The 267,671-nt window shown below is 44.7% G+C and overlaps 8 protein-coding genes across 20 annotated transcripts in view; 2 read left to right on the top strand and 6 right to left on the bottom strand.

Moving 5' to 3' along the window:
- Positions 1-846: 846 nt before the first annotated feature.
- pptc7a (protein phosphatase targeting COQ7 a) lies at positions 847-20,681 on the bottom strand. Its single transcript, XM_061261300.1, has 6 exons — positions 20,102-20,681; positions 10,597-10,776; positions 7,739-7,937; positions 5,150-5,273; positions 4,822-4,951; positions 847-4,431 (listed from the first exon to the last, which is right to left on the bottom strand). Exons 1-6 carry the CDS (start codon positions 20,301-20,303, stop codon positions 4,373-4,375), a joined length of 894 nt encoding a protein of 297 aa, XP_061117284.1. The 5' UTR covers positions 20,304-20,681; the 3' UTR covers positions 847-4,372.
- Positions 20,682-22,006: 1,325 nt separating this feature from the next.
- LOC133141321 (voltage-gated hydrogen channel 1-like) lies at positions 22,007-27,899 on the bottom strand. Its single transcript, XM_061261841.1, has 6 exons — positions 27,758-27,899; positions 25,738-25,921; positions 25,338-25,442; positions 24,265-24,496; positions 23,637-23,749; positions 22,007-22,616 (listed from the first exon to the last, which is right to left on the bottom strand). The coding sequence occupies exons 2-6, from the start codon at positions 25,855-25,857 to the stop codon at positions 22,560-22,562; spliced, it is 627 nt and encodes a 208-aa protein (XP_061117825.1). The 5' UTR covers positions 25,858-25,921; positions 27,758-27,899; the 3' UTR covers positions 22,007-22,559.
- A 2,591-nt stretch (positions 27,900-30,490) lies between these two features.
- Positions 30,491-33,729, bottom strand: LOC133140041 (voltage-gated hydrogen channel 1-like). Its single transcript, XM_061259565.1, has 5 exons — positions 33,547-33,729; positions 32,041-32,145; positions 31,650-31,881; positions 31,248-31,360; positions 30,491-30,547 (listed from the first exon to the last, which is right to left on the bottom strand). Exons 1-5 carry the CDS (start codon positions 33,727-33,729, stop codon positions 30,491-30,493), a joined length of 690 nt encoding a protein of 229 aa, XP_061115549.1.
- Positions 33,730-37,844: 4,115 nt separating this feature from the next.
- Positions 37,845-48,324, bottom strand: LOC133140441 (serine/threonine-protein phosphatase PP1-gamma catalytic subunit A-like). Its single transcript, XM_061260413.1, has 7 exons — positions 48,051-48,324; positions 42,075-42,206; positions 41,184-41,414; positions 40,659-40,763; positions 39,717-39,940; positions 39,151-39,285; positions 37,845-39,055 (listed from the first exon to the last, which is right to left on the bottom strand). The coding sequence occupies exons 1-7, from the start codon at positions 48,103-48,105 to the stop codon at positions 38,966-38,968; spliced, it is 972 nt and encodes a 323-aa protein (XP_061116397.1). The 5' UTR covers positions 48,106-48,324; the 3' UTR covers positions 37,845-38,965.
- A 9,817-nt stretch (positions 48,325-58,141) lies between these two features.
- myl2b (myosin, light chain 2b, regulatory, cardiac, slow) lies at positions 58,142-64,125 on the bottom strand. 3 transcript variants are annotated; one of them, XM_061260035.1, is made up of 7 exons: positions 64,095-64,125; positions 61,848-61,937; positions 61,175-61,250; positions 60,940-61,044; positions 60,324-60,402; positions 58,587-58,635; positions 58,142-58,303 (listed from the first exon to the last, which is right to left on the bottom strand). In XM_061260035.1, the coding sequence occupies exons 1-7, from the start codon at positions 64,095-64,097 to the stop codon at positions 58,199-58,201; spliced, it is 507 nt and encodes a 168-aa protein (XP_061116019.1). In that variant the 5' UTR covers positions 64,098-64,125; the 3' UTR covers positions 58,142-58,198. The 3 variants fall into 3 exon arrangements, with proteins under 3 accessions (XP_061116019.1, XP_061116020.1, XP_061116021.1); XM_061260036.1 differs by lacking the exon at positions 64,095-64,125 and having other exon boundaries at positions 61,175-61,346; positions 61,806-61,898; XM_061260037.1 differs by lacking the exons at positions 61,175-61,250; positions 64,095-64,125 and having other exon boundaries at positions 60,940-61,052; positions 61,822-61,898.
- A 9,361-nt stretch (positions 64,126-73,486) lies between these two features.
- cux2b (cut-like homeobox 2b) lies at positions 73,487-201,896 on the top strand. Its single transcript, XM_061261701.1, has 22 exons — positions 73,487-73,549; positions 137,541-137,651; positions 139,565-139,612; positions 168,835-168,913; positions 180,487-180,627; positions 180,828-180,963; positions 181,392-181,468; positions 181,557-181,623; positions 184,405-184,453; positions 185,477-185,578; positions 185,724-185,912; positions 186,324-186,382; positions 186,864-186,912; positions 188,582-188,681; positions 188,786-189,430; positions 189,790-189,891; positions 191,216-192,078; positions 192,842-193,007; positions 193,974-194,273; positions 195,244-195,432; positions 195,688-195,964; positions 196,438-201,896. Exons 1-22 carry the CDS (start codon positions 73,487-73,489, stop codon positions 197,279-197,281), a joined length of 4,656 nt encoding a protein of 1,551 aa, XP_061117685.1. The 3' UTR covers positions 197,282-201,896.
- A 4,173-nt stretch (positions 201,897-206,069) lies between these two features.
- Positions 206,070-234,875, top strand: mtmr3 (myotubularin related protein 3). 7 transcript variants are annotated; one of them, XM_061259558.1, is made up of 22 exons: positions 206,070-206,256; positions 210,695-210,768; positions 211,035-211,108; positions 212,419-212,508; positions 212,693-212,809; positions 215,173-215,193; positions 216,204-216,286; positions 216,727-216,893; positions 217,064-217,160; positions 217,438-217,551; positions 217,973-218,175; positions 219,291-219,422; positions 219,542-219,653; positions 221,999-222,194; positions 222,471-222,656; positions 222,906-223,076; positions 224,272-224,417; positions 225,240-226,575; positions 227,113-227,223; positions 227,482-227,570; positions 229,227-229,253; positions 231,340-234,875. In XM_061259558.1, exons 3-22 carry the CDS (start codon positions 211,106-211,108, stop codon positions 231,509-231,511), a joined length of 3,573 nt encoding a protein of 1,190 aa, XP_061115542.1. In that variant the 5' UTR covers positions 206,070-206,256; positions 210,695-210,768; positions 211,035-211,105; the 3' UTR covers positions 231,512-234,875. The 7 variants fall into 7 exon arrangements, with proteins under 7 accessions (XP_061115542.1, XP_061115541.1, XP_061115543.1 ...); XM_061259557.1 differs by having other exon boundaries at positions 212,404-212,508; XM_061259559.1 differs by lacking the exon at positions 215,173-215,193 and having other exon boundaries at positions 212,404-212,508.
- Positions 234,876-236,129: 1,254 nt separating this feature from the next.
- Positions 236,130-267,671, bottom strand: part of LOC133140625 (citron rho-interacting kinase) — a 74,133-nt gene continuing 42,591 nt past the window's right edge. The window contains exons 23-48 of one of the 5 annotated variants that reach the window (XM_061260686.1): positions 266,960-267,157; positions 265,398-265,451; positions 261,091-261,390; positions 259,515-259,708; positions 258,853-258,988; positions 258,535-258,639; positions 257,785-257,925; positions 254,993-255,100; positions 254,231-254,411; positions 253,339-253,506; positions 250,006-250,143; positions 248,945-249,125; positions 247,946-248,034; positions 247,156-247,260; positions 246,702-246,871; positions 243,440-243,520; positions 243,074-243,209; positions 242,540-242,679; positions 242,328-242,420; positions 240,717-240,825; positions 240,501-240,629; positions 240,205-240,285; positions 239,614-239,692; positions 238,801-238,974; positions 237,738-238,032; positions 236,130-237,314 (exon numbers count right to left, since the gene is read on the bottom strand). In XM_061260686.1, the coding sequence (XP_061116670.1) occupies positions 237,291-237,314; positions 237,738-238,032; positions 238,801-238,974; positions 239,614-239,692; positions 240,205-240,285; positions 240,501-240,629; positions 240,717-240,825; positions 242,328-242,420; positions 242,540-242,679; positions 243,074-243,209; positions 243,440-243,520; positions 246,702-246,871; positions 247,156-247,260; positions 247,946-248,034; positions 248,945-249,125; positions 250,006-250,143; positions 253,339-253,506; positions 254,231-254,411; positions 254,993-255,100; positions 257,785-257,925; positions 258,535-258,639; positions 258,853-258,988; positions 259,515-259,708; positions 261,091-261,390; positions 265,398-265,451; positions 266,960-267,157 (3,609 nt within the window). In that variant the 3' untranslated portion in view covers positions 236,130-237,290. The remainder of the gene's footprint in view (positions 237,315-237,737; positions 238,033-238,800; positions 238,975-239,613; positions 239,693-240,204; positions 240,286-240,500; positions 240,630-240,716; positions 240,826-242,327; positions 242,421-242,539; positions 242,680-243,073; positions 243,210-243,439; positions 243,521-246,701; positions 246,872-247,155; positions 247,261-247,945; positions 248,035-248,944; positions 249,126-250,005; positions 250,144-253,338; positions 253,507-254,230; positions 254,412-254,992; positions 255,101-257,784; positions 257,926-258,534; positions 258,640-258,852; positions 258,989-259,514; positions 259,709-261,090; positions 261,391-265,397; positions 265,452-266,959; positions 267,158-267,671) is intronic. The other 4 variants (XM_061260687.1, XM_061260688.1, XM_061260689.1 and 1 more) reach the window with 4 other exon arrangements.

Raw genomic sequence — 267,671 nt, 5'->3', positions numbered from 1 at the left:
GTGCTGATATCGGTTGGCACTTGTGGTGAGGCTGCAGAGCATGAGAACAGTGGGATCAATGACCACAAAATGAAACAGTGCAGAGTACTTGAATACAGTATGGAATGTACAACTAAACATTCAAGATTCCCAGGGCAGGCATTAGTGGTAGTGGGGGAGAGAGATAGTATAGTACGCAGTGTTCTGCATAGCTAGGAAGGGAACGCCTTGACTTCAACTCAGTTGACCTGGTATCAGAGAAATTTTCAGTCAGACAAAAAAAATGTTCATCTGAACGCAGGTAACACATTCTTTTCTCAAGGCATTCACATTCAAACTGAAAACACAGTTCAGCTGAATGGCAAGAGGATATTTGCTCCACATGAGCCAATGAAATTGATAACTCTTCATTCTCAATGTACCACCATGCCTGTAAAGGGATATGAAGCCTAATTACTTGAATAGAACTCCCAAGGAGGATGATATAGAGCATTAGATGTTTAGTTGCATGTTGTTTGAGTTGGGCTGTATGTTCAAACTGTGGATAGCTAGTATATTCTTGAGCCAGAGGCACTTCAGCTAAATCACTTCAGTAAATCTGGCTGTATTACTGTATGTAGATACTTGTTAAAAACAAGTATTGTAAGCAATGTGACCTACAGACAAGGACATTTGCTAAGTAAATAACCTGCAAAAACCTGGAGGTAAAAAGTTGGCACATCAGCATATTAGTCAATTGCAGCGGGGTGCAAAATTTTGGCACCCCTGGTTTAAATGTCTTACAATTAATAATTTGCACGTGGACATTACATTACATATTTTAGAGCTTGACGTTTTGAAAGTATTAAAATGCAAGAAGCCAGACAGTTTTGTATAAATACTATAGTCTTTATTTAAATATTTTACAGCTTTGAAAACATATTTACAGAATCCATACCTGCATCATTGTACTGAACACACACAAAAATATGTGCAGCTTTCAGACTAACAAACATCGCCTATTTCAACAAGTGTAAGAAAGCATGTCTAACAGAAAGCGTGCTGACAAACTGAGCAGCAGGACAGTTTTGGGAAACAGGATAAGCTGGCTCTGTCACAAGGCCGCACAGGGGGTGGAATGGGTTTCTGGGTTAAGGCGGATATGGCCATGTTGAGCTCACTGGTCCTTCAGTCAGGTCCAGCGCTTCAGTACTTAGCATTATCTTAGACTGAACAACATGACCCAATACTCACTACTAACAAGCACGAGTGGGCTCTTAGTTTCACTGCAAAATTGTCCTTTTACAATTAGCAGTCCTGTAACATTCAGTGTGCCTGCCACAATTTGACCTTCTCAAACCTGAGACCAAGTTTATGTTCATAGCTGGACAGGAAGGCAGTCTGCCTTTAGGAACACTGAATCAACAGCTTGTAGCATACAGGGATTGAACGTACTCAAGAGTCGTAACCTAAAACCAAAGACCAGCGTCATCAAAACCTTCCCCATGTCATGTCACACAAAGTAGAACTGAAAACCACTTGGAAATTTCCTGCAGGTCACTCAACAGCGAGTGCCACAGATGAGTGTAAGGCTAACTATTTGATGACTTGGTGGTGGGGTTTCTGAGGAGGAATGGCCCTTTTTCTGAGTGCAGAAGAAGCGAGTGCTGCTGGCTTGGTTAACTGCGGAGCAGGTAGTGGGAGGGAAAGGAGGGAACACCCTGGTCATGCTTGGTTATGGCTTGCCTTACCTACTTTGGTTTAACCTAGGACCCACAAAGCTACCACTAGACTCCCATTGGCTCTCATACAGAGACAAACCAGGGCACTGGAGCTCCAGTACAGCATAGAAATTAAATGCATGACCAGCCAGTGGCCTGGGGCACTTAATGCAGTAATGCCGTCAGTGCATATAGTTACATTAAAGGTTTTTTCTTTTTTTGCCATTTTAAAAATCTTACTAACCAGATGTCCTAAATGTGAGAAAATGCGCATTAACACAGGTGATGCATTTTGTCATGTATTGTCATAGTATTGCTTTATCATTTAAAAACAAAAAATATACAAATCAGGAAGCATGTCTTTGGTGCACCTGCTACAACACACAAGGGAGTGGATAAGCCAGGGCAGAGGTGTAAAATGTGTTTGACACTGCATGCCTGCAGCTCAATATATCTGACCTACACCTCTGTGTACACAGCTGACAGTGAAATCTTGCGTAACCGCATGCCATACATATTCTGTTTTTCATGGTAAAAGGTAAATAGTTTGCTGAAGCTTGTCTCATAAAAGGATGTTATGATCCAAGTCTCCCTCTGTTCAGGCAAAGCTGACATTTATAGTGTCAAGACTGCATGGCTTTTGAAAGTGAGAGTCATGGTGCCATACGCCTGAAGATTTCAGTGGAGTCCACGCCCCTCTGATTTTACAGCAGCCTTTTGCAGGTATGCGGGCGATGAGCTGGGCAGCACAATGACAAGATAATCACACCAAAGCCTTTATAGGAACCGTCAATTAAAACTAAATTCTTGATTTCAGAAATTAAACCACAGATCACATTAAAATAAAAAAAATTATAACTTGAATAATGCCTGGTGCAATCCAAATGAGCATTATAAATAACACAGACTGACATGTACACAGTACATGTAGAAACTTAATTTGTTCTAATTAGAAAATAGAAGCTGCACAATAAAGTTATGCAAATACACAGTACAAATCTACAGGAGGGGAAAAGTCCTGATGTCTGCCATGAGAGACTGAAATCCTAAAATGTTAGACAACATTTCACTGAAATACTAACCTGACTTAATTAATTAGAGGCCTATGTGTTTTAAAAGATGGCTTCAGGAGTTTTCTAAACAGGGACAGAGTGTACAATAAAGTGAGGCTGGGATGAGTCGAGCAATGACACAAAATCCCACTTTCCAGCCTCAGCACCCCACCAAAAAAAAGTTTTATAAAAATAAACCTTTATTATTTATATCTGACCTGTCATATCTGTAAGTATTCACAGATACTAGAATTCTTCTTGTGCGTTAATGGTATACTCTCTTCAAGGTTATAAAGAACGTAAACCCTCTGTGCAGTACAGAGCCCATGCACACACACATAAGCAGGACACACAGCTCTCGCCCTGGGGGCCGGGGGACCTCTGACCTGAGGCGTCGTAGCACTGCTTGTTCAAACAGGAGGGGGTGCATGTGCAAGTGAGTTTAAGGGCTTCTGTCACAATCCGTCATCCTGCGAATCTTACATTTAGCGAACACTCCCCTTCCTCATCAAGCAGTACAAAAAGGGTTGCTTGGTTGATCAGTCGATCAGCTTAAGGAATCAGTCACTTCATAAATCCTATTACACAAACATGACTATTAAAAAAGCCGCAACATACACAGACACACATTTACCAAAGACCAAATTCAAGAAATGCGCTCATACATACAGAACACTTCTTACATCTGCCTCCCCAGTCGAGGCAGTGGCAGTCATCGATTCCCAATCCTACCTTTACTTGCACAACTATTGCCATTAAATATTTAATCTTAATTTAATTACACTTAAAGTGACCTCGTCTTGCGGTGGCTTTTTCCTCACACCCTCTCCCTTAATACCAATGTTTTTTCCCACACCCTTTGACAGCTGCTTGTCCCAAACTGGCTCTGACCACCCACTGAGGCCCATTTAGAAGCCACTCAGATTTCTGTTCCCAAAACACGGTTCACACCTTGAAGGACGTTTTAGCACAGATGCTTAAACTGAGACGAGTCTCAGATTTGACACTTTTTCCTTCCTGTGTTGACTGGTACTATCCCCATTTATACTGTCTCCAGCCCTCGAGCACCCTCCCCACCCAGCCACAAATAAGCCCTTGTCATGTCGGACAACTTTTATAAGAAGGGAAAATAACTTCATTTCTTTAAGTTATTACTATTAGTCCCCAACAGAAAATGACTGGCACAGGGGTCTGATTTGTCTCTCCTGCCTCCATGTGTAAAGCTGTCAAAAGAAAGACACTACAACAGCACTGTGCCAAGCTCAACTTGTGCCGACACAGGCACATTGATGCGAGGTTATCAAATGTGCCATGTTGACTTCCCCCCCTTCAGTTTTAAACATACTGGGGAAAAACCTGCCCAGCATTGCAGTGTTTTGGCGGGCCTGTAGGCCGATCACACAGGACAGCAGCTGGAGCCCGAATGGTGGGGGTGGGGGGAGGTGCAAACGCAGGTGGGGCTGGAGGCCGAGTGGAATGACGGGACAGGAGGGGAAAGGGGTGCAGAGAGACATGGAAGTGGGGTCGGGGCTTAGCTGCAAAAGGAGTAAAGTCCCCAATCCTGCCAGCAGGAAACAAACAGTACAATTGACCACAGGAGGAAGACCGAAGTAGGAACTCTCTCCGTCCCTCCCGCAGACGCTAGTCTGTATACTCTGCCACAATTGACAGAAGAACTGTGATGTCATCCGGCTTTCCCCCTGTGAAACACAAAGGAGGCCGTGTCAGGGAACAGAAAGGACTTAGACACTTAAGAGATTCTCTACATTCATGCCATTTGTTGCATTCAGTCAGCGAGCGGTTTGAAAGCAAAACAATGTGGTCACAGGAGCGAATCGGGCCTATTGCCTTACGTCCATCTGATATAATCACAGCCAAATATTTTTTTTACCCCAAAAAATGTTTGCCGTTTCCCCCTCCCCCTCATTTCAGAACTTGCTTCCCACAAAGTTCTTAACCGCCTTGAGTAGTTCCCTGGCAACGGAAAACTTGCAGAAAGAAAAGGCTCGTAAATTAACTGCTCCATAAAATATGTGAGGAAGGGGATGTCTTCCTCCAGTTTTAACAAGGTGACCAAAACACAACCTTACCTCTTACATTCAGTCCATTGTCACAAGCAAACTGTGCAAAAGGCGACATGTAGTTGGGATCGTAAGCCAGGACGTGGGCCTGCTCCGCGATGCTTCTGGCTGTTTGCTGTATACTTTCATAGTTGGTGTTCTAAAAATAGCGTTACGGCATGAGTTTAGAATAGATGACTCTAGAGGGAGGAAGTCTTAACAAGAGCTGTAAATGCTATTCTGACATTTATTGAAATAAGAGAAACCAAACAAAGACACTAAAAAACTAGCTAAAATGGTATATTCAATGTGTTCAGTAGTCAGTAGACGAGGCTACCGGAGTAAAAGAAAGCGATACCTTGAGTTTTTTTAGTTCTTGTAGGATCATGTAGTCGGGCATGTTATCGAAGAGGCCATCCGTCGCAGTCAAGATGATATCTCCCAGCTGGACATCAAAAGAGGAGCTGTCTGCAGCCTCAGGACTGCAGGGGGTAGAGAACCACGCAGGGTTAGTGTAGGGGGCAGGGCCAGTTTCCCATGAAGAGTGATCAAATCTTTGATGAAGTGTTCAACTGTGAACATATTTCTACAGGCAAATGCTTTTAAAACAAGCAAAATAATATCACATTCCTACGCATAAGGACTGAAGAGATTTTAGGATTTAGAGTTATTTTACATCGACTGTCGCTGGTAATGACTTTTCCACACAGCGTGCAATTCGCCGCTGTCCTTGTCATTCCACAGATTGCGTTGCTGGTGTAGAGCTGCTGAGACTTCCTGAATCACTCCCTTCACTGCACTGTGCAAGGCATTCATTATGTCCCTGCAACTCACCTACACAGGTTGGGGCCTGATTAACCTCATACCCCAGTCTGCCTGCCCCCCTCCCCCCCATCTCCCTCCCAGGACCCCCCCATGGAAAATCGGTTCCAAGCTGCCACGCCTCCCAAATGCGCTCAAAGTCGGTCTCCAAGCTCGGTCTCCAAGCTAAATAATGTGGCTTGGACAGAATTAATGGCCAATGCTTCACTCAGGGGATAATTACCATTATCCCCAACCTGAGATCAGTTACAGAATTGGACTGCCCTACAAACAGTTTGTATACAGAGTGCGCCACTGAGATCACAAATGCAGAGTCACTCCTGAAATGCAATTGACAGACAAGAGATTTAAATCATTAGTGCGGTCACTACCCTACAAATCACACACACAAAAACCAGCGCACCACCTCTACTGCCAATAATGCAAGTGCCAGTGGTGCAACAGTGATAAATACACACTGAACAGAAGCCAGGCCTGTTGCCACGGTGATTAAAATAAATCATAAAGAAGCCCGGTGCAAGGCACGGTCAGTATGAGGTCAGATGGACAGGGCATGGAAATGTACACTTTGTCCACGGCTTGGGTTCCTGGCTTGTGCCAGTGTGCCAGTGACTGAACTGATATAGATCAGCACTGAAAGTGTCAGGTTCAGTTCTTGGAGGAGCACTGCATCGCTGTACCGATCCTGGCTGTAATGTAGCACCTTGCTACGTTCGCCTTTCATTTAAAACGCACATAATTTCAGCTTCATAGAGAGAAAGGCCCTTAAAGGTTAATGTATCTGGATAATAACGGGAAGGATTAGTGCCTGGCATACAGCGCTGAGATGAAATGAGCCCAATGGAGCATGTGGCTGCCTTGCTCAGCAGTCTGGTCTCCTCTAGATAAGGGGTTTAAAGGAGTTGTTGCGTGACTCTTGTAAGCAATTAAATAGATTATATTGTCTGACATCTGTCAAAACAGAGATCCACCCTCCTACAGCCAAACTGGGGTCACCATAAAAACTAGGTGACAATCAGGCCCCTGCCAAAAAAACCCCGTGTCAGACACAATGCCTTTGATTCTGCCTTCAAACGGACAGAGCAACATGCGCACATTCACCACACAACACACATGCACAAACACACAAAGACAAGAACCTGGGTATGAATGGGTAACACATTCCTGCACCAGACTTTGATCACTAGACTGTAAAACCCTAGCTTGTATACTCGGGCGAAAGTGTAAAATGCAATTTGTTGTGCTCAAATGAAAAGGCACAGGAGAGAGCTGGAAATTAAGCCTCCCATTAACCTCACAAAATCGGGGGCAAAGGAGAAAAAAGAAAGAAACTGGGCGACTGGACGGGTTATTTTAAGGAAATCCCGGCCCAGTGCCGTGTGATTACAGCTCTGACGGGCTGTGAAGATGGCAGTGATCCAGCACGCCCCTCCTGGAAGGAGCAGCCGCCCCACTGCTGGCACAGGCAGAAACGCCAGGCGGCCTCACATGGCCCTGGAACAGAGCCCTGACACCGCAGCAGCCCGCGCTCCAGATCACACTGGACAGGCTTTGTGGCGGTGAGGGTTAGAGGGACAGGAGGAAAGGGGGGCTTGGGAACAGAGAAGGTGGGGCAGCTTAATTGGGGACACAGTCCATTCTATTTACTTGGTGCCCATGAGAAACTGGCGATCTGACTAACTTGGCATGACATGGAAAGAATAGCCGCAAATCCTCCTGACCCTCTGTATTCCTGCAGTGAAATCTCAGGACATAGACTGAAATGCCTTTATTATGAAGTGCAATTATTCCTGATAACTTTTTCCAAGTAAAATCGGCTCCGCAAGTGTCATGTACTGAACAAGTGGCATGCTGTGAAGCTACCACTAACCCTTTAAGGTGTACAGTGTTCGAAACTGGACATTCTAACGCGGTTCTAACAATCTCTACTGGTAATTGAAAGCAATGGAATTCTGGAACACAGGAAGACTTAATTTTAAACCTACTCTTTAAAATGAAAGGAAATCTCCAGCACAGGTTTGGGGAGTGGGGTTGGTGTGGTGAAGACGACACTGGGCAGGAGAGGGAGTGAGATGGCACGGCCAGTCAGAGGGAGTGAGACGGCACGTCCAGGGAGATGACTGACCTGTCACTGAGGACCGCGCCCTCGGCCTCGGGAGGGGCAATGGACAGCTGGAAAGGCGTGTTGAAGTAGTGCTGCTGCTCATCTGACCGGTGCACCACCTCTCCACCCCGCACCAGCAGGAAACCCGAGTCACCCAGGTTGGCCGTGTGTAGCCGGTGGCTTTGCCTATCCAGGACCACGATGCACGCCGTGCTGCTGCCTGCAGGAGAGAGGATGGTGTGCATCAGTGAATCACAGAACCAATGGCCATTTAATATACCAAGCCAGTTACCCAGCCTCACCCCTACATGAAAATATCCTGAAGATCATTTTGCATTTGTACAGTTCAGTGTAAGGACAGCCCAACCGTCTCCCATGCAAGAGGGATACCTCATCTTAACCCCTTGTGGTTAAGGTACATGACTGGGACCCGCAAGGTCAGTAATTCGATCCCTGGTGTAGTCACAATAAGATCCGCACAGCTGTTGGGCTGTTGAGCAAGGCCCTTTGCCTCACATTACTCCAGGGGAGGATTGTCTCCTGCTTAGTCCAGTCAACTGTAAGTCACCTTGGATAAAAGCATCAGCTAAATAACTAATGTAATATAATTATAATGGTGACAGATTTACTTTTAAAAACAAGCTTTAAACCTGAACAATAACAATCAACATGTACAACGCTTAAATTGGCCAATGGCCAAAACACTCTACCAAGGGAAGCCCTTGTTCTCTAGAACAGTTTGAGCTGTACAGGCACAGAGGAACACAGCCTTCTGGGAGGACAGTTTGGAAGTCCCTGCGCTTGTCTGTCCCGCACATTGACCCCTTTATTTTGGTCTGGGGAACAGATGCACAAAGCAGCCTGCCATGTGCTGATGAAACCACAGGGGCATGGTGCCAGGCCCAGCCCCCAAGCTGCAGGTACTATGTCACTACTGTCTGTGACGTTGGAAAAGAAAGTCTCTGGACTTTCAAAACTCCGAGCTAAGCAGAAGTGTCTCTACAACAACTAAACATTTAAAAAAAAAACCTTCTAAAGGGGTCGATGCATCTGTCGTGAACCAAGACCAACACCTCGTCAAAAGGGAAGCTGCAAGTTTGTGATGAGGCTATGCATAGATTTTTCTATTTTTTTAAATTCACCCAGGGGTTCTTTTATCAGTGGTGAAACAGTCCAGGTAGGAGGGCCAGCAGGTAAATCTGCTGTTAAACTAATTCTTCCCAGCATCCACAAGCTGAACTTGCACAGCCCTGCACACAGCAAAAAAAAAATATATATATATATTATCGATCCAGCATCTCCGTGGAGACTGCTCACTTTGCACTATCGGGTTCCGCAGAACTGGAGATAGCAGGCACAGGTTATATTAATGCCCGTACAACTCAGACATGACAGATCTAGGGGGTAACCTAGGTTCCACACGAATGAGTCACACTGTCGAGGTGATGCTGAAGGACGAGACAAAACAAAAACATTTGATTTAGGGACCCAAACAGAGTGCAGTGGGGTTTTTTTTGGTTTGACTGCCATCAGTTCATATTTTGCATCAGATATGGACTGAAGAAAAGCATCCCGACAAAAAGGCCTCCAGGAACAGGACCACACCCAGCTGCTGGTGACTCATCGCTGAACAATCACGCTCGCTGCCTCCTTCTACATCTCTGTATGGTAGTATTACTACGGGGCTCTCATGTCATTGGCTTTGAACAAGCATTCTTAAAGCCCAGCCCACAAACTCTTAACTACCTTCAATGGTACTGGTTGTCTGTCAGCCATGTTTATGGAAAAAGCTGAGGAACTTTCTTAAAAGGGGGTGGGAGGCATGGGAGTATGTTGTTTACCGGGTTTGGAATGAGCCTTTGTGTAGATGTTTCTTTGTAAATACATAGTTTTTTTTCCCTTTTTAACACAGCGCACATGTTTCTGCATGCTACTTCTTTCCAGTGAGCGGCTGTGATTAATTTAGGCGAGGCTGGAGCGTGCAGTTTGCTGGCAGACTCATGACACAGCCTCACTGTGACTCATGCTGCAGATCTCTAGTCTGCCCATGGCGCTGGCGCAGTTTGCCTCCCGGCAGTCAGAAAGCCCTCCTCACTGACAGCCGGGGGTCAGGGTCCAGGGTCCAGGGTCCAGGGCATACCAAAAACATACTGACGTCATATGCCCCTTCATGTTCCACAAACAACTCCTCCTACGTCATGTTCAAGATCGCACTTGGCTGCACTTGTTAGGCAAAGATAAATTAAATCTTTGGACGTCCTAAGGACCAGCTTCTCCTCTAATCAATTCAGAGATAATTTGGCTGGTCTGTTATTACCTGGAAAAACTCATCACATCTCTCTGGATATTCTAATTGGCTGCAAGCAGCTTAAAAAAAACACGCACTGGAGTAGCACACATTCTTATAACAGTTTCAAAAGCATGTGCTGAGGAGGGCTGCAGTTTCGGCAACAGTGTGTGCACCATGTCACAGAGAAAGACATGCTTCAACATAGGAGCAACAGTGTGTGCACCATGTCACAGAGAAAGACATGCTTCAACATAGGAGCAACAGTGTGTGCACCATGTCACAGAGAAAGACATGCTTCGTCATAGGAGCAACAGTGTGTGCACCATGTCACAGAGAAAGACATGCTTCATCATAGGAGCAACAGTGTGTGCATCATGACACAGAGAAAGACATGCTTCATCATAGGAGAAACAGTGTGTGCACCATGTCACAGAGAAAGACATGCTTCGTCATAGGAGCAACAGTGTGTGCACCATGTCACAGAGAAAGACATGCTTCATCATAGGAGCAACAGTGTGTGCACCATGTCACAGAGAAAGACATGCTTCGTCATAGGCCGTTAAAGCCCAGCAGGGCACCGCGCACTCACCCAGCAGGGGGACTTTGTTCTGGAGGAGCTCATAGTAGCTGGTGGTGAGGATGCCCACGGGATTGCTGGGCATGAAGCGGCCCTCCTTCACCAGCCGCTCACATGTCCTCATTAACGTGCCGGAGAACTGGGAGGGGTCCACGCCGTAATCTCTCCATCCCCCCACGCCGTCTGCCACACCTGAAAAACAGGAAAACACAGATAAATGCAAAGGTATGAGGTCCCTCTGTCCAAACAACCAGAGGCAACGGTTACAACAAAAGCGGAATGTTGTACCTGCCAGTTGCAGGCAAGCCATTCAAAAAGATTTGCTTGCATGTTACAGGTCTATAGCTGACTATGTTACAGAACTATGACAGCAAGCCCAGTTCTGGAAGGCCACAGTACAGCAACCTCACTGCCCTTAGGGCAGGAAGAGAATAGACGGATTTGCGGATTCAGAATCTATAAATATCCTGAAGAAAAGAATGCCTGCATACCTTTATTAGCCTAGCACTTGCTTTAAATTAATACACCGGTCTGTAACTTAATCACTTGTGTCAGAGCACAATTAGGGCTCTTTACTCTATAAAACTCAACAGGACTGAAAGTTGTGCACAGGGAAATACTAGAATGCAAGGGACCAGCTGACACACAGGCCAGGTTGCTTACTTGAGCCTTTAACATATTAGTTTAGACTTCAGTTTTGGTGATGCATTCCAACGGTCTCCTGACATATTCCACCATATAGGACTCATCATCATCAAGGAGCCATTCTCACAAACTGTCCTGCCAGTGGAAGATGCCACAGCCCACAACAGCTACAGAAGGGGAGAATGGCTTGGCCCAACAGCGAGTGAGAGTTAATGGGGGCCAGGCAGTCGTATGCATTAATCACACGCATACATTCCCTCACATCGGGGGAGTCGCACTCCACAAAGAAGAGATAAGGGCAACAACATTTCAGTTGTCCTGTTGACCAGACATACCTTCACTGAGTGATAAAAAAAGAGGCAGACAAAAACAAACCTCAACTGTGATCAGATATCTGCTCAGTTGTACAGAATTGTCTGCTACCACCAACACAAACAGGAAACCAGAGGACTGGAAAAGTGTAGTAGGCGGGGCCAGAAACGCCCCAGTGCACACCCTTCAATGACAGAAGCGTCTGCTTGCACTAGCCTAGCTCCCAAAGCTACAGCTAAATTACTATCAGCATGAAGACAGTCACAAGGCAACAATCAAAATGGCAATGCACACACTCCTCATTCAAAATAATTTTAAATGAGCGCAAGCAAGTAACAAAAAGTATTCCGGTACATGTCAGCTCATATAAACCTAGGTTTACTATAAAAGGCATGCATGGTTTGGCGCTTATAACTACAGTAACAGCTTTCCAACAACAAGGTTTGTGGCTCTCTTCAGCAAGTCACCACCAGGGCAGCCACAATGGGACAGATGGAAGCAGTGGGGCCATCCAGGCTCTCATGTCACACACCATTGGGGATCCAGTAAGCCCTACCCCTCCCCCCACACACCAGCTGTGCTGGGGTGTGACAGGTGTGAGGAGTCATGCTCTGTGAGCGCTGTGCCCTGATCTGGGGTCAGCTGTGCACTGGGCTTGTATATTGTCTCAGCTGCAGCACGAAGACTGCCTGTGCAGCAGTAGGAAAGGCGCACAGTCCTGCTGTTAAGGGGGAGGAGGCACTCGGGTGGCATCCCCAGCCGAGGGCCCAGGCTCTGCATAGGGATGCATCCCGTGCTCTTGAATCCAACGCCAGACAGTGCTGGTGCCGCCTGCCAGGGCCCCGCGTGGGGGTGACGTACGTCTGCCGTTTAGCAGGACAGGGTTTCAGTCGGCAGGATATTCCCCAGCTCCCTGCATCGCACAGACCAGCTCAGCTCAACTCGTGCTTAAGTTGGCTGTACAGTGCTCTTAAGGGATAAATGCATCTATGCCTTACATTAAAACATGGTGCTGTAGTTTGTCTCATTACACTGCTGCCTCAAAAGCTTGCTCCCAACTTGAAAATGCATAATTCCTTATGCTTCCAGGTTCAAATCCTGTTCAGTCAGTCCATAACTCTGAGGTTTGTACTATATACACAACATAGCGTGTCAAATTCTAAATCCAGTAACTCAACCTAGAAGTAGGCAGGGAGAAGTGCTCCTATCAGTGTAGCCCCTGCTTCTTCTAATGCTTTCAATGCTAGGTCTGCAAGATGGCACTTTAAATGATTTATCAGCATTACCACAAACAGGAAAGGGTACTTTTGTAATCACATTTTTGAAACCTTTTACAACACACTGGACAGCCCTGAAGCAGAAGTGCATTTCTGATCAAGAGCAAAAGCTTTCTGGTTCTTATTGTCACAGACTGGGCTCACAGATTTGTGATCTTTGCAAAGTCCCAGGCAACTCTGCGGCAAACATGCAAAATTCCACTCCAATCATCCTTGACCAATTCCAGCAAGTCACTCAGTGATGCGTCAGAGAACATTACTAATTTTGTGCACAGCAGGGTCTCGCCTGGAAGGACAGTTGCTATCACTAAGTAGGTCATTGTTGGGAACCATCTAGGCTGCTGTGACCATTGACTGGCTCTTATCCAGGTTCAGTGGAGTGAAAGCAGCAGGGTGAGACAACTGTAGGAGAGGTACCAATGCCCCAGGTAACTTCCAGCAAATGGTCAGTAGTTTATACTCAAACCCATCATGCAGTGCACTCTCTAACCTATCGGACAGTGTCAGCCCTAAAAATGGAGAACTTTCTTCAATCATCGTGAATGGAACCACATTTCTATGCATTCCACCAGAAACCCGAGTGTGACATCAAGTTAGTGATCGAATCCTGTAACCCCGGAAACACACAACAGTCCATAAGATACATACATATACACGCAGTGAGCCCCAGAATTATTGGCACCCTCGATAAAAATGAAACAAAGAAAAGAAAGAAAAAGCTGTATTTAACAAAACAGAAAATCTATACATTATGTTTAAACATATACAAAGACTATATTGTATGCTTTTATTAATTATGCTGGGATTGCCTGCAAGACACTCGACTCCACTCGTGCTCCCTTTTCACAGAACAGCCCTGGTTGGCATTTATATAGCGCCTTTATCCAAAGCGCTGTACAATTGATGCTTCTCATTCACCCATTCATACACACACTCACACACTGACGGCGATTGGCTGCCATGCTAGGCGCCGACCAGCTCGTCAGGAGCATTTGGGGGTTAGGTGTCTTGCTCAGGGACACTTCGACAAATGTCGAATATAATGATCGAACCGGCAACCCACCGACTGCCAGACGACTGCTCTTACTGCCTGAGCCATGTCGCCCCATATGATATGACATGACATTTTCCTGGAAAGGCTTTGCTCACAAGAAACTCCTCGTGTGACCATACAAGGAGAGTCCTCCCAGCCAATGAGCGGCTCACCAAACCTGTCCCCCCATCCACAGTGTGCGGGGTGCCCCACTCGGACCAAAGCCACGGCAGACTCATTTCTGAGCATCCAGTCCTTGGAAGTGAACCAATAAGCAGGTGCTGGTGATTGCATACCCTTTCCCCCACCTTTTTTTAATGAGTAATGTAACCGGCCAAGACTTTCGTTTCCACCTTAAACACTTCATAACCCTGCAGGTCGCATCCACCCATAAGGAGTTAAACACTTCATAACCCTGCATGACTTATGGTATTGTTTTTAGTGATGCCTTTTTCGCTTTCATTTGTGTCCCTTACATTCCTTCAACACTCTACTGCCCTGAGGAGGAGAGGAAGGGACAGACACAGAAAGTGCAGTGTAGCAATGCCACTTCAATAAACAGAACATTCCATCGATTCTGTGCTCTAAGTTTCTTTTCTTGCTCAAACACTGCAGGTTGACAGTGCGTAAGGATTCAATCAATGGCTGTCAATACAGTCACAGACTGAAGACACTTTCCACACAATGGAAAATGTGATTCCCTGAAAAGAATGCAATGGACACCGAGACGCCCCGACCTAGAGTGTTAGTATGAATGACACAAGAGGATGAAGTCTCCTGCACTTGTTCACTTGGCTTGTGTAACCCAGACCAAAATACAGCATAAAGTAGGACAAGACAGGAATTAGTCTACAATCTCCTTGTGAGCAGTTATCCCATCACAGTTTGACCGGACTGGGAAAGCACTTATTCCCTGACCTGTGACATTTAATTTTCAATAACATTAGGGACTTCTAACATACAAGACAATATCTCACTAACCTAACTGACTTACAGCGACAGAAGCCGTTCATGCCTTACAGTCGTCAGTATTCAGCATGCGTCCAGCACAACTCTGAGATTTCCAATATCACAGGAATTACGGCCAAGGTCCTTGATCCCCGCCATGACCAGACAACCCAGCAACAATGGCTGCTGCCTTCCTAATCAAGCAAAATGGGTACATTTAAACATGTATGCATAAAATGCATGAATCCTGCCAATTACCACGTATAGGTTGGCAATACCAGTCACAGAAGCACTCAAAGCACCATCAGGCTTAACAGAAAGAGGCATGAGTGGGCTTCTTGGGTGGTGTGTGTAGAGCATCTAGCAAAGGGGAATGCTTTCTCAAACATTGCTATGCTACATGTAAGAAATGGTCTATGCATCCAGTTCATCTTGGTCCCCCTATTTCAATTAGCACCGTCTACAGTCTGCATTGGTGCACATCCATTTAAGGATACACAGGGTACATTACATTACATTACATTATTGGCATTTGGCAGACGCTCTTATCCAGAGCGACGTACAACAAAGTGCATACCCATAACCAGGGATAAGTTCGCTGAAAGACCCTAGAGGTAAGTACAATTTCAACTGCTACCTGTACAACAAAGATAAGGACAAGGGCCATTTTTTTTTTTTTTTTTTTTTTTTCTTTTTTTTTTTTTTTGAACAAACAAACAAACAGAGCAAAAGTCACCAAAGTTAACTATCCAAACACTGCTTACCTAGCCAACTAAAATACTGATACACAAGTCACAGAGACAACAATTAAGGTTCACAGGGAGGTAGGGAGGGATGGGGAGAGGTGCTGTTTGAAGAGGTGTGTCTTCAGCTTGCGCTTGAAGGTGGGGAGGGATTCTATAGTTCTGACCTCAACGGGGAGTTCGTTCCACCACCGTGGAGCCAGAACAGACAGTAGTCGTGAGCGTGAGGTGGAGGTTCTGAGAGGGGGAGGTGCCAAGCGGCCTGTGGAGGCTGAACGAAGAGGTCTGGCAGGGGTGTAGGGTCTGATGATTTTTTGCAGATAAGCTGGGGAAGACCCTTTAACTGCTTGGAAGGCTAGCACCAATGTTTTGAATTTGATGCGAGCCATGACAGGCAGCCAGTGGAGGGAAGTAAGCAGGGGGGTGACGTGTGAGTATTTGGGAAGGTTGAAGACCAGACGAGCTGCTGCATTCTGGATGAGTTGGAGGGGTCTGATGGCAGACGCTGGGAGGCCAGCCAAGAGGGAATTGCAGTAGTCCAGGCGGGACAGAACCATCGCTTGGACCAGGAGCTGGGTCGAGTAGGGGGTGAGAAAGGGGCGGATTCTCCGTATGTTGTATAGGAAGAACCTGCAAGACCGGGTCACCGCCGCAATGTTCTCGGAAAGGGACAGTCTGCTGTCCATCACCACGCCGAGGTTCCTTGCACTGGGTGACGGCGTGAGTGTGGTATCCCCGAGGGAAATGGAGAGATCCAGATGGGGAGAGGTATTAGCAGGGATGAATATCATTTCAGTTTTACCTGGGTTGAGCTTTAGATGGTGGTTGTCCATCCAGCTCTGGATGTCCCTCAGGCAAGCAGAGATACGGGCTGAAACCTGCGTATCAGACGGCGGGAACGAGACGAAGAGTTGGGTATCGTCCGCATAGCAGTGGTAGGATAGCCCATGTGCAGTGATCACAGGGCCAAGGGAGCGAGTGTAGAGAGAAAAAAGAAGCGGGCCAAGGACTGAGCCCTGGGGAACTCCTGTGGCGAGGGGCCGAGGTGTCGATACCGAACCAGCCCAGGCAACCTGGAAGGAGCGACCAGAGAGGTAGGACTCAATCCAGTCCAGGGCTGTGCCACAGATGCCCGTTGCTGACAGGGCAGACAGGAGGATGGAGTGATCCACAGTGTCGAAGGCAGCAGAGAGATCTAGAAGAATGAGGACAGAGGAGAGGGAGGCTGCTCGTGCGGCATGAAGTGACTCACTGACGGAGAGGAGCGCAGTCTCTGTCGAGTGGCCCGATCTGAAGCCAGACTGATGGGGGTCTAGCAGGTTGTTGTTAGAAAAGAAGGAAGAAAGTTGAGTAGAAGCGGCTCGTTCTATAGTTTTAGAAAGGAAAGGAAGAAGAGATACCGGGCGGTAGTTCTGGATGATGGAGGGATCCAGGGTAGGCTTTTTTAGCAGCGGAGTGATGTGGGCCCTCTTGGAGGATGCCGGAAAACAGCCGGAAGACAGGGAGGAGTTGACAAGGGAGGTGACAAATGGGAGAATGTCAGGTGTGATAGTTTGGAGAAGAGAAGAGGGGATAGGGTCAAGGGCACAGGTTGTAGGGCGGTGGGAGAGCAGGAGTTGAGAAACATCAGAGTCTGTAAGGGGGGAGAAAGTGGAAAAGGAAGGGATGGGCCTAGAGGGGGGGAAGGGCACAGTGAGGGGGGCGGCGGTTGTAAAGGGTAAATTCCTGCATTTATATAGCGCCTTTATCCAAAGCGCTGTACGATTGATGAGTCTCATTCACACACACCAACAGCGATTAGCTGCCATGCAAGGCACCAACCAGCTCGTCAAAAGCAATTGGAGGTTAGGTGTCTAGCTCAGGGAAACTTTGACAGGGCGGGATCGAACAGGCAAACCTCTGACTGCCAGCCGACTGCTCTTACCTTCTGAGCCCATGTCACGGCCCCATTGGGAAAGGGAGAGGGAAAGGCTATATGCTAGCAGCCAGTGTTGCATTTTCATATATTCTAATTCGACTTTTGTTGGTTGCACGTAACATCTTCATACCCATACCACATCTCCAGTGCATGACATATTTGTTAGATATGTCCTCATAATATTTACTGTTCCCTAAATCCCAGTTTCTCTCTGCTAAATAAACACAAAAAAAAAGAAATCTGTTTCTTTTTTATTTATTTTATTTATTACATTTTGGTGAAGATTTGCAGCTTTAATGTTCTTTGCTTCAGTAGGCTGGATGGCAGTGTGGTATAATGGTTTGGCTTCTTTCTCAGTGTTTGCAGCTTTGATTCCCAGGTGGGGCACTTCTGCAGAGCACTTGAGTATGGTACATAACCTGAAGCACTGCAGTAAATAGTCAGCCACATAAATGAATAGTACATAAAGGAATGCAACTGCATGAGTCACTCTGAATAAGCACATCTAAATCCATACAATGACATGCATTTATTAACCTTTATTTATACAGGGTAAGTTGACCAAGTATGCATGCTCTTTTGCAGCAACGCCCTGGCAATGTCGCCTCCAATTAGCCTAACATGCATGTCTTTGTACTGTGGGAGGAAACCGGAGTCCCCGGAGGAAACCCACACAGACACAAGGAGAACATGCAAAGTCCACACAGAGAGGTTCAGGCCGGGATTTGAACCCAGGACCTTCTTCCTGGGAGGCGACAGTGCTAGCTCAAGATCCACACATACACACATACACACACTACGGCATTCGAAATCGATGTGATCCACAACATAGGCTGTGTTTATGCTGTAATAAGTTTTGTAAAACCCCTCAAGCTGAGCTCTAGATTACAATAAGGGTACATAGTATAAGAATACCCTCTTGTGTCTGTAAGCTGTGATGAGTTTAAATAATCACTGGCAAAAACAGAGATCATTCACAGAGTGAGGGTTTCCATCCTCTTCGCTTTTCACACAACTAGTTAATGCCCTTGCCAAGAGCCTGCCACTAAGCTTTAACCAAAGGTAGCAGGCCTACACTGTAGACTTGGAGAAATACCACAAATACTGTGAATATTAATTAATTAATTGTGTAATGGATATTTGACACTGTATGGATGCAAGGTGTAGAAAAAAAAAAAACCGAACAAAATCCTTACTGGACAACGTATTTTAGGTTGTATAATTTAACTATGTATATTATGAACAATACATTTACGGTTGTTACTATACTTATATTACAGAAATTAGGTCCATAAGGTGACAAGTTGCCATTTACGGGTTTACCTTACACCAGACATATCATATCATATGTGTAGGGGGTTGGGAGTCTGACTCACCCATAGGAACTCACACTACTACAAGTCGTTGGAAAACCTACCATTGTTCGAACAATTTTCCTAGGTCAAATGCATTTCAGGCTGCCTTTTAGAACGCGCGTAAATATTTTGCAGACGTTGCTACAGGTAACTAACGTGCACGATTATAAATGGCTAGTAACTGCATTATCCAATGGGGTATTTTAGCAAGTCATTTAAGGACAACGTATTCTCCCGTAGGAAACGTTAGCTCCGTTTTGGAGAAACGTGATAGGTTTTTGTCAATATGGCTGCCCCCATGCGTGACCACTCTGACCTTAAACACGAACCGGTTTCCCTGTACAGCAACGCTCATCGCAGTCATTTGTAATGTGGGATCACATATGAAAACAAAAACGTCCCTGAGAACAGAACAATAACCAACACCCCAAATTACCTTCATGCACAATACCTGCCTGAATCACAACTGCACATAAAGCTAAGCGGGATAGTTAAGCAATAGCTAGCCATAGTTATCATATCTGGAAACGAAAACATACATAAACATTGCTAGATGGTATTCAGTTAAAATACGAATCTTTCATATTTCAGCAGTGTATGGCGTTACATTGCTAGCTAGCTAGTCAGATAGTTTAGCTTCGCGTGGTGTCAATTTCACCCTTTGTTCCCCCCCCCCCCAACAATGGGTACTCCAATGTTTTCGCTCCCGCATGCGTTTCTCTAAATACTAACTTGGATGCGGTTACTCTTGGTATAATGTCATTGGAAGTCAAGGGTCAATGTCAACCAATTATTAGAGTTTGCCATTTGCTTTATTAATGTTGCTTTATTAATGCAACCTTAGACGCCTGGAAAAATGCCTTGCCGTGTAGCGAGCATATTGTTGAACTGAACGTTAAACGCTTTATTTTAAAGGCGGATGAACGAGGTGGTGAATGAAGGCAGAGGCCAATTTATGAAAAAAAGATTGCTAGATGATAGTAGGTAAGTTGACGTTACCAACCGGATGTATGGGGTCTTGCCTAGGTAGCTAATTGTAATGTAACCTTAGCAGGCTAACAATTGCAATACAGTTGGTTTGCGGGGACATATGAAACGGGGAGCTAGCTAACATTGCATGGCTAGGCTACAACACAGTGTAGCTAGGTTATGAGCTGGAAATGCTGATTAGTTATGGTAGCAACAGTCGTTATTAGAGTATTTGTCTCCAAGTAAAACTTGCCTAACGTCGACTAACTAGCCAGGTCACACATGCAAATTGAACAGAAGTTGCACTTAGCACTTACCCAAAACATCGGCGGATCTATGTCGAGCTATGAAGCAGGCGTCATCACCATAACACATCCCTTTCTTCAAAATCCCCTTGCGAAAATCTTTTCCGAATCCACAGCTAGCTGTCACCAGGCTGTAATCCCGGCTATCTGTTTGGGAAAGTCCGCCGAGGACAGCCCTGGCAACCAGTCTGCCATAAGAAAGTACGGAGAACATCCCCTAAAAACAAGCACCCACCGAGCTCGCCTGCCTACCCTCGCCTTGCTAGCTCCACGCTCCCACGTCGTGTTTCGATCACGATTACCCTCAAGCGAATACCAACATTCGACTACCTAAGCCACAAAGAAAATGGAAAAACGCCACGCCAGTTACGTCCAAAAGGGGCTCGCCAATAGTCAGCTACGTTTTCACAAGTCTTTGATGCATCAGATACAGACAACGCTTAAGTTTTGGCGAATTTAATATGAGGGGTTCTTCCAACGTGCTCCATTGACTCTGCCATCTTTCCCCGATTCTCACAGGATTATACTAACACCCGGGTCCGGCGACGGAGCTGTGGAGAGTGCTAGCTAGTAGCTTACTAGCGGACTTCGAGTCTTGTGACTCCTGCCTGGCTTGACGTCACTTATCATTACGCAATAGGTATTTCCTTAAAAGGCCATCAATCGTGGCTTTACTTCCAGTGATGCTAGTTTTTTTTTTTGCCATTTTATTCGTACAGTGTATATGACTGCAACCCATCTCCGCGCTTACGAAGGTTTCCGAATGTACCTGTGCTTCCCATTGTAGTGGCCAATATTTATTGGACTACACGGTATCGTTGTAGCTGATAATGCTATGACTCACGTGGACTTGTTTACCCCGCAGGCGTGCATCCTATGATTCAGCGTTGAACTGGCTTTAAATCTTTAATAAACAGTAAATATTACACAGAAAATACATACATAAACACAGCTATGTCTGCAAAAGCTTCGTCTGCAAATTCACTGTAAGGTACGAGACGACTCCGTAACTGGAAAATATGCTTTATGTCGTGTTTCTTTTTACTTCGCATGCAGCGCGCACTCGCCAATAAATGGTTCAGATTTATCACATGGCAGGTTGAGACCAATCAGAGTATGGTGCGCATTATGAGTGTGAATTTTAACAACGTGCTTCGTAAAGGGACAGCGTCACCGTCAGAGATCTTGAACCATTGAATACAATACACATTGCTACTCGATAATATAAATTAATAGTATTGTCTAATGGCTACTCTATTGATTCTGAAATTCAATCAGAGAGATGTATTATATAGGCAGGCTTGGCTTCTTCTAAAAAAGTGTTGGACTGAAAATAATCTGCGAAAAATCTAATGATAATACATTATAGCCTGCTGCAATCATATTCACTATATTTACAGTTTCATGATAATTATGAAGAAAGTCTATGTATGCTTAAGTACAACACATGGACTGAGATTATGTTAATTTAATGGTCATGGTAGCTTGCATGGTGTCACTTGACAATTTTGATGTCTTATTGTCATGATCCTCCTTACCCTTATTTCTAGTTCATTACTAATATTTTTTTAAACAACTATGAGGGCATTGCATACACACTTAATTTGTAGAACATAGTGTGTGTTTCGAACAGATTCCAAAACAGCAGGTTTTTCTTTATGCAGGAGGTGTTGCTTTTAAATATTCTTTAAATATTCACTAATATTTAGTGTCTTGAGCATATGCATCATTCTGCAAGTGCTAAAGGGTTCAAACTAAAGGTTAAAAACATAGGTGTGTTTTATTTCTGTGTTTAGAGAGAATACATCAGCAATAACTTGTCATGGAAATATTGTTGTTTTTGGGCTCCCCCTTGTGTCTGGATAATTAACTACACAATATATTTTATTGAAACGTTACCATCAAGTACTACTTCAGCATGATTTTAAGTTTCTTACACTGCAATCTATTAACACTACAGTATGGCTATTTTCAGTTCATGAATTGAACTTCATTCATATCCAGACTATTCCATCAAAAAGGAATTGACACTAACCCAGTTTCAGGTGCATTCCATGGCTGCAATGGCCTCTGTCAGTTCAGGGTTATGCCTGCATTCTCAGGTGTTCATGCAACCAGCTGCCTCTTCTCATTTGGCTAACCACTAGCTGAACTGTGCTGATCTTGGCATAGCTAGTGCATGGCATTATTTGGTTATGGCACTGAAACAAGAACCCCAGTTGGAAGCACAAGATGGGAGCCCTATTAATTTGACTGTGTAAATATTGAATAATATAATGTTGAAACTATTTTTGTTTTGTGTCTTTACTCCTTGAAATCATTTATTATACAAGACAATTGATGTTGGAGAACAAGATTATTGATAATAATTATGGTAATAAAGAATATGTTTTATGTTGTAATATAATGGTGTAGAGGCAGAGATGGTGAGATGATGATGAAAATCCTCCATTAGCCTATCTCACGATAATCAGAAGTTGATGTCATGCTGTTGTAAAAGGGTTTGCAGTCTGATGTTTTCTTGTTCCTAGGAGAGAGGAGAAATTGGACCAATTTAAAGGGATTTACTGATGCTGATGTCCTAAGAAGGTTCATTCTTTGTCAGTATCCCACACTCCACCTCTGCATATTAAGGAAGGAGTGAACACCCTTTACACTCACACACGTAAATCAGTGCTTATACATGGCAGTGGGAAGTGACTTACTAATACAGGAAGCAGAGAACTTTCATTATATATAATTCATAATTATATTCTGTATCACTCTTTGTTGTGTCTTTGGAAATGTTAATTATACATGTAAAAAAAATGTTAGAAATGTAAAACTTGAATTAAAAAGAATATGCAGTTAGTTATAAACAAATTAAATTATTGTAGTTTTTTTTTTGTTGCTATAATCAGCTCAATATGAAGTGCAAAAAGATTATGCTAATACATTATACATAATTAAGAAAGCCAGTTGCAGTGATGATGATATTCAATCTTCAAGATTCAAGGCCATTTACATTGTAAAACAAAGTTACATGGCTTGCTGCTGGTGCATACACATAAAAAAACAACATTTCAGTTAATGTAGTAAAATGCAGACGTCATTCATTCATTCATTATCCTAACCCGCTTATCCTGAACAGGGTCGCAGGGGGGCTGGAGCCTATCCCAGCATACATTGGGCAAAATGCAGGAATACACCCTGGACAGGTCGCCAGTCAATCACAGGGCACACGCACCATTCACTCACACACTCATACCTATGGGCAATTTAGACTCTCCAATCAGCCTAACTTGCATGTCTTTGGACTGTGGGAGGAAACCGGAGTACCCAGAGGAAACCCACACAGACACGGGGAGAACATGTAAGCTCCACACAGAGAGGCCCCGGCCGACAGGGATTCGAACCCAGGACCTCCTTGCTGTGAGGCGGCAGTGCTACCCACTGCACCATCCGTGCTGCCCGTAGCCACAGACTTTCACATTATTATTAAAATTGTGTTGGGATTGCCTTAGGAAAATGTAATCAGTCATATTCTTTGACATCTCAATGGACTCACTATTCTTGAGCAATGTTCTTCCTGCTCATTGATCTGAATGACAAGGCGTTTGTTAGCTTCCTTCAGCTTCCGGATTTTACGGTCAGCACGGTTCTGCACTGAAACCAGTAACCCTGAAGGAACAGACACAACAGTTCTGTACACTGCACAGCATAGGAATTTGGCAGTAACAGTGAGGTAGTCTTCAACAGACAGCATTTAGAATATAGCATAATGAGTCACAAAATGATTAATTATTTGGTCACGTTATAATAATTCAGGAGCCAATTCCAGATAGGGATTTCTTTCAAACACCACCATTTTGCCCTATTGCAGTAATGGGGACATTATGTTGCAAGAAATATCACTTCTGACATAAAACTGAGAGAAGGGAGGTTCCTGGTATTCTAGAAAAAATTCCAGCCTGGTTCTCTTTCCTTTCCCTCTCTACCTCAGCTGAAGTGTGGTGGACATTATGACAAAAACAGCTTCTCTGAATCACTCAGGTTAAGGTGAGTTTTCGCCTTTGCTGTAAGGTACTTGGTGATCACAAAATGAAAGTACTATAAAATATGTGTCCTGTTTTTATACCGTGTGTTGGACTATATGGCCTCTGAGGGAAAGGAGAATGCAGGGCAGAGAACCTCACCGTTGATGATCCTGGTCACCCTCCACAGCCTCAGTAGAATGAGGAGGCCCGTTGCATTGAAGGCATGTTCATTTGAGGCGTACACAATGTCCAGCACAAAGGACAGAATGACCACCACCCCGTCAAGCACTTCCAATTTGCGCTTGAAAAACTCTAGCTGGTAGGCAAAGATTTTGGCTGCCAGTTCCACAATGAAGAAGGTCAGCACAGCCAGGCTCAGGTAGTGGAACACCTGGAGAATTCACGGGTAAAACAGATTAGTGACACAACATCAGGCAAGAAACAAGCTTGATTGTTTACCAATAAGTAGGGTGCATATTGTCACACTTTTCACTTTTCCTAACATTTCTTTGGTGCAATATATCACAGTGGAATAAATGTAATACCAAATGAAAGAATTAAGTCTCAGGCACATATTTTGTTACATATAGTTAAAATAGTGTGCAGAAATTTGGGCACCCCTGGACAAAAAGCCTTTTACAATCTAAGTGAACACAAGCGAACCTGACCTCTAAATGGTACAACGTTAAACATAACACATTTCTTCAAATTTTAATGCAAGATTATTTTTTATTTACATTATTTACAGTTTAAAATTTATTTAAAAAAAAAGTCAGATTCACCGTTCCGGCACACATAAATTGCCTGGCCTTGGGTAAAAGCATCAATTTGATCGTCAGACTCAGATAAAAGCCTGTCTTGTGTAGTCAAGGCTAGATCTGCTGCTATAACCTATGTGTGCATATAATCAATTTACAATAACATTAGTACTATTATTGGAAACATCGCTGTCAATTAAACACCATATCACAATATCACAACTTGCCTCAAACTGACATGTGTCCCAGTTATGGCTATATCAGCAGTCAGCTTAAGATAGGATGCACCTCAGAACATGAAGTCACACAAAATAGGTATTAAAATTTTGGGGTAGTGACTGGAATGAACAGTGTGAACAGTGTTACCCAAATGCAATTTACCCCACGATCCCCTATGTTTCAGTTGTATTTTTCACTAAACACACTTGAGCTCTTGGGCTGCCTGCTGTATTTTGATGTAGGCTGTAAGCTCACCTGTGGGGCAATATGCCCTTCATCTGATTTTATGATTTTCAGGTCCATGAGCAGCTCAAACAGGACAAACAGAATATCAAGAATCACCAGGCATACCACAAAGATCTGTCAAAAGATGGACACATCTACACTGAGATGGGGCAACAATACCATTTAAGTCAGGCACATCTACACTAGAATGGCCATAGGTCCTTCATCACCAACCTATAATGTGGCATTGTTTAAAGAACAAACTGATGTTATGGTACAATATTATGAACACTACTAATACTTATAGTACTAATAAAGTATTAGGCCACTGAATCATTAGATTCATTTGTTCTCATGAGCAATGGCACTTTAAAATATGCTTCTTTCTGATCACTTCCCTGCTCCCACCAGGTTTGTGTAGTTGCGTTACCTGGAACTTGGAATGGCTGAACAGTCTGCGTAAGGAGTCCCGGAGACTGGAGGGCTCCTTGTGCTGAGGTATTGACAGCACTACTGTGCCCTCACTGGGCTCAGGCTTTTCCTCAGCCATGAAGAATGGGATGCAAATTAGATGTCAGCTCTCATTTCTGTTTCATTTCAACCTCTTGGCTTTGCTGCAGAAAAGAATGTACCATTTTCTGTCAATGACTTGAAGGGAACTAGACTTATTATATGACCTACACATTAACCATAACACCTTGATTTAATAAACCCATAATAAAATTATGAAATGTACAAAAATAATTTAATTTCAGGTATTTCCGATGAAGGACTATATCAGCCCTACTGATCTTCAGAGGTTATGACACACCAGCCAGCTGGGCCATGTCTAATGTCCCAGGACATTCAGTCTTTTAGGCTGCATTCATACACGGCCTGACAGAGTTGTACGAGGTATAAAAATTCATTTAGATGTTCACTAACAAAAAAAGTACAATCTCTGTTTTAGGCTACTTCATAGATAGCAATATTATGATTGTTCCCCTTTTATGTGCTCTGTCACTCCTGTCAGTCTCATTCTAGGCAATGTCTGAGACAGAGCTCAACACAAAGCTCTGTGGTACCGTGCTAATATTGACCCAAGCTGTCAGTATGGTACTCATTGTTAGAACTACAAAGCCAATATTAATACATTTTGTATTCAATTCAATTCAATTCAATTCAATTTCATTTGTATAGCGCTTTTCATAGATGACTTTTCAGTTCGCTGGAAGTGAAGAATAAATGCAGTAGTTAAACACCATAGATCTACATTCTGTAGTTGCTTTGGCTATGCGCATTTTAAGCAGTAGATATGAATGGTAAGGAAATTGCCCCACCTGCCATATCTTGCCATTTTTGATAAGATTATCCAAAGCAAGGCAAACAGTAACCTACATTCCCTGCTTACAATGGTCTTTCTTTTTTAACTGTTATGTAGTGTGATTAAAAACCTGTATTCACCACTTATTACTTGAGCTTTCAGTTGCTTTTGAGTTACTTTGGAGGTAAAAATAAAAAAATGTGTGCAGCAATCATTTTAACTGTTGCTGCTTAATGTGTAATTCCAATATAAGATTACTGGGTGATTACCTGGGCTAATACATGGCACTGTCACAAAATGTTTTGGATGACCTCTTCAACTGAGGTCATCCAATCTGTCAAGATATTTGAATGTTATTTTAACTAAGCTTATATTAAGCATACATATTTGAACTGTCAAGGTGAGGACAACTTGTCAAATTTCATTGTCAAAATGAAAAAAGGTCACCTTATATATCTTACAGAACTGTGTTCACTAAATATGTGAAATTCAGTGAGCAACAACAGCAGCATATTAACAGCAGCATATTAACAATATTTTCATAGAAGATGAAAGCCTCTGAGGAATCATGCAACATAGTTAACATAGTATTTGCAAAGAAGTATAGTTGAGGCAGGCTGCCACTAATAATCGGCTGATACTGCTGATAGTTTCAAAATAATAAAAAAGGAAAAAGGCCCTGTGCAAAAGTTTGGGAACAAAACTTGGCTCTAGGTGGATATTGACTCCAAGCACAATGACGCCAAGCACACCTCACAATCAACACAAAAATGGCTAAAGACTAAAACTCTATTAAAAACCTGTGGTCTGACCTGAAGAGGGCAATCCGTATGTGCAAACCTAATGATATCACAGATCTTGAAAGGTTCTGCATGGAGGAATGGCTCAAGATCTCTCCAGATGTGTTCTATAGTCTTATCAAAGATCAAAGTTGTAGGAAAATATTCAGTGCTGTTATCCTTGCCAGGGGAGGCTACACCAAGTTCTAATCACTGGAGTGCCAGTAATTGTAAAAACATATTTTTTAGGAGAATTAATTATTTGAAAATCTTTCTGCTGAAAGCAGTCAAGCAGGTGAAGCTCAATAATAAGAGTAGAAGAGCACACTATGAAAGATTTAAATCCTAATGACCGCACTCTTACTTACTGACAGAAGATGAGTCTGTGAGCTTGTGGGCCTCAAGGAACAAGGTATAGAGCCAGGTATAGATTTGTATAGTTTTTCTGTAGCTTTGGAAAGGGCTCGTCTAAAAACCTGTCGTTATTTACTATGGCCTGTCAACCAGGGAGGGTGCTTTCCCTTCAGCTAACGGTGGTGTATGCAGTGGCATATAATATCCTGCCTGATGCCTGAGGCCTGGGTAGAGCTGTGTGAAGCTAGTTCTGACTGGTTTACCCACTTTTTGATGCCCTTCTCTTACAATGACAAAACAAGAGGCCATTTGCCTCTTTCACGCACAAAGTTCTAACAAAGGAAGTGTGCCTTCTTCAGTAATGTCCAACAAGTCATAAGGAGGCACAGGTTTCTTCCATACAGATGGACAAGACAGGTGTGACTACACTTGAAGCCCAGTTTCCACCTTTGAGGCTGTGGCTTTGCCTGGCGAGCTCCCTCCTTGCACTAACAATGCTGCTGCTGATGAGCTGTACCCCAACACTGCCAATGGGACATGTCTTTTCTCCACTGGGGAGCTGTGGCCTTTCCCTTGGCAGGCAGGTCAGGGAGCCGAGCAGACATCTTGACATACCAAAGAAAAGCTGTCCTGATCAGGGGTCCCAGTGTGAAGAGTCTGCCTAGGGAAGTTTGGCTTCAGTTTCTATATTGTAAAAACTGGCTCATGAGTTATGAAAATTGTTACAAATGAACATACAGTACATCTGTCAGAACTGAAAATGCAACTGCTACTCTGAGATACTGCACATTCACCCAAACACATTTGTAAGAGGGAATCTGTCTTTAATTCAATAATTTTATTAGAGATTGATCAGATTTCTTTAAACATATTACACTGATATGATAAAGTAAAAAATGTGGCAACACACCCCTGTTACTCTTACTGGTATTTGCACACACTATATATCCTGTACTAGGCTGCTTGAACATCATTGATGGATACATAATGAAATGTTATTTTTACATTTATCTTTAGAAACATAGCTACTTACAGTATATATGACGTGACATCTGCTCACGTGAAAACTGACATACAAAAAAAAAAATGGAATTTATGAATGAATTGGAATATTGCCGATTTAAGGCTTGTGAAAGAAAACTTCATTTATTTACCCAACCCCCATCAACAAGTCAAACGCATTCAATAATTTCACATGCTACTATTGAAAAGCAGGCTTGATCCTTATTTATAAGCATACTGAATAATGATAAAATATTTCGAGAATGTATTTCGATGCTCACCGATCTAAAATTTGGTCACGTCACTGAAAATGCCCTCTATTGTCTTCCTCAGAAATATTCACTCAGATGAGAGATTCCTTGTTACTCCTCCAAAAGAAGTCCTCTTTTTAGACGTAGGTATCGCAAAATAAATGTTTTTGTTGTAAGACGTCAACCATATTGGCATAAAATCTCAATTACTTTTGTGCATATTGAAAATGCTACAGCTTTGTTAAGCAGGCGAAAAAACGCTGTGCTGTCTTTTGCTAACACATTATACACCATTAGAAACAGAATGACATTCGCAAAAAATTCTATAACTTTAAACTTTCTATAACATTCTAGTAGTCGGTCCTTGATGAACTGAATTTTCTTACACACGGATGGGGTTAACGCATATACTTTCCAACTACGTTACAAATACAGGTCAGAGATGGTTGTACTTGGGCTCATCGTGTTCGAGAGAGCCTATATAAGAAGTAGATAATAGCATTTCTATATAGGAGTACTTAAGTAGAAGTATACAACGGCAAAACGGGCAACAATTATAATTATAATTTTAAGTGAACAATGGACATTCTATCAGTCAGTACATATATATTATGAGAAACTATAATGCATTTGGCCCGCTGGACACTTGCGGAAATGATACTGACATTACCTTATTTCTTGTAGTAGGCCTATGTGGATTTCCAAAATGCAGAAAAGGTGAGGTCCCCCCAAACTTTACCACACACATGTTAGAAAACTGTTGTTGCTAAAGCAATGGCATCTTAAAATAGGTTCTACAGATAGAACCGTGACTTTTAACGCTTTCAAACTGTTACCATAGTGATTGAAAATTGCACCCTGAGAAAAAAATGAGTGAATGCAAAAAAACCCTCACCGGCCGAGGCGAGACTTAAGGGGTTAAAATAGCGCTTTTCTTCACATCAGTGATGCTTCACATTCATACCCAAACTCGTGTTGTATCGGAAGAGGCATAAACAGTTGAACTGTATGTTTACATACAAAAATGACCTTAGTTACTATAATAGTAATCTATGAAGAATCTGACTATTCTGAAATGGTTCCCATTGTTTTATGCTGTGTTAGATCAGTGATGTGCATGGAGTGCATGTTCATTACATACCCCAAGAGGGTAATCTCGGTTTGACATGCAGAAATGTCTAATCCCTGAGATTATACTTTTTAAAAGGACACGGATTGTTCAATTATAATTATTTAAGTCAAAAACAGTACATTCAGAAATTAGTTCAACCAATGACTTCTATTTCACATGATTTTTTTTGGCTCATAGGCAGGCTTAATATAGGTTATATAAGAGCAGAAACAAACCAGCTGTACATTATTTATTGTATGTTAAATTACTTTTGGAAAGCAGGATTGTTGATTGGTATGGTAGTAAAGAATATGTTTTAAATTGTAATATAGTGGTGCAGAGGCAGAGATGGTGAGATGATGATGACAATCCTCTCACGATAATCAGAAGTCGATGTCATGCTGTTGTAAAAGGGTTTGCAGTCTGATGTTTTCTTGTTCCTAGGAGAGAGGAGAAATTGGACCAATTTAAAGGGATTTACTGATGCTGATGTCCTAAGAAGGTTCATTCTTTGTCAGTATCCCACACTCCACCTCTGCAGATTAAGGAAGGAGTGAACACCCTTTACACTCACACATGTAAATCAGTGCTTATACATGGCAGCGGGAAGTGACTTACTAATACAGGAAGCAGAGAACTTAGTTCATAATTATACTTTGTTTCATTTGCACAATTAACATAAATTACATTTACTAAATGAATGATTCTGTATTTATGAACTATGAAATAGTTTTAGTTAGAAATACTGGTTTTACTTCAAAAACTTCAGTTAAAAACAAAATAATGTATTGTAATGCAACCTTAAACCAAAAGAAATTTTGAAAGAACATCATCATTACTACAATTGGCAAGTTTGTTCCTTGTCATACAAACAGATTCAAGACCATCATTTTAAAGCAAAATTAACTGGCTTGCTAGTTGCTAGTCTCAGTTAATGTTGCAAAATGCAATCAAATAAGGCGTATTTAGGGTGTATTTTGCCTTGCTTGAGAAAATGTAATGTTATTCTTTGATATCCCTTAACCCTGCATTGCTCCAGGGGAGGATTGTCTCCTGCTTAGTCTAATCAACTGTACGTCGCTCTGGATAAGAGCGTCTGCCAAATGCCGATAATGTAATGTGATATCTCCAGGGACTCACTATTCTAGAGTGATGTTCTTCCTGCTCATTGATCTGAATGATGAGGCGTTTGTTAGTCTCCTTCAGCTTCTGGATTTTATGGTCAGCATGATTCTTCACTGAAACAAGTAACCCTAAAAAATAGACAGTCCAGTATACTGCACAGCATGGCAATTATAAGTAACAGAGTTACAAGAGTCATATTTAGAATGTGGCAGGGAGTCCTGTATGGGATCACAGAATTATTCACAATTTAGTCAAGTTATAATAGTATAATAATAGTAATAATGGTATAATAGTAAATTGCAGATATGTCATGAGTATTCTATGGTACAAGAAAGGTCCTTTGACATTAAGCTGAGAGAAAGGAGTTTCCCAGTATGAGGTTCACAGCAGGGCAGTGAACCTCAGGCCTGGCCTTACCGTTGATGATCCTGGCCACCCTCCACAGCCTCAGTAGGATGAGGAGACCCACCGCATCGAAGGCATCTTCATGGGAGATGTACACAATGTCCAGCACAAAGGACAGAATGACCACTACGCCATCAAGCACTTCAAATTTGTGTCTGAAAAACTCTTGCTGGTAGGCAAAGACTTTGGCTGCTAGTTCCACAATGAAGAAGGTCAGCAGAGACAGGCTCAGGTAGTGGAACACCTGGAGAATTCACGGGTAAGACAGATTAGTGACACAACTTCAAGTGAGAAACAACTTTCATCATTTAGAAAATATATTTTTTCCTTTTGCAATTTTCACTTTAAACACACTGCAACTCATGGGCTATCTGTTGTTTTCTGATATTGGTTTTAAACTCACCTGCGGGGCAATATGCCCTTCATCTGATTTGATGATTGACAGGTCCATGAGCAACTCACACAGGACAAACAGAACATCCAGAATCACCAGGCATACCACAAAGATCTGTCAAAGAGAGGCACATCTACACCAGGATGTCTACACTGTGATGGCCATAGGCCTTCATATGCAGAGACAACTGTTAATATACAGTGCAGTCCCATATACTACCTTATTCATGGATAAATCAGAAGTTTGGTCCAGGAAGAAGTACCTGTAATGTGGTATTGCTTAACGAACAAACAAATGTTATTGTACAATATTGTACAATATTCCAACAATGTATTAGGCTATTGAACCATTACATTCATTTGTTCTGTTGAGCAATGGCACTTTAAAACATAACGAAGAACAGGCCATTCAGCCCAGCAGTGCTCATTTGCCTACCACTAAACGGTACCCAATGCTTAGTTTACCTAAAAGCTAGATGGTATCTAGCACTGTCTCAAACCTGGTCTTGAAAACCTCCAGCGTTTCTGCCTGCACTACATGTCCTGGCAAACCATTCCACACCCTAATGTCTGTGCTGAATTTATTATTTTCCAATTTCAATTTATGCCCCTTTGTCCTGCTAATCAAACTGGACATGAAGAATCTCCTGTAGTTCACTTTGCTCATTTCTTTAATGAATTTTAGAGCCTCAATCAAATATCCCCTAAAACCCCTCTTTATGAGTTTGAAGAGATTACGCATCTTCAGTCTTTCCTCATAACTTTTATACCAGGAAGCAATCTGGTTGCTCTTCTTTGAACCTTTTCCAGCACCTCTATTACTTTCTTGTAGTATGGTCCCCAGAACTGCACTCAATATTCTTTTTTAATGTGTTTTTATTCCAAAGCTGAATACAAGGACATAACGTAATATAAGCATACATTTCCCCCCTTTTCTGCCCACCCAATCCCCCAACCCCCACTCACCCACCCCACACACACCCACCCCACACACACACAGCTCATAGGTACCATAAGACAAGGAGACAAGGATGGGGCACACAATATTCTAAGTGTGGTCTGAGAAAGGTATTGTATAAGGCAAGTATAACTTCCTTAGATTTATATTCAATACCTTGACTATGTATCCCAGCGTCATGTTACCTTTCTTTACTGCTACAGCACATTGACCAGAACCTGAACCTGAAAACTATTACACCCAAGTATTTTTCAACTTGAGCACATTCCAATTTTCAACCACCCATAAAGTAATTATGTTTTTATTTCCCACATGGAGAACTTTACATTTTGTAATATTGAATTTAATTTGCCAGTTTACCCGCCCACTTCTGGATTCTGTATAAATATTCTTGGAGTACAGTAGTACAGTTTTGTATCATCTGTTAATTTAACTAATGTATATTCAATGTCCATGTCAAGGTCATTTATATAAATGAGGAAGAGCAATGATCAGAGCACAAATCCTTCGTTGTGATCACATCTTCCCCCTGCAACAAGGTTTGTGTAGTTACGTTACCTGGAACTTGCCATGGCTGAACCATCGGCGCAAAGAGTCCTGGAAATGATGGCGCTCCTTATGCTGTGGTGCCGACACCACTAAGGTGTCCTCATTGGGCTCAGGCTGTTCCTCATCTGGCCACTGAGTGGTGCTGTGTTGCTCATCCCCTACTGCAGTGAAGTGCTTCAGGTATTGAGACATGGTGGCTGCCCAAGAGCTGTTAAATCACTGCTCCAGCTCTCTGTGTGGGGAAAAAAAACATTGCTTTGGGCTAGGACTCGCAATACAAACAGCCAGGCAGAGGTCAGTTAATGATTACATATCCATCAAGCCTTCTGAGGCATGAAGAAGAAATTAAATGTCAGGTGTAATGTTAGTTTCATTTCCACCTGTTAGCTTTGCTGTGAAAAGGAACTTACCATTTTCTGTTGACTTGTGACTTGAATATAGCAACTGACTTTTTTTGCTGGACTACACATTGCATTATATTTCTTGTTTTTCAAATTGAGAAACCTCTTACTTTATTATGAAATGTCAAAAAATAATTTAAAGTATTAATTGCATGAAGGACTGTATCAACCATACTGATCTTCAGAGGTTATGACATGCCAGCAGCTCAGCCACATCTAAAGTCCCAAGCCATTCAATCCATCAGATTGCAGACATGCATACACAACTCTAGATGAAAAGAAAAATGACTTACAGAACTGTTCACACGTTATGTTAAATCCAGAGTAAACACCAAGATTAACCTTTGAGTTGTAAAAGGCTTATGAAGATATATTTCAATTTCCACTAACAAAAATGTGTCTGTTTTAGGCTACTTTGTAGACGGCAATTATATGATTGTTCCCACTTTACGTGCTCTGCCACTCCTGTCATTCTTGCCAATGTCAAGCAGTTACTTGAGGCAACACAAAGCTCTGTGGTACTGTGCCAATATTGACCCAAACTACCAGTATGGAACTAATTTATCAGAACTGCACAACATGAATACACAACACTTTATATTTTCAGTTTGGTGGAAGCAAAGGGTAAAAGCAGAAGTTAAACACTGAGTATCTGCATTCTGCCGTTGCCATTGTATTGTGTATTTTAACCAGTAGATATGTGCAGTAAGAAAATTGTCCTGCCTGTAATATTTTGCCATTATGAGATTATCCAAAGCAAGGCAAAAAATCTTTCCACTTGAAGTGCTATTTAGTGTGATTAAAAACTGGTTTACTGCAAATGCATTCACCATTTAATACTTGGGCTGAGCATATGGTTAGCTAGTTATGGAGTAAGCTAGTTACAGTGAGCTCCAAAATCATTGGCATCCTTAATAAAATGGAGAAAAAAGGCTAATTATAATAAACAACATGGATAATGATTTAGATTTTGTGTTCAAACGTATGGAAAAACAAGATACATTTATTCTCATGTTTCATTTTTGTAATCTAATTTTTTTGATTACAAAAATCAAAAATCAAATTTTTTTCTGAAAAGTTATTGCCAACCCTATCAATTATTTTAAATAAAGTCAAACAAAGTGAAATTACCAATACAATTTTATTTCATTTAGTTAATCTCAGTCTAGAGGAATATTGTAGGATTCCATCAATTCCTGTTCCAGTAGAATATAAAAATGAGGTTACAAACATGCAAAATCCCTTTGTCCACTATCAGCATGGGAAAAGTGAAAGAACTGTCAATTCAGAAGACACATGTGGTAGCTGACCAAATCAGGTTATGGGAACAAAAAAGTACATAAACAGCCAGCACTGTAAGGGCAATAATAAAAAGGCATAAAAACATATGGAATGATTGCAAACTTGCCAGGAACAGTACACAAGTGCATATTATCCACACGGACGATGAGGAAGCTGGTGAAGGAGGCCATAAGTAACCCAAGGATCACAGATTAAGAATAGCAGAGATTGGTTATGTCTTGGGGTCACCAAGTATAAAATAAAAAACATAAAATGGCACCTCCATACTAGGAAACTCTTTCGAAGGGTGGCCCGAAGACAGCCCTTACAGAGCACAATAAAATAAAATAAAAAAATAAAAAACAAGCATCTTGAGTTTGCCAAACCTCATTGGAATTGACTGGAAGACAAAATAATGGAAACTGAAATAAAGTCATCATAATCAATATTTTGTCGCAAATCCTTTGCAATCAATGACTGCCTGAAGTCTACAACCGATAGACATTACTGTTCTGGATCTGTTGAACAGGATTTTTCTTCACCATGCGAATGATTCTTCTGTCATCTACTGGTCTTCAATAGTCTACCAGGTCATTTACCATTGCTGAGCCCAACAGATTTTGACACACTATGTCTTATTTATTCAGAATTTCCAGCCTAACGATGGCGTGCTTTACTGGCATTGACGTATCTTTGACGCTCATGTTGTGAGAAAAATGCAGATGGCACTCCTAGAATCAACTCGATACCTTTTTCTAGCGCTCTCATGCATAAACTAACAATGAACCTTCACACACCTGTCGACGAAACGGCCAACTGGCAGCCAATTGTCCAACTACTTCCCCAAAAATCGTTGGGACTATGTAAAAAAAGGCTACTGACACTGCTCAGCCAATATGGATGTAAAAACTCTCAAATTAAAGTTAAAGGTCTGCTCTTTAACTTCATACGTACCTTTACGTATTTCAAATTCAATGTACTGGACTACAGAGCCAAATCAACAAAAATGTCTGGCTGAAATGTAAATTGTTACTGCTTACTGTAACAGTGTAATTCCAATATAAGATACTTGGTCAGACTCTGCTTGGATGTCTGACATTCAAGTTTATTTTGGTAAGCCTATTATTTGGCTATTGTTTCTGACAGTTCTTTTCTTATTTCTCAGCCTCATAATATCATTGGCACAAATTTCTCTATCTAAAAAGGGAAAACAGACATCCTTATCAGCGCCCTCTGAAGATGAATCATTTCGCCTGGTATGGTGCCCTGTGTGAATAGTCTGCCTATAGGAAAGTTTGGCCAGGCACCCTGACAAATTTTGGATATCACTTGAAGTGGGAATCTATTTCTAGCTCAATTCTTCGGTGGAAATTGATTGGATTGTATTAATTTAACTTGGCTTTATGACATGAAAAATATGACTGAATGCAAAAGGCGACAACTAAACCCTGTTATTTACGCACTATCTCCTGTACTAGGCTGCTTGAACATAATTCATGGACTCCCAATTAAACATTTGTTACATGAAACTGAGCCTAAAAGGAAATCGCCATACAAAAACTGAATTTATGTTAGAATCGGAAATATCAATTATGAAATTACAAAAGGAAACAGCTATTAGGGTACAGTACACATAGGCTGTTGCACCTTAACCAACAATCGATGTGAAATAATGCCTCATATTTAAGAGGTTTAGCCCAATTACAAACATCAAAAATTAAAATATAATGCAACTTACCATAAAATCTGTATTGTATATGGAAGCACTTACTCTGTTGGTAGAAACAATTTTACCATAAACAAATCGAGACAAAACACAATGTAAAGAGCTTAGACTATAGTATTTGTTTTCTCGGTTGTTGAGAAGAGCAGATAATATGAAAGTGGTGGCGGTAATATTAAGATTTTGAGAATTTACACACACCGGTAACCTTAACGTGTGGGAACTCGTGTTTTCCTGCAGTTTATATGCTTGGATTAATACGCGTCAGACGAACAGCTATATTTAGCAGGTAATGTTTACAGTACTTACGGAGAGTAGCTAATCATATACCCCCCCCCACCCCATCACAGGTTCTGTGTTTATTGAAAGAAAGCTACTTAATTAAAAACGTAAAACCCAAATTACAATGTCTGTCATTCCATAAATTGGGCAAAACAGGAATACCATATATCGTTCACGTTGGTGATGCTTTGACATTGATACCAAGCCTCCATCGCACAGATAAAGGCCAAACGTGAGTTTATGCAATAAAATGTGTTAATATAAAAATACTATCTACATAATATTTACTATAAATTACGTTAAATTTACAATAACATTGGCCTACTCTGCTAGTATACAAAGTCGCGTGGGTGGTCGAGTGAACGTATATGTAACCCATTCTCATTCTTAACAGCAGATGGCGATCTTGATGCAGAACAGTGTAGTGTTCATTTCATACAGGTCGTATACATATACAGAAATTACTAGTCTCTTTGATTACGCTTCTCAAAAGGACACTTAACCTTTTTAATTGTTAAAGTCAGAGTACAACTGGGAAAATACCGTTTAGTAAATTACTTTTAGATCACATGCTATAGGCTAATAGGCAGGCTTATATACAAGAGGTGAAAAAATAGATGTCATTTTTTAAAAATTTATTGTCCCAAAAAAAACAAATGCGAGAACCTGCGTTGTCCTCAATTTTAAGCAAATATACAAACGTGTGGGAGATATACAAGAAATATTGCCAATAGTGATAACAGGAGATGACTGTGAAATGACACCCCAGTTCAATATTCAGTTACAAATGACATATCTGAAGAGAAACAACAGTTACATCAGCTGTAAAGACAGATAATAGGCATGCCTTGAAAGGAAAGTGGGACCTTGAGTCTTGCACTATAGAAAATTTGCAAATAAAAAAAAGTAAAAAACAATCAACCAAGTTTCTATTTTTCCACAAGCCTTGATAATAATAAATGCATGTTAAACAGCTCAGGAAAAAGTACTGAACGATAGATATTCCGGTGATGGTACGTCAAACCACTTCGAGGAAATATGAGTTTATATTTCTCTCAAATACCATAATTGTGTTGAATTTAACACTAGAAAATCAGTTTAAATATTGCCTTAAATTACACTAGGAACTCATTTTAGAAAGAGAAAGTCTGGTGATAATGGCTTTATTTGTTCGAAGAATGTAGTACATGAAGTATTTAAAATTCATTGATGTTTGAATAAATGGGATTTATATAAACACATGGAAAGAAGAAACCCAATTGTCTCATTTAAAATCAGTGTGAAAACATTTCCATTTCAAACACAAGGGCATGACTAATTTCACAGTGGTCTGAAGAACTCTTAACAGCTTCCACTGCTTGACATTGAGAGTGCGAACAGGTGTTTAGGGGTGATATTTTGAGACCATTCTTGGTTCCAAACCGAAGGCATACACCATAAAAAACTGGACAATGTTCTTCCAGTGTGCTCTACAATGTGGCAAAAAGAGTGGCTGCACTCAAGTGCATATACCTGAAGTTCTTACGGTGGAAACCGCCATTTAGTCAAGCAGCAAGGAACCCAAAAAAAAGAAAAAGAAAAAAAGCTTTGCTTTGCTTTCATCATCTTGGTTAACGGTCATCTCAGTTCTTGCTGCAAGAAAGGTATCTGACAGTTCACTGAATATGTGTGACCACTAAACCACAAACAAATCATTCCAAGGAAATAAACAAATATTGTGTGCTCTGCTCCACACAAGCTCTTATTTCTTGGCTTTATTTGTAACCATGATCCGAGGGGGTGTCATCGCCCGGCTAGCGTTTGCCTTCTTCTTCTCCGCAGGTTTTAGAATCTATGCAGAAGAAAACATACATGCACACAAATATTACTCCAACTTCACGTGTGATCTTTTGAACGAATCATGAAAGGTGAACCACGGTTAAGCACCTGAAAAGAGCACATGAGGGTTTCATCCACACTCATCATGGCACCCGCGTTGTCAAACTCCCCACAGTAGTTTGGAGCGGAGAATAAGGTCACAAGCTGCCTCTTAGCAAAGAACTCATAGCCATCTTCCACAACCTGAAGGGAAAAAGCACAGAGTATCACTGTACTCCAGTTGTGAGGATGGAAACAAACTGCAGACAGCCCATTCATTACACGGCTTAGCTCACACTCCATCCTGCATTTTTTGGCTACGAGAGGGGCCGCTATCTTTAGACAGCACTAACTTCACCCTCTAAGGACAAAACTACAGTGACCTGCCTTTACACTGGGTTGGTTTTATGCACTCAGGTGGTATTAATCAGACTTTTTGTTTCGTACATACCGTTCTGAAAATGCTAAACTCAACTAAAAACACTGAAGCTCTCTGTAGGGGTTTTTTTTTTTTTTTAAACTGTTAAAGGATGTACAGACATTTGGGGAACCCACTGGATTGAGGATCTGGGAGGCTGCTTCCAGCTGAGTGAGTGATATCGATATCTGCACTCTGCAGAAGCGGAAGCCCCTACCTGATGGGCTCGACATATCAAATCCAGGTCGTGTTTGTGCAGGAACTTGGCCACAACTTCGGCCCCGAAAGTGAAAGAGACACCCCGGTCGTTCTCGCCCCAGCCCAACACGTCCTTGTCAGGATCAGACCACAGGAGGTCACACAGCAAGCCCTGGTCTGGCACATCGGTGGGCCGCATGACCCGGCGGATCTGCTCCATGGACTGGAGGTCTGGAGAGAGGCCTGGAGGAATACAGGGGTTTAGCGCAAAGGGGACATTTAGACATTTTAAGAAAAGAGGCAATAGTTTTTGATAAGTATTCAAGGGTACATGGCAGAGATGACCAAATGAGAATTTGGCAAGATGCATTACCTGTGTAACCTGAAAAGGCTGTACTTTTTCAGCATCTGCACAACCTATCTCTATGGCCAACTTATCCTCGGGAACGGCCAAGAAATGTCAACAAAAAAAGAAAAAAAGGCATGCAAGCTACCTCATTACCAACTTTTTCCCTGTCTACAGGAACCATGAAACTTGAGACAAAAAAGTTTGGTCCCAAGTCATGATATTTTTATATATGATAAAGCGCTTGTACAGTATTTCCTATTGACAAGATGATATACCTCAACTGACAATTTTGGTTTTGAAGATATACTGAACTCAACAATTTTTTTAGTAAGCAGAACTTTTTTTTTTTTCTGAAATAATATGGCCAATCAACACATCAATATCATATCCAAAACCAAGCCATTGGTGACATTTCCTGATATAAAATAAAATGAGGGCCTATATGAGGGGTTATCTACATATTACATGAACCTGTTTAATCTGTAACTGATGAGTGAAAAAATGTCAAAATCACCTCATAGTTCAGAGAGTTAAGCTACATTTGCAGCTTCCCTGAATGAGACAGTTACACTGAGATATTGAGCACTACTGTACCCACGCAGAAGGCCCTACCTCCGTGGCAACAGAAGATTTTCTCATCCACAATGGCAGCAATGGGTAGACAGTTAAAGCAGTCCGTGAACGTCTTCCACAGCTTAATGTTATACCGCCTTTTACCTGGAAAACATGTGGATACACCAGTCAATCAATCAAACTTGATAATCAAGTTTCTTGGATGTTGACTTCAACTTGAAGTCATCATGTAATACTCATGTAAAAGATTATAAGGAAATATGACAAAAACATTTTTTTTTAGCTCAATCACACAGGCCTCCAACATGCTACGTTACATTACATTACATTAATGGCATTTGGCAGACTCTCTTATCCAGTGCGACGTACAGTTGATTAGACTAAGCAGGAGACAATCTGCCCTGGAGCAATACACGGTTAAGGGTGGATCTTATTGTGGCTACACCGGGGATCGAACCCGCCAACCTTGCGGGTTCCAGTCATGTACATTAACCACTACGCTACAGGCCACAACTGCAAATATGCTGTGCTACAATGCTCGCTGAGAGTTGGAGGGGCACTCACATTCATCATAGAAGCCGTATATTCTGTTGATGGAGGCACACTCATGATTCCCCCTCAGAAGGAAGAAGTTTTCAGGGTACTTGACTTTGTAGGCCAGCAGCAGGCAGATAGTCTCCAGAGACTGCTTCCCTCTATCCACATAGTCCCCCAGAAACAGGTAGTTGCTCTCCGGTGGGTACCCTCCATACTCAAACAGTCTCAGGAGGTCGTAGTACTGGCCGTGGATGTCACCTGTATAAGAGTTCATATTTAACATTTCAGTTCTCCCCCCAGTTTCTCCCAGTCAGCCTGTCTTCTCACTGTAACACCAATAGGGAGAGGATACCAGATTAAGGGGCTCATTAGCAGGAACAATCCCATGGCAACCTCCAACTGTCATTAATATCCTCTTTACACAAAGGTATTGGTATCCTGACTCAGGCGATACTATGGCCAATTACGTGAAGGGCAAAGCCACAGTCAGCACTGGCATGGACTGGATTTGACACCAGACCATGGCATCCATCCACACGCTAGAATAGGATGAGCCAACTGGCAACTCAAGCCCACAGTATTTAAAACCAGAGCTTCAATGTGCACCCTTTGACAAAATCATCAGTTTCCATAATTACAAAAGAAATAAACAAAACAGGAGGAACAAACAGGACAGACTTGAATAACAAGCCCAAAAATGTGGCTTTAGTTTCAAGGTTATCTTTATCTTGAGGAACAAACACAAGAGGATTTGGCTTTGGGCTAGCATTTCAGAGGGCAGCAGCTGTTGTGTTGTAACTGTACACTCAATGCCCAACAGTTGCTTGACCTGATCCAAGATTCAAGGTTTTCTGAAGCCTGGGTACAGTACTGTCTGCCGTGCTTGCTTCACGCTGAAATAACGTGGCGTTTGCCCACCACAGATCTTGAGGGGGGCCTCCAGCTCCAGCAGGATGGGCTGGCTGAGGAAGATCTCTCGGGACTTCAGGCAGAGGCCTTTAATCTCGCTCTCCAGGAGCTGGACATTCTTCCCAGGCTTGGACCCCCGCACTGAAAAGCACAACCAGAAAGATGGTTAGACATGCTATCTTTATAAACAACTTTCTGATTTGTTTGCACTTCTCTCCATATGACACAGTGTGTCAAAGCAGTATGAGATTCCCAGAAGCCCCGGTCAGCCATCACCTTCAACTTGCCTCCCCCACCAAACTCCTGGCAAGGTGACATAACTGGCAACCGGGTTGGCACAGGGTAAATTAGTGAAGCTCAGCTTGACTTCCACGGTGACGGGTGAGTGAAGTGTGAGTGAAAAATCACCAGAGCAGTTATGCACTCGTATAGTACAAAATATAATAATTACAGATAACACACCACTCTCCCATCTCTAGACTCCAGGGGAGTGAAATCACCAACGACAGAGCACAGGGCACAGGGCACAGGGCACAGGGCACAACTGAACCTGCGCTATGCACACTCTCTCTACAGACACACCCACATGTTAATACTGAAACTTACAACAGATCCATTACATTACATTATTGGCATTTGGCAGACGCTCTTATCCAGAGCGACGTACAACAAAGTGCATACCCATAAGCAGGGCTAAGTGCGCTGAGACCCTAGAGGGAAGTACAATTTCAATTGCTACCCGTACAACAAAGATAAGGACCAGGGCCTATTTGTTTTTTATTTATTTTTTTGAAACAACAAATAAACAAACAACAAAGCAAAAGTGACCAAACTTAACTATCCAAATACTACTTACCTAGCCATCTAAAAATACCGAAACACTACGTAAATCACAAAGACAACAATTAAAGATCACAGGGAGGTAGGGAGGGATGGGGAGAGGTGCTGCTTGAAGAGGTGCGTCTTCAGTTTGCGCTTGATCCAGAGCTCATACCACACTGAAAAAGTAAGTTAATAATTTGCAGTTTTGCATTATTCCCTATTAATAGGTGACCTACTTCCGGAATTATAACTCAAACTAGTAAATGAAGGCTTCAGAACGTAGTGCCAATTGTTGACGGATGAGGAATAAGAGAAGTGATGTCAGAGGTGTGACACCGAATGTATGTACAGATGCTACCTAACAGAGGCCACCATATTAGTTGCTTATTAGTTGTTTTAAGCTCATCACTTAGCCTTATGCACAAGCACAGCACAGACATATCAGTCTCAAAGTTAAGGCAAAGGTGAAATTGTATTGGGACATTAAAATTAAAATTCCGCTAACTAAAACTATAGACCGCCTTCTCATTACACAGGAGACTAGATCAGATTTCCTCTTTCATCTTACCAAGCAAAGCAGAGGACACAGCCTTGACAGGCACCATTTTGGCACAGCTCAGTTCAACCACCAGCATGCACGTCTTGCTCAGCTGAACCTTCCTCCTTCCACAGTCCCATTTAAAAGGTTAATTGTATTGCCTGAGCCTGGATAGGTCATGAGGTCGATGGCAGGACATACTTTTAATCTGAAATAACCACCATTTTTAAATCTTATCACAACTGCATTAATGCAGAATATTGCAAGCTTAATGTTAGCTTGGTTATCAATCAAAATGCACAGTGGTTTTAGTACGGAGCCATTGTACACAAACTCACAAGTAATGCTCTCCAGATGTATGCTCTCTGTTTAATTAGACGTAAGAATGTTAAAGTATTATATTATACAAATCATTTCCAATATTCATCTATTTCTTCCATGAAAAGAGAAACATTATTTAGTTTACATTTGAGCTGTAATGTAAAACAGGCTTATGAACATTAGCCAGTATGGCCAGCTAAAATATTGGCGGGAGAATTGGTCCCAGAATATTGTGCACCCCTAGTATACTGTATCCGTTTATAAAGTTATATTTATAAATATTCTCCCTTAATTTCACCCACAAATTTGGCTAAAATATCTGGCTTCAACAGGAACACTGGCATGCTACTCCAGTAACAGCAAAGTAATATGCAAGTGACATGACATGTTAAGTAATTTCCTGTGTTGAGAATGACAGCGTGTTGCACAAGACGAATTGTGGGGTGATTCAACTGCTGGGATTGTTTTGAGCATGGAATTCCAAAGCACACCTTTCAGAAGTATTTAACTAGTGCCTCAGGCACCTGCCAGTAGCCTACATTCTGTGTCTCTAAAGAGCCATTAATAAGTAATCAACAAAGTATTCTATCAGTCATGTTTCCACTTGAACTTGAATGGACCACTTCCTGCTGTTAAGTTAATGTAGGGGCATCAACCTCATAGTTTGGTCACATGCATGTGAGGACCATACGGGGGAGATGTTTTTCATTTCTTCTCCATTAGGCCTTCTGACAGTTTTCAGCTCATCTGCTATGTGGTGTTCACAGTATAACCTGGCCAAAAATGATGTTCCCATGAACATATTTCATCAATCCAGCCTGACCAAAGAAAACCAAGCCTCAAACTAGGGAGGTGGGCTTGAAGAATTTAGAAAAGTGCCAGTTTAAAAAAAGAACCTAAACAAACAGAAACCCAGATATAGTGTTTCTTTAAAATTAAATCATTAAACTAAATGAAAATGTAATGTCTGAAATGCCTGGGAGAAAAATAAAATATTTTCACGCAACCACAGCAGAAACTGTCTGCCACTTCAAAAACGTCCAAAAAGAACCTAAACAAACAGAAACCCAGATATAGCCTTTCTTTAAAATTAAATCATTAAACTAAATTAAAATGTAATGCCTGGGAGAAAAATAAAATATTTTCACACAACCCCAGCAAAAATTGTCTGCCACTTCAAAAACGTCCACCGAGTTCTTCTCAAAACAATACGCACAAGTAGCTTGTGCGGAAAGCCAAAGATCAGGTTGAGGAGTGTGAATAGCACTGTGGCGGAGGCTGCCAAGAGACACCTGGCTTGCCTGTTTTTGCACACCGTATCAATAGGACTCTTGCCAATTTCCTATGGGACCAAGATAGAAAGCAGAGACTGCACCCTTAGAATACATAAATAAATAATAAGGTTATGGTTAAAATTAAGCATCTCTAACTGCATAACCTGTAAGGGGCCATTTTAAGCAGGCCATGGTTACATAACCGACTGTACTGGGACCACTTGGAAATGTGTGCTGTACAGAAGATAAGAGATTATAACCCGTATGCCCTCCAGCGATAACACTGCAAGCACAATAAAATGTTACCCAGTCAAAGAATGTATTTATTTAATTACAGCTGATCAATAAAATGTACAAAGGCCCTTGTACACCATGTACAAACACAGTTGAACAGAAAGTCCCTCATTCCAGTTTATGACGTATTAAACAGCACTTCAACATCACACAAATAATTTATTGAAATATTTTGATATTTTTCCAAATAGAATATAGTATGTACATTATTCATGTAAAAGCAATATATTAATTTAACAGAAGATTCAACACAGATTCAACACATTTGGCTACCTGTTACAGCACAGAGTAAGCACCTCCTCTACCACACTTTCTGAATATTTACAGTCTGTGTAGTGACTAACTGGCCATGTACCTTGATTCGTGCTATACCAAGTAAAAGACAAGGAATTTAAAAACCTCCATGGAGTTGTTTCACTTGATCACATTTTTGCAGTGTTACTTCAATCCAGCATTCCTCCCTATAAAAAACAGCTTCCAAATCAAGATGCCAAGTCGGCAAAAATCTGTCCCATGGATTTTACTTTGCCACAATAAAAAATGCTAATGTAACTGTATGCAATATGAACATAAATACAACAGGAGATCTGCTGTATGATAAAATAAAAAAATTAAAATGCCTTTAAAAGCTTCAAGCCGTTTTTTTTTTTTTTTTTTTTTTTTTATATCAAGCTAGACTTACCACAATTAAGACTTGGAATTGGTAGAGTTAAACACATAGATTTATGATTCATATTTTCATAACAAAGCCATAATAACTTATTAGTATATAATGGCTTGATTAATATTTAACAACCAGACATTCCAAAGTGTAAGCATAAAATAATTCTCAGATATGCCCTTCCCAAGAATGGGTGCGCCTGAACTCTTACAGCAACATACAGCACAGCAGATTGGTGTGGTTTTGCATACATTTGGGTTTTATTAAGCTTTCCTGCCTTAAAATGACTTGATAATTATGAAAGAACTGCACCTCCACCCCACTATGGAACATTTCCCTGAATCAGCCGACAAGGGAAATGTGTCATACTCACAACGACAGTCTGCATAATCGCTAACACCTAAAGGTTGTAACTTCTTTATCAGCTCTGGTGTTCAATCAGATCATGTTCTCATAACAAGTTTGGCAACTGGACCATTAGTTTTCCACTTAGTTACCCAATAGCCACTTAGAAAAGAAAAAACTGTCTAAAGCAGATGAGCAGGACTGACACTAATGTGACAATTCCACACAGAAAACCCTGAGCACATGATGGAAAATGGGAAAGTGAAACACTGGCAGCATGTACACAAATACAGTTGTAATTGGAACTGGTACAATAAGGTCTTCAGTACACAGTGACTATTTTTTTACATTTGCATAGTAAGAGGAACCTGAATATCTTGGTAAAACATATCCGTAACTAGAAATACCATTGACTCTATACTGTCACCTGCCAACCACAATCTAGCTACTGCGAATCTACCTAATTACCTCACCAATGTGACGTTTGTTTAGACTGAGGACCCACAAACAATGCTAGCATACTAAGTAAATATAGCAAGCGAATGAACTAAAACGCAGGGACATGTCCTAAACTAATAACATTAGCTAGCAAAAAAATTCGTTTGCAAAAGAATAAATAAAAAAAACACCAACAAACGAACTGCAGGCGGCAACAAGTATACCACAAGCATTCTTATTCATAGCCATAAGCCCCAAGCCCCATACCTTGTCAGGACCTATGGTCAGAATACCACCTAGCAATTTCGCCAACGTTGTAGCTACATCTTATATCGTAGCATTTTCTTATTTCTTTGCTAGTAATAGTCTGTTGCAATCGGTTACACAACTGATCTAGCTATAGAAATTGGGTTGTTACCCGGTTGAGGATTTAACCGTGGAACACTGCATTTACATGTAACTAACGATACTGTAAAGTTCCGATCAAGCCAGCATCCAGCTGGCATACTGACGATAATTTCCAGCGACATTATTACACTGAGCGCACACTACTGGCCACAGCGCATACTATTGTAAATTAAATAGCAAATTAGACGGATAAACGCTACCCCCGAAGGAATAGCAAAACCCAACTAGGTAATTAGCTAGCTAGCACTAGTAACGTTGGTTAAATCCAGTGCGTCAAGCATAGGCTACGTAAATCATAATTAAATTAATGTTGGAGCTCGCCATCGTCGAGCTTTTATTACTGCACCTACCTAGCTAACTAAGCTAGCTAGCCTAGCTAACTAACATTTGATACGAAATTGAATGCGTAGCCGTTAACTTATACGTTGTACATCCATCGCAAGATAATATTATAAACGTAACTTGGTCACTTCAATGAACGTTAGCCATTAATATAAATATAGCTAGCTAGATTCATTACGTTAATATCAGGGCATTAAGCTAGTTATCCATCAGCAAGCTAGCTATCCTCCATTTTGAATACGTTAGCTAAGTTAGTCTAGCTAATGTTTACTCGGCAGGGCTGGCTGCTGACCGGCGCCGGTCGGCACAGCCTTGGCAGAAATTAGCTAGCTAGATCGCCATGTCGAAGAGTTTACTAGCTGGCGTTACTGGGGCACATAACCAACATTAGCTGGGTCAAAGCTAAGGTTAGCTAATTAGCTACATTAAATAAACAAGACCACAAAAGTAGTTATACAGTTGGCTAGCAAACATGAGACAGCCTATTTAATGTTTGGCAACATTTTCGAATAGCTAGCGAGTATCGTTAGCTAGCGTCTTACCTTCCAGAAGGCGCTGAATGATACTGTCTATGTTCAACTTGTCGATTTCGGCCATCGCTTGGTAATGAAAAATAAACACCGTTACGTATATGACTAGTTTGCTATTTTGCGTTCTACGTTTTCTAAAATCCTTTGCGCTTCTTCACTCAACAAAGGAACACAGACTCGATTTATGGGACACGGGACACTGCCCCTCCCTTCACTCCAATGTCTAGCTATCTATGCTACCCGCTTCCTCTAGCGAGTTGGCGTAGTATTACTTAGCTGGCTCAAGTCTACGATCTGCACGTTTTATCGGGCGAATGCAATGTAGACGACTGAGTAGCTCAGATAACTACATCGATCCTCTAGATCAGGGGTGTCAAACTCAAATACACAGTGGGCCAAAATAAAAAACTGGGACTAAGTCGCGGGCCAGACTCCAGATATACAGTATAATAACCTTTTTCATATGGAAACTTAAGTTTTGCTTAAATATTGAATCCGGAACAAGCAAACTTAATATTATAAACACGATAAATCAAATTTCAAATAAAAGATATATCCGTGGCATTCGTTTCTTATTCTTATTTAAATATATAAAATAAAAAATTATTTATTTCAAGTTCGCTTTCAATGGAAAACTTTTTTCACAGGCCAACAACCAAACTAAAATAATAATTTCCTTCAATGAAAATACAACCATTCAACTATTAACAGTCGATGCCTAGGAGTAACAAGAAAAAAATGCATAAAGAAAATATTAATTAAATCTCAGTTAACTACACTGATTTACTCTGATGCACATTGGTCCAAGCCAGATACCTGGCATCTCTTCTTAGATGCCAATTCATCAATGTTTGGGGTCAGGCTCTGAGCTGAGGAAATCCTCAGGATTGAGTGAAGGTGTTCATCAGTGAGGCGACTCCTGTGTGATGTTTTGTTCATGTTCATCAGAGAGAACAGTTGTTCACATAGATACAATGGGGGAAATAAGTATTGAACACATCAACATTTTGTCCAGTAAATGTATTTCCAATGAGGCCATTCAAGTGAAATTTGCACCAGACTTTGGTATTAACTCAAGAAATCCAGACAAAATCTAAACATTAAAGTCCATATGTAAATAAAGTTATGTGTAATAAAGTGGAATGACATAGGAACAGGAAAAAACGGAATGCAATAAAATCTTTTCCCTTTTCCATCAGCTGTTCGTGTAGATTGGTGGAAAGCTCACAGTCACAATCAAATGGTTGGCATTTATATAGCACCTTTATCCAAAGCACTGTACCATTGATGCTTCTCATTCACCCATTCATACACACACTCATACACCAACAGCAATTGACTGCCATGCAAGGCACTGACCAGCTCATCAGGAGCATTTAGGGGTTAGGTGTCGTGCTCAGGGACACTTTGACACAGCCCGGGCGGGGGATTGAACCAGCAACCCTCCGACTGCCAGACAACTGCTCTTACTGCCTGAGCCATGTCGCCCCTATCAGCCATGGTGTTTCTGCTTAGGCTCACATTTAAAAATGGGCACACAACATCGCAAATGTTCTTACTAATCTACTAACTTTAGATCAGGATTGGGTAATACTAACATTCTAACCATGTGTTCATGTTACCTTACGTTTCTTGTGCATATCATTTACTAATTTACTAACGCTAGGGCAGGATAGATTTATTACTAACGATTACTAATTACCTTGTTAACTTGTCAATCCTCCACACCTGATTTCCATTCTCATGCTGCTCTCTATCTAATTGTCTGCACCTGTTTACACCTGCATATAAAGCTCAGTTCCATGTCATGTCTTTGCAAAATTGTTGCCTCCTGTTCGTCAGTGCATTGCTTTAGTGGTTTTGTCAAGCCATTGTCTACCCGTTACGATCCAAGCCTGTTTATTGACCAAAGATTATTGACTTCTGTTTTGTTGACCATTGCCTGCCTGCACCACGACTTTGCCTGCTGTCTTTGTGCTTTTGCCCCGCGGAGCAGACTTCGGTCTTGACTCTTGCACCGTCATCAACCCTGAGCCTGCCTACCGTCCGCCTGTACTTCTGCCCCGCTGACAGCTTTCCTGGCTACCGGACTTTTTGCATGGTGTACCGATTACAAGACTGCCTTCTCCCTCGGTACTGTACTTTGGTTTTTGGCTGGATTTTACGTGTATGAACATTGCTTGTTTTTTGACTACGCTCACCGGACATTCCGTGAATAAAGCCATGGCGGGACTTGATTACACCCCTGTAATGCATTTTGGGTCCAACCCCCCACGCACCCGTCTCAATCCCAAAAGTATTGGAACAGGTCAATTCCTTTGTTTTTGCTATGCACTGAAGACCGTTGAGTTTGAAGTCAAAATATGTACATGAGATGACACATCCAAATTTCAGCTTTTATTTCCTGGTATTTTTATCTACAGTTGTTAAACAACTTAGAACATATCACCTTTTGTATCAGACCAAAAGTCCTTTGTTTAAGAAACCAAGTACTATTCAAGTATTTATTTCATGTAGATGACAATAAGTAAACAGATAACAATATATTGCGAAAACAAAAATAATTTAACTTTTGGAGAAAAAGTAAATATCTAGTGTGGCCACCCTTTGCTTTCACATTCTTTTATTTCTTCACTCGTTAAACCATTCCATATGGTTTGAAGTTCATTCCAAAGAGATTCTTTCGATGTTACAACAGATTTATTTATCTTGGTATCCGGCAAATCCCAGATTTGCTCAATCGGATTAAGGTCCTGAGCGGGCCAAGTCATAATTTTTATGTCACCAGATGAAGTGACCAACCGGCATCATGTAAGTCTATAATGCGGCTACGAACAATCTGAGAGAGCTCCTTCCGTCGTGCCGTCGTGTTTAACACTTTGATGCTGCTCAAAGTTCGTGTTACCTTAAATACTGGAACAACTGACCATCAAAAGTAATTTTGCAGAATAATGTTGCTTCAAGCCAGTTCAAACAAATTGTTTAGCATCAACAATCATGGAATGAGCCTTCAAACATGCATTCATGCTATGCAAAAGTTTAAAAAAAGAAAAAATATGTTTTTAGTGTTTCTGTTTATTAGCCATACTTAGACAAACGCGGTGGTGTATAATCATCACTGCACACTACTGTATATCAATACAAATCTATGTATATTGCATATATTACAGTCAATGTCATCAGGTAAAAATAGGCTAAGCTATTTTTCATTGATGTTACGTCAAGGGACATATAGACATATAGACATCACTGGCGGCATAAAATGAACATCGCGTTCGGTTTAACCCCCCTTAGGTGTCTCTGCACATTTAACTGGTTAGCAATCCCAGCAACCTAGCATGCTATATCAAAACTGCAATGTTTTATAGTCACTAAAACTGTCATTTATTGGAGACAAAGAGATTGTAATTCTGCATATTTAAGATTAAATATGTATCTCAAGCTCAAATGCAACCACATGGAAAGTCTGTTACATGGCCCCGCTTTCCCTTGCTTCTTCTACTTCCTCTCCTTTGAGTTTTTCAGCGGTTGGAAAACCAAGAGTAGTGCATTGCCGCCACCTACTGAATGTATTACATTATGTATCTTCTTAGTTCATTTCTTTAAAAAAAAATCTTTCTCTATTTCCCTGGCTTCTGAGTGCCCATAAACCCTTTCTCCAATATTCCCTGAATCTCATCCCCCTTCACATCAGACATATAGGCTACCCAAAATTGATCTGGCTGTGTCCACCACCATCCTGATCCTGATTTTAAACTTACTAGCACAGTTCATAACAATCGCAATAACGCTAAGACCTTCTTCTATCTGCATTTTTCTGTTATATCCCCTTGTCGTCTTTCCCCTGTCACAACTCTATCCTGTTATTTCTTCACAATTCCTCTTTCTGCCCTCACTCTCTTCGGTGCCTCCACATATGGCATCTTGCTCTGTGCTTTTGTCCTTTATGCCTTGCTGTCCATCTTTCTGCTCTTTAACCCCACTCCTTCCCTGTCTGTATTAACCCTGTTTTAACCCCTCTCCTTGCCTGTCTGTATTAACCCTGTTTTAACCCCTCTCCTTCCCTGTCTGTATTAACCCTGTTTTAACCCCTCTCCTTCCCTGTCTGTATTAACCCTGTTTTAACCCCTCTCCTTCCCTGTGTGTCTTAACCTTTTTTTACCCTTTTGTTGTGGGAGCAACACCTTCAGTCTTCGGTGAATGACATGCCCCAGTGGAGTCTGCAACCCTCAGCAGCAGCAGAAGATCGCCATATTGTAGGACAGCCTAGCACACACCTTTAATGCCTTGTATATATTGATTTTTTTTCATGAATATTTTATTCATAAAAAATAAAATCAGTAGACCTGCAATTAAAATGAAAGTTCTGACTGGGTGGATAACCCCACTTCAGTGCTACAGCCAAAAAACCAAAAGTTTTTTTATTTTTTATTATTGAGAGTTCTCACTCATTAATCCTTATTTAAAATGTGATATTGATCCTCTGGTGTTAGCATGGTGTGATATGTTTGGAAATATGTACTGTTAACACTAGAAGAAGCCTTACGTTTTCATGGTGGGCAAGTTAGCCTGGAATGTGGCTGCTAGCCCATTGACTTCACCTGTGCCTGGATATCCATGACAGAAAGAGAAGGGCTCCAAAATGTTAAACTTTTGTCATTCCAGTGGTCGTGCACTCATTCTTTGTCATGTACTGTGCCATGATGAGGTCATGTGGGTCTGCTGTTATTAGGGGCATTGTAATTTAAGATGGCTAGGCATGGTTTCTTATTAAGAGTCCTTCATTGGTGGCTCCTCTAGAACTATGAGAGCAGACTGTCTACACGTGTAGTGTAAGGTAGCCTTATTGAAACTCCTGCTTTATGACCACTGGCTGTGGTGACCTTGCCATGGCTCAGCTCCTCAGGCCCCAAGCTCAGGCCCCATGATACTGACCGTGGTACCATATGATGTCTGAGATAATCAGCCAGCCAACTTCTTCTCTGCTGTAAGTTTGGTGCTTAGAAAAGGTAACTGGTAGTAGGATGGATGTAAACAGTTGCAGAATACAGTGAGTATTGACTTGTGTTATGCACCCTTTGATATAATATTTATCTCTCTGCTGCTAAATGTGTCTGTGTGTGTGTGTGCTGGCTATGCAAAGTCAAATTACACAATCTCTTTGTAGCAAATAACTGCCATAGGAGGACCACAGATCCAGGCTGAATTCAACTGAGAAGAAGCAGCACCACCTTGTGGTAATGTATGCATCGCCCATCCACTCATCTGCACATTCTTTTTTTCTTTCTTTAATATGTGACATTTGGTCTGAACAACAGCTGAACCTCTTGAACATGTCTGCATTCTGAATTCAGTTCCTGCCCCACGATTGACAAATTCAATATTTGCATTAACAAGCAAGTGTACTTGTTGACCTAATAAATTGCTCCTTAAGTATATATGTGACCTCAAGTCTCAAGTCCTAAAGTGTGATTCTTGGGTTCTTTATGGCCTTCCTCGCCATCTTTGTCACCATCTATGCACTTGTGTCCTCTTCCTGGGAACTTCGCAACCATTCCATATGTTTTATTTTTTTATTATAGCCCTTAGTACCACAGTGCTATGTAGTATGTTTAGCTGTTTATGTTTTTTTGTAGTGATTACCAGGCTTTCATGGTCACTTGATCTGTCTCTTCTGAATTCACAGTTCTTTGGCTTTTCCCATGCTGGTGGATGATAAAGGGATTTAACATGCTTGTTTTTCTACTCTAGTGAAAAAGTGATGGAATGACACAATATAATTCCTTTAGATTAACTAAATTAAGTACAATTATATTTCCAATTTCACTTTGTTTGATTATATACAATAATTGTTAGGGGTACCAAAATTATTGGTTTTCTGAATAAATTTGATTACTTGATAAAAAAACATTGAACATGAGAGTAATTATTTAAATAAAAGTCCCATATGTTTGGACATAACATGCACCTACAGTAATGGAGACAGGTTAAGTAAAATCATGCACATTAAAAATCCAAGACAAGTGTCATTTCAATTCCGGGGGTTAGAAATGGAGGGCGGCACGGATGGTGCAGTGGGTAGCACTGCCGCCTCACAGCAAGGAGGTCCTGGGTTCGAATCCCCGTCGGCCGGGGCCTCTCTGTGTGGAGTTTGCATGTTCTCCCCGTGTCTGCGTGGGTTTCCTCCGGGTACTCCGGTTTCCTCCCACAGTCCAAAGACATGCAGGTTAGGCTGATTGGAGAGTCTAAATTGCCCGTAGGTATGAGTGTGTGAGTGTGTGAGTGAATGGAGTGTGTGCCCTGCGATGGACTGGCGACCTGTCCAGGGTGTATTCCTGCCTTTCGCCCAATGTATGCTGGGATAGGCTCCAGCCCCCCTGTGACCCTGTTCAGGATAAGCAGGTTCGGATGATGGATGGGTTAGAAATGGCATATTGTGACAAAGATGGCTAATTTGTTGGATTGAAATAGTCATGAACTATTATAAATAATGAACAGACAGTTTCATGACAGTTTCACACAAATCTCCTTCCAGAGCCCTTAATATACCTCACAAATTGGAATGTAATGTTGTCCATAATTGTGAGTGGTAACCAATGCTGTGTTTTATTGACTGGCTAAATCATGAAGCCTTTTTTAGATATTTCATGCCATTGTTTTGGACGAAATACTACTTTATAGATGGGAACACCATGTAGTGTAGGTTAACACATCTGTTGTTCCTGCTCTTCTAGAGGAGTTGAAGGCCATCCTTTGCCCTAAGAATTTTAATATGATGTACATATAATAGAGCCACAAATTTAATCCTTTTCTCTATGGAGGTTTCTTATATGGTTTTGGGAGTTCCAACTGGTGATTTCATCTGTTATCAAGGATGTGCAGAAATGTACATACCTGGCATTAGCACAATTTCAACAGGAATTGAAGGGATGAAGTGTCAAGTAATGAAAAACAACACAGTGGTAGTTTATTCAGGGATGAAACCCTACCCCCTTCCCATTGAAGATTACTTACTAAGTTTTAACATGTGTCAAGGTCTTACCAAAGGAATGAGCAGTGGAATGGCCATTGGCACCATACTGCACATGGAACAATGGGGTATTAGATATTATATTTCATGTACATCATCTGGGGAGGGGTTTGGGGTAAAAATAGCCCATGGATACTTTCTTACTTTTTCTGCCTCATGCTTTCATAAGACTGGACCACTCTTAGGCAATAACTACAGTCAGCTCCAGAATTATTGGGATAAATATGCACAATAAATACTGTAAAAAGTAATACGGCTGTTTGCATAAACTTTATTTTCCAACATTTGTAAAGTAGTGTGCTTTATTAATAATTCAATAGAATCAACCAATGTCTTACACTTTTCAAATAAAAAATGTATTTTCCCAAAAAACAGGTTTCACAATAATTGGCTCCCCTGGTTTAGTACTTTGTGTTACCCCCCTTGGCAAAGATAACAGTCATAAGAGTATTTTCCCTATACTTTGTGATAAATTTAGAGAACACATTTAGAGGTATTTTCCAAATCCATTTAATCACGCAGATCTCTTCAAGATCATTGAAATCCTTGGGTTTGAGTTTATGGACTGCTCTCTTCTTCTCATCTGACCATAGCACTTCCAGTCATATTTCCAATTTCTACATTGCCAGTTGCTGGATTTCCCAATAGGTCTCTTTCTGTCTTTTACAACCTCATCTGATGAGGTATTTACTGTATGTTCATCATGAATGTTGTGAGCTAAAAACTAGATTTAATTTTTTAAGGTTTTCATATTTTTGCCATAGTTTTACAATTTTATTTCATATCATACTGATTGAATGCTACCAGTTGCCAGTTATCCATCTAATATGCAGCGGCACTAAATTGCTTATGATTATTTATCTTTTAATCTGTTGAACACTTTATCAAATTTGCCTGTGTGAAATAAGACCTTGACCTTCTCTCAGATACCTGGCAAGCAAGCCATATGTAATAAGACCACAACTATCCAGAGAGATATTTCTGTGATTTCCAGTTAGAGTCTGTGTTGTTGTTAGGAAATCCAACATTCTAAATCTATAGTGGGCAAAACTGAGGTCGATATGCTTTTGCTGTTGACCTGGAACTGGGTGTCTGGACCAGGACACATTGATCCAGACTCTTTGCCTCATGAGAATGGTCCTAATGGCTCAAGCAATGCCACAGTGCAGGTGCCCTGTGACCTTGGTCTTTCATCAGGAGGGAGGGGGGTTTTGGTACCCCTGCCCCACACTTGTCCACCTCATCATTCAGCAGGAGCAGAAGAATAGTGGCACGCTATTGAGAGAATTGCAAGCACTACCCTCCCACGTAGACGTAAGCTCAGGAGGTAAGAGTGGTCGACCGGCAGTCGGAGGGTTGCCAGTTCGATCCCCTGCCCTGGGTGTGTTGAAGTTTCCCTAAGCAAGACACCTAACCCACAACTGCTGATTGGTACCTTGCATAGAAGCATATCGTCGTTGGTGTGTGTGTATGGGTGAATGAAAGGCATCAATTGTAAAGAGCTTTGGATAAAAGCACTATATTCAGTCCATTACTATTTTTTGCCACACACACATGCAATAAGTATTCCATTAGGTATGGTGCAATTTTAAAATAGCCTTTGTTGTGGGCCATGGAAACTACTGCTTTCTTGTCTCCGCAGATTCAGATTTTTACATTGCATTTGTGTACTGGTAAAAACATCACTGGAGATCAGTTTATGTTTGGAAAATTAATCCTCAAAAAACTGATGCTGTCCAAAATGCTTAATATCCACTACCTTCTGGTGATTAAAAATCCAACAGATCAGTTTTTAATTATGTGCAGAAGAGCATTATTGTTTTTTGCTCAGCAGATGGTTGCCTCCAATACAGTGCAATGATAAGAGAGTCACCCATACCTGCAAGTGATAACCTTCAAGAGTCCTGGCACCCTCCCTACTGAGAATTAATTTTTAGTATTAATCTGTGAAGTAATAGAAATAAATAAATAAGAAATACAAGAATTTAATAAATAATATTTTGTATTCATACCTGATACAAAAGCTGTGATTGAAAGCTTGGCAGAGTAGCACAGTGCATAAAATTGCTGGTGCATAAAGATGCATTTAACCAATTAAATCATTTTGAAAAATTAACGTTCTGAAGCCTCTTTCTTCCCCCATAAAATTACAAAGAGAATTTCTGAATTTAAATGATTCCTTTTCAGTTAAATTCTGTTAAAATCTGAAAAATACACAATAATTTTGATTCACAAGAGCATAAACCAGCCATGTTTATGTGCTACTTATGTTCATGAAGGAAGGCTGAATTTCATTTACATGGTACCATTTGCATTGGGAATCATATTAAACTATGAAATTAGAATTTTAAAAATATCTGACTGACACCATGCTGCAGTATCACACACAGGGGTTCTTGTCAGTGTGAAGTCAAACAACAGCCAAAACTCAAACTAGCAAATGTATGCACGATGGCTCCCAATCGCTGTTCCCAAGCAACATGGCCTCCTGTCCCAAGCAGTTACAGATTACAATTACAACAGTCATGTATGATGTGGTTGATTTTACAATCTGTGGTCCCTGAGAATCGCAGGCCCACAGGCTGAAAATGTTTGGGAACCACTGCTCTCGCACACAAACCTCTCCCTCTTCTGATATGTTGTGTGGTAGATATGGAGGGTGAGTATTATGTGGGAAAGACCAGAGGAACAAGATTTATTCTGCAAGAGTAGAAGATTTATTGATTTGTTGATTTATCGTTATGAAATATACCTATGTCTTTAACTCCCAGATGTGAATAAAGCATTCCATAACAAACACAACATGAAACACTTAAATTAAACAACAGATTGTTTTGAAACACAGACATCTCTTCTGAAGGAACCAGGCTTAGAGAGGTTGAAGTTGGGTTGAAGTCTGTACAAAAAGGAGGTACTTATTTGAGGAGAGGTCATGCAATTTGCTGTCAATGACTCAATGAGGTGAACCAATGACAGTTTTCTGTAATTGGACCTTGTTAGTCAGTGATTGGCAGCTCATGGTGGTTCCACCCATAACACAACTACTCTCTTCTGTCACTGGGGGAGAGCAAAATGGGAAAGGGCTGAGATAAGAGGGCTACAGCACAGATACAAACAGGAAGCCAAAACTTTACTCCTGGTCCTTCTCTTCCCCGTGTGTAATGATGTAGACCAGGTTCTTGTAGTCGAGGTTACCAGCCACATCTGGAGGGAACGCTGTAAACATCTGCTCCATCTGATAAAATTGTTTGAATGGAAGTCAGGCAAGTCTGTACTCTACCCCACACACATCAAGCAATGCTATGCATGACATATTGTGAGAACACCCAAAACAAGATCTCTTTTGTTTTCAAATGCATGCAGATTCAGCTGACCCTTTATAGAATTTTTAGCTAAAAATCCCAGCTGTGGGATTGATCTGATTTTGAGGCTGAAAGTATTCAGATCATTTTGTTTCATCATTCTGTGCTGGTACAATTTCAACACATTGTGTGTAGGCTGAATGTGTTTCAACTCACCTCTTCTGTGGAGAACCTGTCTGCTTGGGTCGTCAGCATCTCGGTAACACTGCAATGAGAGGGTTGCTTACAGCAATTCATTTAATGGAAATTACATTTGTTCACTTTCAGTCTGAAAGAAATGTTCATTCTGTACACTTCCTATTTGAGGAAGGAAAAGCTATCACCATTGTCACCAAAATATCCACTGACCCACTAATCCATACTTCTGGCTATCCAGGTAATCCCAGACAGCCTCAATCAACTTTTTATCAGAAAAGTGACTTAATATGCTTACTTAATATGTTACTTCATTTAACAAAATGCAAACATTCATTATCCTAACCCACTTATCCTGAACAGGGTCGCAGGGGGCTGGAGCCTATCCCAGCATATATTGGGCAAAAGGCAGGAATACACCCTGAACAGGTCGCCAGTCCATTGCAGGGCACGCACACCATTCACTCACACACTCATACCCACAGGCAATTTAGACTCTCCAATCAGCCTAACCTGCATGTCTTTGGACTGTGGGAGGAAACCGGAGTACCCAGAGGAAACATGCAAACTCCACACACAGGCCCTGGCTGAGGCCCTGCCCTGGCCGAGGGGATTCGAACCCAGGACCTCCTTGCTGTGAGGCGGCAGTGCTACCCACTGCACCATCCGTGCCACCTCAAAATGCTGTAGCCTATCCACTTAGAGTTATGATGCATTGTGTGTTCAGAGATGCTCTTCTGCATACCACTGTCGTAATATGTGGTTATTTGCTTTACTGTCACCTTCCTGTCAGCTCCAGACCATTCTCCTCTGACGTCTCTCATCAACAATGTGTTCTGCCTGCAGAACTGCTGCTCACTGGATGTTTTTGGTTTTTTGCACCATTCTCTGCAAACTCTAGAGACTGCATGAAAATCCTAAGTTTTTAAGATACTCAATCCACCCTGTCTGGACCACCAATCATTCCACAGTCAAGCCACTTAGATCACATTTTATCCCAATTCTGACATTTGGTCTGAACAACAGCTGAACCTCTTGACAACATCTGCACGCTTTTATGCATTTAGTAGCTGTCACATGATTGGCTGATTAAATATTTGCATTAACTGGTATACAGATCAACCTAATGAGTGTAGAGCATCCACAGTTCTGGCAGGGCATGAGAGTCAAGCCGTTCTGGCTGAATCAGCTGACTAGTGATGTTCACCCCTCACAGTCCATTCACATATCAGGGCGGTCTATTTAAATGCCCTCCCCTTACTCATTGGCACTTCCTCCTGCATGCAAGCTGCTGCCTGCTGTCGGTCAAAGCCTTCCTTCTGTGCTTATGCTCGCTGAAGACTGCTTGTCTAAAAGCTCTCCAACACCGCAGCTCCTCCCTTACATTTGTTAATTTATGGGCTGCACGATGGGACAGTGTATAGCACTGCTGCCTCACAGCAAGAAGGTCCTGGGTTTGAATCCAACCAGAGCCTTTCTGTGCGGAGTTTGCATGTTCTCCCCATGTCTGTGTGGGTCTATGACCAAATTTATATTAAACAGATCTAGAGTGCCTAAGACTTTTCACAGCACTGTATAAATGAAACACAAATGCAAAACTCAGTTGAAGCTCACGGTTCATTTATATACAGCAGGAATGAGCAAATTACTTTCTTGAACTCTAAACTCTCTTTACACTTTCTGTCTAAGGAAGGGATGTTCACTGTCCACTTCCTGTATGGGGAAAGGTGGTGGGAGGAGTGTGAAGTGGGCACTCACTAGTCTTTCTTCAGGATCCCTTTGCCCTCGGGGTCAAAGACTTTAAAAGCATTGAGGATAGTCTCCTCTGGGTCGGCACCTACAGAGAGAGACATCGACGGCATTTAATGAAATCAAGCTTGCATGGCATACATAGGCATTTTCTTAATGTATGTAGTATCTAGAAGAACAGAAATGCCAAGCTTCTCTTCCACTGGAGGGAGTAGGATAAAACTGTAGTGTAGCAGTGAAATAATGTGTATCAGCTCCTTAGCCATTGCAAGTAAGATGGACATTTCTGGAAACCTTCCTTCAAAATATTCACCTCAATGTTTCACTGATGAATGGGCCAGATTTTCTCTGTTTGTATTGATTCACCTGCTTGAGTGTATCGAAGATAGTCATGTAATTCATTCCACTGAAGAAACCTGCTTAGAAATGAATGACCTTGCTCCTCCAATACAACCTGAGCACAAAATGCCTCAATACCCATAATGAGTGCAGAATAATGTAGACTTTTTTGTTGTTCTACGTGATACATTTGTATACTTATCTATAACATCCTGAGAGCCACTTTCTTCAATTTAACCAATGTAACCACTGTGTCCTAAAGCCCCACACTGTTCCATTGGCCCACCTTTTAGCTTTTCACCAAACATGGTCAAAAAGACAGTGAAGTTGATTGGTCCAGGGGCCTCCTTCAACATCTCATCAAGCTCCTCTTGTTTGACATTCAGACGACCTGCAGTGCACACAAGCAGAACATGGAACCAAAAGTCAAGCTGAGGTTGTGGGATGTTCATGATGATGAGTACCATGGGACGCTATTCGTGTCCCCTACTCTTGCAGACATCTGTGTGCAGTGGACTCACCGAGCGCTGCAAAGGTGTCTCTCAGGTCATTCTTGTCAATGAAGCCGTCTCTGTTTTGATCCATGATTGTGAAAGCCTGCCAGTGGGAAAGAGAGGGGCTGTTAATGGCCGAGCGATGGGAATTAGTCCCTGGGAATGTCAGTGGCATTCTCACCCAGGCAGTAAATCGCAGCTGCCCTGTGCACAGGTGTGGCTGTCATTAAGAATAAGGCAGCAATGGATCCAGGGAGAGCTCAATCATGGTTATTCCACTTTTTTATTCTTCGATATTCTCAGGAGCGCCGCCAATGAAAAACACGTTTGTCCCCTTACATTTTCCACTTGAGTTTCTGAGAGGTGCTGCACAGCCTGGCCTGTCCCCGCCTCGTCCTCACAGGTCTAACCGTGGCTGACAGAGGCTGCATTATTCAGGGCAGTGCTGTTCACCACCACACAGGGGGATGTTCCCAAGTCAAATCTGGTATGTGCACAGCAATATTGCTGAACAAGGAACGCATCTCAGAAATCCTAAAGATTCTGGGTATTGCAGTTATTTTGGAAAGTATAGTATGATTTGGATTGAGTATGTGTTGAATTCAGGAGATTGCATTTCATGTAAGTTAAATTCAGACAGACCCTTGCTTTAATGGACAGTTGTTTTGTACAGAGGGCTTACAGGCAGACTGACACTGACCTCTTTAAACTCCTGGATTTGGGCTTGCTCAAACATGGAGAAGACGTTGGAGTTGGCTCCCTCTGATCTTTTCTTTGCCTTTTTGGGTGCCTGTGTGAGAAAACAGACTGCCTGGTCATCACATGGTATCCTCCCAGTCCAGCAACTCTATACACCCACCCCAGAATCAGATGAGTCCTAGTCTGAACAGCCCTGCTGAAGTTTTCACTTTGCTGAAAGGTGGTGATTGCAGCTGTAATCTACCTTGTCTGGCACCACCAGACAAGCACCTGTAATTTTCCTAGTTTTTCTCCTTAGTTTACTCCTCATGAAGATCAGAATACCTTCCTGTCTTTAACTCAAATTTAGTGTGCAAAGAAGATATGTAAGTATTATATTTTTATGCATTGCTAATCCTCTGCTCAACACTTTTAAGTGCTGAGAGTTTGATTAACCATGGTCAAAGCCCTCCTGGCACTTCTTCGCTGCATGACACATTAGCACCACCTTTCTCTCATGAGGGTTTTTCATCTTGAGATAGCTCTGGTACCATACGACAACTGCTATCCTAGCAGTCACAACAAACCACAGTGTCCAGATGACGATGTTGTGCTGATTCCAGGGCATGCCACTAGCCACACAAAAGGCTTTTTCCACACCAGTAAATGAAGCTGTCATATTTTTGTGAGCACAGTTATTCACTCACTGTGATGCTTCCCAACATAAAAAGATAAAAGAGCTAACTATTTAATGTGGGAATAATGCATTGAGATTAATGCTTGGTTGTCACTGTGTTTGAGATGCAATGCTATAATTAGCCTGAAGATGCCAAAGCACTCGTTTGTGCACTGTGCTCTCGGAGGCTCTTCGTCAGATAGAGGGGATTACGTGTCCAGGCTGGGCGGTGACAAGCGGCTCCACGCTCTAACATATTCAAGTGGAAATCTAGCGAAGGCAGGGGATTAAGCCAAGCTATTTACGCTGCAGACGGAGGGCAAGGCGAGAAAACATCATCCAGTGACATCACATTCCGCAGAAGCGCCCGGCTCCAGACAGCTGCGTTCTCGCGCTCACTGTGGATTAGCTCACAGCAGTTGTGCGTTAAGAATAAAGGTCATTGTGCTGCATGACATTTTTCCCCAGATCTGATTGTGGAGTGGGATTGCCCACTGTAAGCCCCTTTTTATTATTAGAAGGGGGTGAATGTACTAGCTGTACTCATGCTAGCTGTACGCATCCATGCCTGTTTTGGTTCATTAGGCAGATTTATCTGTTTTCACATCTCTGCTGACTCACACCCACAATCAGATATCCACACCGTGACACCCCACAGTTCTAATGGAGAGAATTCAATATGTGTTTCTGATTCACGCTCCGCTCTCTTCCCATCTACAGTACTCAACATCAAATTTCTATACTACACACAGGTGCAGAAAGTGTCTAAGAATGTGCAAATGCTTGTCACTGAGGCGGTACCCTATAGGTACATAAAATCTTACCCCTAACCAGCAATATATAAGTAATTTCTACCATTTTTGATTGGAAAACAAACGAATTTGTACCCAAGAGGACATTATTGTACTTTCAGGATACATTTAGGAAATTTGATCCTTGATGAACAAATATGTACTTCCACTGTCACTTTATTCTACAGTGGCTGCTGAAAATCCTCACACCCCCCCATCCCTACCCCAGGTTTTGATGAAACCATTTTCAGGTATCACATCAAAAAAAAGCCACAGAACATCTCTGTTCTATCTCACCATTCACATTATCTCTTTCCTGCCTACAAACAATGGCTCTCCCTTTGTCAAAGCTAATACTAGCTGTATTCATGCCAGATGAGTCCTAATACCATTAGCACAATGAGAAATAATGGATGCTGTAAGTCAGACAACACATAACATTTTGCTACAAAATACTGCTCTGAAACATCAGTTTCAAATCAGGCAGCTATTGGCTATTGAAAATAGAAGAGGCATTGATTCCCATCCTCAAAATCCTGATCCAACAAAGAGCAGTCTCCACAGCACCCCCTTCTCCTGAGGCTCCCCCACAACGCCCAAGAGCAGTCTCCACAGCACCCCCTTCTCCTGAGGCTCCCCCACAGCGCCCACCCCAACCCTCACATTCCCCCAGCCTCCAGCGTCTCGTTCCCCTAGATGCATCGTCTGACCCCCAGGGTCATAGCACCACAGCTGGGCCTCCTTATGCTCTGCTGGGTGTAGGCACAGTGCTGGGCTTGGAGCAGTGAACGAGGACACTCACCATGGCTGATGCTGGAGGTGTGCAGGACAAAAAAAAGGGATTCTCGATGTTGGGCAATGGGGGCATCCAGGGTATATTATATGTGCCCCCCCCTCCCACTCCCATTGTGTGCTTCCCTCCCTGGGGCCAGGTTATATAAATAAACCAGGCCTTCTATAGGCAGTGAGGCAGGTAGGGCCCCCATCTTGTCCTGCCCCTTTGGTCCGCTGTCAACGCTCCAGAATAACAGTGGTTTAGAATAACACGAGTAGCATGGTGACACATTGCAGGGGCTGAGGGCCAGAGGAGCCATACACTTTGTTGTTTCCCCAGAAATCTGGCTTTGTCTTCAGTCCCTCCCACTTGGGAATGCTGGAAGTTCTGATTGACAGCATCACTTGCTGGTTCCTCCAAATGTACTCCCCTACCCCTCATCCAGCCCCACTGAGGCAACAATGGATGGGAGTCCTTTTAGGGTATCACAATGGACCAACTGGGGTTACATGAGACAAAGGCTGTTGCGTATGATAGAGTCCATCTCTTTAAGGCATCACTGACAGCTGCTAGCTGTTCATCAGAAATTATCAGTCATTTTCCTAGCAGTCATTATTTAACATTCAGTGACTTAAAACTATCTGAAGCTCTAAATGTTTTCAACATTAATTAATATAATTAATTTATCAACAAAGTTAGTGTAGGTTCGAACTCTGGCCTCCAGGGCCAGATGAACTCATGAATTTACCTTTAGCGGTTAGGCTGCCACTCGGGCAGATTGCAATGCTACACTACTTCCTGCCTTCCACAGAGCATGCTTGTGTGCTACTCTGACACCAATGGTACAGCAGGAATCTGGCATGGCTCAATCTCAGGTCTCCTGGGGCAGAGGCGGCTGCACTAACCACTGCATTAAAGATGAACTCACCATTAGGCAGCCTCAGGAGTGTATCGCTACATTTTTTACGCTAAAGGAACATTACTGTATTTTTGATTATAGTAAAGAATGATTACTGCAATATTTCATCAGCCTTAAAAAAGTCACACAAACATATTGTAAATGTACAGCAACATGTATACAGCACCAACAAAAAATACTGTTCCTAATACAGAGATATTGCTTTCAAAACTAGTAAAATTCCTAACAATGTGGACACACTGTCCAGATAGATCTATAAATGCTTTTTATGTCCAACTAAGCTGTCATATTATAGAATTTTCTCAGAAAATAAACCCCCAATCATAAAACTAACCCTCCACCCACTGAGCATGTCCTTAGCTAGATACAGCTGCAATGCCCACACAGCCGCAGTGCTCAGGCTATGGGCATTACCCAGGGTAAATGCTGACCAGGTGCTCTGCTCATTCATTCATCTTTGCACCATGTGTATTGTATGTATCGGGTATGTATTGTACACAACAAATGTACCTGACCACCCAGGTGATTTAAATGTCAAGTGACCAGAAGTATGACTTTACATAGAATCTGAGAGTTTGTTAGCTTTATGTATAATGTTTAAAACGACTGGTGAAATGGACAATGATACCAAGAAAAAGATACAAAACCCATTCAAAGATTAATATGATCTATTACCGATGTGGATGTGTTGTCTCCTACTTTTTATTAAACAGCAATAGTACCCTTGGCAGCCTGTGTTGCTTTGTGTCCTTTTTTCATTATCCTATCTCTTCTTAATACTCTAAATTTGAATGTGAAAAGAGCATCACTTGGCATTGCTAGTCAGGCATCCACCAGCCCTCTTACAATTTTTATCCTAAGAACCAATATGTCTGCTGGTATAGGATCATAGGCCCTTATTATAAGTGAAATGTTATACAATTCTACTGTGTGGTAGTTGCTAAAAGCCACTTCTCACCGGTGGAAAAAAGCCTCCTTCTATGCCCAAAGTCACAGACTTGAGTTTCATCCATTATGCCATTAATTAGGTTGGCAGTACATTAATAATGGCATGTAAGCTATTTTAAGATAGACGTGACTTGCATTGCTTATGTCTTTATGCATTACCTATTTGAGGAGCTGTATATTTACTCAAATTAAATGGCTACCCTTCTGTGTCACCTCCTGGGTTCCTGCTTGTAATTCATTATGCTTGTAAATCATTACGTGTTTGAGCTCTTGAAGATGCCAAGGTGAAGTTTTATAAGAAGCATACATCTAAATGTTTTGAGGGTCTTGGGTATATAGTGCTAATTCAGCACTCTATACCAACCCATTAGGCCCTGAGATAAGACATCAGTCACCAGTGAAGTGTATCTTGCTCGTTCTTTGGAATCCAACTGTGAAAAGCACACACCTGGCTGGCCTGTCAACATAAAAACGAGTCCCAAATGTGCAGGAAGGAGTGCAGTAAATACCCCAAATGGCTGAATATGCACATCCAGAATCATTGAGACCGCAATCTGGCTACAGATTTATAGACATTTAATTAAATGAGAATATGGTCAACAGCATTTCATTTTGTAATCAAGCAACTCAAGCAACTCAAGCAACTCAAGTTACTCTTAAAAAGTTAATATCTCAACTCCAAGTGATGACAAGTGCATACAGCCACAGACTGTGGTGAGGAGTGAGCCCCTTCTTCTCCTGGACCGAAGAGTGACCTTCATTTCCCCTCTACAGTATCATCTGTCTTGCTACTTTGGGTTATTCTGAGTTTCAGACCAAAATGCCAGCTGTTGTTTTGCATGCGTTTGTGTGTGTGTGATAAAGGCATTGTCAGAGCAGTGGGGGAGAAAGCGAGAGGAGGTGATTCACATGGCTATATATACACACGTACTGTACACGCTTAAACGAAGAGCCCTCAGCTGCAGCTCCTCAGACTACTCTATTCACTGTAATTTATGTCACTTCAGCTGTTAAAATGAACTTTAAAAATACAACACAATCACAGGCAACAAATAAATGGCTATAAATAAGAAAAATCACACCAAACGACCTTGTAAGATTAGATTCTTTTTATTATTATTTATATACATAGTTTTTCCTTGTTGCCCCATGTTGGCTGGATTGTACTTTTAAAAAGTGCACTTTGTTTGCAAACAAAATTAAGCCTGGGTGTGAGTGGAGCATTTGAGGACATCAGTGACAGCTCTCCACAAATCAGGTACTGGATAGTGAAGTCCTCAGAGGAGATGCTTGGACAGTGATTGGACAGTGGATACAGATGTCGCTGGTAACACTGCTGCAGGGGGAGTCGAGCCTCTCCTTCCCCTCGTCTTTCTCTCCCTGTTTCCCTCTTTCTTCATCTCTTCTTCACATCTTATTACCTATAATCAGATTCTGATGGGTCGATGCTGCACTGGCATGACAGACAACAGACATATTTGAACAAATATATGTTAAAAAGAGTAGAAAAGGCAACTGCCAATTCTGAAAGATGAATAAAAAACAACAAACCAACCCTCCACTGGCTATACTCCTACCCCATAACTTGCAATGGAAAGAAAAAAAAAGTGTTGACCTCAATTTCAATCAATCAATTACAAATCAGTTTTATATAATTTTTCTGTGACATGTACTGTCATGCTTGCAGATCTGCGGATGATGCGGTTTTTAATTAATTCCATGAACAAAAAACACAAAATAGCTCTTAAGGTGGTGCTCATGAATCTTACGGTAAAGCAGCAATATGAGGCTGTGCCTTAGGGAATGACCTGCAGGGCTGCAGCAGCAGTGACTAACAGCTGCTCTCAGGCCCGAGAAGGACCTGCAGCCTGCGAGATCTGCGGGCTGTACCAATTTATCTCCTTAATGGCCACTGGGTGGAGCTCAAAATGCACATTTAATATGTCAAGCTTATTGGATTTCAGTTCTCGGAGAACTAGTCAATACCCCAGAATCCAGCAGGGAAACAATCATTTCAAAATATTCCAGGAAGGAGGCATCGGGTCATGATTCCCAAGCATTAGGAGCCCGAGAGTGAAGTGGAATGCGGTTTAAGACTGTGAATCAATGCAGGCACAGCAGCAGGAAAAGGCTGAAGCCATTAATGCAGAAAATTTCCCAAATTAATTTTCTTTTGTGCAACTGTTACATGATATGCTCCATGAACATTTTCATGGCTGGTTTCAAATTGTGTTTCTGAAAGATATCTTGTTCCAACCTGATGTTTTAAAAAGTTCATTAAATCAGGAAGTCTGCGACATGCTTATTTTTCTCACATACAAACAAATACAAATGCAAAACACCAATAATTCTGATTTTGTGCATTTTGAAACAAAACATACACACAACATACACATTGTATATTGAGATTGGAAATGATGATTTGTAAGCTTTCAACAAATGTTAATTACATATTGAAATGATGCTGTTACCCTCATGGAGCAAGGCTGTACACAACAACAACAACAACAAGATGACCTAAGCCCGCAGGATCACACCTGGATGGGTTGTATGTTGTGCTTGCACTGAGTCATTTTCTCAAATTCATTTTCACAGTGCTTTTACACAATGGCAAATGCTGCTTCTGCACCTTTTAATAAGCAGAGCCGTTGAAGGCTGCTGTTTTTTATATGCAGACAAAAGGATTTTGAGATATGCAGCTGTGCCCAATTATCACGTCACACATATGTGACAGCAGCACAAGGCCCTGCCCCCACACATACTCAAAAACTATCACAGATGAACTCCTATAGGAATTGCATTTGGGCCTTTTCCGTTCTGTAAACAGTTCTCTAAATGTGCACCACGTCTGCTACAACAGCAGAAGACCATGCCAGGTTATACTTCTGTCAGCCAAGAACAGAAAGATGAGACTGCAGTAGACACAGCCTCACCAAAACTGGACAGTTGAAGACTGGAAAAACGTAGCCTGGTCTGATGAATCTGAGGCATACAGAGGGTAGGGTCAGAAGTTGGCACCAACAGCATGAACCCAACCTGACTTGTGTCCAGGCTGGTGGCGGTGGTGTAATGGTGTGGGGAATGTTTTCTTGGCACACGTTGGGCCTGTTAATACCAATCAATAATTTGCCACAGCCTATTTGAATTTAGTTGCTGACCATGCCCATCCCTTCATGGCCACAATGTAACCATCTTCCAATGGCTACTTCCAGAATAATAATGCGTCATGCCATAAAGCAAAAGTCGTCTCAAACTGGTTTCATGAACATGACAATGAGTTAATTGTTCTTCAGTGGCCTTCCCAGTCACCAGATCTGAATCCAGTAGAACACCTTTGGGATGTGGTAGAATGGGAGATTTGCAGCAAGAATGTGCAGCTGACAAATCTACAGAAATTGTGTGATGTAATCGTGTCACTATAGAACAGAATCTCAAAGGAATGTTTTCAACATCTTGTGGAATCCATGCCAGGGAGAAAGCGAGGCCCCACCCAGCTTTAGCATATGTTCCTAATAAAGTGCTCAGTGGGTGTAAGTGAATAACAGTAAATGTAAGGAATGGACTAAATCACAGCAAGCCTTGTGGTTATCGTAATATATACACACACCTGGGGTGGTCCTGCAGCACGGAACTGAAAACCCCAGAAGAGATTTGATATCTGTCAAATCAAAACTACATTAAATGCAATCTCCCCTTCTGTTAGCAACAACCTGACCTCATGCTGTATACATTATCACTGTTGCACTTCTGACTCCAGCATAATGACCTGGAACGAGACGCTCAGGTCACTCCCAGTGCCAATGACCTCAATTTCACATTTCTCAGTGTGGACATTTTAGCTTAGCAGCAGGCACACAACACTGCAAACAACACCATTGCTGTATTAACAGCCATAGGCACAATATAAGTACACACACACACAGACACACACAGTAGTTTCAGCCTATGACTTGGAGGGATGAAGGCAGTTCTTGCATAGACATTGAATAATGAATAAAGTACTGCTTCACTGTAAATGTGTATATTGAAACAGCACTATCAACATAAAACTATGTCTGATTTCAAATTCCCAATGAATCATCGGCAAATAAGAAATGTCATTACACTTATATAACTCCCACATTTTATTCTCTCCCCTAAGCAACAAATAAAAAGTAATAAAACTGAAACTTTTAATAACCACCTTTTATATCCCCCTCGGGTGTTTCTGCATATCAAGAAAATATCAATAATTTTGCCTAAAGATTGCTTTGATTTAAGCTTTAACGTGTGTTTTCCTGCAAGAAGAGAAATGGTTTGTCTGTTGTTGTTATTATACTGTATATTATATTCTTCAGTGGTGTCTTGCCAGTTGTTGATATTACATCTCTGAAAGCTAATTTATTGAAAAAAACTGTTGAAACCCCAGTCTCTGTAATATTCATCATTGACTCCCCAGTCTCTGTAATATTCATCATTGACCGTGCCGTGAAAAAGTATTTGTCCCCTATCCTTCCTGATTTCCTCTATTGTTGCATATCTGGCACACTGAATTGTTTCAGATTTTTAGACAAAATGTAATATTAGACAAAGTGAACCTGAGTAAACATATAATGCCTTTTAAAAGTATTCAGTTTATTAAATGAAAAAGCTAAACACCCATATTAGGTATGTACAAAGGTAATTACCCCTAACTTGTTGCACCACCTTTTGCAACAATAACTGCAACCAAATTATTCCTAGAATTTGATATCAGTCTTTTATATTGCTGTGACTGAGTTTTAGCCCACTCTTCTTTGCAGAACTGCTTTAATTCCGTTAAATTGGTAGGTTTTCCAGGATTAACTGCTCATCTCAGGTACTGACACAGCATCTCCATTGGGTTCAAGTCAGGAATTTGACTGGGCCACTCTTTTGGACCATTCTTGCTGCTTAGCCCAATTATGCTTCAACTTCATCTTGCTCATTCTACTTAATAACTTTCATGTATAGATCAGAATTCATGCTTCCTTCAAAAATTGCAAGTCGACCAGTCATTTTGCTACTCTCCCATAAATTCCATTTTTGCCCAGCCTTCTTCTTATTGTAGAGTCATGAACTCTGACCTTCGCTGATGCCAGAGAGTCCTGCAGTTATTTGGATGTTCTTCTTTGGTGACTTCCTAGATTAATTGTTGCAGCGCCCTTGGATACATTTTTGCATGTTGGTCACTCCTGGGAAGATTCACCACTGCTCCAAATCCATTTGGATAAAATGACTCTCACTGTAGTTCAGTACAGTCCCAGAGCCTTTGTCAAGGGTTTGGAACTGATATACTGATATATTTCAACAATCTAATTATCAATTAAATTCGGTTAATTGGTTGATTGAGTAATTAAGGGGACAATAGATTTTTCAGAAGTGTGTCTGATTAATTGATTTCATTAAAAAATGAAATAATATAAAAAATGTGTTTTGTCTTTACTCATGTTCGCGTTGTCAAATCTTAAATAAAAAAAAAAAAGATCTGAAACCATTCAGTATGACAAATATGCAATAATAGAGGAAATCAGGAAGGAGGGAAATATTTTTTCATGCACTGTATAATGCACATGAATACAGAAGGAATAGCTCATAATTAAGACACATATATCTATGAAAAACTGCCCTGCAAAATAGTTTACAATGATACATACATTCGAAAGTACAATTCAATTATTTCAAATGCTTAAGGGCAGAGTTAAGTGGTGTCTGAGAAGGTTAGGAAAGGAAAGAGTTATAGAACGCGGGATTGGCTAGAAGTTTGGGCAGGTTAGGTGAGGCAGAACTTAATTAGAATGTTCTTTCGCTGAGAAGCCTTCAAGTATCTGACACTGACACATTAATTAACGATTAGAATTAAAATTCAATTCCAATTGCCTTTAATTTCCTGTACAGTGAGATTATTCACTATTGCTTGCTGTAATAAATTAAAAGGGCACAAGGTGGCGCAAAATACTTGGAAGAATTGTACAGCACTTCAAGCGATTTTGTTTCACGATCTCAAAGAAAGGGTGAATGTTCTCTATTGAATACAATTAATTGAAAATTGGGGTGATACGTGACAAAATTAAAAGCGCGCGTTTGTTGCAGTAAAACAAAGTAAATTGCAGCATTGACACGAAGAGAAAGGGAAAGGGTTCTAGTAGGGGAGAACGAGATGGGATTGACAGGGTCCATGTGGAACCACAGGAAGGGGAAATACATTAATTATGCAATAAACCAGAATGTCTATGATGGGCTCATAATGTCCCAATCATATAAATGTTCAGGCTCTACCTACTATTGGAAAAGGAACATTTACCCGAGTACCATTCTGTAGTGTTTTTCCATGTGCGTAATGTTTAGGTACAGTTCCATTAAAAATAGTTTACTTAGTTGACATTATTTTCATGTATGCGCAATGTGCTGACAGTGTGTCCAAGGAACGTGTGTGGGAGTAGGTTATAAGATGAAGAACCAGTAACAAACGATTGGAAGATAAGCAAAATGAACTCGTTTGGTCCAGACCTCATCTTCTTAATTGTGAGAACAACTTCATGCAAGCTAAAATATTTGCTTATAAAGCTGCTGTTGTTGTTATTGGTACACCATTGTCGGGTGTACACATATTATTGTTTTACAAATATATGATTACTAGCAGCAGGTTTTATTTAGTTAACTGATTTATTTAGTTAATATTTTTACATTATTTTGGTTTATGACTGGGGGTAACCTAGAGTAAATTGTAGACGTGAACTTCTGCACCTGTTTATGGTTCGGACAAGTTTCAATTCTGTAATGGCGAATTCAGTTGAAGCGGGCAGAATTGCAAGATGTTTTCAGGCATGGCTCTAAAAACAAACCAAGGTAAACCTACAGACTCACTCCGTCTTCAGAATGTTTACAAATTAATATATGCACAGACGCTTCTTCCAAAAAAATGACACTTAGATGATGACAACAACCACACAACCCAGGTAGGCTGGGCATATGTTGTCATGCAAACGTACATTGTTGTGAATATTCCACTGCTTGTAGCCCACTTCAGTGTTACATTGTTAACATGCAGGGTAAATTGGCTATCAAATAATGTTATGTACAGGTATCTACCCGCGTCTGTAGATTTTTACTGGTAGCCTATCCATTCGAAATTTCACAGTCTCTAATATGTACGTATAGTCTATATAGGCCTATATATACGTATAATTCACAAATCTTTGTTATATTGTTTATTGTTCTCCCTTTCTCATTTCCAGACGGTATTGATCATCACGTTACGTCAGTATTGATAACTTTACCAAACCAAAATCAAGTGCAATTGCACAGTGCATAAATCCTCAGGACTGCACAAATGCAGAGATAATCTTGTACTTCTTTTAAAATACACAACCCTCCGCCGGGAAAGACTGCTATTTTCCCAACGCCTCTTCGTCTAGTTTTGTGGACTTTCTTGTTTTGATAAGCTTTTCTTTTGTGTGGAGCAAGTGATCGCCAACGCTGTTTAACGAGGGGAATCCAGCCCATATATTTAGTGTAGCCGGTGCGAAAAAAATTCTCTTCAATATCCCCCAAGATGGCCGCCGATGTGGGATCGATGTTTCAATATTGGAAGAAATTTGATCTACGGCGGCTTCAGGTTAGTGCTATCTTTTACCTTTCAGGAGAATATGAAAATTTAGAAGATGCTCCACCGAAAAACGAAACGAAATGTGCTTTTGGAGAGTTTTGGGGAATAAAATCAGCCGTGTAGCATTGATAGATATTAGAAATTGATCCTCTTCTGCCTTTGTTCAGTTCAATCATTGATCAGCGGTGGAGCGACCATAGAGCAGCACTGGCTCTCTATGCTCCGCGTTCACTGCTGGGATCAGCGCGGTGATTTGTTTATTTTAATACAATTTGCGGGTCATCTTTTCGCTGCCGATTAGTGGTTTGCAAGAGAATTGAAACTTTTAATGCTTTCCCGAATCTTGCTCGGTGGACTTTACTTTTTCCTCAAGCTAAAATATTTTGAAACGATAATTGTGCGTGACTATTTACATTCGAATCTGCGCTGCGATGTTTTTTCTTCATTTATTTGTTCGGTATTCAGTAACCAAATATATTATTATAATCATTATTGCTAATGACTTTGTATTTGATTCAGATTAATTCTGGAGTTATGGAAAGTTTTTGTGCGATATATTTTTGTTTGTTGTTGTTTGTTGCAAAGCCTTACAGTAGGCTACTTGTGTTAAGCTGAATGTAAGCAAATCAACGAGGTGTTTATCATCAGTATATATTTAATAATGCGAGGCAATCATCAGGGCAGTGCCAAATGTGACCTTTTGAGTTACGTTTTAAAAATGAAACTATGTTTCTCCGTGATATTTAAATTCAGTTTAAAATTAAACAATTATTATTTGTCTATACATAGAAAATCGGTCTTGCCAGCCAGCTATGCTGTAGCCTAATATGTGTCTTCAAATTTACGTCTGCATTTGGCTTCATGCTCATAAAAAGTTTGACATCAGTTGGTGATATTGCATTGATTTTGTACAAGTTGTTAATAAGCTTTACGGGAAGCCTAATTGGCGTGCTTAAAAGTAAATGATATTTATTTACTTGTTTGGCTGCATGAAGTTTTAGGTTTTCAACGGAATGTGCATACACACTACGCTTATTCAAACGAAACCGTTATGAAATCAGTTTCGTGTGTTTACAAAAAACTGAAACGTAAGTAAGTGTACTTCATTATCACCAGACAATAAAATTATATATTTGGCAATCGTTTTATTGCACCTTGCGAAACGCAATCGTTTTTGTCTTCTCACTTCCCCTTTCTCTCTCTCTAGCCGCATTACGAGCGGTATTCAGGCAAGGACTGTGTAATTGTATTCCCTGCTAATGTTTGTAAATCAGACTCGGGTAGCGCAAGGGCACAGTCTCTGCTGTATGATTGATGTTCTGTAACATGAGGAATGACAAGAGCATGGCAAGCCAGGTCCCGCGGAGAAGCCAGGCGAGGGGGAATCAGATCTGTTCTAGGCTGCCTTGTGTGGCCCGTTTGTTATTCAAGCCTCCAAACAGGGTGCTTCTCATGCAGTCAGAGGAATTCATCGTGTGTGTCGAGCCATTGTTGCGTGGAACAGCGTCGCGCTTCTTTCACATTCAGCCGGACTGCGAATTCCAAAAGACTGCACGCGGCTGTGCTACTAGCGCGGATATTATATGAAGTGGACGATTCTCGAGACGCCGAAATACTTATTTGATTTTAAAAAATGAATTATGGATACAGTCTTATAAGGGTATAAGGGTATAAAATGGTAAACTCGGAATAAGAACATTGAACAAAACCAGATTTGACAAGTGTTAGCAACGTTATGCTTTGGAAAGGTTTTGCGCAAACATTTTATTTATTGTCATGAAAAGTAGTCTTTTTTGCCAGTATTTCAATACACAGTATAGAAATGTCAGTGCGACGTTGTCTGCCGGAAAATTTGACTAGTAACCTACTGTACAATGTAACGGTTAAAACGATGCATATCAAATACTGCGGCTCTGAGATTTCTCAATCACACCTGTTCACATATGAACAGAAATTACATTAGTAGCTAGCATGGTAGGGAGTGTGATTTGGGTGGTCTGCGGACATAGTCCACAAGGGTTAAAAAGATAAACCGGTCAACCTATTTCCGGCCAAAATTAAGGGGTGCCATTATGTTCTTTCTGTGCTCCAGTTATCTTGTGTCATTGATCTCAACTTCTACTCAGAGAACCCCTAGATGCCAGTGTGCAGGTTGCGTAATAGGCTCGTGACAGTTTTGTTCAGTGAAAAGTGGAAGCTACAAATTTAGGTTGTTGTTTTTAAGGATATATTTTGAATGAAGACCGGAGGCTGCACCAGCGAATACAGAAACGTTTCATTTTAATATTTAAGTTTGCTTGGACATGGTAATTATAGTTGACATCGGTTAAAAAGCTGTGCGGTTATACTGCCACTTTTCTGTCATTCCATATCTTGACAAACCAGGGCAACCAGGGCATTTCACGAGCAATTTTTACGCGAGATACAAATTATTAGCATGAAACTACATTTGTGTAATAATAATATACACCGCTATCTATGTAGCTCAGGTAGTGACTGGTCCCTGTAGCTAGTAACATGGTCTAATATTAGAGCTTAGACAACATTCAAAACAACGTGCAGTTTTAGGCTCTAACAACAAGTAGGCTACATCTGGGAAAATGAATAAGCAATCGCTAGTAGACTGGGGTGTGGACACTAAATCAATTTAGATCGAATTTTTCTGGCCATGTACGTTTAAATGGATTAATATTCTCAGATAAGATGTGTAGATTTAAGGATATAGATCCTAATTCCAAATGAACAAATCATAGCCTTCATGACATTTGATTTCACATAATGCTAAAAACTAAATATTGTCATGAAACTGCTTGTGGCTACAAAAATCGTCTTAGCTGGCTAGCAAATATTTGTTTCTTTATTTAGCCTAACAAAAAAATGGGAAAAGCAAAGATATGTCATTAATTGTTGTGATTTCCTGTAAAATGGCCTTGACAAATCCACTTCAAAACATGCTCATACTGTACAGTCAGATAGCTAGCTGGTTAGTTTGATGATGGGGTATTCTGTCATTTTGAGATATGAACTATAATGTTTACATTCATATTCATTCATTGAAAGTAGTCAATAGTGTTTTACTCCCTCATAGTACAACAACAATATGGTTGGAAAGAGTCCATGTTAATAAAGTAATTGAAAGGATCACTCTTACATGGAAATTTCCAGAAGGGGTTTTATTGGTGTTTCAGGAGTGTTTTAAGAGTGGAAGTGACAAGAACAGTGCTAATAACAATAGAATAAATATATTCATGCAAAAAAAAAATTTGTTTTCTGTGCTGTAAAGAAATGCATACACTCTGAACATACTGAACAATCCAAATTTAGCAATATACTTTATATGCTTTATACTGTAGCTGTTCTATGTATCCATGTATGACTGTGCCATAGCATATACATGCCTTGTCCTTAATTTTTAAGAATTCAATTGTAATTTAGAAGGTAAAGGTGGATTGAATGTGGACCTTGCCATGTGCATAGTATTATAACATTAAACACGTGTGTGTATATACACACACACATGTTTAATGTTATAATTTATTATTGTACATTTTTTAAAAAGAATATACATCAAAGCCAAAATTAGCAAAATACAGGAGTCAAAGTTTTAGGTAGAACTATCACCTTCAAACTAAATACTTTTCTGAATGGGTAGCATTCTATGAACGACATTCAAAATAATCAGTAACACTTTGTATGATGGGCCTTGTATGAAAACTCTGTTTGTGTATAAGCACTACATAAGCATTCATGAAGTCTATGCTAACTGACATGTCTGTCATAAAGTATGCTACTGTATATCACTGTCCATGGGAAACAGGACTCTTCTATAAGACACCAAATGAAAGTGTCCTGATGACATCAGGACATGCCTCTGATTTGTATTTATTTATATTTAATAGTACTAATACTGTTACAGTAGGAAGTGTAACCAAGTGATATCCTTCAGTATTGAAGTTGCTACCAAGATTTACCAAACTGAGTTAATGTTAGAACGATAGGAACGGGAAGAGGGACAAACAGGAAAATCGGTCCTGCTCTGGAACTTGAATAACAGGTAAAAACTCAATTTTTTCCTTTTATTTGCCATGCATGTCGGATTGCATTGTATTGAGTCAAGACGAGAGGAGCGCTATAAATCCACTTTAAATAACACTATAAACGCCCCACTTGCTCTTTGATTCTGTTGCCGACAGCTGCCCCTTCCCGTTCTTCTCCATGCCAACAAAAATCGTACTTTAAGCTTCATCAGTGGCAGCCGAGATCTGGCCCTGGCTTCCTGTACCATTATGCCGAGTTGCAGTACGCAAACTCTAAATGCCACGCACTTAATAATTACGGGATGCCTAACTATGTAGTTTGGAAGTCCTTGCATTTCACTTGTCAAGTTAATAAAAAGGAAACATTATTCTTCAAGAATGCTGAGCGCTTGCACACTGACGAAAGGCACAGCAGTCAAGGATTTTGTGGAAAACTTGAACCAGTAGTGAAATGGCTAGGCTTAAATGTTTTATGCGCAGTCTGTGCTGCTCAACAGCCACCTGATTTACAAGGGATACAAATTTAGGGGGACAAAGCAGATAGTAGTAAAGTTGAATTTTTTCTGCTTTTTAAATAGGAAGCAAGGGTATGGCCTAATTTAGTTAGCAGTTGCCATGATCGTTTTTATTTTAAGGGATAACTTTGAATCCACACATTTCTATTTGTGTTGGATTGTAACTTAAGAATGGTCATATTGATATTGTATTTAATTGGGCCAGTCCCTGGGTGAATTTAGCAATGTATCTTTTCATTTTCATGAAACGTGGTTGAACTGGGCTGTAACATTGAGATATGTGCTATATGCTTTCTGCCAGTTACATGCAGCTTTGGGAACAAATACTGGAGCTGATCAAAAGTAAATCCATGTATCAAATTCTAACAATGAATATATGAATATGAAATAAATAATTTTACAGATAGATTGACACCAGCCGTTGTCGAAGTAAAATTTCATAGGTTTTGGAAGGTCAACTCTCAATTCATCTTTCCTTTTTTTTCCACTTCTTTTCTGGGTATTGAGGATGAGTGCCAGGATGCTTGAGCATCATCCTTTGTGAGTCTCATTCCGGCTTGTTATGTTAAAAGAGAAGTCAAACTGAATGACGAACACTAAGCTTAACATGAGTGGGATGTGTTTTTAGATGTAAGCGATGCATGGATCAAGGCTTCTCCTGTTGAAGAGGCACTTTGGGGTTTAGATTTCTATTATTTTTTTCCATTGATTTAAAGTGTCAGTGACAAGTACTCTGCATGAAACAACCAGGCGAATAGTTGTGACACATCATTGTGTGTATGATTTAATTTTTTAAATAATTATTTGTATGACAGAATGAATGGAGAAAAACTACTGTGTTGATAAAGGAACTGGATATAAATATAGTGAATGTGTTTTTATTAACTCTTTGGCTGCATATTTTTGTTAACACATGAATATAGCTGTAAATTAAAACCTAGATTGAATGATAATCATTTATTCAATGGTGAACTTGACTTGGAAGGACCATGCTTGTGTGCTTGTGTCTAACCAAACATTTTTGTTTGGGTTCACATTTCGAGGAGACCTACTTATTGAATCCACATGATATTCAAAAATGTAATTGGACAGTTTTAAGCACAAAATGACCTCATAAGTGCTTGTCAAGTTAGTTATTTAATTTTGAAGATTTGCTGTGGTTTTGTGGTGCTGGTGATTTGCTGTTAATAAATAGACATGCAGACTACAGCGCAAAAGTTAGGTTAATTTACATTGTACTAGATTATCATTTATTTTAGTTTTTGTTGATTATTGTTATAAATACGGCTAATAACAAATGATGATGTTTATAAAAACAGAAGAAATCCTGGTTGCCCACAAATAAGAAACCCAGCGGTTTTGAATTGGGTTAGGAGTTGGATGAGAATGTTCCATTGTGAGGTACAGGTGAAGAGCTAGAGAAAGATGGACAATGGTATGGTACGTTGTGATTACGTGTGGCACATTGTTCAGGTCCACCAGGTCGCTGTCCTAAGACAGAACATCATCCCACCTACTGGCTCCTGATCTTGTGATCTGTACACATTTGGGAGTCTGGTTGTGTTGTTGTTGTTGTTGTTGTTGTTGTTGTTGGATCGTGGCCAGCCTAGATCCATCACAACTCAATGGGGTGGAATCTGTAGGTGTGTCTGTGTTTTTCTTGCAGATCTGTTACAGAAAAGCTTTTGATGCTGTTGTCAAGTTTTATTTTTATTTTGTGATTTGTTGGGGTGTCTGTGTGCCTGTGTGTCTTTTTAGAAATTCATTGAATCCACCCCCCCCCCCCCCCCCCACCCCCCAAACCCCAGGCTATAGCTTCAGGAGTTTTATTTTTTGTCATGGTTTGTTTTCCCTTTTTACTTTGGGGTTTTCCATCAGTAAGTATGATCTGTAGAATTCACTGTTTGCACTTGTACTTGAATTATCAGCTCATTTCTGTTTCACTGAATGCTTTGAATAACGTAATTTCAATAGGTGAAAATCAATTAAGGGAAAACTTAAAATTATTAACAAACAATCAATTTTTCTGGGAAAACACAGCAGCATTAGCGTCAGATCAGGGGTATGTTGTAATTTCAAAATTCCCATTATGTCCGTTACCTAACAGCAGTGATACTCTGTTGCCAGTATGTACCGTCAAGTGTTTTTGTCTCCTATGATATTCCATTATTTTCCAGCCTCTAACTGACAATATGTTAAACAATGCAGACCTAGTATTTCTTAGATTTGAACATTCATAATTTTCTTTATTTAGGTAATTCCCAGGGAAGGTGTTTTTATTTTGCACTGGATATTTGGCCAACCAGATAAAGGTGTAAAATGCGTTGGGAACAAAGTGAGGGAGGTGAGGTCCTGTGACCTTGCTTCCTCTGTCCGTTAGTCACGTGCTCTTTGCCGGGGTAATCATTCACACCAGCCAGATGGTGTTTCTGTTGGCGCCTGTGGAAAGGACAGGTCAGGAGTATCCAGCCAGGCGCTGCTGGTCCTGTGCAGATTATTCAGCCAATGGGGGAACTCACCCACAAAATCGTTCAGCCAATCGGGGGGAGGGGGGCTGCTCTGTGCCAGTTAAACGACAGGTGAGGACAAGCCATCAGAGGGCCCCCGCTGCCCTGTCTGTGTCTGAAAATATGCAACTTTGTCATTTTCACACTCCATCCAAGGATTGAAGATCCACATAGCAGTGAGCAGTGTGCATATATCATAGTGTGCCTCAAGATAAGATATGGTCATTTTTTAATCATTATCCACTTTCATTGCTGGGGACTGTGGGATGACTCTTAAAACACTGGTTCCAGATTAGTGACACACTCCTTGGTCTGCTATTGGATCCAGACTGTGCAAGTTCTGACTCTGACATCAGCCCTGCAGGGAGATGTGTGATTGGCCATAATGGCACCCAGCTCATCTTGCTAGAGTGTCCTCTGGTCAATTCATTATTTTCAAAAACTTCTCACCGTGCTGGCAGATAAGCAACAGGACACTTGTCGGTGTTCTCACCTGACACAAGCCCCATGTGTCACATGCCTAAAACTGCGCCCCGGAATCATCTGGCCTCAGGGGAATGAGCTGAAGCCCGAACGATACACTTCGGCTCACTGGGTAAATGCGGTAGCAAATGGGTAAGCAAATTTAAAATGAGGTATTCTTCCTCGCAGTGATGTAATGTTATCTCACGTCTTAAGTAGAAGCCTGGGAGCAGGCTGGGGATGGAAAGGGGGAGAAAGATGGGTTGGTGGGTGGGGAGGGTGGGAGTTAGATGTGTGTTTAATGGAGGTGAGCCCTGCAGTGAGATTTGAGGCCTGTTGTGAGTGCTTCCGGATGCGCGGCTCCCTTTGTCAGGGCTGCTGCAGCGGGAGCGGGGCTGTTACCCTGCCAGCCGCGCGGTTTCTCCCTCGCTCTCTCTCCGAGGCGGAGCGGTTTCTATCCCAACCGCAGGACCCCTGATTTGTGCCCTGGCTCGTGCAGATCTGGGCCCTCACGTGTCGGCTCTAATCCGAATTACGAAACGGCTGGGCGGGCGGCGAACGGGCGGCGAGCCTGACCGCCGCAGCGTGTGCTGTTTCAGCCCCCCGTGTTTCAGCCCGCCGTGTTTCAGCCCCCCGTGTTTCAGCCCCCCGTGTTTCAGCCCCCCGTGTTTCAGCCCCCCGTGTTTCAGCCCCCCGTGTTTCAGCCCCCCGTGTTTCAGCCCGCCGCGGAGACCGGGACGCGCTCCTCCCGCCCCCAGCTCAAGCCCTGCCATGTCAAATTGGCTGTGAAACTGGGTCCCCGTGTTGTTTGTGCCCTTTCATTCACTCAGGGCAGAATGTACACAAAGGCTCCTATGGTATCACGTGATGCCATAACCCCGGCTCTAATGATTGCTGTTGTGATAATGATTTCTACTGAGGTGTGGGGAAAGAGACCAAATGCCGAAAAATATAGGGGTGCTCTCTGGAGAGATTTGGGGGGGGGGGGGGGTCTTCCCTTTTGTACCAAAGCAGCTTTCAATAAGAATTCCCCCCGAACGACTGTAAAGGGAACTTGGTGTATTCTGGAAGCAGCCGTGGTTACCGTCAACAACAGACAGCAGGGGCAGCCCTGGGAGAGATGCAAACAGATGCAACCGAGCCATGGGACGTTCGTGTGGGACTCGCATGTACACATGCATAAACGCACATGTGCACACAGGCTCCCACACATCAACACTCTTACTCTCAGTCTCCCTCAGACACAGACAGAAAACGCACGCACATACCCACACACTTGCTTGAAACAAAGAGCCATGATCGTAATCTGAAATGGCTCTTGCAGTGGAAAGTGGGCAGGATGTGGTGAGGGGGTCCCGGGGGTGGTGGCTGGCACGGTGTGCGTGTTGCTGAAAACATCCCAGCATGCCACCTGTGCAGTGCCCTGGTGTCTTGTTCCGTCCTCATGGTGATTAACGGCACCTGCCGGGGACCTTCCGAGCTGCCACATCCAGGCCCCAGTTGCGGAGGCAGTGCTCCTGAATTCAGCCACGCCCTACCCAGCACTACCCCGCCTCTCCTGTCAACCTTTGTGCCCCTGGGTGTTGGAACCTGCTTCCTGTGAAATGAGGAAATTTACTACATTTTACTTGTTTTAAAAAATGTGGCTGCTGTATTTGGAATTGGCAAATTACTGGCCTGTCTCATCGCTGCAACTTCCTCTGTAAATTCCAGGAACCCATAGACCGTCGTGGGGATCATCGGGAAATGGTGCAGGCCGCCTTCGCTGCTTATCACTCTGCGGTCAACCATATGAGGCGTGCAGTCAGTGCGCTACAGGTCTGCAATATGGCAGCTGCCTAGCACTGTAGCGACTGCAGCAGGCCGGCTGTAGGTGCCCAACTGACATTGTTATGCGATGAGGCAGGCGATACCCTTCCAATGGAGCCCGGGCCAATGTTTTGCCGAGTGTTCTGCTCAGTATTCCCACATCTTTTGAAGCCCGCTCATTTAATCGAGAGCCCATACAGAGAGCCAGGGACCGGCTCCAAGCCTCCGCGCGGCTCTCCGCGCTGCTCTCCGCGTGGCCTCTCCCGGCTCTCAGCGCGGCTCGCGCTGGTGCACGTGTTTTTCACAAGCAGCGAGGAGTGAGTCTGAGCCGCATGGCCCCCGGTCTCAGTTAATTTCATGCCTTGCAAAGTAACCATTATTAATAATAACTATTAATTCTCAGCGGTTTTGAGCAAATATTGGGGGAAAAGAAAGGTTTGTAAAATATTGTGTTCCGTCATGGTATCACAATAATTCTTCCATCCCGGACTGTGAGCTCCCTGTGCAATGCGTTCCCCTGTAGCTACAACAAAGAGAGGAAGAAGAGAGAGGGCTTTTATAGGCTGGGTAAATTGAGTTGTGAGCTCCAGGAGTTGTATCCATAGCGCCTGAATGCAGGCAGCATTTTGAGGGAACAGAATCTGACTTCAGCATTAAGCTGTTGAACCTCGCTGTTTAGCATTAGCGGTAGACTTCAAAGTAGCAGTTGCTGTGGTTGGCACGGAATGATAAGTGGGTTTCCTGCTGTAATGGCGACTGCTCATTGAGGGAGAGTAGGCTTGTCATAGATGTTGACTTAATGACTTTGACCTTCCTTTGGGCTGAATTTCATACCTGTGCAGTCCTCTCGCCTCATTTACAGCCTGCTGTTATCACCATAAGCCATTGCTGTTTTTAAGGTGGGTAAAGATGTATTCGACTGCAGCTGGAGCTATGAACTCTTGGACTTCTATTAAACAAAAACATACCTTTGTATTTATTGTGCCTTTGAATCTATATATTTATATGAAAACATGTATATTAGAAATGACTGATATTTAAAATTAATGACGTGACTAATAAGTTCATGTTATCTACAATGGCCCAGTGATGTTGCAGTGTTAATTTTTTTATGCATAAGGTGTTTGCTTGTATTCACTGCAACGTCTTCTAAGGGTGTGGCACCGGCTCTTTTGATATCGCGTTGACCTGGTTACGCACGTATAAGTGCCAATGCAAGCCTGTCACCTTCCCCTGCCCAGTGCATCTTAAGATGTGTGTGTTTCTGTGCATGTGTGCGCATGCGCGCATGCGTGTGTGTGTGCGCATGTGCTGGCCTGCCTGCTTTTACGTTTTGGCCTTCATAATGTTTCCCAGAAGCCTGTAACGGGAGCCTGTGAGCATCGATCCCTTCCCTGAGCTTGATAATGCGTCATGGTGAAAGCCCCGCCATTTTCATATTAATTTGTTTTGTCTGAAGCTCCTGGGCTGAGGCCTATCGCTCGGAAGAAGTAAATAACCGGCTTTAACAAAACTTCAGGGAGGCATTAGTCCGAGGGAGGAGGGCTCGGCATTGGCAGGCTCTAGTCTCCTACCCATAAAGCAGACAGGAAGCTGTGTGGAAGGACTAATGGCTCATGGGTGAGGGTATAGAGCTGTGTCTTCTCTCCCTGCTGACAGCCAGCCCCCTGCCCACCCTGTTCATATTGAGCTGTGTACCTGTACAGAGGCATTCTTTATTTGTTGTGACTGTCTGACGGAAAGGCGTATTGAGCACCAGCCTTTCTTGTTCATTTTACTGAGCTCTTATTGAATCCCTCCATTCTCTGCTCTCTTTTCTTGCTCTCTGCTTGCTGCTGCCCCACCCCCCCACCCCCCGCACACACACACTTTCCCCCCACCCCCCCACCTCCTCCTTCTCCCTACCCCCCTACCCGCTCCCCGCTTCTCCCATCCTTGGCAGTGCTTGGTATTGGTAGCTGTAATTCATCTCCTCTTTGTCCACTTTGCCCTTCAGGGATAAAAGGGACCCTCAGTCTGTGTGTCCTCCCAGAGCTGGCCCCAGCCCACGGTGTTTGCATTATGGCGCTAACACTGGTGCTGGCCACCGTGTGCTGCTGTGTGCTTCTGTGTGCCGCTTTGTGCGGCCGTGTGCTGATGTGTGCTGTTTTCTGCCGCCGTGGACTGCCGCACGTTCCTGTGTGCTTTTCGGTGCGTGTTATTGTGCTGTTCTATGTGGCGGTTCTGTGTGCTGCACTGCGAGGCCGTTGTTCTCTTGGCCAAGCTGTACAGCGATCTGCGCTGTTTTGTGTTTGCTACCGTGTGCCATCGTGTTGCCCGGTCCGTTATGGGAGTGCGGTTCACGTGGGCCGCGCTCTTCCGGCTGCCACGCTCCGGAGACGACGGCCTCACTTCCCCCTCCGTACGACTCGCAGGCATCACTAAACGCTCGCTTGCGTTGCGCTCTGATTCAACAAAGCAAGTGTCGGAGAAAAATCAAGGAAATTCTTATTTGTAGCACCTGTCTATTTGTCTTCATTAAAGAACAAGGTTTTGGAGAATAATACACTGGCTCTCTCTTTGGTTCATATGAATGTTAAAGTGGCTTTGCTGTTGGCAAACAGATGTCCTTTGTTTTATCCAATAAAGACAGGGAATATTATAGTGTAAAAAAAACAAAAAAAAAACAGATGGATCCAGCTTATAATGTTAGCCAGTCATCTTTGTGCAGCTGCCTCCGGAGCAGTTAATTACTCTCTTCATCCTGAACAATGTAGGCGTGGAAATAAATATGGAGAGACTGCCATGCTTTACCTTGAAGGTTTGGGCTGGGACCTTAAAGCAAACTGCTCCCAAGATGAGCTGTCTGTCATTTGTAATGTCGGGGAAGTGGGGAAGAGGAACAGGGGCCGGTGATTTACACAAGTGCTTGTGTCTTCTGGTGAAGCCTGAGTCTTATCCCTCCTCAACCCCCAGTCCTGCCTGCCATTGGCTAGCTACTCAAGCACCCAGCATGCCTTTTGTTTTTGTTCTTCATCCCTTCAACTGTGAGCAGAGGGATCGGTCTTGTCTGTAGTGTTTCTTCAGACAGACCAAATCCATGTGCTGTAGACCACAGGTTCAAACGATGACCCCGTGGAGAACATACCGAACCACAAACCTGTCACATAGAGGGAGCTAATATGCTTGACTCAATTCCACTGGATGTTGTTTTGAATTGTACTTGTAACATTGGGTAGGTTAATATAACATCTCTCTTCAAATATTGCTATTTTGGTTGGTGGCTTGGATAGGGTGAGGTGTGTGTTTGTGTTAGTGTGAGGGAGGGGTGGGTGTTGTGGAGAGACAAAGAACGCATTCATACATCTCACTCTGTTGCCTCTGCAGGCTTGAGCACAACGTCTAATCGCTTTTTTGCCTCAAAGTTTTTCAGAAGTATCCTTCCCTGCGAATTCACCCCTGACGGGGGAAAACAGCGCAGTCTCCCTGGCTGACGTTAGCCAATCAGTTTTTTAAATGGGCTTTTGGGAGAAAACAGTAGAAAGTTGTTAGCCCTTAGGCCTGCATTATTCTTTGGAAATATGAATCAAACCGCTCGATGCCACACTGAGAGCAGCGGGTTGTTGATTAAAGGGTGTTTTATTCTTTATCGTATCGAACCCAGGCGTGCTGTGGAGTGGGAGAACTGAGGGAATTCTCCAGACACAGCTGCTCAAGGACATGAATGCCTAATTAATGTGATTTGTTGCTGATTACGGTGATCAACGTATCAAAAAATCTTGTGATTTGAAGTGTGGTGAGGTGGGGATGATGGTGGCTGGTGGTTGGTTGTCGGTGTTGAATTATGGGACCTGGTGGAGGAGCATTGTTCTGGAGACTGGTCCCAGCCTTATAAAAAAAACCGAAAAAAAAAAAACCTCCCCCACGTCCTCACGCCTCAGTTTCTTCACGACAGCTTTCCAGACGCAGTTGATGTCATCCTTCTGTTGTCACTTTTTTCTTTATTCATTTTAGTTCTGGGGTTGCTTGAGTATTGATTGTGTGTAGCAACTGTTTTAGCTGCTCTGCAAGTGTGTAATGGTGCCCCCAAGGCGGTCTTGTGTTGCTGAAGTCTCAAGGTAGCTCCTGAACTTCAGTATTTTTAATTAAATATGCAATTTTTCATGGCAACAGGGTCACTTTTTTGGAGGGGGGGGGGGTTATTTGCATTTTAATATGGTCACAGATTCCTCCAACTCCCCCCCCCACCCTAAGTTTAAAGAAAGGACTCTGATTGGAGTAATTAAAAAAATAAAGGAGGGAAGAACAAAGCGTTGAATTGAACCGTTCCGATTCAATTTCCCTTGTTAGTAGCTTGCTGCATTTTCTCCCTTCTTCTTTTCTCTTTTTTTCCAGATGAATTTTATTTTTTTCTTCTCCTCTGCAGTTTTCCCTAGACAGGTTCCACAGTGTTTTAGAGGGGATGGATTTAATTGCTCTGTGGGGATTGGTTGGCTGTGCCGGGCTCGGCTGTTTAATTAGTGTACCCTGCCGGGATTGGTTTAATGCTTCGTGATCTTGAAATTGTCTGATTGTTCAGCCCTCCGGGGACTCTCCCTGCCTACGTAGACTAGCAGGTTTAGCTAAACGTTGCTGCAGGCTTTGCAGAAAGGGGCTGGGGAGAAAACCCCTTTGAGCAGTGAAACCGCGGTATAAATCACACAAGGCTGGAGCAATTACCGTGACGTACCTGAGCCTCAGTGTCTCCGATGGAGCAAAGCTCCAGGTGCTCTCTCCAAACCACCGAGTGGCACCACCCCCAAACAGTCCCGCAGGGGGATATTTTATTATTTATTTTTTTAGAGGGGGGAGGGTTCTGTGTGACGGTCATGAAAAATGATGAGGGCTGTTTAAACTGAACAACCTTTTTCAGAACTGCTTGTGCAAATTAAGGGGTTTATAAGTGTGCAATGTTCCTTCTGCGTGTAGAGCCCCTCCCCCAAATGCAATTCGGTTGAAAAATATTATTATATTTTCCAATTTGAAAATATACATCAGGGGAGGAGGTGATGGGGTGTTTGTGGCATTAAATTAAACGCCATAAGATTTCGTAGTTGCCATCTGCTTCTTGAAGCCATGTTCTCTGCTGGTACCATTGCTTGAATGTTTTCTGGTCTTTACTTTGTCAGACCCCTGCCTCCTTCCTGGGCTATTAATTTAAATGTGGACAGTGGTTTTGTTGACTGACTTGCTGGTCCTGCTACTAGCTTGGCATCCACCAAAGCTGATGGAGAAGTTCTGTCAGAGTCTCTCAGAGATGGGCTCCACAGGTGAAACCCTCATCAACTTGATGATCCATTTTAATTACTCGCCATGCCACGTTTGTTTACATGTAACAAACTTAAATGGCTGCTGCAGAATGGATGGATGGGTGAGCTATACATACTTGCTTCCCTTCAAGTTGTGAAGTGGGTAAATATAATAAATATAATAATTTTGTTCTGAAAACACATCCACCCTACCCCCGTAATGAGGACACATGCGATTCTGTTTTTAGCTCCATTGTAAGACATTTTCAGTAGGTTGCTGGATGTTGGAATGGCATACCTTTTTTTAACTGTTTAAATATAATTCTGTAGCCTCTATTCTTCTCCTGCTCCATTTTCTGCAGGTTGGTACGCTGCCATCAGGATTGCCCACGTGGATCTCTGAGTTATGTGCACAGTCACCTTGATGGAGAGCGCTGTGGAAATTGCATTTGTGCAAATGGGAGAAGGGGGTGTATTTGTCCCTTTCTCCACACCACCCCCCGCCCCCCTACAACTAGATGCCCTTGATTGAGCTCAATCACGACTGAGCCGTTGACCTCCACAGTTACAGCGCTTGCTGTCAGATGCTAAATAAGCAACCCCGTTCTCCCTACTGAGCGTGTGCAGAGGCAACAGAGGGGCGGGGCTTCCAGCCAGCAATCTAAAGTAGAGTGCTTATGGCATGCCATATTAAAGGCTAAACTCATTCCACTTCATTTGATTCATCGACTCCTTGACTGTCGTCGTCCAGTCAAGTAGAGCATCAGGCCCCGTGTTCTTGGAGGTCTCGTACTTGACATTCATGAATGTGTGTTGAAGGGAGAATAATTTTTTTTGTAATTCCAGTTTTGACATGATTTATGTTTATTTCTCTTTTTCCTTTTTTGGGTCCTTTGTGCTCTGCCCCTGGGGAGTGCTGGAGTGGTGTTGAAAGCTCCACCAACAGTATTCTTTTTGGCTGTGTTAAAAAAAACAAAAACATTTTCAATGATGATTGTGAGGGAGTGTGAGCAGAAATTTCAGGCACTCCTCTGAAGTGGTTCTGCCTCATTTCAGCCCATTAATGGGGAATTAAGTCAACACCGCACCAAAAAAACGGGGGTGAAGGTCAAGTTCATCTGCAATTCCTTCCTGATTAATTTCCCTGTCGTTGCACAGCCAAACACGGTGAAGACAGATTTCGGCATATTATACTCTCCATTTTAAACTACACCAGTTAACAATGGGTGTGGTGCTCTAATGAAAGTCCTTAAACTGCTTTTGTGCTCTAAAAAAAGAAGACAAACGAACAGCGCTTTTTTTCCCCTCACCTTTTTGTCTCAGATGTGAAATGCCTAACCATACACAGCTATACAGCGCACGGTGCTCATTTCCACACCCCGTGTGGATGAGCGTAGACAACCACTCGCACTCCTCCAAAGCGTGTGAGGTCACCAGCTGCTGCTTTTCACACCACTACCCAGAAACCACAGCTTACGCACCTCGAGCTGGAGGAGCTTGGTCTGTAGCTCCAGCAAGCAGACCGTGGGCCCTGATCAAACGGCGGGGAGACGCTGGAGCGTGGGGAGACACGGATCCTGGCCAACTGAAGCCTCCCTAACCCTGCGTGACGCTGATGGCACCTGTGTGTCAGTCTGTGGGGCTGCTGGCTGCAGTCAGCCCTGGCGCAGTCAGGCTCTGAACCTGGACCATGGGGTCCACCCATGCTCTAGAGCGGTGCCATCAAATGATGGGCCAGCCAGAAGCCCCTGCAGTGCCCCCCCTGCAAAATATTGTATTTGATGTTGAGTCATAAGTTAATTTCATTGGCACAGTCAATATTAGATGACGGTGTGCAGGTTGTAATTACAGTGTTATTTAAAGAGTTCACTTTGCATTAAAATTCAGGGCATTGTTTTACAGGTTACAAAATTAACGCGCTACAGTGTTAATGTGTAGCAGTGGCATGCAATTCATTCCAGGGTTTATTATTTGATATTTGTAATATTTGACTTTATCACTATTCGCAATTTTTTCACTTGCTATCCTGTTCTGGATCCGCTCCAGTGTGTTGTTTTTTTACAGAAGGGGTGAAGTGGTGCACCAGTGTGGCATATACAGACAGCTAGATTGACACAGACAGTAGCTGGCTAGCTAATGGTGCTTTGCTAAATGACTCACATTAGACTGCATTGTGCCTGTTGTGGCAATATCATGACGTGATGCCAGGTCGTCAGCAGAACTCGAGTTTAGCTGCAGAAAACTGAAATGCTACACAAAACGGGAAAATAGGACCTAGGATGTGTTTTACATAATCCAATATGCAAATTCGACCAATATCAAGTGGTTTAAGCCAGAAGTTTCCTTTAAGTGAGTGGATATTACCTGCATTTGTCTCTTTTGTCAACACCACGGAAAAACAGGAAGGAGGCTGGGGTGTATTTGTTCTCTGTGAAATTGTGCTGGCCTGCGAGAGGCGGCAGAGCTATTACTGCGCCGAGACCAGAGGCTTATGCCTCCCAAAGCGTTGCTGCTTTATGTAGGTTCAGCATGTGACAATGTGTCTTGTCATCTCTCTGGCTCCAGGGTGAGAATATTCCTCCACCTCATACTTCTGCTGCTGGAAGGCAGTATTCACTAACCTTTCTCTGCCATTTCACACCTTGATTTATTTCTGCACTGGAGTTCAAGTGTGTGGGTATGAGGCCTGTGCACTGAATTTGGGACAGTATACCAACCATCCATTCGTGTGCAGGTACTGAACAGTGTGTTGAATGTATTCCGTAGGAGGATTTCCCAACATTAGGATGTCGAGCCCACCTTGGCTGTTCATTTCACACGGTGTATAGAGTGCCCCCAGCACTACCTAACGCCTGTTCTTAAACAGCTCAAGGTGAGCTCTACCATCAGTTAATGCCTCCCAGTGTGGGTGGAAAATGTTTGCTCGTGTCAGTGCAAATTGAACATTTTGTATATGTCCTTTTTGCTCTGTTGACAGAACTCGCCTTAAAATGGCAACTTGGTTGTCATGGTGATGTTCAGGATTTGCCATGTTGGAATTGTTGCCCCTCCCCTTTTCCCCCATCTCCGCCCCCAGCCCTCTCTGCACCCTGCTCAACACACAGTGAAAGATTCCCTGATTACTAAATGAATTATGGTGCTGGTGCCACTCTGGGAGCTCTGATTGTCTGTGTGATGATAACCGGGTTAGTATTGAGTCACAGACAGGGAGTCACAAATCCAACTGGCACGTAGGCAAGCCTTTAGACTCCTTGGTTTTAAAAGATTAGGGGCATTCCTGCCCTGCTTATTAAATTGGCTTTGTTTTGATAGGGAGTCAGAGCGCTTTGGGGCACAGAGTGGCTCGAGGGAGAGCAGCCTGCGGAACCTTCTGTGCGGTTAGAGCACAGTGCTGATGGGACTTTTCTCAAAGGGCCTGTGTGCTTGATCTGATAAACTAATACAAATTGAACACTGACAATTGTTCCCTCTGTTCAGAAAATATTCATCCCACCCCCAAACAAACTGGTCTTAAGACATTGACCTAGTGACGAGTTGAATATAAAAACCCTTACACAAAATGTACTGTATGAAGAAATGCAACATACATGCGACCACGTGCAAAATGAGTTTACATTACACAAAGGAAAATAAACAGGGCTGAGGCTTACTTGAGCGTGGTGCCAGACTTCCTTTCTTCAAATACTTACACTGTCAGTTTCACCAGGCCAGCTAGTACTGCATCCGTTTCGCTAGCTAGCTATATTGACATTGAATTTTGGTGTGAAATGGGTAGTATCCTACAGATATTCCAGCAGGTAATTGCAAATATGTGAAAAGGGCCTTGCTCAGAGGATGGTCGAACATAAGACGGTCTAAAGTGAAATACTGCCACATCTTGCTTTGCATTTTGGGAGTTCTGGGGGTGCTGCATAATTGGTCATAGTGCAGCTCAGTGATGGATCATTTCTGCTTAACGGTATTCTTAGCCTTACTGTAGAATAGTGGCTCCTCTGGCTGATTGTAAAAGAGTTAAAAGGAGAGGGTCAGATGACCTCACGCGTGTTGGAGCTCACGCAGGCAGTCTGCCTGCCCCAGCTGCGCCCCCTGTGCAGTCCTCCACTGCTACAGCTGCACAGCCCATCTGGCTGCATGCGCTGAGTGTACGCGCTCCCAAACAACTGGAGGATGTTGCATCAGTGTGATAGGCTTACAGTTGCTATTGGGAATTATAGATCGGGGAATACGAGGAAAACATCAATCTGCCCAGCTGGCAAGGGACATCATAGGGACATTACGTGACGTCTCTATTTGGTCCCTTATATGTTATGATGCAATGTTATCCGCCCAACATCTTTCAAAACAATCTTGATGAATTTCCTTCTTGGTCCCCGTTTGGTTATGAAATTTAATTTAATCAGAACCTTTGGGTGATATTCAGGCCTGTTCCAGCCACATCCCTGTTTGCATATAGTCGCACATGCTCTGTGGCTACAGTATGTCCTATCATTAGTTTGTCATGTAAGAATATATTCATATTTTGCTCTTTTTAGAAATAGTTTGTGTTTCAGGATACTCTGAATAAACAATTTGGTACAAACTTGATGCATGCATACTTTGTATTTTATTGAAAACACTAAACATGAATTGACTGCTTTGCATAACATCAAATAAATATTTGGAGTTGAATATATGAATTTAAATGAGACTCCAGTAAAAAACAAATTCTTAGCTGAAAGACGATCTATCCAATTGTTCTCAGATTGCGATTAGGAATTGGTTACCATGCTATAAATGGCAATAGCATTGCCGCATTGTGTTTGCACTAGAGCTAGAACTCACAGACAGAAATAATGGGGTGGAAATGGTATTAGCCACTCTTCCCCCCTGAAATGTCCACCGCCCAAGACCCAACACACTGGTTAATGCTCAAGCACTTATGTTAGGACTTTAGACTTCTCACTGGCTGGTCATTCATCCAATTCAAAATTATGCTTCTTTGTCACAACATGAGGAATAGCAGGCTGCCAGCTGAGAATAACAACTAATTTTAAGACTTGATTTGTTAATTATATTTGTTTTTATTATTAATGATAATAAAAATAATATAAAGTAATAACGGCTTTAATAGATAAATGTCCAGTTGTTTGTATTTTGTATGTGGATGTGTCCAGTTGCTCTGCAGTTAATGGTGTTTCTGAGCTTCCGTGTTGACGGCATTTGTAATCCACGAAAAGCGTACTGCATCAGACGATCGCATCAACAACCGAGACCACAGACAGCCCTGATAACGCGGGGACAGACAAACAGAGGGGGGAGGGGAGGCGGGGGCGGGGGGGGCTGGGTTAGGTCCCAGGGCCCGCGTCCTGCTGTCTGCTGGGGTGAGGGAGCACGTGAGGCTGGCGTTTGTCTAGACGTGTGGCATCATTAACCCTTCGTGACCCGGGCCGCTGATGAATTCACACTCACATCCCGGCAGCCAAATGTCACTGACCCGCCCCCGCCCCCACCCCTACCACCACACCACACCACCCTCCGCCTATCCCCACCACCTACTCCCGCCGATACTACTGCCCTCCCCTTTACCCACCCCCATGCTCTTCTGGGACCTATGGCTCATCCGGACTGGCCATAAAAGCCAGCGCCCCCGTCCAGCCCGCATAAATTGGCCGAGGCGGCTGGTGTGTCTCCCAGACTGCTGAATAATTCAGGGCGTCGGGGGGCTCTGTCTGCCCCCGGGGTGTCGGGGGTACGCTGGAGGTGCAGGGGTTAATAACAGGTCTGCATCTCGCTGTCAGCAGCTGCTCCCCTCAACATATGAAAGAATCCTATTCTGTTGATTAGATTTTTCGAAATGGATCAATTTTTAATCAGCAGAGCATCTGACTACGGTCAATATGAGCGGTGCTGTGGAGACAGCTGCCGGACAAGCGCCTTTATTTACAGGAATGTTTGTCTTCTACTGTATGCAGATGCACTGGGGGCAGGAATCGGCTGGCTGAGCCCATCGCAGTGCCGCTGCAGTGTGTGTGTGTGTGTGTGTGTGTGTGTGTGTGCACGCCGGGATGTGTGTCTGTGTGTGTCTGTGTGTGTGTGTGTGTGTGCACGCCGGGATGTGTGTCTGTGTGTGTCTGTGTGTGTGTGTGTGTGTGGATGTATGTGCGTGTGTGTGTGTGTCGGGATGTGTGTGTGTGTGCCGGGATGTGTGTGTGTGGATGTGTGCGTGTGTGCACCGGGATGTGTGTGTTTGTGTGTGGGGGGGGGATATGTGTGTGTGTCAGTGTGTGTGTGGGGGGGGATATGTGTGTGTGTCAGTGTGTGTGTGGGGGGGGGATGTGTGTGTGTGTGTGTGTGGGGGGGGTTGATGTGTGTGTGTGTGTGTTTGGGCGGGGATGTGTGTATGTGTGTGCGGGGGGGGTATATGTGTGTGTCTATGTGTGTGTGTGTGTGTGTGTGTGGGGGGGATATGTATATGCGTGTGTGTGTGGGGGGGGGGATTTGTGTGTGTGTGTGTGTGTGTGTATGTGTGTGTGGGGGGGGATAGTTATCTGAGTGTGTGGGGGGATATGTATATGCGTGTGTGTGTGGGGGGGGTTGTGTGTGTGTGTGGGCATGTGTGGGTGGGATATGTGTGTGGGGTGTGTGTGTGTGTGTGTGTCAGTGTGTGTGTGGGGATGTGTGTGTGTGTATGTGGGGGGGATATGTGTATGCGTGTGTGTGGGGGATTTGTGTGTGTGTGTGGGGGGGGTGCATGTATGTGTGTGTGGGCGTGTGTGTGTTTGTGGGGAGGGGGATGTGTGTGTGTGTGTGTGTGTGTGTGTGTTTGGGGGGGATGGATGTGTGTGTGTGTGTGGGGGGGGGGGGATGGATGTGTGTGTGTGTGTGTGGGGGGGGGGGGGGGGGGTGGATGTGTGTGTGTGTGTGTGTGTGGGCGGGGGGCGGGGGGTTTGTGTGTGTGTGTGTGTGTGTGTGTGTGTGTGTGTGTTTTGGTCCATACAGGGTATGCAGTGGCACACGAGGCAGGAGGCTGAGGGTAGTTTGATCATCGTCATCCTGTCCTTGCAGGTTGTTCACTGACCACGATGTCACGGCCCATTTGGTTTATTTGATTATTCTGACCCTACATCACAGGGGTAGTGCATTTTATATGGTCTGTGTGTGCATGTATGTGTTTGTGTGCTCCTGTGCATTTGCGTGTGTGAGTGCAGGCATGTGTATATTCGCGAGGATGGATGTGTACACGTGAATGTGCATATGGGACGCCCCCACATACATAACACGCACACACGCACACACACACACAGACACACGCACACACACATATATGCACTATTTGTGAATCCTGCACCACTGTATTTCCTGAACCTGCCATTTGCATGGGTGTAAATATCTTTGTGAGAGAGGGGCCAGTGAACCAGCTGTAATGCTGCCATCAAAGTTTCATTGGGCCACGGGGAGGTCCTGCCTTGTTAAAGAATGTGAGACCCATAAACTTTGCCTTCAGACCTGCTTCAAAAAATATAGCTCAAGATTTTATGCAATAATTACGGCTTTATATGGGAACAGAAATACGGCTGCAAGGGTGCCAGTTTCAGGCTTTTAGTGTCTGCTTTGTACAGCAGCCTTGTTGAGAATCACATAACATCCTCAATTGTAAGAATTATGCAACATTTTTTTGCTTATTGCTCATTGCATGAAATTGACATTTAATCCATGTCGTAGTGTGTTTGAATGACCGTTTCAAATTTTAGTTGGGTTATCATGTAGAAACTCAATGCTGTTTTCATGCCAGGAATCATTGGTCGGATATCTTGAGATTTGTAGCATTTAGGTTCATGGTCCAGTTTCTTTCTGTGCCATGTGCTCGATATTTCTCAGCCCACGGGGGTGGAGGGCATTTGTCCATAAAATTTCTAAAATATTTCTGTGTTGAATTCTTAATTCATTGTGTTGGTCTGGACTGCAAGATATCTCGGACTGAAAATCACAACCACACACAAGACACACAAGGGATTGATAGTGAAGATCCAACCGCTATACTGTTCCCTTAAAAAAATAGGAAAAAAAAGAAAGAAAATTCCTAAGTGGCCATGTGAGTTTGGCTTTGTACAGCTATTAATTGATTTATTTATTTTTCTCAGGATGGGGCCTATATATAGGAATTGCCTTTGAATAAAGACATGGGTTGGTCTTGCCTTTTAGATTTCTTTTCTTCGTAATCACTGGGGAACGTGTTTTTTGAATCTCAGTGCCATGTTGCCAGTAGCATTTTCTTTCTCCCTTGCGCTCTGATTATGCTTCTCTGGAGGCCGGGCTATCTTTTGAATTTGAAGCTGATTGTGCGCCTGTAGCAAATAAGCTTTTTCTTGCTTTCTTTAGAACTTCCCTCTCTTGTTGAAGCGTCCTACTTTCTACAAGCTGGAGTAATAAATCAGCCTACCTTGCTATCTGGAAGAAAAAAAACCCGATATATATTTATTTATTAACTTATTTATTTATGTAGTTTATTGTAATATACTTTCTTTTTTTTTATGAACTGTGAAATGAGTGGGGAAACATTGATGCTTTTTAAGTGATAAGCAGATGAGCTGTAGCAACACGCTGCCCAATATTAAGCCCCACCTGGTCATATGCTCTTAAAATGTTTCCATGTTGAAGAAAAAATAATGTATGCCTTTAAAAATGACAATTCCTGATAGCAGGCTGCACATCTGGAATCACCTTAATTCCAGCCTGGGTTATGGTGGACACAGTTCTGCCCATATACATGGACATACTTTTCAGAATCAAATGTGTAGCGGGCCTGTGAAGCTATTGGCCTGGCTACCTCTGCTTCTACACTGACACAGGGACGACTGCACTGCTGTTCCGTCCACACTGACACAGGGACGACTGGGCCACTGTTCCGTCCGCACTGACACAGGGACGACTGGGCCACTGTTCCGTCCGCACTGACACAGGGACGACTGGGCCACTGTTCCGTCCGCACTGACACAGGGACGACTGGGCCACTGTTCTGTCCGCACTGACACAGGGACGACTGGGCCACTGTTCCGTCTGCACTGACACAGGGACGACTGTACCGCTGTTTCATCTGCACTGACACAGGGATGACTGCACTGCTGTTTCGTCTGCACTGACACAGGGATGACTGCACTGCTGTTCCGTCCGCACTGACACAGGGATGACCGCACTGCTGTTCCGTCCGCACTGACACAGGGACGACTGTACTGCTGTTCCATCTGCACTGACACAGGGATGACTGCACTGCTGTTCCGTCCGCACTGACACAGGGATGACCGCACTGCTGTTCCGTCCGCACTGACACAGGGACGACTGCACTGCTGTTCCATCTGCACTGACACAGGGATGACCGCACTGCTGTTCCGTCCGCACTGACACAGGGACGACTGCACTGCTGTTCCATCTGCACTGACACAGGGATGACTGCACTGCTGTTTCGTCTGCACTGACACAGGGACGACTGGGCCACTGTTCTGTCCGCACTGACACAGGGACGACTGGGCCACTGTTCCGTCCGCACTGACACAGGGACGACTGGGCCACTGTTCTGTCCGCACTGACACAGGGACGACTGGGCCACTGTTCCGTCCGCACTGACACAGGGACGACTGGGCCACTGTTCCGTCCGCACTGACAGAGGGAGGAGTGCAGCTGAAGCTGGCTTGCTGTTCTACTACAGTACGGCTCGCACAGTATGCCTCACAGGATTCAGCCCATTCGGAGGGCTCTCGCTGAATACAGCTGATTATGGCCTGTGGGTGCCTTGCGCATTGTTAGGGGGGGACTAATGCCATGGTAACCTGAGGAATCCAGGCCAACTTAAACCCACCGTGCCCCTGATGAGACTGGGTCAACCCTGCAGCTGTACTGTGCGTGAGCAGCCTGCACTCATGGCGAGTTCCTTCACTGTCTGACTCCACTCAGCCACTCAGGACGCTGCACTGTTTAAACAATGAGTGCATCTATACCCATCAGCACAGACCGGGCTGCGTAGCTCAGTGGTGGTTTATTTAAGGCTTTAATTTCACCTTATCGATGGCTCATTGTGCAGAAGTTCAAAAGAAATGAGGCGTACCAGCGGCTCTAAGTTTGGTATTGTTCCCTCTTCTTCAAATGTCATCTGTAGGGAGGTGTGTGCATTTCTGTCTCACTGTTTAACCCTTGTGTGTATGTCCAAGGTCTCTGTGCTGCCTGTGGCTACCATTCCAGGATTCCGACTATAAGTGCCACCAAATTTAATAACTTACTGTTCTTTTTTTTGTTTTTTTCAAGTTATACATTTTTTTTTTTTGTGCTCTACTTCTCCATCTCCTGTTTATCTGTGGAATATGCTTCAAGCATAAGGAGCTGCTTGCACATTATTGACAGACGAACTGGCTGCAGTTATTAGCAGCAGCTGAAAAGGAAGTTTCCCCTTGCTGCTTTTTTAATGATATGTAGACACCCATCTTTCATCAGCGATGCCCCAGGCCAGGCCAGTTTGCTGCAGAGTCGGCCACACACAGGGGCGCTGTGCATCTTAAATTACTTTGCTTGCTGTCTTGGGCATTTCAGCACAATACCAGATTTGCTTTTTGTTCCTCTAATGAGTAGGTATGCCTGCTGTTCCGTTTTAAGATGATTTCTACTCGGGTTAATACAAATAAAATTTTGGGATGGGGATGTGTCTGATTTGTCGATCAGGAAACATTGTTTGGCAAATTTCAGTCTATTGGCTTACAGTTAAAAGGAATCCAAAGAGTTTTGCAAGTTGTGGAATAAAGAAGAAGCTGAGGAAGGTAAATTGGAGATGTCTTAAACTGTGAAAGAAGTGCCCTGCTGAAGATGTGTAGGTATGCTTCAGTAGGTGCCGGTGCATGGAGCTGGTACTGGATACTAGTTAAGAGAAAGGAATGCTGTCCACACTGCAAAAAATGAATGTGCATTAGACCTTTGTGTAATATTACTGCATTCCTGAATTAATGAGTATATTTACAATTTGATGTCGGTCTGTTTTAAAAAATAATAATAGTAATGAAAAGTTGGTGTCCAGTGTGAGGCTGATCATGTGGAATTGCTACCCAAATTAGTAATGGCTGTCTGCAACCTCTGCTGTGTGCAAGCGAGCCCCACCGCCGATTCTGGACATCCAGGGTTTTCTTCCAGAACGTGTCACCAGCCTGCTTCTTTTCACAGCTCAGACTGCAGGCACAGCTAAGTTCTCATAGAGTTTGGTTGGAGGCCTGTGTCGCTTTAACAGACAGTCCACGGGTGCCAAATTGACCAAGGGGAGTTGCTAGCTTGTGATGAAATACAAGCCCCTAACCGACTGTAGAAGGATGATATAACTATATCTGCCCCTATCCTGCACAACGGTGACTCTCACTGCCTTATGGAGCAACCTGCCACCACTAGTACAGTCGGGGTTCGATCCAGGAACGTGGGGCTCTTCCACACACCACAAAATGATGTCTTGTGCATTGACAGCATTATTTTCTATTGACTGTTACTGTAAATTGTGGGGCACTATTTCCTCGCAACACGCACAGTACCACACACGCACACATGCGCAGTCATGCTGGGTGAAGATTAGAGGGCATTGTGGGATTGCGGCCGGCCCAGGGCTGCTGGGTGTTCATCATGTCCTGTGGATCAGTGCGAGGGGCCTGAGGGCTTGCACCAGCCTGCACTGGGGCACCCTGTAAAATCCTGCATTACAGAAAGCTGTGAAGATTCAGCCTTTTCCACTTCAGCCTTTTCCAAAGCCTCTTTGTACAGCTGTGGACCTGCAGTGGAAGCTGAGATACCGGCAGAGGAGACATCTGGGCTAGGCATCAGCCTGCCTTGACAAGCTCTAATTTACAGTGCAGATGTATGACTCATTTTATGTACCTAATCATAAAGCATTAAGATTTATTGGAGGTAATGGGACAGGGGGGAATACCCTGGGAGAGCCACTAATTGAGCTCCAGTCCGGTTCCCTGCCATGACTGCAGGTATACCTGTATGTCGAGGCTTTGATCTGGGGGCCGATCAGGGTCACGTGACCGCAGAGCAGGAAGTCCATATTTCTCCCTTGTGTCGACAGCTGATTGCCCATCTAATAAAGCAGGGGGCTCATAAAAATTGGATGGGAAAATGGATAGCACTGCGTGGATGAAGAACAGTTTATCGGTGTGACATTTTGACCCCGACGCAGTGTTTACAATGGACTGGCCTGGCTCTAAGCACCCTCCAGATGGGAACCCTGACCAGGAAAGAATGGAGTGGGGCAAAGATTGGGCTCTATTGCTTTTTACTTCCTTGCTTCCTGTTCTCCCCTCCTTTCCTCACTCCTAGCTCCACCCATAGGAGGAGACAAGGAAAGGAAGTGAGGAAAGGACATGAGGAGTTATTCAAGGGAACTTTTATTTGGCAATTAGAATGTCCTTGCTCTTTCAAGTGTCAGTTTGAAGGCACATCAAGTACAGACTTGGCAGATGGGGAAAGGTGGATCCACAGGTCGATCATTTATACATCTCACGTTCTGACAAAATCTTTCCTTGCTCATGAATCCTTCGGCAGCACCCTAGCTCTTCCCTCCTAGCTCCTTCAAGAAGCTGGAATGTCCTTTAAGGTTGTGGACCTTGATCGATTTCTGGGTTTGTTGAGGAATGAGGAGATCAGGAAGGATAAAATACTTTGCAGTGAGCCCATGGAGAATGGCTACGCAGTGGCGCGAGCCCAACAGGGGGCTGGGGGGGGGCTTGGGGGGGGCTGGGGGGGGGCATCCCAACGCACCCCAACGCACCCCAACGCACCCCAACGCACCCTCACCTCTGAAGACGTCCTGGTCCTAAACCATGGCTGGAGGAGAACACCCTAAATATTTACAATTTACCAAATTTTCTCCTCATTCTCCCCATAGTGAAGAATTCCTCACTATTTAGTGATCATGTGGGATGCAACTGAGGCCCTCCCTTTTTGGGTGGCACCATGCCTAGTTACAAGTGACCCTTTTGTATGTCCAGCCATAGTTGGCACCGGCAGGTTCTGGAATCGGAGCATATCCCTGCGCTGACCACAGGTACCTTAATAAAAGACCCTACCTCAGCCCTGCTTTATTAGCCTTTTTAGTGTTGTAGCATCTGGGGGCTGAATATAACTCAATTTGTGGACTGAGCTTTTCAGAGGGTCGTTGGAATTTCCACAGAAATGCCCCGGTGCCTTTTTGTTAAGAACCCGAGGAGAAGAACGTAGCCAATGGCTTTCCATTCTCTCTTTGCATTAAAGTACAGCAGGAGGTGGGGGTCGGTAATTTTCCTGAATCTGAAAAATACAGGGAATAATTGCTCCTTCACTTTGCTTCCCTGAATGCTTTGGGTAATACAGACATCATTAGCCAGCTCTGAGATGTATTAACATTTTATGATTGTGCCTGCGTTTGATGTTAACCTGTTTGCCTCACAGGCAGTCACATTAACCGCATTGTACTCTGTCCCTCTGCCTGTGTCTCTCTGTGCCCAAGGATGGTTAATAGACGTTGAAGACCTTTTTTGGACTAAATTGAGTTGTGTGCGCACATTTTCAGGAGCTCGGTTCAGAATATGTGAGGGTAATCAACGCCCGTGAGGAAGCTAGATCTGTTTTGGAGCCTCCGCTGCTGCTCTTGTGAGTCTTTCCTGCGCTGGAAACTAGCGGTAACTCAATAATGCAGGAAAGCTCACTAAGAAGGGGGGGTGCTTCTAAGGTGCTTCTATACGGGCATAACTCTGTGCCAGTTCATCATGGTCAGTCCCAGCAAACAGAAATGTTCTCACAATGTGCCTGGAATGTTTTGTCAGTGTTATAACATTGCCACAGCATTGTGGGGACATTTGTTGTTGGCTTAGCATCAGCTACCTATTGTACACAGTATGCTCACCTGCTTTTGGGTGAATGGTTGAGTTATTGACTCATTGACTGACCGATCAATAAATCAGTCTAATCAATCCAGTCAATCTCATCAATAATTCCATAAATCCAACACAGGAGGGGTCAATACTGTACAATCTATAAAATTCATCAGCAGGTCGATCAATTACCTTGACCGATCAATTTTTCTTGTCTATTAATTGGTCAAGTCAACCAATGTTTTTCATCACAAGGTCACAGTGTTAGTAAGAAGTGAGCACTTTGCAACCAAAGAAAAAAGCCCGCACGGAAATGAAGCTTTTGAAATAGCCGATATGACTTCTGGAAGTGGCCTCCTCCAGTTACATGCATCTGGACAATGTGTTTACAATGTGTTATTTATTATTGATGATTACAATAAAAATCTCCTTAAAGATTTACAGGAACCCCACCGGGTGGTGGAAGTTTTTATCAGCCGAAGAAACGAAGGAATAAATGATGTGGAATATTTCATAATCAGGTGAAATTGCAGTACAAATTAAAAATGTAATCTGACGTGGAGACTGGTTGGTTGCAGCCCCGTTCTGATTCTCAGGCTGCTTTATTTGTGTTGCTCAAGGAGAAGAATGGTAGGGAGTGGAGAAAAGAAACCAACTTGTTACAATACTGCCTTTGTTCTGACAAGTGCACTCTCAAAGCCTATTTTCTGTGCATGCTGAAAATTAAAATTCAGATTTCATTGTTGTATGTGATGTTTAATCCAATAATGATCTGATGTAACAAACTGCTATAATATCTTTCAGCATACTTAATCAGAGCGGACTTAGCCCTGTCACTTTTTATTAACCTCTGTTGAAATGGGAGAAGTGCTTCACTAATCTGCAATTGTTGGGTTTGGCAGTCTGTAGCTAGTGCAAAACAGATTTGGCAGTCTGAGGGAAAGTAAAGGCTTTATAATGACGACAGGGCCTTGCTGCTATTTGAGCTTATTAAATCTAATAATGTGCGGCTCTTTGAATGAGACACGAGGTGAATGGAGGGGGATGGTGGTGGTCTGAAAGAGTGCTTTTCTTTTTTTTCTCCTACTCTTTCCTTTTTTGCCTTTTTTCCAATCCCTAATGGTTTAAGTCCTTCTCCCACAGCTCTGCTCTCCCTCTCCATTTCAGCTTTTCGGCCCACAAGGAATTAGCATGCAATTAAAACCTAATGACCTTTAAATCAAGGCCTCTGCCACTCGGAGAGCGTGGGGAGAGGGAGTGACAGTCGGACTCTCCAGCCGTGAGACTGTTTTACTTTCTTGTTGAGGTTGGGGTTGAGGGTTTGGGGAGGTGGGGGGGGGGGGGGGGTTGTGTCTGAGTGTTGGTTGTCTGTCTATGGTTACAGTTTAGGATGAAAAAAAAAGCATTTTTGCCTTTTTTCTGTTGTTGTGTAAATTGGCTTTGCAGGCTGTTTGATCCAGGTAACAACTTTTTCCCTCCCAGTCTTGTAGCATATTTTTGAATAATTTGGTTGTATCGCATGCTTTTGCTATCTAGCCTATTGCTGTGTGTGCGTGTGTGTCTGTGTGTGTGTGTGTGTATGGCTGTGTGTCCGCCACCACATTCCCCTGTAATATCATTTACGGAGAAGGATTGATATTTTGCACTATGCTGACATTGACTGACTCCATGTAAAGCACAGGGGTATGTGCCATCATCACAATGCTCCGCCTCGGTGTCCTTTCGCTGTGCAGAAACCTATGATTTCAGTGGAGTGGGGATCAGTCACTTGGAGTGGAAATTATAGCATTCTGCCTAACACCCCCCCCACCCCCCCCACCCCACCCCCCCCGACATATCAATGCAGCAGGCAGGGTTTGAGTTGAAAACTAACCGGCAGTTAATCTTCCCTGTCCGGCTCTCCGTTGTATTCTCTCAGATGTATTATTCTCCTTCTTCCCATTTTTTTTTGTCTTCTTGGAGCTAGAGGGCATCTGGGCTACTGTTTTTTTGGAGTTGGATCTAAATGGTGTTGATTGAATTAGATGAAGTTGGGAGATAATTAGGGGACTGCTCCGCTCGGCAAAACTGTCTGCCTTCGAAGTGATGGCTGTGAAGCGCTGCCTCATCGATGAGGTCCGCCACGCTGCTGGGTGTCAGCGCCGCCTCATCGATGAGGTCCGCCACGCTGCCGGGTGTCAGCGCCGGGTTATCGCCGTTGACGTACTGCCTCTGAGAGCCAGGTGCATCCTCTACTTTAAATGTTTTCACAAATTGAATTTATCACTAACCTGAACCTTCGCTCCCGACACAGTAAGTCACGCGTGGGCCTGATTTATGGGGGCCCCTTCTTGTGGTTCCTCCTCAGCAGCACGGGAGGTTTCAAAGGACGCGCGTGAAGATTATTGTTGAGGGGGGCTGCAGTTTTAAAACGCTGAGGATGGATTTAGTCCTGCAAAGTCCCCTTGGGGATTGTTTTGCTGTGCCATGTGTTGTGTTGTGAGGAACTGTTGAGACTGACATTTATTCATGTAGAAAATGCCTTAATGTGGCAAATAGAACAGCAGAAGGCATTTCTCTCTAATTATGCTGATCGAGAACGTATTTGAATCTAACTGTAATAGTCTAAAAACTTAAGTTTCCTTGCGCTCAACAAGAAAAATATATTGGTGTCCATATGAATGTCTGCGTGTTGCAGGTTGTAATTGCCGGTTGCTTCTTGGTGTGTTACACACACACACACACACACACTTGCAAGCATACACTCACATACATACCAATTATAATGATGATACTGATTATACTATTACAACTACTGATTGTGAGGAATATAATAATAACACTTTTCATTTTACAGTAAGAATCCCAAGGTGCTTTGCATGAACAATATTAAATTAAAATCATACATCTGGTACTGTACAGTCTCCAACTAACTGCTGTTTGCAAAAATAGTGGCAATGTTTCATAAATACAATAAGTCAACAAATAGCAAGCATACAAACATAAATATACACACACACACACACACATGCACACTCACTCACACACACACTCACACACACTCACACACACACACACACTCACACCCACTCACACACACTCACACACACACACACTCTCACACACACACACACACACACACACACACACACACACACTCACACACACACACACACACACACACTCACACACTCACACACACACACACACACACACACACACACACACACACACACACAGACAGGTGTGTCAGTTGGTCCAGCAGGCTATTGTCTCAGCTGTTGTCATGTTGTCAGTCTCCAGGCGCATGCTGTCTCTCACCGTGTGGTCCTCCCAGGGTGTTTTCCCTTGACATTGGGATGATGATGGGGCTTTAGCCCCGCCCACACACGATGTTGCCACGTTCCTCTCCTTGCCCACACCGGCTGCAGCACCTCGGTTCACAGGTCGAGCTGGGATCCTCCCAATGCTCCAAGCCCTACTTTGTGCACCCCGAGAATATTGATCTCGTTAATCGTGCCGTTCAGAGTCCTCTCTGACCTCCTTTTTTTATTTCCTGTTTTTCTTTTTTCCCTCAGTCTTCCCTGTCTTGCACTGACATTTTTTACCCATCATAATTTATTTGTTCATATTTTTCAAAAATTACCAAAGGCTCCATATAAACAGAAATGTTTATCGTGGCAATAATCCATTTTGTTATCCGTTTTGCTGTAAGGAGCAGATTGAGGCAGTTTGATCCCTGCCCAATACCCCAGAGTTTCCAATATCAATGAGCCCAAAAGGTGACGTCTAATGAACAGCTGCTACCTCGCTGGGGGAAGAGGGCTGATGCTTTCCTGTGTGTGATGTAGTGAACTACAACTACTCAATGATATGTAAATCTCATTTTCTGCACTGAATAGTTTGGCGAACTCATGTAAATGTAATAAAATGAGGGGGTTTGGGGTGGGGGGCGGGGGTACAGGGCATATTGTTTTTGTTATTATTATTTAAATCTGCTGTTATTTTATCTGTCGTCTGCGGGATGTTTAGTTCCCAGTCACCCCTCCCTTCATCATTTGTCATTGAAACTTGCTCTGGCACCCCAGACCACCAATCGTCTTTCTTGGATTTGGGAGGGTTGCCGTGGCTGTTGGTAGCATGCCTATATGGAGTTGGATATTTGTACCCTGGGGACATGTGGGGGGGGGGGGGGGGGAGGGGTGCAGGTGTTGGGGCTCCAGGGGGCAGGTGGTGCGGAGAGCGGGTGGGGGTAAATGCTGGAACCCCAGCTCGGCGGCGGGGAAGTTGGAAGGGGCCGTTTGGTGGGTGCGGTGGAATGCGGGGTGTCAAAGGCTAATTTCTGGATCTGCTTGCGGATGCCCATCTCTCATCATGAAGTGGCAAGCACGCCAAGTGGCTTGCGCGTTGTCATGGATACTAAAGCATGGGACCCCAGAGATGGAGCGCGGGAATGAATGGCCGTCCTGGCGTATAGGATTCCTGTCAGAGCTCGCCTGATAGATGGCATTGATGGGCCATTTGTCATACTGTAATTGTTCTAGCAAACACGAAATGCCCACCAGTATAAACAGTGGTCTGCCGCTCCGCTAATAAACCGGGAAATCGGAAGAGAAGCATTGATACAGTGCCGCTTTCACTTAAAGAGACAATGTCTCTTTTGTTAGGGCCAGCTGGACTGATTAGACTGAAAATGAAGGGGAGAAAAAGACCCAAGAAAATAAAAAGCAATCATAAAACAAGCTGCCATCACTTCTCTGTATTGATGCAGGCAAGTGGGGGAGAGGCATTGACAGGCTTTGTAACAACAACAGCAGGTTCGGGAGTGATTTGTTTTCCCTCTCCTTTTATTTTTCCAGGGAAATAGTCTGGGAGAATGCTTGGTTCCCCCCTCCCTAAAAAAAGAGAAATAAGAGATTCATGGCTAGGACTAGAAGTTCTCTCTTGGCTGAATCTGAGACTGCCAGGTTCCTGCACTGAGTGCAAATTGCACAGGGTACAAAGGTATTGTTTGTTTGTTCTGGCATTAGCATGGATCCCATGTCCCTAACTGCTGTAATTGGAAAAAATTGGGTAGTATTTATTAACTGCTGGCTCCAACCCACACAAGCTATCAAGCAATAGTAATGGGAGGATATACACTCGGTAAAATCATGCCGTCTAATCGAGTGTCACACAAAGATGTCTGAAGAAGATCATCCCTCTTGCGATAGTTTGGTAATGCAGAAAATGTCTTGCTCATGGTTGCACATAAAGCTGAAACTGTAGTTACATCCAAACGTGTAACAGACCTTTTTTTAAATAAAGCTCAGATACATTCTGTTCATTATTCTTCATTTGTGTAGTTACATTTTCTATTGTGATTTCATGTTTTATACTAGGAAATAACATTCACATTTTTAGATTCTTGAGGAATTCATTATGAACTTTAAATTGAACAGCTGGCAAAGGTGTCATGTCTGGTTAAAGATGCTTTACTGAGTGTAAATAAATGATTAATTCATAATTTTGAAAGAGTCAGTAAGTCTATTTGTACAATAAATGTATTTTATTCTGTGTAAAATGGAAAAGGTTAAACATCTTAATCAATTATCTTTATAAGTGATAGCTTGCATATTCCTGATTAAATTAAATGTAATTACATTTTAAATGGCTGTACCAATTTAGTTAATGTGTGCAACATAACTTCTAACCAGTCCCGTTATTTCTGTACTTACCCAGTGAAAGCAGTGATGTAACCCAGCGGTGACAAGTAGCTGCCCCCTGCACACAAACACAATGGAGTCATGTTCAGATTGTTGATCTTTATATTCTTGCTATGTACCAGTAGGGCGGATCAATGGAGTTTTTCTCTGTGAAGTTTAGCCCTAAATTCAGCTACCCCTTTAAAGTTTCAAGAATATAGCATTTCAGAATATTTATTTATACTTATTTAAAAATAATTATCCTTCAAGTAATAAATGCTGAATAGGGAAATGTTGAAAAACATTTAGTAAACATCCTTCATGTCACTGTGTAGATCTTTACAATGACAAGAGAGTTATCACTGAGGAATAACCTGAATTATATAATAATATATAATTATTTAATTTGCAATTTATGATACCCTCACATTTCTGTGACCAAAGTACCAGAAGGCGTTTATGTATGTGTACAGAGTGTAAAAATTCCTCAACAGAGATGTGACTGACTAATCATAGGAAGTGTTTAATTGCTTTCAGTTTAAGGGGGCAGTCACTTTTTTACAGGGGTGATATAGCTTCTTTCATTAAATAAATTAAATAATAATTGAAAAGAATTTGTCTAAAGATCGGAAACCATTCAGTGTGGCAAGTATGCAATAATAGAGGAAATCAGGAAGGGGGCAAATAATTTTTCATGGCACTATATTTAGATAGAAGAATTTTTTTTTGAGTGTTAATATTTCTGTATTACGTCAAGTAGAGATGAATTGAAATGTTGAAGGTCGCTGTGTGTTCCAATACAGTTCCATTAAACCATTTTACATCATGGCATACATTTTGCATTATCTCAGTCTGTTAAAGGCCCTTTTCTGATGCTGCTGGGTGATCTAGGTATCTAGGTACATAATCTTAGTCCCGTGATATGGCCCACAGTCATGCCAGTGCCTGTGAAGGAGTTTTCAGTTGGCACTTGAACAATAGTGACCCCTCTGGTGGACTGGTGTAAAAAGAATCAGTCACTTAATGCATGTTTCTTTTTTTTTATGGACATTAGGAAGAATACACAAAATATTTGAAGTAGGTTAGGGGTTGCGTGTTTTTTTGAGCTGAGCGGTCCTAGCGGAAAGAGTCCATGGCCATATTAGGGGGCCTATACGGTAATGAATTTGTGACACTCCTCTGACTGATCAGGAATGTCTGCTGAAGAAAGTGGTTTCCCCCAGGAAGCACAAACTAAAGCATCCTATCATTCGTCTTTTTTTTTCCCACTCAAATTCTGTTATTTTCCTGCCTGCCTCTCGTAACTATTGCTTTTCTGTAGTTATTATGCAGAAAATGTTGACAATAATGGGAGGCATTTCTTCCACAAGACCTCGTGTCCTTCAACCTCCTTTTCATTATGGGAAAGGAGTGTGACAGTGGTCTGTGCTGAAGTCCTGGCTTGACACACTGATGCTGGGAGCACTTTAGCCTGACCTCCTCTGGCACCTCCTGCATGATGGGCAGATTAAAGCACCATTCAGAGTAATTATGACTGCAAAAGGAGAGCAGTGTTCACAAGGTCTTAAACTGGTTCAGTTTTACCCCCCTCCCCTCCCTCTCCATGCCATCTTAGTTTCATTCAATTCTTTCTTTCTGGACATGGGAGGAGGGAGAGAGTTTGCTGAGCTGTTTGTAAAAATATAATGAAAAAAGCATTTGAGAATGATAATTGCCATAACCTCCCATTCTGTTTGTCTGCATGCATGTATGACAATAAATATATGTTTGCATTTAATATACATAAATATATATATATATATATAAATATATCTGGGAGAAATGTATATGGTAGACAAATATCAGTCAATCATCTGGCAGCAACTAAATGCATTAAAAAAAACATCCAGTGAGCAGCAGTTCTGCAAGCAGTTATGTCTTGTTAGAGGTCAGATGAGAAGGGCCAGACTGGTCAAAGCTCACAGGAAGGTGACAGTAATGCAAATAACCATGCATTACAACAGTGGTATGCAGAACAGCATCTCTGAATACACATCACGTTAAACCTCTAAGTAGATAGGCTACAGCAGCAGACTTAAGTAAAAAAAACAAGTCTAATAAATACCTAATAAAGTGCTCACTGAGTGTGTGTGTGTAAATATATATATATATATATATATATATATATATATATATATATATATATAAATGTATTTACAACTTATTATTTTTACTTAAGTCTTTTTCTGCTGTGGCCTATCCACTTAGAGGTTTGATACGTTCTGTGTGTGTATATATACAAACATTTCCCTTGCAAAAGCTACCCTCGAATCAAGGATGGAGGGGCAGACATGATAATTTGATCAAACATCTATGGTGCCAGTTGCCACCCATCAAACTATAATATGTCATTTTAATTTCACAAAGAATTTATCACAATATGCTTCACAGTTTGCCAACGTTTGCGTGTGTGCGTGTGCATGCGCGTATCAGAAGACACTGGCATGATGGTGGCAGACAATTGCTCTGTTATGCAGCACGGTTCTAGCAATATCATTAAATACCCATCCCCTATGAAAGCCAGGTTTCTACTCAACCGCAACTGGGTCAAATGCTACAGTGCAGTTGAGGTGTCATCTGCAGGTTGTGGGTGTTGTTTCCACGAATCAACAGCAATATTTATAACAAAACCTTTTTTACCTTTTTCCTCTTCTCCCCTCTCCACATTCTGGGTGATTATTATACCCATGGTGAGAACAAACAGTTTCTCTGGTTAATAATTCAGATCACTTTCATCAGATATTCAAGTTACCATGGGCAATTTAGTAGTTGAATAATTTTGTGAAAAATTCATTTATTATCACTGTGCGTTATGAATCCGAGGCGATGGCAGCAGAAACTATTGGGAGATTTGAAATTGCGTCTGCAGTGGAGATCTGAGAGCAGGTAATGTGTTCTAATGTTCCCAGCCATATGCATTGTTTTCAGGGCTCATCAGTTTTACATTGATTCCCACTGAAGTGTTTAATTGCATCATGAATATGATCTAATTCTGTCCTTTTCACTGAAACTGGAGCGCTCTCTGCGAATGATGTACTGCCTCGGCTGAGCCAAATCAGGATGTATTTTATATGGAACGTAAATTATAGTGTTAAATTAGCCTGGAAAGATAACTAGCTGGCACAGGGTATGGACTCAACAGTTTAATTTAGTGTCAAAAGGCCGTGACGCGATAAATCTCACCCTCTCCTGCCAGCGAATCCCAGGTTTTAATCATTTTACCCTCCCCCTTCCTTTCTATTTTTTATTGAATCCTGGGTTTATAAGACTCCTGCACATTGACATGCATGTCCGTTGAGGTCAAAGTTCATCTTCCACTTCTGCAAGAGTGGAAAGCACTGCAGGATGGTAGGGATGATGTCATCACAGCCTGGCCTCTTCTGGATAGAGCACACTGTAACTTCTGATTTTTAAGACCTGCATTATCAAAATCAGGTTTTTATATTATTTTCCATAAAGAACCAAAGAAAAGAAAGTCTGTAACAAATACTATTTTACGCATTTGAGATTTGAGATTTGAGATTGTGAAGACGGCTTTTTTAAGTTCTTATACTGCCCACAACAGGAGGATGTTATATTGTTTTGAAGTCCATTCTTGCATAACTAAAGTGTTTTTAGGACTGCCAATCAGAAGTGAGCTTGATATAGAACAAACACACCTCCTGCTTTCTTGCTTAGAAACGACATATTTTACATGATAAGGAAATGTTATTTTTAAATTTGGAAAAACTAAGCATACATTTTTATCCTGTGAATTAATGAACACTTAATAAACACTTGTGCGACTGCACAGGCTTTTTAATTAATTTGAGACCAGACCACTTTAACTGTAATCTCAGTAGTATGACCAAACAAAAAGCAAGAGAAAAAAAACAAAAACCCTACTCCATTCTCCTTGTATTCAAATTCTCCCGTGAAAGATTTAGCCTCTGATCAGACTGACATGGTTAGAGGTGCAAGATAATGCACTAGGCACAGGAGCGAGATACCATCCTTTATCCAGCACCACTGGCCACCATTGTTCAGTTCCTCCCTCCCTCTCCCTGAACCCCGGCTTTTCTTCTGAGTAAGTGCAGGCGCAGGGTGAATGAATCCAGCAGTTTGAAATGGTCCCCTCCAGGTCCGTATTCATGGGAGATAAAAGCTCTCGGATGGATTTTGTTCTTGAAGAAATGCTTCTCGGTTTTCTCCCCCCTCGTCCTCCAGGTTTGAAGTGTTCTCTTGAGTGCCCGCCGCTGCCCAGATTTACCCCGAGCGACCCCAATTTGCCAGCCAGGCCCCTGAAAGCGGCCCTCTCCAGAACCTGGCGCTATCTTGTTTGCTCCTCCATTGATAACACCCAGCTGAAACATTTTTGGCCCAACAATCGATATTATGTGAGAACTGGTGGTGCCTCGGGTTCCCAGAAATGTCAGAGGACTGCAGAGGAGCCGGTGCTGGGGCTTCACAAGGGATCAAAGTCCGGCACATCCCCACCCAGGGGGAGCTCCGGGGAGGCGGAGGGGAGCCAGAAATCCCTTCACAACAAGAACTTTGTCCGTGGCGCCCTGAACACCAGCGGGAGGGGGGCAGCCCTGTTTACTCTGCTGAGAGTGACCTCACCTGCTCCACTCAGCAGAGCACTTTAAGGGGGGGGTGATCCTCATCCCTCATCTCTCTCTCCCTCTCTCCCTCTCTCCCTCCCTCCCTGTCTCCCTGTCTCGTGTGTGCTTTGCTTGTACTGTAGCATGCCATATTTCAGTCACAGAGCTCTCTACACTACTCATTCATAGCCCAGTATAAATGTTGTTGTGTTTATTAAGCAAATCCAAATGTAATAGCATAATATTTGACAGGTTCGTTCGCCCGTGGGTTCAGCTGTTTTTGACCGCTGATTGCGGCTCCTTGTTACAAGTTAGCGAAGTATTTGTTAAATAAAGATATTGTTTATGAATTGCTCAGTATGCTGAAAAACATGCTGACAAGTGCCATGTTTATCACTTTCACAGAATGAAGTCAATTTTTAAATGTATTTCTTGAAATAGCTTTGTAAGAAAACACAATTATGTGCACTTCAGAAATAATATAGCAGCAGGTTAGCTCTATTGTTTGTTCCTGGTTAACTAACCATCTGTGTCAGGTTAATCTATTGATGGAAAGGTTTGTAGAAAATACATCTGAGTGGTTATCACATGCTTATCCTGTACGTTAGTTGGCTATTGAATACGTATAGTTTTAGTATCACAGCATTGATTGATAAGCCCATATGGAGTACAAGAGTGTTGTTGCAACATTTGTTGCACAGCAGAACAAACTTGCTCTGAATTTAAGTTGAATGATTATGATTTCTTTTGTAATCATTGAAGAGTCTGAAATAACAGAATTAAGCCTGTCAACAAATATCAAATGATATACTGTATGTGCATTACATAAGTGCTTTTAGAGTGTAGGGATACTAGCTGTAGTGTGGTGTGCTTTTACAGTGTAGGGATACTAGTTGTAGTGTGCTTTTACAGTGTAGGGATACTAGTTGTAGTGTGCTTTTACAGTGTAGGGATACTAGCTGTAGTGTGCTTTTACAGTGTAGGGATACTAGCTGTAGTGTGCTTTTACATTGTAGGGATACTAGCTGTAGTGTGCTTTTACAGTGTAGGGGTACTAGCTGTAGTGTGCTTTTACAGTGTAGGGGTACTAGCTGTAGTGTGCTTTTGCAGTGTAGGGATACTAGCTGTAGTGTGCTTTTACAGTGTAGGGATACTAGCTATAGTGCGTTTTTACAGTATAGGCATATGAGCTGTAGTGTGCTGAAGAAAATGTGAATATATTTCATTTACATCTTTAGTGTGTATATTTTTTTTAAAGATTTCAAAACACATATTTTATGAGGATAGGGCTTCATACATTTTGAAAGTGCTATGTAATATGCTTTTTAAAAAGAAATAATAACTTGGACAAAAGATACCAGTACCAGCTTACTTTGTTGCTTGTTGCAAATGGCAGCTTGGTGTGGTGGTCATTTCAGCACATCTCAGCATGGCTATTATTTATTTGTTGCTGCAATTTGATTTGTTCGACAGTTCTGTTTTTCGATAGTACAGTTTAATTAAATGTGATAACTTTAACCCATTTATTTAATGCTGGTATTGATAATTATTTAATGATTTATTGGTGGTCTCTGAGCCTCTTCTGCCCATTCCATTGTCTGTTCATTACAGATCAGAAAGGTCTCCAGTCAGAAACAAATTCAATCCATTCTTAAAAGCATATTGTCTTCATTTGCAGTAGGTAGCAGTGTTATTTTATCTTGTAAAGAAGCTTCCGTTCCTACAAACTTGTGCCGCTTCTCTCCCAGTAAGGATGGCACCTCCTTTCACCGCTGGGTTATGCTAGTGTCAGGAATGGAGTGGAGTGGGGGGGGAATGGGGGGTTGCATGTGTGGGCTCTGCTGTGAAGCGGCTTCACATTGCTGTTGTAAATGTGTGAGGTGCAGTGGCAATATCCCAGAGACGGCAATGACCTGGGGGGATACAGTGGAAGATGTCGGCTGTGATGTCATCAGCGTGCTCCCAACCAAGGCTTTTTTTTTCCAGTTTCTCTTTGAAAACAGACGGAGAAAATGTCCAGAACTGCGTTTTAAGCCCTTTTGAGAAATGGAGTGGTTCATCAGCACAGAGGCTGGGAGTCACATCCACAGTACTGTTGTGCTTCCATTTAGGGGAAATGGCTGCAAAACCTATCGATCTGTAGTTCCTTTTCTCCGTGTTTCTTTCTTTTTCTAGATTTGTGGGGTGGGGGAGGAAAAAGGAGGTATGTTAAATGAGCGATGGGAGGTTGGCTGAGTTTTTTTTCCCTTCTTCTTTTCGGAGTTCAGTCAGGCGAGAATTGCTGTGTTGGGCATTTGAGGCAGCTGTGTGAAGTCATTTTCCAGGAGTGTGAGCGGGAGAGAGGTGCGGATTAGGCAGTGCTCTTGAGCCGGAACAAGCCTGTCTGAGAGGGAATGAAGGGTAGCTACATACTGTAGATCTAATTTCCCTCCCCACAGCCGGGCAGCAGTGACATTCACCCACCCTGTGTGGATTAGGCCTGTTTGTTGCCTTTAGTCTGAACACACACGCATTCACACGCACACACATACATGCACACCACACACACACACACACACACACACACACACACCACTCATGTACACCACACACACACACACACCACACATGGTGTGACAGCTTGTTTGGATGCTGTTCTTTTTTCTTAATTTTCTTTCTCCTCCGCTTCTGTTCAAACACACCTCCAGAAAAATCCCAAAGCTTGTATGTTTTTATGGTTGTGTACAGCAGTGCTTCTTTATTACCACTGACATACCAGCACACAGCAGAACTGGAGTTTCTGCCCCGATCTAGCCTAATGTACACCTGTGTCCCCCCTATTGATTGCGTGTTTTAACACAATGTGGTGAAATTCATGTCAGTTACGGTTTAGCCTGAGGTCACGGGTTCCCCTCAAGGTGAGTCCGGTTCCGCTCCGCAGCGAACGGCTGATTAGCGCCTCCTCCCCTCTGAGCCCCACGCATCCCAGCTTCCCCTCTCCCTGCGCACGCGGAGCTGTGACCTCTGGAGCTGTGTTGGGAACGGAGGTCGATGCGGCCGACCCAAATTGATTTTGTCCCTGGCTCCCACACCCTCTGCGATCGGGGACAGTCGGCTAATGGGTCAACCTCAGCCGGAGTGGAACGGGAACAGCCAGAGCTGCACGCGTGAGACTAGAATGGGCCTGCAGAATGGGCTTTTATGTTCTTTGTGCTTGTGAGAGAGAGAGAGAGAGAGAGGGTGGTGGACCGGCTGTTGCAGTCTGTGCTGTTCTGAATACTCGTGTGGCCTACCTGGTTTAGTTTCAAGCTGCTTTTTTATCCGCTACTGTAGACCTGCATGTCTGCCACCTCACCTTCTCCCATGTGGAGTCATGCCAAGGTGTTTCGGGCAGTCATTTCTGGAAGACGAAGTACTGGAGCGGTTTAAGATGTGGAACACATCACATTGCGCGTGACTTGCGTTACTGCTGTGAGGAGGTGGTGAAATCTGTTAGAATTAATCTCGCTTCAGTTATTGTGGAAATTTTCACCTCAGAAGTCCCCTGCTGACATGGCTGCTTGTGTGGTTGTTCTTATGGTTTTTGACGATCAACGCCCCCTGCAGGTAGAACATTGGAAGCAGTATTAAGAATTTGTAAATTGCTGCCAAGTGCAACGTTTTGGCGTATAACCTATTCTGTGCACACAAAGTAATGGAAGAACCATTTAAAAGCCTTTGAAGTGTCTCAGAGTGATGACTGTGACTGGTATACCACACCCACCTGGGAGATGTGTGCTGCAGCCTTTTGCAACAGAATGCTCACCTCAGATTTATTTAACTTATACATACCTAAGGGCCATGATTGAGTTTCCTTGTTGAATTTGAGCAATGCAATGGGATCTTTAATAACCTTGAATACGTTAGATAACCCTTTATTGAGTCAGACTATTCATTTAATATCTCATGTGAAAGCCTGAGCCCCATACAGCACCATGCCAAAGCACCATGCTTTTCTACTGGCTTTTGGGAAAGACTGGCCTACCAGCAACACGTATGACTGCATCTGCATTTTTTTCTTCTGTCCAATTAATAACTGAGCCCATCAACACTTGGCTTCAGCCATTCGGAAGAAGACAACATGGTGATGTGGCCTCTGGCTATATTATGGTTTGGCTTTTTTATGCATTTTGGAAATTGGAGTGGTTGAAATGTGGACCGGCTGTATGTCTTTATGATCGTTCTCTGCCTCCCAGTGTCGGTTTCCATATACCTTCAGTTATAAGGTACATTACAGTAACTGCAAGGCCTGTTATGGTTAGAGGCTGTTTCTGCTTTCTCTGATGCCTGTGAAACAAAGGCAAAACCTTTTTGTGGGTCTTTGAGAAGCAGTGAATTGAAACGGTGTTCAGTGAATTAAGCTGATGAGGAAAGAGCGGAGAGAAGGAACATGCAGATCCCCCACAGGCGTGTGTGTGTGCACGCATTGTGTGTGTGTGTGTGTGTGTGTGTGTGTGCGCGCGCCTGCATTTTGTGTGTGTGCGTGTGTGTGTGTGCGCGCATGCATTGTGCATGTGGGTGTGCGCATGCATTGTGTGTGTGTATGTGTGTGCGCCTGTGTATTGTGTGTGTGCATGCATTGTGTGTGTGTGAGTGAGACAGTGTAAGTGTGAGTGTGCACCTGTATTGTGTGTGTGCATGCATTGTGTGTGTGTGTGTGTGTGAGTGAGACAGTGTAAGTGTGAGTGTGCGCCTGTATTGTGTGTGTGCATGCATTGTGTGTGTGTGAGTGAGACTGTAAGTGTGAGTGTGTGCCTGTATTGTGTGTGTGCTTGCATTGTGTATGTGTGTGAGTGAGACTGTAAGTGTGAGTGTGCGCCTGTATTGTGTGTGTGCATGCCTTGTGCATGTGTGTGTGTGCATGCCTTGTGCATGTGTGTGTGTGCATGCATTGTGTGTGTGTATGTGTGTGTGCCTGTGTATTGTGTGTGTGCATGCATTGTGTGTGTGTATGTGTGTGCGCCTGTGTATTGTGTGTGTGCATGCATTGTGTATGTGTGTGAGTGAGACTGTAAGTCTGAGTGTGCGCCTGTATTGTGTGTGTGCATGTATACCCGTGTATTTTCTGCCTGTCAGTTTCCCTACTGCTTTTTGAAATTTGTTTCCAAATGATATAGGTAAAGAATTGATACTTTCTAAGTAACATACATAAATGTGATACAAGCGCTGTAGATTATGAGAACACTAGGACGCCTTTTTTCCTGAAATGCCATGGCTCTCATTGTGGCCCATTACTGTGGAAGATCAGGTAAATCTTAAACGCATTGCTATGAACTTGAGCCTTTTTCTTTTTCTCTATTTTGTATTTATATACTTTTTTCATAAATTGTAACCAATTGAATCTGCACTTAAAACATTCTTTAATCTTCTGTACATTGTTTTATTTTACATACAAATTGCATCCAGGGCAACACATTTATCATAGCTCATATCCACTTGACTTTTAAATGAAAAATATTTTCAAATGAATATTAGATTCTTCCATAGTTTAATATAGTGTGAATCAGTGTATGCATATACAGCAGAGACAATATCCAGGTATTTTTCCTCTGTAGTTGTAACAACCTGAGAAACATTATGGCCACTTTCTCCAGATACTTCATTGTTGGAGTAGATTATGAAGGTACAATTACTTGTGACATGCAGCTAACATGTATTTTAACCTTTTTCATCTGTTTTTTTGTTCACATTTGTAATTCCCAAAACATATCTGTCCCTCACTGCAACAGCCATTGTCCATTTGCGAGATTGCAGAGTAGTGTTCTTGTACTCAGATGCCCAAGTGACCAGGCGACCTGCTTTTGTACATTCACAGGAGTACCAACCATTGTTCTGTAGTACCAACCCGTTGACTAGATCCTTCCCTCCCTGGGCGATGATACAGTCAATTCTGTGCCACCCAGCCCGGTAGATACCCCCAGCTAGTGTTGGCATGGTTGGTATGATTTGATAACTAATATATTTTTGAATTGCTGCCCTTCATAGTTATTTCAGCTGATGATGGCTAGTTGAAACTTTCCAGAGTGCTTTGCTGTGGTCTCCCACTGCTAATGCACGAAATCAAAAGGCCCTTTTTCTTGACACAAGCTGAAAATGATCTACCCAAAATAAAATGTTTATAATTCTTGAACCTTTTTGACTACAGGCATAATCCGGGTATCGTCTGAAAGTTACAGAAAACTTTCTGAAAACAAAGTTACAGAAGCTAAAACACAGTAAAAGTGGAAGCTTTTTTTTTCTCGCTGAAAATGTATGATTATTGTTGCTCTGGCTGGTGTACGTAGAAACACAATGAAGGAACACAAGTCACAACACTGGGCCAATCCCCTTTCAAATTTGAGGATCACCAAAAATGATGCTTTTTTTTTTTCTCACATATGTCTAGGCAGTTTTCTAAAAAGGACATTTGGAGACTCCAAAAGGACACATGGAGACTAAGTGATATGGATTTTATGAGATGTGAAATTCTGGATTTGGCTTACTAAACTATACAACACTTATTCTGAAAAAAAGGGTTTGCACTCTGCCTCTCACCCTCCCCCACCTCTCTGTCCCAACTTCCATCTCCTTGCAGCTATCCTCAGACAGCAACTTACTTTACAAAATAAGTACTGTAATCTCAATAATTCCCTCTTGTAAACTAATATATTAATGCAGTCAAATACCCCACCCCCATCAACAAGTCGAACACATTCCATAATTTCACATGCTATGTATTATTAAAAAACAGACGGGCTCCTTATTTATAAGAATACTGAATAATAATGAAATATTTTGAGAATGTGTGTAGATGTTCACCGATATAAAATGGAGTCACGTCATTGAAAATGCCCTCTATTGTGTCAACGGTGTCTTCCTCAGAAATATTCACTCAGATGAAAGATTCCTTGGAACTCCTCCAAAGGAAGTCCTCCATTTAGACGTAAACATCGCCAAATACATTTTTTGTTGTAAAACGTCAGCCTTTCTTGGCATAAAATCTCAACTGTTTTTGACGAAGCGCAACAGTCTCAGCTTGTGTATTGAAAATGCCACAGTGACAAATGCTGTGCTGGTTTACGCAAGCCAAACCAACTATACACCGTTGGAAACGTAATGTCATTGGCAACAAAAAAAATAGTAGATAACAAAATGTAGATAATAGTATTTATATGTACAAGTACTTTTGTAGAAGTATATAACGGAAAAAGGGACCACAATGATCATTTCTCCAGAGATATTATAAGTGAACATGGACATTCTATCAACATTTCTCAGACTTAGCACATTTTTAGAATGAGTAACTATTATGTATTTGGTCCGCTCAACCCTTGTTGTGAAAAGTACACTGACATTACCTTACTTCTTGTAAGTATGTGGATTTAAAAATGCTGAAAAGTATTTAAAGTCATTGGTCAAGCAGTGGTTCTGTGCTGCATATTTGCGTCAGGCTGCGGGAGTATCTCTTCATTAAAGCGGCTGGATGTTTTACTTGGAGAGGCCCTGTGGTGCATACGAAAACGAATCCGCCCGCGGCCTGAGGTTCGATTCCCTTGCGGTGGCACTTTCTGTATTTTGGTCCCATCTCTTATCTGTAACCATCTCTGCTAACAGGCTAGCTGAATAAAGTTTTAAAAATACATAAAGAGGGTGGACTGGCCGCTCTCCTTAAAAAGGTGATGTTTTACTTTAATAAGGAGCGAGGGGCAGAAAAGTACTGGAGTTATTATCTCTTTTCACAAGTGCATCTCAACCTCAGTCCTGCTACATTTGTTTGCAGTGCCTTAAACAATATTCAGCTTGTGCATCACCAGTGTTAATGTGCTCAAACTGTGTTTAATACTCCCTAAGTAACACCTCCATGCAAAAAGGAGAACTCCTTTCACATGTAATGTAGTGATAATCATTTGGGAAGAAAGTTTTTGAGCTTTTTCAACTGTAGTCATTAAGGGAAGTTTGATCAAACTTGAGGTGTGAGGCCAGTAGAAGAAACCGTGCTTCCTGGTAGTGTTTGTTAATTAACACATTAACAAGTGTCTGCCAACCAGAATGATATTACTGTAAGGTCTCGTGGTTCAGCTCCTGTAGAACGGGAGGAAACTGTGAAAGAAAACCTGAACTTGGCGCTTGGGGAATTGCAATTGAGTTAGTTACTCATATGCACTGGCAGCCTTTCCACCATCCTATATATCTGGGGGTGCAACCACCAGAACAATTCAGAACAACCATACAAATACATAGAAACATTGGTTCATAACCCCAGTATTTAGTACAGGATCATTTGTTAACCATGAAGACCCCGTAACCTAACTAAGGACCTTCGCCTGGGCCGTTTAAAGTGGGATGAGACTGCTATGCTGTACTGTACTAAAGAAAGGGCCCGTTTTAGTGATGCCGCATGGATCGGAGTCGCCGCTGTGCCAGCGGTGAATGTGGGGTGATGCAGAAATGACCGACACATCGTCCAATGAGGGAGGGTTTCAGTTGGGAGGGCATCCTCTGTGTCAGTGTGTGTTAGAATGAGTCGTCTGGTTGGGTGGGCACCTGTGGTTAGTCTTTGCCAGCTGTGCAGGGAGCGTAAAATAAGCGACGGCTGGCAGTGTGCATCCCAGAGGACGTGCCTGCTAGTCTGTGCTCTTCCTAATTGACGGAAGGCGTTGCAGTGATGTGATGGGTTTACAAATACATTTGGGCTTTCTCAATTGGGAGAGAAGTAAAAAAAAATTAAGGGATGAAAAATTGTCAGTTATCTTTGGAACTGTACGGATAATCAGGTCGTTATGAAAGCGTCTCCCCATTTCAGGGATGCTCACTCTTTATTTTCTGGGCCCTTACTGTCCATTCACACTCAGAATAACACCGCATTTAATAAAGTTGTCTTATGTCAGATGAGACACAAATGGAGGGGTGTAGATGTAGACGGATGTAGCTTCCCTGGGAAATTTAAAGATACTGACATTTTGTATTGGTTTGCATCTAACTTTTCAAAGAAACAAGCATCCTCCCTGAGTCTTCTCTTCCTTTTTGAAGGGAATCTGTTCCCCTCCTCTGTGGTCTTAGGAAGAACATCTGAACACTTGAGTTTTGTTTTACGTCTCGGGCTGACGTGCGGTGTTTTGCACCTTTCCGGGCGTGGCTGCGGTGGTGTTACGGTTTTCCGCAGTTCTGCTCTTGTGTCCCAGGTAGTACGCTGCGCATGCAGAATTCAGTGGCCCAGCTTTGCCCAACTGTCACCCTTGCCCCTTTGCCTCTTTTATTCATTTTGAGCCAAAAGCAAGATTTCCCTGGATGAATATGATCTCCTTTATTTAACTTCGCTCAATGGGCCTTGCCCCACAACTGTGTCCTTTATGGGCACAGATTACCTGGTTTAGGGCAGGCTGGAGTCTGAGAGGCAGGCTGTAGACCAGGGGTATCAAGTTACTGTAGATTCCCAAGGGGCCACAGTGTCTGTGGATTTCTGTGGTCCTTTCAATCAGCTGCCAATTTACGCCTTGAGTTGACTTAAATTAACTGGTGACGAGAACATCCAGAAAACCAGCAGCCCACTGGTTCTGGAGTTTGACGCCTACAGTATGTTCTAGACCATGCTGCTCCTACTCCATGGTGCTGTTCAGTGGACATGTTGCTAGTTGTAGCAGAGGTTGTGAGGTTCTGAGGATCATGGCTTCAGTTCACATTGCATGACCTCTGCCCTAGCAAGCGAAGCTGCGACACAAAGTAATGATCACATGCAAGCATGTACTGTGATGTACGATTCCACAAGGTCTCGGGTTCGGTCTTTATTTTCTTGTTTTATTGATTATAAAATCAGATCAGACTTTGTGTGGCATTCAGTTTGTGGCTGTGATGAAAGAACAAAGACGGCAGCCGCCACGTTTTTTAATGTTTGATTGGTTCTGTGCCTCTGCTCAAAGATTTTGCTTCGTGCTGGATTGCATCAGGAAGAGAAATGATGTGACACCACTTCCTCGGAGAGTCCCTGTTAAGCCTTTTGAGGTGATCCTTTTTGTTCATTTTGTTCATTTTTTATTCCAGAGGTCTTGTGGCTCAGCGGTGGTTATCTCCATGTAGCTGCCATTTCCTCTGCATATTATTAAACTCTCTCAGTCAGTTAGTTGCTAACCCCCTCCTTTCCTCTACCCGTTCTGTAGCATCACCTCGCGATGGAAGGTCAAGCCTTCATCAACGCTGTAATAATAATTAGTTATTTAGTGGACGCTTTTATACAAAGCAATTTACAGTAGATTAGACTTAGCTTGCCCCCCTGGAGCAATTTGGGGTTAAGGGACTTGCTCAAGAGCTCTCTAGCCCCAGGCCTGTCTCTGTGCTGCATAGGGCCTGCTTGTCTTGGCCTACTTGTCCCGGTCAGCCCTGCTCTCTAGCCCCAGGCCTGTCTCTGTGCTGCATGGGGCCTGCCTGTCTCAGTCAGCCCTGCTCTCTAGCCCCAGGCCTGTCTCTGTGCTGTATGGGGCCTGCCTGTCTCAGTCAGACCTGCTCTCTAGCCCTAGCCCTGTCTCTGTGCTGTATGGTGCCTACCTGTCCGTCAGCAGAGCGGCTCACTCTCTCCGTGTGTGTGGAGCGGTGGAGGAGGTGCGGTGTGGAGCGGTGGAGGAGGTGCGGTGTGGAGCGGTGGAGGAGGTGCGGTGTGGAGCGGTGGAGGAGGTGCGGTGTGGAGCGGTGGAGGATGTGCGGTGTGGAGCGGTGGAGGAGGTGCGGTGTGGAGCGGAGCAGGAGGCGCGGGCGGGCGGCGCTCCCGCTGCGTGAGCCGCAGCATCTGGAAGGCTGGAGTGGAAGGAGGCTCTCCGGAGGCCTCCCCCAGGCGGAGCGACTTAGCGCGCGAAGCGGAACGGCGCCTCGCCTCGCTGTAATCTCCTCCCCCCAGGAGGCGCGGCGCTCCCACTCCCTCACGCTGCTCTGCGCTTCGGATTATTTCATTAAGCACCAGAGGAGAAACCCACCGAGATGCCAGGGAGACCATGGCAGCCCCTTCTATTACGAGCCTCATCATCGTCTTGTGTTTTTATTTTTTCTGTTTCCTAAAACTGTTTTAACGCACACCCCTGGAGACTCCTCTACAGATGGGAGACAGTGGGCCGTGACGACTGGTGTCACAGCGCGTAATAGAATCCGCAGTTTAATCAAAGTTTTTGTTAAGCTCTTGTTCCTTTCAAGATCGTACAACATGAAAACGTCCCATTTCTTTATCTCCTCGTCAACATGATGTCGGAATATTGTAATGAGCCCGCGATTCGGCAGCTAATTTGGAGAATTTCTGCTAAATATTTTTGCCCACCACGGATCTGACCATCCAGACTTTCCCATATATTTAATGTGCATATGCATATTGATACATATGCATATTGATGAAAAATAAAACAAATACATTATTAGGCCTATATTGTCCATCCGTTTTAGGTATATTATATGGTAGCTACTATAGGTTCAACATGCTACACAGGTGGGTGCTACACTTTCAAGATGGTTCAAATACCACCCCCTACTTCTTCACAATTGTGGAGTGTATTTTATTATTTTATAATTAGTGTTATTACTATTATTTTTTCCAATGCAGCAATGAGAAATGTCATATGCTGAAGACCAGATTAATCATTAAAGAGCATGTTAGCTTGACTGAACTCAGAACATCGGAGGGTTGAGCAGAGGAGGTAATTACTGATGAGGTCATGACTGAAGCAGGATATCAGTGGTGTCGGTTTTGATTTGTGATTTTGCAGCCATTTTTTCACTTAACCAGGGTTCTTGTGAGACATGGACCACCGTGTGCAGGCACCTGTCATCGTGCCATGCTGGCCTGCTTTTTTGTTCAGGATGCCTTTCGTAATTAGCATTGGTAGCATGTGATTGCCATGCTTTAATCGGCATAAATGTGCTGGAATGTAAGATTATTCCCCCTTATTTAAGAGGAATGAGGCGTAAGTCAGTGCTAGGATGCATATAGTATCTACGAGTAAAAATCACTGCATTTTGATGGGTAAACGGATAGATAGATGGATGATAAGGTGCGACATTCATCTTTTTAGGGACGCGGGGTTGCGGTAGCTTGGCTAATTGATTGATTGTGGGGCTTGCTGATACAATCAAAGAACTGGCTGATTTATGGTGATAAATCAATTGATTAATAAGGTCACCGCTGGAAACACGGAGCCCTGTGACGTTGGGGAAGTTTGGGGTGGGGGCGGGGGGTGCGTGTGAGAGTCGCACGTCTATCTTGGGCGTTTGCACCGCTGGTGTGATGCGACGGGGGTACTGAGAAGCGGCCGTTTCTCAGAGCTGACATTTACAAAGCGCTCGGCGTCTCCAAATCATTCCTCAGATTAACCTCCGCTTGTTCGCATAAGCACTGGGCTGTATTTAAAAAAATGAATTAAATGTGACATTTTTCCACCCGGTTTGCATACATCATTAGTTGAAGAATAAAAATCAATCGCACATCCAAAGTAAATAAAAGCAAAATATCCTTGCAGTAGAGTGGGCTAAATCAGTTTTTTTTCTCTCCTCCGGAATTCATTTGGATTGGGTGTTAAAATGTTGATTGACGAATAGATGGGGACTCGCTCCGCTATCTCTGGCCTACTCGCCTGGCTGACTGTTGGGAATATATGAAATGGAAGTTAAACACGGCGAATCCTCACCATGGAATGGCGGGGGGGGGGGGCGTTGGACGTGTGGGCAGCGTAGCATCAAATAGAGTGTGTTTCCTCCCATGTAAATGCCTAATGTGTGCGCCATGCTCTGACACAGACGAATGTATGGAATTTGCCGGAAAGCCTTTACATGCCTCTGGGGAGACGTGGCACGGAACCGCACGCTTTGCGGGGTCCCTATTGGCAGGGCGGTGATCGCGGGAGACGAGATGGCACGGGAGCTGAGGGGACGGCTCTCTCTTTCGGGGTGGCCCCGTCTCCCCCCTCCCCCTCTCTCTCCGCAGGAGGGGTGCTGCATTGGGGTCAAAGTCACACCTGCTGAAACATCGGCACACTCGCTCCGGCTCCTCCACGACACCCGCTGCTCACTCGAAACGGGGCGCTAATGTCAGTCAAGCCCAAGGGCGCTCTGTCGTCAGTGCAGGAGTGAAATTCAGCAGCACGGTGGTGCGTGAAGCTCACCAGCAGCGGAACAAAAAAGCCCTCCGTTTCATCCCAAACACAAACCAGAGAAACGCGCAAAAACACAAAACAAACGGTAATGTCACCATGGGTCTGAGCGCCCAGGGAGCCTCCTTGTTTGTGGAAATGCAAACATCCAAAGAATCTGAAGCAGGGCACCAGACAGTGCCTGATTAGCCCTCCCCTCCCGTGTTGCGCAGAAGTTTCCCTGATATATCTGACAAACAAAGGGACGCTTTCCCTCCTCCAATCTGGCCACCTAACCCAGGGGGCGGCGCTCCATATTCCACAGCATGGAGCAAGTCACATCTGCACCCACCTGGGTGCTATTCCCACATTCACTGTTCTATTTAGATTAATTTATTTTTGGTTCAAATGAGAAGAAACACACACGCACACACACACACACACACACTGAAACGCATGGAAGTATGGGCAAGTTGTGTGTGCGTGTGTACGCGTGTGTGTGTGTGTGCGCGTGCGCGTGTATGTGTGCGTGTGTGTGTGCACGTGTGTGTGTATGTGTGTGTGTGTATGAGTGTGTGTGTATGAGTGTGAGTGTGTGAGTGTGTGTATGAGTGTGTGAGTGTGTGTATGCATGTGTGAGTTTGTGTATGTGTGTGTGTATGTGTATGAGTGTGTGTGAGTGTGAGTGTGTGTTTGTGTGTGTGTGTATGACTGTGTGAGTGTGTGTATGAGTGTGTGTGTGAGTGTATGTGTGTGAGTGTGTGTGTGTATGAGTGTGTGAGTGTGTGTGTATGAGTGTGTGTGAGAGACTGGGTGTGTGTGTGAATGTGTGTGAGAGACTATGTGTGTTTGTGTGTGAGACTGTGTGTGTTTGTGTGAGAGACTGTATGTGTGTGTGTGTGTGTGTGTGTGTGTGTGTTTGTGTGTGAGACTGTGTGTGTGTGTGTGTGTGTGAGAGACTGTATGTGTGTGTGTTTGTGTGTGAGACTTTGTGAGTGTGTGTTTGTGTGTGAGTGTGTGTGTGTATGGCTGTGTGAGTGTGTGTGTGTGAGACTGTGTGAGTGTGTGTGTGTATGGCTGTGTGAGTGTGTGTGTGTGAGACTGTGTGAGTGTGTGTGTGTGAGACTGTGTGAGTGTGTGTGTGTATGGCTGTGTGAGTGTGTGTGTGTGTATGGCTGTGTGAGTGTGTGTGTGTGAGACTTTGTGAGTGTGTGTGTGTGTGTGTATGACTGTGTGAGTGTGTTGTTCTGTCTGACAGGTGGCCCTGTATCACGTCGCCGGTTCCCTCAGGGCCATTGTAATTGAAGCTAAGAGTGAGGTGGGATGAGCCACTTTCAGTGCTACACAGGTGGTGTGAAACACAACCTCCTCTCCTCACCTGAAATATTCAAATTCGTCTGGCAGCGGAGCTTTGATCTCCTGCAAACAACAGGGGAGAAGTTGGGGGGAGAGGCAACAAAAACAAGAGAAGAAGAAGTACACCTGAGAGTGAGCAGATTGACATTTCTTTAGAGAGAATAAACAATTGAAGGTTATTGGTGTTATGCCTCTCCTCCATTCTCTCTGTTTGCTGTGAAAGTGGGCCAGTGTTGTAATGACTTGATCAGCACAGTACAGTACAGTGCTGTGTGTGTGTGTGTGTGTGTGTGTGTGTGTGTGCGCGAGCGTGCGTGTGTGTGTGTGTGAGACTGTATGTGTGTGTGTGTGTGTGTGTGTGTGTGTATGTGTGCGTGTGTGCGTGCGTGCGTGCGCAAGCGTGCGTGTGTGTGTGTGTGAGACTGTATGTGTGTGTGTGTGAGTGTGTGTGCTCATTCCTGTTTACATTTAGCTGAGCTGGTTATTTCAAAGATATGCAGGCCCTGCAGCTGTTATATTTCAGGTCTCTACCTGATTGGACTCTGAAGAAATCTGAGTCCCTACCAACACCTGCCACACACACCATACTGCACCAGAAAATTATCTTTTAATTTGTCATTGGGATGTATCTATTATTTATCATAAGATATCAGCTTCGACCTGTCAATCAAAATCTTTCCTTAGAGTCATTGTCTGTTCTAAGGAAAAGCTAACTTGCATTTTCACTGAAGAATTGGCAAGTGGTTACTGCAATTGTTTTATTCAAGTTCAAGGGATCTAGCCTGCGGATGGAAGACAGTCCATTATGCAATCAAATACATTGATTGTATATTATAAAGACAATAGGCACCCTGATTGTAACACCATTTGAGCAGAAATGAATAATTAACAATTCAATTTAAGCATGATAAATATTCTAATTGGATGCTGATTTTTGAATATATGCTCTTATTGTTGCAGATTGTGGTGGCTTGTTAGGGGAAATGTTCATTACGGTTATGTTCTGTAGTTGTATGGAGTTGAGAATGGTTAGCCAATTTAGTAGACATAGACTACACTCAGTGAGCACTTTATTAGGTAGGCCTGGTGTCGCTTGTTAATGCAAATTTAATCAGCCAATCATGTGGCAGCAACCAAATGCATAAAAGCATGTGGACATGGTCAAAAGGTTAAGCCCGTTGTTCAGATCAAATGTCAGAATGGAGAAGAAATGTGATTTAAGTGACTTTGACCATGGAATGATTGTCGGAGCCAGACAGGATGGTTTGAGTATCTCAGAAACTGCTGGTCTCTTGGAATTTGCATGTACAACAGTCTCTAGAATTTGCTAAGAATGGTGCAAAAAACTAAACAAAAACATCCAGTGAGTAGAAGTTATTTGGGCAGAAATGCCTTCTTAATGAGAGAGGTCAAGGAAGAAGGGCCAGACTGGTCAAAGCTGACAGGAAGGTGACAGTAACTCAAATAACCACACATTACAACAGTGGCATGCAGCGGAGCATCTCTGAACACACATCAAACACCTGAGTGCATAGGCTACAGCAGCAGAAGACATAAAAAAAAAAGTCTAATAAATACCTAATAAAGCACTAAGTGAGTGTGGTTTTGGAAAGAACCAACGTAGGCCTCAGTACAGTGCAGGTCCTGATCAGACCGAGATCCAGAGTACTCTGATGTGAGATTTGGAAGTGTTAGTGATGTGCTTTTGAATGGACCGCCCTTCCAGTGCTCACTATCAGGCACAAGCAAACGCCTTGCAGGGATATTTGCATCTTACGGATGGGTCTATAATACAATCAATACGCTTGGTCCCGAGTGGAACAGCAACATTTGTTTAAAGCCTTTTCATGGAGCGACCGTGTTTTATCACAAATCCCCCTGCTGCCCCCCATTCTGCAGGGAATGCTCCCGCCCTGAAAATACTCTGGCTCAGCGACTTGAGAGCAAAAAGGGGAAAAAAAGAAAAAAGAAAAAAGAAGGGGCCTTCTCCATTCCTTCTGAAGATGGCAATATGCTCCCTTCATTTTCTCCCGTCGTTTCTAATCTGTGTTAATGAATCCGAGGGGAAGGCAGGTGTGCAGTTTGGGAGACGGCATTGACAGATCGGGACCAAGCTGTCCCGTGCGTCTGGCGCTAAGACCCCTAAATGAAGCTGAGTGTGACGACTAATATCTGACACCCCCAGTCACACCTTCGCCGATCCTGGTAGCGCTCACGTGCTCTTTATCCCCCTTGTCAGGGTTACTGCGTCTTCCCATTGGAGGGAATGTTGACAGGCGAGGGATTAATTATTTCCGATGCGTCTCGGGCGTAATGCTGCTGTTTAGCTGTGCGCCGGGGTGACACGCTTCGCCGTGATGCTGCACCAACGAGGCTGTCCACTCCACGCACGACGTGGCTCGACATGCTGTGTTCTCTGTTTACCAAGAGAATGGGGTGTTGTATGTGATTACATCGCATTGGTTAAATCTGAGCTTAGTCATGGCAGGTTTCATTGGCTGCTGTGGAAATACTGCTTTTAAATGAGATGTATGCTCACCCCCATTAGCAGAATGCTTTTATTAACAATTTTCAATTGAATAAGCTATAAATATCATTATAATTAATAAGTAATGTATTATTAATATGGTATTGGCATCAAAAACACTTGTTGCTCATAGTTCCTTTGCAGTCAGGTTGATAATTCTATAGCTAGATTTTTAGCAGAGCTCTAAAAAACATAAAATAAACTTTGGTTCCTTCAGTGGAAAAAGTTTTCACAAAGTCATGCTTTTTTGTTCTGATGTCTCAGTTGTTAAAAGTTAGCTTTGCTTTTATGCTGTATCCAGATATCCTGTAGTGTTGGGATACCCAAAACGTACAGACACTCACCTCTGTGTTAGGTTTTTGATGTCTGCGAGATCTGAAGTCGGGTACTTTAGGGATTGTTTGCGTTTGTTTTTTGATGTGAAGAGACCTGCCTGTTTCGCTGTATTCCAGGGTGATCTGGTCAGGCCACACACAAGCCACTCACCTCTTACTGTGTTTTCAGTGAGGAATTCTGGGATAGCTGGAGGGGTGGGGAGGTGCATGTTCTGGAGAAGGCCTCTGCGTTTTTCTTTTTTTTTGTGCGTCTCTTGGGTGCAGGTGCGGGGGCTGCCGTGGTGATTCAGGGGGAACTGTAATTGGCTATCGAGAAAACTGCTGGGCAAAAATAAGGCTATTGATGGCTGCCAATTACAGTGTGGAGGCACGGATAGACTTAGGGAGGAAAGAGATGCTAAGCACCATTTTGTGCACATACACACACCTCTTCCCTGTGTGGGAGGTACCAGGGGGCACATCCCAGTTGAACTAGGAAGGTAGGAACAGGACGTGGGATTGGGGGTTTGTGAGAGTAGTTTCAGGGAAGGGTTTGGAGGTGCTGTAGGTATACATGCATAGGTGAAAACATGTGTGAGCTTCAAGGTCTTTGTGTGGGTTTCGGAGTGTAGTCTACTTTTTGTGTGATTTTTCTTTTCTTTTTTTTTTCTTTCGATGTGACTTAGTGTCTCCACAGCTCTGAATTTCAAAGCGGTGCTGTATGTGCTCGGTGCGGTGAGGAGGGTAGATCGTGAAACGTGTGATGTGTATGAACGTGTGGGACAGGGTGGGAGTTTGAGGTGTCTGCATGTGTGTGGGGACATAGGTTTTTGACATGTAGAAATGTGTCTGGGATGGGGGTGGGCAGTGTGAATTTAAGGTGCGCGTGTGAGATTGTGTGTCGGTGCGCCCTCAGTGTGTACGCAGGCTTGGTGCTGCTGCTGCAGAACGGCACACAGACGCGTGCGGAGCTGCAGCCGGAGTCGTGTTGAATTAGCACATATTGCAGGGAGATGAGGCTCTGTGGTGAGGGACGAGTTGCACCCCACCGAGCCCGAACTGTCAGAGCTGGTTTGTGGAGCAGGGACTTATGGGGCCAAAACAGGGAGGAATTCAGATTGGTCAGTGTGAAAACTGACTGCCCCTCCCCTGTGTGTGTGCGTGTGTTTGTGTGTGTGTGTGTGTGTGTGTGTGTGCGTGTGTGTGTGTGTGTGTGCGTGTGTTTGTGTGTGTGTGTGTGCGTGTGTGCGTATGTGCGTGCGTATGTGTGTGTCTGCACGCATATGTGTGTGTGTGTGTGCATGTCTGCGCGTGTGTGTATGTGTGTGTGCATGTCTGCGCGTGTGTGTGTATGTGTGTGTGTGTGTATGTGCGTGCATGTGAGCATGTGAGTGCGCATGTGTGTATGTCTATCTGTGTGCGTGTGTGAGGATATGTCAGCCATTAGTCCATCCATGAAATGTAAGACAGGGATGGTCCAGTTTCACCTGTCAGGATGCCCCCTCCCTTCCTCCTCGGCCTCCTGGAACTGCCCCCCCCCCCCCCCCCGTGTTGCTGCTCGGGGGGTGCCAGTAATAATGCTTGGGCCAGACCAGACTGCAGTGATTGGGGCCATTGATTGTGGTGATTTGATTTATTGATCGATCCCCTCTCAAATGTGCCCGTCTGAGAGGCGCAGCTAATCTGAATCCGCTGCCTCACAGAGAGGGAGTGCTGATAAGACATGCATGAAAGGAATCTGCGCTTATCTTAATCACACAACAGCCGAGCGCCCCTGCTCTCTGGGCAGTGTGTGCACGTGTGTGTGTGTGCTCATCAATGTGTGTGCATATGTGTGCGTGTACAAGTGTGTTTGTTTGTGTGTCTGTGTGTGTGTGCTTGTCAGTATTTGTGCATACGTGTGCGTGTGAGTTTGTGTATGTGTGTGTGCTTGTCAATGTGTGTGCGTCCATGCGTGTATTTGTGTGTGTGTCCTCGTGTATTTGTGTGCGTGTGTATGTGCGCCCCTGTGTGTTTGTGTGCGTGTGCATGTGTGTGTTTGTGCGTGTGTGCCTGTGTTCATCCATGTGTGTGTGTGTGCGTGTGTGCCTGTGTTTGTCCATGTGTGTGTGTGCGCGTGTGTGCCTGTGTTTGTCCGTGTGTGTGTGCATGTGCATGTATTTGCTTGTGCAGTGGGAGGGAATACAGTCACCAGGCAGAACAGAGTGGATCTATAAATTGATGGAATTCAAAGCCTCCAGCATCGATTACCATTATAACAAACAGCAGCACACAGAATGTCTGATTATTTTTAGACAAAGATTCTGTTCTCTCAGCAGCAATTCTGCTGATGCTGTCACAGTTTCAGACGTCTGCCTTTGATTGCAATTAGATGCGATACAAAAAGAAAAATAATATGCCTATCTGCATTTTTTTTTCCTTTTCTTCTTTTCAACGGAATGTGTTGTCTGAAGCTGCTGTTTGCAGGAACTGTTTCCGTGTCCAGTTTATTTTGGCTAGATTGCTCAGTGCTGTGTGTTTTTCTTCGCTGCTGTCTCAAATGCTTATTGCACTCACTTATCTTGTCTTTTTTTACTGTTGACATTGGCAAAATCTTACTTCCTTAATGTAGCGTGCAAGAAATAGCCTTAATTCATTTATAGATCTGTCTGAAATTAGCATTTTGGTTTTTGAAAGAGGTTTTGTACTGTAAAGTAATTAGGCATGATGTACACGCTGATTTTAATGTACAGACAGTCTCTTGGTTTTGGGGGGTGGGGTGCCCAGAGAGAGCTGGGCGCAGTGAGCGCTCAATATGGGAAATAAGTATGCAGCGTCTTACTGTATAATGTGTGTCACAAATGATTGAATATCATTCTTCAATTCTGTTATTATTTAAAATGTATTTATATGCCTAAATGTCCTCGATGTTAATCTGCCCTGTAATTTATTTTACATCGCCTGCATTGATTATAATTAATGAATTAATTCATTCTTTCGAGCGGTCGTTTGTTTAAAGCATTAAAATGTGATTGGAAGAAATCATCGCCATCGCCTTCATTGGGGATTTTGATTTCTCTGCAGTTTCCTGGGTTATTGTTTTGTTTTTTCCACCCCCCATTTTACTTCGCTACACATCCCCCCCCCCTCCTCCCCTAAACCCCCCCTCCCCGCCGCCTGCCTCCCCTCCGCCCTCCCCCCCTCCGTCTGCAGCACGTGTGCATAAATACCTGACCTAATCAATTGTGTGTGACTGGCTGTCTGTCACTGGGCGGATGCTGGCCTCAGCACGGCCGGGCCGTCCCACTGGACCGGGCTGCAGTCGGGGCCTCCTCCCCTGCCCAATGACAGCGCCGCGCTCCCCAGGGGAGGCTCATCAATTACGGGCGGATGTTTGAGTGGCAGGGACTTAATGACAGGAGCTCAGTATTGACCTGACTGCCACACAGTCGGCCAGGCCCTGCCCCCCCCCCCCCCCCCCCCCCCCCCCCCCCCCCACACACACACACACACTGCTTTTTTTAATTCATTGAATATTTGACTGAAAATTCATCTTCTCTTCCATCATCTCAAGATGTGTTCAGTGTTGGGAATGGAGTCTCTTTTTAATGTTTCCTCTTCACTGTGGGCTGGTACAGTACGCTGGGATGAAGTGTGTGTGTTACGGTGTGTTTCTGTGTGTGGTGGTTTAATGTTTTTTTGATGAAGAAACGTGTGGAATTTGTAAAGCGATAGTAACTTTTTTTTTACCTTAATTGTAAATATTATTTCAGTTTCAGTGTATGTTTTTGATTGGCCCATCATTTTTGTCTGTGCAGAAGAATATTTTGGATACGAAACTTTCTGATGACCTACCAGCTTTACAATGGTAGGGTATCAGGACATATTTAGATTTTTGGGACTGTTATTGTTGGCAGAGTATCCATAAGCCATAAATATAGACAAGCATACAGTATCTTTCAGCATATAATATACCATATGTCATTATCGGATCATTTTAGTCGGGTATTCTTTAAATACTCCTGTCAAATTGATTTTTAAGACAGAACTTGGTATAAAATGTTCAAGGAATTCTGCTATGGTATGCCTGGACCGAAGCCTTGACTGCTTGTGTACATACATTTGAGGCTTTAAACAAATATAGACTGTAAGTGTAGCTGGTAGGAATGTGCTGTGATGATAAATAGGGGGTAGGTGGCAGAGTGCACATTGTTGGCTCATTCTGTTTCTTTTCTTTTTTGGATGGTGTGACGTTCATCTCGCAGTTTGTCCACCAGCGGTTACATGTTGTACAATGCTGTGTCTTCTGGGTCAGGAGGAGAAATTGTTCAAAAGTTTTATTTGAAACAATTCACCGTACTCGGAAAAAGGTACATAACGGTTATAAGGAAAGGAGTGCTATAATAGGCAGCCAGGAGACCTCGTTTGTCATCAGTTCAGAACGAATCCTCTGTAGTGAGGAGAACTGGCAGTAGTGGTGCCAGAGGTCCAATCATGTGTGGACCAGAGAGGTTTGTGGGTGGGCCTGGGGAAGATTGCGATTGCGGATGGGGGTGGGAGAGTGGGGGGGGGGGGGTAGATTGAGATCATGGACCGGGGGGGGACCTCTGATTTCTGGATGTACCAATCAAAAACACTGCCTCCTTGCCACCTCCAGTGAGAACAGGGTTCATTGTTAGGTGGGGCCTTTCTCTGTCTCTCTCCTCTTGCTCTTTCTCAGTGCTCAACTCTCAGCAAACTGGAAATGAGCAACAGAAAAATCGTTCTGCTTCAGCTCCCTCCAAAAGGGGAAACAGCGGCTTCATTTCCATCAGCTGGCCTACCTGTCTCGGTTGGAAGTGGAAGCGGTGTTGTTTGTGTTTTCTATGGTGCTGTCTGATGGAGGAATGCAGTCTAGCAACCCAAGCCCTTTTGAGTCAGTCCTCAACATGCCTTTCGTCAAATGGAGGAAGCAGCAATGTAATTATGACTAATAAAAATATATATTCATGTATAGTTAATAAATAGGGGGCCCCCTGTGGATTTGGGGCCCCACACTGCTGCTTATGTCACTGTGCCCTGGAAACAGGTTTACCACCCCACCGCATTAAAACACAAAGACCCATAAATCCCACCTTAAAGGAATGCATGCAGTTAAACCATATGAATGCTGGTAATGAAATTCAATTATCATGTAAATTAACCATAAATGTTTGTTGTCCCTATCGTAAAAGATCAGCTTGTGAATGTTGCCATATTATTTTCCATGGAAGCTGAAATGAGCTGATTTTTAATGTTTATTTTTTTAAATCAATCACAGACAATTGAGCTCTGATAAAGTCTCAAGGGAGCCCATGATTGGATAGCGCATTATGGAACCTGAAATTAATAATTATGGAAAATTAGGCTAGAAGCAAATATTTTTTATGAAGGATTTGAACAACCTCAGCATTTGACTTTTTTACCATTGCAATCTATCATGCAATCTAGTGCAAGCATTTCCGTTTAGTATAATACAAGAAACAAAACCAGAATAGTGGCATAGCGCTTGTATTATAAACAGTTAATGGGGGTGCTTGAATAGCAGCACAGCATCTCTGCTTTACACAGGCTGGTCCTTCGGGCAAAACTGTGGTCCGCACATTGGGGTCCTCGAATACAAGACTGCCGATATGCCTGTTTGACATATTGCCTTTTCCATAACTTTGACGAGCGCGTGGTGTGCCTTGAATATCGTCGACGCGTGTAAGTCTCCAGTATGTATGTAAATCAAACATTGTAAGTCTCCAGAGTATGTAAATCAAATTACAATTAAGGCAGTGATTGGGACCTCCGGCATCCAGTATTCATAACTGCAGTGATAATGATAATGATGGCGATAATGATGGTGATAGTGATGGCGATGATGATGATGGTCATGCCAGCGCTAATTGCTAATCATGACCACAAAGTGGTTGGCATTGATGTTTAGTCACAATAAAGTAGTCAACACTCTTGGTCTGGACTTGAAGCAAAACTTATCCTTCAAATACTGTGCAATCGCAGGTTTAGACCACAGGTCCTTAGAGTTGTGTTTGATGTTTGAGGTCCGCACAACCTTTTTCAATGCTCAGGTCTGTGTGGCCATTCTGTTGTGTGTGTATTTATTACTGACTATATTTCTGTATGACTTTTAATTTGTATTGGCATGTCTTGCATATCCTCCATCTTCAAATCCTCTATCCTCCATCTTGTATATCTTCTGTCGTCTTATTTTTTTTTAGAATGGCAGTATGGTCACACACAGCTGGTGTGTATTGCCGTATTTATAAGCAGTAAGGTGCTCTTGGGTAAAAGCCGACTGGAAAAGTTTGTAAACGGAAGGGCACTTGAGATCTCAAGAGATCCTCTTTTACCAGCCGCCGTACTGTCCAGCTGAAGGGCAGTTTCCCCAGGCTCTGGCGCTGGCAGATGGTGGTGCTGAGAGGAATTTATTCTTCTGCACATGTGAAGGACAGCTCCTAGTGTAGCGTGGCCTCCAGTCCGCCACACCCTTTCCCCCCCGACCACTGCGGAGGACAGAGCTCCACTCATACCGAATTAGACCCATCAATGACTAATTCATTCACTGTGGTGGGAGTAGACAAACCGCTTCTCCTAAGGCCTGATATAGAAGTCTTAATTTCATCAAGTCATGATAAAATTAGGAGCTTAAAATACCTTTTAATGAAAAGCAAGTCAAATGTTTTGAATGTCAAATTGAGGTTTTGTCTGCAGTATCAGATCATTTTCTAAATTACCTTTAAGTAAGACTGTAGATTAATTAAAACACGCTCAATTAAATTTCCCCTGCATCGTCCAGTACATAAATACAGGGCTGTAATTGAATCCAGAGTTCTGGTTTTCTTCTGTTTGCCAGGAGTGGAGAGGAAGGACTTTTGGTGGGTAAGGAACCCAAAAAGGTGTTGGGGCTGGGGGTGGGGGTGGAGGAATGGTGAGGAATGGCGAAGATACTTATTGGAGGTGCGGGCAGTCCGAAGCGGTGGTGTGGTAGGCGTCTCACAGGAACCAGTTGGTCTGGAAGATATTGGACGGTGAATCAATGGCATTGGGTTTTTTCGGACAGCACGTGGTGCTTGGAACAGCATGAGCTCAGCGCTCAGCTGAACGGCGCTCGCTGTGCGCGTGGAAAAGCTTTTGCTCCGCGGAGCCGCTGCCGTTGTTTGCAGGAGGCAGCGCGTCCAGGATATGAGGGCTGAGACAGAGGTGGCGGCTCTTTTTAGGGGACGGCCCGGTCGTAGTCCCTGGTTCTGCTGCCTCTGTTCTTCGTCCTCTGAAGCGGCTGGTTTTTATGCCACTCACTCTCATAATCAGTTGAGATACTGGCTCTTTTAACAGTGATTTAGTGCCTTTGTTCGCCAGGGGACAGTTTGGGAAGAGGATTTTATTGGCATCCTTGTGTCTTTAAAACACTTTTTTTAGGGCAAAATTAAAGAGCCATTCTTTTTCTGTGGTGGAGAGTTTTACGAGTATCAAGTGTACTCTTTAAATCATGTTTTTTGGAAGGATACCCAAGGCTTGTTGGAGTCTTGTCTGGGCTAGGCCAAAAACCTGTAATGTTCCTGTTCTCAGTGATTTGTTAACATTTATTTAACAGAATATTTTTTTTTTTTACTTTTTTTGTTAACAGCGTTGTTATTCTGCTCCATTGGTTTGTATTTCTCTCTCTTTCTCTCTCTCTCTCCCTCTCCCTCTCCCTCCCCGCCTCCCTTGAGAGTTCCATTGCTGTAGCTGGCATATTGATTATTTTAGACACTGATTATCTAAAAGGCCTTTTGCTACTTTAGACATTGAATTTATTTTTGTTTAATTATTTATGGGCTCCGGGTTGCAGTAAGTATTGCCTCTCTCGGATCTTGAAGGATTAGATGGTTAATATTCAGCAGTGTATTTTTATTTATGCGCACGCTGAACTGTGCGTTTGGCTGTCGGTGTTGGCTGTTAAGCCTCATCTCCTCTCCTTTCCTTTCCCTGCAGAAAGAGCTAAACTCGGTGGCGTCGGAGCTGGCCGGACGACAGGAAGAGAGTGAAATTTCCCACAAGCACCTACTGGAGCTGAGCCGCGAGTTCAAGAGAAATGTCCCCGAGGTAACCCTCTCCACCCACAGTGCCAAACGCGACTCCCCCTCCACCCTTGTGCCCCGTGCCCAGAGCGGCACCCACCTCGCCGCTGACAGACGGGTTGACGAGGCTCGGTTCCCGGGAGCTGCTTCGGCCGCTGACACACGTGGCAGGAGCTTACCTTTGTGTTAGCATTCATTTATTCAGCGCGTAATCCGCTTTGCGGCGGACGGTCTGTGGGAGCGCCCGCCTGCGCCTGCTTGTTTTGGGGCTGCGGCGGCTGTGGCCTTGACGGCGCTGTGATGGGATCGGGGGTGGCCTCCAGCAGCTGTGTGCGGGGAGGGCCTCGGCCCCTGACGGAGGGCCCGGTCCCCTGACAGGATTACGTGCCTGAGTTCAGGCTTCGGGCCCTGAAACGGTCTTAAGGAGAGCGGGCGGTAATCCTGCGGGTGTAATGCAGGTATGCAGGGCAGGATCAGACTGTCACTGCAGGATGCCCAATCCCCTCACCTGGAGATGCCTGGGAGGGGAGAGGCAGGATTGATGAAGGATGGCGAGTCTGGAGCCGGCTAATGCATGCTGGAAATCACTGCTTCCAGAGACACAATCTCACATATACATGTGCGTGTGTGCACACAGACGGACAGAGACACACGCACACACCCACACACAGACTGACACATTCTCTCTTACACACACACTCTCTTTCACACACACACACACACACAGATGTACACGTGCGGGCAGACACACATGCACACACACCCACGACACACAAGCACACACACAGACAGACTGACACACTCTCTCTCTCACACACACACACACACACACACACACAGCCAGACATGCACTCTCTCTCACACACACACACACACACACACACTGTACATTCTCAGACACCAGTCTTTTTTCCCCTCCTCTCTCCCCTTTAATCCAGACAGGAGACACTGATTCCTCTGCTCACAGGGAATGTATGGTGAGATGAAACTTGAAAAACACAAATCGCACTGCTCTAACGAAACAGGATTTGCCATTTCTGTTGGGCCTGTAAAAAGAAATTTACATTTTATTCCCCGATTCTCCTGTCATCTTCTGGAAAGAGGACCACCAAGAAGGAAATGTATTTAAATTCAGGACACGTCTCCGAACTTATGTATGTATTGAATGTGTGATGCTACTGCAATTTACAGATGTAGACTTTACAGATCTGCTTTATTTAATCATTAATGATACATTACTTTTTGTCAGAGTAGAGCTATGGTTGATAATGTATGGGAGTACAAGTCTGTGTGAAATGGCCTATTTGCCAGAATGTGTTGAGCTATGTGTTTAGACTAGGGTGGGAGACTCTACATCTGTGTGTAGATGTGAGGCTGTCTGTCTGAGGGGAAGTGTAGCCAGGTTTCAATGATGGGGCTGTGGAGAGGGGCCAGGGAAGTGTGCCAGGGGGTTGGCAGTGGTCAAGGCCATAATCAGGCCTGCCAAGGCCCTCTCTGGAGAAATGAAGGCCAATCTAAGCAGGGTGATAAAAATGGCATCCGCTTTGCTGGCTACATTCCACCATTTTGCATGTTTTTAATATCTATTTTCAATCCCAGTAGCATATAGTCTCCAGTGTTGAGCAATATGGGGTTGTCCGTGGAGTGAAAGAAGTGTTGGCTGACTGTGCTTAATTTGGAGGTTGCGCGGGCCGGTCTCCACCCTCCCGAATTGATGGAGAAGACTGTTGCAAAAAGGGATTGGCCAACAACTGTTTGCCCACTTCCTGTTGGAAGAGAAAAGCTAAATGGAAAAGAATCTAAGAAACAGACCCTCAGAAACTCTGTATGTGTGATTGTGATGAAATTTCACCTTGCCATGTCTCTTCCCCACTGAAATGTACACTCCGCTTCTGATGAATTTGTTCAGCTCTTCTCTCGTGTTGTGTCTGTCTGTAGGAAGTTCGGGAGATGGTGGCCCCTGTCCTCAAGAGTTTCCAAGCCCAGGTGAGTTTCACTGGGTTTACTTTGTAAAACGCATTTGTATTTATCACCTATATTCTTGCAGTTTTAATGGCTTTAAAGGATCGCTCATACAGGCTTAAATTGTGGGCTTGACGTTGGTGCTCAAAGAAAGTGCAGTTAGTCACAGGAGACGAGAAATGGTTTCCCCAAACGGCTTAAAACTGGAAGGGAGCATTCGATACCAGGAAGGATTTCTTTTTCAGTTAGGAAAGAAACTGAGCTTGTGCACTTGTGTGTGGCATTGGAATTGGCTCAGCTCAGGGGGAATGGATGCGAATTGGAAGGAATTGTGGGGGGAAAAATAGATTGACCCAAAACCTGACCCCGTGCCAGAGTTTCAGTGTGTAGTCCAGCCATGGACGACCATAACAGGCTTTTATATCAGTCCGCCCACCTCCTCTCCTCACCCCGCCCGCGAAGCATCTGATGCTTTCAACAGATTTTATTTTCCTCAAAGGTGAGTGGCATCTCTCTGCAGTTCGGTTATCAGATATCGTGCTGTTTACATTATCCAGCTTGACGGAGGGAACATTTCCTCATTTCCTGTCCTGATGGTACATTTTCAGTGCCTTCGCTGATGGCCAGTCCATGGAAAAGAGTCACCCGATACCCACCAAGACTCTGCTTTACCCATTAAATGAAGGTCATAAATCACGTTTGTGAGCTGGGTTACGGACCGCAAAGCACAGGCGTATTGAAATGATGCAGCCGAATATGTTCCTCCCTCCCGTGCTTTTCCACCGGCTGAAACTCAAGACTGAATCTGAGGCACATGTAAAGCCATTTCTATACCTGTGCCGCATTTATTTATGGTATGATAATCTGTTATCTGACCGAAAACAGGAAATGTCTATGCTGTTATTCAGAGCTTGCCTTTCTGTCATCTTCTGGAGAGGATCAATGGTTTTATCTAGCAATTAGACAAGCAATCTAGCAATCTAGCAATATGATAGCAATCTAGCAATATGATTATCTAGCAATATGTTTGTTGCATTAGTAATGTTATAGTAGTCAATGCCTAAGTATCAGAAAGGAGTATGAGACAGAAACCCACCGTGGTAATGTGGTTAACTCATTTTAACAAACATTGAACTTCCCTGTCATTATGGCACCGGAGACCTGGCAGCGGAAAACCAGCCTATAGTTCAAGATTCTCACCTTCATTTCAAATGTGTGGCATAAAGGGAATGTCATCAGTAGTTGTCAATCAAAACTGAGAACCCCCCCCCCCCCCACCACACACACACACACTATTCCAGCCGCCCTGGTTTTACCCTGGTGCAAAGTGCAGTTTCTCAAGCTCTCAGCACAGCAAACAAAAAAAACCAAGTGAAAGAATAGGAATTTAATTAATGTCTGATGATTTCTTGGAGGCTTTGTTCCCTAAATGAATAGGCAGCATGCAATTAATGAGTGTTTTTCCCTTCCTTTCTCCTCCCTGCCTGCAGTGGCATTGTAGAGGACAGAGCGGTGTCTCTCCCCCACTCCTCCATGACTTTAGTTTTAATGTCAAACAGCTTGCTGAAGCTCATGAACTTTACTCACCAGGAGTCCTTGATCCCTGAGCTCACGCAGTCAGAGGAACCTTCGGAGGGAAACCATAGACGGGCAGCGAACGCGGGACGTACAGAGGCCTCAGGAAGTACAGGTGGCAGAGCGCAGCGCACTGCTGGCAGAAGTTTTGACCAAAGTACCCACCCCCCCCACAGTGATGTACTTCAAGCAGACTCCTCAGGGTTTTTGAGCCCTCAATGTGTGCCACGGTGGCGGCTCGTTCTTATTTAAAAGAGAAATCTTGCGCTTTGAAGTGTTCCTAGAGACACGACAGGTTCTAGTTTTTCTCTGTTTTATTCCGGTGAAGCCCTCCCATTTTCCTTGCCCCTCGCCCACTCTTCCCTGCTAATTATCACTAACCAGGCGACTGATTAGAACAAGCCAGCGACCTAGTTTCAGAAGTGGCTTGGAACCGCTCGGGCGCACGCAAGGGTTAACCTCCGAGCTGGTGGCTGTCATTGGTTGCTCTTCTCTCTTCTCTTCCCTTCTTCTCGTCTTTTTTTCCCTCCCTTCCCTCTTCCCTGGAAGTTTGTTAATGAGGTCCCGTCAGACCTGGGGAGAGGTGTTAATTTGGCCTGTGAAGTGCAGAGGAGATTAAGGACAGTGAGCAGCAGAAGAGTTTACGGCTTAAAATACATCGCTGTCCCTATTAATCCGCTGTCCCTGGGAGATGAGCGTTTTTTGGTTTTATAATGAAGAGAGCCTTATAATGAAGGTAATTTTAATCAAATCTGCTGCGGAGGCCGTTCTGACGCACGTGTCAGTCGCACACCTATGCAGGGGCCGCAGGGTGGCTGGGACGAGGCTGCCATCGCTCACGTTAGCGCACCGCCGTACGCGCGCTACGCCGCGAACCTCGAAGGAGCTCGTTTGCAAAACTTTTAAAAACTGGGATGGTCCTTCTGCCAATTTTGCTTGCTGACTTAGCGTTTGTGGAGCCATTGGGGCAGCAATATCTGAGGCATGGCATCAGCTTCTGTTCCAAGAATGCAAACACACTTGTGATATAGCAGCGCAAGTTTTCAACACAGTAGCGCACAGTGTGTGCTGTCGGACACCGCACTCCCCATCACGCGCTGACAGGCCCCCTCTGTGTGTGTGCTTTTTTTTAAATCTGTAAGGCGAGATGTTGTCTGCGTGCTATTTGTTGTGTCAGGCCCAAATTAACCAGTCATCTGTTTCTTCTTTTGGTGTCTGTTGGCACTGCCGAAAAAGAAAACATCAGCCCAGGCCCCTAATTACCGAAACTTGCTTTACAAAGATAATCCGAGAAGTAATTTAGCGTGCACAATGAGAGTCATCGTGCCGCGCAGATGGAGATTCTGATAAATAGTTTGTAACGTGTAATTAGCGGCTCTGCCGGTTACATACCATTAACCCCTGGAGCTCAGAAATTATTTCCTCATTATTAACTGAAAAGGTAGGATTGAGCTGACTAGACAGCAAAACAACAAATGGCTGCTATTAATTACCCCCACCCTCCCCCACCCCCACCCCACAACGAGTGGACGCAGATTCCTTTTTTTTTTTTTGTTGCATGAACACATGGTTGAAAATGTTATATTCTTTCACACTGTGGTGGTACCACTTTGGGGTTTGGCATTTGGCATTTCATTGATAACCCAGGGGAAACACATTTGGTACTTGTTTGCTGTGTGGTTTCTCAGGGTGAGCAAACACTCCCACTAGGTTTTGTATTCACTGTATTGTCAGTTAGATATGTCATTAAAATGCGTCTTTGAAATGTCTGTTCTATACGGTGTTGTTGAGTTTAAACAGTGCTGGTAGAGGCAGGTGCTTATGAATATTCATCATTAGTAAGACCGTTAATGGTTTGGCTCTGGTTCTAATGGCTTTGAATGCATGCTCACAAGTTTTCACTGGGTATTGGACACTCCTTAAGCAGGGACCTGGAACTCTTTAACAGGCACAGGAAATGAAGCACAGGATGGGGTGATATCATTGATTAAATGTCCTCTGCTCATGGTTCATATGAGCAGGTGTGTGAAAAGGAAGAAGACACAATTACTCTCATTACTTTACGCAGATCTTGTTGATGAAGAAGACATACAATGCAATATGACAGCGGGGGTTAAAAATTCATTTTGAGAGCACACAATTTTGTCTTTCTCTTTTCAATCACCCGTTCGTTTGAACCATGCATCATTTGAATCATTTGAAAAGCGAAAGTAGCCAAACGCTGTTCTTTACAGAATGTTATCAAACAAAGACATACAATATGAAAGCGGGGGGTAAAACTTCACTTTGCGAGTGCATTCGTCTGATCTTACAGCTCAGTCTGGTCACGACCTGGCTCAGCGGCTGTTGTTTCCTTCAGTTAAGCTTGTATTTTGTTCCTCCAGAGGGTATTTTGGCATGTGGTGGTCTCACAGCATGTAATGTATATTGGAGGTTATCGGTTCCACTTATCAGTAGAACTGGAGCACTTCCCCGCGTCCCTCTTCCCTTTCAGCCGTGCTGCATGTCACCGCGCGGTGCTCCGGCAGGCTGTTGTAAAGTTTTGAGAACGGCACATTGAGCATTGCCCTGACCCCCCCCACGTTTAGCCGCGCAAGGAGCCGGCAGGCAGAGACGCGCAGGTTTTTGATCATTCATATAGAGGAGACCGGTCCTTCCTCCTTTTGATTAATTCCAGGAGGAAATTATAATTCATCTTGAATTTATAAATATGTTATGAACGGTGGAATAAATCAAAGAGTAACAGATGATAATTAATTATGGCGGTGTTAAAAAAGGCACCGTGTTATGACGCAGGCCCCTTCAGTGTTATTATGAGAAACTCCATAATTACCTATCAGTGCGAGATGCTGCTCTTGGCAGTGTGGGTCTGAATGGCGCTGCGATTCCCGCTGTCATAAAGCCCTTTCCCCCGCTCCTCCTCATAAAAACTCAATTGCAGTTTCATAGGTGGGCGCCCAGGCACAGTGTCACCTCACTGCTGCAACCTGCTCTGTGATGGGCGCCCATAAACCGCTCCATAAAAAAAATAAAAAACTGATCTCTCCTGGTGCTTAACTCCAGACTGTTGGAAGGGGTGTCTGTATGTGTGGTGGGAGAACAGGTGTGTGCTATGGCGGTGTAGGGTCGGTGGGGCAGAATTGGGAAAAGGGCTGGAGCAGGGCTGACCCGTGTGCTGGTGGCTGGGGCTTTTAATGGTTTTTCTCCATTGTGGAGGCGGTGAGATGTGGATTTATTGGCTGTGGATACCAGCATGTGCTATCAGAAGCACTAGTGGTGTGAGACGGATGGGGGAGCTACTTGGTGGAATGTGTCCATTGAGGTTCCCAGCCTGCCACGGACAGGACGATATGAATGAGACCCAGGGAGAATTACTCACGGCTCAACATCAGCGTGGTAGTGCTGGAGGGCCCTTCTGCCGCATGTCCATCCCCCTCCCTCAGCTGCTCACAGTGTGTCGACAGCAGGGTCTCTCTCATGAAGCCAAACACACCACCCGGGTGTACACCACAACAAATCCAGGCACCCCCAAAATGACACATCCTCTCCCGTACGCCCACCTTTCTCACCTCTCTGAGTTCGCCTCCAGACCCGGGCGGCAGTAGCTCTCTCCCCTGGGTTGATACTGCAGTAGATGTGCGATACGTCGAAGCCAGAGGGAGCAGTCAGCGCGTGGAGAGGTGAGCACAGGGTGAGTCACCGTAAGGCCAGCTTTGGCGCGCTGTGTGTCGAGCGCCCAACCTACCTGCCCCTCTCTGAGCCTCGCGGGGGCTGGGGGGGGGATGGCGGATGGCTAGGGGACAGCCCCTGCCACGCAATGCTAATGCTGACTTTCTGCCTCATTGGACATCACGTCAAGCCCAGGAACACCAGCCCATTAAATATGCAAAGCACATTCAGGCCCGCAGCCCGTGGTGTTGATAAAAATAGGACCGAATCAGCGGAAGAGCAGGCTCTCGCACCCGCGCTATTTCAGCCAGTCTCTGCCTGTGAGAGGGACAGACGTGCGATCCTGCTTCCATTCGGCTCTCAGTATCTCTCTCTCCTCTAACTCTCTCTCTCACACACACACATACACACACACACTCCACTTTCAGGAACCGACAGGTCTTGTTCCCTTGACGGGTCAGACTTGACAGGTCTGAGCTCCAGCAGGAAGCTCTGCCCGCTGTAATTTGTCGGGTTGGATTTTTTTGGCCCCCTTGGTCCATCGGCCTGAGAGACAGGGAGGCAGAGGCAGGGAGACATGGGAGGTCTCGTAACTCGTGTTGCTCATACTGTAGCTGTTCATCTGTTGAATTCAGGTGGATTGCAGTTATTATCCGAGGCAGGTCTTGATTAGGCCTGCCTGATGTTAACCCGCACTGTTTCTGAAACGATAGTTTGTGAGAAACCGGCCTCGTGCACTCCATGTAGCATCAGTCTATTTTCTGACCTCTGATCAATAGTTTTAAACAGTGACTGGATTCCAGGTAAAATGCACTGTACTTCAGGAGAAGAGCTTAGCTTAGATAGAGCTCAGACATAAGACTTAGCATAGTGCTAAGCATTTTAACAACTGGTGTGTTGGTTTCAAAATTTCTCTCTTGGTCTCGCTGGGCTGACTGTATTCTGTACTGTCTGATTCCTTGCTTTCTTGTCCCAACTAATGCATTGTCTGCAGGTCTCTGCAGGAAATATTCATCATTTTGTGCATATATAAAAGTGGGATATGCAAACCAGGTATAGGGGAAGGTGGTGGGGGGTGGGGGGGGGGGGGGGGGCGGAGGAGTTGGGGGAGGTGTTATAAATAGATCCCTGCATCTCCAGCCACATGGAATTGATGTGTTTCAGCACGTTTTCTTCTCTGGAGCCGGCTTTAATTTCTACAGTCCTGACAGCCATGAACCCTGAGCACCAGAAGACGTCACGCCTGGCTGCCGCTGCTCTGCAAATGTTAGCGGTGTTGGCGGCCGACACCCTGGCAAGCGCCTGCTCCGCTCTTCACTGGGGTCTGACCACCCGTCCGCAGGCCTTCCGGCTCCAGCGGGCTGCTGCCTGGCCGTGGCCCTCCATCCCAGGGCGTTCAGCCTTTCAGGGGACGGTAGGGCTGGACTAGGGGTTCCCAACCCTGTTCCTGGAGATCTACTGCCTTACCCTCTTTTCACTCCAAGCCCAACAAAGCTTGTTGAGCCGCTAATTAGTAGAATCAAATGCACCAAATTAGGATTTAAATGAGAACCTACAGGATGATAGATCTCCAGGAACAGAGTTGGCAACCACTGGGCTAGACCGATACTGGCGTTTAGGTTATCATTAGCTTCTGCACTGAAATGGTGTGAATGAAGGGGTTTTAGAACAAGGGCGTGTTGACACATGTGACAAACACGGAACAGGTCTCTCTTTTTCTGACCAGAGATCCATGAGACAACGTTGCCAACAATGCACGTGTTGTTCAGCTACCATGAAAATATGAAATTGGAAACCACATAAAAGCAAAGTGTGATGGAGAGGAAACTTAATCGAGAGGGTGGTACCAGCTCCTGGAAAAGTAGGGCAGAGCTCTTGAGTGTGTGCAAATGGCTGTGGTGCTTCACCGCAAGCATCTGAGGGTTTGTGTCGGTTACTGCTCTCTGTCGCACTGTGGGCGTGGGAAGGCCTGCAGACACATCTCCTCTCAGCTTTCACACCAAACACTTGATCCAAGGAAAAATAAATAGTTAGGAATTGCATCAATGGGCAAACCTGGCGGAAAAACCACAAGGAAAGCAACACAAATACATCAAGGCCAGGCCTCTGTTTGTTTATATTGCAGGGAGACAAATGACAAACACAACATCCCTGCCAAATAAAAACGGGGGAAGGTTGGTGATGAGTAGGTTGCGTGGTGACTGTGTGACGGTGTGAGGGAGTGATCCGTCAGCAGGGGAATGGATGGAGAGAGGAGCCGCGCGCACACAGAGGTCTTGAGTCCTGGCTCTCTCACAGCTGCTGGCAAGTGCACACTCAAATTAGCCAGTAAAAATGTGTGAAATCGGTGGCAGCGCGCCGGCGAGGGATACGCCAAGAGAAATGAACATCAAGCGTTCTTGCAACCAAGAAAAGCTAAACAGAGTTTGGCCATATAATAGACCTAAATTAACAAACTTCTGTAATAATAATAATAATAATAATAATAATAATAATAATAATAATATAATAATAATAATAATAATAATAAAGTGATAAATAAGTATACATTGGTCCAATCGCTCTACCTGATTTTCTCAGCCTGAGACACCCAATCAGAAAAGGGGTCTCTATAGGCGAGTGACCCGTGCATGGTGTACCCGGGCTTTGTGTCAGTCAGAAGGCTGCAGTAAAATGTGACCGATATGAGCCACCAGTACTGGGATTCATACTGCGATGGTTCATTTCACGTGATACCTGCCTGTGAAGTTTTATTTCAATGGAATCTAAACGTACTAATTAAATATCATAACTTTCTGAAGCAGGCTTTCTCTAAAGGTACCTGAAATTTTAATTTGGACTTCAAAAGAGCCTAGACTTTAAAGCAAATCTATTGTTTTTCATTTAGACTCGCAATTTTCTCCTCTCTCACAAAACACCGCTGTATGTAGTTATGATTGATCTGGTAATTAAAATATGCAGAAGGGAAAAATATTAACTGCTTCTTTTTTCGGGTTCTTTTTGTTTTAGAAAATAGCCGACATTTTTTTCAGTGGATAATTAAATTTCATACATTGATGTTCTTTACACAGCGTTCATTGGCCTCATTATTTTTCCATTTTCATCTTTCTGGCGAAAGATCGATAGATTGATAAAATGATGGAGCTAATCTTAAATAATGCAAGAAGAGAAAAGTTACACTTACTCTGCTGCAAGCTAAGGGTTTGAACTTTTATTTTCCTTTTTAAATTACATTTAATTTCTCTCAAGAAGGTGGAGTTGACAGTGTCGTACATCACAACCCTCATAATGCGGTGGCGCTGTGACACAATCGTATGGTACCTTGTTGGCTTTGGCATAATTGCGGGCTTCAAAGGGTTATTATTTCCTTTTCTTTGCCCTTCCAAATAAAATAGAGGATGCCACACGTTACAGACTTATGCTTGTCATGATGAATACCCCAAAATATAAAGAACTGGTAATCCAAAGAAGGGGAGAAAAAAGCGTGAAGTAGGCCAATTAGTAGGCTACCTAGGGAACATTTTGTTAGGAGAGATAGCAGCGCAAAATGTCAGACGCGCCAACGTTTGGACCGATTGTTTATAATGTGACCTGACAGTTTGGGGCTTCTCAATATCGGATTATCCGCAATACTAATTAACATGCGGTTATATTATTGCGACTCTGTGGCAGAACTCTTTGAAAGCGTTGTTTATGTGTTCTTCACATACCTACATACCTATTGAGTTAGGCTACGCCATTTACGAAACTGCATGGGAGATTTTGGAACACTAGTTTATTTGTATTTCTGGAAAAAGGAAAAGGGAAATAGTTATGCTCTCAATTTAAAAATTGTGTTCTATTAGCAGTCCGTGCTACGCCGACAAGGTTGATGTGCATAACGTCTCCCTTCCCATATAAAGCAAAACCTATTTTGTTAACAGTGAGGGTAAATGTGGCCTCTCGGATCATAGAAACATGGATACAATTAAAGCACCGACCGTGTGTCCCTTCCGATTTCCTCGGTGGTGGTGAACGCCATCCCTTTAATTGGGTCCCTTAGGATTAGCAAGAACGTTCCCGCTCTTAACCGTGAACATTATGGCCCAAAGAAGAAGTGTCGATGTGATGACACAGAACTGACAGCGGAAGTCAGTACTTGTGATATTGTGGTCCTTGCAGCGATATCAAAAAAGCAGAGCGAGGATTAGCAAGTAGCGCTCTCTTTCTTTTAGGGTAAGGAGTTTTCCTCCATGCGTTCATGCTTCTATGAATCCCATTGCTATCATTACTAAACGACAAAAGGCTCAGACTGGGGCTTGCGTCAGTTGTGAATTTTGGAATGGATCACAATTCAATTCATGCATTTGAATTGGAAATGGAATAAAAATATGATTTGATCAATTTGATTTGGAATTATCGTAAGTATAATTTCATTCAATAACATTCAATTCTACAGAAATTGTACAGAAGACAAAAGCCTCATTCCTTTTCAGTAGGCCTCCCCCACTTCCAAAAACATCTTCCACTCAACACAAATGATAATACAATTTAGAATATTGCATTAGGTGTCAGATGTCCCAGAATGTCACTAATTGGAAATCAAACTACTGTGCTTCTGAAAATGTATTATTTTAATGCCATGTTTTGAAAATTAAATGTTCTTGCAATAATACTCTATATAATCAATATCAAGTAAACAAATATCAATTCAATTCAGAATGGACTCCAACCCTAGTTCATACATTTACCTGCGGCATGTGATTTGCAGACACGCAATACTGTGCGTATGTGCATGTAGGCGTGCATGTGTGTGTGTGTTTCTGTGCAAGTGTTGCTAATATACTGGGCAACTGGAGATTCACAGAGGGCCAGTGATCCAGCAGTATTACATTTCATATTGAGACCAATTTCAGTCTGAATGACAGCTGTCTTTTCCAGACTAAATCAACCCATGTCTGTCTATGTGCTGACTCTCATAGGCATGCATGCACACACACTCTCAGGCCCATACAATTCTTTTCTCTCTCTCTTGCACACACACTCATGCACATGCACACACGCACACATCCACACACACGCACACTCAGACCCATGCAATCAATCTCTCTCTTCCTCTTCCTCTCTCTCTCACATGCGCACGCACGCACGTGAACACACACTCAGACCCATGCAATCAATCTCTCTTCCTCTCACTCTCTCCCTCTCTCACGCGCACACACACACATGCACACACACTTAGGCCCATGCAATCAATCTCTCTCTTCCTCTCACTCTCCCTGTCTCTCTCTCACATGCGGGTGTACACGCATGCACACACACACACACACACACACACACACACACACAGACGCTAAACACTCCCTTCAACTTGCACTTTGATTTTCTTGTTTTCTCTTCAAGTGTTTCCATGACTACCGACAGGAATCCTGCATGTTCCCATCAAAAAAGTGCCACTAAAACAAACCCGATAGTTTAAGTGTTCAGCTGCTCAAGCAGTCATTCATTAGTGATACGTGCGTAATAGAAATAAAACAGGTGTGTTCTTCCCCAGTTAGCATGCAGTCTGGTTTAAATACAGCAGAAATACAGTAATACCTCTTTACATGTGGTGTATATGCCTATTTAATATACTATACTTAGAAAAAGCATAAAACTTGAAAAATGAGCTTAGAAAAAATGGCTATGATGGTATTCCTGCAGCAAAGACTTACATCAGATATTTCCACATGCTTCATCCTCTCAATTCTCTATATGAAATGAGTTTCTGAAATTCAGCCAGTTCTCTTTTTTTCAGTTCTCTCTGCTACAGTATTTCGTCCATTTTATTTTATTTCAATTTTGTTTGCTTTTGAGGCTAGGCTTTACTTATCTTCCTTGTTTAGTCTGGTAACATAACTTGCTGATTCAACTCATAAGAACTTCACTGAATGTGATTTTATTCCATTTATCTTTTGTTACGGTATAGTGACTTCGTTGTGACCTTTTGAATCCTTCTCTCATCCTTTCTAACTTGCTGACCTGTGTGTTGCGTACTTTACACTAGCGGTCTATCACACTTAAAACATTCGTTAATTAATGAATACCCTCTTTCCCTTTTGTGTTTGTTGTTTTTTTACAGTGCCCTTATTCCATCTCTCACCCAAGCATCATCACAAACTGTATCATTTTTCTATATATACCATATACATAGTATGTCATTTTCTAAACTTTCTCAATCTAATAAATAAATCAGCTGTGTGTCATGTATTGCAGCTCTTAGCTCTTGCTCTGCGTGCCCTTATTACATTGATATTTGATTGATTAGTTCCTTTTCATGTTTTATATTCTGTTCACAGTGTGTTTTCTGAATGTGGTTTGCTCAAAGTGCTTTTCAGTTGTTGCATGCTTTTAACTGAGAATGAACGCCCCTGTGTAGGGCTTCTCCCCAACAACTGCCTGCCCACCCCTGCACCCCCACCCCCACCCCCGCACCCTCACCCCCGCACCCTCACCCTCTCCATCCAAGCCTGGAGGGGCCCATGATCTGATCACCAAGGACACCCCGCCTATGAGGCCCGGCCATGGATATCATTCCTGCAGCACTGGAGACGTAAACAAGCTGCTCGCAGCAGGGATATTTACCACAGTGACAGGTCCAGCTTGGCTCCTGGGGCAGAACTGGGAATGGCCATTTTTCTTTATTCGTTTATTACAATTCATAGCTCTTTATCTAGACACCATTATATCTGCACATAGCTTTAACATTTATAGACATGTATGCATATGCACTCAGTGAGCACTTTATTAGGTATTTATGCTGCTGTAGCATATCCACTTCAGTGGTTTGAAGTGCTGTGTGTTCACAGATGCTCTTCTGCATACCACTACTGTAATGTGTGGTTATTTGTTTTACTGTCACCTTCCTCCATTGACCTCTCTCATTAATAAGGCATTTCTGCCCAAAAAACTGAACTGCTGTTCACTGATGTTTTTTGTTTATCACTCATTCACATTTTTTCCCCCATTCTGAAATTTGAAAAACAGCTGAACCTCTTCACCATTTCTGCACGCCTTTATGAATTTAGTTGCTGCCACATGATTGGTTGATTAAATACTTGCATTAGCAAGCTGGTGTACAGGTCTGCCTAATAAAGTGCTCAGTGAGTGTATGTGTATATGTGTGTCTGTGCTGTGCAAAAGTCTTAGGCACCGGTATAACATTCTGTACAGATAAGATTCTTTCAAAAATAATACAATGAAAGGTTTTAAATAAACATACTATACATTTTACACTACATTTTAGTAATTTGGCAGAATAGTTATCAAATCAAATCAATATTTTTTGTGACCACCCTTCGCCGTTAAAACTGTGTCACTTCTCTGATATAGCCTACGCTGTCCTGCAGTTCTGTAAGACAATCAGCAGGGAGGTTGTTCCACGCTTATTGGAGAACTTGCCACAGTTCTTCTGCAGACTTTGGTTGGATCTCAGACAGCCTTGATCACGTTTTTATGTAAAAAGTAGTCAATTGCTTACAGTAATATGTTACTTTTTAAAATGAAATACTCAAATTAAATCTTTTAGAAAATGAATTTACACAGTACTGTATAATATATAAACATTACAGAAATATGTTAACATTGAACTTCCACAACAAACTGACCAGTGGGGCTCCCTGTCCCTGGGGTTTGAGTACAGCTTTTGCTCCAGCACCCCTGTGGTTAAACACTGTGTCTGGCTGTTTTGTTTCACACCCGACGCATTTCTCCCTCCTAATGAGGCAGCACCCGAAATAGCGGCGGGGTGTAGTGTTGCGGATCTATGACGTCCCGTGTGAAAACCTGCCGAAATCGCACTCGCAGTCACAAAGCAGGCATGCGTGTCAGGCTCTTTTATTTTTAACTTGCACAAAATTTGTCCCGGATCGAGGAACATATGGATGCTTTCATAAACCTGTGCTGAGCGTGCGAGCACTTTGTACTCATGTGAATGTGCACGTGTGTTGTGTGTATTTTGTAAAATAGAGTTTAAAATAATTTGCATATTCATGCGCATTTTATTTCAAATAATGTAGAATGTGTAAAATTGCACATTTCTTACTACGTTATAGGTTACACGGTTGCCATATTGAGGGTGAAGAATTGCAGTCGATGCTTCCTGACTGATCAGGCCCGGGCCTCTCAGCCATCTGCCCCTTTGCTGTGTCACTGTAGCATGGCTTTGAGTTGTCACATGACCGGGTTCATCGCTGTCACATCTTCAACACTCAGTCTATTTTTTACCAGATTAACCTAGAATGAATAAGATAAATTTGGAGTCCAGTGAGAAGATAGACCTCCCAATTTGAGCCATTCCAAATTTGGAAAAAATATAAAGAAATTGGGGAAGACAACTGGTTAGAAATTGTGTTCAGCTGGTCAGCTTGGCCCGATTCAAAGTTCTCCCTTCCAGGGTAGGCATCCAGCAGTATCCTGGCAGACCATCCCAGAGGACCCCCCTCCTGATCACATGTACTTTGGGATTGTGGTGCAGAAGCAGCACAGATCATCACAGGCAATGTGTCTCCATTATGTCTGCGGGCAAAGCCTGCCTGTTCTCCTGGCACCATCTGCGCCTGGGCCTCTACTGAGCATGTGCGGGCCAGCCTTCCCGGTCCTGCGGGGGGCGGGACCGCGCGCCAAACGGGGTCAGGTGGGGGAGTTCGGTCATTACTGCGATGACATCAGACTCCCGGCCAAAGGGACAATCAGCGGCGAATTAAACAAACGCGGGGAATCTGTTTTACAGCTGTAGAACAACATTGGCACCGAGGCGTGCTGCACTTGGGCCGTTGTCCAACGAACACGGAGGAAATTCCAAATTGGAGGCCGCGGAGCGGAAGGCTGGCACCCCGCATACGCAGCGCGAGAATTATGGGCCCCCGTTAATGTCCTCAGCAGCCCAGCCGTCCTCCAGGCCCGGTCCACCACGCCAGTGATTTACACACTCCCAAATGGACTGCCACAAAGTCCACGCTCATAAATACATAAAAAACCCTCCAAATGATCCTATTGCAACTTCCTAAAAGGTTTTATGTACCGATCCGAATATTGCATATTGCCCCCAAGGTCTCCGTGAATCATTTCTGGATGCTCCTTTAACGCACTTTTTTTTAAAACTTTTTTTTAAACTAATACACACTGCCCATGTTTCCGCATTCACCTTTACCTGAACTAATTATAGCGGATGGCCGTACACCTTGACTGAGTTGTGTGGCAATTTATCATTGACAGCCGCGGGGATCTACAAGCAAAAACCCTGAAAGGGAATGATATCTCTCTGTAAAATATGTATGACATCAAAAAGCCTTAAAGGTTGTTAGGAATTAATAATGAGGGGTGGGAAGGGCTGTAAAAAATAGCGCTCCCCGTGTGGCTTGTTTTAAATGTTTAATTGAAGACGTCCAGATATAGAGCTGGACAGCCTCACGGCAGTCCGCAGACTGCCCCAGGCCTCGTCTGGACAGGGTCGGATATATCCTCCTATTTATAACCCCATCACTCCTTGTTCGTCTGACTGTCGTTATACCCTGTTGCTCCACGTCCGCCATGTTCCCACTGTAGAAATTAGCGCTTCGCAGCCATCGGGATGAAAACCTCAACAGATTACAACTCGCAGATCAACGCTCTCTCTTTTTTTCCGTAATAAATTTCATGAGCGACTCAGTCGTTGCCCTGAACACTTTCATTGTAATTTCTGGAGACGTGGTGCAAAAAATTGGCTTGTTTGTGTTCGTAATGTAAGCCGTCTGTTTTGACGTCGTTCTTGAAAAGAAACAATGATCGTGTCGGCGAATCTGAAGTATTATTTGCCGGGCGACTACCTGGAAACATCAACATTTTATTAATTATGTAAAACTCCTCGGCGACCCGTAGCCGCGGCGCTTTCTTCTCTCAGAGTGGCTGCTGCTGAGGGTCTGCTGGGAGCCGCTCACACCCTGATTGTTCCTTTCAAGGTTGCTGTTTTATTAAGTTTCTTTCAAATCGGCTGGTGTGTTTAGCCGAGGATGAAAATAAAACTGTCTGCTGTCTCTCCCTCGGCTCAATCATTTGCTACTCAATTTTCCACTTCTGATTCCGAGTGTGAAGTTAGATTTCTTTTCCCCTCATCTTGTAATTGTCCATTTTCTGCAGTTCTTTCCCCCCGACCCACCCCTTCTATGACCCAGCCACTGACAGCACATAATATTTTTAAGTACACAGAAAATGAGGTTAGGGACACACAAAATCACGTTGGAAGCAAGTGCAATACTGTCTTGTGCTAACCATGTGCAAAATTGCCTTCTCAGATTTCTGTGGCTGTTTTGTCAGTATCACTGTTGAATTACTACTGTTGAATTGCTACTGAAGGAATGGCACCTGGCGGTCTTACGATATCAAATAAAACAGACGTGCACATTTAATTAAATTAAACCAATTTTCACCCTGGTTTTTCTCTCCATATTTTGTGCCTATTTTAGAATGAACAGTTCAGTTCTCATAACTGCATCAGTGTGGGTGAAAGCAGGCGGCTTTGCAGTGCCTCTCTTCACACTGTAGTGCCCCAGCAGGGCTGTGCAGCCATTGTGTCAGAGTACTGTGCTCCATTCACAGTTGGGTGGGGGGGGGGGGGGGTCGTAAAACCAAGCAGGACAAGCTACCCATGCCTAACAAAGACATGCACATACCATATATCTAACCCATTCCTCATATTCTTAGCTGGATTTTTTAAATCTGAATAATCAATTATGAGTATGACATTTGCTTATAGAATGTAACATGGGGGGAGGGGGGGTATTGGCCATTTTAATTGTGTTGCGAGAGGTGAATGAAGTTGGTCAGAGGGACCCAGCGCTGTACTTTCCTCCCTGTACACAGCGAGGCTGGAAGGTTTCAGCCTCCTCTTCCTCTGGCCGTGCCTATTCTGGAGCTCCCCCCCTGTCCACCTCCCCCGGCCACCTCCCACATTCATCAGTAGTTTTCTTTTGAAAACGGACACAGAGTTGGCATGATGTCCCGTTACAATGAAACAAAGGCCGCACTGACACTTGTAATTAATTAGGCTATTACGCATTCCGCAATGATAATTGCCTCACTGGAAAGTCACCAGCTCTCGGGGAGAGAAGGGGCCAGGGTGGACGAACGCCATCCATCACGGGCAGCTCTCTCCCCCACGCAGCTGCGTCTCCTCACCTTGAATGGCGTTTGGGGGTGGGGGTGCCACTGCCGGGTGTTGCACAGGGAGATGGGTACCTGCCAGACTCCCATCCGCTGGTGAGCCTCAGGGCTCCACTTTGGGCCCGCACCCCGTTTTCCAGCCGAACGCTCAACAGAGACACGGAGGCTACAGTAGGGGATCGGTTTCTGTACAGGAGTTTGTTTTATCCTATCACCGTTTTACTTATCCCTGCACCTCTCTCTTTACCAAAAAAATCTACTTTATTACTTCACTTTTTTTAACCTCCTAATAGACACAAGTTTTCTTCGTCCAGACCTGGAGGTCATTCGATACTTCAAAAGCTTCAAAGTTCTTTCTTTAAAGGGAGGTAAAAAAAAATAAACCCCACACATATCGCCCCCCTCCTCCTATCCTGTTGACTACAAAGGTTTGTAAAGGAAAAAAAAGCACGACTGAGTTCTTCTGTTCTCGGTTTGTTTTTCTCTTCTCCCGTATCTGTATTGTCTCTCTGTTGACCTTGAACGTAGGCTGAGGTTACTGTTGCGTCGTTGCATCAGGTTTCCTGGCACCTGGGCATGTAGCTGGGCATTGTGGGAAGGCAGCGGGGAAGATGGCCGGGACCTGTAGGACAGCAGAGCCATATCGGGCTTTGATCGGAGTTTAATTCCTAATAGTATAATGTCTCAGAGAGCTGGGAGCGCAGTGCCCATCAGGATTAATTCTCCCTCTCTGGATCCACTGGAGATAAGCCCCTGAGTCTGCTGCTCGTTATGCGCGTGTCATTATCAAGACTCTCCTCCATTGGCAGTGCTGTAGTAGTCTTATCATTACATTAATATTACATTAATGACACAATGTTCCGACCTTTGATTATCTATAGCAGTTCCCAACACACACACACACGCTCGTACCCTCGCACTCACGCACACGCACACTCACACACACACTTGCGCATGCACGCACACACACACTTCAGAATGTGATTATCAGTAATAGTGTCAGGAGGGTCATTATTTTTTTCTTGCTGATGCCACTTGCTTAACACTAAGCTTTTTTTCTTGATGAGGGCCCAAATCTTCGGCAAAACTAAATCTAATCGCAGTGAATCTCAATGTCTGATCTAAATTTCCAGTCAGCCAGTGTCTGCCATTGTAAAGTGCCCTCTGCTGCAGGCTGCGGGGGTGGGGGGAGGGGACAGCCTGACGTCCTGCCTCTGAGGTGGTTCTGACTGGATGGGGAAGGGGCACAGAGAGGGCAGAGAGGGGGCTGGAACAATGAGGGGGAGAGCTGGTGCCAGGCGGGCGCGGAGTGTGGCGGAGTCGGGCTGAGGATGATTGACAGGCCCTGGTGATTGGAATTGACGCGAGGACTGGATGTGTGTCAGGGCTCCGACTGCTCATTTCACTCAGACCCCCGAGACGCCAGCCGGCAGGCAGCGCAGGGTGTCATCCCGAATAAATCCTCTCCGAAAGGCAGGAGACTGAGAGGCGTCGGCATCGTCCTCTCAACTCACTATCTCGCCACCAGCTCACCAGGCCACCTCTGTCGGTTTACTGTCCACTGTCCACCAGTTCATCAGGATCTCCTCTGGTTAATCACAGCTCTCTCCACCAGTTCATCAGGATCTCCTCTGGTTAATCACTAACTCCCTCCACCAGTTCATCAGGATCTCCTCTGGTTAATCACAGCTCTCTTCGCCAGTTCACTCCCTCAACAATTTAATCAGAGGCTCTCCACCTCCATTTAGTCACCCACCATTTTGTCCTGCACTGTCTGCCAGCTCATCGCCATCTCCATCCGAACGGCGTCGACACTACCGGTTAAACACCGACTCCCTCTGCAAACTCAAACTATCTCACCTGTTCATCTCTCTCCACACCAGCTCATCCCTCTTCATGTTTCATCCTCTCTTACGCTTAGACTCACTTGTTGACGTGAGCCAACCAGGAACATAGGTCTGAGTGACGGGAACTGTCACTTAGGTCATTGCTTGTCAGTATTGCCTTTAGATTAACTTTTCAAGATAATCTCTGACGGGTGTTGTTTTAATGCGGAGAACAAACATGGTGGCGTTTGGAGTGGGGGAGATGTGTGCGTGTCAGCCAGAGCAGAACACAGCAGTGACACGGTTGGCAGTGCCTTTAGCTGATGTTGGAGCCAGCGTGCTGCTCCCTCGTGCTCCTTTTCGCTCCCTTTCGCTCCCTCTGTACATGGCTTTAATAAACTGGGTAAGCGCACGAGGGTGTTGTGACACGCTGTCACCTCAAAGGGAGCCGGCTCGGACAGAGCTGTAGGACCAGCGCGGTGCATCGGGGTTCCCTTGATTGGGCGCTGACCTTTGCATCACGAGCCGGTGACAGGCAATTTAAAAGCAGTCTTGCTGCTTGTCGTATGTGAGCTGACCCTGTTCCCTCCACCCTGACCGCCTCCCCATCCCTTACCCCCTCCCACGTTCCTTTCCGTCTTTCTGCTCACACACCCAAATCACAGTCGATGCTAAACTGGGGAGCCTGGGTAAAAAAAAAAACCTGAAGATTTGGAGTGATAATTGCATAATCACCAGTCGTGATAATTGTAATTGATGACTACATAATTGCTAATTGCAGCCTTGTGTGGGAACCTTCTTCCTCTCTGTCTCTCCCTGCGTGTGTGCGTGAGCGTGTGTGTGTGCGCGTATGTGTGTGAGTGTGTGTGTGCGTGTATGTATGTGTGTGTGTGTGCATGTGTGTTTGTGTGCACACACATGTCTTGTGCCTTTTTTCTTCCTCTCAACTCAAACTGTCACTGCGGACTCCTGTGATGCGTTTACTTAACACACACATACACACACACACACCCACACACACTCTCTATCAGTTTCTCTCCCTTTCCCTCTCTCCCTCCCTTTCTCTAAGGACAGTTCATGTATGGCAGCCATACTGTGGCAGTGTAATATATGCAGAGTGTGTTTAGCATAGCATGCTTGTAATTCCTCTGTTGTTTAGTTTCATTACCTTTAGTCGTTGTGGGTTGCATTTCTGTCAAGAGGTTAGTTGTCCAAATTATTTGGTTAATCAAAATTATCGTCATGCCATTGCATTGTGGATACATTATTATATTTGGTACAGTTAGAATGTTCACATTATTAATAACAAGTAGTACAGGGTTAGCAATTATGCATGTGTTAGGCAAACAAGGCTTATCAGAAATTCTAAAATATGTCCTTTCTGAAACATAATAATGGAATATTTTTTCTCCGTTTTGCAGTGAACCCCTTTAGATTTGTGCAGAGAGCAGTTTGGGGTCCCGCGGTGTGTGGCACTGTGCTGTGGAGGATAGACCCCAGAATGACTGAATGTCTCCTTGTGTTGATGGTGGAGCTCCTCCACAAGCAGGAGCAGGGGCTACAGGGTGGATCTGAGTTCTGAGAATAAACCTCTTCCTCTATAATCTACTGTTTCTATATGGACACACATATCCCTTGTACAAGTTAACAAACATGTCGTCAAACACAAGTGCTTTCATATGTTATCTAATCCTGCTAAATATGGACATGTTCTTTTCACATAAGGTGTTGAAGCAGAGTCATTGCATTTGGATTTTTAGATTTTTGAAGTCATGGGGTTACACAAAATAGGGAAAATCTCCCTTTCAAGACTCTTAGCCTCTGCATATACAGTACAAGCTCAAAAAATCATCAGACCTCCACATTCTGCAGGTTTTAGCAGGCCTGTATGCTATACCGAAACAGTTATGAGTCGACTGCATTATGAACCACTATAAGTGATATTTGTTTCTATATGGCGTTTTTATGATGTCTGACCCGGATGTTGACATCTTACTTTTCATTTGTAAAAAAGAAAAAAGAAAAAGAAAGAAAAGGGGGAAAGAAGGCCTTGAACAAAAGCGAGTAAGTCATATTCACTTCAGATTCTCCAGCAGCAGACGTGCCTGTAAGTGCTTGGCTCTGTAGTCTCAGTGTGTATTCCCATGCTCGATTCACTCTCAGGCTGCAGACTACCACATTGATTGATCTCCTGTAAGGAATTATTTAGGAGGTTGTGAGGTGTTCTCAGGGCAGCCTGTTTCTTTTTTGCTTTTAAAGTAGAACTGCAGAGTAACCCCCTTAATATCCCCACGCCACTGCCACAAATCTAGGCCTGGGGTCACTAGGCAGCTTGGGATATTAAACAAATTTGTCACATGAATGTAAATATTCATGTAATTATCTATATTTAATCTTTTTACAGGTATGGACACACAAAAGGAATTCACCAAGGTAGTTGGTCATTTTAAAAGTAAAACATGTTTGCCGTAAATATTGCAAGCATTCAAGCTGCACTACCATGTTGAATCTGTGTTACCACTGGTGTCAAATCTTTTTACAAATAATGTAATCAACAATGGCATTAACAGTATATGAATCTAGCTTCATTATGTACTGTGTTGTGACTTGGTTGTAGAAATGTTTTACTTTTGTTCTGGAATTTGTTGTGTCCATACCTGTAAAAGATTATTTGCCTCATACAATACCTTTATCAGACCTAACTTAGAGAATTGTGCGCAATTCTGGGGACTGTACTAAAAGAAAGGTATAGATGCGCTGGAAAAGGTTCAAAGAAGTGCAACCTGATTGATTCCTGGTATACAGGATAAATATTATGAGGAAAGGCTTAAGATTCTTAATCTCGTAAGGCTTAGAAAAATGAGACTTATATTTAATTTTGGCTTTTAAATTCATTGAAGGGATTAGCAAAGTGAACTACAGGAGTTTCTTTAGATTAAGTTCTGTTAGCGGAACGATGGGGCATACATGGACATTTGCAAAGGTTAATTTCACAAAGAAATTAGGATGTATTTTTTCACACAGAATGGTTACTGTGTGGAATAGCTTGACAGGACATGTACTGGAGGCAGAAATGCTGAGGGTTTTCAAGACGAGGCTTAATACGGTGCAAGCTACGATCTAGCTTTTAGGTAAACTTAGCACCACACTTCATTGCTAGGAAAATGCGAGCATTGCTGGGCTGAATGGCCTGTTCTCATCATAAAGTTATGTTATGTTGAAGTCCACTATATTTGATTTTCCACCAGTTTTACATTTTTTAAAAATGCCTAAAATACATCTAATCCCAAACCATTTCATATGCGTATAACCTTGAACCTATATGTATAACCTCTGGAAGTCTGTTAGAAAGAAATTTGCTACGATAAAAATATCACTGCAGTGAGATGGGATTCAATTTTAGTTTTGGGTTAAAATACATACAGTACATTGCATAAATGAATGCATATATTTCAGGCCAGAGGATAGCACATAAAGGCATTACTGAAAGCACTTACTCACCATGCTGTCCTTGATCGAAACAAATGCGGATCTCACAACACTGACATTACCATCTATAAACAAGTTTGTGCATAGAAACAACAGCAACATAATCTAACAGCAGAAAAGTATAACCACTTAATTGTGGTTGTCAGAACAGCAGAGTCCTTCCTGTGGATGTCAGAACAGCAGAGTCTTTGACCATTTTCAAGTACAGACTGAAATTCACCTCTTCAGGCCGTACCTTTCCCTCCCTACCTCACTACTTTGATTAGCCATGTGTATGCTTATAATAGCACATATGTTTAATTATTGTAGTATTTGGCATATTCTAGCTGCCAACCGTGGTAGGCTAGTTGGAAAGTTGATGTACTCTTCAAGGGTTCAAGTTGTATCTATGTGATCACTCTAGCACATGGAACTGTACTTTCCGCTAAGGTCCTCAAAGCACTTGTGCCTGTGTTCGATTTGCACTTTAATGTACGTCGCTCTGGATAAGAGCGTCTGCTAAATTACTGTAATGTAATGTAATGTAATGTAGTGTAATTGCCACAGCATGATTTAGTAAGATAGAAAGTACGCTTAGTTACAACAGATCTAGTTCATTATAAATAAAATATATTGTAAAGAAATGAATGAACCTTTTCCAGTGCTATTTTCTAATAATGTATTTTCTTCTTTATAAACAGGCTTGTTTTTTTTAAACAGAAATATTCCTACTCTGACATTGCTCGGTTGGGATAGGACTGCAGGCTTCACCAATGTGAAGCTTTGCCAATAAACATGAATGTGAGCATGGATAATTGCAAAAATTCCCAAATGGTCTGGCCTAAAGAGGAATATTATTATCTATTTTCCCAGTTTTTGCCTAACCTTATGAGTGATTCTTAAACTTGGCACATAGGTGGAGGGTGGGTCCAAAAGGCCATTCAGCATTGTTGGCACTGTTAGGCTACTTGGTGGCACTATAACTTTAATTCCAATCTAGAATAACTCATGACTCCAGTTTGAACTAGCAACCGGGACCCAGCCTCACATGATCCTGCTCCTCACAGACAAATTTACCGAAGCTTGTTGGAGGATAATGTCCATTATACGGTGTTTTCTGACATTTTGAATTTTTGAAAGAAAACATATCAGTCCATATCATCAAAAACAATTGATCTTCTGTAATTTGGAGAATGCTCAATCAGCACCAGTAACAACACAATGACATTGGACCTGGTCTGCCACGTCACAGCTCTGTCTCACTGCTCACTGTGCTGTGCTGTATTTTTACTGGGTTCATTGCAGCGACAGTATGAGTGCTTGGCCCCCTGTAATCACTGCTTACAGCTGTATTTTTCCTGGTGTGTTTTTATTAACAAAAAAAAGTATATTTTATCATTTCTGTCATGACAGAAGTATGACATGTTTGTCAAGCTCCTGCTTGTTTTCTGGCTGTTTTGGCTGCACTGGTTTTCATTTTCATACATTAAAAGTCAATTGAGCATCTCACTCAGAGTAGTTTGACCAGAGGTGTTATAAAACAAAATCATTACCTTGGTAGTGGTGTCAAAACATAAGAGCACTTCCTGTTTGCTACTGGCTGTTGTTATTTTTCTGATGTCTTTTTATTATTTTTTAAATCAACCATAAAATACAGCTTGCCAGAAATGTATTCAATACCCCCATTGATCTAAAGGCTTTTAAAAGGCTTTGGACTAGAAAAGGGAACTTTGGTGGCATTGCTTTTTTTGATCACTTTGGTGGCCATATTGATTCTCGGCCACCTCAAGCGTGAAAAACACAACCAGGCAGTCACCAATAATGGATTCAGCATTACTAAATCTTTTAGTAAATGTCTGCTATCAAAATGGAGCTAACCTGATTTGTATCTGTGTGCGTTTCCAAATTATAGAGCAGGCAATAGGAAGGACAAGCTTGGTCCTGTAACTAATGAAAAGATATTAAAATATAATATCATCAAAATGTTGCGGTCAAGTACTTTTTTGATGTTGTCAAGATCCCAGTGGCCTGATATTGACTGTGCCATTGCTGGCTGGCCTAAAGTCATGTTTCAGATGAATGGATTTTGCTTTCTCTGGTCATACAGCGTCATACAAGTGTCAAAGGAGCACCTGCAGTTTACTTGCAATCTGTGCCATCTGTAGCCCAACGTACAGGGCTGTAGTAATGAGTCTAAATGAATATGGAGACTATTAAGGGCAAATCTGATCCAAGTGAAGGGGAAGCAGGCACCTTAATCTGACCAGCAAATGTGTGTGATATGTGCTGTGTCTGTAGTTTCACATACATTCAGTGTGCACTTCATTAGGTATTTATTAGACTTTTTTTTTAGACTTCTACTGCTGTTGCCTATCCACTTTGAGTTATGATGCATTGTGTGTTCCTGTCAACTTTGGCCAGTCTGGCCATTCTCCTCTGATGTCTCTCATTAACTAGGCATTTCTGTCTGCATAATTGCTGCTCACAGGATTTTTTTTTTTCACCATTCTTTGCAAACTCTAGAGACTAGTGTGTGTGAAAATCCAAGGAAATCAGCAGTTTCTGAGATGCTCAAACCATCCTGTCTGTCACCAACAATCATTCCACGGTCAAAGTCAACTAGATCACATTTTTTCGCCATTCTGATGGTTGATGTGAACATTAACTGATGCTCCTGATTACATGATTGTATGCATTGCACTGCTGCCTCACAATTGGCTGATTAGATAATTGCATAAGTCGATGTAATATAGTAAAAATGTTCCTAATAAAGTGCTCAGTGAGTGTAGTTTAGTGGAGTAAGCATTAATGCTATATTAGGTTAGCCAGCCAGCTCAGACTTGCTTGGCCCCACTTCTGTTGTGTGAAAAGTGTAGTAGTCTTCCCTTGGTTTTTTCAGCCAGGAAAGATCTTTCATTCTTTTTTTGGTTTTTGCTTATAAATTATACACTAGGATGAAGGATCTTACTGGTTTCGTTGTGGAATACTGTGTCTTACATTGCCTTAGTTAAGAGCAGGCTAAAGATGCTCACCTATTGACCATCACCTATTGGTAATGGTGTTACCGTTTTGTGCTAATGTATATCTGAACTTGACCCGTTCTGCCTGTAGAAAATGTGGAAAATAAAAGGCTATAGCTGCAAATTTCCCGTATTTTTTTTAATTTCCTTTATTTCTTTTTACATCTCTTACAAAAATTCTGGTAACGAATGCGCACCTCACTCTGCTCACATTCCTAGAGGATCTGCCCGTTGAGGGCGGGGTTGCGGTTGGAGGGTGGCGGCGGGGGGGTGACGGCATTGTCACCACCACCCGTGTCGGTCTCTGACGAACAAGGCAGGCCCTTTATATAATCTCCCTCCTAGGGCCTTAAGTAATCATAGGTGTTTCAGTCAATTTGCATGGAGGGGGAAGATAAAGCCCAATCCTGGACTGGCGCATTATGCATGACATCTCAGAGTGCTTTGATGGTGGCGGTTGAAGGGATAGGGATATGCATACCAAGAGGTACATGTGAACGCATCAGCCGTGTGATTGATGTCTTCTCTGCCTGGTGCAGACAGGTTAATGGTGTGATTGTGGAGGTAATCTCTGTTCTCTCGTTAGGGGATGATGGAGGACCAGGGAGCCCCGTGTCAGTCTAAAAAAAGAGCCTGTTGCATTCATTCCTCAAGCCACATCTGGGCAGGGAGAGCTGGGAGATCAGGGGACGCTTGGGAACGGACATGTTCGTTCCTGTGGCACGCTGTCCAGTGTAGGCGGTGGTGTGTGCTGCATGTATGAACAGTCATTAGCTGAGTAAATGTCGGTGAAATTTTGTTTTGCATCCAAGTAAATACATTCATACTGATATATGCATGGGAAATGAGGACACTGTTGTTTAATGGTCCAGAAAGGTTCTTCACTGAAAATACAGGTGATCAATGATGTTCCATTGAAAGGTGAAGACCATGCTTCCCCCCATATAAACTATGCCTGCCCAGCGCAGATGAATGACTGGTTCTGGCATCAAACACACAGACAACATGACTCTAATAATGTATTACGAACATGGTATTTAACCAAGCAACACAGTAATGACAGCATGTCCACACATAAATCACCTGAGCTATCTAAGCACACACACACACACACACGCACGCACACCGCACATATACACACACAGACGTGCACACACATACACACACACACATCATGCACACATACGACACAGTCGCACACATACACACACGCTCACCGCACATACACACACACACGCTCACCGTACATACACACACACACACACACACGCACACCACACACACACACACACACCACTCACACACACACACACACACACACACACACACCACTCACACATACGACACACACGCACGCACACACAGACACAACACAGAATTCTTATGTCAGTTTTGATGAAATGAAATTGATTGTTAATGCAGAGTTTGGGTACATGTGAGACAGGGACATTTGTCCAGCAGCATGTAAAGGGTTTGTTCACTGAACCGAGCAATCCAGCGCGAAGTCCTAGAGAAAAAGGAAAAGGGGGGAAAATTGGAGGGATAAAAAAACAGGTGAAACAATGCTATAGCTATCAGCCGGCTGAGAGCCACAGACTATTGCATCTGTATTGATCGCGTCTATAGCCTTTCCATTTTACATTAACTCCGTTCGCAAGCTTAGTGAGGGAGTGATGGGAGGGATTTGTTTGATCTTTATGATATTTCTTTAAACTTGATGCTGTCATTAAGCTTCTCTCTGGAGAGTGCAGGCACTTTCCAGGGCTTTTTTCCTGCCCTGCCACTGTTATTTATTTATTTAGTGTACATTTTCTCAATGTCACCACGAGGCCTTGGCACCAGTCCTCGTGTAAGTCCCCCCTTCTCCCTCACCCCACCTCCTGCAGATGTACCGAAAGCCAGATCACTGAAGGATGACCACTGTTTCACATGGCCATACAGCCTCCCCCTTGACTAAGGTTTGCAATGCCACCTTGTGAGATGAAAACAGGAAAACCAGGAACTGGACTGAAAATGGTGGATTGAGATTTTGTGAGACACACTCTCCTGGGAATCTGCCCAACAATGCTTTTCACTTTAGTAGAATATTGCTTTTTAAGGTTTTTTTTTTTTTGGGGGGGGGGGGTGTTAAATTTTATGTGTAATTCTCTTGTTGTCGTTAGGCTTTCATTGGCTAGGATTCACTGTGTAGTGTAACAGACATTCCTCATATCCATACCCACTGGACTCCAATCCACTACCCTGTGTCACCAAGTTCCTTCATCTTTAAAAATACTTTTTACATAAGGATATGGAAGCAGATGTCCATAAGAACCTTGCTCAACTAGGCTATCCTTCGTAACATACTGTATGGATCATGTGTAAAGAGACACACAAAAATACCCCCACACAAGCAATCCCAAAGCTTCAGAGTCGTAACTTCTTTGAATTGGCAGTAAGGAATGCCACTGGGGCTGGCAGATCCACCAGTATCAAACATTGTGGTGCCTGAAGGGCAACCCGGGAAAGCCATAAACTATTCCATGGAATGCCGGTCTATATCAACATGTCAGCGGGCCCCATCCATGTGTGAATTATGGCTGTAGTACAACGGACCCATCACTTGCTTGAGTGTCACCAAAAACTGTCACCTACCAACCTCCAATCCTTGGTTCCCGCGTGGGGTTCCATCACATCGCCGTTTTTATTCAATACAATACCAACCCCGCATGAAACCTGCACACTCTGCGCTGATGGAAACGCATCAGTCCAACCTCAACAGACACACTTCAGAGACTTTGAGGAAGCTCTTCATGTACGCCAAGTTACGCCTGATCATGGAGTCAGAGCTGGCCCGCCACTGAAGCTCATTGTGTTCCAAAAAGTAATACAGCCATTGAAAAAGGGACAAATTACCCACTTTCCTGTTAATATATCGCTTGTGGGCTTGATCCAAGTGGAAATTTGTGCTCATCCGTGTCAACTGACTGAAGCTTACATTGTTGCGATGGCTTCTGTGGACCTGCTGTTCAGTAGCCCCAGGAGCCTCAGGAGACCGGACATTATACCAGCTGACCAGCTGCGCCCTTTTGTCACTTAACAGGGACTGGCCTTCCCAAACAACCCATTAACTTCTGACATTGAGGATACTGTTTATTTAATATTCTGATTTATGTGTTGTGTTGTGTTAAGGCAATTGTGATTGTATTTGCTGCATAGTCACTTGTAGCTTCAAGTGAATGTTGCATTCCTATGTTTCATAGGCATTGATGTACTAGCAACGTTGTATAGTGTTAACTATTGTATTGTGTTTAATATTTCTCTTCTCACTTTCCACTTTTAATTTATGCATATCTGTATTCAATAAATTCTTTATTATATTTAATCCATGTCCTGTTCATGTTATTTCAGGAAGTTGGGCTCTACTGACTCCTCAAATTATCATTAGCTGAATCAATTTATTATTAAATACATTTGACTAAACTTCACTACACCACACAGCAGAGGGGGATTTTGAAGCTGGCCCTATGGCCCCATAGAATTGATTTGAGTGACTTATTGCTAATGCTCAGATATTAATATGAAAGACATAAAAGCTCATATCCCCTTTTTTAACCAGCACAGATATGGCACTAATTAAGTTCTGCATGAGAAATGTACAGCTTGCCTACCTGGATGTACCCGGGGGCAACCATTAAAGATCACCTTCCGACACCTTCCTTCATACTGTCCCTCTGTCACCCCTCCTGTCCCACAGAACCACCCCCCACCCCCTTCCCCACACCCCCTTCCGCACAAGCGCCCATGCGTGTCCTGTCCTCCGGCCAAGCTTAGCACTGAGCCAAAGTGTTTTGTACTTGTACCATCCCTGGGTGGAGATATGCTTTCACTCCTAGAGATGAGAAGTGCGTATGCGTACTGTATGTGAGTGCACATATGCGTGTCTGTGTGCGTATGTGTATTGCACATGTGGGTGTTTGTTTGAGGCGGGCGGCGCTGGATATTACCTGCACTACCCATGGGTCGATTAAGGGGCCAGCATGGGGCTGAGACGTGGCTGTAGAGCCTGGCCCTGGCCTTGCTGTACTGCGGTGTGTGTGTGTGTGTGGGGGGGGGTCTCGGTGATTCTGTGTCCACGTGTTCACCGGCGTGGGCACCCCGCCGGCAGGGCCAGGTGGCAGCCAATTCCCTTCCCTTTGTCCCTCCTAATGAATTGTTAATTGGTTTGTGACACCTGCGGAGCGCCGGGCGGGCGGCTGCGTGCTGCTGCTGGTGGCGGACGCCGCGCGGCCCAGCCCTGTAGACCCCGAGCAGGCCAGGTCTCCCGTCTAAAGTTACAGCACACGGGCTCAGCTACTGTCGGAAACGGCTGGACTGGAGTACTTTCATCGTAGTTTCTACCCCGTCCGCAAATGTCTTGTGAATATTGTCTCATGTTTAAAGATAAGTGAACGATGCAATACGGTGGAGTGTTGTGTCTGTGTCAGCCCTGTGGGAGAGTGTGGCCCCTGATGAGCTCAGCCCTGACTGTGACATCATTCCTGTTTTCCAGGTGGTAGCACTTAACAACCGAAGCAAAGAGGCAGAATCTGCTTTCCTTGGAGTCTACAAACAGTTGATTGAAGCCCCAGGTGAGTGTTGCCAAGGGACAGTTTGTTATTTTTACATCGGCACGGAACAGCCAGCATCGCTGCGCCACTCACCTCCCACTTCCGCGCCCCACCAGCACTCCCAGCAGGTACGTGGAGGCACAAGAAACCAGAGATTCAGGTGGAATGATATCTGAGGCTTCCAAAGATGTGAGGATGGTGTCCTGTAGTTGGTGTAGTGTGGAGAGTGTCTTCTGGGAGGGAGGGGGGTTGGATCTGTTGATTGTGGAGTGGCATGCTCTGCTGAGGCTCGAGAGCTGATGAGACCGGCAGGCCTGGCCCTCGTGATTGTGCTGTTGTGATGAACTGGGGCCCATGTTCAGCTGTGTTACGGGTGGGGGATTGGAAAATGAAATCCAATCTTCTCTGGATCAGAAGAACACTCATGACAGGACTAGAGAATGCTGTTTACAGAGATTCAGTGAATAGAAGATAAAAGTCAGTGTCACTGAGACTGAAATATGGGGGACTGACTTTTAAAGGTCTCCATTTTTTTCCCCTTCATGTTCCCTGCTTGCGATGTACACCAAATGTACGTTTTTCACTGGAATAATTTCTTCAATAGGAAATGTCTCTTTTTGAAGTTTTGTTCAGGCTGACTCACAGACTCGCACCTTGGTGTATCAAGGGCTTCATCAAGGGCCTAAGTGTTTCCCAAGGCCAGGAGTTCCAGCTTGAGCATGTGACCCTGCCTTTCACCAGAAACAGCATGTAACCAATGCTTCAGCGCTGTTTAACTAGTGCAAACAGTGTGAAGATCAGGGCCAAGGCTGCTACACCATTAAAGTATGCTGAAATCCAAAATTAACACTGCTCATTGTTCACAAATGTTATTTTATGTGTGTGTTGGGGAGTGGGGTGACTGCCTCCTTGTGTCAAGGAGAGGGATAACGGGTCTTGGTCCCACTCACTATCCGATCTGACTCAATTAAGATGTTATGTTTGAGCATTAAAGAAATTATGCCGGGGACCTATCGTTCTTTTTAACCACTCCTGTTATAATTCCATCCACACAGATAGCTGTGCGCTCGCTCTAATTATCCTAACTGGAGGTGTAATTCCACCGCACGTTTAATTTCCTAACAGAAAGCTAATTGAATTGCCCCTCAGGTTAAATCAGGTGGCTGTAGATTAGCATACTGAGATGCACATTTACATACGACCTGAGTGGGACTCTGAAATCTTTGTTTTCTTTTTGGGGGGTTTTTTTGGGTTGGGGTAGGTTGGGGGTGTACTTTCCTCCTTCAGAGATCTCAATCCTCCATACATTGAGTGAAGTACAGTAAGGATAATACAGTTTTTATCGCTCCCTACAGTGGTCTTTTATCCCCTATTCCAGTGCTCTTCCCAACATGTGCATCGTATCACTGAGATTGAAACCTTGAGCTTTGATGACAGTTGAGTTGTCGAATTCGGGATGCTCAAGAGAAGCAAATTCCCCCCAAGAGCCTTCATAGTCCAAATCCTGCCTCTCAGAGTTGTGCTGGGAAAAAGCACCATTTCTGACCCCTCAGCTGATGATACTCCTCAGTCATGGCAGTGATATTTTTAGCTGTTTATTTGTCTGTTTCAAAAGCGGCTGTTGGATTTGGAATCGGTCTGTGTCGCCAGACCAGTGTGGGAGACAGTGTATGCACTGACATACGCCCCTTTCCCGCTTCTGTTCATGGTCACTCTGACCGGTCGGTATTGACCAGCGCAGGTGTGCCAGGGGACAGTGAACCTGCCTCGCGCTGATCCCTCCCCCCACCCAGCTGTCTCCTCCTCCACGGCGGTCTTGGGGGGTATACTGACGTGCTTGCAACAAACGCTCTGCTCCTTCATGTATTTTTAATCCAGTGACAGACACAATTATTTCTTACACGCCAAGCTCGTTAATCTTAATGCTGTCATTACTATTCATTGCAAGAGGTTATTTTCCACTCTCCCCCCATTTCTTTTGAAAGCGTCTTCATGCGCTGTCCCCCCCCGTTTAATACTGAAAGGTCACGACCGCCATCACTGGGGCCTGTAATCAGTATGGCTAAACTGTGACTGCAGGCCGCCTGCGAGGGTGAGGGGTCAACTGCCGATCAATGCCTAACCTATTGGTGATCAATGGCATATCAGCTATCAGTGACGTATGGGGTGTAGGCAGCACGATGAGCCTAAGATGGCTGCAACTTTGACTCTCAGGATTCAGATGAGGAAGGTACAGCAACCTCTCTTTGGCATAAATATTGTATTATTTGCTTTAGGATTACAGTAGTTGTGCAATTGGCCATCAAAGTGTGCCTTGTGTGGCTGTGGTTCATCCAGTGGAGGTGCTGGAAGCTCCAGTGTAGGGATTACATAACTTGACTGAATTTTGAATTTCTATGCTTGGTTTTGGTGTCGTACATTGCACATAGGCCAAGGCACATTGGATCATTTCCAACAAAACCATCACAAATTTCCAGTGAGGTAAATAACTGTTATTAGCAGCTAAGGTTTGACAATATAGGTCTGAAGCAGCCAGGACACAATGGGCTCGTTTATGAAGCGCAAATGACAGGCTGAGCGGAGCGCGGGCCCGAGGAGGGTGTTGAGAGAGCGGAGCTGGAATTGCTGATGTTCGCTCTCCCAGCTCTTCCCACTAATATCTCTCCGTCTCTCTCCGTCTCTCTCCTTCTCTCTCCTTCTTCGCACCTTCGGCTGATGTCAACAGAAATCTGCCGCGCGGTGATGGCTCCTTCCCACACCACCCCTCCCCCCTCCTTTTTTTTTGTTATGTTTTTGTTTTTTACTGTTAACTCAGCAATTATATTAAGCCCCACTCGCCCGACTGTGTGTGTAATTACAAAGTAGCACTGTAAATCTGGTGGTTTCACGTCGGTAGCACAGATGTGCAGGATGTGATAAAGGAAAAAGCGGCTGGAGAAGAGAGAAAGGCAATTAGCATTAGTTGTGGGGGTGGGACAGACCTGTGGCACGGCCGCTTTTGGGCTTCCGGGGACTCGACTGAACCGCGGCAGAGAGATGAGGCCAAGCGGCCTGGTCACAGACCTCAGCAGAACTCTTGGAATTTAGATATACGCATCAAGGAACGGCCGTTCTTCTGTGGTAAGGTTTATTACTGACTCACTTGTGCATGTCATTGAAAAGCTCATCCAATGGCGGGAGGCCACATATTGAAAAGGAAAAGTCTGAAACCTGAGTTTTTCCTGAATCCAGTGAAGGGTGAAGCAGTGAAAAGTCAGTTTAAAGCAGTGGGTCAGTGATGATGATAAAACATGCTAGCTCCACCATTTTGTGTGTGTGTGTGTGTGTGTCTGGGGGGGGGTGTAAAACATCAACACACCTGTCACTTTTGGAATAGTTTGTCCACCTGCAATCAGGAATCACACATTAGACAGTTCTTATTCTCACCACACAAAGATTTCCTAGCATTTCTTCATTTTTAATCCTCTAGTCCGATTTCAACTCAGAATGACAGCAAATGTGCTGTGCTTCTTGCAAATAAATAACTATTCATCTGCTTGAGGAGGTGCTCAATTTATTTGAACAGCATGACTGTTAAAAATGTTTTTATTAAACCTTTCTGTTATTAAAAACCTGTCTTACCTTTTGTAGATAAATACTCACTGTTTCAATTTAAAGGTGACGGCCATTTTAATGACTGGATTGACTTTCCTGAACGGCGCTCCTTTCTCTCTCTCCCCCCCAACTTCCCCCGCGGTAGGAGCGTCTATCTCTGTGAGCCGCGTTTGAAAGGTTCCGTTTGTTGATCTCACCTGGAGAGGAGCGCGCTCGCACTGTCGCCCGGGGCGTAGCCTGCAGGCTCCCGTTCCAGGTGTTTGCTCCACTTCTCCGTGCTCTTTATTCAGCTCTTCCTCTGGGACCGCCGCACGCCTCCTTCCTCGTCTCTCACCAAAAAGACTGGAGCTCCAGCTTTTCATGAAAGCAGAGAGAGCCATGCAGGGCTTCGCTGTTTGAATGTGTATTAATGAGACCTCAGTAGGGTACTCTGCACCTGTGCGAATGTGTGGGCAACACTGCTGCCTAGTGGTGACCAGAGGTACAGCTAGATTATCTTGATGGGTTAGCGTGTGACCATGTCCAGACTGTGACATTACTGTTGCACTTTTTTTTTTTCACTGCAAGAAGGGCCCAGGAAAGACTTGTGCAGGTCTCTTTCCTCCTGGCAATAGGTGCTCAGTAGGCCTGGAGAAGAACTCCAAAGCAATTAGTGGAAAATTCATCCTCCATCCCAGGGGACACGGTCACAAAGTCAAAATGGTCTGCGGGAACAAGAATATGTAGTTCTGTTGCACCAAGAATGTGTGCTTTATCTGCAGCTGGCCCTCTGTGTGTGTCCTGACTAAATATAAAGGAAATTACATTTTAATATTCAGGAAATGACAAGAATACAAGCATGCAAGTTTTCATGGTTTGCATTAAAAAGATGTTCCAGCATCGTAATGGACAAAGGCAGCCTAATGCATGTTTCCGCATGGTGGTATTGATGGAGAATGAAAGCTCTTTCTGCCGGGACAAGATTATGCAGGAGTGATTAATAAGTGCAGTAATAAACAGAGGCCCAGGAGATGTTTGAGGTATTTAATAATGCATTATGTTCATAAAAGAGCCGGGGCTCACCAATGGATCCCTGTGGAGGAGGAAACCCCAGAGGGATCAGCTGTGTGTGGTGTGTGTGTGCGTGTGTGTGTGTGTGTGTGTGTTTGTGTGTACACACATGCAGGAATCCTTGCTTTGCCCCAAATCTAGAACACATAGGCCAGTTCAGTTCTTGACTATACAGTAATAACAGGAAAAAGTTGTAACTTTCTGGAGAAGAGCCTAGAAGCAAGCACTTTTGTGGCCTTCTTACCGATTTGTGATGTCCAATTTAGCAATCTATTCACTTCATGAACAAAACAGTAAACAAAAGTGGCCTCTGAACAAACTACTTTTGGCTACTTGTGTCTAGTTGTGGAAGATCAATTTCATGTTTTTTTACTTGCTATAACATCAAATATGAGTGCATGCTTCAGCCTTGGTCTTTTTGTTTACCTGACTTGTTCTTTGTATCGTGTGCTTTATTGTTTCTCTCTTAAGTTGCCATCACCTCTGGAGTCTGTTTGGCTTGTGCGGCCTTCAAATCGCATTTCTTTCAATGTTGTTGAACAAATAATGGTTATTGACATTATCTTGTCAGCATCCTTCAATGAAGGGGGAAAAAAATCTGTGGAACTGAAACAAAGGTCTGCCGAAGGAGGCCTTTCAGTTCATGCAGACATTGTTAGGGTACAGACTCATTCCTCTCTCGTCTTCAGCGCAGAACAGAAAGAGCTCCATTATCCCCTGAATGTCAAGTGCAGTCATGGGAAAGAAAACTCAAAATAAACTGAGCAGGAGTTCTTTCATTTATGTGGATGGTAAAGACTGCCATGCTGTCAAAGAACTACTTGAAAAACATAAATCATTGTTGCTGATTTCTCAAAAAAAAGGAAAGAGAATCTTTACAGTATTTCATTCAAGTTCAAACGATGGTAGACATTGAAAAGGGGGATTTTTTTGTGTGACTCAGTTCTGGGGAAGTTGAAGAATACATGAAAATGTGTCTGTGTTGTTTTGTCAAATTTCTTTTCACTGCTCTGAAAAGGTTCTTCTCACAAGTCCTGATTGGACAGACAGGGACCTTCAGACAGTTTCTCAGAAAAATGGAGACCTTCATCTAAAGAATGTTGTCCAAAGACGTTCGGCTCTCACCTTTAGACCAGTGGGCCAGTTGTGTGGTAGATCTTTCTTCTGCGCTGGCTTTGTATGTTGTGCATTTGCTCTTTTATGTGATGAAGGACCGTTCCTTTCATCTGCACCTCACTTGACTAGCTGAATGAGGCTAAATTCTGCATTACAACCAAGAATGTTCTGGTGCACTATAGAGAAAAATTAGGGTGTGCTAGGGTTTGTTTCCCTCTACTGCTAACAGGATGTACTAGGGTTTGTTTCCCTCTGCTGCTAACAGAGTGTACTAGGGTTTGTTTCCCTCTGCTGCTAACAGAGTGTGCTAGGGTTTGTTTCCCTCTGCTGCTAACAGAGTGTACTAGGGTTTGTTTCCCTCTGCTGCTAAGAGAATGAGCTAGGGTTTGTTTCCCTCGAAGGAGATGTACATTACCCCTCAAACTAAAAAGTTTGGGGGGTCTCTGGATCTGCTTGGGATGGTCAAGTTGCGTAGATAATCTAGGATACAGGGAGTCAACATGTTTTTGGACCCCAACGAGCACATGAAAAGCAGAACAGTTTTTAAAAAAAATAATAAAATAAAAATAAAAATTTGAAGCACAGCCTTGTAAATTAATTTGTTCGTGTTGTACGATGGGAGCACAGCTGGGCTCATTAGCATGCATACAACAAATAATTATAGCGGAATTTTTTCAGCCAGTGCTCGGCTAATGGGCTTGCTGGGTTAATTATGTCAAAGCATAATTACAGAGGGCCCAGGGAGACGTAATGGCACACCCCGCTGAGCTGGGACCAGCTAATGATGGTGTATCGCTGACAGGGCGAAGACGGACCGCCCCTGCACACCTGCTCGACTTGGCTCATGCCACCCCTGTACCCCCCTTCTCCACCACCCCATCATCCTCTGCGTCCGGACACTTTCACATCCTAGCCACCATAGAACCACCCGTGTGAATGCTGAAACGCGCCGCGTCCCGACTGGGGTCTGACCGCTAATTCGGGAACCCCTGCTGTGGAGTGGGTGTTGGGGTGGGGTTGCATGGGTGGGAGGGGAGGTGGTAGACCGATGGCTACATGAAGGTTGTCTTTGGAAAGTCAACCTCTCTCTTCTCTCTCCCTCCCCTCCTCTCTCTCTTCTATCCCTCTGCCACATGATGGGGCAAAAGGGGAGTGCACTGCCGTTGTCTGCTGAAAATGTGTGTGAAATTGCAGATGAGGTTCTGGACAGAGTGCAAACTGCTCAGGCACTTGTTTGTGCATTTTCTGTACTTGGATTATTCAGTGAGAATCCACTGACACAGACACAACTCCGAAAGAGAGTCATTTCTAGTCGTAATTACTGTGATGGTTTTCAGGATCAAACGTGTGGACAATGTTGCTATGGGGTGCACAGTGGCAGAAGCTGGTTATGAAGGGCCCCAGTGCAAGATTTATACAGGTCCCTCTCACCTTCAGATGTACGCCAACACTAGGCCTAGAAACATTACCATCAAGGTCGACATCAGAACCATGAACAGTGCTCAGGCATCACAGTGCTCATCTGCAGGCTGGTGGAAACATTAACAAATGGTCACCAAAACAAACATCACGTCTAGCCAGGCCGATGGCCAGGCTGATAGTGTGTTGAGAAGCTAAAACCAAAAAGCGCACAGGAGAGCATACAGCAGTTGGCCACAGTGGCTCACTTTGTAGTCAGCTAGGCTGTAAGCCATGTTATTAATTTACATATTTTCCAACTAATCACTGGGCTTGGAGTTCACCTGCTGGTTGACTAGGTAGCAAGTAGTCCTGTTGCTCCAGCCATAATCTGCATAACGTTTTGGCTAACTGTTCTAGCAACTAGAATAAAATTCACCTGTTACCATTTTTACACTTTTGCTCTCCAAATCTCGGGGCTGTGGGGGCGGTGCGTGGTCATTACACTCCGCTTGCACAGCTGAGTTTAGGTTTTCATTTACTCATGTTGAGCAAGTAGCTATAGCTAAAGCTAGAGTGCGGCATCTCATTTTTGACTGTTCATATAAATCATTGAAATGTTACAGTAGTGGACAGTTGGGTTTGAAGATAGCTTTTTTTTAAACCTATCCAACTTTTCTCTCCTGAGATCCGCTAGTGTTTATAAGGAATTTTGGCTACGCTAGCTGTAGCTAACACTCCTCTGTACCACAGGGCTGACATTATGCTCTCATTGGACCACAACATAGGCCTACACAGACATATGTCCCAGTAATCTTTCACAATAAATACATGTCAGAAAATAACACTTGTAATTAACACTCTAAAAAAAATTACAACAAATTATTTAACCGAGTAGTTAAAACAATACATTTTCTGTAGAATTGGCATAAATGCTTTGAGTTTGCTTATTGAACAATATATGAAGCAGATTGCATTTAATCACTGTGTTTTTCTCGACAGTTAACCATATGGAATCACTTCTCCTGATGGTCTCAATTACAAGGGCCCATGCATGAACAGGCTTTTTGTAGTGTGGAGCCAGCTCTCTGTGAGAGGACTCCAGACCAGGGGACCAGTGCGGCTGCACCTCCTACGCTGAGGCTCCACTGGTGGGACGTTAAAGCTGGGATGCTGCTAACGTTTTCCAGCCACTTATTTCCATCCCTTTGTGTAACCAAAATGATGTGCTTATGATATGTCATTAAAATGACATGGGAGACTTGAGACTGAGCCTTGTCACAGTATTCCTCCTGAAATCACCTGACCATGTTTGCTTTTATGTAAGTGCAGTGGTTTACAGGGAGAGATCAGGTTATTTTTTCCCAGACAAAAAAATGTTAGCACATTTTGGGACTTCATACAAAAGTTTTGACACTTGGCTCTTCAATGGGCAATATGACCCTTGTGGAAGAGTCTGATTTTATTGTTTCAGTCACGTGTGCTGGTATAAGTAAGGTGTTCATTCACATTGTTTGGAAGGGGTAGAACCTGTTTTTCTCCTTTTGTATTAAAACATGATCTGAATAATACAGGTTTTATTACTGTAGCTAGTTATACCTATTATTTACATGTATGTGTGTGTATTCTATTTTCATTACAAACATATAGATTACATATCCTCACACCTGTGCAATCTAGGGCATGAATAGAAAATAAGAGAAATGAAAGTCCTGTGCACTTCCTGGTCCATCCTGCCCAGTGCACTTTCACTGAAATTATGCCCCTCTGCATCTGACCTGAACAGCATTTAAGCTTGTTAATTTTCATGACAGGCATCCAATCGGCTGCAAATAAGAAAAGGGCCTAAATGAAAATCTTCCCTGTTGTTTAATTGCACAGAGAGAGGGTTGAGCGGTTTGTATTGGAAAACAGCAGGCCGGCCGTGTGCTGCGCAGTCAGGGGGAGGGTGTTCAGGGCGGGGGAGCTGGTGGGAGCTGTAATGATGGCAGGTGAGGACCAGCTCGTGCACACTCATTGATTGGTGTAAGGTGAAGGCAACCCTCTGTCTCCGCTCCACGGCTTTTATGCAGAAGAGGGGAGATGGTCGTATATTTTTCTTATTTCGTTTTATTTTCTTTTATCGCAGCTGTCCTCTTTGCTTAAGAGAAGCTCATATCTCCCATGCTGGGTCCCCTGTGACTGATGCAATATCCCTTGTGCAGTTGCAACAGTGCTCTCAGAGAAACGCATAGATGGAGGGCATGGTCATGTGACCAATTAACTTTGCCTTTCATTTTTCTCAAATAACATTGTGTCTAGGTGATGCAAGAAACGGTTATCCTGACAAAGGGTGTGTGTGCGCGCATGTGTACGTTTGCATGTGTGTGTGGTGTGTGTGTGTGCGCGCGTGTGTGTACTGTATGTGCTTTTAATCTGTGAAACCCCATTTAATCAGAGAAATTAATTGTGGTTCTTGGGACAGGGTTGGCAAACCAACTGCTGTGTGTTCATGCTATACCTACCTTTAAGCTAGCTTCTCATATCTCTCATAGTTCCTTCAGATTAACAGCATTTTGTTGGCTTGAGAATTTTTAGTTTTGTTGCTTTCCACTGTGTTTTTTGCAGGTGAGTCTCTTCCACTATTTGTTCAGAAGTTGCTCCTTTCTCAGAAGAGGGAGAGAGAATAGAAAAGAGAAAGAATAGATGGATAGAGACAGAGAAATGGCAAGAGAGAAAGCGTGACAGAGGGCGAGAGGAGGAAAGCGAAAGCTCTGCGCTTGGGTAGGAAAAATATCTGAATCTGCGTGATGACAAAGAGAGACCAGATGAAAGTTAAAGAGGAAAGTTGCAGGAGTAAAAGGAGCGATTTTCTTCTTCTTTTGCAGTTCTGAAGGGCATATCTCTTTGTGTGCCTGTGTGAGTGTGCTTTTATGTCTGTTTGTGTCTGCGTGCCTGTGTGTGTGTCTTTCTGTCTGTGTAGTTGTCTGTGTATCTGCATGTCTGTGGCTGTGTTTGTGTATCTGTGTGTCTGTACCTGTGCCTGTGTTTGTGTATCTCTGTGTGTGTATATATGTGTGTGTCTGTCTGTATCAATGTATGTGTGCACCTATCTGTCTGTGTATCTGTGTGTGTGTGTGTGTGTGTGTGTGTGTGCGTGCGTGCCTGTATATGTGCCGGTGTGTTTGGGTATCTCTGTGTGTGTATATGTGTGTGTGTGTGTGTGTGTATGTGTGTGTGTGCGTGCCTGTATGTGTCCCTCTGTGTGTATATGTGTGTATGTGTGTGTGTGCCTGTATGTGTGCCTGTGTGTTTGTATATATGTGTGTGTGTGCGCGTGCCTGTATGTGTGCGTACCTGCCTTCCCTCCCCCCCCCCGGTCCTCCGTCTCCCCAGAGTGCCGCTCTGCGCTTTAGCACTGGAAGCCACCCTCCTTTGGTGCACAGCAGGCAGGTGCACAACAAGAGCAGCTCCTTCTCAGAGCTGGTGAACTTTTCGGGAGGGGAAAAAAGGAAGAGGAAGATTAAAAACAGCCCTGTGATGTTGAGAGTGGAGACGCCCCCTGAGAATTCCTGGCATAATAATTTAAATGATCAAATGATACAGAGGAGACTTGTTAGCAAAGAAACAGCCTCCTAGTTGGCCCCATGGGTTCCTCAGCACTGCACATGCATTGCAAAACAGCTCCTCTGTTGTGCTAAAGAATCTCCTTTTTTTCTTCTCCTTCTCAGGAACAGAGTTTTTTTTCCCCCTCCACTTTGTTGCATTTGTCTAGATGTATATTTGGATCCTGGCCCAAGAGCCAGAAAGTGTGCGCTGGCACTCTTTGGGAAGACATTGTTTGTTTGGTCCTGGATGTGCTGTGGCATTACGATCCAAGGGGATAGGAGATTACTTTTTACCTGGTTCAAGAAGTTCACCCTGGTTTAATTTCCCAAGCTTTATAATTTCCATTGAGTATACTGTATGTGTATGTGTAAAGAGTATAATGTTTTGTTGTTTGTTTGTAGTTGGTCTCAGTAAATAATTGGGGAAAACTACTGGACTTGTATAATTCCATTTTTGAGTTTTAAATTGCAGGATCACAGAAGAAATCCCATTGTGTTCATGTGACTGTGAAAATTAAAAGTTAAGCAGTGTAAACAAATGATTGCATTTTCTAATGCTATATAGTGTAATTTTGTAATGCTGAGTGTTTAATTAACTTAGTATTTGAGATGCCGTACTGCATCAGTCAGTGCCCTGTATGATTCAGTAAATATATGCACACTGAAATTTCTGTTCTACATGAGTTCAGACAAATTGGGCTCTGCTGATTAACGCTGTCTTATTAATTGGTTGTTTTTACTTAATTGAAACTATAGTTCATGAACTGCGCAACGTCACACATTTTCCACTTAATCGCCTCTTATCTGTGTTGTTTCTCTCTCCTGTGTGTGTGTGGTGTGTGTGTTCAGACCCGGCGCCCCTCTTAGAGGCCACACACACCCTGGAGGACCGGCTGCAGCAGCTGCAGGGTTCGGATCCAGACAGCCGGCCCCTGGTCGTGGAGATTAGCAGGCACTGGAGAAGACACCTACAGAGTCTCGCCAAGACAGGTTAGGACCCCAGAGTGGTGGTGATGAGGGGTTATGGGATTCAGTCCAGAATTTAACTGCAGTTGATGTCGTTCATTCCATCTCTCGCTTACAGTGACACTTCAAGCTCATGAGCAGTTACCCTAATCCCTAATCACTTTCTCTCCCTACCTCCATTCTGTTCTCTCTCTTTCTCGCTCTCTCTCATTCCCCCTGTCCAGACAACACGGAGGAAGAGCCAGCAGCAGTGGCAGGGGGGGCATCGTCACGGGAACCCTGCGCGACCCCCCCGAACAGCACACGTCCGCTTCGAGGCGCAGGGTCACCGCAGCTGAACCATGACGGCCAGAGAGAGGGGTACGTGAGCCAACGAGGTCACACTCTGACCTGCTGCCACAGAGGAGTCTGTGCCACAGCGCAGACCACAGCCTGGTTTTTAGCAATGGAGGAAGAGTCTTCTTGTTCCGTGAATGCTTTCATTGTCCATGTGTAGATGTGAGAAAGGGGTTTGCTCCTCACCTTTTGTTTTTGTTTTTGTCTGTCATGAGCAGGGGTGGAAAGTCCAGGGGTTAGAAAGTACTAGTCATCTCATCTGTTTCTTCCACCCATTAACTCACCCATTCACTATTTATTCCTACCTCCTAGCTGCTTATTAGCAAATCCAGGTGGTTGGAACTAAATACTGGGGAGGACGTTTACTTTCTGAACTCTGGTCATGAGTGAGTAGCCTTGACTGTGTGTGTCTGTGCATGGCCGTGTCTCAGACTGTGACTGTGATCCTGCAGGGAGATGGAGAAGACAGAGGCGGCCTTGGCTGTCAGGCTGGGGGAAGCCGAGGAGAAGATCAGAGTGCTTCACTCAGGTAGGAGCTCTCGCACCCTGTCCCCCTGCCCCGCAGAGGTCAGAGGTCGAAGGTCAATGCTAACTCGCACTTCCTTCTGCACTCGCAGCGCTGACCACCACCCAGACGGAGCTGCTGGATCTGCGGTGCAAATATGACGAAGAGATGGCTTCCAAGTAAGAGCTTGTGCCCCACAATGCCCTCTGTTTCTGTGGCTCTCACACACCCGCCCCATGCCCCACCGCTCCAGCACTCAGTCGCGTCCCGTTTCAGAGATGAGCAGAACCATTCTGTTTAGTGCCCCCTGCCGGTTGCTCCAGGCACTGCGTCAGCTTCCTGTTTATGTCATTGGCAGGCGTCTGAGACTTGACAGGCCTTAAGAAGGATTGCCTCATTTAAAGATTGCTTCAGAAAACACTCTAACTTGCCATGATCTTTGAGCATAATGTACCCAGCTCATGCTTGAAATTAATCTGAAACCCTCTGAAAAATTGTCAATATATATTTAAAAGTAAACAGCGCTTTGTTTGGTTCTGCTGTGGCACACAGCAAGCAGTCTTTAATTGATTTTCTTCTCCTTTAGACGTAATCCATGGTGCACTTGGACTGAAAGCTTTTCCGGCGTATAGAGAGAGTGCTATCAATGCAATGGATCTGAAATCCTTCCACCTCACTCCCCTATGTAAATTACTCTGAGAACCTGAAATCACATGACCGTTTGATATATCTTTATTGTCAGCCCCTATTAGGACCAATCACCCGCAGTCTGAGGCACTTCCCTGTGATACCGCTGCTGTACTTCCCCTTGCTTATAGGAGGTCACTGTGCTTTGGCTGACTGTCTGCAGGAGGTGACTGTAGCCTGTTGTAGGAGACTTGCTGTGACTGTAGTCTGTCGGTGCTGGGATCTGTATCCCCCCATGTACAGCAGGTTCCAGTTGTGTGTGTGTTGGGGATTTGGAATAGAGACGTGTGGTGTAAGGGTCCCGCCAGTTGGCTGGATTTTGTCATCCCTGTGTTTGCGGCGGGACGTTTGTGATTTATGGGATGCACTTATCCCCCTGTCATCGCCTCACGCGGGCGACATTCCACACATCTCGTCCGGCGCGACACTGGGGCACGGCGCTCCAGGCTTTGCCAGAGCCTCCACCCCCCTCCCCCCATCCCAAACCCCCGCCCTCCCCACATCTGATTCCCGGTGCTGGGTAATAAGAGCCATTTGTCTGCTTTGACTTGAAGTATTGGAGCAGGTAATCAATACAATACATTTTCCATACTGCACAAGTTCATTAAATCTGAATGTGACACTTGTTATTTTTTCTGCTGGTGCGGTGCCATCCATCCTGTCGTATTAATACGCGCAGTGCCAGGCCCGGGCACCAGGCCGGCACCACTGCATGCTGGGAATTATGGCTGCAAGGTGGGCACAGCTGCAGTGCTGTCCAGTGAAGTCCTGCCATGATACTGCACATACATACCACTGATAGGGGATCAGAGATTCTTTAGTCTATTACTGATAGGAGGCCAGAGATTCTTTAGACTATTACTGATAGGAGACCAGATATTCTTTAGACTATTATTGATAGCAGACCAGAGATTCTTTATACTATTACTGATAGGAGACCAGAGATTCTTTAGACTATTACTGATAGGGGCTCAGAGATTATTCAGACTATTACTGATAGGGGATCAGAGATTCTTTGGACTATTACTGATAGGAGACCAGAGATTCTTTATACTATTACTGATAGGAGACCAGAGATTCTTTAGACTATTACTGACAGGGGCTCAGAGATTATTCAGACTATTACTGATAGGGGATCAGATATTATTTGAACTATTACTGATAGGGGATCAGAGATTCTTTAGACTATTATTGATAGGAGATCAGAGATTATTTACACTATTACTGATAGGAGGTCAGAGATTCTTTAGACTATTACTGATAGGAGACCATAGAGTCTTTAGACTAAGTAGCTCATCAGCTCCACATTCTTAACATTGAAAGTTTGACTATCGAAGGTGAAACAGTTTTGTGTGTCTCATAAATATTCATGATGAGGCATTCAGGACAACACTGGTTGCAATGAATATTCTGGCCTTGCGCACAGTATAATTGTATTATACTGTATTGTACCACTTTAAGGAGCAACCAAACTCTTTAAAGTTTGGGAATGGAGACAAAGGAAATCAGGGGCTCATCATATTCTTGAGAAACTGTGCTTAAAGGTAGAGTAGTGAATCGTAGAGAGCAGGAAATGTGTTTCCTACCGGTCATTGTTTGGAATCTGTTGCTATTGTTGCGAGTTAATATGCCAGCGCTGCACGTTGAGCTGATGAGCTGTTTTTTAAAGGGGAGGGAGTGGGAGGAAAAGAGGATTGAGGGAGCAGTCAGAGGTGAACGAGGAGAATTTTAGTTTAGTGCTTTCCGTGGAATAATTCACCAATTATACTCTCAAAGCATGCTTGGCCAAATTGAGCAGGATTCTTTGTGGGGGAAAAATGGCAAATTTGAGCGCATATAATCATTCTGATTAATTCATCTTTTTTCTCACCACCTTTTGGAAATCATGTCCCATGTGTCTGAAAATAAAAGGCTGAGTACAAACTATTAAACTTCAAACAAACCTCATGAATAATCTCCTTGAAATGCTATTTAAATGAGATTTGGCTGTAAAAGATGTGCACGGAAGTGAAACACCACAGGTATGAAACTGTATTTTCTCACTGACACTGAAAAACATTTTATTGTTTATGTTATTGTGTTTTCATAAAAACTTTAGTTCTGTGTATTCAACATTTTTTGGACATTATTTCTGTTGAGACGCTGGAGGATGGCCGTGTAAAATACCAGCGAATGCCTGCCCCAGCATGCCTGTAGAGACTCCGGGGGCAGAGACTACCGTAGCGGTTGGATGGTCACAGCTGATGCCCACTCCTTGTCTGTTTTGTTCTTAGGGCCACTGAGGTCAGTCGGATTATGGCGGACCTAGAGAAAGCCAACCAGGTGAGTGAAGAGGTCGCTGATTACCCGTTGTGGCGGTAATCATTCCCGTAATCAAGATGCTGGTGTAATGAGCCCCCCCTCCTCGGGGCTGGCGTGCCCTGTAAGACAGGCGGCAGTGGAGTGGGATTGATGGGGGTGCTCGGTGCGGTGGGGCAGTTTGTTACCTCATTGCGCTGATTGCTTCCTTTTCAGTGATTTCTTTTCTCCCTCCGCCAGCAGCTCTTAGATAAATGTTCTCAAAATGAATCATTAATTAGCAGCCCGAGTGTGACAGAGCAGGTAAACAGTTTGGGAAGAAAGTGTACTAAGTAAACAGTCTCCTCAGCAGAATGAGGGCGCGCCCCCCCCCCCCACCAAACGGGTGTGCCATGAGCCTGTTTTACTGTATGTACCTTCTCCTGCATGCTGAAGTGTCTTTACCCCTGTCTCATTATAGACTTGGAACTGGCCTGGCTAGATTTACCCATCTAGATCTGGAACCTTCCTGGCTCAGTTTACCCCTTTTCACACCGTAGAGCTTGAACCAGGCTGACCGCTTGATGCTTCTTTTGTTTTCCTGTGTTAAGATGGAACCAGGTTATATAATTTACGCCTTTTCCACTCGAAGGTTAATTTAGGTCACAGGTTATTTTCAGTTATCTCTTTGTGGTGGTGACCATGTCAGCTCTGCCTGTGAGCATTTCTGCTCTGTTTCAGAGGCAGGCTGTGTAGCTGTGTAGTTCTATCTATGTCAGCTCTAAAAACTAAGGAGATTAACAAGGAAGGGAGAAAGGAAGCTTGCTGTCATTACTGATCACGGTCACAGTTTTTTGCACAACAATTCCATGCAGTCATCTCAGTCCAGGCGGGTATCTAATATATGCTCTTGCTTTTGAGTCCAGCTTGTTCCTACAATAGAAAATTGTACATTACTCACCACCCATGTGAAAACCACCCGGGGCATGAGGCACTCTGTGTTTTAATGTCAGTAGCCTAAACGTGAGTGCCAGGTTAAGGTAACACGAGGGGGATCTGTGATTACAGAGGGCGGAAACGGCACAGAGGGAGGTAGAGAAACTGAGAGAACAGCTGGCCAGTGCCAACAGTGCCCAAACCAGGAGCCATCTCTCAGAAGGAGCCAGCGGGGTAAGACCTGTCTCCTAATGTGTGAGGTTGAGTATGAGGTCTGAGCAGTTTCTGTAGAGTCCTTACTTTATATTTTGAAATGGATGCTCATTGACTATGTGGCAGGGTTTTTTTAATGAACACGCCCCTTCTCTTCACCTGCCAGGAGAAAGCTGAGCTGGAGAGTTCGTCATCCCGGCTGGAGACCGCCCTGGTGGCAAAGGACCGGGAGATCCTCCGTCTGCTGGAAAACGTGCAGAGACTCCAGTTCACCTTACAGGAAGTCCAGGAGACCTCAGCCAATCAGATTACAGAGCTGGAGCGCCGACTTGCCTACAAGACTGAGGCTATTGAGGTACAACAGCGTACAGTCAGGCACAGAATTGAGGTACAATAGCGTACAGCCAGGCACAATTTAGATTGAGTTGAGATCAATTGAGTTTCCCAATTTAGATTTTAACAGGGCATTCATCCATCTGGTGTCATCCTGAGGTTTTCAGCATGCTTGGTGAATTCACAGCTTATCTGTAAAACATTTTCTAGTGCAGTCCTGGAAAAAAACAAGTCAACAAGTATATCAATCCTTTCTTTAAATTCTTAAATTCTTTTTTTTAAATTGATTTTTCAAACATGTTTTCTGATGAAATGGAATACTTAAAATATATTTATCGTATGTTTTGGAAAAAAAATGTTCTACATGCTTGGTCCTTGTCTGGTTGACATTCTTTCCTGCTCTCCTTGATGTGTGAATGTTGGGTCTGTGCAGAGACTGGAAGCCAAGCTACAGTCCCAAGTGGATTATGAAGAGATCAAAACTGAACTCAGGTGAGTGACTTGCCTGCTTTAGGGCAATATGGTTGGCATTTATATAGCGCCTTTATCCAAAGCGCTGTACAATTGATGCTTCTCATTCACCCATTCATACACACACTCACACACACACCAACGGCAATTGGCTGCCATGCAAGGCACCAACCAGCTCGTCAGGAGCATTTGGGGGTTAGGTGTCTTGCTCAGGGACACTTCGACACAGCCCGGGTGGGGGATCGAACCGGCAACCCTCTGACTGCCAGACAACTGCTCTTACTGCCTGAGCCACGTTGCAATAACCTGAGCTGTTTATCTTATTATGTATGTATGTGTGTGTGTGTGTGTGTGTGTGTGTGTGTGTGTGTGTGTGTGTGTGTGTGTGTGTGTGTGTGTGTGTGTGTGTGTGTGTGTGTGTGTGTGTGTGTGCAGTACCTGCATGTGTGTGTGTGCAGACCCTTACACCATTAGCACTCACTATGTTCTTTTCCAATACCAGCATCCTGAAAGCAATGAAACTCGCCTCAGCCAATGGCAGCTCATCACAGGTGAGGAAATTCTTTCAGTTGAAATGCATCAGTGCTGTGCAAAGACCAGTTTAAATTTACAGCCAAGGAGTAGAATCACCTGCTGGCATGCTGTAATAGGTAGTGATATTAACAACAGTTGCGTGTACATCTGGTTATTGTGATCAATTTCTTCTTCATAACAGTTAGTCCTTTTGTCATTTAATCAGAAAGGCTGTTTGAGGTTGCGTGCTGACTGCACCTGCTGTAGTCCTATTGGTCCTTTTAGCTGTCATGTACTGAGCATGCCTACTGGAGCAGTGAGTTGGTGTAATCTAATGGAATCCATTATACCATTGATTTTAACCAGTGCCCCAGGACCTCTGGAATTAAAACGGTCCCAAAACCCAAAACCCACAACCAAATTTGACCATTGGTATGACACACTTTCATGCATCTGTTTCGACGCCAAATATACTGATGTTGTATCTGACCAAAATGTATGATTTGGTGTCATCTGACCTCGGCACCTTCATTCAATCATACTTTAAATGACAAAATGAGACCAAATGATAGCAAAATGTAATATTTTGGTCAGATATAGCATCGGCATTAAAACAGAGATGCATAAAAGGAGAGGCGTCATACCTATATTGAAATTTGTTGGTTGCTCACTGATGTTTTGGGGCTGTTTTAATTCCAGAGGGTCAGGGGCACTAGGTAAAATCAATGGTACTCCATAATGGATTCCACCAAGTATCAGGCGATTTTGGCTGACAATGTGATGGCCTCTACCACAAGGCTGAGCCAGGGCTGTAGGTGGACTTTCCAGCAAGACAATAACCCAATGAATACTGCAAAATCCACACAGAAATGGCTTAAGAAATACATTCTTTTTATTTATAGAGCGCTTTTCAAGGTACTCAAAGATGCTTTACATAAAAGTGATACAGTGATTAAAATACAAATACAATTACTGTACATATAAGCTATACAGCAGTGGTTACACTAGCCCATGGAATGCTGTGTCTTTACAAAGTGGGACGTTACATTCTGTGTTTTGCACTAATTCACTTATGTTCTGATTTTGACACATGAGAGAGAAGCGGGATGAAATGGTGGAATTAGTGGGATGAAATAAGATACAAATAATGTTTTGGTATTCTGATCAAAACACATTTTTGCCACACAGAATAACATTACATTACATTACATGTCATTTTGGCTGACGCTTTTGTCCAAAGCGACTTCCAGTTGATTAGATTAAGCAGGAGACAATCCTGCCCTGGAGCAATGCAGGGTTAAGGGCCTTGCTCAATGGCTGTGCAGATCTTATTGTGGCTACACCGGGTATCGAACCACCGACCTTGCAGGTCCCAGTCATGTACCTTAACAAAACCTATAAGTGAAAGAAACAAGAGTAATTATTTTTGCAATTGTCCAAGCCTGGGTCATCAGCCGTTTTAATCTTAAAAAATATATATATCTCAGAATTTTTACAAGACGTGTATTTTTTCTTGCATTTCGGCTCTTTATTTTCTGCTGAAAAAACTGAGAATCCTCCATTAACATAACCAAGTGGTTAATTAATTATGTATTGTAATGCAATTATTCATGCTAAGGCTTAAAATTACCATGCAGGTTCAAACATTCTTTCTTTCTTTCTCTCTCTCTTTCTTTCTTTTTTCTTTATTTACTTCCTTTCTCTCAGGACTCCTCTAAGGCAGCTGAAGCCCTGTTGCTGGACAAAGAGGCCTTCCTGTCCTCTCACAAGTACCTGATGGAAAAGTCCAGAGTCTTGCACAGCAATGGTAATGGCATGTCGTAGGCTGTGTTGTCGGCTGGGGATGTGTATGGCTGTTCTTCTGTAGCCCTCAGAGGCTCTAAGCCCTGTGGTGCTCTGTGTGCCTTGCAGATGAGGATCACTCCGAGGACTCGGTGAAGGAGTCAGGAAGGCCCCTGAGCTCCTTCTCCTCGCCTCAGAGGGCCCTGCAGCGGGAGGGACGTGCCTCTTCCAGTCCCGGGCCCCCTGTCGCCGGCGGGAGCACGTCCACCCATGACCTCTCACGCCCTTTCTCCGTCTCCCCGTTCCCGGGAGACAAGTTGGGTGGGGAGCACCTTCTGCAAAAGCAGCTCCTGTCCCCTCTCTTTAAGAAGGAGGGCAGCACTCTCATGGCCTTCCCCACGGCACTGTACGCGGCCAAAGCCGCCCTCATGTCCGCCGGTCAGGGCCCTCCAGCGGGCGGGGCCGGGGACGCAGGCCCGCCCAGCGACCAGTCGGAGAGTGGGAGCTCCGGGGCGGGCGATGATGACCAGCTGGACACGGCGGAGATCGCCTACCAGGTGAAGGAGCAGCTGCTGAAGCACAACATCGGACAGCGCGTGTTCGGCCATTACGTCCTGGGCCTCTCCCAGGGCTCGGTCAGCGAGATCCTGGCCCGCCCCAAACCCTGGCGGAAGCTGACCGTGAAGGGCAAGGAGCCCTTCATCAAGATGAAGCAGTTCCTGTCGGACGAGCAGAACATCTTAGCCCTGCGGACCATCCAAGTGCGGCAGCGAGGTGAGCACCGGGGTTACTCAGAGGGTCGGACTCTCTGAGCTCAGTTACTCTTGGCACTGTGTACTTTTTAAATCTTTCACCAGGGAACTTGGCCTGAACTTGAAGCCAGCACTCCCCCCCCATCACCACCACCACCCCACCTCCTCTCCCATGTTTGTTGTGATACTTTTAACTTTGTTTTCTCTTCAGATTTCTCAGCTTTGAAAATCTGAGCTTCAAGTACACTGCAACCTCACAGATGCCAAGCTCTCAAAGGCAACCATTGATCTACCAGTCAAAAGCAAAGCCTTCGAACTCTTCTCTGATCAGTCATCCCACTCACCTCTCCTCCTCTCCCCGTTCCTTTCTCCTTCCGGCAGGGAGCATCACTCCCCGCATCCGAACTCCTGAAACTGGGTCAGACGACGCCATCAAGAGTATCCTTGAGCAGGCCAAGAAGGAGATCCAGTCCCAGAGAGGAGGTGAGCTGGCTAAAGTGTGGGTGTATTGATACAGTGGGGACCAAGTCTGAGGACACTACAGAGAAGTGATTGTTTTCATTATTTATCTAATACAATTATGCTACTTATGCTAATTATCCAAATTATGATACTTATTATACTTATTATTCAAGAAAAATGTTTTTAAAAGTACAAAAAAGTGTAGTTATTTATTGAAGATCAAACATTGTTAGTACTTGGTATGTCCCCCTTTCGCCTTGATTATTGTCTTCACTCTGCTTGGCATTGATTCCACCAGCTTATGCAACACCCCATCTTCCATTTCATCCCAGCACTATCTCAACACTTCCCATAGATGGTCTGTTCTCTTCCTCTTCAACTGCTCCCACAGGTGTTCAATTGGGTTCAGGTCTAGTGACTGTGGTGGGAATCCCATCCTAATAAGCTTCCCCTGTTATGTCTAATTCTTGAATAAGAAGTGTAACTGGAGTATCATTATTGCATCATCCATCCATCCATCCATTATCTGAACCCGCTTATCCTGATCAGGGTCGCAGGGGGGCTGGAGCCTATCCCAGCATACATTGGGCGAAAGGCAGGAATACACCCTGGACAGGTCGCCAGTCTATCGCAGGGCACACACACCATTCACTCACACCATTCACTCACACACTCATACCTACGGGCAATTTAGACTCTCCAATCAGCCTAACGTGCATGTCTTTGGACTGTGGGAGGAAACCGGAGTACCCGGAGGAAACCCACGCAGACACGGGGAGAACATGCAAACTCCGCACAGAGAGGCCCCGGCCGACGGGGATTCGAACCCAGGACCTCCTTGCTGTGAGGCGGCAGTGCTACCCACTGCACCATCCGTGCCACCATTATTGCATCATGTCTTGATAAATAATGAACGCAACCAGGACTTAGTAGCATCCTCAGACTTTTGACCCCCAGTGTTTGAATGTATTGAGTGAGATATGTGGGGTGTCTATGTTGAACATCATGTGACATGGGTGTGCTTGTGTGGGACATCATGTGACATGGGTGTGCTTGTGTGGGACATCATGTGACATGGGTGTGTTTGTGTGGGACATCATGTGACATGGGTGTGCTTATGTGGGACATCATCTGACATGGGTGTGCTTATGTGGGACATCATCTGACATGGGTGTGCTTGTGTGGGACATCATGTGACAGGGGTGTGCTTGTGTGGGACATCATGTGACATGGGTGTGCTTGTGTGGGACATCATGTGACATGGGTGTGTTTGTGTGGGACATCATGTGACATGGGTGTGCTTGTGTGGGGCATCATGTGACACTGGAGTGGGTCTGTGCTGCAGGTGATGTTAAGTCTTCCCTGGGCGGCTCGTCGGCCAGAAGCAGCAATGGGGGTGGCAGCAGCTCAGACGACACCATCAAAGGCATCCTGGAGCAGGCCCGGCGGGAGATGCAGGCACAGCAGCAGGCCCTCATGGAGATGGACGTGTGCGGGCGGGGCTCCTCCGCGGGCGTGGCTGCCCCCCCAGGCGGGCAGGGCGGGGAGCGCCCGGTTCTCTGCGACCCGTCTAAGGGGCTCCCGCCGTCGGCCTTCATCAAGCAGGAGGAGGGGGGTGCGGTGACGGTGTGCGTGGCAAACCCCATCAGCAGCCCCCAGACCCCGCTGAGCGTGCTCTCCCCCGCTGCCTTCGTCCAGAACATCATCCGTAAGGTCAAGTCTGAGATCGGCGAGGCCGGGACCTACTTCGACCAGCACTGGTCCGTTGAGCGAGGCGGCATCATGGTGGCTGGAGCCGGAGGCAGTGGCAGTGGCAGCGGCTCTCGCCCCTTCACCTCCGTGTCTCCTTCCCTGTCCTCCTCCTCTTCCTCCGGGCACTCCACCCTGCCCCGCCCGTGGCCCCGCCCCGAGAACGGCGAAAGCCTGCCCAACAGTGAGGAGGCGTCGGCGGCTGAGGAGGAGGCCGGCCGGCCGGTGGAGGTGAAGGTGGAGGCGGAGGTGTCTGTGGTCGGGGATCCTCCTTGCCCGGGGAGGCTGTCCTACTACCCAGCCTACATACCGCGCGCGCTGAAGCCCACGGTGCCCCCCCTGACCCCAGAGCAGTACGAGATGTACATGTACCGAGAGGTGGACACCCTGGAGCTCACCCGGCAGGTCAAGGAAAAGCTGGCCAAGAACGGCATTTGCCAGAGGATCTTCGGAGAAAAGGTGCCCGCTTGTTTTCTCACACCACCCGAGGCTTATATTCTCACCATTCTAATGCTATTCATTACACAATTCAGTTTTATCAGTATATGCCCATCTGATTATTTTTTTTATCCAGCGTGCATGCTTATAATCTACAAATAGCTATTGTGTGCATTTGTTATGGCAAACTATGTAAAATGATATATACACAGTTTCCTGTTTGCTCAGATCATTGAGTAAATTCATGACTGTTCCATGTGTTTGTTGTAAGAACAAAAACGGGTGATCGTTTTGGTTGATGTGAAACCCAAAACCGTGCTTATATATTTCATAAAATTATCTTCTGTTGCCATCTGGTGGTGAGCGTTGGTATATTGGTTGACAGTACTTAGAAAGTGGTCAGGCTGAGGCTTGAAAAAATCTCAATCGGAAGCTTTAACCAATTAAGCGGCCAGCAGGAGAAGGCTCAGCTTATCCGTTCTGCTAAATCCTGACAATAAATCTGGACAAGACACCCAGGAACTGTAGCCCAGAGCTACTCATTTAGATGAGCAGGTTCATCTTCTACAAACTCCCTGCACATTGAAACATAGGCAGTTTGTGAGGCAAATTGAACCAGACCAGCTGCACACAAAAAACAGAGTTTTTATTATTATCATTGTTGTTATTATTATTATTATTATTATAATTGAGCAAGGTCCTTAACCCTGCATTGCTCTAGGGGAGGATTGTCTCCTGCTTAGTCTAATCAACTGTATGTCGCTCTTTTTCATGTCCTGCGCAGGTTCTGGGCCTGTCTCAGGGCAGCGTGAGCGACATGCTCTCCCGGCCAAAGCCCTGGAGCAAGCTGACCCAGAAGGGCCGGGAACCCTTCATCCGCATGCAGCTGTGGCTTCTGGATCAGCTGGGCCAAGGCCTGAGCCAGCCGGCCAATCACAGCCACTCCCTGGGTATGCTGCTCACAGCTTGTGCACACAGTCATCATAGCAAACTGCACTCTTTTTCAATGATTGAAACGTGGTACTGGGTGACTGCATGTATATGGTACTACTGTGCTGCATATATATTACCGTCTCTTGTGGAAGTGCACTGCTATTTGTTTTCATTTTTGGTGCATTGCCGTAGCGTTGCTCATTTCTATGAATAATACCAAAAAGGTGGGGCAACATTATGCCCTTTTATGCAATTGTTGTTTAATATCACTCATGAATTGTGATTTGTATTGTCGCTGTAGATAGTTTAGAAATTTTAAACTCGTTTTTAAAAAGTGATTGTTTAAACGTGTAAGCCCTGCGAAAGGAGCAAATGACATTGTTCTCTCACTGAGGGAGAGAACTAATTACAGACAGAAGAATGAGAGATGAGGAGCTAACTGCTTTCACCTTTTTTAACAGCTTCCAACAATTAGTAAAGCAGCCAGCAGGGGAGATAAAATATTGGCCTTCTCTATTTTGGTTGTTTCGACAGTGCAATTATATAATTGAGCATTATTTTAATGAGATCTTATGACAAAAGGTAATGTGCTAGTCTAATGAAATGGGCTGTGCTTGTGAGGGTAGCAATCTTCAAGTATGCCACTCAGTGGATTCTGCTTTAATGGTAAGGTAAGATATTAAGATCCAGGCAGCAATGCAAGCACAATTGAATGAGCGACTTCCAGATTCTTAATTTAATTGAAAAGCACAAGTGTTTAAACCTCGTATGATTAAGTCAAACTCTAATAATTCAAAATTATACCTAATTACATAATAAATAAATAAAAATACAAACAACAACAAAATAAGGACATTTTGGAAATTTTCATTTAAATCATATACAGCCAATTCCTGGCATTATCTTTAAAAATGGCTGCTTCTTCTGCCATAGGCCACACTAGTGAATTCAACCCTCTGGATCATTTTGCATCCGACCTGCAGATAAGAGTCCCACGACAGCCCGGTCCTCACCCTCGCCACCCCCCAGCCCAGAGGAGAGCCAGCCCAGCCCACTGGCAGAGCCTGTCAGCCTGGCTCTGGAGAGCAGCAAGGAGAACCAGCAGCCAGAAAGCCTGAGCCCGTCTGGCGAGCCGCCCAGCGGCAAGTCAACATCCAGCCTCTTCTCCGTTCACTCGCCCCACACCTCACTGGGCATCCAGGAGCTGGTGGCCATGTCCCCTGAGCTGGACACGTACTGCATCACCAAGAGGGTGAAGGAGGTGTTGACAGACAACAACCTGGGTGAGCTGGGTGTGGGTGACGCTGTAGTGCTGACACACGTTTCTGTGCTACACCCTGTCCACTGCACTGCTGGAGCTGGAATCCGGTGTGAGCTGGAAGGGAAGCGTGGCCGTTGCCTTCACCTCACTTCAACTGCTCTCAGAGCTGGAGAGCATTGAGTCACACTGAATGCTGATGTTCATTCTCCAGATCTAGACAGCTGTCTAAATTTATATCTATGGTCTAAGTCTTCCTATATCTATGGTCTAAGACTCCAGACTGCTCAGGCCAAGTGGGCCAGTAGCAGTGTTATTTTGCTGGCTGAATTGGCATAGGTTGGCATAGTGGAAAAAGATTAGGGAAAACCAGCCATAACCTGAACCCTCGGAAGGCAGCCAGCCTGGTTCCAGCTCTGTAGTGGAAAGGGGATACCGATACCGTCAGACTCCTGCTGTCCTTGTTTGACTCGCTTGATTGAGTTACAGCTTTTTTTAAGACCCGAGCCCTCTAGCAGCTCTTCGGTTCCTGCTCAGAAGAGTGTCCTCTGTAATGCAAGTTTAGACACTATTTCTGTCCACTGGTTTACCCTGTCTGAGTGTGTACATGTGAGCCCCTCCCTTCTGACCTGGCCTTTTCCACAGGGTTTGAGGACAGTCTGTGTAATGTGTTTATGGTCCTGTGTATCTATGTGTTTATAGCCTTCAATGCCTGCATTCTTACTCTGTGTTTACTTTTCAGCATGTTTGCATAGTAGATGTTTTCATTTGTGTGTGCAGTGTGTGCTGACATTTTTCTGTGTCCGTGTATTCGTACTGTCGGGTTGAGGCTGGAACCAAAATACTGTGCTCGCATTTATGCAGTCTGCACATCCCCCCATGTACATGTACAGGAGTCCTTACCATATATATGTGTGTGTGTGTGTGTGTGTGAGCCCACATGCACATTGTGTGTCTGCTCGCAGTGTCCTCACATTACTGTTTGTGTGTTTCAGGCCAGCGCCTGTTTGGGGAGAGTATCCTGGGCCTCACACAGGGCTCGGTATCGGACCTGCTGTCTCGGCCCAAACCCTGGCACAAGCTGAGCCTCAAGGGCCGGGAGCCCTTTGTGCGCATGCAGCTGTGGCTTAACGATCCACACAATGTGGACAAGCTGCGGGACATGAAGAAAATGGAAAAGAAAGGTGAGTGTGTGTGTGTTTGTGTGTGAGAATCTTTGTCTGGTTGGGGGCTGGGGTTGGGAGGTTTCTGAAGATATGACTGGCCCCAGATGTGGTTATCATTCTCACTCACTGCATGAATGGCTCCTTCAACACTGAATTGCAGTAATAACATTTTACCAGTAGGGGGCAATTAACTACTAATAAGTAATCTTTTATATCTTACTGCAACTTTACTACTAATAACCACTGTCCTATGTCTGTGTGTCCTCTAACCAGCTTACCTGAAGCGGCGATACGGGCTCTTGAGCACGGGGTCGGACAGCGACTCCCCTGGTGCCCGTTCAGACTGTGTGAGCCCTGGGCTCAGCGCCATGGACCTGTGCCCCTTTGGTCAGACCAAGAAGCCACGCGTGGTGCTGGCGGCTGAGGAGAAGGAGGCCTTGAAGAAGGCCTACCTCCTGGAGCCCTACCCCTCCCAGCACACCATTGAGATGCTGGCGGCCAAGCTCAACCTCAAGACCAACACAGTCATCAACTGGTTCCACAATTACAGGTTAGTCCACTGGTCATAAGGCGGCTACGTCTACCCGTGTCACGTGCAGTATAAACAAAAAACAGGCACGGAAAAAAGCACTGCCATGTGCAACATGGTAACGGGACAAATCTGACCAGGAGACCCATGAGATGACACACCCAAAGGGAGTGTGTCAGTTGGCAGAGTATTCCCCTGCCTGACTCATCTGTACCATGGCTGGACCTCCAGCACAGTGACTGCACAGCTCAGCACTGGATTACTAAGGAAGCTCTGGCTGCACATGTTTGGGTAGATTTAGAATGAATTGAAAGCAATGTAGTGGACAAACTTGCAATTATTTTGAGCAGACCAAATCATAAAGAGAAAACAATTGGGGATGAATGTGAAGTGATAAAAGCATGTTTCTTTTATTTCAGTAGTAAAGTAAATGAACAAGATGAGCTGCAGATCTCGGCCGGTCTGCTTGACTCCAGCTGTGATTCTCCTGGCAGGTCCCGCATGCGCCGCGAGGTCTTCATGGAAGGTCTCCAGGACAACGACACAGACGCCGAGCCGTCTGGGTTCTCCACGCCCCCGCCCCAGAGCCCCACCTCTGACGGCGAGGACAGCAAGCAGCCACATCCCAGCCACAGCCCCCACTACGGCCACCTGCCCAGCACTGCCCGCAGCCATTTGGTCGTCAAGCAGGAGGCCAGCGAGCTGGAGGACGAGGAGGAGGAGGAGGATGGGCAGGAGGAAGAGGGGGCAGAGGCACGGGGAAGGTACACGAAGCACTCTAAAACCAAGTGCATCTCCACGGGCGTGCAGTTCCCCCTGCTGAAGACGGAGCGCGAGGAGCCCATGGCCTGCTACAGAGAGCTGTCGTCAGGCCAGCACTGCCCCAAGGGCCTCAAGGAGGACTCTCCAATGTGCAGCCAGGTGCCAGCGGCCTTCCCTGGGTCCCTCTCCCCCGACAGCCCCCAGAGGGCCGGACAGTCCCGGCAGGAGGGCGACGACCCTGAGAAGTCATCGGTGGACCCCGTCAGCTTCAAAGCCTCCTCAGAGCCGTCCCGCAGCAGCCTGGAGGTGTCCCTCAACTCCCCCTCCGCCGCCTCGTCGCCCGGGCTCATGATGTCCGTCTCCCCGGTCCCGTCGTCGTCCGCCCCCATCTCCCCGTCTCCTCCCAATCCCGCGGGCGGAAACTCCAGCTCGGACCCCACGGCGCCCCCACAGAACCCCCCCAAACTCAACAAGAGCTCTCAGAGACGCAACGAGAAGATGGCCAACCTCAACAACATCATCCACCGGCTGGAGCGTGCCGCCAACCGAGAGGAGACGCTCGAGTGGGAGTTTTAAAGCTGCCCTCCTCGCCGAACCACCCCCCCTCCCACACACACACTTTTGCTAATTTTTTTTTGCTGTGAGCTGCAGACATGGAGAAGGACTCTGTAAGAGAATATGTTGAGGAAACTGCCGGTAAAAGTTGCCACACACTGGGCAGAGGAGCCTGGCTCCTGGCGCACCCTCCCACCCCCGTCTTCCTTGTCCCTTTCCTGCTGTGAGTCCTTCTGGAACAAAAGGATTTCTGCAGAGCAACTTTCCAACTCTGACAAACTACTCGAGAACAACAACAACAAAAAAACAACAAAAAATGAGAAATTATTTATAAGCGTGTTTTAGGTATTTTAATAAAGGATACTACTTTGAAATATATGTAACAGCCCTAGCTGTTGTGTTTTAAATAGAGGAAGAAACCTCTGATGTGAAGACTTTGCAGCTGTGGTGTCATATGATGCACACTGAAGTTCTGTAGTTTGCCACTGGGTGAGATTAAAAAAGACTTCTGTCTTAAGCCATCAAAAGCACTATGATTATTTAAAAAAAGACTGACCAAATTTGCTACTTTTTGAATAGCAATTTTTCAGATTTTTGTCTTTAAGACATTATAGATAAAAGTCAAGTTACTCACAAAAAAACTTAATACTTACTGAGGGATAGTCCTTAAAGACTCTAAAATAGCAAACATCTCCTATGTACTTAGTTTCTTGGTGATATGTTTTGGAACATTTGTAACACAAAAGCGTGTCATGTGTGGTTGTACATGTTGTAGAATTGTCTGCAATAGCCTTCTCTGAACAAGATGTAGCATGGTACTCGACTTACCCTCTTATCCCCTATAGTTAGTCACCTGTGATACACTTGAGATAAAAAAAAAATCTGAAAAAAGTTGCAAAAATTACAAAAAAAGAGAAAAAAGGAAATGCAAATAAGAGTAGGACCTTGTTAGTGGAAGTGTTTTTCTTTAAGAATACATCGCGGTTTACAGTGTGGCCGTTTCTCATGTGCTTGGCAGTGAGGCCGGGGTTTAATTCAGTACACATGAGCACAGTTTACACCAGTTTGGTTTTCCATTTCATAATTACCTCTTATGTCCTGTAGGACAGTGATTCTCAACCGACTTTTGGCCAGAAAACCTGGGTGCTTGCAGTTTTTTTTTTTTTTAAGTGTCAACATTGTGAAGTGCTCCAGCAGCAATCCCTCCTAACATCAACTGTTTGGCGGTGTTGTCATTGCTGTGACTAGTTTTAAATGGTCTTCAACTTACATAATATTGCTTAAAATCAAGTGATTAAGGGTTAACCACAAGCTATAAGTAGCACCTGCAGGAGGACTTTTGTGCATGTTTACATGACAGTTGGGAATCATTATGATTTTGAGTCTAGTTGAAATGGGTTCGAATGAATTTGTGTTTATGACAGAGTGTGTGGGCGAGCAAGAGAGAAAGATTTGAAGAAAATGTTTCAGCACACAGGACCGGTCACAAGTCTCGGTGGTTGAGAAACACTGCTCTAGGACATGTCCATCTTGCCCTACACATCAGGCAGGGTTACTGTACATCTCTTCAGTTCATCCTTACTTGTTTAAGGTGACAGTTTACTTTCCCTACTGTACAATTTCATTGGATTTGCACAGCGATATCAGCGACCCCCCCTCAGTATATACTGTATAGTTACTGTCTTTGGGAAATAATGTGTAACTGAGCTGTCCTACTTTGGAAGGGAGGCATGAAGCAGTGATTCAATGTGTAACGTCATGTATGGTAAAAAGCTACAAACATTTCCCCGTCACTTTCAAAATCCCAGCTCAAGATGGATTTATAATTGTGAAATAGCTAGATTTGTTTTCTCAAAGTCGGTGGATAAGGTATGCTTTTGTACTTGCGGCCAAAAGCAATGGCACCTGACTGTTCCTTAATTAATTGGCATAACCCTACACTATCCCCTACACTATGTTATGTTACATTTTAGGTTTCACTATGGCAAGGACTTCACAGAAACAATGCACTTACAATATTACTAGATCTTCTAGTTTTTGGTGTTATATTTCATGTCACCACTTGCCTTTAAATAGCCTGTGCTATTAATGCTGCATCAAGCTAAGCATTCGAATGAACTCAAACAGTATCAATGTGTTTATTAATGATCATTTGAAACTATATGAATAGTGAACCACAAAATGAGTCAACATTTAAGTCAATTAATGATGGCTAATGTAAACTGCAATGTTAAGCTAAGACCTGTCAAATTAAGAGAATGAGAAACTTAGAATAAAATTAAAGGGACATCACTGATATTTTAAGAAAACCCCTGTAATCTAGAAGCCGTAAATGAAACCAAAACCAATGACTATGTTTATTGAATTTTATCACACCTCACAAAATGTTTTGGGATAAAGTTGCTAGTCTTGAGTGTTGTGCTCATGGCCTCTGAAATTCTGCTATCAAATCAGCACTTTTGTCATGTCAACAGTGAGTTCCTTCTAAGTGTTTTGCCTCTGTTTTGTAATCTCATGATCAATGTTTATAAGTCTACAATACAGTACCTCCTGTGAGAGTTACTCACAGCACTTCGATTTTAAGATATGTGAAAAATCTAAAATAATTCATTTGAAATATTTACATTTCCTGACTAAATGTTTCACTAGTCTTTGCAGTTTATGTATCCTTGAAGTTGGTAGTAACATTTGCACATGTTTTAATAGTACAGAGAATTGGAAATATATCTATATATAAAAATACACAGTTACAGAAAATATCTTAGATTCTTGAAACAAATGTGCTAATTATATTAACAGAGTGTACAGATTTATTTACCAATCCCTCAAGCCAGTTCTGGTCTGGATAGCTTGCCCATATTTTAGACATTTTCTCAGGGTAGTCTTGCCTCCTTATACTGAGCTTTACACAATAAATTGGTCCTTGTTTCAGGTAAATTCACCATGTAATGGGGACTTTTAAGTGACACATTGTTTAGACAAAATGGACAGCTTTTCCTTATTTGCTACATTTGCATCACTGAATTCTCTAGTTAAACAGAAAATTCACCTCAACAGAGTGGGCAACCTTCCAGCATCAGTAAAAAAAATACTACTTTTCAGTAGTACATGTAGATGTTTGTGCTGTATGTTCTTTTCTAAAAAAAAATCAACAAAAAACACAGATAGAATATAGAGAGAGATGACTGCTTTGTAACCAGTGAGAATATTGTCACCAACCTTTGAAGCATGTCCTTAGTCAATAGCTTCCCATTAAAAATGTTTAAAATAAAAAAAACAGGAACTACTATAGGAGATGGTGAAGGAAGAATATGTTCTCTGAGACTCCTAATGAAAGTGATTACTGTACTTGTTGCTGAGTGAATTTCCTTTAAGTTATTTCAGTGTAGTATACCTTTAAGGATGAAGTGAACAAAGTTTGTCCTGCACTGAACCATGGCACAGTGCCTTTCACAAACTCCCTGAATCTTGGTCCTTACATTGGATTTGTTCACAAAACCTCTTTCTCTACTATAATAACAATTCATCAGAAACAATTGTGAACTAACAAACTAACAGAACCACACAGGCAAGCAAAAACACGCATATTAGTGATTGTATCACGGCCCCTCCCTTCCCACCACATACTTTCTTTTCATTTTGACATTTTGACATGTGGTTTCATATTGTTCACTGAATAGGGGATTAGACTGTGTTTTGTATTATGGTCCTACCGTATCAGAAACAGCACTTACACAGGATTGCAGGAATGCTTGTCAAAGCAGGCTGATATTCAGTGAAGATGTGGTGGAGCAGCATATGAAGTCACAGAAGCTCCAACATACCTGCGCACAGCCTGAAAACCACTCACAGCCATGTTTAGGAGTTGTCTGCATTCTTCCCTTGGTAGTTGGTTCCATGACATAAACAACAGCAGATGAGCCACAGATTTTTCAGGTTCTCTGTGACCCTAAAATATCACTCACAGGAAAATATGAACAATTGTGTAATGCCTTCTGATATTACTGTTTCAGTTTTACATTAAACATGAATCTGTTTTTTTCTAACCCTAAAACTATATCTGATTGAGGTAGAGTGCTACACTGAAACTGGCAAATTCATCCCATTTTCAAAACCAAAACCCTTTGCATATATGTCCAAAATCTGCTCAATAAAATTTTGTGGATTCTCAAAGGTTACAATTGAGGTGCTATAAAAGGTAAATGATCCTTTAATCTGCAGTTTATGAATTAAAGTTTAACATCCAGGATTAATACATATGTAATGGTGCATTATTAATAAATGTATTTAAAATCTGAACTATTAACTATGATTTGGGTTTGATCACGTGAAGGTAGTTATTACAAGCATGTGTTCCATTTGTAAGCTTTAGCATCAAAAGCAGAAGTACCTGAAATGCCTTTGAGTTTTCTGTCAGTTGTCACTTCATCTTCTTGTGTAGACACGACCCCATTTACCCAATCTGTTAAATAACGAAAAACTTCAGAAGATATGATTTAATCTGAATGGGCAAATATATGCAGAGTCTTGGAATCGTGCATCAAGCCATCACTGGAAACATTGTATAAGATCCTGCTTGTGATATGTTTTTTTTGTTTAAACTTTGTAACAGTTGCATAAACTAAGCTGGCCTTCAGTACTGGTAATGTCTTCTCCTTTGCTCTAACACCATACACAGAAAATAGTACATCACTGCAGGTAATGTACAGTACTTCTTAAACATATCATGTATGTAAAATTTCTTGCTAATCATGCATCCATGCATTATTCACTGCTGAGCATCATTTAACACGCAAAACTCTACTGCCATATTGTATGTTCTAATAAGACTTACATATAAATAGACTTCTGTGAGCTACCATACAAATCCTTAGTCCATCCATGACCCCAATTATCCCACAGATAACACCTGAAATGTTATTATGTGCATTACAGTCCTATTCTACAAGCAATTGCTAGTACTCTACACACACTATATTAACAGCACAAATATCAGACCAACATAAATTACCAAAACTATGGTCATGTATCATATTAATACTTTGTTATAAACCAGTGCTAGTGTCAAATGACCTTTTAAAATCAGTAGTTTTTGAAAATGAAATTCTTTACATAACTTATATTAAGTATTTTCCCATATTAATGCCGTGTGCAAAATATATGATCACGGTTAATCAACAAGAAAGGGCCGCTGCATATCATCATGTGCATATACTCACCAAGCACTTTATTAGGAACATTTTTACTTATTTACTTATTACGCCTACTTATTCATGCGGTTATCTAATCAGCCAATTGTGTAGCAGCAGTGCACCGTGAAAAGGGTTACAGTATACAATTTACATAGGTAGCTAGATGTGAAGTGTGTGCAACTGCATGGCTACAACTTTAGGCTTCTGCTACCACAAGAATGTCACAGACCGTGACAAAGCTCCCTACCCAGGCTACAGTACGTCATTCTGCTATGCTAGACTATTTGGATGTTAAACATTTTTAAGTATAGAGATAGTTAAAGGCCTTTAAATGCAGGAGGCATTATAGTAGAGAAGCCGGGCTTTGGAATTTTGCTTCTCCTAAAACTGAGGAGACATTGAACTTCAGTCCTCCACCAGCTAGAGGTCGTGATCGCCTCTTTGTCAAGCCTCTTCTCAAATAATTTTTCCTTTGCACATTGTAAGTTTATAACGTAATTGTCACTAATTAATCACAAATGAGTGACAACAATGTTTACAAAGTTGTAATGTGTTAATTTCAGTTTGATTACTTACTACTGTGGACATGCTGCAGTATTTTTAAATGTACAGGGAAATGACATTAAAAATGAGAGCAGCTATATAACATTTAACTTGCACAAAAAAAGGGAAAGAATTACAATTCAACAAATGAACTAAACATGGTCCTCAATCAAGTTTAAGTAAAATCAGGTATCTTACTGCTCCCAAACAAAAACCATATCAGCCCTTTTCAGACAAAATGGGACACCCCTGCTTTATATGGATGCGTTTTTACCGCAGCAATATTCAATCCTGGTCCTGGAGAGACTCTCTGCTGTTATTTGCCAAGATCAGTGACTGATTCAGACATGAAAAAACAGGTGACCTGAGTTAACTGTGGAATCAACTGTTTTGACTGATCAGTTGCAGTACTACACCGAGTAATGACGAAAGCCAGCAGACCCTGCGGCTCTCCATGACCATCAATGACCTGACTCCCCAACTAATTGTGTCTATAAATGTCGCAATTAGAAACTCAATTGTACAATTAGTCACTTGGCTGTGCCTTTGGATTGTCTATGGAGACCCCTGGAGGATAACCATTGAAATGCAAGCTTAAATCGCTACAGGTCACAAGGAGACAAACTGGTGGCCCTAATAATAGGGTATATACAGCAAATAGTAACTCCATAAAAGTCCTTAATTTAATTGTCAGGCATTAACAAAACTCAATGCATTGAGGACCAGCTTTGTTGCTAAATTCAATTTTGTTTCTAGCTGTTGCAAGTCTTTGCATTGATTTAAAATTATAGTTCATACCAAATAGTATTACAACCACCGCCCCCCTCACTGTGCCCTTCCCCCCCTCTAGGCCCATCCCTTCCTTTTCCACTTTCTCCCCCCTTACAGACTCTGATGTTTCTCAACTCCTGCTCTGCCACCGCCCTACAACCTGTGCCCTTGACTCTATCCCCTCTTCTCTTCTCCAAACTATCACACCTGACATTCTCCCATTTGTCACCTCCCTTGTCAACTCCTCCCTGTCTTCCGGCTCTTTTCCGGCATCCTCCAAGAGGGCCCACATCACTCCGCTGCTAAAAAAGCCTACTCTGGATCCCTCCATCATCCAGAACTACCCCCCGGTATCTCTTCTTCCTTTCCTTTCTAAAACTATAGAACGAGCCGCTTCTACTCAACTTTCTTCTTTCTTTTCTAACAACAACCTGCTAGACCCCCATCAGTCTGGCTTCAGATCGGGCCACTCGACAGAGACTGCGCTCCTCTCCGTCAGTGAGTCACTCCATGCCGCACGAGCAGCCTCCCTCTCCTCTGTTCTCATTCTCCTAGATCTCTCTGCTGCCTTCGACACTGTGGATCACTCCATACTCCTGTCTGCCCTGTCAGCAACGGGCATCTGTGGCACATCCCTGGACTGGATTGAGTCCTACCTCTCTGGTCGCTCCTTCCAGGTTGCCTGGGCTGGTTCGGTATCGACACCTCGGCCCCTCGCCACAGGAGTTCCCCAGGGCTCAGTCCTAGGCCCGCTTCTTTTTTCTCTTTACACTCGCTCCCTTGGCCCTGTGATCACTGCACATGGGCTATCCTACCACTGCTACGCGGACGATACCCAACTCTTCGTCTTGTTCCCGCCGTCTGATACGCAGGTTTCAGCCCGTATCTCTGCTTGCCTGAGGGACATCCAGAGCTGGATGGACAACCACCATCTAAAGCTCAACCCAGGCAAGACTGAAATGATATTCATCCCTGCTAAAACCTCTCCCCATCTGGATCTCTCCATTTCCCTGGGGGATACCACACTCACGCCGTCACCCAGTGCAAGGAACCTCGGCGTGGTGATGGACAGCAGACTGTCCCTTTCCGAGAACATTGCAACGGTGACCCAGTCTTGCAGGTTCTTCCTATACAACATACGGAGAATCCGCCCCTTTCTCACCCCCTACTCGACCCAGCTCCTGGTCCAAGCGATGGTTCTGTCCCGCCTGGACTACTGCAATTCCCTCTTGGCTGGCCTCCCAGCGTCCGCCATCAGACCCCTCCAACTCATCCAGAATGCAGCAGCTCGTCTGGTCTTCAACCTTCCCAAATACTCACACGTCACCCCCCTGCATACTTCCCTCCACTGGCTGCCTGTCATGGCTCGCATCAAATTCAAAACATTGGTGCTAGCCTTCCAAGCAGTTAAAGGGTCTTCCCCAGCTTATCTACAAAAAATCATCAGACCCTACACCCCTGCCAGACCTCTTCGTTCAGCCTCCACAGGCCGCTTGGCACCTCCCCCTCTCCGAACCTCCACCTCACGCTCACGACTACTGTCTGTTCTGGCTCCACGGTGGTGGAACGAACTCCCCGTTGAGGTCAGAACTGTAGAATCTCTCCCCACCTTCAAGCGCAAGCTGAAGACACACCTCTTCAAGCAGCACCTCTCCCCGTCCCTCCCTACCTCCCTGTGAACCTTAATTGTTGTCTCTGTGATGTGCTTTGTGTATCGGTATTTTTAGTTGGCTAGGTAAGCAGTGTTTGGATAGTTCACTTTGGTCACTATTGCTCGGTTTGTTTATTTGTTCTCAAAAAAAAAAAAAAAGGTCCTCGTCCTTATCTTTGTTGTACAGGTAGCAGTTGAAATTGTACTTCCCTCTAGGGTCTTTCAGCGAACTTATCCCTGGTTATGGGTATGCACTTTGTTGTACGTTGCTCTGGATAAGAGCGTCTGCCAAATGCCAATAATGTAATGTAATGTAATGTAAATGAGTACAAAGGTTTGGTTCTAATCTGCAGGATTGTTCTAAAACGGCCTATTCAAATAGTATCCAATCTCCCAAATACAAGTTTGACCCACATATACAACGAACTGTCAGAACTTTACCCTGTGTTGATAGCAGCCAACCAAAGGCCATTCTTAATGTAATCTTTGACTACATTTCGACAAATGTAACAGAATGAAATGAACGTGCAGAAACACAACTCGCGAATCTCCTGTTTACTACGTACAGCGTCCAGCAGATCGATGGTTTACTAACTAGGTACAACCCCTCCTCCCGATCTGAACGTGATTACGCAACAAATACTACGTACGTTGTCACGTCACGTGCGGAGTCCAGGGTTGGATACGCGGCGATGGCGACTCGGCGCTTTAGCAGAAGGGACTGATACGGCTATTGGATTTGACAGTTTATTTATTGTATGATTTGTTATTTATTGCAGTCAAAGTGCACAAATCGTCGACGAAACCCTCAGCTGAGTCTTTCCCGGAGCTCCCTCTCGGTGAGTGCGCCGGTCGCCTCTCTGCCTTGGTGTGTTTTGGCTGCGGCCTCCGACTTGGGGGTCCGCCCTCCATCTCATAACAACAACAAAAACAGAGCCTGTCAGCCAAGCTGGGATAAGGGAGACACAGAGGGCCACACTACGCGCTCGGGCTAACGCTAATGGTTGAACATAACAGCAAATACGGCGTGTTTAGAACGAGCAAATTAAGTTGTTTTTCTTGAAAGGAGTTTGCGAATGAGGCGAGAAATAATCGCTAACGTTATGTCGACGGATCGGAAAAAGACACTGCTGGCTAGCTAGCTAACTGTTATCAAGCAACCATCAATTGGCAAGAAAATAACGTTAGCCTGCTAGCTAGCTAACCTAACTGTCCAGCTACATCCAAACGCCGCAAAGAGAACAAGAAACAGGGCGAAACTGTTAGTTTCGCTAACCAGTCTGATTTTAATAATCGACTGGATTTAGCTAGAAATGCCAACACATTACCACATATTTAATAATTGAAATATGCTTGTTAAACTGATATAGCTTTTTAGCTAGCTAGCTACCAGGAACTTCAAGCGTAGCTCCAGCCTGCTAGCAAGCTTAAGCTGACACGACTGGGTAAGACAAGATGGTACAAAGATGGCTAACTAGCTCGCAACATAAATCCCCAGGCACCAATTAAAATGTTGTCAGATTAGCAATAAATAACTTGGACATTTTTGCTAACGTTAACTAACTTGTCTAATGCTACGTGTTTCCTTTATGAATGGTTGGACTTGTCTAGGTGGCTAGCATGACGCTTAATTGTCATTGCGAGCTGGTTAGTATTTAGTCTGTTGATATTGATTTAGCTATTGCATACCATGAACTTTTATTTTTGCAGTTAGGCTGCAGTATTTCTGAACGTATTGTTCAGAAACAGGCTGGCAGTTCGCCACCCCTTCATTAGAATAACTACCTCTCATTTTACCATTGTTTTCATTTTTTACTCGTTTGCTATCGATAGCTAACTTTTGGTAAGCGAATGCTATCAACTGTTTTAATGTTTATGTTATCATGAGGAATCCGAATAGCTGCACATTCTAATTCACCAGTGGACATTTTCATTCGTTTCCGGACTCATTTGTTTTAGCTGTATGCGAAATGTTAGTTTACAGATGTTAAACCAACTGCAACAACAATGGCTAGGAAGCTAGTAAGCAACAACCCACAGTACATATTCTATAGTGACTGATATTGAGAATGGGGAAGAATCTTCTCACCTTTTAGCTTTTAGATGTGTTGTCGGTTATTCTTTTGACTGACAAGTTGCGAATACGAATACTTTAAACAGTGAATTGTTGTACGGATTTTGCTTAATTTTAGCATATTTTTGTTACGAAAAACACTACTAATTTAGTGCATTGAAGTTTAGTGCACGTTAATAATTATGGGGTGATTTTATACTGTTTTCGGTGATGATGTGGATCTTACTGCTAACCAAATAAAATTTAAATCCTCATTCAGTCACGATTGAGATAAACAGTCTTTAATTAAGTAGAAACCTCTGAGTTTGGATCGGGATTATTATTGGGGCAAGGAGCAGTCAGCTGCTGCTAATTGGTGCTACACTTAAAGCCCTTGTGTTATGAGATGTGACTGTCATGTGATAGAGAACGCTTTTCTTACTGGGGTTGATAGGATGTTTGAAACTTCCATATTCATAAGATTACTCAACTGTTCATAATGTTCTTTAACGTTTATCCCCTTCGTAACATGGAGACTATTGCTTTTTGCAATATGGGAACGTTTGGTTGAAACCCTGAACATGAATGAAAGTAATCTTCATGTTACTTAAAATCGAAATCTGTGTTTATTTTCAATCTTGCGGTGTACCTGTATGGTCCAGGATTTTCTAGTTCGACTGCATGTTTAAGATTTATATCTGAATGCACGAGAGTAAATGGAAGCATATATAACTTTGAGGGCATCTCTGATGGAGATGTATAGTAATGGCACAATGGTGGCTATGACATCACCTTCCTTTAGCAGGGCCAGCTCTTCCATTGGCTCTGCCAGGCAGTGTGATTGAGGCTGAGGGAGGAGTGTCGGGGTTTGGATGGGAACGCAGACTGAACACAGAGCTCACCTCAAACCCTTATCACTGATAACATGGCACCTGGTGAAATCCTGTCTGAGAGAGTGACACTGATACTCCCTCCTCTCCCCACTGTCACACTCTTAAGCTGTGGTCACTGCCAGGGGTGGCATAATGTCGCCATTAAGAGATCTGCTGGCAGGCACAACCTTCAACGCCACCTCAAACGGGAAGCACCGCATCAAAAATGCCAACAGTTGGCCTTGCCAATACTTGTAAATGTTTAATTTGCTTTTGTGAGGAATGAAAATGTAAAAAAAAAAAGTATAGCACAATTCCAAAGCCTGGCAGTTACTGTGCTGCCACCACCCAGGTTAAAACAGACACACCTCTGTTAGTCTGGAACGCAGCTCTCAGCGGGTTAGACCAGTGCACAGCTCCTGCACCCTCCCCAGCCCGTGCTCTGTGCGTGTGCCACAACCCACTCGGCAGAGTCTCCACTTCTTTCCCTGGGATGTTGTTTTTGTGCGCCGAGGGCTAGCTGCTGGATCGTGAGTCACGGGCCCGGAGCGGCTGAAAGGGGCCTAACCTGTGCCCCCGCGAGCAGGGCCAGAGCTGGGGTGGGGACAGTGGGTCATGAGCCAGATGGGATAAACATGTCTGCGTGTGTGCCGATAGGGCAGGTTTAATCAGCACCCACCAGCACTGAGGCGTGTGTTTTTATCATCATGCAGTACTGCACAGTGCTCAGTGTGTCTCTTGCTTTCTAGTGGGATTTGGCATGATCCACATGTTCTAGGGGTGGACAATTTTATAGTTCTAGGATTTTGGAACAGTCATGATACTGACGTGCATTACAATATGTTTAGTGTTGAAATGATGTCTAGAAAGTAGTGAAGCATAGGTCAGCAAAATGTATGGAATGGATGGGCAATAGCAGAACAACTGGGGTAGAACACGTGAATGCTAATGGAGAACGAGGTCTGACCTGTGCATAGCGCAATATGCAGGATATGCTTAAAGATCATTCATATCGTGCATAACTATGAACTGGTCTACCAAGTAAGAGTGATGAGCCGGCCTGCTCTTTGCCACGCACTGGAGACAGGATGTGGGAGAGGACACGGTCAGGTGCCAGTAGGAATGGAGGCTGGACCGCTCTGTGATTGAAGCGTGCTGGAATGCTGGCGGCACTATAAAAGGTGCTTATCGGAAGGACAGGCCTCACGTCCCACACAGCCCTTCCAGGCCGTCCGCCGTGCTTTCGCAGGTGAGCTTTCCGTGGGCGTGCGCCGTGACCTGTAGCGGTGTTTAGCGAAGCGCCGCTGTGTTGCGCAGTGGGGCGGTGCGCGGTTATCTGATTTGGGCAGAGAGAGACGGAGAAGGAGCCGGCGCAGGGAGATAAGGAAAGAGGAAGCGCTGAGCTGGCACTGCCGCTGACACACAGAGCGAGAGCCGGCCCGTTGCATCACACCCGCGGCCTGCGGTTAGTGTTCTGGAGCTGCGGCATTGTGGGATAGGCTGAATGAGAGGGCGAGCTGGCCGCTGGTCAAACCCCCCAGCTGATCTCGGGATCGTCTTCAGTGTCGCTCCGTTCCTGGTTATATTTAGCCTTGCCCGAGTTGCGAGAAACATGCACTCCAACATGCACAGCCTTTTTCATCATGGTCAGCATTGGGTGCTCCTTGCATATTTGATGTGATATTCAAACTCGAATATGAATTGTTTTTAAAGTTCCATGAATATCTAAGTCAAAATACACATATAGAAAATGTCCTCACTTTTAGATTTTCTACTTGTTTTGTCAGTATGTGAAAGCAAAAAAATAAAATATGATTATTTATTCCGTGAAGACTGAGATACCTTTGCAGTGTGTGGTTGGCATTAATACTAATAATGTGTATTGATAAATTAATGCCCAAAGTTCAGTGTGTAAAACGGGGGAAACTTTGTAAGTGGAGGCTATCAGATGAGTCTTGATGACTTGTCTTGAGTTCACTCTTCTCGATGAAATGTGTTTCTTATAGAACGGCTGTTTAAACAGTCGGACTGTGTGGTCCAGCCAGTTGATGTGTTGCTGTGGTTTGACTGAATTGGGGCTGGCACACCAGCGGCCCCTCCCTCACAACACCTCGGTCTGTGGAAGCGACAGCTCCTCTCCAGTGAAACTGTATATAAATCAGCTGGATATCAGCGGGGATCGATCATTTTTCATCACAGGAAAAACGCTCATTGATCAGATTCGCAGCACTGTAAACTGTTCACCAGTGTGCCCAGGGACTGTGCTTGTCCACTTAAACCATTCCATTATTCGTTTATTTACGGTTTAAAAATTGTTTAAAAATTGTGAAACCTGCGTCTCTCTCCCCTCAGAATTCAATGTCCTCATTCTCAGTGGGTCTGTCGCAACAGAATCTGAAGACTGCATCTCCTGTGTTCTCTCTCTGGTGAGTCTAAAGCCCTGCATCAGTCCCGTACGCTTTATCACCATAATCGCACATAATACAGTAATGCCTCTTTTTCATCTCTCTAAAGCGCTCTCGCAGCCCAAACGTACGCTGGCACAGAGTGAATGCCTCTGTGTGGGGACAGTCCGCTCAGTGTTACTCTGCCAGACGGCAGTGGTCTCTGGCTGGTGTTGGAGAGTACTGCCCTTGTCCCGCACAGTCAGTGGAGTGTTAACATCTTGTTCCCCTTCTTCTCGCCCTGCCAGAGTGAAGTTTGGCTCTGGTGGAGACGGTGGGCGTGTCCGGGCCGGGTGTACCGCACTCTCTCACTGGGGCCATGGTAAGAGAAGCCGCCCTCCTTCACCGTGCGGGCCAGCTCCGGTGGCTAGGCTGGTTTGTTTTTATTTTGCCTCCGAATCAGCTGTCTGCCTCTGGAATGGGAAAGTCGCGCATTGATCTCCACCCCAGCGGCTGGGCAGCGGCGTCAAACAGTTACACCGGAGGCACAGAGCCAACGCCCCACCCAGTCTGCATGTTTTTTTGCACCAGGGAGCGATCGATGGTTTATTTTCTGCGACAGACCTTTGGGAGTGAGGTTGAGCGTACCCGATGTGACCTGACGTAACACAGTGTCTGCAGGGACAGGGAGAGAGGGGAAGTGGTGTAGAGTCGCTGTCCCGCGGCGCAGGTACAGACCTTCCCCCTCCCCCCCGTCTGATCGCCGTAGTGATAGCCGTGTCCCGGCGTGTCCTCTCAGGCGTGTTGATGCGGGCTGTGGGCTCAGTCACAGACAGTGATCCCGCTGATCCAGCGGCCGGGGGAATGTGCTGCAGCCAGCCGTTTACCGTCCGCCGCGGCAAGCTGCTATAATCCTTCTTTGTCCCCGAACATCCACGCTCTCCCCCTGCGCCACACAGCCCTCCTGTGCTCTCCCCCTGAGCCACACAGCCCTCCTGTGCTCTCCGCCTGCGCCACACAGCCCTCCTGCGCCACACAGCCCTCCTGTGCTCCGCTCCTGTGCCACACAGCCCTCCTGCGCCACACAGCCCTCCTGCGCCACACAGCCCTCCTGCTCCACACAGCCCTCGGTATATGTGCAGGCTATAGCACGTTGTTTCACATGTGCTGTCTTTTCAGCTGGCAGACACAGCCCCGAAAAAAAATCGAACGTGTCCCTGATTAAATGTAGCGCTGCAGATTTAGCCCCGTAATGTGTTTTACGAGGCCTGGTTGTAAATAGAAGTACTTGCAGTATGATATTTTTGACTTCAGAGAAGAACACTGCGTAGGTGTTTTTGGCGGGTTGGCACCCTACAGGACAGGGTTGTTACAGCGGGCCTTTTGAACAGAGGGCGTGCTTTGAGGGCAAATGTTTGTGGGACGGAAGAAGTGGCTCAGTGATGGTGAGATCGGCCAGGGCCAGATTTTGGGTCGGTACAGGGGATCTGGGATGTGTCTTTGAACAGGGGCCTATTTGAACAGAATTTTAGTCCAAGCTCACAAATGACCTGTGGGTCAGGAGAGAGCAGAGGATTGTGGGTCAGGAGAGAGCAGAAGATTGTGGGAATGGAAGAACACTGGTTCATGTGTGCCTTTGTGCGGAGCCTCATGCATCCTCTCCTCTGGCTGACACAGTTTCCTGTTCTGCAGGAAGAGGAGGGGCAGCAGAGCCTGGAGTGCATCCAGGCCAATCAGATCTTCCCCAGGAAGTCCCCTGTCCTGGAGGAGGACAGCCTGCAGGTGAGACTGAGTTCCCTGGGTTTGCGTAAGGCCACACCACGCATGTTTGCACACACAGCAGCAACTCTCCTGACTCCCCATGGTGTGTTCACGCTGTCAGACCTTCTCCATCTCTTCCGAGCTTATTGTGTTGACTGAGGTTCTCTGTCCGCGGTGTTAATGTGTAACGTTGTCCTGTCTGTAGGTCCCCTTTCCAGAACTGCATGGGGAGTTCACAGAGTATGTGGGGAGAGCTGAGGATGCCATCATCGCTATGTCTAGCTACCGCCTGCACATCAAGTTCAAAGAGTCCATCGTCAATGTAAGAACACACACCACCCATCCACCCATCCACCCACTGACACCTACCAGCTTCAGCTGTAGGACCATCTTTTTGAACTGACTTGAAGTTTCCCAACACATATTCCTCACTGGCCTGTGGCTACTGTGAGATTGTTGTAGTGTGTAACAACTAAATGGTCATAAATGGTCAAGAAGTAGCTATGCCTGGTTGTGTTCAGTGGTTAGTTCAACTTAGTAGTTTGCTATAGCTCAAAAAAGTTTTGTTTGCAGACATATTTTCTCCTGTGAAATTTTATATATAAAGCTGTTTAATTGAATGACAGAGGGGTTCCGTCTGCCAGTCTTGATTGCCCAGACACTGAAATTGCCTAAATCTCACATGGCATGGTAGCTAGCCCAGAACAGATGAGAATGGTTGCATTGTAGCAAGTGCGAACCCTATTTGACCCTTTTCCCGTCTGAAACATTTCACACATTAATTAATGGAGGACAAACTGCTGACCAAAAATCAATTATTGTTTTCATCAACGATGATAACTCATTGCTGACACACATTTGTAACATTACATTATTTTGCTTTGACTCTTTTCCTTCTAGAATAGTCTGATTCTCTGGTTAATGTGCCAGTACATAAGGTTGTCTCAGAGGGAATGTATGAACAGTGGAGGGTACTTCATGTTCTGCGAGCGGGTCAGATACTTGAGATATAAAAATGTTCTGCAAACAGAAAGCACGACAAAGTGTACATTTCCCCAGAGTTACGTGATCTGATGTTTATAACCCTTCACACAGAGCTGTAAATGCATGGAACATGCTGTGCTGGGGAGAACATGGCTTGGCACAGTCACAGGTTCACATGCAAACCGACAGCTAGTCAGCCAGTTCCCCCCATCTTCTTTAATTTTGTGTTCTTTTGCTCTAATATAATAAATGAAAACAAAAAATATGTAGATGCACAATGGGTTCTGTGTGCGGAGGATGCTTTTGTTTTGTTTGGCTAATCGCATATATTTATCTTTCATGAGTTTCAGCCAAATAGTTAGATGTCTGCAATTTATGTTAAAAAAAACACAAGAGCTTCAGAGAATCAAATTTAATATCGAAATTGAACTGTCATGCCGCTAATTAAATTGGGATTTCTCCAGAAGTTTTTGTCGGCGCATTTTGTGATTCTTAATTAAGATGACATAATTTGGCCTTGAAGGAAAGCTGTTTATAATGCCCCTCCCTACTTGGTAGGCTGGCTGCTACTCAAAAGTAATTCCCAGTATCAACAAGTTCTCCTTGAGCAGTTACTCCAGAGCCATTTCATGTATGTTTTTACAAATCATGTGGTTTAGTAGTAGTAGTAGTAAGTGTGTGACCCCTGTAGAACATTTATTTCATTGCAGTGATTAGGGCCAGTTGTTTTTCCTCTTAGAGTTAGGTTTTCTGTGTGAATACCCAGGCTTTGCTGTATCCCTTAGCCCAGGAGATAGTATAGACTAGTTTCCTTCACCGTGGTACCTCAGTGCCTACACTAAGGTGCAGTGTGTCCAAATGCTTATTATGTTGGAGAGAATTTGAACAGATTGCCTTTTTCACAGCGTGTTGATTTTCTGTGTGGTAAATAACGTGTTTACACACTCGCTCTGAGGAAAGTCAGCTGATCATGCAGGAAGGGTGACTATGCCAGAAACTCTATGGTGACAATACACACATTTACAGAGCACTTGTTTTACAGCTCTCTCTCTCTCTCTCTCTCTCTCTCTCTCTCTCTCTCTCTCTCTCTCTCCTCTCTCTCTCTCTCTCTCTCTCTCTCTCTCTCTCTCTCTCTCTCTCTCTCTCTCTCTCTGTCTGAGTGTGTCTCCACTTCTCTCTCTGTATCTCTCTCTCTCTCTCTCTCTCTCTCTCTCTCTCTCTCTCTCTGTCTGAGTGTGTCTCCACTTCTCTCTCTGTATCTCTGCTTCGGCGTGATCGCTCAGTCTCTTGCTGATTGCTGTACCATCACATGTTAGGAGTCATGCACTCGCCCCGAACGGCCCGGCTTCCAGAAACACTGCCTGACCATGTTCCTGTGAAATAGCAGGGCGTTCACTGCCAGCACGCTGTGTAGTTGTTATGGGGAGATGTGAGGTATTTGAATAGCTGTTTCACAGTGGATACAGATCTGCCCCTGAGCCAGAGAGAGTCCCTTCAGGGAGAGAGAGTGAGAGAGAGGGGCGGGCTGTTCACAAACGCCCCAGGAATTTGGGGCTGGGTTTTGGGTCGCAGGGACATTTTTGAGGCAGATTAGAGCGGGTGAATTAAAATACACCAAGCTCTTTAGCGGCTCAGCGTGATGGCCTACATTTTGACCCTTTGCTTTATGTCTGTTTGTTGTTTGTCTATCTTGAACATCAGAATTGTTCGTGTGAGGTGTCAGTAAGTACTCTAACAGCCTTGCCTGCCTGCACCGGACGTGCCTGCTGTTTTGCGGGATCTGTTTGAAGGGCGTAGAGTGTGTTAACTCTGTCGTGTTCTTGTAGTACAGCATGAAGTCTTGAGCGTGTGGAATTGGAAATGGAACTGTTAATATCATCAATCTCTGCTTTAACAAGTTTTTGTCCCAATGTTTTTTTTTACCACCCTGCACCCCCCCCCCTCAGAAAGAATTTTGTATTCCCAGACCAGTCCCGTCAGTATAACATGTTCACATTATTTGAGAGGCCAAACTAACGCACATTTGCTGAAACTCCTGCTGCCAGCTCTGCTGTGTTTCACAGTGTGCAGTCCCCCAGCTGAGCTGCGCAGTCACTAAAACCAAAACCCAGCATTTCAGATGAATCATGATGGCACATGCCTGTTGTTTTTCACCAATAAAAGACTTCTCCCCTAACAAGCACGTGTGCACGTACAAGCATAATCTCTGGTGCGAGGGAGCACATTTGCATTGAAAAGTCGAGTTGAATTTAAGAAGATTTGCTTTGGAAATGTACAAAGATGCAAACCGGTGATCTCGCTATCCAAATCCAGTCAGGTCAGTCCGGGTCCCTGCTTTGTATCCCGTGGCAGAAAGGTGTGTTGGGTGTTTTGACGATTGACTGGAAGTAAATTATTACGCATCTCGTACTTGCCGGAGTGTTTGTCAGGAGCAAAGTGCATCTGGCATGAATTTTTCACGAGGCACTTCACATCTGAACACGGCTGGCCTGCGAACACGCAGGGAGGCCGCTGTGGCTCGGGCTGTGGGTAATTTGCATGTGCTGGCAGAGTCTGCCCTCGTGAGGGGGCTTGTTCTCTGAGCCTGTAGGCCGCCGCTAGCCTGTGTGACTAAGAGTGGCCCACAGGCCCGGGTCTCAGCGCTCCTCCAGCGGTCTGCGCCCAGCTGAGACCCGAGGGGCCGCGCTCCAGCCGTCAGTGTCCCGAATCGCCCCTCTCTCTGCCTCCTCCAGGTCCCGCTGCAGCTCATCGAGAGCGTGGAGTACCGCGACATGTTCCAGCTCCATGTCACCTGCAAGGACTGCAAGGTCATCAGGTACAGGACGCTCAGCAGCCCGCGTCACACGTCACGTACAGTATGTCCACTGCGAGGTCGGGGTTGCATCCCCGGTGTAGCCACAATAAGATCCGCACAGCCGTTGGGCCCTTGAGCAAGGCCCTTAACCCTGCGTTGCTCTAGGGGAGGATTGTCTCCTGCTTGGTTTAATCAACTGGATAAGAGCGTCTGCCAAATGCCATTAATGTAATGTAATGTATGTCCACTTTTTGAGCACTGATGTCCAACTGTCATTCATTTCTCATTAGCCTTAGCTCATAATTCTAAAATGACAGATATGCACCTTTTGCACACAGATGTTAACTGAGCATCAATTCCCCTGTGCTTCAATTCAAGCCACTCCTACATGATATGTGTGTGTCACATTGATTGCATGCCCGCTGGGACCCACTGGTTCTGTGGCGTGTTTGTGTTGTCAGGTGCCAGTTCAGCACGTTTGAGCAGTGTCAGGAGTGGCTGAAGAGGCTGGCGGGCGTGATCCGGCCCCCGTCCCGTCTGGAGGAGCTCTTCTCCTTCGCCTTCCACGCCTGGTGTGTGGACGTGTACGCGGGGGAGAAGGAGCAGCACGGGGAGCTGTGCAGGCCAGGTAGCGTCCCCTCTCTCCCGCGCCGTGCCGACACAGCGCCTCCGCTTCTGAGGCTTCTCCTTTACCTGCGCCATTTTCCCCAGGCGGGGAACCAGGTTCCTCTCTCTTTGTTTTTCTCACTCTCCCGTTCCTTTTTAAACGCCTCCTCCCGCTCTCCGTCTCGCCTCCAGGAGACCACGTGACCTCGCGATTCAAGAACGAAGTGGAGCGGATGGGCTTCGACACTCAAAACGCCTGGAGGATATCCGAAATCAACATCAAGCACAGGTAACTAATGCCGGGCGGAGCTCTTCAAAAGATAACCGCGGCTCCCTTTACAGACGGCTGTCCTCTGCGCTTCCTTTGTGTGTTTAATACAGGGAGCGGCTGTGTGGGGCTTATTCTGTGAGTCCCTTTCACTGTCAGTGAGCCCAGATAGGTGATAAGGATGAGATTGGGTGTCTGAGCACAGAGGCTCTGTTCAGGCTGTCGGTTAACCCTGTTCAGGCGTCTGCCCTTTGCCCGTTTCCTAACCGCCTGCCCCATTGTGTCCTGGCACTGCCAGGCTCTGTGCTAGCTACCCACAGATGCTGCTGGTGCCAGCCTGGATTACCGACAAAGAGCTGGAGAATGTGGCTGCCTTCCGCTCCTGGAAGAGGTTTCCGGCTGTGGTGTACAGGTGTGTGTGGTGTGTGTGGTGTGTGTGGTGTGTGTGGTGTGTGTGGTGTGTGTGGTGTGTGTGGTGTGTGTGGTGTGTGTGGTGTGTGTGTGTGGTGGAGAGACACCGGGACACAGTGGTGTTTTCTAACCGGAATATTACCCAATTCAGCTTGGCAGGGTTACAAAGATTTAGAAACAAAAAAATCAACATCTCTATGTCCCAGTCCAGCATTATTCAGAAAACAGTTCAATATTGATCACGTTCAAAATACATACATTTATAGACCTTAGCACATTTGCCAGAGCAGCAAAAGTGTTTTTCTGAAAATAATTTTCACGGCTGCTTTACAACCACTTCAGGACTTAAATCCGAGCCGATGGCCCAGCTGCAGTTCAGCAGCTCACGCTCCCCCCCTGCGTCTCTGCGTCCCTCTCTCCAGGCACCAGAGCACGGGCGCGGTCATCGCCCGCTGCGGCCAGCCCGAGGTCAGCTGGTGGGGGTGGCGCAACGCCGACGACGAACACCTGGTGCAGTCCATCGCCAAGGCCTGCGCCGTGGACTGCAGCTCCCGCAAACACCTGGCCAACGGGTCCTGCTCCCGCGAGTGCGCCAGCAGCGAAGTGCTCTCCGACGCGGACTTCGGTCAGTCGCCCCGCCAGACACAACACGGCGGGGAAAGCGCTGATAAGCCCTTTCCCCCCCCGCCGCGCCCGCCCCGCCGCGCCTGTGCGGAGCAAAGGTTGCGTCTCGCCGCTTGTTTTGCGGAGATGTTCGTCGCCCGGAGGAATGTTGCGGCGTGTTTACACTGGCCCGCATTTTTTCAGCCTCTCCTGGACGATCTCCAGCTGGGCTTTATCTCGCCCTGTACCTGCCTCGACCCGAGGGTGGAGTGACGGCTTGTGCTTTTGGTTTCTGCGCCTCAGTGCATGCATTTACAGAAGCCTTCGCCTTTTTTCCCACTTTGCAAAATCTTGTAAAACATGGTTGAGGTGCAGAAAATGCCACTTCGGTGACGGCTGTTTTTCCATATTCCGGTTAGAGTGTGAAAATGCACTGGGTGTCTTAACTAGCACTCTTCAGTGGAGGTGGCAGTTGTTTATTTTGTGGATGCGGGGAGCGTTTGGAGAATACACTGAGAGAACTGAGCTCAGCACAGAAGGTGCAGGTTAATGCTGTAATTAGGGAGATGAAGTACAACATTAACCTACACCGTCTCAAATGGGCGGATTTAAAAGGATTTCTGTCAAAATCATTACCATGGAACTAGTTCTGAATGCCAATGACTGTGCAGTTCTGTTGTACGTATCATCAGAATATATACCGTTGTCAGGTATAGCCTGAAAATGGCATTACGGGCCAGACACGCTGAAATATGCTGACTGGGTCTTCTGCACTTCTGTGTGACAGTGTTGTGTGTGAAGGCAGCAATTACAGGCAGCAGGCGTGCCAAGGCAGGCCTTTGCTAAACGTACATTACGTGTTTCTATTTACTCTTCCAGATCAGTTTACATAACAAATACAATAGGGTTTAGTGAAACACCGGCATCGGTACAAGAAATGAACAAAACTCTTTGGTGTCATACAAAAGTGGTATACTCAAGGCGGAATATCACTACGTGTCATTGGTAAGGAAATGCCTGTAGAAAGAGCAGCCTCAGTTGGTGGCTCAGCGATGCATTTTGAAGAGTTGGGATTCCTCTGCGTCAGAAGGTGCTCTATTAATGATGTGATGTTCTGGCTGCTTTTGGCTGTTTCAGACTCCTCCATGACCAACAGCTCGGAGGTGGAGACGCTGGCCATCCAGTCGCAGAAGCTGCTGATTTTGGACGCCCGGTCGTACGCGGCCGCCGTGGCCAACAGGGCCAAGGGAGGGGGCTGCGAGTGTCCAGGTAAGAGACCGCACCCGGGCTGTGCCAATATGGGGCCGTGCTTTCTTCTCTGGAGCCAAAATGGCCGACGGTTGGCTCTTCTCCAGCAGCTGCTCCATAATAGTCTTTCTGTGTTTCAGAGTACTACCCGAACTGTGAGGTGGTGTTTATGGGCATGGCCAACATCCACTCCATCCGCAAGAGTTTCCAGTCTCTGCGTTTTCTCTGCACACAGATGCCCGATCCAGCCAAGTGAGTCTGCACCCCCCCCAAATTCTGCCTGCCATCTGTAACACCAGCCCTCTGTAACACCAGCCCTCTGTAACACCAGCCCTCTGTAACACCAGCCCTCTGTAACACCAGCCCTCTGTAACACCAGCCATCTGTAACACCAGCCCTCTGTACCCAAGCCCCTCTGTAACCCAGCCCTCTGTAACCCAGCCCCTCTGTAACCCAGCCCCTCTGTAACCCAGCCCCTCTGTAACCCAGCCCCTCTGTAACCCAGCCCCTCTGTAACACCAGCCCCTCTGTAACACCAGCCCTCTGTAACACCAGCCCTCTGTAACACCAGCCCTCTGTAACACCAGCCCTCTGTAACACCAGCCCTCTGTACCCAAGCCCCTCTGTAACCCAGCCCCTCTGTAACCCAGCCCCTCTGTAACCCAGCCCCTCTGTAACACCAGCCCTCTGTAACACCAGCCCTGATCCCCGCTCTCAGCCCGACAGTCACCCCACGTGTCCCCTGGTTCTGTGCCAGGCAGCCCTGTCCTCACGTGCCCCCTGCGTTACTGTCTGAGGGAACATCTGCTTTTGATCCTCCGCCCTGGTACAGCATGGGCCCGAGGATCTCCATATGTGCGAGTTAATATATTTACTCAGAGATTCCACAGTACGATTTTAAATCATCTCTTTAACCGAGAACACGTGCGTATATTAGGGCTGTCCACTTCAGTGTTCACTGCTGCTTATTTTATATTGTGCACCCACCTTTCTGTTAATGCTGTTAATAAAGTCACAGTATTCTTTAACTTGCGTGTTCTCCAGTTGCAACTTGTCTCTATAGATTTGATTTCAGTAGATGGCAAGAACAGGTATGGAGGGCGCAGGGCTGTTTAGCGTTATTAAGGCCAGCATGCTTTTAATGGAACAAAAATACACTTCACATTCTCGCCCCCACCGAAAGTAAATGGCCAGGTTGGAATCTTGTCATATTCCATTATTTTTAACTCGTACTCTTTAAATAATCTTTGGTGCACGAAGTTAAAGTGAGCTTGTTCTTTTTGATTCATTATATAGGGATGAACAATGGACACCCCTAGACTCGGTTTTTCTATTGAATGAGGGTCTGATTCATTTCTTAATATAAAAAATACAGTACAGTAGGTGATATTAAAATTCATATCGCCTACTGTACAGGAGTAGAAGAATTGTTCTCTTGGGTATTGCTCCATAAAAAGAACACTGTTGAGCTTTCCAATTCAAAAGACAGCAAAGTGGTTCTGCATGTATTTTCTACTGTGTTGTTTTTCCCAAATTTATAGTAATAATGCATTCTCAATGATTACAAAGGTTTACAGCTGCGCCTGTGTTTTGCTCACATTATCATTGTGCTACTTAATTAAATTTTCTGAGCTTTTGATTGCTCCCGCCCCAAAAAGCATGTAAACCCTGTACACACGTGTATCATTTATTAGCTCCTAAAAGCTAACATTGCTTAACATTGCTTAACATTGCTTAACATTGCTTAACATTGGCTGTTGAGACTGTGGTTTGTAGGGGGTGTGGGTGGTGTTCTTAAACCAAAATAGGCAATCTTCTGTTTCACTTGGGAACTTCCCTCTTTTATTCAGCAAAGAAATACTTACATTTAAAAACTCATTGGAGTAAAGTGTGGTTGTGTGTGGTGTCTGGTTAGTGTGTGGTTGTATGCATTTCCTGCCAGGTTAGTGTGTGTAGTTACTGTGAGATTAGTGTGCAGTTGTGTATAGTTTCTGTAAGGTTAGTGTGTTGCTGTTTGTGGTATCTATGTGGTTAGCGTGTGGTTGTGTGTAGTTTCTGTAAGGTTGGTGTGTTGCTGTTTGTGGTATCTATGTGGTTCGCATGTGGTTGTGTGTAGTTTCTGTAAGGTTAGTGTGTGGTTGTGTGCAGTATGTATGTGGTTAGTGTGTAGTCTCTAAGGTTAGTGTGTGGTTGTATGTGGTATGTACATGGTTAGTGAGTAGTCTCTGTAAGGTTAGTGTGTGGTTGTGGTTAGTGTAGTCTCTGTAAGGTTAGTGTGTGGTTGTGTGCAGTATGTATGTGGTTAGTGTGTAGTCTCTAAGGTTAGTGTGTGGTTGTATGTGGTATGTACATGGTTAGTGAGTAGTCTCTGTAAGGTTAGTGTGTGGTTGTGGTTAGTGTGTAGTCTCTGCAGGGTTAGTGTGTGGTTGTGGTTAGTGTAGTCTCTGTAAGGTCAGTGTGTGGTTGTGGTTAGCGTAGTCTCTGTAAGGTTAGTGTGTGGTTGTGGTTAGTGTAGTCTCTGTAAGGTTAGTGTGTGGTTGTGTGTGTGTGGTTTTAGGGTCTCAGTTGGACTGAAATGTTTCCTCCCCCTCCTCCAGCTGGCTGTCGGCCCTGGAGGGCACCCGGTGGCTGCAGCACCTGTCCCTCCTGCTCAAAGCCTCCCTGCTGGTGGTGAACGCTGTGGACCGGGACCAGCGGCCCGTCCTGGTGCACTGCTCCGACGGCTGGGACCGCACCCCGCAGATCGTGGCTCTGTCCAAGCTGCTGCTGGACCCCTACTACCGCACCGTGGAGGTGGGTGTGGGGCAGGGGCGGGGGGGATGGTGGACCGGGCGGGGGAGGGTGTTTAATGCGTACCCAGGTGAAAGCATCTTTTCAAGTCTACCTGGCAAGGTTTCATCCCCGGTGTTCCACTCTGTTGGGCCCTTGAGCAAGGCCCTGTCCCCTGCTTAGTCTAATCAACTGTAAGGCCCACTGGCCCAGAGTGGCAGGCAGGAGAGCGTATTAAACCTGCACTGTTGCCCGGGTCATGTCCCGTGTCTGACCGGAAGGTTTCCGTTCCTCCCGCAGGGTTTCCAGGTCTTGGTGGAGACGGAGTGGCTGGACTTCGGTCACAAGTTTGCGGACCGCTGCGGTCACGGGGAGAACTCGGAGGACCTGAACGAGCGCTGCCCCGTCTTCCTGCAGTGGCTGGACTGCGTGCACCAGCTGCAGAGGCAGTTCCCCTGCTCCTTCGAGTTCAACGAGGCCTTCCTGGTGAGCACCAATCAGAGCGCGAGTCACAGTCACTGCAGCCGATAGAGGAAGTGCGTTCTAATGAGGGCTTTGAGTTTGAACACGAAGGGTGGCCGTTGCATTGCGCTGAGCTGCGGTGTGAACGTTGTTGCACCACACTGTTTCTCTTCCGTTTTGTTGGTGGTGAGGTTTCTGGAACTATTCATACAGAGAAAATTAAAGGGTGTATCTTGCGTGTCTGTGTGTGTGCGTGTGCGTGTGCGCGTGCAGGTAAAGCTGGTCCAGCACTCCTACTCCTGCCTGTTTGGGACGTTCCTGTGCAACAGTGGGAAGGAGAGAGAGGACCATCACATCCAGGAGAGGACCTGCTCTGTGTGGTCACTGCTGCGGCCGGCCAATCGTGCGCTGCGCAACATGCTCTACTCCTCCCACTCTGAGACGGTATGCTGAACCCTCTCACACTCTCTCTCTCTCTCTCTCTCTCTCTCACTCTCACTCTCACTCTCACTCTCACTCTCACTCTCACTCTCTCTCTCTCTCCCTCTCACATGTTCTCTCTCCTTCTCTCTCTCACTCACCCTCACACTCTCCCTCTCACACGCTCTCTCCCTCTCACACGCTCTCTCCCTCACATGTTCTCTCTCTCTCTCCCTCTCTCACTCTCTCTCAGTCTGTCCCACATGCTCTCTCCTTCTCTCTAACTCTCCCTCTCCCAGGTTGTGTCCCTCTCAAACGCTCTCTTGCATACACACTATCTCACTTTATCACTTTCTTACTCTCTCACTCTCACAGTCTCCGTCTCTCTCTCTTACGCTGACGCTTTCTCTCCAGCACTCCCTCACACACTCTATCTCACTCTGTATATACGTATTCCTGCTCTCACTCTCCCCCTCTCTCCTGACTCTGTTTCTGTTCATCTTCATCACTGGTTTGGTATGTGCATGAAAAGGAAGAGGAAACCGGATCCTGCTCTGGAGCCCCAGTGTGTGGTGGCTGCTCCGGGGAGCCGTAGCTCACTGCGCTGTTTACATCGCTCGTTTCCACACAACATACGGACACGACATTAACTTCCTGGCATCATCTGGGGTCATAAAGCACTCCCTTTCATCTCTGTCAAATAACTCTTACTTCTGAACGCAGGAATGTTTTCTTTGTTTTGATTATCCGGTGGAGACTTGCGACTCTCAAATATGTCGAACTGACCGACAGTAAAAGCTTCAAATGCAGCTTTTCAATGCAAGTTGCATTTGAAAAGCACGTATACATTTCACTACATCTGTGCAGTGTTTTGTATGAAGCACAAGTTTTTCTGTGCAGTGTTTGGTATGAAACGCAGGCGTTTCTGTGCAGGGTTTGGTATGAAACACAGGCGTTTCTGTTCAGTGTTTGGTATGAAACGCAGGCGTTTCTGTGCAGTGTTTGGTATGAAACACAGGCGTTTCTGTGCAGTGTTTGGTATGAAACACAGGCGTTTCTGTGCAGTGTTTGGTATGAAACACAGGCGTTTCTGTGCAGTGTTTGGTATGAAACACAGGCGTTTCTGTGCAGTGTTTGGTATGAATCACAGGCGTTTCTGTGCAGTGTTTGGTGTAAAACACAAGTGGGCATGGGCAGTAAGGTGTGGTTTGCCCCCCAGGTGCTGCACCCGGTGTGTCACGTTCGGAACCTGATGCTGTGGACGGCGGTCTACCTGCCCAGCTCCTCGCCCACCACGCCCTCCGATGACTCGTGCGCCCCGTACCCAGCGTCCGGGGCCAGCCCCGAGGACGGCCCCATGGGCAGGTGAGGCCCCGCCCCGTCTCTGCTAAGAGATGTCAGATGTCAAACCAAGGTCCTGACTTACTGTGGCCATCAAAGATCCTGTACAATGATCAGAAAAAGTAAAGGGATCTCCCTGCTCTCTCAATCTGGCCACCTAATCCTCGCCTACTTTATTTGGCTTAATAAGTGCGTCCCTGTTATGCCTTCAGGCACAAAATGGCTGCCAGTTATCACTCGGGTGGATGCTACACAAGTGACGGTTGAGGTGAGAGTCCCCTTTCTCGTAAAGTGCTGTCAGCCTATAAAAAGTAGCGCATAAATACGCCTGAAATGCAGGAATCTGGGGAAAAATATGCAATTAGGCTTTCTTGCTCAAGAGGATCATTCATTTCATTTCATAACAAAAGCATTTTAATTTATGTTTCTTCCTAAGCGGTCCGTGGAGACGAGAACGGCATGCTGAGAACCTGACTTCCCAGATGCAATTAAGAAGTTAATTGCAGTGCTTTGCTTTCAGCTGAAGTTTTGTCAGCCTGTTGAACATAGTCCAGTACGTGCGTACCTTGGCCTCCCCTGTGGGCTGTAGCAGATAAGTGGGGACCATTTTAGTGTGAAGAGCTGGAGGGCGCTTCATGAACATGGGGCAGGGATCCGCTCTTAGGAGTGCAGACTAACCCTTGTGTATGAACCGATTCCGATTGCACAGATTAACTAGACTGGCCTTAATGAAACCTGTATTTTGGTGTGTTGTAAGAGTGCGTTTTGAAGTGAAAGGTCCTTTGACATTATTTAATTAAGTTTTTTGTGCATCCGTTTTGTTCTTGTGTTTTTCCATGACAAAAGGCTTCCGAAGACGAGGTCCTTTGACAATCTCCCCATGGCGTGTGAGGTGGGGGGCTCCCTCGCCCCAAACCGCCGTTCCAGCGACCCCAGCCTGAACGAGAAGTGGCAGGACCACCGCCGCTCTCTGGAGCTCAACATGGCTGTGGGGCCCGACGGGGGAGGGCCTCCCGACCCGGAGGGCCGGGCCAACCTGCAGGGGGTGGGGTACAGGGCAGGCTGGCCCGACGGCCTCCTGCCTGCGGAGGAGGGGGAGGGGCTGAGAGACGGCGACGCCTGGAGGGGGGAGCCCTCAGAGGAGGAGAGCGTGGAGGAGGCCGAGCTCTCTGTGGCCGTGGGCGTGGCTGAGGGCCAGATGGAGAACATCCTTCAGGAGGCATCGAAGGAGGACGCGGGGGCGGAGGTGCAGAAGGAAGCCAGCGTCAATGGGCACCACCTCCAGGACTCTCTGGATGAACCTGAGGATGACTCCCTGCCCCTACCTCCACCCTCTGCTCCACCTCCAGCCATGGAGCCTCCCACAGACCTGCCCGCCCAGAGCCCGGAGGAGCCAAACCCGGAGAGCGGGTCCTCCAGTGAGGAAGAGGAGCCCAGCGAAGAGCCCCGTGCTCCCAGCCCGCCGCAGCCTCACGGCGAGATGAGGACTATGACCAATGGCCACGGCCCCCTGCTGGTGCATGAGCTGGAGGCTCCGGAGGACCGCAGCGAGAGTCCCGACCCCAGGCCCGAGGACCGGGCGTCGCTCATGGAGAGCTCCACAGAGACGCTGACCGAGGAGACGGCCACCCTGGCACAGCCGCACGTGTGCCCCCCTCCCAGGCCCCCGGCGGAGCCCAGACACCTGCGCAAGGGGCCGGAGGAGCAGGGCGTCCTGAGGACTTTAAACGGAGGCCCGCCGCGCCCTTCCCCCGGCGCCCTGCCGCCCGTCCCGGCTGAGCCGGGGCCCCTGCAGAACGGGGAGGGGCCCGAGGGCGGGCCCCAGGTGAACGGGGAGCGGGCCCCGCTGAGCCGGCAGGTTTCGGCGGCCAGCTGCGGCTCCCTGACGCTGCACGCGCGGAGCGGGGGGTGCGGAGGGGGCCTGGTCTTCCAGCACCGCTGCCTCCACGCCCTGCTGGGCCGCCCCCCGCCCAGCCCCGAGCAGCCCGCCCGCAGCCACCTGGACGACGACGGGCTGACGCTGCACAACGACATCATCCAGCAGCGCCTGCGCCAGATGGAGGCCGGACACCAGATGGAGGTGGAGACGCTGAAGAGGCAGGTGCAGGAGCTGTGGAGCCGCCTGGAGAGCCAGCAGCTCTGCGGATCCCTCCGGATCAACGGCGACGTCGGGGACGAAGTGGTGAGAGCGCACAGCACTCAGAGAGGCTGGCTGTCGGAGCACGGGCTGGGTCTCTCTGTCTCTCTCACCCAGTCTCCATCATTAAGTCCCTCTGTCTCTCTCTCACCCAGTCTCCATCATTAAGTCCCTCTGTCTCTCTCTCACCCAGTCTCCATCAAGTCCCTCTGTCTCTCTCTCTGTCTCTCTCTCACCCAGTCTCCATCATTAAGTCCCTCATTCTGTCTCTGTCTCTCACTGTGATCTGATCTGCAGCTTTTAAAGCATGACATAAAATAGGTACATATTGCAAACATTTAAGTGTAGCCGTTCTTGTGTTACATTACATTACATTACATTACATGGCATTTAGCAGACGCTCTTATCCAGACGCTCTTATCCAGACGCTCTTATCCAGACGTACAACGTATTTTAATTCAAATACTAGCAATCCTTTATTATATACAATGCATTCGATACAATAAATGCATTTGAGTATACTTGGTATCAGTGATTTACTATACTTTTATCATCTCTCTGTCTGCTCTCTTCTCTTTCCAGACGTCGATCCCGGACTCGGAGTGCAACCTGGACCATAACTGCCTGTCGCGCTGCAGCACGGAGCTCTTCTCTGAGGCCAGCTGGGAGCAGGTGGACAAGCAGGACACCGAGGTGAGCATGGGGGCCGGTGTGTGGCGAGCGTGGTGTGGGTTTGGTGTGTGGGGGGTGTGGTGTGGGTCTGGTGGGTGAGGGGGCGTGGTGTGGGTTTGGTGTGTGGGGGGCGTGGTGTGTGGGGAGCGTGGTGTGGGTCTGGTGGGTGCGGGGGCGTGGTGTGTGGGGAGCGTGGTGTGGGTCTGGTGGGTGCGGGGGCGTGGTGTGTGGGTTGTGGGGCGCGATGCTGGAGAGCTAAGGCTGTTCTGGTGTTGGCAGGTGACCCGGTGGTACCCGGACCACCTGGCGGCTCAGTGCTATGGCTGCGAGAGCCGCTTCTGGCTTGCCACCAGGAAACACCACTGCAGGTAACCCCTGCTTCCTGTCACATGACATGACATCACAGCACCCTTAGGACCACATCCAGCTTCTCTGTTGAACATATTCCAGTCGTGTCTTTCTGTAGTCTGCGTTTGGGCTTGTATACCATTGTATCAGAGCCTGTGTGTTGCCTGGAAGCTACTCTTGACATGTGGTGTACATTATTTTAAAGCTTTGTTTTCATTGGTTTTGAGCACATGAGTTACAAGCCGGGCATTGTGGAGTGAGATGAGTATATGCGCTGTAGAATGGGATGGCCCAGCAGGCCGCTTTTCACATGGGTAATGTTCCAGAGCCCCCAGTGTGATTGTCTGTTTTCAAAAGGAGTCTCTATGATTATTAAACCTTGTCCAGATGGATTTGAAGAAGCACTCCCTCCCTGTTAACAGGAAGAGCAGTGTAACTAGTATCCTACAGTCTGTGTTTGTGTTTGTGGTTTTGATTTCTGCAGCAATTTGTTTAAAGCCTGTATCCATAACTCCTTATCATAGGACCATTGAAAGTATCTCATACTGTATGTGTTCCTTCCTGCTTGTGACGGCCGATAAACAGTGTTGTTGTGGAGACAGAACCTTAACTGTCTGTGATGGAATGGCAGGTCTTATAAGCAGGCACTGATAATATAAACAGCTTGTTTGGAAGGTGCGACTGACGGTCCTTTAAGTCGAAGGTGGTTTATTTCTTGTTCTTGCTGTGTGTTGGTAGTGAAGTGACACGCCCACAGGGGACACGTCGCAGACACTTTGTCGCCTAAGTGTGAATCCGGCTTCAGGCCTGTGGGCGTGTCCGGAGCCCAGGCCTGCAGGGGGCCCTGTGTGTAGCAAGGAAGTGGCCTTGTGGCCCTGGGGCCCCACTGGCTGCTGGGCTGCTGGCTCTTGTGCGTCAAATCCGGCGGATGGGAATACCAGGAATGTGAAGGGATAGGGGCGTTGAGTAACAGTGAGTCGGGGTTAGGGTGGGCTATAGCACATTATGAGTGAGGATAGCATGTGAATGTTCGGAGATGTCGACAGTTTGTAGAGATGTGTAGATGGTGTGTAACATGATGTGGAAGGGGCAGCGTTTAACATGGTATGAGGGGATTCGGGACGGTATAATGCAGTGTGTAGGGTTAAGAAACAGGGTGTGTAGTGTGTAGAATGTTGGGTCAGGCGATGGTGTGTAGCACAGTGTGTTGGGTCAGGCGATGGTGTGTAGTAGTGTGTCGGGTCAGGTGATGGTGTGTAGCACAGTGTGTTGGGTCAGGTGATGGTGTGTAGCACAGTGTGTTGGGTCAGGCGATGGTGTGTAGCACAGTGTGTTGGGTCAGGTGATGGTGTGTAGCACAGTGTGTTGGGTCAGGCGATGGTGTGTAGTAGTGTGTCGGGTCAGGCGATGGTGTGTAGCACAGTGTGTTGGGTCAGGCGATGGTGTGTAGTAGTGTGTCGGGTCAGGCGATGGTGTGTAGCACAGTGTGTTGGGTCAGGTGATGGTGTGTAGCACAGGTGATGGTGAGTTATCCTGTGTGGGGATAGGTGTCCGTGTGTAGCACAGGGGAACAGTAGGTGACGGTGCATTTCTCAGCCAGGTGGGGGCGCTACGTTCCCCAGGCTCCGCTGTCTCTGACTCCCACACCTCTCCACTGTCTCCCCTCTCCTTCACAGGGGCAGGGAGCCTGTCCAAGACGCCTGGTGAGAAACGGCTCCACGGCACTCTCAGTGCCCCGCTCACTCGCTTCCCAGCCTGCACTGCCCTCCTCCATCCTCCCCTTCTAACGTTACCCCTCCCTGCCCCCCGGCGTGTGGAAATAACCTCTCTCTCTCCAGCCGGACGTGTGTCCATGAGCCCGTTTCCCCACGGGGTCCGTTTCCCCCTCGGTGCCTCAGCGCTGCTGCTGCTGTTTATGTTGGTCTGAGGGAGGAATGCGTAGCCTGGGGTCAGTAGGAAGCATTTGCACTGAAGCGGTGTTCAGGAGTTTCACATTGAAGAAACGCTCTGCTGTAAGTCGCTTTGGATGACAGCGTCAGCCGAATGCCATGTAATGTATACAGCATGGGAACTGGTCCCAGGTCAGCCTGGGTGTACCCCACCGTGTCACAGCTGCAGTGTGTGCCCCCCTCCCCCCCCCCTCCCAGACCACATGCCATTGCCCCACACTCACCTCTGACCCACAAAAGGCTGTCTAAATTGGCTGCCCTGGTCACCCCCGCAGCTTTATAAACAAGGTCACTACAGCAGGAAACTCCGCAGGATTAGGGTTAGGACGTGTGCCTTTGGTGCGCGCTGCGCAGCTGTGTCATAAGATACATTCATTAATATGATTTATTTATTTATTATTTCGCTGACGCTTTTATTCTATTAGACTAAGCAGTGGACAATCCCCTCCCTGGACCAATGGGCCGGGATTAAGGGCCTTGCTCAAGGGCCCAACAACAGTGTGGATCTTATTGTGACTATACTGATTCAACGACCAACCTTCCGGGTCCCAGTCATATACCTTAGACACTAGGCTACAGGCTGCTGCATTACAGCCAATGTCACGTCCCTCATACCATGAAGAACGGAGCCGCTGATCTCGGTGACCGCTGTCAGTGCGGCAGAGGGATGCATGTGCATGGCATCGCACTGGTATCCCTTACGTGTGTGTGTGTGAGTGTGAGTGTGAGTGTGTGAGTGTGAGTGTGAGTGTGTGAGTGTGAGTGTGAGTGTGAGTGTGAGTGTGAGTGTGAGAGTGAGAGTGAGAGTGAGAGTGAGAGTGAGAGTGAGAGTGAGAGTGTGAGTGTGAGTGTGAGTGTGAGTGTGAGTGTGAGTGTGAGTGTGAGTGTGAGTGTGAGTGTGAGTGTGCGCATGCGTTAGGAGAGGACAGCCCTAATCCGTGTGTCTTTGTGTGTGTGTGCACCTTCATGTGTGTGGTAGGCAAACTTAAGCAACCCTCACTCACGCTACAAATATAGTTGCCTCTTGGAAAAACTTACAACAGGGCGAGGGCTTAGTTCTGTGGGGGAAAATGTTACGCTATACTGTTGTGGTGGCTTACCAGCAATATGGGCTAAAGGGCCTGGTTCTCTGTGAATATGTGCATGCATAGCTCTGAACAGTGTTCATTCAGTACAGAAAATCAACCCCACATGAACACACTTTCATGCGCATCTGTTTAGGAAGTGGCTTGTAAAAGTCAAATGCTGCTATTAAAAGGCATTGTCCCCAGTCCCCTCTGTAAGCATTTCAGAGGCCAATTCATACAGACTGGCTGTAGTGCAAACAGTCATTTGTTTTTGTTTTAAATGTTTATTAGCAGTTTCTGCAACTGTTAGGCTCAAAAAAAGACATAACCTGCAATGGGAGCGACAACAGTACACTAGACTTTACAGAGTGGCTGTTTTATTGGCACTTGCCTCTATGTGCTTCTAAATAAATTTGTTCCCTGGTGTCCTGACATTGGAAAGAAACACTGTAAAATTGTTTCATTCTCTTGCAAATGCTTGGGCAAGAAAAGAGCTGGTTGGATCCAATGCCTTAATAATGTCTCTAGGCAGGTTTGCAATGTTTGTTTTGCCACGGTGGTCCAAAGATTTTCTCAGCCTTTGTAACACAGAGACCAAAGTGTTAACTTTCAGAATAAATAATTCGGTCACATGGTCTTTTGGTATATTTTAGGATTTAGAAGTACAACTCCCTTTACACAGGCCCTCCCTTCAGGAAGAGCAGGCCCTCTCCGGCCTCAGAGCCAGCACTCAGTCCATGTAAACCCCGTGCCCTCTCTGTCGCCCCCTGCAGGAACTGCGGGAACGTGTTCTGCGCCAGCTGCTGCGACCAGAAGATCCCTGTGCCAAGCCAGCAGCTGTTTGAGCCCACCCGCGTCTGCAAGACCTGCTACAGCAGCCTGCAAGTGGCCAGCGTGCCCCGGGACCTGGAGCTGGAGAAGCCCATCGCCGCCAGCTCCAACTAGGGTCCCCGGGGCCCGGACACGCACAGGGCCCCGCGGCCCCTCGACACGCACGCTGCAGAGGGACTGAAGAGTCCGGGGGGGAACGAGTCTCCTTTGTACATTCTGTGTGCGGTGTATATATTGGATTTTCCCCGAGTGAATGGAAATCTCGTGTATATACAATGGCGCATTGTATATATGGAGGTGACTGTAGAGAAAAAGGCCATGTTTTTGATAGAGGCTCAGCACTTTGGATTGTACGGCGCACAGCGGTGGGATGGACGGACAGGCGGACGGATTCGCACACAGACCTGCTGAAGGCATTAGACGCAGCAGGGCTGATCCCAGACCGCGGCGGAGTGATTCACGGTGACGGGTCGTCACGGAGACGACGCGATGCGGCGGAGCCTGAGGCCTGCGTTCATTTCACATTCGCTTTTCCTTTTCTCTCCGGCAAATTGCTTTCTTCCTAACATTATCTCCAGACAACTTCAAAGCGTCGTCTCCCAGTGTCGTTTCTTGTGTTTTTCATGTCATTGTGGCACACGGGAGGGGCAGGAGTGGAACTGTGATGGGTGTAATGATAACGCATCTCCTCTGACTGACCCCTGGGGAACGCCTGTCAGGGAGGGAGGGGGGGAGTCTGTAACAGAGGATGATGAAACACAGGAAGGATCTCGGGTGCTTTTTTTTTTTTTTGTTTCCGTTTGGTGTCTAAAAAACGTGAAGAGAGAAGTTGAGATTTGGTCTGCTCATGGGAACCTCCGTCAAACCCCTCGTTAGGTTTCCCGTCTCTGGTCTGGAACCCAAAGCCTCGGGGCAGACCCCTGTGGAGCTGCTCTGCCTCCCGGTGGAGAAGCTTCCGGCACACTGGCTGTCCCTGCTCTGCGTACCCAACGGCCTGGCAACCATTAATATTCCCTGCGCCACTGCCAAATGTCTTTTGATTTCGCTGAAATAAATGAATGAGATTTGATTTGCTTGGCACAGGCAGAGCGATTGTTAGCGTCATTGTAAAACAGCCGTATGCTTGGCCTCGGAGGGCTGCAGGGCTTCAGGAATGTGTCAATGTTTTGGCTGCAGCTGTGAATCACGTAGAGAATGAAAACAGCAGTTGAACTCCTGCAGTCATTTACTAGGTGAAAGGGGAGGTGGTTTGATCTATACGAGCAATAGGATGATGAAAGCCAGGCTTGCTTTTTATCCATTTTCCCCAGCAAGACTGTACCCCACCACTGAAGCTTGGCCTGGGGTTGGGCGGTCTGTGTGGAGCAGTCAATCTCTGCAGGTCACCTGTTTTCTGATTGGTCCTGTAACATCTCAGCCACACCTGCCTCCTCTAGAGCTGCATGACGAGGGGAACCTCCCACCTTACTCTCCAGTGACGCCCTCTCCTGGTCAAGGGCCAGGCAGGGGCCATTGACTCTAGTGCGTTGTTAAAATAGAAATTGAATGAATGAAAAAATATATACATATAAATATGTAATATTTAAAATAAATATATATCTTTGAATAGTGGCTCAGAATAGGTCACTAGAAAGTTTTTTTTTTGTGTTGATCTTTTTATTTTTTAAATGCTAAGTCAGAGAAAGAAAAGGAAAGACAAAAAAAAGATCCTCAACAAGTCAAATCTTTGATGTTGAGTTGTCAGTTTGTTGACAGCCAAGTTGCAGATGCGGAGCTTTTAAGAGGAGCAGGGGTGCCTGTTGTGTTTTCCCTCGTCGTCAATGCTGTCAGTACCACGTTTTTTTTGGTCTGTTAATTCTCATCTTGTTTCAGGAGCAGTAGCTCCGTATGTGACAATTGAATTGCTGTAGGATAATCACAAATGAGGTGGGTTGGTCCATGTGAGCAAGGCTGGAGCCCCTGTATCTTACATGAACAGCCTATGCACTGAAAGACGCGGTGGTCAGAGTTGTGTAACTCCATCCCCCATCCACAAAGAGCGTGTTTGTGTGTGAGCGTGGGTGTGTGAGCGTGGGTGGGTGGGTGAGGTGGGGTGGGGCTGGTTCTTTGCAGCTCCAGGTATGGCCTGAATTTATAAACAGGCAGATAAATGTTGGTTTGTACAGCAAGTAGCATTCATGGGGCTAATGTAGAAAGTGCAATGATTCATGTTCTGTACCCCCAATCCAGGACTCGGAAGCACTCATTCACCTGCTGTGAAACGGTGCATTTCAACTGAGCCATAGATGTGTGATTTACAAATGTTTTAAAAGGGGAATGAATATATAATTCCCAGGTACAGGGTAGGCCCAGTAGGTAGAGTACATTTTGTGTTCCATAAGGCCAGAGTGCTCCTGGCTTCTAATAAGGCAGAAGTGGGTTAGCGTTGCTGCTAGTGAGGTCAGAGCAAGCTTTCCCCCACCAGACCAGCCAGGAGTTGGTAATCCTATATCCATTAGAGTACTAAAATAGTCCAGATGTTGGCGCAAATGTGAGATTCCAGAGACCTGTGTTTACTGCCGCAGAAGACCCGCATGGTTAAAGTGAAATCAACATGTCAAGTGTTGCAGCAGTATTATAACGATGGCAGTTGAAACTCTGGGTCTTGGTTCTGTTAGCGGGGGATGGAGTGGGGTGTGTGTGGTACGTACATGGAGTCTGGAGGAATCCTTCTGCTGTGCTTGGCTCTTCTGGGTTCATATTTACCCGTCTGCTGATTTCTCTGATTTACTTGATTTAGAAAACTGCCGTTCACAAGATTCCTTTGAGGATCCCTGCCAGTGGTCAGCAGTTGAGGGGTGCTGGGTCTATAGTCTGTCTGAGAGAGGAGGGGTGGGTGTCAGGTGCCAAGCAGTCCTAGTGGGCTCTCAGACTGGGATCACTCGTGCTTTTGGGTTTCTCCCCCCTTTTTAGTTGAAAAGCACTTTCTGAGTTCTCATAGCTCTTCCTCTTTGTGGAAGAGGAGCGTATGTATTTACAGGTAGCTGTACATACCCGTTTTCTGTAACACAAAAAGTGCTCCTTTACTCAGTATGAATATTTTGTTTTTGAGTTTACTTTGAAGAGCATTACATTGTAGATTTCAAGAAAGTTCAAATAAAGTTTGGCAATTGCGCTTTGCACTTGCTAACCAAAGGAGGTGTTTGTGCCACTTTGAGATGTCTGAGAACCACACTATTTGAAATGAGATGCTATGATTATAAAGGGCCAGATCAAAGTTTAGGCCTCTAGATAATTTATTTCCAGTTTTCCCAGTGTAAGACTGAAGGCTTACCATTTCGATTATTTTTATTAGATGAGAGAACACAGCAATAGGAAAAGAAGATTGGAGAATTCAGTTTTCTGTTTTGGTTGAATTAAGTTGTTTATGGGCTCTCTTGGTCATCACCTCAACATTTGGGATGTACAGAATGAATGAATAAAATGTTGATTAATGTGACGACAGCAGTATCTTCCTTGGATAAAATGGCGTGCACACTGTCATGAACAGCAAAATGACCACTGGAGACCAATAGTGAACAGCAATGGACAAAAAAAATGAGGATTATTCATGTTTAATGTCACATTTTGGAAAAAGATCAAAACCAAATGATCTTGTTGGAAGATTTTTCTTACAATATAGTCCACAAAGTGATCCCAAAACAAGGGGCAAACAAAAAATGAAGTTGGAAAAGAAATGTGAAATTTAGTGTGTGAAATGCTTCATTGTGCAAAGTGTTTTTGGTCACAAGTTTATGATTATTTTTAGAAAATAATACAAAATAAACTGTGGCACTGCAGCAACTCTCACAATAAAAGGAAGGTGTAATACAAACCCTGAGGGCACAGATATCTGTAACATACAGACTTCATGATGAGCTGAAAGCACGTTTCAGCTGACTGCTGTTCGGGCTTAAACACTTCTGCTTTGCTAATTCGACACTCCCTCCACACACACATCAATCTAATTATTCACACAAGACCAAGCTGGGAGTAAAACATGATTTCCCAAACAAGTGTTACCCAGTGCACTCGCTAACAAAATGAAATTTTTTTTTTTTTTTTTTCCTCTATGCGGCGGTCATATACCAGTGTCCTATGCGGGCACATTCTGAGCTGAAGACCCTTCTCCTCACTTTCTAGCGGTCTGAATTAAGCAAAAAATTTAATTGAAGCGGATGATGGAATCGACTTGGCTTGACCAGCTTATTCCCTTTATACTAAAAAAACGAACAAAACTATACAATATTGAAGATGGAAGTACCGCACACATTTTTATAAATGCCGCTGAGAACACCCTGAAAAGAGCTGAGCTTAACTGTGGCACCTTGATCATTTACTGTACTGAATTTGGGGTCTCTGGGACACCCGGGAGCCAAAGAGAAATCAGAACTAGGCCCCATTTAAAGCCTGTCCCTATATCAGTTATGCTTTTTAAACCTGGATAACAGTGGAGGCCAAACTGGTCGTTCAACTTTCTCAATACTCAGAGCGTCATGATCTGTGCTTCAGTGCAAGATTCGGCTAATGAGAGAAATTGAATGTGCTTTAATTCCAACAGGCCAGTGTGTGGACTCCTTAACAAGAAGGGGCTCCATTGTCACCCTGTCCACACACCACGTCCTTCAGCAGGTGCGTGCCTTAACATTAACCCTTCCCAGGAAAAAAACAGGAGATTAATGTAGAACGGCAACGGACAAAAAAAAGAATCAAATGAGGATTATTCAGTCATGTTTAATGTACTTTTACATTAAAAATATCAAAAGCAAGTAATCTTGTTAGCTGTTCTTCTAACAATATAGTTAAAGCACGATTGAAGTGAACACACAAGAAAAGTTCAAACACCAAAAAGTAGGAAATGAAAGGTGTGAAATGTAGTGTTTGAAATTACATGCTTCATAGTGCGAGTTTACAAGTGTTTTTGGTCACAAGTTTATGATTATTTTGGGGGGAAAATAAAAATTCTAACTGTGGCACTTCAGCACTAAAATCTCACAATAAAAGGAAGCTATAATACTGAAGAAATCCTGAAGGCTGTCAGACGTTCACCGCACAGTAGAAAGAAGAAGATCTCTGTATCGTACACAGACTTCACGGTGAGCTGGACGCACGTTTCAGCTCAATTCCTGCCGTCTTGTTTCAAAGGCTTACGCTTTAGTAATTACCTCTAAACTCCCTTCACACAAATAAATCTAAGTATTTACACAACACAAAGCTTGGAGCAAACATACGATTTCTATATTGCTTTACAGAAAAGTGGCTAGCTGTACGCTCGCTGGCAAAATGTCATTTTTATTAAATGAAGTCAATTAGTCAAATGGACCAGGACTCCGCCAGAGAGAAAAAGAAAAGAAAAAAGAATAATAATCTATTTCCTGAAAAACTGCCCCTCGCTAAAGTGCTGCGCTCACGGTCGAAATGTAATCCTGTAAGCGTTGAATAGGAAATGCTGCAACGCTCAGTCGGCACATTAGAAACTCTGTTAATAAAAATAGACTTGGCTTTTCCGGCCTGTTATTCCCTTTATACTCTATAAAAACTGGAGTTAAACCTATTTACAATATTGAAGATAAAGTAGTGCTATAAAGATTATTGTATTGTAACGCAGGCAAGACAAGCATTAGTGGGGATGTGTAATGGCCACGCACGGAGAGGGAAGGAGCTGCGTGGGGTGTGTGTGGTGTGTGGGGTGTGTGTGGTGTGTGGGGTGTGTGTGATGTGTGGGGTGTGTGTTAGAGCCGTAATGGCCACAGGCAGAGAAGGAAGGAGCTGCGTGGGGTGTGTGGGTGGGTAATAAACAGGATGTGACTGCAGTGGGGCCTTTCCTCTGCGTCTCCCTGTGCTGCAGACACGGCCTGGAGAGGAGCGGAGGCTCTCAGACGGACGACTGGTCCCACACCTGCAGAGTGACAGAAATACAGAAACATACATTACACTACACTACATTACACTACACTACACTACATTACATTACACTACACTACAATACATTACATTACACTACACTACATTACATTACATTACATTACACTACATTACAGGCATTTAGCAGACGCTCTTATCCAGAGCGACGTACAATGGAAGTGCGAATCGAAACCAGGGACAAGTGTGATGAGAAGTACAGTTCTAAGTCCTCGCGTGACCAAACAGATTCAAATTGAACCCTTGAAGAATACATCAACTTACGAACTAGCATACCACGGTTGGCAGCTAGAATACCCAGAGTACAACAATACCTACATCTAAGTGCCATTATAATCTGCACAAGGCTTACACAAGGCTAATGCTGGTAAACACAGGACAGGTGGGAGGCGGCAGTGACCTTGTTGACGGGCGTGAGCGGGGTGCGCACGGAGCCCGTGTGGAGGCGGGGCCTCTCGTCGAACATCCTGCCGGGCGAGCGCTCCCTGCGGCTGTCCAGGAGCCGGCCCGGGGACTTCTCCCGGTCCAGGGGCCGCGCCGGCGACTTGTCCCGCCGGAACTCGGTGCGGCCCTCACGGTAGCGGTGCGGGGTGCTGGGCTCGCGGTGCAGGCCCCCCTCCTGGGCCCCGGGGCCCGAGGCCAGCCGCTTAGAGATGTGCTCGTTGTAGGTGGGGGGGCCCCGCTTGTTTGGGCTGCTGTGGAGGCCAGGCACAGGATACGCAAAGACTGTTCAACAGGAGTACCACTGATTCAATTACAGAACATGCTTATTCAGTGGAAAGAGTACAACTGAAAAGCAGCTTAAAGGTGTAATCACAGGCCCTGTCTCTCAAAATCATGACTAAACACAGGCAGGAGGTGAAATAAAAACACACTTCCTTTTCTCTGCAGTTTATGAAAACCAAGAGCAATGAATATCAACTCCACTGCTGCTTTTCTTCAGGCAGCCAACACTTAAGATAACAGTAGGTGGTACTGTTAAGCTGCCAAGAGCAGTCATGCTGAAAGCAACAGCCTGTGATTTTACATGATTTTACATTAATTAAATAGATATAAAAAAAAGAAATTGAAAGAAACAAACATGCATAGTTCCTCCAATCAGAAGTGAGTTTGGCCAGTAAGCAGTGCTGTGCCTGAGGGATGGCTGGCCCAAAGCCAAGACCGATCAGCACAAACACTAACACGAGCCTCTCTCAGGCCCCAGACTGAGGGTGTAAAACAGGGCCTGAGGAAACCCACGGGGGGTCCTGAGTTTGCCAGAGAATCCCCACAGCTTTCCGTGCTTTACAATAAACTCTCCTTACTCCTACATTACCTAACATTCATTTAGCAGATGCTGTTTTGCATTGCAACTTAAAATGCCAGAGCATCTTGCTTTCATACTCAGACAAGGTCAGATCATCTCACACAGAAAGCCCTGCGGAGTAAGACCTCTACACTTTGGGCCTGTGCGGGAGTCTCACCTGCGGCTGGAGCCGGTTCTCTGCAGGTCTCCGGACTCGCGCACCAGGTTGCCCTTGCAGCAGATGACCCGCAGCTTGTTCTGGTAGGAGGAGGCCAGGTAGATGGCCCCAGAGGAGATGGCAGGGCCCAGGTAGCGTGGGTTGGGGATGTCCAGGTGAGCCTGGGCTGAGGATCTGGACAGAGATGGGCACATACTTGATATTCATAAACACAGAGGTGCAAGGGCACCCCCACACTTTATAATGCGAAGGCCTTTCTGCCCTCACTGTGTATAGACCTTATGACCACCTCACTGTGTATAGACCTTAAGGCCACCTCACTGTGTATAGACCTTATGACCACCTCACTGTGTATAGACCTTAAGGCCACCTCACTGTGTATAGACCTTATGACCACCTCACTGTGTACAGACCTTATGACCACCTCACTGTGTATAGACCTTATGGCCACCTCACTGTGTATAGACCCTTATGACCACCTCAGTACACATCTTTTCTGTAACACATGGTATGCTTTAATGAAGTGCTATGTGGGAGGAAACAGCTCTGCACAGCAGCATATTAATGTCATATAATTATTCTGTGCATGCTACCACGCAGTTAAAGATTTAGCAAAAATAAAAGGTTGTGCCAAATATAGTGTTTGAAAAGTCACACAAAAGTTTATCCCGTTATTCTGTAGTGCTGCACATTCTGTTAAGCCTGCTGGACTGGTGTGTAAAGGCAGGGAGCTTTGGGGTGTAACTGTCTTACTGAGCCAGTCTATCTTTCAGCATGGTTAGGTCTAGCACTGTGTCAGAGGGGGAGTCATACCCCACAGCAGAGTGGCCTTGGACTTCAATCACATCCAGGGAGTTAAAGTAGGTGACAAACAGGTACGGATCTCTGAATGCTGGGATAAAGCAGAGGACTGTTAATACACATACACCAAAATGATAAAACAAAAAATAAAATAACTGGTCATGAGATGCTTTATTCTCATATTTTCTGCTCTAAACACAGGGAAATTAGAAGATTTATAGGCAAAATAAATAAAATAAGTTGCACTCCTTGCTCATCTGTGTTGCGCTCAGTATCAGAGACAGATAAATAAAAAGGCCATGTTACTGTTGGTTATAGTGGCACTGTTATAATCTTCCCTGGTTTAATTTTGTTTAATAAAAACTCAAGATACTGTTGTCATTATTTCTTTGTTAGAGCATCAGACATTTAAGCTATTTAGCTACAGGTTTAATAGGAAATTAAAACTGGGCCATAATAATTATAGCCTTCATTTGGGCAACGTTTTATTGACATTTTGAGACAGTAGAAAATTTGAACTAATTGAAATGATTTTCACTTAAGAGATTCATTGACTCAAAACGTGACAGGCCTCATGGTCACCTACACAGAATCAGTACTTACCAAAAGAAAGAGGTAGGCGGCTCCATTTAATGTCTTCGGTACGGCTCCTCCGACCATAAGCATCCACAAACACACCAAACTCTGTTTAAAAGACACACACCTTTCACATATGCTACGGGAAGCAGAATTTACATTAAAAACATGTTTGCTGTAAGAGGTGAGTAATAACTGAGATTAATACAAGTTTATGTTTAAATACGGTAAGTCTACCTGTAAAAAAACATTTGAATTCCAGTCGTTACATGTTAAAAGACGTTAATGAAACAGTGTGACGTGAGAGTTGCGGAGCTGCTGACCGTGGAAGCAGAGCAGGTACTCCTCTTTCTGCGGGGTGCTGTTGACCTGCATGATGGAGATGGGGAAGCTATGGGAGCTGGCAGCGAAGACAGCCGAGGCCAGGGTCAGGTCATTCTTATCCAGAAACTCTGAGAGGGCAGCGGAGAGGGATGGGTCAACAACGAGGAATATAAAGGAACGTTTGATTGTTCACCAGGTCTGTGACACCCCCCTACCTTCCAGCACATACTGCTTCATCTCGATCTCGTAGAACTTGTTGGTTCCGATAATAATGCTGTAGGTGGTGAAGTGGATGCAGCTGCAGGGCTCAAGGGTCTCGATCTCCTGAGAGAGGAGAGCAGGAGGGAGGGAGGGGCCGGGAGGAGGCGGGCAGGGGGAGAGCGGGAGAGGTGTGTGGAGAGGAGGAGAAAAGGTTGAGCAGGTACCGTGTAGTAAGAGCAGGAGATGGATAGTACCGCCAGGTGCCAGAACACAGAGCATTTCGTTAATTTGGGCACAAGCAGAAAGCCAACACCTCTGCTCACATAGAAGTTTGCCAATTATTATTTTTTTATCATCTTTTTTATCTAGGCATAATCTACATACTGGAGATGGTTCAATGCACCATCTATGTAACATTGCTTTGGATGTTAAAATGCTCTACAATAGTTTTGCATAAATTAGCTTGCATAAAGGAATCAATAGTTGTTTTATATATGTAGATTCATATATCACATTCCAAGGGAAGGGTGCATCAAAAGGCTGTTACCATTTGTAGTGAATTTTATAGGGTAGATCAAATGCACCTTTATTAAATAAAAAAGACACATTTCTTTATTAATATTACTAGTTTTTGTCCATTTATTATTTTTTATACAGGGTCTACAGACCATTAATTTTCCAGATGCCTTAACCTTTTCTAGTGATGTGGTAGGGATGAAAGTAATTGATTATAACTTTGTGTGGAACCAACCTGTCCATAAACTTTAGTAGTTTGTTCGTGACATAAATGTACCTTCTTCATTTCAAATATAATTTACAACGATAATGCTATTCTCAAACCTTATATAACCATATAATCCGTTGAGATATTTGTTCAACTTTTTCTGGTGGATGATATTGGAATTGTAACCAGCTTTGTATGGATTCACTGAAAGATTCAGACAAACCTAAAACTATTTGAAATGGACAGGATTGAGCTGTAAATATGCCAGAAGGCCACCCTTAAACAAGTTCAAGTAACCTACTATTGAACCAGTGAAGATTTGAGCACAGTTTCCCAATTAGTGATGATATCAAAGAAGAATTTAATATTGTAATATTCAATAATTGTACCCCTCCACAGTCATATTTATTATACGGTTATTTTCGCTTGATTTTATCTGGTTTCCCATTCCAGATAAACTTAAATGTTTTCTGTTCATAGAGTCAAAAAAAAAGAATTACCCAGACTAGGTAAAGACATAAATAAGCATATAAACTGTGAGGTCACCAGACAGTTTATTAGTGCTGTTCTGCCATATATACTCAAACGATTGCCTTGCCATGGTTGCAGTAGCTTGTCAATTTCTTTGGAATGTGAATTCCTAACAGATCTATATCACCATCTGTCCATGTAATTGGCAGAGGGCACGGTAATGTAAACGTTGTTTTAAACTAGATAAGATGGCAAAGAGATCTAGATCTTATAACGGTTTTTTTATGGAGTTTGGACATGGAGAGGGAAGGAATGTCAATGATTTGTTTATTTGATTTGATGAATACTTTTGAAGACCAGGCAGGTCTTTCACCGAATGAACAGTGCTGGCCCTGCTACACCACATTTGATCAGTGCGCTGTGCTCTCACCTTTCTAATGCAGAACTTGTTGAGGTTGTCATTGTAGCGAAGGATGATAATCTTGTTGGGCATTGCGGCACAGATACACTGTCCGTTCTCAATCTGGGGACAATGGAAAAATGGAAATGTTTTCATGCTTAATAACAAAATGTTGCTTGGTCAGTATTTAACTACATCTCGTAATGTGGTCACGTTTCCAGAAGAGGACTGGCAGGCCCTACCCGGCCTGCAGCGAAGAGGTGACAGCCTTTGACCGCTTCGAAGATGAAGGGGGAGATCTCCGGCTGGGCTGGGAGGTGAGACTGGGACAGGGACTGCTTCACCTTCTTGATCTCCACCAGACACAGTGCTCTTTCTGCCCCTGGTGGCCAAACACAGTCACTGCATCAGACGTCATACAAAGACACACCACGGCAGGGATTGCCAACCCTGGTCCTTTTGTTTTCTAGTTAACAGCAGCATCTGATTTTAGACACAAGAAAGAAGGTGTGGTATGAATACACGGCCATGAACTACTTGAATTGGTCAATTAAAAGCCGAGTAAGAACAAAATCCAGCAGAGTGGCTCTACAATACAAAGGTTGCTTTCTTGTTTTTTTGTTCTTTTTTTGCTGAGTGGTCTAGGCCCAGTTCAGCTAAATGCAAAGAAATCTTCGGTACACCTTGTCGTTGAGCATTGTCCTGCGGTGGAAAAGGAGCTACTGCCCTGTCAGGTAAAACAGTCCCTACATCAGACACCAGAGAGGGCGACTGACCCATGAGCATGAGCAGCTTGTCATGGTCCTTCAGCACGTGGATCTGAAACACGGAGCCCAGGCCGGGGATGTGGGTCAGGGAGTTCTTGATGACGTTCAGGGCATACAGACCCTCCTCCGAGCCCACCAGCACTATCTGCAGTAGATGAGCAGGGGAAATGACTCTTAGTGCACTGCAGTCACACACATGCAGAGGAATGGTCAACAATGAGATGGGATTGAGAGGCTAACACGCTGAATGAATGGCACTGAAATGGACTTCTGGACACCCATTCCGTTACAGTGCAACTGTACAGTCGTACAAGTACAGTTCAACTGCAGATTGGTTTGCCACTGGTGACCCAGTCTACGCTGTTCGCAGGGTACCTGATCAGTGAGGGGCAGTGTGCAGTTGATGTCCAGACGGTCATCCCCCTCCAGCTTCAGCAGAGAGTTGCCCAGCAGTTTCTGCATGGAGACAGAGAGGGGGGTTTAAAGAGTCAGCCACTACCTAAACCACAACAACACAGGCCACATACACACCCAGGCAGTTTCTGTACATTTTCCTCTACTCAGTGTAGAACATATACTAACTATCACACTAAGAACATATGGTCATGTCCCCCATCCTCATTCAACTAGTCATTATCTACCCTAGTATTTCTGTAGTCACTGTAAAAGGGGAGCTGATTTATACTTCACAACATTCCAGTACAACGTGAAACAATTAAATGGCTCCCCAGGAATAACTGGAATGCAGTTCCCAAAAACAGCAGTCAGCTGTTAAAACTAAAGGTGCAGCTGTGTAGCAGTAAAGCATTTCACCAGGTAAAATGGCCACAGGTCACAGAGACAGGAATGTCTATGCTGTTCAATGCTTTTAAACTCAAGTATTTAAACATTAGAGAACAACGGCGGATATATCCTTGCTTTCTGTTGAGATACAATTCAAGGACAAACACATGGTTAAACACAGAAAAGCACACCGACACAGTATTCAGGATGAAGATGGACAACAGCATGACGCGGGGAAGCCATGGGGCGGCTGCCATGCTGGAGGGGGTGACGTTGGGGGCTCACATGCCTCATCTCCAAACACATGCCCTGCAGACGCCTCTACTGTGTGTGTGTGTGTGTGTGTGTGTGTGTGTAAGCATGTGTTTATAGCAGAGGCAACACCATCATAGTTGGGCTCCCAGGGATGCAATGGCATTCAGAGGCTATTTTCAGAAAGCTCCATTACCGTTTTTAAAAAGAATCCCAGGTCATAACTGCTGCTTGTGTGTATAATTGGGTGTGTGGGTAGTAGGGCTGTCACTTTTTGGAATCCCATGGCAAATTGTACATTTTGACTTTAATTTAGGGTTTGAACTTGTAGTCCCACTGCCTAGGCAAAATAAGGAGCTCAGGCTCTCTCTGTGGTAGCAATATAATATCAAAGAGACCTATAAACAACAAGCCATTCTATTGTTTTGACCAAAGGGTATACTGTTAGGTAGCCCACAAATACAAAGGTCATGGTATTGGCGTAGCTTGTATGCTAATGCATTCCAAATGGAGGAGCCAAGAAGTGCTTGCGTTAACGCAGGATTCTGCCTTTTTTAAGCAGAAACAACCTTGAACCACAACAAAATAATGGCTCCTGTTTCTTTGACCAAATCAGGTTTCAGTCTGACATTTTTTGTTATTTATTGACCATAATATTTACACAGCCATTGGAAGCATTGCTAGAGTAAAAGTGAAAGTGAATGAAATGTCTAAACAAGATGTCACACTCTTGCTCAACATGTCTAAATTAAAACTAAATTCACTCCTAGGGTTTTTTAACATTATTTGCCTGCGTAGCAAAAATCTGAATGGCAAAACATTATTTATAGCTTATTTAATTTTGCTAATACCACTGTTACACGTGTCATAATGAAATTGCTAATTTCATACCAACGCTGTGTTATTATTGTGAGTTGGCATATTATGGCAAAAACAGTTATTTTTATCTGAACACAAGTGAACTTATGTAAAGCCTGACAAAGACACTGCATTCCATGGACTAGCACAACCACCGTTATACGCCATTGGAGACAAAACCATTCATCTACAGTCATTTTATTGCTGTGAATGGCATTTAACATTTAACTTTTTTTTTTTATTAACATTTTATAATCTTCCCTAGTTTCATTTTGTTTAAAGGTATAATAGGTAATTTCGGACTTCTAACGGTCAAGAGAGGAATTGCAGCAACAAACACGTTCAAACCACAACACTGTTTATCCCACCCCTTCTCTTTGAACGCGCTGATGTTGAAACACCATTGGCTGTGGCCATTAGAACCAATTTTCAACCAATGAGCTTTAATTATTGAACAGCTATACAATGTTTTGGTACAGAGTCTGTCAACTGCATATTTTGAAACCCGAATTTAAGGACGATAAACACAGGCAGAGGGGGAGTCAACATGTCAGTGACCCTTTTTCAATGATAGGAAGGGATTTACAATGGTCTTGTGACAATGTTTTAACTTTTGCCATTATTTCTTCGTTATAGCATACCAGTATTTTTTATTATTTTTTTACATTAATGGCATTTGGCAGACGCTCTTATCCATACTTAGCTATAGGTTTCAAGAGAAATTAAAACTGGGCTATAATAATTAAGCATTTAGGCAACACTTAAATTAATTAAAATTTTCAGTGATCTTATTTATGAGATTCATTCGAACCCAATGTTTGGGGGAAAAGTGACAGCCCTGGTGGGTTGCTGTAGAGGGGGGATGGTGACCCAAGCAGCAGACAGCCTCGTGCAGCTCGTTACCTGAACCAGAGGCGAAAGAATCATCTGTCTTTTGGAGACACCAGCCTATGAGCACAGCAAAACCAACGTGGACATTAAGAGTGAAAAGACATAAACATACAGCATGACACGCACAGATAATCATGACCAAGAGCAGAGATAGAGACAGAAAGACAGAGAAAGAGACAATTAACGCCACAGAGAAAGACTGTTCCCTACTCTCAGATTCGACAGTTTAAGAGTCAAGTTTGCGACTGGATCTCATCAGCATGGTCCTCCTGACCCCTCATGGGAGGCCCACAATTCACTGCAGCGCTCCACCTCTTATGCTCTCTTGATTGTTGTTTGTCTACATTTTTTGTATTCTTTAAAAAAACACTTTTCATCACACAAAAGTGTGAACACATTCTAAAAGCTTGACAGGCCTTCTGAGTGCATTAGCGCAGCGGCAGCTACGTGCGCCAGGCACAGCCAGACTCACAGTGCATGCTGAGACCGTGGGACAGCTGATGAAATGTCACAACATAAAGCACCGCGCAGCCACCTGTTCTGAGAGAGCTGTTCTTAAAAAGAGAAACGGACTGTGGCAGGAAGTTCAAATTGGCCTTTCACCACTCAATAAATAATACAGCCACTTTCTGGCAGTGCTGGAGGAAAACGAGAGACAGGATCCAGAGATTCCTGCTGTAAAACTAGTTTATCACTACAGTATTTATTACAGGTATAGTACCTACTGACCTGGAAGGGAAGGAAGAAAGCATTCACTTTGACATTCTTTAGCAGAGCGACCCTTCCGGAAGGGCCCATGGGGCTTCGCCCTGCAGGTGAAGGGGGCAGGGTCTGGACGCACAGAGATACTCACAGCGTCAGCTTCTGCCTTTTCCCGCGAGCCGCGGCCTCCGGCCACCACAGACTCCAGCACGGCCACCCAGCGCTGCTTGTCGGGGAAGCTGGGAGCCATGAAGTACATGGACTGGCCCGGCCAGCAGGTGGTATGGGGGTGTGACTCCAGCTTCAGCACGAAGGGGATGTCTGCAAACAACACAACCGCCAAGCCATGAGGGTCCAGTGCACAGGCACACTCGCACAGACGCATGAACACAGGCACAGCCACAACCATGCACAGCCATAAGTGAACAGCTGCACACACAATCAATCACAGACAATCAAATATCTGCACAAATGCGAATGTAAGAGGAATGTAAAGGTACACATAAGCAAACTTGACCGTACATACAGACATGCACACAAACACTTTGGCTGAATTTCCACCAGGCAGATAAACTGGGGCGTGGCGATGCACAGTGTGGTCTTACCTGACTTGGCAGTGTTGGTCAGCTCAGACAAGCCGACGGCCCCATGCACAGTCACTTCCCCATCAGGCAAACACAGCTCAAACTCCTCCAGTGGCTTCACCGATTCTGAAAGACACACAGTCCCACCATCACACAGCTGTAGGAGCCAAGGACATCATCACCAACCCGCACAACCTCTATGCCTACACACGTCTGTTAAAGCACACCACAGTCAAATGCTAATATCCTACAGAGGAGTTACAGTAGATGGGACATAGCCAAGTGGAGAGCAGTTGCTGTGGGCAGATGTCCTGAGTGCTGTTCCAAACCTTCTTTAATGCTCACTGGCAAACATTTGCAATTAATTTAAAGGGGAGCTAACTATTTTAATGGTAAAACGATGTTAGCATGTCCATGTTCGAAAAATGAAGACATTCAGAACATGCTAATTTTGCATATCAATAATTGATATCCATCCCCAATCCGAAAAAAATTGCCCAAGTGTTGTCAACCAAAACTAGAAAGAGAATAATGAATTCCGGACAATGAAGAGGTGATGTATAGCAAAGTCAGTGTGCAGAAGTGAGCAGACGTGTGAGACGACATCAGACAACCACTTAAAAAGCCTCAGCAGAGGGATCCATAAAATACAATGTTCCCCTTTAAGATCACATCTTGATGCACCAATGAGGTTATAGGAACATAACTGAGTAACAAGCAGCTCTGTTGAACAGGTTTGCTGCTTGGCCATTGATCAGAATCTACGTGTGGTATGTATAGTCAGAGTTGGCACAGGACGGGGGAGCTGAACCTTCTCGGGGCTCCGTCTCGTAGATGGACACCTTGGTCCCATCCAGCACCACGTACTTCCTCTCCCAGCCCTGCCCACGTTTCCCATTCCTGCAGGACACACACAGCCACAGTTAGACCGGCCGGGAATGCGGGGAGAGAGGAGGGACCTGGAAATCATTAAAGGCCCACACACCTCAGTGTTCTCTTCCTGGTTTTAGCATCTAAAACGCCCACAAAATGTTCACAAACAAAAGTGACAGGTTTTTATTTTAGGTTTATTTAGCTTAAATAAGTATGGAGCACAAATCGAACGAAGCTCAAAAACACGAATGTGTGTGGGCCTTTAATGCACTATAAGTTAGACATGCAGAGGAACTTCACAGGTGGCAATGTACATAGTCCTAATGTAGACATGAGAAGATGTTGATGCTGTTTGATGCTCTCAGAAGTATTTAATGATCATTGAGCTCATTGATCTCCATGTCCGGTCATCGTATTCATTAGGCAAAAAATCAAGCAAGGTACGAAAATAATGTGACCAGCCTGCTTTTCAAGATGTATAATGAGCAGAAAGAATGATCAAACAGCAGGCAATGGGGTAGTGATTATAATACAGCTGCAAGGATCTCCGTTTCCACGGCCAGTCCATGCATTAACCATTCTCTGTGAAAACATCATTCCTAATATCAGCGCAGAACTTATCTAATTAATATCCACCCTATAGCACAGGTGTCAATCTCCAGTTCAGGAGACCTGCAGTGTCTGCTGGGTTTTAGAGTATCCTCGGCACCAGTGGTTAATTTTAGTAAATGATTGGCTAACAAATCCACACACTTTGTTCTCAAGGCCTTAATTGGCAGCTGATTGAAAGGAAACTACAAAAACTCAGACACTGTGGCCCCTTGAGAATTTAGTTGGACACCCCTGTCTTATAGGATGCTAAGGCTACAGCAGCACTGAAAGACACAGCCCAATAGCAGAGCCCTCCCCTGACCCCTGACCCCATCCCCGAGCTCACCTGGGAAGCTTCATCCAGCCCTCCAGGCGCACGTGTCCGCTGGCCTCTTTGACCTGAAGGCCAGGCGAGTTGGCTTTGTCACGGCACAGCGCCTCGGAGAAGTGTAAGGCCAACTCGGCGGGCAGGCCGCACGTGGCTGGAAGGCAGGGGGAGCATTTTGGATGGCACAAAGCTTGACATTCTAAAGCAGGAGAGAAAACATTGTTATAAACGCGACAGGGACCGAGGAGGGGGGCACACTCACACGGGGTCACTGCAGTCCTGAGGGAGGAGCACAGGGGGAAACACAAGAGTCAACAACAACATCAACAACAACAATAACGACGACAACGACGACAAACGACAACAAGGGGGCAAATGAGCAATGAACTGCCCTTCAACTGCCGAACAAATGTGGGATTTAAGAGAATATTTGACATTTACATTTTAGTCATTTAGCAGATGCAAAGAAACTTACAAGTGCATACGTGAATGAATATACTGTAATTGATACACAATTACACTTGGACACATACTGTACCCTGAATTCTCAAAATGGGGGCAACAGAAATGCTCAGAGGCACCACAAACCTTCCAAGAAGTGTTTTTCAATCAACATAACTAACCTTGGTTTAAGCTAGCCACAATCTGAATTGAATGCAGTACATGAGTAAATTGCAATCAATCGGACATTGGCGGCGTAAAACAGTGAACAGGCAGGAGTACATGACAGGGAGAGGATGGCAGGGTGTGGGCAGGGTGTGGGGAGTGGGGAGAGGATGTCAGGGGGAGGGGGGAGGGGAGAGGAGAGAAGAGAGAGGGGAGAGGATGTCAGGGCGAGGGGAGAGGAGAGAGGAGAGAGGGGAGAGAAGAGAGGATGTCAGGGTGTGGGAAGAGGATGGCAGGGCGTGGGGAGAGGACAGCAGGGCGTGGGGAGAGGACAGCAGGGTGTGCGGAGAGGACAGCAGGGAGTGGGGAGAGGAGAGCAGGGAGTGGGGAGAGGAGAGCAGGGAGTGGGGAGAGGAGAGCAGGGAGTGGGGAGAGGAGAGCAGGGTGTGGTGAAGGCGGCGGCCGGTGCATACCTAGGCAGGTGGCCGCTTGCCGGCCGAAGTGCACGGTGTCCAGACACACAGCGCATTTGCTGGCCCTCATGTTGAGGCCCACGGTGAAGCGGTGCGGGATGTTGTGGTGCATCCTCTCCTTCACGCGCCGCCCATACTCTGCACACAGCCAATAGGGACAGCAGGAGAACGCAGTGTTACTCCGGGCCACAGCCACAGCCACAGCGACTGCACTCATCTGCAGCTACAGTTACAGCCAAACCCATGTGGCTCCACCCACACACTTACAAACAGCCAATAAGAGAGCCAAGTATTCCATTCGTCTTAAATTTACACAAGGAAATAAAACTAAAGATTTCCTGTCACATAAAACCCATCATACACTCCTAAACCAAAGTAAAAATGTACAGCTTAGACTCTGACAGACAGAACCACAAAGGATTTACAGACAGGTAGGAAGTGGAAACAATGTACATGCACCATTAAACAGAGATCACACAAAGCATTTATTTCCTTTAACTGCAATGCCTGAGCAGTTCGCATTCGTACCCATTTCCTATCCAGGTAAATGAAAGTAAAATTCAAAGCCATTTGAAGGTCTAATACACCGGTGACTGTGAAGGCTTTTGTCAGCCTGCAGTTGAGTATCAGTGCTCTTTCCCAGTACATTGGCAGTGACATGCATCGCTGCTTTGTCTGGGAACCTCCGGAACGGCAATTTACAAAGGAAGAGGAGTTAAGAAATACACCAAAGACATGTCATCAAAGACAAGGCGTTCTCAGCAGCGCACAGAGCAGGCACTTGGGGAGAAAGAACACGAAATCAAAAGGCAAAATGAGAACAACAGGGATCCTGTCATCTCGGTTCAGGATCAGCTCTCTCCACAGGGAGCTGTGAGATGAGGTTCATGCACAGGATGCGTCAGGCAGGGATCATGTGCTGGCTTTTGAGGGATGTCTCACCTAAAGGTCCCATTGTAATAAAGAAAAATAAATATAAAAGTGCCCCTGTGAATGGCCTATGACCCATGGTTGAACAGCAGCAAGCAGAGGGCTCTGGGAAAATGACTGTGGATATATGACGCTGGGCAATCGCTTCAGATTTTCTCAACCTTGCACTCAGAAAAAAGGATTTCGGAAAAACTCCACATTTTTATTTAACCACACCTATTTATGGTTAGGTTCCATTAAATGTATTTATTCTTTTAACCCGCAAAAACATTATGGAAATTCATGAAATTGGCAGCCCAAAATGGACCTGACCCCTCAGCCCTGCTCTTATCTAATGAAGAAACGCCTGAGAGACGAGGGCTGAGGATGAATAAAATGCAGATTCTGTAAACATGAATGAAGAAACAGGTTAGACTGGACGCAACGACATGGAATTACTGAGAATTCAGCGTGTGTTTAGGATTCTGCATTTTTTTACGCAGAAAAAATGAGCCAAAACATAGGGAAAAAATGCACTGCGTTCTATAAACACAGATATTCAAAGGTCATTTCAAGATTATTACGGGAGATGACCCAGACTTGAACCACAACAAAGTCATTGCTCCTGTTTCTTTGAGCTAATCTTCTTTCAGTGACATTTGTGTTCATCGATCATGATATTTACACAGCTTTCGGCAGCATTGAAAGATTTGAAGAGAAAGCACTGAATTTGAACGAAAAGTCGATAACTCTAACTAGCTTGCTAAACATGAGTAAGATATAACAGAAATCCCTCTTAGGGTTTTTAAGTATTATGAGAATGCCTGGCAAAAATTTGCTTTGATCACAAAACCAAAAAATTATTGGCAGCTTATTTATAATCCCAATGTTTTGTCCCACTTTTGTTGCAAGTGTCATACTAAAATTATGAACCAAATATATTTATTGTGTCATTGTAAGTTGTTCTTTTTTTATCAACGCAATTGTATTTGCGCAAAACAGACCAGAAGTGCATAAGGTACAAGTGTGACAAAAGTCAAACAACATATGGCCCTACCGGGTAATATACTGTATACATAATATCTATCTATTGGACCAGCATGGTGAAATTAAAACCCAACATCTCTATAATACGGCACTACATAGTGCAAAAACCAGACACCTCCAGCTTCCATTGGTTTAAATGATTGAATTTATTAACTAATTAAATAAATTTTTGCTTTTATTTTTTTCTGGTGCAGAGCTTCATAAATCCGGCTCATTGGCCCTTTAGCCGAATGGGGGGGGGAGAGAGGAGGGGCTAAGGAGGAGAGGAAACCAGGCCCCCAGCTGCCAGGGTGCTGTAAACTTACTTTCAAACGTGACTCTCCTCCTCTCTGCAGAGTGTTAGAGGGGAAAAAGACACGACAAGTCACAAGAGAGGTGCTGTGCTGTCATCCGGAGGAAGACCATGGACGTACAAGAAGACCTGACAGCACACCCGACAGGACACGGACTCAGAGCACAACTCACACTCAGGTGGACACGCAACGCGGTAGACAGAGGGTACACAAATATGACACACTGGACAGCCAGGGAAGATAAACTGTTCAGGATTATTGAGCTGCAGTGACTACAATATGCCATGTGATAAAAACTGCCTCGTCTAGACACCATCTCAGTCATACTTTCAGCCAAATGTCAATAATAGTCAATAGTCACAGAGCAAAACATTCTATTGCATTTAATGCAGGGAGTCCAAGTCATCTCAATATATTGTGCCTCTCTAGTGTTACTAAGGAAAAGAACAGGTCAGGTTTATATTGCCTTTCTGGTGCAGTCAATGGTCACGTTGGGGTTACTCTGACCTGTGTGCAGAAAAGGATGTTTCCATTATAAGAATCATCCTAACACCATGGGGTTCACACACAACACCTTTCAAACTGCTCAATTGTGTGCATCCCAGGTTCTGTGAAATTTTAGAGAAAATAATAAGTACAAGGTTTTCTCAGCATAAGTAAAAAGCCCAAGGCACTCTTTCGGAGATGACTATCAATTCCTTTATTAGAGGGGCAAGAACAATAATAAAGGTATTTTAATTCACATCAGAAAGAGCACTCAGGGTTTTTTCTTTTTTACTTATCCTTAAAAAAAAACCCTTGTCAAAAAGCACTTTTGTAAATTTATTCTTTCAGCGGTGCACCCATGTAGCTCTGCTGTTTTTATTCTTCAGAAAATAATAAGGGCTGATTGAAATGCCCTCTAATTGCTGAAAAGGACTGTAGTATTCCGCACATGAATGTCTGCTGTATTAGCAGCCAGCGGTACGGAGTCAGGGCGTGTGTGTGTCTCTGTGCGTGGGTCTGTGAGTGTGGGTCCGTGAGTGTGTGAGTGTGCATGCACATGCACGTGTGTCTCTATAAGAGCTGGCCCAGAGAGACGCACCTTCAGGCGTGGCGTTCTCCTTCCTGCGGCCGGAGTTAGACGGGGCCAGGAGGCTGCTGGGGTTGGGCTGGTGCTCGGGGGATTTGACGATGGCCGACATGATGATCTGCTGCCGGGCCATGGCCGGGGTGGCAGGGGCGCCGTGCTCCATGGCCTTGAAGTGGGTGGCTGGAGGAGGAGAGATAATAACGGGAGAGTGATTTCCCCTGCGCGCTGATGGTGGAAAATAACCCCACTCCCACAGGCACACTGCCGTCTTTATTAGCCTTATGGAGCGGTCCACCGCTCAGCCCGGCGCACGGCAGGGCAGCTCATCAACCGTCATGACGGGAGAAAATAGAAAGCTATTGTCTACGCAAGAGTGGCGTTTTAACTTTGCCAAGGAATCGGACAGTCTTCAGGGCCAAGTAAAAAAGAAATAATATATATAAAGGTCATAAAATATAAATTACAAAGGTTACTTGTTACAGGAGAGCAATGCCTCATAGACCCAAGAATAGGAGGTGTGATAATGTTTCCTGAGTGACTCAAATTGAATTAACCAATCATAGCTTTAGGTTGTAGAGCAGGGATGGTGTGTATGCAGGATTTTACTGCTGCCAGTTACCCTGGCTCAATCAGCTAATTAGCCATATGCGCCATGACTGATTCACTCATAATTTAGACCACAATAAAACACTACAAGACAAGAACATTTATCAGCTGCTGATTATATGTGGATAAAAATGACAGGTCATGTAAATGATTGGACTAATTAAATCATTCAGAGCAGAAGTTGGTCCGACATCCAGAAACGGATACGGGCGGCCTTGCAGAGCACAGTGCTTTGATTGAGCCCGTGTTGGCGTGGTGACAGGGTGCGGCGGCGCCCCCCGGTGTTGCGGAGGCTCACCCTCCTCTCGCAGCGAGCGCAGCTCCACGCGCATCTTCTGCAGCGCCTCCTCCAGGTCGGAGCAGCGCGCGCGCTCCTTCTCCAGAGCCGCCTTCATGTCGTTGTACTGCATGGGCACCTGGGGCTGCGCCTGGGCCTGCGCCCCCCCGAGCATGTCCTCCCGCCGCCGCCCGAATATGCCCTGCGCCAGAGAGAGCACAACGCCCGGGTGAGCGCCGGGTCACCTGCCCTACGCTGCAAAAAGTGTCCGTCTTAACAAGAACTTTAGTCTTTTTTTAAAAAGATTTCAAACCTTTGTTTCTCACATACAAAAGAAAAAAGTTTTTGTTTACAGTGATTTTCTTACCCTATCAGCAAATCTTGAAATAAGTCAAGCTGCCTCTACTCATTGGCAGTGTTCTTATTTAGCAAAAAAGTTATATAAAAAACATTTTAAGTCTAAATATAAGACTAAAATACTTTTTGGGATTAAGATTAAGATTAAGTTTTTGCAGTGAGAGCCCTCATTTGCAGCATGAAGCACTCAATTAATTTGGAGCATGAAGCACTCAATTCATTTGCAGCAAGCGACAAAAGAAAATACAGAAGCTCCTGGCAAAGAACCTGACGGGATAGAAAACATCACAAGTGGACGTCATGATATCACCTCACACCTCTCAGTGTCACCTGACAGGGCTCCTAGACCAATTTAAAATGTGTTGACATTGTTGATGAGCTCCTTGAATTCTATCGAGTTCTGGGTGGCGGACAGAGAACCCTCACCTTCTTTTTCTTGGAGGGCTGGTCCATCTTGGCCTGGAGAAAGTCGATGAGCTTGGTCTGCTGGGATATGGTGCCCTCCATCTTTACTTTCTCATGCGAGTACACAGCCTGTAGGGGGAGCCAGTGTGTAATCTGTGATTAGAAGGCAACGGGGAGTGCTCTGAAATCTCATAAGCAGTCTTCATTATTTTCAAATCATTATCGTCAGTGAATATTTTTTTTCTACTTCTAATATCCAATTCTGAATCCAAAACTGGTCCAGTTTATAATCTGATCACATAAACTGGTGGGAGGTGGGCAGGAAGCTCTCCCCCCCAATGAGCTTAAAGGACTTCTCAGATATGAATTCTTTCACAACAGACAAGCCTTGACTAACCACTTACGCCCTCACATAATGGAAAACATTCAGAAAGATGTAATGAGTACCAGCCAAGGACGACAAGGACATGCAAAAGTAATGTTGGCATGTGTTTGTACCACAGAGCAAATTAAACCTGAGCTTCTGCCAAGACAGTCAGACCCCATTTAAACAAGCCCCCTTTTCCACTGTAATTACACCTGTGTCACACAACATGACAGTTCTGCTCCAGCATCAAACAGCACAAGAGCAACGGAAAACAACTCTCCTAGCTGATCACATGTACTGTAGTTACTGAAAATGCCACTGCAGTTCATTTTTTAAAACATCTTTGGAGCATGACATTAGTTATGTGGTATGTAGTATTTATATGATAATATAACATCACATAAATAATGCATTGTTTTATTATTGGTCTTATTTTTTGTATTTCAAGGGGGCACAATGTGATGGGTATAGCAATGTATGACAACAAACAATATTTACATTTTCATTTTGATTTCAAAGGACCTTAAGCTTCCCAGAGCTTTATAGACAGCAGACCTAGTATTTCTTATGAAACCATTTGAGCATTAGTATGAAGTGGAAATGGCAGGTAGCTTTTCTCAGACATATTGTATAGATACAATGACAACAGCCAGTAATTCAAATGCAGCCCTGAATATATATTACATTACTGCGACAAGCAAGCTGGTACAGTGCACACTAAAGCAGTGAACTCTTTTATAAGCCCTGTATTGAGGCAAATATACCCCTGGGATTTAGTGAGTGAATTTAGTGAATTTTTCTGCAACTGAGCACAGGCCTCAAGTCAAAACATCAGAAAACCTATCCAATAAGTGTTCTACTTAGAACACACATGGGAAAAAAATACTGCAAGATCTCTCTTCAAGTGCTTGTCCTCTTGATTCAAGTTTGAAGAAGTGTCGTTACACTCAGCTGGACCAAACTGTGCGCCCACTATGTGCAGCCAATAATATAAAAAAGTAAGAACACTAACCACATAACGCAAAAATATGTCAGTTTTACCAGAAATGCATTTGCTTATTACTTCAAACTTGCTGATAAGAAATGCACAAATCAAAAGGCATTACGACAGACAAGCAGACGATTTTTGTGGCTTTTTGGTCTGTTTGGTTGTGCACCTGAGTTAATTGTCAGCATGTGAATAATAACCAAATGATTTGTTAAAGAATGCGTTCTTGCAATGTAGTTCTGTCCTCTGCTATGAGCATCTAATACACATTTGTCAATTCTAGTGGTTAACACAACATTTAAAGTCCTGTAAGAGAACAACATTCGGCTCATGAAAACCTGTGGAAACCAGTTGGTATAACAGCACTGTGGGAATGAACCGATGACGGAGTTTACTTGCAGTCAGTTTGCATGTACTGTAAAGCAGCAGGCTCGCTACAACACTGAGACATGTGCACAGAGGTGAGCATGAGCGTGGACTACAGGAACAGACAGGATATCTTTGGTCAGAAAGCGAGAGGCCAAAGCTTCCCTCCACCACGCCCGGTCCTGCTGCGAGTGCTCTTTTAATAACGGCAGCAGAGGGAGGAGGTGGGTCTGCTGTGCCTTTTGCTATTCCCATTATTAAAAAATCTGTTCAAAAACAACGGCCAAAGGCTAGATATAGACGAGCACGCCCTGCCAAATTAACTTGAGGAGTGCCAGCTACAGTAGCTCTCATGTTGTGTTTACCAACCTTTACAGCCTTTTAGCTACACTGTGCGATAGAAAGGCCTCATTGCAATCAATACTACCAGCATGAAGTGGACTGGACAGGGCAACAAGCCTTCTGTAAATGTGCTAATATAACATCTTGTATCTTTGCAGTTAGGAAAACGAATTGAATTGTCACCAACACAGGAAAAGCAAACCATATCCGACCTAGAACTGACAAAACCATACCATTCGCTTATGAACTGGACAGTGGATGGTTTCAAAATGATAATCAAACTGCTAATATACTGTAGTGTTTTTTGTGAGGGGCACTTAACCTCCTAAGACCTGGCGTACACATGTGTGGACTCCACATTCTGGGCTGTACAACCATAATACTTCATTCTTAAGACCGAGAGTCCACATATGTGGACATCATTTTTCTAAAAAACTACATCATGTCAAAAGATGATGCTTAGTTTTTATACTTATCAGGTCCCAATAAGCCCAAATAGCAAAGAGAAATTAAAAATGCATACCAAAAAAGAGTGCGGGTCTTAGGAGGTTAAAATACTTTCCAAAAGAAGGCAAATAACAATAAATGGTATTTCGCACAAAAATAATTGCACTTAGCATTATACTATGCATCTTAATGTGACGGTGCACAAGAGTTGATGGCGCTTTTTGGATGGGGCTTGCTTGGGCGTGAAGGCGCCCGTGGAAAGAGGGCCTTTGGTGGGGCGATGGTGTAGAGGGGAGGGGGCACCTGGATGTTCTCCAGCTGGTACTCCAGGTCGGTGCGCTCTGTCTTCAGCAGGTCGGTCTGGTCCAGTGCGTCCTGCAGGCCTTGCGTCAGGCGGAAGATGTGCGTCTTCTGCAGGTCCATCTGCTGCTGCAGCTTGCCTTGCTGTGAGGGGCAAAGCACAGGTGAGCCACTAGAGGGAGACACTCCCCTGAGAGTTTTCATCACACATAGTAGTGCGTTAAATAGCCTATTGCAGTTGTTGGATAGAGGTTTCAAAAGTTAAACATATTTATTGAGATGGGGGCTCTCAGCTATAGGATGGCAATCTAGGGGGGCTTGATATAGAAATGAGTGGGAGCCTGTGAACCGGAACGTCGTTTATTATGTCTGTGCCAGCTGCATTACATTACATTAATGCCATTTGGGAGACGCTCTTATCCAGAGCGATGTACAGTTGATTAGACTAAGCAGGAGACAATCCTCCCCTGGAGCAATGCAGGGTTAAGGGCCTTGCTCAAGGGCCCAACGGCTGTGAGGATCTTATTGTGGCTACACCGGGATTAGAGCCACCGACCTTGCGGGTCGCAGTCATTTACCTTAACCACTACGCTACAGGTCGCCCCCAGCTATGGACCGTACCCTGCATGGCCGCTGAATACATAAATGAGGTGAGTAAACTCTACGAGGAGGCAGGCCTGATGGTAAAACCCTCAGCAGGGCACAGGCTGGATTCTCTCAGTAGGGTGTGACGGAGGCCTCGCCCCCCGGTACCTCGTCCAGCAGCCTCTGCTTCAGCTCGCGCTCAGACTCCAGCTTCTGCTGCAGGCTGCGGGCGTTCATCTCCAGCATGGCGTGCTTCTTCTCCAGGTCGCTGAGCTGAGGGGGAAACACGGTCCACAACGGTCAGCTGACCGCCTGCGCTCGCAGCGTCTGACCGACCGACGGAAGAGCGGGCGGACAGACAGGACAGACGGACAGACGGACAGAGACGAAGGCAGACATGAAGACAGATGGACACATGGCAGGACAGGCAGGCAGTGAGAAGTATAACATGGACAAACAGACGGACACGTGGCAGGACAGACCCACCGTATCAGAGAGGCTCTCTGCTTTGAGTTTCTGCTCCTTCAGGGCCTGCTGCAGGGCCATGATCTCAGCCTTGTGCTCCTTCACCGCCAGCTCCACCGCCTGGCGAGACTCGGTACTGCGCTGGTCTGCACGCAGTCTGCACACAGAGAGGTCATTAAGATTCTGTCTGCATTTACACAGGTGGTCTGCTGAGAGACTAATACCTCCCAAATAAATGTTTTCCTGTAACGTGTTGCACAGCAATCTGTGATAATGGGCCCTAGGAGCTTTAGGGCTGAGGAAGGTCACAGAGGCATAAATTACACACATTTTTTTTCTCAGAACGTGCACCTGGTAGGTCAGAGAATGTGTGTGTGCATGAATGTATATGTGTGTGTGTGTGTGTGTGTGTGTGTGAGAATGTCCATGTATGTATGTGTGTGTGTGTGTGTGTGTGTGTGCATGTGTGTGTGAGAATGTGTGTGTAAGTGTGTGTGTGTGTGTGTGTGTAAGTGTGTGTGTGGCAATATGTGTGTGTGTGTGTGTAAGTGTGTGTGTGTGTGTGTGTGTGTGTGTGCGAATGTGTGTGTGTGTGCGTGTGTGTGTGTGTGTGTGTGTGTGTGTGTGTGTGTGTGTGTGAGAATGTGTGTGTGTGTGTGTGTGTGTGTGTGTGTGTACAGCACCTGTTCTGCTTCTCGTTGTCCAGCAGTCTCTGCATGTCGCGGGTCCTCTTCTCAGCCTGGCCCTTCTCATCCTCCAGGGTGCCCCTCCAGGCCTCCCACTGCCGCTCCTTCTCCAGGAGCTCGTCATTCAGGGTCTCCAGCTCCAGGACCTGCTCCTCCAGCATGGTGCAGGTGGTCTTCAGCGTCTCAATGTTCTGCGCAGAGGAGGAGAAAGGGCTTTAACACAGTCAGTTCCCTCATTTCCTCAATCCGTTGTGATTTATGTGATTTTTGAACACTTCCGAATGATAACTCGGCCTTAACCAGCAGTGTTATTTCTGTAGGCTTGCGCTGGGAAAACAAAGTGAAGCAATGGGGCCAGACATTTGGAATGCGCTGGGATCAAGATTTACGTCATTGTCAGACATGCCGGCCATCAACAATGTTGGTAACATTCAGTGATAAGAAGCATTCCATCAAATACCAAAGCTAATACATGTGCATCATGTATTACGGCAAAACAAACTTTAATGAAGTGAAAATGGACACACGGCAAGCATGTTTTTAATAATGCAATTTGAAAATGCTCTATTTTTAGCAACATTCTGTTAAATTAACGGCAAACAGCATGCTCTTTATTTCCCTGATGGACCGATTGTAGCCGCTAAACGCAGCAGCTTATCCCTGCATTTCACTCCTCACCACTCTGTTCCTAGCAGCTGGTTACTGCCTCTGCTCCCAAAAATAACAGAATTCATGAGCCACTGATGTACGGCCAGTGCACCTATGTGGACTGCACACACTGGAGCCAATGATTCTGGGAAATGGAGCCCTTTCAGCACTGGTTATCAAAAGTCAAAAGCTTAAAGAGAACAATTTTACCTCTCCAGAATTTTTATTGAATTTGTATTGTGCACTCGGGCACCATTTTTTATGGAGTGCACACAATGAAAATGTATAAATCCTGCTTTTTCAGAAACTTTCTGATGAATCTGAATTGTGAGAACAGGCTGTTCCTGGTTAAGAGCGCTTCCTGCGGGCCGTTGGGCAGCCGGAGACGGGAGACGGAGGGCAGCAGAGTGGAGCCGTGCCCCTCCAAATATAACTCCGGTACCTGTGAAGCCTGCACCCTCAAGCTGAAACAACCCGAGGGTGAGGCTGACACATCTCTCCCACCCGCGTCTGAATCCCAGCTCTCCGCCCCCGTTATGCAACGCCGAGGACAGGGAGACCGCGCTCCCCACTGCCGCCCACGAGAGCGCTCCCTCCCACAGGACCGCAGCTCATAACACCATACCGCAACATCTCCTCTGCGTTATTAAAGCTTTCCAGCCTCTTTCCCCTTTACTCACAGAGGCATACGCAGCACACAAAGTGCCATCACGGGGAACTGAACCCCCGGAGGTACAGTGTGATTTTGTTCTGTACATATATTCAATATCTCCACTAAGCTTCTTATAACACTCGCTGTTTTCAGGCCTCTTCAAGCTGGCGTGCCGTGTGCCCACGACGGTATGTCTCTCACCTGCTCCTTACTGCTATACTGTGACTGTTTTCCCCACTTGTTTACCCCACAGTGCGTGGTAAGGCTCTCCACCTGTTTCTGGTTGTTGTGTTTGGACTGTAATTGTGTGGTAAGGCTCTCCACCTGTTTCTGGTTGTTGTGTTTGGGCTGTAAGTGTGTGGTAAGGCTCTCCACCTGTTTCTGGTTGTTGAGGTGCATCTCGCGGTCGGCCACCTCCCTGCGGAGCCGGTCCACGTCCTGCCGGAGCTGCAGGTGGTCCTCGGTCTCGTCCGAGGCCTCGTCCAGCTGCTTGGACAGGTAGAAGTTCTGCCGGTTCAGCTCGGCGTTCTCCTGGGACAGCTGGGTCAGCTGATCCTCCAGATCAGTGATCACCTGAGGGTCAAGGAGTAGAGCATGTTAACGCAGGAGGGGTCCAAAATGGCCCACTAGCTCCCTATATATTGGGCTAACTACGGTGTCAGCCAATTTCTAGAAAATGGTTGACACACTAGTTAGTCCACTATATAGTATACTGTCTATATGTATATAAAGTGGACTATTTTGGACATGACCACAGTTAACACAAGGCATTCTGGTCCTGTCAGAATTGCCACTGGTGTTCTGTACAGGCATACACATTGCTGCTTTTGCACAGTGTTTATTCTTCAAACGTTTAGTAACGGTTCAGTCTGAGCCACACTCTGCTAATCCTCACGCTGTTGTGTATGCTTTAAACACTCTCTCCTCCAATATCTGCAGAAAATGTTTCTGACATGTTTACCCCTCTAACACAGTGAGCACCATAAGCATTACTGCACGCAGATGACATGTAGAGCAAGCATGTTAATGTCTTTGGCTCTGTAGCGTCATCACTTCACACCATAGCATCACAGTTCATGGTCTTATGTTACGCTGGTCTAAGCAGACTCCGGCTGTCTTAAACAGTAAAGAAAAAAGAAAAAAACCTTTAAAACAAGGCTTTAAAACTTGTGCAGGATCATAATTTGAGAGGTTCTGACCATTTCTCCCTGATCAGATGAATGAACATCATATGCACAGTCTTCCTTTGAAGTCCTGAGCTGTTATTTAGATGGGGATTATGGGCAAGAATCTTAAAAAGCTCTAAAGCATATCAAATGCTGATCTTCCACACTTGCATACACAAACAAGCTTATTTGGCATACTGAAAACATATGTATCAAAAGCCACACATTTATTGACTGGCTTTACTGTAAACCCTGTCTGTTCCTGTTCCATAAACCTCCTTGAATTTCCCTGGACAGGCTGGATACTGTGGTATGCTTGATTAGAGTGCTTGATTGATTGCAAATCACAAAGCTTTACAAATGCCACTTAACATTCAACAAATGTTCCTGAACACTCTTCCATATAATCCCACAATGAAAAGGATATTGAGCTCAGTTAAGTGAGGAACATGAATCTATAACCATTATTCATCCATTCCCACAGACAAATGACTTCATCTTGTATTTCCACTGAAGTGCATTCTCGAATGGCATTAAATATGCAGACTTTCAAAGTCATTTTCCTCCCGCTCCATGTTATCCACAAAACCCATTTTGTCTGAAGAACAAGTACTGTATCAATAGTCAGTGTAATGCTGGCACTGCCAAAGTGGTTCCATGCTATGGCAGGCCCCAGTTCTGTTACAGCTGTTGGAAGTCTCATAGGAGCTGTTCCAGACCAAAGGTTTGCAAACAGGATACATCTTATGGCTGGCATAATGGAAAACCTGCATAATAATTAAAGTCATCCTACTCTAACTTTCAGCAGAACAATCAAATGAAAGTAAAATTGACAAAAATTGGTGCTCTGGATTTGGATTACCCTTGAGCAAGGGACTTAGCTAGAAATGTTTCAGTAAATAGTGGACGCTGTCAGTCACCCTGAGGTCTGCGATGCACATAAACATTAAAGGGTGTGCGGGAGTCCTCTGGGTGAGCATGAACGTCGTCCTATGCCACGAATAGCGGGCAACCGGGCAGAGGCTGAACCAGGGAGCGACTGCAGAACTACAGAGGGCAGGAAGTGCAGGAGCTCAATCCCTAAACCGAGGGCCGACTCCCAGCAGCGATTCATTGAGCCTCACTACACCGGCGTCTCCCCGCCAGAGCATGTCCTCCAGAGCATGTCCTCCAGAGCATGTCCTCCAGAGCATGTCCTCCATGCGTCCCCCATAGCCACTTCTCACGGCCTGCAATATCCAATCCACTCTTCATACCGTAAATCAATGGGCTCATATCAGAACAGATGCGAGTGCTACCTGCAGCAGGGCTACAGCATCGGGATGACACTGAAATGTGTGTGTATGTGTGTGTGTGCGCTTGTATTTGTATACAGTATATGGGGTGGGGGAAGTGTTATTATTTTCTATCCAGTGATCAGCAGCCCTTCCCTAAATCCCCCGAGAGGCTGTGTCCTGAATTGGCAGAAGCTTGCACAGGTCAGCAATAAGCCCTCTTCCTCAGTCCTGTACTCACACGCACCATACTGGCTCATAGTCTTTTTCACAGCAGTACTAATGGCAAAACATGCCCTGTTCACCAGTGGTACACTGAAACCTGGGTTTGTGTAAAAATGTCTACTGTGAAGCTGGACAAAGTACAGTGCAGCTGAACTGATGCTAGCAAACAATCTTTTCAGTTGGGGATTCCAGATAACGAAGTTCACAGAAGCTAAAAATAACAACCGAGGATGCAAAATCCTTGCAGGAACAAATATTTACAATGACTACGAAAGGCTGAGTACACAAGATGGCTGATAAATAAAAGAATAAAATGCTGACAAATCTCTCAGTCTGTTCATTACTTGCGAATGGCTGCCTGGACCGGGAGGTTGGGTATCAGCAGTGCTGTGAACGCACTTTCACAACAGCTTGTAAGTGGGAGGATGCCGAAACTGGGGCAGGGAGCAAGGATGAAACGGCTACATATTAGCGGACAACCGAGCTGCATCCAGGCAGTGATTCAGACAAACTGACTTAAGAGGATATATAATTCTCAAAACACAATAGCCACAGGCTCACACAGTGGAACAAAAACAAGCGGATATCTGGGTCACTTTTGCATTGAATCACGCAGAAACCAGGAGATGCAGTGTGACCAGATTTTCACTTTGATTTTATTCTGAATAAAAGCAGGCAAGTTAGAATGTGTAAAGCCACCACTAACAAAGTGAATGTTTGCTGGGTTTGGGTTACCACTTGTAGGCTATTACAAGAAGAAAACCTTAACGTTAAAGGTCCCATTTTTGTACAGTGAGTTTTATTTTAGATATTCACGAGACGACTTTACTAAGAACAGCCTGTTTTAGGTTTAGTGACTGAATCATTAAGGCTCATTGATATCAGTTAACTCTGTTCTGATTTGCTGGCAAGCTCCAAAGAAGCGTTTGGATTTGTTCTTCCTACAGGGTGGGCTGTGCTAAAGCAAATGAGCATATCGTCATAAACGTAACCGTTAATGCTCATCTGTAGGGCAATTTCATCCTTACCATCTCCTGACACTTCAATCTTGTTGAAAGAATTGTAATGATCTGGGATGCATTTGGATAACTTCACCGAATAAGCCCATTCGTGTATAGTTACTGAACATGAAACAGGACAAATGAGCAGCTAAAATCCTACAACATTATTGCGCTCATCTACATGCCGTTGAGATAAGTTTGACATTTCCTGGCCCAAGATTGAGAATACCAGTCAGCGTAATTATAATAATACGTTGTACCAAGACAATATAATGGTGTAATCTTCACAATACTTTTTCTAATTTTCTAAGCTTAAAGAAGCCCTTTTTCAGCAAATTAGCTTTTAAAACTTCATTTGAGAGGCCGTGGATATGCAGTAGGCCGCTCATTTGTTACATGGAAAGAGCGCTTTCTTGTTTTATTGCGAATATTAAGGTTGTGTTGATAATCTTTGTTTCACTAAAATCATCACTTGACATTTTCTCCAGTTGAACTGTGAAAACACTTGCAGGCAATAATGAACGCGTCAAAGAAGATCTAATTTTAGTGAGGATAACTCAAATAGATACAACTAATTAACACAGGCTGGAGGTGAGGGCAAAAGATTATTTTGAGAAGAGAAGACTTCTGGAAAGCACTGCACATCCATGTCAGGACAAAATAAGCAAGTTACATTACTTGTGTTTTTTGCATGAAAGAATTTCTGACTGTTAAATCAGGGAGCAGTATAAACTGTTATTAAATACTATTATCATTATTAACTTGCTCTGTCAACACTTTTTGCGAATGGTGGCAAACCCTATTAATTAAAGGGCATGCATGCCCGGACACACACACGCACACACGCACACATGCACACATGCACACCTAAAGTGTGTCACCTAAAGCCTTGCAGGAAATAAAGCAGCACTTACCGCACAGCTGTCTCTGAGGGCATCGAACTTGCGCTGGATCTCGTCTCGGTGAGCCTGCCAGGGAGAGTCGAGCAGTCTTAAAACAGCACACTCATCACCGAGCAGTGTTAATGTTCCGTTGCCACAGCAACGTGAGGCCAGCCACACCTGGGTCAGAGACTTAAACACTCCCACAGAAACTCCCACAGTAACTCCCACAGTAACCTGCCGGAATATCAGATTTATTGGGTAATTATTTGGAACATTAGGTTGTATTAGTCATTTGAAATATCTATTTGAACAGGGTTTCAGGGTTCCCACTCTATTTAGGAAATCACTTCCCAGGACTTTTCAAGGACCTTTCCCATGGCTTACATACATGAAACACGAAGGTAGCAGTGATCTCAGCAGCTAACAAAAATGCAGCCAACAAAAAGAAGTACAGAAAAATATGCAATCTCAGTTTTAAAAATACTGCTTAATAGCTTAAATTATAGCTTGGCCAACAATTTTCCAGGACCTCATAAATATTTCCATGATTGGAAAACTAGTCTATAAACATCCAGGTTTGCAGGGTTTCCAGGGCGCATGTGCGGTGTCGGTGGCTGGCTGTGTGCGGGGCTAGGGCTGGCTGTGTGTGGGGCTGGTGTTGGTGTTGGTGGCTGTGTGCGGGGCTGGTGTTGGTGTTGGTGGCTGTGTGCGGGGCTGGTGTTGGTGTTGGTGGCTGTGTGCGGGGCTGGTGTTGGTGTTGGTGGCTGTGTGCGGGGCTGGTGTTGGTGTTGGTGGCTGTGTGCAGGGCTGGTGTTGGTGGCTGTGTGCGGGGCTGGTGTTGGTGTTGGTGGCTGTGTGCGGGGCTGGTGTTGGTGTTGGTGGCTGTGTGCGGGGCTGGTGTTGGTGTTGGTGGCTGTGTGCGGGGCTGGTGTTGGTGTTGGTGGCTGTGTGCGGGGCTGGTGTTGGTGTTGGTGGCTGTGTGCGGGGCTGGTGTTGGTGTTGGTGGCTGTGTGCGGGGCTGGTGTTGGTGTTGGTGGCTGTGTGCGGGGCTGGTGTTGGTGTTGGTGGCTGTGTGCGGGGCTGGTGTTGGTGTTGGTGGCTGTGTGCGGGGCTGGTGTTGGTGTTGGTGGCTGTGTGCGGGGCTGGTGTTGGTGTTGGTGTTGGTGGCTGTGTGCGGGGCTGGTTTTGTTGTTGGTGGCTGTGTGCGGGGCTGGTGTTGGTGTTGGTGGCTGTGTGCGGGGCTGGTGTTGGTGTTGGTGGCTGTGTGCGGGGCTGGTGTTGGTGTTGGTGGCTGTGTGCGGGGCTGGTGTTGGTGTTGGTTGCTGTGTGCGGGGCTGGTGTTGGTGTTGGTGGCTGTGTGCGGGGCTGGTGTTGGTGTTGGTGGCTGTGTGCGGGGCTGGTGTTGGTGTTGGTGGCTGTGTGCGGGGCTGGTGTTGGTGTTGGTGGCTGTGTGCGGGGCTGGTGTTGGTGTTGGTGGCTGTGTGCGGGGCTGGTGTTGGTGTTGGTGGCTGTGTGCGGGGCTGGTGTTGGTGTTGGTGGCTGTGTGCGGGGCTGGTGTTGGTGCGGGAGGCAGGCCGTGTGGGTCCTCTCACCCTGAGGGCAGTGATCTCCTCCTCAGCCTCGGCCGTGGTCTCCTCCAGCTCGGTCTTGGCCTGCTGGAGCTGGCTCTCCAGAGAGTTGCGCGCCACCTGCAGGCCGCTGATCTGCGCCTCGCGCTCCTGCAGGGACAGCGTCAGCTCCGTGGCCTGCCGCTTGATCTCCAGCTTCTGCTCCTCGTGCTCCAGGCCCGTCTGAGGGAGGGAACGTGACTACACTCACTCTTCACTTTTTCAGCAGATGTGGTTATCCAAAGCCACGTACAAAGTATCACGTATCACGTATCAAGGTCTTTAGAACAAACTACAGAACAGGTCGGATAAGCAACAATGCACAAAGAAAGAATTGTAGAGCCGTTAACATTATTTCCAGTATATATGGAATCAGTAAGGAATTAGGACTAACTACAGTAAGATCAGTACAAATGCAAATACAATATAAATAGAAACGGAACTGCAACTGCACCTAGATTAAACTACAAAGTACAGGAAGGGGCATTCTATGCATGTATGCATACCCCAGGGATCGAACCGACCTTGCGTGTCCCAGTCATGTACCTTAGCCACTACGCTACAGGCCGCCCCTGGTCTGACAAAAGTGTAGGTTGCCACTCCCTTCACTGGGCAGTCCACAAGCTGAGCTGCGCAGTCAGTGAATTAGACTAGAGGGCTGCACAGCACAGTCAGCCGTTCAGCAAGACAGCCAGTC

The sequence above is a fragment of the Conger conger genome, chromosome 11 (assembly GCF_963514075.1).
Source record: "Conger conger chromosome 11, fConCon1.1, whole genome shotgun sequence".
Classification (NCBI taxonomy): Eukaryota; Metazoa; Chordata; class Actinopteri; order Anguilliformes; family Congridae; genus Conger; species Conger conger.
The sequence above is the reverse complement of the archived record's forward strand: the minus strand, read 5'-3'. Positions and strand labels throughout refer to the sequence as shown.

What these genes read in the sequence shown, in the direction of transcription:
- pptc7a (XM_061261300.1), bottom strand. Translation starts at nt 20,303, where the DNA reads ATGTTCTCCGTACTTTCTTATGGCAGACTGGTTGCCAGGGCTGTCCTC. An exon ending in GAACAAAGTCCCCCTGCTGG is followed by an intron (nt 7,938 to 10,596) that starts GTGAGTGCGCGG and finishes TCTCTCCTGCAG; the next exon opens with GCAGCAGCACGGCGTGCATC. An exon ending in AAGAACTAAAAAAACTCAAG is followed by an intron (nt 4,952 to 5,149) that starts GTATCGCTTTCT and finishes CGCTATTTTTAG; the next exon opens with AACACCAACTATGAAAGTAT.
- LOC133141321 (XM_061261841.1), bottom strand. Translation starts at nt 25,857, where the DNA reads ATGGCTGAGGAAAAGCCTGAGCCCAGTGAGGGCACAGTAGTGCTGTCA. An exon ending in GGTGACCAGGATCATCAACG is followed by an intron (nt 23,750 to 24,264) that starts GTGAGGTTCTCT and finishes CTGTTCCTTCAG; the next exon opens with GGTTACTGGTTTCAGTGCAG. An exon ending in AAGAACATTGCTCAAGAATA is followed by an intron (nt 22,617 to 23,636) that starts GTGAGTCCATTG and finishes CCTCTCTCCTAG; the next exon opens with GAACAAGAAAACATCAGACT.
- LOC133140041 (XM_061259565.1), bottom strand. Translation starts at nt 33,729, where the DNA reads ATGTCTCAATACCTGAAGCACTTCACTGCAGTAGGGGATGAGCAACAC. An exon ending in AAGGGCATATTGCCCCGCAG is followed by an intron (nt 31,882 to 32,040) that starts GTGAGTTTAAAA and finishes TGAATTCTCCAG; the next exon opens with GTGTTCCACTACCTGAGCCT. An exon ending in AAGAACATCACTCTAGAATA is followed by an intron (nt 30,548 to 31,247) that starts GTGAGTCCCTGG and finishes CCTCTCTCCTAG; the next exon opens with GAACAAGAAAACATCAGACT.
- LOC133140441 (XM_061260413.1), bottom strand. Translation starts at nt 48,105, where the DNA reads ATGGCCGAAATCGACAAGTTGAACATAGACAGTATCATTCAGCGCCTT. An exon ending in AATCTTCTGTTGCCACGGAG is followed by an intron (nt 39,941 to 40,658) that starts GTAGGGCCTTCT and finishes GTATTCCTCCAG; the next exon opens with GCCTCTCTCCAGACCTCCAG. An exon ending in CCCTCATGTGCTCTTTTCAG is followed by an intron (nt 39,056 to 39,150) that starts GTGCTTAACCGT and finishes TCTTCTGCATAG; the next exon opens with ATTCTAAAACCTGCGGAGAA.
- myl2b (XM_061260036.1), bottom strand. Translation starts at nt 61,883, where the DNA reads ATGTTTGAGCAAGCCCAAATCCAGGAGTTTAAAGAGGTCAGTGTCAGT. An exon ending in GTTTGGTGAAAAGCTAAAAG is followed by an intron (nt 60,403 to 60,939) that starts GTGGGCCAATGG and finishes CTCTCTCTGTAG; the next exon opens with GTGCCGACCCAGAGGAGACT. An exon ending in ACAGGTTCTCCACAGAAGAG is followed by an intron (nt 58,304 to 58,586) that starts GTGAGTTGAAAC and finishes CAATTTTATCAG; the next exon opens with ATGGAGCAGATGTTTACAGC.
- cux2b (XM_061261701.1), top strand. Translation starts at nt 73,487, where the DNA reads ATGGCCGCCGATGTGGGATCGATGTTTCAATATTGGAAGAAATTTGAT. An exon ending in TCTCAGAAGGAGCCAGCGGG is followed by an intron (nt 185,579 to 185,723) that starts GTAAGACCTGTC and finishes TTCACCTGCCAG; the next exon opens with GAGAAAGCTGAGCTGGAGAG. An exon ending in CCAATGGCAGCTCATCACAG is followed by an intron (nt 186,913 to 188,581) that starts GTGAGGAAATTC and finishes CCTTTCTCTCAG; the next exon opens with GACTCCTCTAAGGCAGCTGA.
- mtmr3 (XM_061259557.1), top strand. An exon ending in ATTGTTCGTGTGAGGTGTCA is followed by an intron (nt 215,194 to 216,203) that starts GTAAGTACTCTA and finishes TGCCTCCTCCAG; the next exon opens with GTCCCGCTGCAGCTCATCGA. An exon ending in CAGATGCCCGATCCAGCCAA is followed by an intron (nt 219,654 to 221,998) that starts GTGAGTCTGCAC and finishes CCCCTCCTCCAG; the next exon opens with CTGGCTGTCGGCCCTGGAGG.